Below are 276690 nucleotides of genomic sequence, written 5' to 3'. Positions count from 1 at the left end.
ACAAGGGCAAAAACTGAAAAAATCCAGAAAGGCAAAAGGGAAATATAAACCAAAAGACCAGAGGGGATGGTATACAGGATGTTAATGACAAAGACTGAGAGGTGTGGGACCAGAAGTGAAAAACAGCAAGTGATAAAAACATAGGAAGTATCCGAAAGACAGGCATGCAGAGTAAAATGAAAACTTACAAAGAGCTAAGGGGAATACAGACCATGTCTGCTTTACCTCTGTGCAATAAGGGATTCATAAACCTTGTAACTGCAAAGAGATAAAGCTGATAAGTCATACCGCCAGCTATAGGAAGCTATAGGAAAGAGTGGTTGAAGCTAGGTTAAGGAAAGAGATCACAATCACTGAGCGTCAGTGTGGTTTATGGTAGGAATAAAAGCTAAAATGTGATGTCTGTTTTGAAAGTGTTCATGGAGAAGTACAGCGAAGGCCTTTGTGGACCTGGAGAAAGCTTATGACAGTCTGCAAGATGGGAGAACTGTACTGTATAAGTCAGGAATGGCAGAGAAGTTTGTGTGGGTGGTGCACGGCATGCATGAAAGTAGTAATATAAAGGCACTTTTTTTAAACATAGATGATTTAATTTAGCTAGTTTAGGAGCATTTCACTTTTCTTTTGCGCTCCGAAAGACACAGGGCCTAGAGTACCACAAACAACATGTATCCCTTTAGAAATAAACTTATCTTGTGATACTTCTAAAAGCCACATATTCTTAACTAGCCACAATAACACTGTATCGACCCACCCAATGTTCCTTTAATGCAACAATCCCTATAATTATCTAGTAGCCACACACTGCAACAGTAAGACTTGATGATTAGGGGGTTACAGGTAGGGCCCCAACAGTTTCTCTGCTCCAAGACATCCGCGGTCCTTTCACATGGTAAGCATGTCTGTTATACCCAGCGCATAAATATCTGTATGTCAGCGCTGATTATTCAAACCCTGTTTAAAATGTGACACACGTGTTGTCCAAAAACATTTCCTCTAAATTTGCAAAGTTACTGATTTAAAAAATATATTTTCGAATTTTTAGTTGCATGTCAAACATATGATAGACTCTTGAGCATATTTATATAGCTAAATCCACAATGGTATAACCACGCTAAATAAAAGATGCCCAAGCACCAATGCACTCTAATGCAAGCCTCTGAACTGTATGTTGATAAGTACATGAAGCGTACCTCCACCTCTATAGCTGAAAACAGTTTGTATCCGCACTCTGAGGGTCTGCTGAATTGTTTTTAATATGGCACTTTTTGACAAACTGCAGATGATGAAATCCTATTTATTGGAAAAACTGTCCTTAAGCTACTGTTGCTCATACTTACTGAGTTCCCTAGCTACTTCTTTACTATGTCAGTAAACTTTTTGAAAAGGAAGGAAGGTGTTGTAGATTTAAAGAAACATCTTAATTGAAGCAAAGGCAAAAAATTATAATGAATTTTATGTGACTGTTCATATTAGCTTATGGGGATAGGTTAATTGGATAATCCAAATTGCCACTAGGTGTGAATGTGTGAATGAATGTGAGTGCGAATGGTTGTCTGTCTCTGTGTGTTGGCCCTGCGACAGACTGGCGACCTGTCCAGGGTGTACCCCGCCTCTCGCCCTATGTCAGCTGGGATAGGCTCCAGCACCCCCCGCGACCCTGAAAAGGAGAAGCGGAAGTGAATGGATGGATGTTCATATTAAATCCAACAACAAGTGAACATCCAAAACCGGCTCCAATCCTTTGTATTAATGATCTCCCTCCCTCCCTCCCTCTGTGTGTGTGTGTGTGTGTGTGTGTGTGTGTGTGTGTGTGTGTGTGTGTGTGTGTGTGTGTGTGTGTGTGTGCGTGCGTGCGTGCGTGTGTGTGTGTGCGTGTGTGTGCGTGTGTGTGTGTGCGTGCGCTCACAGATGGAAGGTCACGGCAGGAGCTTTTCTCAAACGCATCTCCAATCATTTTTTTTACAAGAAGTGTAGCTCATACAGTGGCATAAATGTATTCTTTGCGTTACTTTATAAATATGAAACTCTAAAGATTTTGAGTTCATGCACATTGTGAAACAAGAATCTAAATATTTGTAATGTTGACTCATGACTACATGACTTTAATAGACTACTTAAAAACACTAAACTCTAATTTCAGCAGTTTATTTTAAGTTTACAGAATATAACATCTGGTAAGACGATGAATTTTACTTCTCACTGTTTGTGCTATGTGCATCTATTTATCATATATGTTGCTTTGCTCTGTAAACTGTAAAATGTTTCATTGTATTCATGAAATAAACCAGACTTTCACTGTCGGCATCTTTTAGTGTTTTTCTGCTTTTGTTCACTCCAAGTTAACAAAGCCCACAGACTTCCAGAGTTAACTCGCTAACAGCGTGGAGCAGTCTCAGTGTATTTAGCTGCTTTTTCCTTAAACACAATCAACTGAGAGAAATGGCTGTAGTCATCCACTTGGGTCATTGTGAATGTTGAAGGAGATTTGTTCCATAGACACTGTATACTAGTGTTTCCTACACTTAATCCAACACTACTATGTTCTGTTTAAACCCAGATTCCTTTTATAGAATGCAGTGAAATTTGTTAAACTGTTGCTTAATGGGACAGAAGTACAAGTCACTCTTTTACTAACACATTGTAGATAAGTTTATTGCTGGACAACACAGCTAACAGCCTCACACACTCTTTAGATTTTTGAAGTATTGTGTGTAACGGTTTTAGTCTATCAAACCTTACCCTTTTCTCCCCAGTATTACAACAGTATGACTCCCAAAGTACGGCTCAGTATACGAACAAGGACTCTAAAGTCAGAACAGAAAGATACAGTTGGAAGATGAATGATTGCATTTTTTATGATGCGTAGTAAACTACACCCTCTTCTTCTTCTCTTTGTTGTTGCTCCGTGTGTGTGTGTGTGTGTGTGTGTATGCCTTAGATCTCAAATAATACATTACCCATACTTAAAAAAACTTAAAAAAAAACATTTGATTTTCAACATCTGAGATTCTAAGTTTTCTTTTTTTTGAGATTCGTTTTTCTTTACCTCTCAGCTGTTGTGTTCCAAACAAACGATGTTTTCTTCATGACCAAATTGTGTGCTAACTACCTCACACCGCTGTGTCTGGGGTCCAAAAAAAAAAGTTAAAACGATATACCTTGCGGCAGTTGTGCTGAAGAAAATACTGCGTGTCTGATGGGGTGTTTTTATATAGGTGGATTTGGTTTCAGTTGGCCTCTGAGATGCAGATATAAAGAGCAGGTTGTAAAGAAAAAGGTGGAAAAACTATGGAGGTTCGGTTAGTTAGTAGGAGGTGTAATTGCCGGATAAAGGAGCAGTTTGTAAAGAAAAAAGGTGGAAACTATGGAACTACAGTTGGGATGTGTGTGCTGGGAAGCTCTTGATAAGGAAGCTGCTTTTATTGTTTTATGACTTGTTTTGCTGACTGTTGGGTCCCTACCTGTAACTCCCTGTCTAATCATCAAGTCTTACTGTTGCAGTGTGTGGCTACTAGATAATTATAGGGATTGTTGCATTAAAGGAACATTGGGGGGTCGATACAGTGTTATTGTGGCAAAAAAGTGCCTTCATATTACTACTCATGAAATAGTGGTGGGGTGTGTGGTAGGGGTGAGAGATGGGTTTAAGGTGATGGGATTACATCTGGTATCGGCTTTGAGCCCCGATGGGATCCCAATACCTGGGATGAACCATCCAAACTTACACACAGTGCACAAGAGAGGTGAAGAAGAGCATGCAGACAGGGTGGAGTGGGTGGAGACAAGTGTCAGGGGTCATTTGTAACAGACAAATAGCAGCAACACAGGAGGCAGAGCTAAAGATGCAAAGATGTTCATTGGTAGTGACCAGGAAGGAAATAAGTATTAAGAAATGAACAGCTTATGGGCTATTTCGGAATTTGTGTTCAGGAAACAAATATTGGCAAAGTGTGCTTCTTTTTTCTATTAGCACTTAACACACTGAACACCTTGATTAATTGCATGAGGCTGACCTTTATTCTAAAATGCAGTTAAATACAAATTGTAGCCCCATCCTTGCCTCAATGCGTAAAAAGATAACTAAATTATATTTACAATGAACACTTACTAACATGCATGCAGTATAGAGTTCATCTGAGATAGACAGATTGAGATAACTGCAGAAGACTAATGGGACAGAATATACAAATCTGTTGTGGTGGGCGTGTTTTTTGGCGCAGCGGCAGGGGAGGCCAACACAGTAATCGCCATCAGTAATCACACCTCACCTGCATAAAAGGAATGAACTGGGTCCTGAGGTTGTTCTTGGTGTGTGTGGCTGACAGCTGAAAAGCTGCAGCCGAGTGTAAAAACGAGTATGTGGTCGGGTCTGCCGTGTATCTTCTACATGTGTCATTTCTCAGAAAACACTGATATATAGGCCTATACACTCAATGCCCATTCAGTTAGGTACCTCTGTTCATACCTAATCAGCCAATCACGTGATGCCAACTTAACACACTTAGGCAGGTAGACATGGCAGCACAGTCAGGCTGGCCTGGTGACATTCAAACCGAGCATCAGAATGTGGAAGAAAGCTGATTTAAGGGACTCACACCAAGAAGGTTCTGAGTTTGGCTGGGGCCTTTCTGTGTGGAGTTTATATGTTCTCTCCGTATCTGCGTGGGTTCTCATGGAGTACTCTGGTTTCTGGCAGTCTGTACACGGTGTACCCTGCTTCTCGCCCTATGCCAGCTGAGATGAGGTTCCAGCCCTTCTGCGACCCTGAATTGGATAAGTGTGAGAGAATGGATGGATGATAACTGTGGCATGGCTGCTGATTCCAGACATGCTGGCCTGAGTACTTCATGGACTGCTGATCAGTTTACAGCCATTTCCAGAGTTTAAAGAGAATGAATTTAGCCAATAGGAACTCACATAACTACCTATTACAAGGCCTCCACAGTCACCAGATCAGAGCACCTTTGGGATATGGTGGAATTACACATTCACATCATGGACATGTAGGTTAAAAATCGGTGTGATGCCTTTATTTGAATATGGACCAATATCACTGAGTAATGTTTTCAGCACCTTGTTGAATCTATGCCATGAAGAATTGAGGCACCTCTAAAGGCAAAATTGGGTCCAAGGTACAAGGAAGGTGTAATAAAGTATCTTGTGAGGGTATAGCCCACATATTGCATGTATAACAGAGGTCATTAAAGATATGAATAAGTCTCTTAAATTTGTTAAATGCCAGTTAAAAAAAGAAGTGCGGTGTAACAAAACATGATGGTTTGATACTCTTTATTCACTGTAGGCTGTGTTTAAAGTGGTGTGGAAAAAATTTAAAAAACTTTCATGTGAAGAAATCTTGCCCGATGCCCATAACTTTACATAACTGGGTATGGTATATTTCTGAGAACCATGTTTTTTTTTTTTACCATCATTATTGTTAGAAAAGCAAAGTTGCTTCAAAAGTGAGAATAAAAAAGGAAAATAGAAAGATTATGATAAAAAAAATGTCTCAAATAATAATACAAATTCAGAGGCTTGGTGTAGATTTGAAAAGGAAATGAAAAGCATTTATTTCAGTGGGCAAGTCATATGTTTCACATTTTTTGATGTGTGGCTTCACCTTTTATCATATTTGCACTTTACTTTATTTGTAGCCTTTTCATCTAAAGTGTTATGTAATATGGGCCTTTGTGCTGTTAGTATCTTGGGTATGAAACATGTGCAAACACATGTAATTAGCATTTATAAGCCCAAAACAGAGTTTGTACAGTTTTAATTCTACAATTATACTTTAACACAGTCTGTCTCTTGGGCTTTCTCATAATTTAATTAAGTAATCTTCAAAAATAGTTCTCCAGGGCTCTTGAAGAACATTTAAAAGCTTTGGATTGTGGCTGCTTTTTGTTCTGTTCTCTGTCAAGATTGTCTCACACTACTTCAGTGTTGAGGTCTGGCTATGGGGAGGCCAGTCACTGACTGATAGTGCTCCATTGTGTGTTTTTCCATACAGGTTAATGCACTGGCAGTGTGTTTGGGATTATTGTCATGCTTAAAAATGAAGCTGTTTCTTGTCAGGTGCCTTCCAGATCGTATTGTACGGCTGATGAAAATATGATCGTGCATTTCGATGTTCATAATTCCATCAAGATTGATAAGATCCCCAACACCACTGGCTAAAATACAGCCCCGAGACATTGCAGAGCCTACGCTATTTTTTAAGGATGTACCATAGACACTCACTGTTGTACCTCTCTCCTGACTTCCTCTGTACATATTGACAACAATTTGAACTATAAATTTCACATTTGGATTCATCACTCCACAAGACCTGTTGGCACTGATTTTCATTCCAGTTCTTGTGTAGTTTAGCATATGTTTTCTCCCTGTTTCCCTTCCTTGAGAATGCCTCTTGACAGCCACCCTGAGACCACTGAGACCATTCCTGGTGAGGATTCGGTGAACAGTAGATTGAAAAGCTGAAGGTTCAGATGGATCTCCAAAGGCAGGATTCTCCCCCCCTCCCCTCCCCTCCCCATTTCTTAAGTACATGACTTTCAGATACTGTAGACAGTGCCACTTGAAAGTTTCCTTGAAACATTTTATGGACACACCGCACAATATGCTGACATATGCCAGATGACTAATAGCTCTTTGGGAATCACGTTGTTAGTGCAAAAATGCAATTTTATGTCTATCAGACTGTTTTTGGCATTTTTGTAGATTCAAACTAAAGAAATGGAAACAGTTTATGTGCTCTGTGACAGGCTGCTAGTAACAAAGTGCCTAAAGATATTATTTTAAATTGATTCTTTGCCAAGTTGTCTGTTATGTGTAGACATAACATTGTCTTCCTTGAGTTAGGTGTCTTTTTATGCTTCAGTGATTTGTAGTTTGTGTTAAGTGGCTTAACAAACAAAACCAGAAAGCCAGCATAACGATTGCTCAAGATCACTTAATAAAATTGCCAGAAAGTCTCGCTTCTTGGAAGCAAAATATAAAGAAATTAGAGCTCGATCAAGATTATAACTGGATAACATTATCTGACATTTTCTATATCTGATGACATTATGTATATGTCACGTACTTCTGACAGTATCATATAAGATTAAAAAAAACAAAACACTTTATTTTTATATTTTTTAATATTTATACTATTTGTAATCATTTATGCAATCACTTATTAAAGCCTTGAGTTTATTATTGCAGCTCTTTATGTGAAGAGCAGAAACGCACTATAGGAGAAACAGTGCGTCTATCCTCTTAAATACATCTGTTGTTAAACATTTTTTTTACTATGTAAATGTTTCAAACGTACCTTAACAACAAAGTCCAGACAGTCAGACATAATGACGTCAGTCCTGTCTGGCTCGCGCTAAGGGTGGGGGGGTGTTGGAGTCGCGCGGGTACGCGAGAGAGGAAGGAGGAAAAAAAACTCAACCATCATCAACTCGCTGGCGGAGCGGGGTCACGAACTATGACCTTTAACAGAAGAAAACCAAAACAAATATTTTATAAAATAGCAGAGCGCACTAAATCTGTGACCGCCAGTTCCCGGAGGTAAGTCTGAGTCCTGGACTGAAAACAGTAGAAAGCTGTGAGACATACAGGACCATAAAAGAGCGTAGCTAATTTCCCAACTAGCTAGCAAGCTAGCCGATGCGGAGCTCCCTTCCTGGCCGTCTCCGGCAGCTCGGAGTGCGGGCATGGACCGTGAAACATCGGTCTCAGTCCGTTTAGGCTGACATATTTTGGTGACAGCTAAATTAATTGTTAAATACGATGACACAGCTGTCGACTTGAACCAATCCCTGCGTGCTAGGATGACAGCCACAGTGGGGCACACAGCTGCAGTCGGCTCTCACTGCAGCCTACTTGCGTTCACTTGCAGTGAGCTAGCTGAGGGGGCTAACGCTGGAAAGCTGTAGCTGCAGCAGATGAACTCGACCCTTTTACCTTTGCCATCCCGGGGACGGGAGTGGATTGAAAGTACTACGATCATACATTTTATTCATCACAGATGCCATTTTTTTTGTATTCGCCACCAGAATATCTGTTCGGTGTCTGAAAACAAAATTGCTCGAACATATTTATCATAAGGATTCGTCTTCGATGTTACTGGCTGATTGCCAGATTCTCCATTTTGTTATGTGTTGTGATACGTTTGAGAAAAGAGGTAATGATGGACGTACTGTTAGACCAATCAGTAAACAATATGAAGCTACATAAGATTCCTGTATGGTTAGTGCAGCCACATAAATCATTTCCCCCCAAAGGCTGTCAGATTGTATTCTTATAAACAGTACAAGACCATATAAACAGAGAAGGACGGAAATCTTTCAAATGCCAGTAGATTAGAAAGAATTAAACTAATGAAAGGTGGATTTAGACACTTCCCCCAAGAATAAAGATGCTGCAAGGTGGTGATCACAGCTTTAAAAAAATCATTCTAATTTCTAGATCTTCTAGTGCAGCTTGACTTTTTCTTTCTTTCTTTCTTTTTTTAACATACTAGCAGTTATGTTACACTGACAGCGAATCTAGGGTAGTTCAAAGTGGTGCAAACAGCCACAAAAAGCAAACGCCAGAAAAATGTCATCATAGCCCTCAGTCACTTTATGAACAGTGTGTGTTTCAACATTTTGTGAGATTCAATTCATCTTGTATTTACTGTTACCTTCTGGCAGAAGTTTAAAGGATTTAAAAATTAATTTGTGCTCTGTTCAGTTAATGCTCGGAATATTAGTCTGTAGTGTGGAGTCATTGGGTTAGCGCAACATTAACAATTAATGTTGATGTGATGCTAAATTGTGACTTGTTGTGCTTTGTATGTTTGTGGTGGTCACAATAGCTATGCTGGGAACTGGGACTTGGAGTCCAGAACAAATTTCCTCTTCAGTGACAATAAAATATAAAGTAAAGCAAATTAGAAGTTTTAAAAATATTAAAAGCAGTGGGAGTTAGTCTCGACACCTTCATATTTACTATGTTTTTTAAGTCTTGACAGGATTTCATATTTGTCCATTTGGAGGACAGGTGTACAAAGTAAGAAATGATTGGTGCCTCTGTCGATGTCAGTGTGGTATTAGTATCTCCAAAAAGTGTTTCACCCACTGAAATTACTCTGGCACTGGACTGATGCAACTCAAGATTCATAGGTAGAAATAATTACATTAACCAATATAGGTGCAGCAGTATAGGAGGATTGACCATATCTGTGATAACATATAATATCTAACACTAACGCAGTGATGGTTCCAAACCCTCTTCAGTTAGCTTCACTTTGAGTGTGATTTTGGTTTTCAAAGGAAACAAAATAGACATTTAACAAAGGTAAAGGTGAGTTTAGCTGATAGCTTAAATATTTTATCTGGAATATTACATAAATACTGCATTGTCTTAGCAAGTTGTGTTGTGGTCTATAATAACATGTCAGCTATATTACCAAATTAAGTGAAATCCTCCTGCTGTGGTGGCTTACTCTCTGTTTGAGAATATCCAGAAGTGCTAAAGTATGGCTCTAAAGTCAGCGTAAAGTCACATGTAGAGGAACACACCAAGCTGTCGATCTTTGAACCATTGTATTGGACAGTTGCTCAGGTCTTATTAAGGATGGGGGAAAAAATTTATAGAGTAGTATTGTGTTATTTTGCAATGCAATCTTATATCAATACAGGGACACTAAATATGAACATAGTATTAAATAAATTAAAATACACTGTTAATACTATGAGCTATAGGGCTCATCTCATGCACCACCATCCCAAGATAACATTACCTGAGCAAACATTTATTTGACTAAAATAACCTTGAAAAAGGTACTTCCTAGTTCAGAGCAAGCCAAAGGCTCAGTCACACAAGTAAAAATAGGACAAGAATATCCTTGCAACTACAAAAAAAAAATTAAAAATGTATATCCATATATAATTATTTCCACATTCTGCAACCGATTGCAACTTGTGACTAAATGGTTGTCCAGACGTTTAGGGTTATTGCACGTTTACAAGCACTTTTAATCGCACGTTGCTTGGATGTCTTGCCTGATCAGAGATAACCTTTCTGCAAACAGTAATAGTCTGGACTTGGGCTGACTGTAATCACTCTGAAAAAGATTCTTGAAGGTTTGCAAGTAATTGCTGTCTAATTTTAAATGCAAACAGAATGCCAGCATGTTGCCATCAGTCTGAATGGGTCTGTCATTGTGCACAACTCATAGGGACTTGACTCATCTGGCTGCCAGCTGATTGTATTCTGGTTATTTATGTAGGCTGCAGGCTCCATGTAATGGCAACATTTATGCAGGTTTTAGGGACAGTGTTGGTATGCTTGACAATCTCATTTTGAAGCAAAAAAATAACTGAAGTGAGATAACTTTATCTTATTGGATAAAACAAATACAGACAAAGTTGACCATGAGGACATAATTTGCAATTTTAAAAATGTCACAATATACATTGTTGCAATATTCTCCATATGTTAAAAATCGCAATAAATTCTTCTTGTAATTGAAGTGAAATGTTTTGTTGAAGTTACCTAAAAAATAAGAATATTACTTTTAATAACTGTGTGATGATACGGCAGTCTATAGCTTAATATATAGGTAACAGGGCAGTAAACAGAAACTGTTTTGTCAATTTTATTTTAGTTTGAAGACTGATTGCATTTGTTATTATATAGTATAAAAAGAGAGAAGCTTATCTTTTGTTTAATTTTTAATGATTTTAAAAGTTGGGTTGCAAAGGCATTGCTGCAGCACAGATTTAGTATTTCAAAGTGGCGTAATATTTTAATGTTTATACCACCCATTCATAAGAACACATGAGTGAGACACTGGTGTGCTTCAGTAGCCAAATCGCACCATACAAAATCATCCAATGTCTTGCTGCATCTTCTGTGACCATTATGTGAGTCAGTAATGTCAGCCTGCTCTTCTGGGGTAGTCGGTATTTTTATTAGTTATTTAATTCTTTTCTTTGACATCCTTCCAAACAGACCTCACTAAGATAAGATAAGATAGAACTTTATTAATCCCTCGGGTGGGTTCCTCTGGGAAATTCGACTTCCAAAAAGCACAGCAACGACTGAAGTTACAGTTACAGAATTGTTATATATATATATATATATATATACACACACACACACACACACATATATATAAATACAGAGACAAATATAAATAAAATATACAAAGGGGATAAATAGAATAAATAGGAATAAAAAATAAAAATACAAGTGAATTGCACATTTCAAGTATTGAGTCTATTGCACTGTTGACTATTTACAAAAAGTATTGCACAAGGTATTGTACAGTGAGGTGAAGAGGCACTACAGCTTAGTTGTTCCCCCCTCCTTTGTCCTCCTGTTTCCCCTCCCTCTCCCCTCCAGAGAGGAGTTAAACAGTTTGATGGCGTGTGGGACAAAGGAGTTTTTAAGTCTGTTAGTTCTTGTCTTGGGGAGAAGCAACCTGTCACTGAACAGACTCTTCTGATTGTTTATGGCCGTGTGCAGAGGATGCCCAGCATTGTTCATAATGTCCATCAGTTTCTTTAATGTCCTTTTCTCTGCCACTGTCACCAGAGTGTCCAGCTTCATGCCGACCACAGAGCTAGCCTTCCCGATCAGTTTCTCCAGCCTGGATGAGTCCCTCTTTGCTGTGCTGCTCCCCCAGCACACCACAGCATAGAAAAGTACTCCAGCAACCACCGACTGGTAAAACATCCTCAGGAGCTTCCTGCAGATGTTAAAAGACCTCAGCCTCCTGAGGAAGTACAGTCGGCTTTGGGCTTTTTTATACAGGTGCTCTGTGTTGCATGACCAGTCCAGTTTATTGTCCACCCACAGCCCGAGGTACTTGTACTTGTTGACCACCTCCACCTCCTCCCCCTCTATCTGAACCGGCAGTGGACCTTCTCTGGACCTCCCGAAGTCCACAACCAGTTCCTTAGTCTTTGAGGTGTTGAGTTGCAGGTGGTTTGTGTGACTCCATGCGACAAAGTTCCTCACCAGACTTCTGTACTCCTGTAATGACTAATGACTAATGACTTTACTTCATCATGACGTCCAACCTGAATCTGCTTTCCCAGCAGAAAGTGGATTCTGAGCATGAGGCAGAGGTGAGTGGTCTGAAGTTGTTGCTTCATCCAACCAATATGAATTTTTTTTTCTTTTTTGATGGTTTTACTCACTTTGGTCTTGTGGTTACCTTTAAGATATAATTCACCATTTGCTGTCTTCTTTCACTTACAATAAAAGTGTATAACATTTTGTAGCAAAACATTTCAACGCTGCATATTCAAATGAAATGTATTTGTGTTGCAGACTTATTAATTAAGATTATTTTTATACATTTAACCAATTAGGTGTCATCCTCTCCATCAGACTCAGTGATGAGTGAGTCTCCGCAGCGCTTTCAGGTCATCTCGACTGAGCCCTCTACACCACAGCGAATTCAGGTAACATCTTAAACTTGAATGTGTTACAACCTGTTGACATTGTCCCCTTTCGCAGGGGCGCTGAACATGTTGGTGTTAAAATATTTTTCTTGGATCTTCCACACTTTCCCTGTTGTTCTGTCTTCCTCTTTCATCTCTTATCCCCCCAGATTGTAACCGACCAGCAGACCGGTCAGAAGATCCAGATAGTGACAGCAATGAACCCATCCAGTGCCCCCAAGCAACAGTTCATTCTGACTACAGCTGACAGCTCAGTGGCAGGAAAGGTCATCCTGGCCTCACCAGACAGTCACAACGCCAAACAGCTCATCTTCACTGCTGCAGACAGCCTCATGCCAGGAAGAATACAGGTACATTTCCCTCTTAATACTGTCACATAGGGCATATGTGACAACACTACTGCCAATAACTTGTTCTTATTTGAATGCTTTTTTTCTAGATTGTTACAGATCCAGTGTCAATGGAACGGTTGTTAGGACAGTCAGGAGATTTGAGCCGACCACAGCCGGTGGAGTACTGTGTGGTGTGCGGAGACAAGGCTTCAGGTACTTCAGCCACTTAACATGAGTATACTTCGGATCTTTTCCATATACTTTGGTATCCAGCTGTGTGTTCAGCTTCATATTGTCAGTAGACTCAACCACGGGTACAAAATAAGAACTTTTTTGTCTGTGTACAGGACGTCACTATGGTGCCGTCAGTTGCGAAGGATGTAAGGGCTTTTTTAAGCGGAGTGTGAGGAAGAATCTGACTTACAGCTGCCGCAGTAAGCAGGACTGCGTCATCAACAAACACCACCGCAATCGCTGCCAATTCTGTCGGTTGAGAAAATGCCTTAAGATGGGGATGAAGACTGAGTGTGAGTGTGCATCCAATTCCAGGACACAGTGCAAAAAATACACCCAGAAACAAGTCAAGTATTGTCCCTGAGAAGGTAGTTTCAGTTTCCTTGAGAAATAAGTGAGATATGGCCCGAAAAAGTCTTCTATCTTTTTCCTGACCTGACATGTATAAAATACAGACTGGTGTGACACTGGATACTGCTGCAGGAGGTTGTTTAGGAAACATTGTCCCTACAGCTACTCAACAAGGGTTATTTTTAGTAAAAATATAGGTTCAGCTCTTTCTTTACCATCAATTTGTCAGGAAGTCCAACTGAGAACTATTCTGATCAGTTAAACCAGAAGTACCTCATATCTGCAGTATTCTGAGAGACACTAAATATCATTAGCATTGTTCTCAGTGCATGATTGTAGAAACGCACAATGTTCTTTGCTTTTACTTGTAGGCATGAGGAAAATATTAACACATTCTGACTCCTGTAAATATTCAGCTGTCCAGAGTGAGAGGAAACCCATCGACATTGTGCCCAGAGAGAGGCATGCCAACTGCGCGGCCTCCACCCAAAAGATCTACATTCGTAAGGACCTAAACAGTCCACTCATCGCCACACCTACGTTTATCTCCGATACAGAGACAGATGGATCCAGGTCAGACCTGCAGACAAACATTGGGTCTGAGCTGTTAAATTTGCACCATCTTTAAGTTTCCAACGATTTTGTAAAGTTGTTTTGATGGTTCTTTGTACCACATGTAGGTCCAGCTTGCTGGACCAGGGGATGCTGGTTAACATCCAGCAGCCAGTGATCCAGAGTGATGGAACTTTGGTGCTGGCAACTGATTCAAAGGTACATCTAATCATTAAAGAGACTGTGTAACAGTAAACAAAACATCTGCCTTTTGTAAGTCGTGTAAAGAGGTTGGAGCATAAAATCTGTGCTAGGCTGTAATGTATGTACAGTGGGTGCTGGTTATGTTGCCTATATGATGGGATATAATCTGCATTGAGTCACTTGTCTTTAGATGGATTGTGGGCAGGGAGACTTGGGGACGCTAGCCAACGTTGTGACATCACTGGCCAACCTAAGTGACTCACTAAAAGAAAACCTAAACAATGGTGATACCTCAGACAGCCAACATGAAGAGCAGTCTGCAAGCGAGATAACACGGTCAGTCAGCAACACCCAGAGAGGAGTCTTGCCTTTGCTTGTTCAGATTTGGGTTCAGGTGGCTTATCGTTAGTGTTCTCTTCAAATTTACTTTGTTTGTCTCTGCAGAAGTAAACCAGTTCTCTATTTGCATTTGTTTAATACCGCATTGGTAATTTTGTGAGTTATGCGTTGTGGGTTCTAATATCTGCATTATTTTTTAACACTGATAAAACCTGTGTTGTAGACTGTAGATAATATCTCATTGATGACTTTGCATTGTTTTTGTTCTTATTTGAATGAACATAGTAACTGGATCAAAGGAGCTTGCAAAGAAAAGCGTCGGGACTTCTTTAAGTTGCTTGAAGACGTTTCACCTCTCATCCGAGAATCTTCTTCAGTTCTAAGGTCAAATGGTGGAGAGTCCCAGATTTAAACCCAGTGGGAGTATCCCCCCAAGAGGGACCTTAGAACCTTAGAACTGAAGAAGCTTCTCGGATGAGAGGTGAAATGTCTTCAAGCAACTTAAAGAAGTCCAGACGCTTTTCTTTGCAAGCTCCTTTGACTACGATGACCTGGATGACTGAGAACCTTCACAGACATAGTAACTGGATAATTGTGTGTATAAGAAAACAGTGTTAAAAACAGCATTTAGGTAATAAAAGTGGTGCTAAGGAGTTAACGCATGTATGTGTGCAATAAGAACACATTTATACTTTTGTGACTTATATGTTTCTTGTTAATGAAATTAATGAAAGGTCATTTTATGTGTGCTTGTGTGTTGCACACAGTGCCTTTGACACCCTGGCCAAAGTCTTCAACCCACCTGAAGTTGGGGTCGAAGACAATCTGGCTGATAAGTCACAATGTGTCAGTGGAACAACGATCCAGCTGATTGGTCGAGACCAGGAGACCCCTATTATAGAGGTGGAAGGACCACTGCTCACAGACAGCCATGTCAGCTTTAAGGTGAATAGAGTTCACATGTAATGGGAAGAACAATATGCACAATTTTTGGAGATGATTGACTGCTGAGGGATACCGATTGGCATCCACAGAAGGGTGGGTGGTACTCAGAGGTTATTCACCAGAATACAAGACCATTCATCTGTCTATGCAGTTTTAAATTACCAAAGTATGGATGCGTGGTCAATAATAAACAGCAAAACCCTGTTAAGTGGTTTGTTATCACCTGCAGTTGAAACACTTATTTTAAGTTTCTTTTTAGTTGGTGTTTATTTGATTTTTGTCCTTGCAAAGATACTGGCAGGAAACACGAGGAACAGTGAAAAATATGACATGTAACAAGCAGATCCCCTGCTGGACATTTTGTGCAATGTGCATTAACTTGAGCGACTCATTTAACACTTGTTTTGTGTTTCCTTTGTGTTACCATTCTCCTGTCAGCAGTAAGGTTTTTGTACTTGATGTCCTTTTCAGCTGTGTTGTGTTTGTATCTTTCCTCTAGCTGACCATGCCCAGCCCCATGCCCGAGTATCTGAATGTACACTACATCTGTGAATCTGCATCTAGACTTCTCTTCCTCTCCATGCACTGGGCACGCTCAATCCCAGCCTTCTCAGCTCTCGGGTGAGAGAGTTTTCACACAAGCTGTTGTCTTTGCAAACACTACCAGATGATTGTTAATCAATATTTTCCCTCTCTTCTCAGTCAGGAGGCAAACACAAGTTTGGTGCGAGCCTGTTGGAACGAGCTGTTCACTCTGGGTCTTGCTCAGTGCGCTCATGTGATGAACCTGTCGACCATCCTTGCCGCCATCATCAACCACCTTCAAAGCAGCATCCAGGATGGTATGGACCACAGACCTCGCCATCTTTCACAGTAGGACACACACGCATATAAACAGGAGTAAAGAAATGTGATTTTTCTTTTTTTTTCCTTTCTTTTTTGTTATTAACAAACATAGGCCTTAAGCATAGAAGACAACTTTATTACTTACATGTGATGAAATCAGAACAGGCTCATATTGTTGCTGTTTTTATTTAGATTGTAACAAAACTTTGAAATGTAATTGCATAAATAAAAATCCCCCCTGCATTTTGGCTTAATGAAGCCAACTACATTGCAAACAAGTGACGACACTTGCCACTAACACTGACTAAGAATTGCGTCGTTTTTCAGTGACGACATGCTTTTTGTTGTTTCTCTAAGTAACTTTTCTCGGACCATTAAGATGGAAAAGAATTAAAGAAAATAAGAGACTTAAACCATGAATATTTATACAAAATGGAAACTTTCTTCTGTCTCAGACAAACTGTCAGGGGAAAGGGTGAAACAGGTGATGGAGCATATCTGGAAGTTCCAGGAGTTCTGTAACAGCATGACAAGGCTGGAGACCGACAGCTATGAATACGCCTACCTGAAGGCTATAGTGTTGTTCAGCCCAGGTGAGTCTGATTTTCTGTGTCAGAAATAATAATGGACAGTCTAGCTGTTATCAGTCAAATTATTTTGGAGAACAACTGTTGTGTGTTTGACTCATCAGATCACCCAGGTGTGGACAGCAGTGGGCAGATTGAGAAGTTCCAGGAGAAAGCTCTGATGGAGCTACAGGACTATGTGCAGAAAACATATCCAGATGACACCTACAGGTACATTCATACCTCCTGTCCTACTCTCATCCACATTCAAAGCAAAGTGACAAAAAATGTTATACAAAGTGATACCCTAACTTAATACCCAGCACTAAGATGGAAAAATAACTGATACTATGCCACTCTTATTTTATTGCCGTAAGTTAATTGTGAGTTTGGTTGAGTCTTTTTTGGTTTTTACAACTTCTCTCCAGCATATACCTGTTTCATTCTGTGGGACACGTCGCTGTCTGCCAGGCTTTAAGCTTTTATTTTCACTGTGGCTTTCTGAGGCTGTGAATTCACCAACCTGTTATCTGCACTATTCTCGAGTAGGCACAGTAAAACATCTCAGACTCTGCAGAAGGGAGCTGTATTAAGACTGATAAACATCCAAGCTGACTGCATCTGACGTTTACATTCTTTTCTCTGCAGAGTAAAAACAGGTCATGTCTATAGGGTGCAGGTCTGCAGTGCATGTCTGAAAAAGCTTTTGGCTGATGTTGTCTGCTGTTCAGTTGTCATTTAATCTGACTGTTAACATTTTATTTGATGTCCAGTGCTGATAAATTTTTGTATCCCAAATTTGTATCCTAGTTACAACCATCAGCCACCAGATGGAGCATCATTGTACAAAAATGCCATATCAAAAGGATGAGATTGTGGATACAAGCAGCAGAAATGAGCTTTCTTTGAAAGGTGGCTGACCTCTCCTTAAAGAAAGGGTTGTTCTCAGCTAGCTGAGTTGCTTCTTGGATGAGGTGTTATGAGGATGTTCTAACAGGAGGACAGGGATATTCTCTTGGCATTACCCAGAAAGAGCTGGAGGAGGTAGCTGGGGAGAGAGTCTGGACTTCTCTGCCTCTCTTTCCCCAAGATTTTTATGATAGCTGTGTGAAGCACCACACCTTTAGACAGTGTTTACTATAATAATCAGAGTTTGAATCTAAATAAGTCGTACCCAGGCTGTATGATGCAGTGAATTTTGAGCGACAAGCCAATGGTTTGATTAGCAGCATATCATGGTGAGCAGAGGAATATGTGTTGTTGGTTTCATCCAGCTGTACAGGATACAAGTGCCTATATCGTGAATTGGTATGTGAGGAATGCTCTTACCATCTTATTGCAGATAACAAAGTGAAAACAGCGATAGTAGTTGTGTTGGGGTGGGGTGGGCAAAAGAGGACCATCGGTGTACCACTACCCACCCTTCATAATGCACAATGTGGATTCCAAAGACAAAAAAGTCTGTAACACCCAGGGAGAAACGAGCACACACCCCAGGAGTGTATTTGTCATTTCTGGCTTGAAGAGATGTTTTTTAATTTGTTCTTTAATGATCATTATTAATGAACATGCAAGTGGATATGAGCAGAACAGCTAAAACAGTATTAAGTTAATACATGCTGGGTCTTTACTGTTTTTACCTCAGAGCTGTACTTCTCTACTCTTCACTGTGCCTTTGCCACACACAGTGGAGTCTTTTACCAACAAATGAGGTTTGCTGGAAGGTGTTGGTTTGGTTCACCAGGCCGAGCCACTCCACACACACACACACACACACACACACACACACACACACACACACACACACACACACACACACACACACACACACCTTAATTTGAAAGTGTGTAGACGTCCAGACATGCACTTTCAATTATATATGTAAATGCAACATTATATTATAGCAAGGCAGATTCATTGTATCATGACTCTTATAATAATGATCACATTGATTTAATGCATCACTGGGGAAATAATCTAAAAATTGGCCTTGATTGGTTCACTTTGGCCAAGGTCGATCGCTGACGTCATCGTCCATTGGCACAAACCTGAACTCCTGTGTCCTTTTCTTTTCTGTGGATGTCTGGCAGAGGGCCTTCATTCCATTTCAGGTAAAACCGTGTTTGCATGCTGTGATGTGTTGTGTAAATTACATCTTTATTCCATTCCTCAGGCTGACACGTATTCTGACTCGTCTGCCTGCACTGCGCCTCATGAACTCAAGCATCACAGAGGAGCTCTTCTTCACCGGCTTAATAGGAAATGTTTCTATTGACAGCATAATTCCTTACATCCTCAAGATGGAGACGGCTGAGTATAACAGCCAGGACTCTGACTCTACAGAATGACACGCCATCACTCCAAGCACCCTAACTCTCAGAGTTTGAAGTATTTAGTGAGTCTCCTCTTCAGGTACACACTTTCTCTTGTAAGGATTGTATTTTTGAACTGCAGTACTAAATCCTGCAGCAAGCCCTTGCTTTCAATGATGCATAGTGCAAAGTCATTCAGGTAGATTGAGATGGAATGGCACTGGACAGCCTGGATGGCTGAGGATGTTTCCTGAAGCTGATGCAGTCAGTCCTGTTGAACTAAATAACAGAATCTTCAGCATCTACAGCTATGCTCTTTAATGTCTTTATAGCACTTGACCTAACCCTTTCAAATTGCATTACATTTGTCTAGGTTTGCATAACTTACAGAAAGTCCAGAATCTAAAAGTAACATTAAAAGAAATCCTGCATGTGAAAAAGATCTTTAAAAACCTCTTTAGAGTGGAGGACATCTGATTACTTTAAAGCTGGGAAGTTTTTTTGAACATCAGCGCAGTAAAATTGGCATGTTTCTGATACAGGCCATTAAAAAGAATTGAGTTTTCAATATGTATGGAAAAGAGCTTTTCTTGTTAATTTTGACACAACTGAAATTAAAATGTTGTTCAATTAGTTAAATCTGAATTATAGTTAGAGAAACTCAGTCAGGTATATAAAGGTACAAACTCTCAGTTATGTTCTCCATTAGTAAGTATTCATAGCATGTCATAGTATTGATCAAGCTCATAGCGCATAATCAGCTCAGTGCATCACCTCTCTTTTAGTTTTGCTTTTACAATAACAAAAGTTTCATAAGTCAAGTTAGCCATTTAAATTGAGGAGCGTATGTTGTTTCTTATACTGAACGATAGGGCTGCCACGATTAGTCGACTAGTCACGATTACGTCGACTATCAAAATCGTCGACGACTGATTTAATAGTCGACGCGTCGTTTGAAGCTTTGTAAGATCCCAAAAGACGCAGGAATAAGTGGCAGGATTTAAGAGTGTAATAACGGACTGAAACAGAAGATGGCGGCACTGCATGTACAAGGATGCCAGCTGCTGTTAAACCCTGAAGAAGAAGAAGCTGCGTCCCAGAGTTCATAGCGTGGCCCAGCTCAGTTTTCAACAATGGCGGCAGCTAGTTAGTTTTAGTATTACTCTTATTATTCTTTCTGGGTCACAAAATAAACGTTTAAGATATTCTCAGGCGAGAATGTAGCTGTGTAAACCTCAAATATCTGCTCAGTTTATCAAGACATATTTTCAAAAGCGCTCCGACGTTTTCGGAGACGTCTCTTACCCACCAGCTCAATAGCTAACGGGTTCAAGGCTCACTAGAGCCCGTGAGAACACCGGACTCCCGGCAAATCGTTTTCAAACCCACCGCCGTCTTTCGCTACTCAGGTTAAACATGATATATGAGTCACTTAGATAACTTAAAAATGTTATTGTTTGGCTTTTTTTTAGTATTTTACTTGTTCCTGAATGAATCGGTTTGGCTGAGATTAAAGTTACAGTTTTTACACAGCTGAATAAACCTCAAGCAGACAACTGATTATCAGAAGTGTGAGATGCTCGAGAATATACTCCAGTGTCCTGTTATATTTTAGATAGCAAGGAGCAGACGGCTGAGTTTATTAAACTTCACCGAAACAATCTGCAAATTTCATTAAAATTTAATAAATTTTAATCTTGCCTTTATTTTTAGCTAGCACATACCTTAAACACTTAAGCTAATGATAGTTATATTAAGAGCAGATGCATGCTGGTGCAATAAGCTGTATGTTTTATGTCCAATGAATGCATGATCTGATTAGTTGACTAATCGCAAAAATAATCGGTGACTAGTCGACTATTAAAATAATCGTTTGTGGCAGCCCTACTGAACGACATCTCAGAGGTTTTTTATGTGCTTGTGTTTCTATGTGGTACAATTATTTTTAGGTTATTATGAGTATGTTCCTCATATAATCCGTGCAATCACCTCATCAATTTTCCCTTTTATGACAATCAATTACATATTGTTTCCTTCTGTCCTGTCAGTGTCATAACTATTCTTCTCTATCTTCATTTTTTACAGTATTTATCATCAGCTAAATATTTCTTTTAAGGAATTAGATTACCTTAAATGTTTGGGTTTAAAAATCCGACTTATGTGTAGCTATGCTACTGTTTTTTATTTTTGCATTTGTATTCTCGTGCACATCAATCAGCTTTTGTGGTGTTTCATTGCACTCATGCTGACTAAAACTTTGTGTTTTGTATGTTTTCCAAAAACTTTAACTTGTTGTAAACAAATTTGCTCGTTGCATACTAAGTGTACTTAAAGTACTTTTGGGCAGGTTTCCCTGATTTAAAAGAAAAAAATGGAGAAAAAAAAAAGATTTTCTAGGAATCCAATCCCGAGTGCATTGATGTCTTGGAGACTAAGTAGGAGATATGCATTGGCTTACCTTCTTATATTATGGTTCTGTATAGGCATCCACAGCACCATGAATGATAATGGGTGTATAAATAGGTCAGCTATGATTATGTCTCTGTGAAGTACATGTCAGATGTAATATTTGGGTTTAAAACCCATATGGACTGTTCGTAAAGGCACTGGTGAGAAAAGACCTTCGTACATGTAATTTCATTAAAATGAGTGCATGTTGTTTTGAAGCAGGGTTTTTTTAATCTTGTCGCTGTCTGCCCTAAAAAGGAGCAGTGTTATAATTTTTCTAGAGCATTGCAATGCATGCAAAAGTTGCTTAAGCGCATTTTATTAAATGCTGTATGGAAAGTGTGGATTTAAATGTTGTGGCTTTAAAATATTTACCATGAGCAGCTCCCACATTACAGGATAATAGAGTTTTTCCAGAGTATCTTATGGTTAAGATTTTATACTGTGTAAAAGTACTGTTTTTTTCCTTATGTAAAATGTCTGTGTTCAAACATTGAGATTGAGAAAATCAGAAAATCATTCATGTTTTGCTCGAGTTGGTCACAGTCCTACCTTTCTACCTCACGCTGATAAAGATATAAAAGAAATGTGTTAATGACTGAGTCCCGCATCAGAATTCCAGTCTCTGAAGCTACGCATTTTAAACAAAATAAACAGTTATTCATGAAATAAAACACGACTGAAGTTATTTGTGATGAAGATGGATGATAGAACTGGAAAAGCTGAAGTCTGTATGAACATATCAGTTTTTTTTTCTGTTCCGTTGAATAGAAGTTAGGCTTTAGTAACAATACAGGCAGGAACCATAGCATTCTCCTTATTACTTTGATCACTTTTAAATACAGATGTTTCCCCATAAAAATAAAGCCATCAAATAACGAGTGAAAAAAGCATTAATAATGCAGAAACCTGCTTAATGGGTCTGCTTGAATATTTTATTCTACAGTTTACTGAACAACAGCAAACTAAACCCCAAAAAGACACAAAAAACAGAAATTCTGTTTCCAAAAAAAGAGAAAAGCTTTAAAGTATTTATCTGAATTGAAGATGATCTTTTATCTTTTATTATCTTTTAAACTGTATATATTTCTCCCGTGTGTATTTACTCTTAGTTTTTAACAACTGCACAGAGACACCTTTTTCATAGCTTCAATGATTATTGCAAAACTTTACACACAAAATATTTAAGCTGCATTCACAGAACCACGCAGTGTTGTCAAATCAACACACAATCAGGCGAAATTACTCCACTAAGCTCGTATTGCTGACTGCTTCAAAGGAAAAAAAAATTAAAGACAAGTCTTTCCAAAGTCATTCTACAAAAGATGAAAAAATATGAAGTTAAAATAGAGATGAACTAATTTTCATGTTCAAGAAACCAGTTTGAGATGATCTGAGCGTTGCAACGTGGTGTGTTGCTGGAAGCAGCACTCAGGAGATGGATACACTGTTGACATACAGTAAAGTAATGGACATGGTCATCAACAACACTCAGGTAGGTTGTGGTGTATAAACACTGAGTTGGTACTTTAATGTGCTCAAAGTGTGACAAAAATATCCCCCACACCATTACACTAGAATTAACCTGAGCAGCTAATACAAGGCAGGATGGATGGTTTCATGCTGCTTATGCCATATTATAACTCTACCACCCAAATATCACAGCAGAAATTAAGATTTATAAAACCAGACAAGTTTTTTTTTCTAACCATCTATTGCCTAGTTTTTGAAGCTGTAGCCTCAGTTTCCTGTTCTTAGCTGACATTAACTGGCCCTTACGGGTTCCATACCATCATACCAGAAGCAATGAGTGTGAATAATTTAAAGTTATTGTGTTGACTTTTGTTGTAACTTCTGCTTCCAGTAGTTAGTCTTACAACAAATGAACTGTTGTGTAGACTGTGTTTTAAGGTTATAAGGCAAAATATAAGTTTTGGCAAAAAGAGTGATTGGTTTAAAAAGTTAATATTTTAGCAATTCGGGAAAATAATAATGTAGCTTAGGCGTTCTTGCAAAAAACTACAATTACCATCACTCTTTGGTCGCTTGGCTAGCGACCTTCCTACGTCATCAAAACGCGTCTCTGTTAGTGTGCTTTTTTTGGGTACAGTTTGCTGTTAAATGGTAATTTGTAAATATAAAAAAAGGTTAAGATGCCTATGAAAGGAAGGTTTCCGATTAGGAGGACCCTGGAATATCTCCAGAAGGGCGACATCATCTTCAAAAACAGAGTGAAGATTATGACAGTGAATTATAACACACACGGCGAGCTCAGCGACGGAGCAAGGTCAGAGCATCGACTAGGAAATAGACGAGCAGAAATTTCAGCTTATTTTATACACTTAAAAAAAGTCAACTCTTTTTGAGCCACGCTGTTGTTGAGATCTCACGTGTCTCATGTTTTATTAACCTGAGCCCATAAACACGTGGATCAGGGGAGAGGGGGTAAAATGCTGTGTGGATTACCTGGTCATCCTTTATAACTACTCTGACAGTATGCTCATATGCATCACTGTGAAAAGTACCGTGTTTTTTCAAGTCATGTTTATCCCTTTGAATTGTTGTGAATGTCAGAAAAATGGTGAAAGATACAAATCCTTTTTTACATTAAGGTTTTAAAATTCAATTCATTCAAAACAACAGTTGCCTCAAGGGCTGGTGTCATGTAGGTTTCAGATATCACCCTGGGTCAGCACACCTGAATCAAATGATTTGTTCATTACCTTCATTATCTGGAGAACTTCAAGACATGTTGAGGAGGTAATTAAGTCACTTAAATCAGCTGTGTTGGATCAAGGACACATCTAAAACCTGAAGTACATTGGCCCTTGAGGCCTGGAGTTAGACACCCCTGCTTTAGGACAACTCCATAATAACGAATTACGATAGTTGAGCTTAGAATGCATGAACTACTTTTTCAGCATTACTTTGAGAGAGGACGTTTTTAACTTTAGAGATATTGTTTAAATGCAAGACAGCAGTCTTACATATTTGTTTAATATGTGCACTGAAGGAAATATCCAGGTCGCAGAATAAATCCAAGATTCTTCAAAGTTTCCTAAAAGAAAACACAAGTTTTGGATAATTTTACTTTAATCTTTTATCACAATAGTTTTCAGTTGATTTTGCATTAATTCAACTTTGTGTTTAAGTTTACTTCTCAGAAGTTTACTATATACAGGTTTTCCAGAAACACTTAAAAAAACAAAAAAACAGCATGATTGCCTTTTTTTTTAATGCAGAAAGCTATAACAACTGTAATGATCTAAATGAAGCTAAATTGTCTTCTCTCTGTGTTTTGCAGAAAGTTTGTGTTCTTCAATATTCCTCAGATTCAGTACAAAAACCCGTGGGTCCAAATTATGATGTTCAAAAACATGACGCCGTCATCCTTCCTGAAGTTCTACCTGGGTGTGTAGCTTTACGTGTTGTTGTGTAGTGTTGATACGAAATACTGGAGAAATTAAACTGGGCTTAGATTGATCTTCTTTTGTGTTTTTGTCCAGATGACGGGGAACAAGTAATGGTGGATGTGGAGGGGAAGGACCACAAACAGATTGCTCAACATGTTAAGAAGATTTTGGGCAAACCAGAGTAAGATATACAAGGATTTTTTAAAAGTGTGAATCGTCTTTTATGAAACAGAAACAAATAGTTTGAAAAAATACCTTCCATAACTTTTCTTAACTCAGTGGCAAACCACTGAGGAGGATTTCTAAGAAGTTATGAACCACGTTGCTTAGGTGATCTGTCTGAATTAACACTGTGATGTCTGCCTGTTAAAACTAAAGTCCAGAAGACGGACTACAAAATGAGCATCTTACTTCATCCTGTGTTCCTATCGTGTTGTTTCATACAGCTAATACAAGAACCAACAGTAAAAAAATATGATTACATACTAAAGTTGGAATTTTAAAGAAAAACATAAACCTGGATATAAACATGAATTCATAATGAATGATGGATGTGACGCTAATAGCACTTGGGTGCACCTTAAATGCACTTTGATCATGTAGACTTTCTTTTATATGTAAATTCTTTTTACCTCGATCAGAAGCAGATCTTATTACAGCAGCATAATGTTCATAATTCACCTGTGGGTTTAACATTACCTTTCATTAAAGGTTCAAAACATATCATCAGGTTACAACATGAAATAGAATCACTGTTCATTAGCATTTAATGGTGACCTGCCACTTCCTTCCGATCCAGTGTATCCTCTCCTAAAGGAGGTAATAAAGGAAGCACTTAAGCACTTTTCCTTTGTATTTAGAAAAGTCAACCAGATCTTATTATGGCTGCCATGCAGATAATTCCAGGTTATTTGCCTCAGTTAGTAACCTTTTTAAGATAAATAGGCTATTCGAGCACACCTCTGGATGTCTGCATACGCTCACATCAGAATATATTTAGGTTTGCTTACTTTTGAGCTATTTTATAGTGTTTCAGAATTAACTTTAATTATATACAATTGATATTTTTCCCTGTTGGCTCACAACAAATCAATACTCTGTAAAGAAAAATGTATTTATTTTTCCTTCCTAATGTCTATAAGAGGACAACCTCTCTGACTGCAAGGGATCTATGTTTGTACCTCCAAAATGAATCAGGCACATCTTGTGGTCTGTAATTATCCTTGGTGTGTGTAGATTTCTTTGAATGGATTAGACATTGTTCATAAAGGCACATACCTGCATATTTAGGGTCCCACAGTTCACACTGCATGTTAGGATTAAAAAAGAGTGAAAATGAGATCTGAATTCTGCAGAAATCTGTGATAAAACTGGTGAGTCAAAGAGTTGTCCACAGAGAGCCCACAGACCATCTGCGGAGTCCTGATGGTGGCAGTTCAGATGCTTCCCATCTAATCTGACAAAGATTGAAAGGATTTAACAAGAAAAATCAAGTAAACTGCCCAAATCCAGGTGTGCATAAGAAACCCCAAAGCTGTCACTGCTGCCAAAGGAACTTCTAAAGAGTAGAAAGGAGATTTCAGCAAGATGGACTCCTCAATTTTTAGTTTTACCATTTACTACTGTGCAGTGTCAAATGTCCTCTGTGTAAAAACTCTTCTCCAGCGAAGACCAGGCGATCTGTTCATATATTTATTTTACTCAACTCTCTCCACAGAGAGGTGCTACAAGCTGAAGCTCTGGCTAAGATGCAAGCCTCCAACCCCGCCAACTTTGGGCCAAAGAAGTACTGTCTGAGGGAGTGCATCTGTGAAGTGGAGGGCCAGGTGCCATGTCCTGGCACCACTCCGCTGCCTAAAGAGATGACGGGCAAATACAAGGCCCAGATGGCAGCGTCACAGGAGTAGAGTCTGAGAAGGACAGTGGACTTTTGTAGATTTACAGAACAATATTACGGGATTATGTGGCTTCATTTGGTGTTTATATAACTATATGAAAGGACTGGCACTCAACTGTGAAGCAGGAGGAACCAATCATCTGTCACAGTGAGACCTGTTGAAGACTTCGCATGGATGTATATGGGCTGACTGATGTGAGCATTTAAATAAAACCCATTTTTCTCATGTAGCTTTACTAACCAGCCTATTTTGTTCACACTATGTAAGTATTCACCATCAATGCTCACATGAAAAGTGGAAAAACAAAACCAAAATGCAATCACATTTTACTGCAGACAGTTTTATTAGTGCTGAGATGGAATTTCCTAACATTTCTAAATCGCTGTGTCCATTTCAAATATTTTCATTTAAATGCAGAGATGTTAAATTACTTTCAAAGATAAAGATCAGCAATTAATATTAATGAATCTCCTTGTGTTATTCACACTGTCAAAACATTAAGGGTGGTCACGTGCTTTGCTAAAAATTTTCTGCAGATGTTACAAACACAAAAAACTCTACGAGTAGACTGAAAGCACAAAAAGAGAGTCATGTTAGGACCGGCAGAGCAGCACTCAAGGTGATAATACTTGCTGGCATTCATGTAGTGTTAATATATGTTTGACCAAGAAAAAGAAATTAACCTAAGAATTTATTTAGACTTAACAAATATGAATGACTTCCTTACACAATGGAACTTCAGTGAACTTTAGATGTTTTATGCCTACAGTGTCCCTTGGCAAATAGTGTTTAGTACCTGCTGGGTGAACTGGTTGGATGAACTCTGAATGGACATTTCAGGTGAAACTAGTGATCAGATAACAAGCCGAACATACAGATCTTAGCTGTGATGTCCGACATGCCGGGCTACCAGCTGAACAACACACACGTGCAGCCAAAATTCCTGTACTGTAACAAAAACAAAAAAACATCAGGTTGAGGAAGCCTTTTTTTTTGGCTCCCTGTTATATAAGATGCAGCATATTTATTGGATGACAAAGCAGGTGCAATAAACTGAAGATTTTGGGAATGAAAATGTCGGGTTTGACACCTTCATTTAGTTTAAGAGTTAATTAACTGGCTGACTGCAACAATTGTAATTAAAACGTTTGCTAGTCAGTGTAACATTAAGCTACACTTTTTTTTAGTGGCAGGCCACATACATGGTTTAATTCTGTGCAATGCATCTTTAACTACGCTTACAAATCTAATTGGTCCAGGCGTATTGACTAAAATTATAATTCAAACACTAATAACAACTTTGTCAAATAATCTCTTTCCTTCAAACACTGGGCTCCCCAAATTTTGTAGTAAGTGTTAAATTCCACTTCTTGTTTGATAATAACATGGTCATTTGGACTGAGTTATTTGTGGGAAAGTTGGATGTAAAATAATGTGCGCTTTAGCTCTTTGCTAAGGGATAAATGAAAAGCAGGAAGTACAATTACTACAGAATGAAGCACCAATACAAGACTTCAAACATCAATGAAACAGATTTTACACATTAAAGTCTGCAAATTTAAGACATTTAAAGCCATTTCTCCAGAGAGAGCGGAGTAGTTTCTGAAAAAACTGTAGTCAGTTACCAACTACAAACCCAAATCTCAAGTTGAACTGTGCTTCATGTAGGCAGCAGGTTTTAATAAGGTAGAAGAAGCACTGTGTTTCTGTAGTATCTTTTTTTGATCTGGGGGGGGGTCATCACAGGTCTGCCAGTGCTATAGGAGTGCAGTGCTATGATAGGATGTGTGAGCTCATCTTTATAGCTTTGCAGCTATGGCAGCGTTTTGACTTTGTTCAGAGCTTCTACTGAAGAACCATCTGACTGTCTCATTTAACATTTGTTAAAAGTGACATTGTTTTATCTTCATTTGTTCATGTTTGCATTTTTACAGCTGGGCAAATAGCGCCAGACATGCCTAAACAAATTCACTTTTACTCACAGTGCTCTAAAATTGTACATGTGCATTAGATTTGAGCCCTTGACCTAAACAGGCAAGGAAGCCTAAGAAGATGTTTGGAAATTCAGGAAATGACTACTGAAGTCTTGTATGTATTTTTGTTGTGGCATGAACTTCATTTGTGATACAGCAGACCTCACACAAATTAAATTCTGTGGGCTCAGAAGTCGCATTAAGTGAGCTAACCTTGTGGGACTTGGTAAGTAGCAGGTGATCAGGAGGATTTTGAGGGAAATGTGTCAGTGCTTCTTATTCTTATTCTTCTGCTCCTGGAGGGTTTTCTGTAGCTCTTTTAGGTTCTGTGTCAGAAGGTCAACCTCATCGAGACGCCCGCTGAGCTTTGCATCAAAGATGTAGGCCCTAATGTTGTCTATCTGCTGTAGCAGCAGCTCCTCCTCTATCATGTCCACATCCGGCAAGACCTCATCTTTGTCATCCCCGTCAAATGGGTTAGTCGAGACTTCTGGAGAATTTCCTGAAGCCTCTAGGAATGGGTTACCTTCATCTGTGTCATCATCCTCAAAGGGGTTGCGTGAAACAGTCTCAGCCTGTTTGTCCTCCTCTGCATCTTCATCTTCATCAAAGGGGTTGTATTCTTTCTTTCCGTTGGTTACCTCTTTGTGGTCCTTCTTGATGTCCTCAAAGAACGGATTGGATGGATCATCTTCGGTGGGTGTGGAATCATCCTCTTCAAAGGGGTTAAGGGAGGTGTTATTCTGGCCTTCACCGCCAGGAGGCGTTACATGGCCTCCTAAGCTTCTCAACCTTGGGGGAGACTCCTCCTGGCTTGTGAGAGCAGGGAATGCTCTAAAAGACGGAGGACTTCTTTCTGCCTTAGGAGTCAGCTCCTCTGCTGGTATGTCCTCCTCTCCCTGGTGACCTCCAGTTGGAGTGATATCTAGAGACCGCTCCCATTTATAGGATGGCTCGAAGGAGTTTACAGCGGAGCTCCATTGCTCTTTCTCCTCCCTTTCCCAGGTCTTCAAGCGATGCAGCTCCCCCTGCTGCAAACTCTCCTCTTGAGCAAGCTTTTCTGAGAGCGCAAGAGCAATACTGGTCTGCTGCTGGTCATACTCATCCTGCAGCTGGCGCAAGTTCTCCTCTAACATGGCTACTTCGTCTGTTCTCTGAGCCTCCCGAGCTTGACGAAGGAATGACTGAATGTTCTCGATCTGCTGCAGAAGGGGGTCTTCCAGTTCGCCACGTGTGTGGACGGAGTCCGCGGAGGGAAGCCAACCACCAGCTTTGGTAATTCGTGGCTCTCTGGGGGTCTGTGGCAGCTCTCCATTGGCATTCACAGGTGGACGGCTTCTTTCCTGTCTCTCCTGCCTCCTCTTCAGAGCCTCCTGTGCTGCCTGTTGAGCAGGAATCACATGAAGGTTAACACATTTAGCCACATCTGTCCAGCGGAAAAAAATAATAGTAACAACATACAGGAACACAATCGTACCAGTCTTTCTTGTTGCAGTCTCTTCTCTTGTTCCCGTTTCCTCTTTTCTTTCAGCTCTTCATATTTGTCCTTAGTGGGTAAAGACATCAGACCTAACAGCTTCTCCTGAAACAGAAGACACAAAGAATGGGCAGATTCATACAAATAAAGAATTCCAGGATGAAGATATGTTGCAGAAACAATGTGTAAATGTACTGTAATGCAATGATAAACGGAAACATGCTGCTCTTAAAAATTTCAGCCCCAGACAACATTACAGCACATATAGCATATTATATTTGTGGTACAACACATTTTTCTCTCAATGAAAAGCTTTGTTTACAACAGCAGACTTTCATCAGCTCAACATACAATATGATGACTGAAGCAGAAACAGATTTTACAGACTTGGCAGGTTGCTCATTATCAGTGAACTCCTGTAAAGTAATACTGATAAGAACATGGCAATAGGCAAAATGTGCTACAGGTCATGAACTGATTTTATATGGACTATCCCTTTAAGATTACAGTAAAAACACTGATACAGTTAAATCATTTCTGGTATATGATAGTCATACTACAGAGAACCCTGTTACTCTTATTTCTAGCTACTGCTATCTTGGAGCGTTGAATGATTCAAAGTTTGAAATAACTTTTAGTTATCTTATATTGGGCCATGTCAGTGCAGCCAAGCCATTTTAGCTCCACCCCCCTTCAGGCCAACTTTCTTCTGATTGGTTTACTCATTCAAACAGAAGGTTTGAGCAGAAGATGGTTGGGTCTTCTATGCCCACTTTGACCACATGAGAGATAATCAAACTAAGCATAATATAGAGCCAAGAGGAACTGTGTTTAGAGCAGCCTGAAGACGGAGCTTTTGTGCTCATAGAGATCACTTCTACATTCTTTGACCTCATTATTTCAAATTTTATTATAAGCCTGCAGTTAATTAATTTTCCTGCAGTTTAGCTGCTGGCTGAAGTACAGGAAAGTGGTCATTCCTCCAGAATTTCATTACAAGGATGGATGAAGAAACATTGTGTTTCTTCATCCATCCTTGAAATTTCCCCTTGTGGGACTAATAAAGGTATATCAAATCAAATCAAATCAAATTGTGTTTTTATGTATGAGTGGAAGTTGTCCTGACCTGGACAAACAGCGTGGCGGTATAACGGATCATTTTCTGTAGCTGGAGCACCTTCGGATGTGGTTGTGGATCATCCTTCAGTCCTAGTGTTAAGATCTTCTTACTAAAAAGAAAAGAAGCCAATTTAATCTTTAATAATGGCATAGTTGGCAAACACGACAAAAGTTTCATTTTGAAGCTGCCAGTCATGACTGCCATATACCTCAGAGCATCGATGAGTTCATAGTATTTCTGGACTTCCAGTCTTAACCCACCAGCAGTGTCAAGATTGTAAGTGGTTTCTCCAGCACTATAAAAGTGTACAGATGACAGCAAGTACTAAAACCATCTCTCCAAACTGAAAAATAAGCAGCTGTTATAAGAAAGTATGAAGAAGTACTTTTTAAATGTGGCTTACTTGAGAGACTCAGCCATTCGGATATACTCTGGAGCCTTTTCATCCACCTTCTCCATGCACATCCTCAGCCTCTGTCAGGAAGACAAATTCAAAGCAAGTAAACAACAGGAAGCTCCACAAGAAACACATTAAATGACAGGAAGGATAGAACAAAGCAAACTCGAGAGGTTGCAAAACAATTCTTAGAATCGACCGCAATGCAAATGGGAACAGATAAAGAACCTGATCTTCACATTAGGAATTAAAGTGATAAACTAACCTCATAAAGTTTCACTATATCTGGCACATGGTCCTTCTCTTCTAACTTCTGCTGTCTCTTCAGAAGTGTGTCCATACAGTGGTGACAGCAGCGAATCTTCTCATCATCCTTTTCCTCCAGCATGGAGGTTACACTGCTCAAACTGCTGATGCTGCCTCTCCTAGAGCCCATCCCGCTGCTGCCACCTCCCGCTGGTGGAGACTGGGACTGACTGGGACTTCCGGGTACACACAGTGCTTCTCGAGTCCCAGCGATAAGCTTCTCTGTTGAAGGTTAAATAAAAAAGACATGCAGCATTATGACACTTATAGAGAGACTTTTGAGATCTGACAGTTTTCTGTATTTCCCAAGTATTTGTTCATGCTTACGGGCCAGGGGTAAGGGAACAAACTCCATGCACTTCCTACACATGATGGACCCGCAGAGGCGACAGTGATGCCGTCTGTTACGTATGTTGAACTTGTTTCCGCAGTCGGGACAAAACGGTACGTCTGAATCATTCACCCATGACACTACAGACTTCTCAATGGCTACAAAGAGGGATACATTTTTATTATTTAAAATATTTTATGAAGCACAGTTACATATGTAAAGAATATTCAGAGTTATAATGAAAACTCTAACCTCTGATCTTAGCAGCATCTGAGTTGGCTCTGTCAAATGATGTCAGCTAAAACATCATAGTTTATGGTAAATGAGCTGCAAATTTATTTCCAGCAACAGAAGAAAATAAATTGTCTGAATGAGGTAATGTAAGCAAACCTTTTCCAGTCTAATGATGAGCTTGTTGACCTCAATGACATAATGATCTATCCTGGCTGCCCGGTGCTTTTTAAACAAGTCCAGATGACTTCTGGTTACTCCTAAAAAGCAAAAGAAAAATATTTTTTTAGTGTCTTGCATTAACAAATATTGTTGGTTAGCAGTGCTACAGATGACAGGTTTTGCAGTCTCACCCAATTCCTGAGGCTCCCACATGTATGGGTCCACTCCACCATAGTAGAAGGACTCATAACTGCCAGTATCCGGTCTGTCGTCCCCATCCCTCTTCAGCAGTTTATCTTTGGCTTTCTTTGCTTTCTGAACCAAACCTGAAAACAGTGAGACAATACGTACAATGAAACAGTGCGTAAATGTATCCTGAAACTGTGATTCTTACGCTGATCCAGAGTTAATATTTATAATGACCACATTTTCAGTTTATTCATCCATCTTTCAACATGTGATTGTTGTTATCATGTTTTTCTATTTTCAAGTTCATTACAGTACTATTAATATGCAAATGAAGCCAACCTGCGCATGCATCCTTCTGGCCTTTTCATAATTCAATCATATTCCTATTATGTAGAAAGTTGCAGCAGCCAACACGGACCGCAAATTCATCCTGACAGCAATTTCCTATAATCCAGTACAGCAGTATTCTTATATTCAATTGCACTGTTTATACTTCTCCTTTTATATGTAAATTGTGTGTGTATATATATATCCCTTACAAGCCACATGATCAGACTCTAGATATTTTTTTCTACTATTGGCTCTGTATGATGTAAATGAGATGTACTTAATATGTTCATCTGCAGCACACAGCTCCTGTAGTGACCATATAAGACTCATCCACACTCTTAGAGGAATCTAAGCTTAAATTCTTCACTTCTAACAAAGGATAAACTTCTAGCTGACCCAAGACCCAGTATAAGATAAACAAGAATACGTTTAACTTGTGACTAGTCACACTAGCAGGGTCCACAAATAATAATGGTAAATGGCCTGTATTTATATAGCGCTTTACTAGTCCCTAAGGACCCCAAAGCGCTTTACATATCCAGTCATCCACCCATTCACACACACATTCACACACTGGTGATGGCAAGCTACATTGTAGCCACAGCCACCCTGGGGCGCACTGACAGAGGCGAGGCTGCCGGACACTGGCGCCACCGGACCCTCTGACCACCACCAGTAGGCAAGGGGTGAAGTGTCTTGCCCAAGGACACAACGACCGAGACTGTCCAAGCCGGGGCTCGAACCGGCAACCTTCCGATTACAAGGCGAACTCCCATAATACTAAACTTAAAATGAATAATAATAGGTTTCCTTTCAAAAGCCCTTTTTTTCCAGACTAGACAGTACACTGTACAATTTTGTGTCTTTAGAACACAACAGGAGTAAATTAGCCCTGTAGCCAAAGAGTAAAACACAGAATCTGCTACTAACTTTTTAGCTGTCCCCGAACATGGCGGTCATCTCCAGAGTGCTCCTCTTCATAGTGGTCTTGGAGTTGGTAGAATGACTGGAGGTCCTTTAGGCACAGTGGGCAAAGAAAACCCTCCTTTACTTCACCTGTGCCCTCAAAGGGGGGCGGGTAGCTGGAGGCCATGACAACAAGTGTCAGTGCTGCTGCAGAGGGGGTGCAAAGTGGCACGTTCTCACTTCGGTCCACATCTCATGGGGTGTGCAACCTACCCCACAGTAGCTCCATAATGCCTGAGAAAATCCCAGGATACTGAGGAATGAGAGAAGTACACTGAGGCCACATACAATACTGAACAAAAGACTTGAGCCACCGATAATTTCTTTATATTTGCAATGCAAAAACGTAGTTTGTACAATTCTAACAAGCTTGTAAGTCAATATTTGTTATGACCAGATTTATTCTTCAATACAGGATGAACTCTCTTAGGCAAACGCTCTTTTAATTTTTTTGGTCATCTTCGGGAATTTTTCTCCACGCCTCTTAAAAGAAATTCAAGGCTCTTCTTTGTATGTTGGCTGTCTTTTGTTCTATTCTCTGTCAAAATTACCCCCACACTGCTTCAACACTGTTAACGTCCAAGTTCTTCAGAGGCAAATCCACGATTGATAGTGTGACAGTGTGTGTTTTTCTATCCAGGTATGCTTTTACTGCATTAGAGGTGTGTGTTTGGGATCACTGTCATGTTGAAAAATGAACCCACTGCCAATCACACGCTTTCCAGATTCTATTGCATGGTGGCTCAGAATCTGGTGATGCTTTTTTGAGTTCACGATTCATTCAATTTTGCCAAGATCCCCAACACAGCTGGCTGAAATGCAGCCCATAATCATGGTTTTAGACACTATTATACCTCTCCGTGGGGCTCCTCCATATAAAATAATGATCTGAATCAGAACCAAAACCAAAACTGTTGGTCTGAGAAGAGAGAATGTTTGTATGCTTGAATGATCCATAAGTGTTGACTTAACTCAATTTTAAGCTGCTTAAAAAACAAAAATACATTCCTCTGAGTATTGAACATCTTAAAAAACATTAATACATTAATTAATACTTACATTTAAGGTAATAATATTGATTAGAATACTATTATGCACATTCAGATAAATTACTATTACAACTGCATTATAATAGCTGAACTTAGCTTAAGTCGACCCACGCATTTAACGGGAAAAAACGCTTAACTGGACGGGAAGTATTAGGTTCCCTAGCTGCATACCAGAGGTGTTTTACTAAGTGATAGCTGGATACGAGCCATGAAAGGACTTACCTTTATTGTTTATTATTTAGGCTAACTTTGGGCGCCGTTATACCACACAGAGGATGTGGCGTTAGCAGGAGAAAGCTAGCAGCTGCTCTCGCCTTCTTTTGCAATCGTTTCTCCCCTCACGCTGTTCGAAAACGCGACATTAACAAACTTCCAACTGCACAAAAGCAAACAAATGCCTACTGACTATTGGACGCGATAAAAAAAAATCTGCACTTAGCCTACAAATGAGCCCGACAGTAGCTGTGTTGTTGACAGTTCGAGTTTTCACTGACAGAAGCACAACAGCAGCGCCAGCAGCCCTGCCTGGTCATGTGACTGACATCCAGTCGGTATGGAAGGAGAGGAGGGACAAAACTTGATTTTGCGGTTGGCGCTCCATCAGGAAAGTTCTCCGCAATGTAAGTACATATTTATTATATCCAACTTTTGGTTGTCTGTATTTTGTGCAAACCTGCACTGCTACCGTAAACAAACCATTTTTTAACTCTAACAACAGTTTGTCATTCCCGATGGAGGGTGATGGGAAAAATTCAAGGCTGGATAACTAAGGGTGTGTTTTTTGTGGTTGGGATGTGTGGTTGGGTTTGGCCAGCTTCATTAACTGCAACTACGAGCCTTAAGGTGAATCCAGCTGTACTGTGTAACCCTAGAACCTTTATTTGATCCAGTTTCAGTTTGTATAAGCTACAGGTCCCTAGTTTTATCCTACAGCATTTTTTCACTCGTTAAAACACAGTTTAAAGGATTCTTGGAGTGTGCACTTAGCTGACTGGCATTTATTGACAAGAGGGTACGAAGCAATCCACGGAGAATAGGTGAATAGTATGGACTCCCATCTCAGTTTCGACCTGTCTCATGGGCTTCACAAAATGATATATTGTGCAAATATTAATTTTTGATTTTCTTTTTCAAGAGAACATTCTTTAATATTCTTTTTAAGCATTTATAACTTTAAAAAAATAATAATAATTTATTTAGTTAAATTACTTATTATCACTGTTGGCACCAAGAGCACAGCCTGTCCTGGTGGCTCACAAGCCGTTTTATTGGAAGGGCTCATAGACAAAAAGTGATGCAAACACTAATAGAATCTATCTATCTATCTATCTATCTATCTATCTATCTATCTATCTATCTATCTATCTATCTATCTATCTATCTATCTATCTATCTATCTATCTATCTATCTATCTATCTATCTCTCTCTCTCTCTCTCTCTGTGTGTGTGTGTGTGTGTGTGTGTGTGTGTGTGTGTGTGTGTGTGTGTGTGTGTGTGTGTGTGTGTGTGTGTGTGTGTGTGTGTGTGTGTGTGTGTAGCTCATTATATAATAAACATTATATAATAAACACTTTGCCAGTCCACTGGCACTTCTGCTAGAGTTGTGAGTGTTCGGCGAAACATCTCCAATATTAGGTCTCCATCGTTAACTCACATGCTTGATGAATAATTTGCATATTGATCAGGCTGGTGGACAGCTGCTCCCAAGGCTCTGATGGAATGAGCCTAATTAAGCTGGGGAGTGGATATCTGACACACTCTGTCTGTTACTGAACTGCATAAATCATTCTCTAAGAGGCTTAGGCAGGGTGACTACTTTGGACTACATACTAATTAGGCTTGTGTTGAATCAACAGTTTAATGGTGCACCATGAAGCATTGCATTTGCTGGAACTAAAGCAAACCATACGTTTTTACCAATGCGTTTATTGTCCAACAAAAACATTGGTGGCTGACTTTAAGGCAATGGCAGCTTTTAATTTATAACATTAGCTTCAAATTACGTAAACCATGCAGTAATGTAGAAAAATAAGCAGTGACACAATTTATTTGCTGTGATATTCATTATATTTTACATGAGTAGAAAATAATGAAACGCTAATCGAACAGTGGAGGGAGCTTTTATGTGTAAACATAGACACTTTAATTTGATCTTAACACAAGCTGAACTGACGAGCGCCTGTTGCCTCACAGAGGCAACATCGCTAAAACCATCTGACTAATGTTTTAATCATCTGCCTCAATGTAAGAATAAATAATCTCATGTTATTTATATCGATAGCTATTAAAAGATCAACATATGGCCCCAACCCTTCTGAAAAAACAAAACAAAAACGTCTGTACAGCTAAATAGTTATTCCAAAGTTTGGATGGCAATTACGCATGAGCTCTCCAAGAAAATGTCAGACAAATGGCTTGCGGTAATGTCTCAAATGTCTTCAAAAGAACAAGCGGTGGCACAAAAGGTTTAATGATCTTTTTTTCATTTTTTATAATTCATTGTGGTCATTTAATTTGTACATTTATTTGTTTACAACACAGCGAAATACGCACTCCTGTCTAATCTACTCTCCATCCACTAAATCCTCATCCGGTGCAAACCTTTTACCCGGGTGTTGTCTCTTCTCCTCACCGTGGCCCTTGTTAACGTTGTCTAAAAAGTCGAGCAGCAGGCTGGTCTTGCTGCAGCTCGCAGGGTCCAAAACGTCACACGGACTGTTTGTGCCTAAATCCGGACTCGAGTTATCCCAAAACCGTTTCCCAGGGTGCTGACGCTTTTCCATCTCAGCGAGGTCTTCTTCTCCATCCGCGTCCGCATCCCCGTCACTGTCGCCGTCCTCATCCTCTAGAAGACGCTTACCTGGGTGCTGGCGTTTGCTGTGCAGCACCAGGTAACGCTTGCCTGGGTGTTGCCGTTTTGAAAGTTCACTGAGCAGGAGGATGGGGTTGTCAGAACTGTGACCCGCCGTGGAGCGCTTTCCCGGGTGCTGCCTTTTCTGCAGCTCTAGGAAAGAGTGCGTTTCATCTTCGCGCTTGCCCGGGTGCTGTCTTTTTTGAACATCAAAGTACTGTTCATCCTCGTCCTCTTCTCTCCTTCCTGGATGCTGCCGCTTCTCCAAATCATCACTATATCTCTTACCAGGGTGCTGTCGTTTTGTCACCCATTCTGGCTGAGAGTAATAGCCGTCTGGAAGAAAACAAGAGAGGAAAGTGGCTCTTAAATGTTTCAGAAGTCACTGATAAAAACCCGGTTTCTCTCTACCGCGTGCGCAGATAGTCGACCTGTTTCTTTGATTATTTATTTATTTATTTTTTAATTATAAAGGAGACATATTCTCTTGCATTGCCGATGTTAACTGTTTAGCAATTACTTAAACAAAATGTCTCCAAATGATACCTGAAAAGTGCGCACGAAACTGTAAACTACTGAGAATGTGCTGCAACTTTCAGGTACATCTAAGATATACCCGAAGTATCAGTATCGTATGAAATAAGATTTTATGACATTTTCTTAACTCAGAAAATAACATATGTTTTACGCACCATTTCTTCCGTCTTCATCCTGCAGCTTTTTGAGAATGGACCGTAACAGGAGAGTCTCTGCTCTCTCTAAAATAATGTCGTCTATGGTCTTTTGGTCAGTCTCATCCTCAGCAGACATGCTCTGTCCTCCAGACACCATCAAGTTGCAGACCGTTAGAGATGCAAGGATAAGCAGACATGTCGACTTCATGGTAATTTAGTTTTTCGTCTGAAACAGATCACGGCAGATAGGAAATATTAAACAGAAACAATATTAGTCTACTCTGCGCCACTGTATTTAAGTCAATTTTGGGACCAGACGTTTCGTTTTTGAATATAATTTTTTAAGTACAATTTTTTTTTTTTTTTTTTATCTTGAGAAATCCAGTTTTAGCAAAGCTGCTAACCAAGCCTTTGAGGCTTTGAGATCGCAGCAGCTTTGAAGATTGGTTTTTACAAAGAAATCTAAGAGAACTCTAAAGTCTCACCAAATAAATATGAATAAAACATGATGCATGAGATCTATCCAGATCAATTAAAGAGCAACCCTTAACCAGCAGACATATTTACATTTCCAATGAGATTAGTCTAAAAGCCTCACCTGGTAAAATATTGTCCTTTCCCCAGTTTCTGGCACTACCGGCAGTGATAATAGTTGCTTTCAGTCGCTTGCAGCAGTTGGTGACCTTAGAGGCCAAGTCTAGAGGTATGAGCAGATAACTTTCCGTCCCGGCATTTATACGAAACGGTCACTGTCGTCACACCAACACTGGAGTAATTTTTCAGGATCCTTCGTCCCTATTGATGTCACCAAGTCGTGCGCAACTGGATGTGGTGAATGATCGGCCAATAGGAGCTTTTGCTCGATATATATCTATATCTATGTCTATCTATCTATCTATCTATCTATCTATCTATCTATCTATCTATCTATCTATCTATCTATCTATCTATCTATCTATCTATCTATCTATCTGTGTGTGTGTGTGTGTGTGTGTGTGTGTGTGTGTGTGTGTGTGTGTGTGTGTGTGTGTGTGTGTGTGTGTGTGTGTGCAGTGAAATGTAAACAAAAGCAACAACAACAACAACAAACAAACAATGACAGACTGACAGAAGGCAGGATTTATGTGAGATTTATGTGATGAATATGTGAAAAAAAGAACAACTTTATTTTTAAAAGTTGCAAAATTCATTTGAGTGTAATGCACTAGTTTATAATATATATATGTCTCTGTGTGTATTCCGTGCTTTTTTCATTTTATTTTAGTATGTACTGTTTTTACTGCTTCTCTTAGATGATTACATAAATGGTCAGTATCTTATCATAAAATGTGGACATCTCCCATGGTGTGCCAACGAGGGCTGTAGCATGATGTGGGCTATTCATGCTTTTCTTAAATACCCTTAGGTCATGGGGCTCAGGAGGGTGGGATCACCCCATCTGGTTCTTCTGAGCACATACTGTATAGCCTAATGTGGTTTCTGGTCACGAAGCAGCAGTGCTGAATGTATCAGAGGTGGGTCTAACAAGTTTTACATGGCTGAGTGGGATGTTGACTCACTAAGCAACCAGAACAGGCAGAATGTGAAGTCTTCTGAAGCAGTTTTATTGTTTAATAACCTCTAGATATGTTTTTCCCTTCTCTTTCAACAGAATTAAATGTTACCCAAACCTGATTGTTCCACTCTGCCTGGCACTATCATATATGTAGCTATAGCTCATCAATTGCTTTAGTGTGTGATCTTACAGTATCTAAGGTTCACTAAAGCTATAGGTGGTTTTCACTCATTGCTTCACATTTCAAATCACATTCAGAAAGTGAAAATAGTCCACTTTTTTCTGGTTGTATTAACTGGACCAGAGCTGGCTATACTTAGAGTATTTCCACAGGTGAAAAACCCACAGGTGAACTTTACATATTAATGGGTCATTTCATGCAAATGCAACATCAGCCCTTTTCTCACAGTCAGGTGTCATTTGCAAGTGTTTGAAAACAGCTGCAGACATTTGCTTCCAAAGTTTCTTTCTGTACAAAATAATATCTGCAGTGCTTGAAATTCATATCATTCATATAGCTGACAGGCAAATACAGTTGGGTGCTTTTATAATAGCTGGTCTTGGTTATGAGGGCTTGACTTCAAAGACGTTTTTAAGTAAATTGCTGACAGCAATAACTCTGGATTGTTTATGAAACTATGTATTTCTTCAAGAAAATAGTTATTGTCAGGTAAATTTTGCGCTTGTGCTGCCGTTTTTTATGAGACTTGTCTTGGACTACATTCCAGATCTCATTAAACTACCTGTATAAAACTGCCTGTGTCCATTATGTAGAGTCATATCATTCCATCATCTGGATGAACTCCTCTCCAGTCTCACTCTGTCTGTGATGAATGTCAGCATGAATTGAATTGAGTGTGTAATGCTGTAATTGCCTGCTTTCAGTGTGCTGTCACGTCCAATACTTCAAGCAGGTTTGAAGTCACATGGTTAAAAATAGCAAATCAATTTTAAAATCATTCTTTCCACTGTTTTAATGAGTTTTACCGAAAGTCTAACTTAATTTTTTAATTTTTATCAGTCTCAGTTACATATTTCTGTGACGCTGAAATAATGATATTGTTAGTTCAGTAACAAAATGAGGTTAATGATTGGGTTAAAAGGTTTTAAAAGTGTTCACAGAATGTACAAGCCCACCACTGAAGCTTCTTTCCATGAGCAGTGTAAAGAAGGAAGGATAATTTCCCATAAGGACCAGTCTCTGTCTGATAGTGTGTTCTTACTGCGCTGCTTCAAACTGACACATAAAGTGACAGTAGTACAATTAGGACATGTCTGATCTGTATAGGCACCTCCTTACACCTGTCATGTAGTTCCCTCCCTCGTATAATGCTGAGAGGGCAACTACAAGTCTGAAGGAACCAATTAATTGCCCAAGAGTGTACATAGTTGGTTTTTAAGCAGTTTAAAAGGGTGGCATGTGCTTCGATCAGTGAAAGTCTTGTGATTCCACAGAACGTGTTCAGTGAATGTGGTGTCCTCGTGAGTGCAGATGTGAAACAATTAAAGAAGATGGAGTGAATGCTGCAGGTGTAGCGGCATTTAAAATATTCTCCTCTTATCCCTCTTAGACGTGGAATAAAACACAGCGTCCTTTCTTTTCATTCACTCTCATTCATCCTCCACAAACACTTGACACGAAAAACTTTTAGAGGTGGGAAATCACAGCATTAGAATTCTGGGCTGCATTACGTACCTCAGGAGGAGGTGATAGGTTAAGTGTACACCCTGTGCGTTGGGAGAAAATAATAAGACTCATTACCCTCTGCACTGTGTTTGCTCCAGCCTGGTTCGGTTTAGGGTTGTATATAGTCACAATGAACTTCTTCTTCTTGTTAAGAAACTTGATGCATTGCTGTGTGTTGTCCTGATTGTCTATCTGTATTTGGCTGCAGAGATGAGAAACCCCTATCAGATTTATTTTACTATTATTAAAGTATTAAAGTCTGCTTTGAAAAGGTCATACCACAGGACAGTAAAACATAAAACCAGTTAAATTAAATGAAAAAGACATACACCAAAGTGTAAATTTATATATTTTGCTGCCATTTACGCAAAATATATTTCATGTATAGATGACTTTTTATTCTCAAGTTGACAGTTACTAAAGGGAAACTCCCCAAGGCAGCCAATGAGTCAGCATAAGAAAAATAAGGGTGTGGAGCAGAAGGAAGAAGTGCAGTAATCCAGTATGCTTTCACAATAAGTAAAAAGACAAAAGGCTGGGTATAAACTAAGGAAGTATATACAATCTGTAACACTATGGCTTATTGTTCAGTCTGAGATTTTTGATTATTATATGTTATACAAAGTTTGTTTTACCACAGCCAATTAATAACCAGTTATAACACTGATTATTCAGGATGATTAAGTTCAGTAAAGCTAGACTGAGTTTACTTTGTTTTGTAAAACAGAACCCAGCTCCTGTTGTGTGTCTTCAGTGTGCAGATCAGGAGAGTCTTTTTCATGAGTCGACTTGGTGTCTGTTTGGAAGTCAACATTTATGGTAAAGGAAAACAAACACACACACTCAGATCATGTATACTGCAATATACCATCATGAATACTGCACACAGAGCCCCTAGACAAATACTGCTCACATTCACTTAAATTGCTTCACCTGCTATCTCCTGAGATCCAAATTTTCAATAATGGGTTTTCATTGACGCAAATTTCTTTCAGCAGGGTGATTTATCAAGTGTTAGGCTGACCGTGATATCATCCAGCAGGATGTGATCTGTATTTAGATCATCACGTGTATTTTTTTGGACCTACTGAGCGGTGAGACAAGAGTAAAAAAAGAATCTGCTACAAATGAGCATAAATATATAAAACAGACATGTCTAACTGTCGGCTCTGATTTCCTCAGGCACGCTAAACAAAGCAGTGACTTTAAAATGAAGCACTCGTATTTCACCGTTATTTTAAAAACCTGTGAAAAAGCAACATTAAGATTCCTTTTGAGTCATCTTTCTGAAAATCTAACATTCACGGTGCTTTGTTTTCTGGTTGAATGACACCATCTTCAAAGTAATTTGCAAAATAGTGCAAATATTAGTTTCTTTATTTGAGATTTTTTAGTCAGGCATCTCAACAAGGAAGCCCAAATCACACACTTTTACATCTAAGTGATAATGCCCATGTTATTATTGTGTGACAATCTGCATAGGGAGGACTTGGCAGTGGATGTGGGGACAACAATACATTGTTCAGATTGAATTTTAGATCATTACATCTTAGTAAGCCATTACCTATGTTTTCTAATTATTTGTCATGGTAACAGAAAAAAATCTCAATTTTTTGTTATTAATGAAGTGTTTACATTTATTGGGTGCCTTTAATGACATAAAACAGTCAGCACCAGAACCCTGAATAGGTCATGGTTGATTTAATCAGGAGTTAAGATTGTAACATTTGAGGAATAAGCTTTTAAATGTTTTGTCTTTGAGGAATCAGAGAAGTAGCAGAAGTAGAAGCTGACAGTGATCTATAACATATAACTGGTATCGGCCTTATGTTGTCCAATATGCACCAATACTAAAGCATTTTTTCTTCATAGATGATAATGCAGAATAAGACAGTTGCTGTCATTAGGAAATGGTGTCAATACATAGGAGTTAAGCAGACAGGGGTACAGATTTAGGCTGTTGTTCATAAGTTAATGACCAGATTGTGGGAAAACATGCTGTCAACTTCAGAAATAATGACCAGATTATTTCCTATCTGTCACTCTGTTATCTTAAATGCTTATCCAGTTCAGCATAGCCTGAGGGGCTGGAGCTTATCCTAGCTGTCACTGGGCAAAAGTTGGGCTGTAACCTGTACAGGCCGCCAGTCAGGGTTAACACATAGAGACAGACAAACAGTCACAGTCACACTCAAACCATGTACGCACAGGGAGAACAAGCAGCATTGGTATCAAAACTCCAGCTTCAGTTAACAAAAGGGATAGGGATAAGGCGATTAAAAATGCTGGTTGAGTAACTGGCTTGACACTTGACTTGGCACAGACAGCGTTGGAGGAAAGAAGCAGAAGACTGAGGTCTGAACATATTTCACTTGAAAGGTCAGCTGAGTGACCAGTTCAAGATGCTGAGATACTCCACTGAACATTTTAGAGGCTCCAGTGGGCTTACAGCTTCTGATTTGTGTAATTTTAGCTACAGTACCCATGTGAAACCAAAATATCAAAATATCTACCTCGGGAGCTAATATCGTTTTCTGAACATATCTTAAAGGTTAATAAAAAATGATAGGACAACAGGAAGACATATGCCACACGGTGAATGGTGCTCTTCTCTTAGAGACTTTGAAAAGCTGTATAAATATGTACCATTTCTTTTAGGATGAAGTAGGGCTGTGCGATATGACCAAAATCTCATATCCCGATATAAGAATTCTATCGTCTGATAACGATATAAATCACAAAAATGTAACATTTTCTGTAAATTCTGTGAATCTCGGGCAGCTCGACTTGCGGGAAGTGTTTCCAGCTGCGCGTCATGTAGCTGGAGTCGAGTGTTTTAACCGATGCATGAAACGATACATTTTTAGACACAAGTTGTAACGGCCGCCGTTTTCTTTGTGAGTATTTATTACACGGCGTGCTGCGGGGAAAAGCCTGTTCTAACGTTTGAGTCTAAGGTCTATTATTTAGCACCTGGCGGCTCTTTTTTACTTCTCATCCGTAAATAATCTGCTCTTTCACGTGATTCAGTTTATTGTGAAAAGTCTCAACAGGATCTTGAGCTTTATTGTGAAAGGTTTATGTGGAACATAAACAAGCAGACACGCGATGGTGTTACGTTGTTGCTAACCACAACGCATAAAAACAGGCGCTTGTTCGTCTGTAGTGTGGTTATATTAAATATAAGAGAAAGAGAGAACTTTAAGAAATTAATATAGCCACTACAGTGACCATCAAAACGATGAAAAAATATTGCCGTAAACAGTTTATTTTGCGACACCACGAAACAAACGATAGCGTAAAATGAAATGATAGACGTTTTTATATCGTCATCCGATATATATCGTTATATCGATCAGCCCTAGGATGAAGCGTGTATCAATCTAGAAAAGGAGAGCCAGTGAAAAAGTTTCCAGAAAGTTCCAGAAAGGAGAGAGTGGGTCTGTTGACAGGTGAAGTCCAACACCTCACTGCCAATGGATAGTCGAGAAGAAAGCAGCCAGAGGTGGCGAGTAAAAATACAAGACATCTGACTCTGACACCAAGGGCGTGTTAGGAGCGCTTGAGACAAGCACAATGAAGACAGACAACAGCAAACAGAGACACTAACAAATAAATAAACAATTCGTGTGTGGACGGCATGAAAACCCTGTCCCCCAAAAGTGACAGTGGCCTGACAGAGGTCACTGTGGCAGGGAATGAGTGACAGCTTCACAGGGTGTGCTGCTGGTGAAAGTGAATGTGTGGAAGAGGAGTGTGTCACAGGTCAGGAACACAGACCAGCTTTCGTAACCAGCTCGCCTTGCATGTTAATGTCACGCGGGAATATCATCACATTCACTCAAGGCGACTTATCACTCGTACTATTACTGTTTAACAGATTCACTTTGGAGTTCATTTAAAGACGGGCCAGAGCTGACGGTCTGCCTGCCATGCTCCATCACAGAGCTGTGCCAGTTGAATTGGTGAATTATCTTTGACTTACAGTCATTTTCAGGAAGTAAGACGGTGTTCATGGAGAAAGTGCTCAAAGTAAATACAAAAATGGGATCTTAAAGCCCTACCACAGTGGGTGATTTTACAGCAGCGCCCAGCAGCTGTTCAAGACCTTGATCAATCACAGTGATGACAACCCCAATGGCGTGTCCAGCGGGGTGGCCTGGGGGGGCACAGGCCACCCCCCAAACCAGACTGGCCACCCCAGGTGCCACCCCAAAGGCAAAACAATAAAATTCAATCAAATATCAAATGTCCGATTATGTTTTCACGGTGACGCTCAGATATCCGAGTGTAAGTGAATGCAGCATCGCTTCTGCGCTATGTGCATCACGTTAGCAAAGGTAGGAGAGCCAAGCGCGAAAGACGTCACTGCAGGAAACAATTTTTCGGTGAAAGAAAATGAGGACAGAATAAATGTCCCGGTAAGTAATATTAAGTTTGTTGAGTTTAGTAAACTTCGGTGAAATTAGAATACCAAGGAAAAAATAACACTTAAAGAATTATTGCAGCCGTCGAATATTTCTGACAGTTTGCTACTGAGGGCAGCTAACATAAGAGTTATGAGTTATAAGATATAATCTAAGTCGTAACATTGCTGTATGGAGCTGCAGATTTGGTTGCAGGTTAACATAGCTGGACTGGCCATCGGGCATACCGGGCATATCCCCAGTGACTTATTTTTTATTTTTTTTGTAATGGCATGAACAATGAGAGGTGGTGGATTGGCCAGATGCAGGTCGATGTGTAGAAATAACTCCGTTGTTTGGTGGTGGCTATGGCGGAGCTTCCACAGAGGCAACAGGTGGATGAGGGAAGGGGAGGCAGGAGGAGAGACCCGAAGCAGCCACCAGTCCGAGTGTCAGGTGAACTGAACTTCAGGTAAGAAGTTATGACCTGCAGTCTATCTGGGTCAGATATAAACCAAGTTTAGGTGGAGTTTATTTTCATGTTGCTGACTTTTTACTGTCAGTTGCAATAACTCATACTGCGTTCTAGCCAGTTTGACGGAGTTTTTATACAGCTGGGTGGGTGCTATGAAGTTACTGATAGTGAACTTTATTTTATTCATAAGGTTAGTTAGTAGAGTTGCCAACGGCTCCTTAAAAAAATGGAATGGTCCCTCAATCAGAGAAAATATTACACGTTTGTATTGAGCTGAGAAGAGACGCAGTTTGTCCCGGACTTTAGCTAGAATGGAAAAAGACACAAAGCTGGATTTATTCTGTCTTTACGTTGCACAGCTGCCTCTTCTTCTTTCATTCTCTCCCCCTCCCTCTCCTGTTGCTACTTCAATCATGAAACTGATCAATGATCAGCTGATCGGCTTTTCTCTCTTGTTTGTTTATCGCCCACTTTGCGCCAGAAAGAGGAAACCAGCGGATATTGCGCTAAACAACAGCAGCACGTTTAAGCTTGATCAGCTGTTGTTAGAATTTATTTAATATTAATTTCTAGTATCAGCTGATGTTTGCTGGAGCCACAGCTGTAAAGCTGCTGGTCATGATGTCTGTTTAGATATGTGGTGAGAGGGAAACATGAAGATGAAACCAGGAGATGTCCTTACTGAACCATCAGAGCTGAACAGGTGATGGAGAAACAGGTTTACCTTTTAGGTGACATGAATGAGTTGAAGTTATGAACTGTTTCTGAGAGATAAATAACACCAGGATCCTTTTTTATGTAGCTGACAGCTGGTAACTGTGCAGGGGCGGGTCTAGCAAAGTTTTGCCAGGGGGCAGGTAGGGCATTAACAGGGAAAGGTGGGCACAAAGAAATACTTTTCTTTCTTATTCTCATTTAAAATATCTAGCTTTTATTAAATAATTATCTAAATCTTACAACCAAAGTTTTTATCTGACGTAAAATGTATAGAAATCATACATATACCAACAAGACTGTACATCACTGTCACAACAGGGTTTGTTTTCAGTCAAAGTCTTTATGGCTTTAATACCTGGTGGGTCGGTCTCTAGTCAAAATGCCCGATTTTCTGTCCCAGTCCAGCCCTGCAGGTTAATACTGGCAGTGTCACCATGCCAGCTGACTGTATTTCATCATCAGCCAGTGTTGTTCTTTATCAATATTACCAAAGTAAGGCAGCATAGAAAGTATTTACTTGCTTTCAGGTTTTATTCAAATGTTAGTCTTTTCAGTTGTTTCCCCACTTTTTTCCTGTTTCAAAATCAAACACCAGTTTGTGAGAAGATTATCTTCTTTTTTTAACAGGCAGATAAAGTTTTGCATTGGCTAATTTGTCAATTGTTTGTTACAAATGTTCGTATTTTAATTTTCAAAAATGTTTTTGCCCAAAACATATGTGCAGTATATGTCAGTAAAAATACTATGCAAATATTGCTGTCCTTGAATGCTGAGTAAGCACTGACAAAGCACTGATTGTATCTCTTGTACTTTATCAACGCAGTATCTAAAAACTTTGCACCGTAGTGGTTAAAATCTCATTCTAATAAGAGTTAAAAGTGCATTTGGTTATTAGGTTTATAGGATTATTGAATTATGGTTAAGGGTTGGTAGAAATTTTTTTTTAAACATTATCTGCCAATTAAATCTGCCACCCTTCTCCAAATCTGTGCCCCTACCTGGCCCCCCCAACAAAAATTTTCTAGACACGCCACTGGACAACCCTGCAGCTATGAAATGGCTGTAGAGGGGGCTGTGGCATCAGCTGAAACAGTGTTTATTGCATAGCTAAGCTGTGCCATCTACACTGTGGACAGAGTGATAAATGTACACGTGTGAGGATCCAGAAAAGAATCTTTTAATTAAGGCGATGTTACGGTATTGGAATAAAAGTGAAGCACACATCTTCACATCAAGCCTATTTAACTTTCATGCACATATTTACAAAAGTTTTCCCATTTCCCACAAGTGCCAAATCTAAAGGTAATACTCACGAGAGCCGCTGGTGTGTCACAGAATTTTTAGTTTGCCATTCTGTGGCTAGGAATTTCAAATCATTACTCAAACTCTGAAAGCTGGGGTTGTTTCTGTTCCTATATTGACTGCTGCCTTATTTCCTCATTTTTCATTGCACTGAACAGTTACTCTGAAGTCACAATATGCACAGACATCACACTCCAACACACACACACACACACACACACACACACACACACACACACACACACACACACACACACACACACACACACACACACAGGAGGAGAGAGCAGGATGACTTTGCATTATTTATTTTCAAATTTCATCTCTGTCTTTAGCTGTGTGTCTGCAGCCTTGAGAATCCTATTATCTCTCAATAACCTGTGAGGCGCCTGTGTGTTTCTTCAGCGGGAGACTGTGATTAGTGCACTACTACCACATGCTCCAGCTCACTTATCACTGTGCTCGCTCTCTTCTCCTGAGTGTCTATCCCCCCTCGTCTTTTCTCCCCTCTGCCTCAGTCAGGTAGTGTCTGGGACCAGTTGTAATCGTGCTAGATTGAGCTGATCTTTCAGTCTCACGCCTGGCTCGATTGCAAATGTGACGTTTTAAATATTTAGTATTTCAAGAGTTATGAAAGCGAAAATATTTCTGGGAAAAAAATGAATAGAATGATAACAGCACTAAAGAGAAGATATATATCGTTTTTCTTTGTAACTCAGTCCTTAAAGTGAAATACAGTTGAATAAAAAAATATCAGGGTGCTTATAGCTTTAAAACCTTGCTAAGAGTGGAGTATATTTTCTTAATAGCAGAACTTGGGTCTATTTGATCATGATTTCTTCTGCTGAGGTAGATTGCTTTACGAACATTAGCTGATAAGATTCAAACAGAAACAAATGGCTTATTTGGTTGAGCTGTTTTTACTCCTCTAATGTAAAAGGCTGATGGGGTATTGCTGTAACCCCACCGGGCAGCCATTGAGCACGCTTAAGTTTGTGAATGCAATTACTAGAGAAGGAAGTGTAGAATTTTCAAAATGATATCACAGGTGTATGTATTCACTATTTTTACTAAATCTTGTATGAGTTTAAGTCTCAGTGCTACATTTTGATGGTAGGATCAGAGTTTGGCCTAAACAACATTTAACCACAGATTGTCCTGGCTCAGCTGTTCAAATATCTGAGAATATAACTGTTTCAAGCACATTGTTGAATCTGTGCTATGAAAAATTATGGCAGTACTATAAAGTGTCCAGTGAGTGGACACTTTATAGTACCCACCTTTATAATACATGACTATTTGTATTTCAAAGGGGCCTTGCAATGACCAAATATTCAATTCACTTCCATTCAGTTCATTTCAATTTTATTTACACAGCGCCAAATCACAGCAACAGTTGTCTCAAGGTGCTTTGTAAGGTGAAGACCCTACAATAATACAAAGAAAACAGAAAACCCCAATAATCGTATGAGCTATGAGCAAGCGCTTTGGTAACAGTGGGAAGGAAAAAATCCCTTTTAACAGGAAGAAACCTTCAGCAGAACTAGGCTCAGGGAGGGGTGAGCATCTGTCACGACCCGTTGGGATAAGGGAATAAGACGGGAAAAAAGACATGCTGTGGAAGAGAGCCAGAGATTAATAGTAAGTCATGATTAAATGCAGAGAGGTGTATAGACACATAGTGAGTAAGGTGACTGATGAAGAAACACTCAATGCATCATGGGAATGACCCAGCAGCCTAGACCATTTCAGTGTAACTAAGGGAGGATTCAGGGTCACTTTAACTATATGCTTTAGCAAAAAGGAACGTTTTAAGTCTAATCTTAAAATTAAAAATGCTGTTTGTCTCCCAAATCCAATATGGAAACTGGTTGACACCCAAATTGCATTTCCTCTTTACTGAACTTAATATCTTTATTTTATTTTTTAATTTTACATTTGGCCTTAATAGCACAGTGATGCAGACTGCTACCAAACATATACAGAAAAAGTTACTATCATCCCAGGAAGCATACCCCCCTTGAGGCCCATCTGAAGCCACTGTGGGCAGATGCATAGTGTGGACAGCCCACTGTGGTCCCCAGTACCAGTGTGAAACAAAGGACACATGGGCCCAAATGAGGCAGTCCTTAGTATGGCCTGACTGTGGGCTGCCCACTCTAACAAGAGACAGGTTCACAGTGGTTCCCCTCCAATCCTATCAAATAAGTTAGTCTGTCTTAGAAAATGCAATATGGCCTGATAACTTTCACTTCTGAGTTCGTTTGCAGAATATATCAATAAGATCCAGTTTAACTTCCATTTTACTGAGCTTGTGAATCATTCGCTGTCTCTCAGACTCACATTTCTCACAGTGTAATAAAGCATTTTCTGTAGTTTCATCTTACAATAGCTACATTTCCTGTATGATATTTCCTTATATATATATATATATATATATATATATATATATATATATATATATATATATATATATATATATATATATATATATATATATATATATATATATATATATATATATATAATGTGCCGTTTGGGACCCACGCGGTATAAAAATGTGGGTTTCCCTGCATGGACATGTGTGCTGGGACAGCCTGGCTGGACTTTTAAAAAAATTTTTTAACATTCATAAATGTTAATTGTATCAATACCAAGATGGTGATATTTTGTTGTGGTTGCCATCTTGATGAACCCCAAGAAGAAACACTTAGTTTAAGTAATAAAACCAGTCACAGGTGAAATAAATAACTCTGTTCATTTCACTACAACGTTAGACCAGATTTTTCTTCTAAAAGTGACTCTACGTACCTTTTCTGCAGTGTCATAGTTTCAGATTCAAAGGCTCCTGGTATCAAATCTTAAGATATATCCTCTCATTAAATTTCCACATACAGCTCAGAGATTTTATGTCACTTAGTTGTATTTTCAGCCCGCTGTGGTCCTCGTGGCAAAGTGGAAATGTATGAAGATGAAACAGAATAGCGATGTGCTTCCCTTGTATCATTATCTGTATGTGTACTGAGCTGTAACTGAGAGGTGTTTAGCTGTAACATGCAAACCATTCATCTTCTGTAGGTAACAGAGGGGGATTGCAGACACACCGCAGAGTCCATCTCCAGTATCTCCCCCAAAGATCCTTCAGTGTAGTTAATCTAATTGGGAGAAATGGTAGGCAGCCACAAAGCATATTAAAAGTATATTTATCACCAGATGTAAATGCCACAACATGCAAATGCCGTTATCTTCCTCACTGTCATTTCCCCCTACGCAGAATGGAGCACTTATGTCAAATTTATTGCACGCGCACTAAGAAAAATGCTCCCACTGGGTTTTTAGAAATGGCTCATCAGAAGCTCAATGGAGCTTTAAAATATTTTGTTTCTAGAAATACTGGAAACCGCATATCTTGGCATCACATTTTCATCTTTCAGTCTGTTTTCTGCCCTTTAGTAAAATGGCCTAGATGCTCAAGTGAAATTGAGCAATAAAATAGAAAGCAAAAGAAAACCTATTTGATGGGGAAAAACAGTCAATAAAACCATGCTCTCTTAATTTGCTCTACTGCTGTCACACCTCTAAAGTAACTACCCACTAGTTGCTGTTACAGCTAAGCCTACGACACTACTCAACATTAATTTTTCAATGCTTCTTATGGGTGAGCGTGCTAATAACATCATCAGTATGGATGGTAAGTTTAGATACACTGTTCCAAAAAATAGTAAAGTCAAATTATTTTACTGTGTATTTTACAGTTGTGTACTGTTTTTCTAGAATATCATTACATTTACATAAGTAACACTGTGATCTGACACGTCAAATGTAAAATAACATAACATCACTGTAAATGTAATAAAACACAATTTACTTGTTTGTTAAATATATTTTGTTGTACATATGCATATTTAGATTGTAAAAATACATTCAGAAATGTCTCCCATCATGCCTTGGGACATGTGCTGCTGTTTAGATGTTCTTGCTTTATTGTTTATGGTTACGTTACTTTTAACTGTTATCTTGAATGTTGTGTTTACGCCGTGGTGCAGCGTCACTGACAGTTGTTGTTTTGTAGAGAGAGTGCTGTACCATGAATGACTTCTGTTGTGCTGTTGTTGAACCTTGAGGCACATTGTAACACTGGCAAGTGTTTTATGAAAGAGCTCCCCCTGCCAGCTTGGGGTTGAATAATAAGCTCAATCTCTCTCTGTGAGCTTCTTTGTTAAGATTTCTCTGCATGCCACAATGTAAAATATTGCACGGACACGCTGTGCTAATTATATGTTTTGAAAAAGAAATGTAGAGGTAGGAATTGCAATTGATATAAATAACATGACGCTGAGCATCGGCCAATGAATGTCAACTAACAACAAGGTATGGCTGTGACCGTAGGAAAAAACCCTAATATGAATGTATTTTACTGTGTATTTTACAGTAATGTTCTGTTCTTCTAGAATATCATTAAAGTTACGTAAATAGACTTTGACTTCACATTTTGAATGTAAATTAACGTTAAATCACTGTAATGTAATACAACGTAATTGTCATGATTATTAAATGTCTGCCTGTACATATGCATATTTAGATTGTTAAAATACATTCACAAATGTATCATGATTTCACAAATATCTGTCCGTTATTTGAAAGATTGAACTGTTGAATTCAAATGTAATGCTATGGAAAAGTATATAACATGATCCCTATAAGCTTGTGTTACATCACATAAGTATTATTATCATTGCTAGTTAGGGCGTTCGTGGCTCAAGAGTTGGCAGTTCGCCTTGTGATCAGAAGATTGCCGGTTCGGGCCCTGGCTCGGACACTCTCCGTCGTTGTGTCCGTGGTCAAGACTCTTCACCTACTGCCTACTAGTAATGGCCAAAGGGGCCGATGGTGCGATATGGCAGCCTCGCCTCTGTCAGTCTGTCCCAGGGCATGCAATCAATTATTATTTAAACTAACTGCTAACTGTATATTTCTGTACATTTACGTATTATGATTCATATTTCCACATTCAGTGACCTTGTTTATAAGTAATTTCATTGTTTGATCACGTAAAAATGTTCCTAATTTAATGTCTAAAAGCACTTGGAAAAGGCAGAATCCCATGTCAAATTAGCGCAACAAACTCTATTTTCATTATTGAAAATAACTGTATTTTTATGGGACAGTTATTTTCTGTTATTTTACGGTCGTATTTTGGCGCCCCAGCTGCCGGAACATTACCGTTGTTTTAGGATGTGTTTTTTAACAGTGTAGATTTCCACGTGTATCCCCAGGCACGTTATTGTGCCTTTCACTTGTATCCTAATCAAATACAGTAATTTTTCCATCCTATGGGAAAATATTTTTAACAAATATGCATTAGCAAACATGGATAGTCATACTGTTCTTATGCAGGACTATTTGAAATGTAATAAGCATTCTTTAGAGAACAAAGATAGCTACCCGCTTCGTGCAAAAGTCAGTCAGTTGCAAGAAGTCTAATTTTAATTACCCACTTGTAAAATACCAACCAAAAAATGAAAGAAAACAATTAAAATCTGGATGTTTATTAGGCCGTAGCATAACCCCCGATTTCTTCTTTTCCTCGTTGGATTTACCAGTGTGCTTAGGATCACCAAGAGGTTCACTTCCTGATCATCTTCAAGTCCTCGACAGATGGCTTCACATAATGTTTAAAACACTTCTTGGTATCATGCTGAAATTATTGCTGAATTAAGCCCTGCAAGCTGTTCATTCCCTGAAGACGTTGAGCAAACACCAAAACATAACATGTCCAATCCAGTGCTTTTCAGCTGGTATGACGTTCCTGCCCCGAAAAGCTGCCTTTGGACTATAAACATGTCGGTGACTGTGGCTAAGAAATTTTCTCTTTACTGTTGCTATACATATTAATTAAAGCATTTTCTGCATGTTTATTAGTAAACCTGTAATTTTTCTTTGATATTTGTTGGACAGGAAAGGCCTGTTCCTGGCATGTCTCTCATGCAAGAAAAATATGTGCATTCTGTTTCTGATTGCAGTGACATGCACTGTTGACAATATTAATGTGATGGTCTCCTCTCTGTGTGTGCTCACACATTTGTAATTCTGCTTGTGTGTTTCAGAGGCAGCGCCTTCTCCCGGCTCTTTCTCCTGCCCTCTCTTTGCTCCTGGAAGCAGTTCAGTAATCACTCACCTGTGTGCAATCGAATGTTTTTAGTCACTCACTAGTTAAGGTGAGTTCTATTTAAGAGCTCCCTCAGTTGCTGCATCTATTGTGGTAGTGTAGATCTGTTCCTGGTGTTTTGGGGTTTTTTGAGTTTGTAAAAAAAGTCAGTTTTTTACCTTTTGACTTACCTGAATCTGCTCTTTGCAGATGACTCCGGTCATGGTGGATATGTGGGGAGAAACGTGTTTGGAAAAATGGAAGTCTGTGGAGAGGAAGAGACTCAGCGAGGGAAAGCTGTGTAGAAACAGACTTGTTATTCATCTATGCTTCCCGCCCAGAAAGAAGACATTCAAACAGTTTTCTAGTTGCAGTTCAATCTTTATTGCCTGTGAAAACATCTGTGTGCAAACAAAATCCGTTGAACTTTTATTTTTGTATTCTAAGTCTAATTGTCGGTTCATGACAACTGAACTTTATTTCCATGCCCAGTGACAAGTGCAAAACATTCATATTGTGCACAACAACAGTAATTATTGCATTATTACTGTGTGATTTATGTATTTATAATATAAAGCAGTCGACATGGGAAAAATGCTATAGAGGATTTTTACCAGTGGAAAGTGAGAATAAAAACAGGCTTTCTGTGGAGTTCCACATTATTGCCACAATTACACTGAACCTGCCACACCTAGGAACTAAACCCCAATATTCTTTCCTTCCCTTTGGGGACTGAATTTGCCATTTTTGAGTTTCCTTTGCCCAAGCCTAAAAGGTGCTGAGTCTTATTTCAACACCTGGTACTGTGCACTAGAAGCCTTGGCAGACATGGTCTAATGAAGCCATGTAGTAGCAGTACTACATTGTCTGCAAAATGTAATGTTATCCAATACTTCATACCATACTGCTATCCTATTATCACTATATTGACCCAGCAGCCTCCAGCTAGGCCTTGATCAAAAACACTGCTATGTGCAGTATTTCCATCTTTCACTCCATAAAGAATTCAACACCAGAAATTCATGGGCCAAGCATTTTGGAACATGTTTTTGCAAGGGATCAGATCATCAAACAAATTTTAATATTAGACAAAGATGACCCAAATAAATACAAAGTAAAATCTGTAAATGATGATTTTGTTGATTAAAGTTTTAAAGCTATCCAAATTCAATCAGCTGTAATTGCTCAAATGTAAATGCTCACTAGACCTAATAACTAGTTGTGTCAGCCCTGGCAGAAAGAACTGCAAAGATTAACAGTAGCTGGCCGTGAGACTTTCACATCACTGTGGAGGAATTTAGTTTTTTTGTGCAGAATTGTTTTAATTCATTCATTTATGAAGAGCCTCTTTAAGCTTAAAGAGGCTCTTTAAATGAAGGCATGACCTAGGTCATGCCTTCATTTGGCTTTTTTGAGTCATTCAGAGGTGGAATTGCTAGTGTGTTTCAGATCATTGTTCTGCTGCATGAATTGTGACCATCATTTTATTTTACGCCAGATGTAATAGTACGCAAACCTTCAAAAAAGTTCAACTTTTTCATTATCAGTCCATAGAGTATTTTCTCATAATTTTTCGTTACATTTTTGGTTTTTTTGGAAAATGTGAGACAAGCAATTGTTCTTTTTGTTCTTTAGCAGTGGTTTTCTCCTTGGAAGTTGCCTATGTATGCTATTTGTTTTGTCTCCTTCTTGAATCGTGAACATGAATGTAACCCTACTTACAGTTTATTATCAAGAATGACCAAACTCCCACTAGGCCAGTATCAGATAATCTAGGATCAGCAGGAGCCCAAGGTATAAACATCGATAGGAGGGACCACACCAGGGTAAACAGTTCACAAGTTGTCATATTTGACATACAGCAGCTGCAAACAAATGTACTGAAAGCAATAAAATAAAATACAAAATATTTGGCCCAAAAACTAAATAAAAGTGCACGCATACAGCTTTATCTGAGTCAAATGTATGAATGAATAATGTCTGGTAACTGATGGATTGTTGGGGCCCATTCAGTTTGTCTAACGTTTGTCCTGCCACACTCAGGTGAAGGAAGAAAGTTTGTAGTCCTGCAGGTATCTGAAGCTTCAATGGGAACTACGGAAAGTCATGTGATCAAGGTCAACTGTAGGGGTCGCTGGGAGCTCAGCGCTGATTGGCCAAGTTACACAACAACAAATAATCTTATTTGTCCACATCTTCCTTTAAACAAAAGAAAAAAAGAAATGACCAAATTTTTTACATCATACACCCAAAAATTACTTTCCACTGCTCTTTTTTTTCTAACTGGGCTACACTAACCTTAAGGGAAGTGACGCCTGCAGTTCTTTACCTGTTTTTCCGAGTTATTTTGATGGATGGATGGAATGATGAGGGTTCAGTGCACTCTTGGGAATAGTTTTGGTAGACCAGCCACTGGTAGGAAGGTTCACCACTGTTCCATGTTTTCTCTATTTGTGGATAATGGCTCTCATTAAGATTCACTGGAGTCCCAAAGCTTTAGAAATGGCTTTGTAACCTTTTCCAGACTGACGATGTAAATGACTTTGTTTCGCAGCTGTTCTTGACTTTGTAGATTGTGGCATGATGTGTTGCTTTTTGACATCTTTTTTAGTCTGCGCCACTTTGTCAGGCAGGTTCTATTTAAGTGATTCAGCAGGTCTGGCAGTCACAGTTAATTTGTAATTCAACAAGGCAGTGCAATTACTTGTTTGTTTTGTAATACGGCATATCTTTTTTTCCTTTCACAAATGAAATTATTATTTAAAAAATGCATGTTGTATTTACTCAGGTTATCTTTGTATGATATTAAAATTAGTTTAATCTGAAACATGAGACAAATGTGGGAAAAAAGAAATCAGGAAGGAGGCAAATACTTTTTCATAGCATTTCAAATAAAAATAGATGGCTTCCCTACTCAATAAAATAACATCTAAACAACAGCAAATAAATTATATAAAACAGGAACATCTTTACGTGCAATTACGTAGTTCCTCAGTAGTTCCAATTTAGTAGCTCTGTGAGGGTTTGTTTTTTTTGTGAAAATGTCTTTGTGCAACACTGTTGTCACAGTGGACAAACTGGACAAACAGTGACCCTACATTGTACATTAAAACCCCGACCAGGATGCAGTCTACTTAAAGCACATAGTTTAAAATAGAAGCAATGTGACATGACTTATTTAGCAGATTTTACCAAATGATGTCAGACCAGATAATTAAACTCTGAAGCTGATAATGATCTGAGCAAGACAGTTTCCCAAACTCTGATCAGTTTAACAAGGTTAATAATTCATGGAAACTCAAATGCCAGTAACATTAGCTCCAATTTTGTTTTGGTCTGTGTGGTTTCTGTAGCTGCCGTGGATGCACAGCAGGTCATGGTGGCAAGCTGAACCATCATCAACCTTGGCAGCAGTGACAAAATACCTGTAAGCATTCATGAGACCTCCAGCCACCATCTCTCCACTTGAAAGCAACACATGTGGCAGGAAGTCTGTGTCTGAAAGTGCACTCCTGGATATACAGGTTTGGTTTTTACTAGTTCCAAACAAATTTAGAGTGGGACTTTTCTGACCTTCTAATTTTATAAAATTTCACCAATGGCTCAAACTATGTATTACAGACAGCGGTAGACATTCACCTGTCTTCTGACCTCCTCTATCCATGCTAAAGATGTTTTGAACCACAAATTTGGATTCATCATTTCATTATACTGGTTGCCACTGATTTTCAGTCCACTTTCTGTGTAATTTGGCATACTTCAGCCTTTTCCCCCTGTTTCACTTCCTTAAGAGTGGTCATTTCTGGTGAAGTTCAGCTTGATCAACTTAAGGGCAAGCTGCATTTTTCAGGTCCTGTGTCAGGCCTTTCTGGCACAGGAGCTGATTAATCCCAATTTCTGAAGGACATGGTTTTCAGATACAGTTCATCTGATCTGGATAGTTATTTTTGTTGTTGTTTATTCAATCACTTCTTCTTTTTGTCCACTATAAATCAAATCAAATCAAATCACTTTTATTGTCACATCACATGTGCAGGCACATGCGAGTGAAATTCTTGTGTGCGAGCTTCACAAGCAACAGAGTTGTGCAAAATACAACAACATAAACAGGCAAAATATACGAATGGCTAAATCTGAAACTAATAAATATATGTACAATATATAATAGTATATGCAAAAAAAAAAAATTATTTCTGGATGTGTATACTAAATGTTTTTCTACGCGTGTGTGTGTGTGTGTATACACATATTTTACAAATTAAATAGAGTCAACAATAAATAAAATATATAAAAATATACAGAGTTGAGACATGTGCAAAACAGTGGCATTACTGTACAGTATGGAGTGCATAATGTTGAAGTTCCAGTAGTGGAGGTGAGGTGTCTATGACGTGTTCAGCAGTCTGATGGCCTGATGGAAAAAGCTGTCTCTCAGTCTGCTGGTACGGGACCGGATGCTGCAGAACCTCCTTCCTGATGGAAGTAGTCTGAACAGTTTATACTATATACTGTGCTGAGATACCCCAAGTCTTCTGCTAACAGCTCTTTGTGAATCACCTTGTTGGTGCAAAAATTTAATTTTGTACCTGTCTGTGTTATCTTTGGCTTCTGTTTTTTAAAAACATACAATTAAGGATACAATGGATGAGATCATTCTCAGTTTTTTGTAAAAAGTATTTAAAATATATAATGTCAGATTATTTGACATTCAAGAACAATAAAAAAATTTGGAGTATAAGACACTGAAACCTCCTCTAAAATGTTTAAGTCTTTTTGTCTCATCTCTGTTGTCATATTACAATGTTTATATCCTTCGGTAATGTTTATCTATCTACATATATATATATATATATATATATATATATATATATATATATATATATATATATACATATATGTATGTATATACTTTAAGCCTTAACACGTATTCAGCAAGAAACATAGCTATTTTTGGCTCATCCTGTTGTCTGTTTTCACTCCTTTCCCTTGTTTTTGTGGCTGTTTTGAGCTCTTAATCTGAAGGTGGTCTTCAGGGAGACGTGCTAAGAACTACTTGATAGTGCCTTTGTAGAATAGAGTACTTGCAGCTGTTTATGTCTGGCACAGTGATCAGTGGGAGAAGCAGCTCTATCGACATCCTTGATGAGCAACACATAGAGCCAAACATCTAGTGTCAGATCAGGAATGCTGATCTTTTTCACTACATCACCTTGACAAGAATAGGCCAAAAAAAGGGGTTGTCAATTTTTCATTAGATACAGAGTGCAGAGGCTTGACATAAGTATTCAGTAAGTATTTTAACCCCTGTGGCTGCCATCAAGTGCCTGTTAGGTTAAACCAATCCATGTAGCCAAAAATGACAACTATGAAAGTACTGCTGTGACTCACGTGCTCCCCATTTCTTCCTTCAGTTTTACATTCAGGCCTGCATTTATACAGCTAATGAAGAAATTTTCCTGTTTTCAGGATGTTTCATGCTCAGAACAACCACAGAGGTAGTCAGCCAAGTCACAGAGGAAACCCCTTTAGATATGTGACTGCAGCAGCAGGTAGTCATTTACCCTGTTGACTTATTCCCAGGAGACATGAGAGGGAAAAAGGGGCTGTCTGCTCTCTCAGATGTGGCGAGGCTGCTCAACATCTTCATTTGCTGTCACTGCTGAGAGAGATGCACCTGTATCAGTACTAATAACATTGTTTTCATTAGGTTAGTGTCAGATAAAAAGCACAACCTACAAGGTCGCAACAATTGTTCTCCTGCTTTATCTTTGCTAATGACATTTAGTTCAGTTGAGGGTTGCTGCCATCTCCCACTTCTTTTATCATTCCATCTGAATTTGGGCCATGCTGTTTCGCTCTCACATCAGTTTTCTCTCCCGGGATTATAAAACAGCCATTGTTTAGAGTAAAGAGCAGGACTGACAGTGCCATCTGTTCCACCAGCCTAATTGTCCGCAGGTATGGATGAAGATACACTGTCTCTCTGCGAGATTTACAGGGACTGTAAAGGTCAGACTGCAAAGAGTTAGTGTAGGTGCACACAGTAATGCTTTGTTATGACCAAAGTCCTGTCACGGCTCCATAAGATGCCGACAGAGCCGTGCAGCCTTGGGAGTGAGACAAGACAGAGGGATATTCATCAGGAGTGCCAGCTGCTTCAAGTGAAGCCATTCTCTTGAAAGAGGCATGAAAAGTGTGTTTACTCTCAGCTTTTTGTTGCCTTTTGTGAACTAGTTGTTACATTTTTCTTGAAACCTGACAATAAAAAAATGAATTAACACTGAGCATTTAGGAAAATTTGGGCATTAAGAGTTGCTGGTCTCTGCTGTGTTAGAGTTTGGTGTCATTCAGTGCTTGTCTTTTTACATAAAACCGTACATCTTTAAAAGACGCCCATGTATGTTTTAATTATCATTCTCATGTTGCCAGAAGTATAATTGTATAGTGGCCTAAGGGAATGCTCCTCAAAAGCCTAAAATGAACAGCTACAATTAGAAAGTCTTAAGTAACCCTACATGGAATATTGTATTAGAGATCCTAAGTCTCCTTCACTTCCTCTGCATTGCAAACAATAAAATATTCTTTTCTCTTTGTTATTACGGGTATATAAACAAAAATGTGTGTATTTCAGTACAGTACAAAAGCTATGAATGGACTGATACTTGAGTGTGTTAGTCCCGTGACATACATTGTATCTGCTGTAATTCATCCCAAAGGTGTTCTATTGGGTTGGACACAGGACTATGTGAAGGCCAGTCAACTTTTTGCACATCAAACATTCTCATCCATGTCTTTATGGACCTTGCTTTGCACGCATGCACAGTCATGTCACATGAAGGGGCCATCCCCAAACTGTTGGAAAGTTGGAATGATGAACTTGTCCAAAAATGTCTTGGTATGCTGAAGCATTTAGAGTTCATTTTATTGGAACTAAGGGGCCTAGTTCAGCTCCTGAAAAGTAACTCTACACCATAATTCCCCCTCTACCAAACTTTACACTCGTCCACAGAACATGTCTACATTGTTCAAGACTCCATCGGTGTTGTGCTTTACACCACTGGATACAATGCTTTGTATTGTGCTTGATGACGTAAGGCTTGGAAGTAGCAGATCACCATATAAACCCATTGCATGAAGCTGTTTTTGAGATAATGTAAAGGCCGCATGAAATTTGGATAACTGTAGCTACTGACTCTTCAGAAAGTTGGCGATCTCTGCGCACTACGCGCCTTGGCATCTGCAGACCCTGTTCTCTAATTTTATGTGGCCTACCACTTTATGGCTGTTGTTCCCAATCACTTCCACTTTGTTATAATACCACTGCAGAATATTTATTAGCAAGGTTTACAACTGGACTACACAGATGGCATCTGATCCAGGTACTACGCTGGAATTCACTGAGCTCCAGAACGAAACCCATTCTTTTGCAAAATCTTGGCTTAAGCAGTCAGCATGCCTAGTTGCTTGATTGTATACAACTGTGTCTGTCGAAGTGTTTGGAACAACTGAATTCAATGATTTGAATCAAAAATAGGCAATCATAAATGCTACATCTTATAATATGACATATGAAATGCCACAGTGCCTGTTAGATATGAGTAGCAGTATGCCTTGAAATAATGTCCTATCTTTTTTTTTTTTTTAATTCCATTTATAAAAAGTTTGTGAGGTGCTGGAACACCATGGCTTCGAATCATAAGGAAAATGCAGAACGTGACCAGCTGTCTGTAACTATCTGCTGTTTCCTGCTCATTGAATTTTAACGCAACAATAGGAAATCAATCACTGGCATATTCAGGACTTTAGAAGGAACCTGAACATATAATGGATTAAATGACTGATCATAACAAAGACTCTCTAATTTTGAATCTTTGTATGGCTGAGTGACATGGGTATGATTACGTTAAGGACAGGAAGTTACAAGAGGGAAGACTGACAAAGGTGTGACAGATGGGATCCCATCAACTGAATTACAAAATCACTTTACTTAAGCCTTTTGTCGCTGCTGAAGGACTATTGAGTTGCCCAGAAACTAAGCTGATTTTACTAAAAAGGCCCCCAAAGGAAACATAATTGTGGTAAATGAAGTGTGGGTGGCTTCCTTTTTGTCCATACGTGTTTTTGTAAAGTTTACTCGTGCAGCAAGAAGTGCATGTATGCACACACATATACACAATTTCAGGAGATTGATGGTATGAATCAGAGAGAAACTTTTTTTCTGACAAGGAGGATTTTAAATAACACAGAATTCCATTTGTTAGCTCAAACTGATGCTCAAGATGAATTATGTCTGTGGCGTCTTGTTTACTTGCGCCTGACCTTTTTCCGTTGTCTAAACATGATGTAGTTATTCCCCTGAGGGAAAAGTTCAAATGTCACTGTAAAAATAAATTCTGATTCTGTCAAAAAGACCTTCTTTACCATTCCTAGTACTACATGTTGTGTCTTCATCATTTAAAAAAAAAAAATCTTCTGAGCTGAGCGTGGCCTGTAGTATTCTGTAGTTATATGGACACCTAGGGCCTGACAGCTAATTCTCTTCTGTTCATCTGACTTAGCTTTTACTGATGATAGCTTTGTGATGAGGTCCAAAGCTTGAAAGAAAGAGACTTCCAGTCTTTCAGGCCACAGTACCACCGAGATCGATTCTTCGTCTGCTGTCAAAACTCTGATGGACTTTCGTTGAGAGCTATTGGAGTGCAGAGATGATAGTTTTCAGAAAGTTGCTTGGTTTGTTTCACTGTAACTGGTTTCAGAAATGGAGAAATCATTAAAAGTGAAATTGAACCTGTTCTGCTCTGTACCTAACTTGATCCTGCCTTAATTACACAACCATTTTCAAAGAGTGTTTTGTAATTATGCTCTCTTACTCTGTCATGGACCTGGCTTATGATACCCTCACAGCATTTTCTGTGGTTTGCTTTGCAAACACAGAGGAAAATTCTGGAGTTTATAGCTCTTGTGTGGCCTCTCTTTTGCACCATCTTCTGTCTCCGCGGTCCTCTCAGCTCTGCTCTCTGTCAGACACCCTTGTCACTCTCCGGCTGGCCTGCCATCCTGCCAACAGACCAGTGCTGATGGAGCCAAGAAACAACAAGGCTGACAGTCAGGGTGACTCACTAGCCCCAAGAGGATTCTTTAAAAACACCCTCAACCTCTGAAAGTACAGTATGTACAATCAACTCCCAAATATTTATAGACAAAAAATATATCTGTGTGTGTATGGGGGGAATTCAAAACCACAGCATAGCACTATGCATTGCTCTGTGTATCTACTGGTCAGTTCTTTACTTTCATTTCTACTTCCCAAATGTCCAAGTTACTAATTTGAGTAACCTGTGATATTTTATGTACTCACAGCTGGTAGTACAAGACACTGTGACACTGTCTTTATTAATATTACAACAACTACTGCATGCACGTTATAGCACTGCTTCATGGATTTGTGCTGATGGCTAACGGATATACTTAATCCCATTGTTGTTGTTGTTTTAAATGTATGATTTAAAGGAACACATGAGTATTTTGTGTGTGGGTTTGTTTGTTTTTTGTGTATGGACATACTGCAAATCAATTTCCCACTGGGGACAATAAAGTTACCACTGACCATTGACCATTGTAATACTGTCCTCATCAGCAGGACACTGTTTACCAATAATACCAAACTAAGTTTGGTAGTTTTGGTATTTAATTGAACAAAATCTTACATCTTTGGTATGTAAGATTTTGTTCAATTAAACATAAACCCATATGGTAAAAGAGGATAGGCATAATGGTTTACCTATACTGTAACTGTCATGATTTGAAGAGAATGTGTTGTGTTCAGTGTTCAGTGTTTGCTAAATGACATTTTATTGTCCTGACATTAAAATGATATAAGGCTTTCATAAAGTGTTATAGGAGAATAAATGATAGTAAATGGGTCATTTTAGCTTGTTGAAGGGGGTTGCTAGGCAACATGATGACGCTATAACATCTGAGCTACCTATTTAATTATTAATTATACGAATGATTATATCATTTTGGTGTAGTGACATATTAAATAATAATTCAGTTTTATTTAAATAGTGCCAAATCACGGCAACAGTCAACTCAATGTCTATAATGTCTATATTGTAAGGTAAAGGCTCTACAGTAATACAGAGAACACATTACAGCTGCCTGTTGCATCAGTCAGTGGTGCTGATGAGAGGAGATAAAATGATGATTCTAGAGGCTGAAAACTGAAGACAGCTGCAAAATTAGGCAGTAGTATTGAGCTATAGTGTTCCACTTGTCAACTTAAAAGTTACCACATTACAGAAAATAGAAAGATATATTATTATAAAAACCATAAATGCAGTGTTGTTGTTGTTGTTGTTGTTTTTTACTATATTTGCTAAAAAAAAAAACGTTTAGGTTAAGCTGTTTCTAAGTTTAGTTCAGAAAAATTTGAACTGACCTGTTATTTGTTTTTTATTTCTTTGTTTGTTTCATTGACTGCAATTTGTATGAAGTTGATTAAAAAATATATATCTGAACCTATCCTTGTGAGGTAGGCCTGATTAAATGTACCAAGAGAGGTCTGTTTGCAGATCTTACAGAGGGTGCGGACATAATCATGTTATACACGTGAGCGCAGGTCCACAGCTGGCCTCAGCTCTCATATACTTTTAGGTGCTCTCCATGGGGGTTAGAAGAAAATTGAATTTCATCCACAGCTGCAATCTGTTGAAATATTTCAGATAAATTGCCCTAATATACAGAACATGCAACAAACGTCATGTAGATATGCAATTTCTGACAAATGTAAACTAGATGAAGGAAGTTTGATTTTTAATGTGACTCTAAACTTTTAAACAGTAATGTGAAGAAGACTTATTTGGGCTGCATTTATCCGGAGTCAACGAGTGATCTTGATCTCAGCTTCTGCTGTCAGTGTTAGCAGATTTCCTTTTATATTACAACAGGAGTAATTGAGGTTCATCACCCTAAGTGTTAGTGTAAGGTTGACTTACGCCACATAACTAATAATTAACAACAGTCCCCCACATCACCACCCACATGTTACTTTACATCAACTATAGAGAGAAGAGAAGAGAAGAGCAGAGCCTAGCAGGAGCTCATATTGTTTGGAGGCAACAGTATGACATCTGCAGGGAGAAGTAAAAGGATAAAGATAGCATGAGGTTGTTGTTCTGTGTGTGAATGTGTGTGTGAGTGATGGCTGCAGCGCTGTGGGCTGTAATAGAGAAGAGAGTGCATTCGGCACACTCAACACTGAGGCAGCAGGAACTTGCAGCAGAACTCCACAGAGTCCTCTCTATCTGTAATCAGCGGAGCGAGAGGGGAGTCACACGTCCTTTTTTCCTCCACACAAACAATCCTCGTTTCTTTCCTGTCCATCTCCTTCTTTGTCACTGCTTTTCTTTCTAGCTTTACAGTTACATTAATCCATATTAATTTGCAGCATTGGTATTTTTTTGAACTTCATCATACACGCACAGACTTCAACACAAACACCTTTGATTTGCTTAACACAGCTGATAAATGCTTTAATATTAAAGTGGAACAGGTACTGAATAATTGTGTAAGGAAATACTTTATTGTGACGCGAACTCAGCCTTCTAAAAGCTGAAACACTTTCTTTAGCTTCTTACAAATGGCTCGGTCTGCTGTGACATCACTCAAAACTGACTTAAAAAGATTCCTCCCAAACTGTGTACTTCACGCTAAACAACTCATTTCTCATCCAACATCTTTTTCTCATTGCTGAGTCTCAATAAAACCAGAAACTGCCTGCGCTGGCGAACTTGTTTTTAAGAATTTATCTCTGTGCCTGTGGTCACCCCCTAGCCCCCTGAAGGAGCCAATTCATGAATAAATCAATAGAACGGGCAAATTATAACAGGATAGCTCATTTTGTTGGACAGCATCGTTAAAGGGTGTGCGTGTTTGTGTGTGTGTGTTTGAGAGAGAGAGAGTCCTCTGCTCATATTAAGCCTGATATTTGATCAGCTGAGCTAGTTAATTATTTCTAGAAAAGATGGGATATATATGTTCTCAATTAATTATTCTTTATGAGGAATTCGTTTCCTCTCAAAGATTTCATGCATGCCTTCAAATGATGCCATTTACATGTGTCCCCATGGTTTACCTCACTATGCCACTACCTAACTGAATGATTTTATTTATTTATTTATTTGGCCATTCACTGCCTTTATCAGACAGTCACAGCAAAATTATGCAGGATATGTAGTGAATGATAGTAGGGGAATGAGATGCAGTAAAGATTCAGTTTCCCTTCACAACCCATTACAATCTGTAAATTTTTCTTACCAATAGCAATGTTCAGAGGAAACCCACCTTTGACTTTTTTGTTTCATTAAGGAGGTTAAAAATAAAGACAAATTGCATGCATATGCTGTGACCGACTGGCAACCTGTCCAGGATGTAACGCATCTTTCGTACTATGCAGCTGAGATAGGCTCCAGCCTAGGGCCAAAAATCCAGTTTTGTTTAATAATACTTCATGGAAATTGACACAAGCACCTAAAATAAATAAATAAAATAATTAGATAAATGGTTAATTGAAAGTGATGCACTGGGAGAAAATGTTTTTCTTTTAAAATAACAAAAATATGAAATAATTTCAATAAAATAATCATAAGTCCATGTATGATATTTTATTGCAACAGTGGTAATGTGTTAATTAGATTTACTTGTATGAGAAATAATGGAGCAACTCTAAGGGGTGTGAATAAACAATGGGAACTGCTGGAGGAAACAAGATTGTAATTCAGCTTGCATTCTCCCCTTTCAGACATGCAGCCAAGTTAGACACGATGTGGGAGCCTGTAATCCACTGTGCCAGCACTGTGGTGATCGATGGATTCCTCTGGTCTCCTGAGACCTCAACATCTCTAAGTTTGGCCTTAGTTATACCGGAAAGTCTGACTATTCAGCAGGCATCTTGGTAAGGCTGCTGATAATGTATTTGGGATGTAATATAAATGAAACAGAGCAGAGCCATAATTCCATGGTTATTGGCACATAAAAATAGCACCTATTCACAAGTGAAAATGGAAACTGTAAAAAGCTTAGACAACTTTTCCTTGAAAATAAAGTTAAAAACATTTATTTCCCACCACTAGTCACAGCTTAAAGACCTCATAGTGCCATGTTATCCCCAGAGATGGGCAGTAACGCGTTACTTGTAACGCGTTACTGTAATCCGATTACTTTTTTCAAGTAACTAGTAAAGTAAGGGATTACTATTGCAAAAACGGTAATTAGATTACCGTTACTTTCCCGTAGGAACGCTGCGTTACTGCGTTACTAAAACCGTGATTTTTTTGCGAGAATGTCTCATGACAGTGACATAAGCGAGTGCGACGTTCGTGACAACAGCTGTGTGCAGATCAACAATGGATCATATATCGAGTGCGGGAGAGAGTATGAGCGTGCAGCGTTTAAAGCGTGGAAGTACTGACCTTACTTTGAGTTTGATTCCATAAAAAGTGACAAAAACATTAGTGTCCATTAGCATTGTGCGTGGGAAGAAAACATCTTTTTACAGCGAAAAAAACCCCTAAACTTCCAAGCAAGCTCCGAGTGCGCTATGACGTAATGGAAAATTCACAGAGAAACTGCCGTATCCTTCCACTGACCGCTGCGGCACACCTGCACCAGGGTAAACCTCCGCCTACCCAACTCCTGCTGTACAGGTGAAAATAGAGCAACAGGACCGCTAGTCTTTGATTTTATTTATTTTCTGCTGTGTTTTACTTGCATCTATTTGAAAGAGTGAGTGTAAACACAAAAAAAAAAATATTTTATGTGCTGGAATGTGCAGAAAATAGGTTTAAATATTAAACAAATTTCTTCCAGTCAGAGAATGTTGCATATAATTACATTTTTGCTTGATGCATAAAGTTAAAAGATTAAAATTAATAAAACTATAAAAGTTTTAAAAAGAGACTTTTCCATTTGATTACATTTTGTATGATGGATTATGCAGAAAAAGTAGAATTGGGCTGAAAGATCTATCGCTTTATCACCTCTTCAGGTTGTAAATCGTGTTTTTAAAAAGTAACTAAGTAACTAAGTAATTAATTACTTTTGAAAATAAGTAATCAGTAAAGTAACGGGATTACTTTTTGGGGGAAGTAATCAGTAATTAGTTACTGATTACTTTTTTCAAGTAACTTGACCAACACTGGTTATCCCAACCGAGCACTTCACTTTCTGACTGCAGGCTTTCTGCAGCCAGAAAGCCTGCAGTCAGTCAGAAAGTGGTTCATAGTTTCTTTGTGAGGCAGAGCCTTTAGCTATCAGGCTCGTCTCCTGTGGAACCTGCTCACAGTTGGGGATTCGACACAGACGCCCTCTCTACTTTTAAGATTATTCTTAAAACTTTCTTTTTTGATAAAGCTTATAATAAGGGATGAATTAGGTGACTCTGAAGCATCCCTCTACAACTTCCTAAAATGCACTGAGCATTCCCTACTCTTGATGAATTAGCATGCCACTACTGCAAGTGATTAACTTTTGTCTTCTTTCTACCATAGTTTGTGTGCTGTCCTCAGTCTCTGTGCTCTCCTTTTCTTCTCTTCTCTTTCCCTTCACCCCCTTTCTATTCCTGTTCCTTCTCAAGGTCGCCAAATGATTAGTCAAACTGGGTTGGATTGCTGATGCTTTCACTCTAGTTTACAATATAAAAGTGCTTTGATACACTCTTTGTTGTGGACTGTTATCATATGTATATAGTTTAATTAAACTGAATTGAATTTCATTGGATAGTCATTCTGTTGTCATTCTTCTATGCATGCTTAAAGTTTCATGGTTTAGTCCAAAATCCATAATGACCAATGTCTCCAGACAGTAAGCCGAGCATAGGCCTGCTTGACTATTACTTTTACTATTATAATACAAAGGTGTACTGCTAACACACCATTAAAACAGTAATAAACCTTTACCCATCTACACTGGATCAACATTTAATTGGTGATGTAGAAAGATTTCTATATAGCTTTAAGTCTATGATCTAGGTTGCCAGGTTCAAGTCTTATTGATGAAAGCATGATATTTCTTCTGTAAAATATGGTCCCAGTTAAAGTAAAAAAGAGGATAAAGCTCTGTATACTTAAGGTTGGATATATATGGTGAGGGACAAATTGCTACTCTCTCTCACTCACTCACAGACGCACCCCTCACTCATGATGTCTGCTTTCACAGCACTATGGTGGGGATTATTCTTGATTGTAGACACAGATATGGACAGCTGCAAATACAACAGAGGAGCGGTCAATTAAGCTCCAAGAGGACTTTTTAAGTCTGCTTGAAGTCCATGTGATGGATGTATGCAACTACGCATACATCCATCACATGGATGTATGCGTAGTTGTCCTGCATACACCTCACCTTGTCCCTCGATTATGAGACATTTGTCACTTTTTTGAGTCAAGTGAACTCTGGAATACTTTTGAATGCTGAAAGTGTAACACCTGCTGCGTAAGACTGAGTAGCTGTAAGCGCCCACTTTGAAATTTCAGAACATGTCCTCGACTTACAGGTTATCTCACAAAGTCCATCTTTTATTTGTGGTCTGTGTTTTCTGGTCAATTTTAGTGCCATGTCTTTTTCTTACAATATCTTTGGCTCAATGCAGATTTTAGTTTTGTAAACTGTTTTTGTACAATAACCATCTGCGTCAGTCTACTAAGTCTGCAACTGTACTCTGTAGCACATAGCAAAAAGGTGCTATAGCTATACAAAAATATACAACAACAAGTACACGCCCACATATAGGCACACAATGGCTTGCTGGTGGAGCCACCCACTCTTTTTCCCTTTAACTGACAAATACATCTAATGAGGCACTGAATGCAACAAGTGTGAGACTGAAGTCATTGGGAAGGCCAGAGCTGACACACACACACACGCACGCACACACGCACACTTGTACTTCTTTGTGCTTGTGTAAGAATATCAGAAATACCCTGGGTCTTTTATTTTAAAATATTTTTGAAGAAATATGTGAAGAATTGGCTGCGTATAAATTAAGTCCCACTGTGAAGCCTGAGCCTTTTTACCCTCATGTTTTGAAAAGAGACACGACATCAAGATTTGAACCACAGGACACCGCATACAGCATCATATGAGAGCTAGTCAATCACAAGTGAGGCCTGCCCTAAATCACACCATGCTTTATCATGATTTGTGAATCTAATGTAAGTATGATTTAAAATGAAAATCACATTGTTGACATGAAACCAGTGACTTAGACCATGAAGTTATTAGGAAAATGTTAACTAAGGTTACAGATCAAAGGATGGAAGGCATTGATTTTCTATAGACTTAGATACAACCTAACTTCTTCTTGAAACACGTCAGGTCACCTTCTGCTGGAAGTTTGCAAAAAAAATATCAATTAAAGCAAATTTATACTGGGTTATTTTTGTTTATCCTTACAAATTTTTTATTATGTATTTTGTATGTATTGTGTGTGTGAAGCCCATTTTAGAGACTGAGAGTAAACATAAGTCACACACTGTGCTTAAAGCAGATGCATCAAAACTAGAGTAAGTACCAGTAGCTGTAGTTTACATGAGGTCAACAAACTAAACACTGTTTGCCAACATTGCTGTGAGGTAGTCTGAAATTTTCACATCTAACCTAAAATTATAGCAAGCTATGGATGTTACAGGATTGTCATTTAGCATGTATGAATGTGTTGCGCATTGAGTGACACATCTATGGATGCATCAGTAGATTGGTATACGTTTTGTAGCTCTATTTGACAATTTTACGAATTTTCAACTAATTATGATGCACATATACTGCATCATATCATATTGTCCTTCCGCACAAACCTGAAAAATAACAAAAATTCTATTTCTCAAAATATACTGCTGCTTCATTTTCTTTGTAGTGGTTTCCAGCATATTCAACAAAAACAAGCAAAACGTATAACTTTTGGTGACCTGTGTCTCTGATGAGTATGGCATTACACAGGCTAACCTTCTTCTTCTTACTATACAAAAAAAGCCTTCCCTTCACAGACTTGGGTATGGGTAAACGGGCAGACACAACCAATCAAAATGTGGGATATTTTCCAAGATGTGGAACAGCGGGACAAGCAATAAAAATACTGTGCAGTTCCGTATAAAAAGAGGGACATCTGGTCACCCGAGCTGTAGTTGCAGTAATCATCATGGTCAATATTAGAATAAAGCTGCTAACACCTGAAGAGACAGTGTAACAGACAGTGAATGTTCTTTTTAATTGCTTTCACAACTGTGCCCTAAAATGACTTTCAAGACTTCAGCAGGAAACTTTAATAAGACCGACTGTGGCACGTGCTGTTAGCACAGTGTAAATAGAATAGGAATCTCACTCATTGACATGGACTAAAGTGCATTAGGAAAGTCATCCTGTCACATAGGCAGTGACTGAAAACTGCAAATGAGACAGAGAAGGTATTATCCTAATTTTCTTAGCATTTGACTGATGCATTTACATTTAATCGTATTAATACATAACTTAAATCAGCTAAACTATAAACAAGTTCACGGTAGCTTGGCTTCAATTACTCAAAAGGTTCCCCTGTTCTTTTGGAGGAAATGCAATCAGCATGAAAAACAACAACATTTTAATGAAGTAAGAGAGGATGACTTCTATTTTTTTGCTATTAATTAAGGCTTATCAATTTTTAAAGGAGTAGTGCAACGTTTTTTTCAAGCTTGGCATGAATCTTCTCACCTAACTATTTCCAAAAAAAGAGAGAGCGAGCGAGAAAGAGAAAGACGTATTATTCTGCTGCCATTCTGTGATTATTCACTTTAGGTGAAATGCCTGCTTATTTAAACAAATTTCAAATAGGTGATGACTCACAGAGAACTGGAAAAAATGTTTATTTCCTTCAAATGTATGTCAGTTTAGATCCCTGAAATTGCTATTTAAAGTCCTAATCCTTGAAGAGGGCTTTCAGATTACACCCCATAGAAAGTGACTGCTCCAGTAAATCCAGTTAAGTGTATAATCCCACTCTGATCTGTGGTTTGATTTCTGGTCGCCAGGAGCTCATGCTGTCCTGGTGTTTGTTATCAGATTAGAGGAACCCAAACAGAAACTTTAGCTTCAGCTGTTGCTGCCAGCCCAAAACTTTTATTAAAATAAAAACACTGGGAATATTCAATCTCTATTAGTCTTGTTTGTTTTTACTCAGTCAAAAGCTGTCTTTGTCTTGATTTTTACTCCTGTTACCCAGTTTTTTTGCTCACACCTGCACTTTTTAAGTGAGATGACAGATAACAAATCATTGTGATCTTATATATCAATTTAACTGTTCATGTGTTTCTTAACTTAATCACATTAACTAAAAAAAGGCCAATGGCTGCACCTTGTAAATAATAGGATGCCGCTCTGCTTGGACACACAGGTTTATTATAGTGGTCTCGTGGATTCCGTTTATTTTCATTACTTTATCTCAAATCAATAAGACAATGTGCTGCTCAACGTGAGCTGCAATTATCATTCTTATTTGGCACTCTGGGGTTAAAAACAAAATGAGCACATGCTACAATCCACAGAGAAAACAGATTCCAATATTGCTTCCAGTGTGCTGCTAAGGGAAATGATTAGTTCTTGTCCCACCGTTGAAACTGAATGTTTTGGTTAAACTTGTTTTTCTCATTACAGTCAAATATTCATCAGGAACTATAGGGGACTCATTAATGGAAATCCCACTTGTCTAACTTGAGATATAACTCACATCATGACTCAGTAGCATGTACTATTTGTATCACAGCCCACCACTATTCCCCAATGATGAGGAAACCCATAAGAGCCCGTGGCTGTAAATAAGATTCAAAGAAAAGTAATTAGGCCTCGTCTTCAAAATATGCCTCAAAATATTTCATAGGCCTCTTCTCTTCTGTTCCATGACTATCAATGACTTCACGTCTAGCCTGAGAATATTTGAGTCCTGTCAGAAACCTTGAACTGAAAATTATCATTAAGAAAAGCTTTTGATATCCCAGAAAGTGAATTCTCCAAAGGGGAAGACATTTACTTAGGTGTCTCTTTTGGTATCAACAATTAGAAGGGAAAAAAAAGTTAGACACTAAACAGGCATAAACATAAATAATAATTAAAATGAATGGTCTTGTCAGCAGAAAATTTGTAATAAACCAGATTCACACACAGATTATGCATGTAGCTGTGCGGTGCATAAAAACAGACTCCTACATGCTCCTTCTAGGTGAAAATAACAAGAGTGTTTCTTTAAAACATGTTAAAAAAATCTACATGTTCTGAAAGAAAACCTGATTCACTGGGTCAAGCCACCTTCTTCCATTAAACCCTTAACTCCACTGTCGAGTTCTGATAGAAATGTGCAAGGGTCAGCATGGGCATCGGTCTGGCAGTATATAACCCCGTGCACTTAGCAAGCTGTAATGCATTATGTGTCCTGAAACTTTTCTATCTACCATCAAGTTTTGAGGTAAACCTTAATGCAGTCCCACAAGAAAGTTACTGCAGATCTCCTGTGGGGTTGCAGAGTGAGCCTTGTAGCACACATGAAGCACTTTCACCCTACAAGACGTACTATTTTGATTTGATCCCTGAATATGCCAATTTTTCATCCTACAAACACATCAACCTCAAGAACTGTCCATTTATTTCTTGCCTAGTACATGCACCCTGAAAGATTTGCCAATGTCTGATTATCATAGCAATCATTTCCCCAATTCATCATGAAGGAGATGTCTGTGCTAAATTTCACAAAAGGTCATTCAGTAATTTAGAGACATTTTACTCAAAAACACATTGCATTAAAGGAAAATGCCACGATTAACCAAATGTGTTAAGAGCTACCATTAGTCTTTTTATGCTACTATATGGAGATTTTGCTAGAAGAGGAGAAAAAAAAACAAGGTATCACCAAAGTCAGTAAGTTTCTTATTCTTAGGTTTCCAGCTGTAAATAAATAAATGTATCATGGTGTAATTTGGGCAATAATCAAACTCCATCACTGGACAGAGAAATTGGTCTGGCGTTGGTCATTACAGACCGTTGTTCTCCACATTGTAGACTTGATGTTATAACAGCTAGTGGCAAGTCCTTCCTTCTGAATGCTAATCCAGCAGCACAAATGGCAATTAGCACGATAAGCATGCTGATCACTGCACAGATGCCGAAATACTGAAAAGGCAGAGGGGTCCTGACCTTATCAAAGGCTGAGCATAAATGGTCATGCTCAGAATATAGAGTGTGTGGTTTTTTTCTTTTTTCTGTTGAACAAAAATAAATAATGTGCTTAGAAATTCTGCAGCTTTTTGACCTTATGTGCTAGAATAAAAATCTGGTAGACCTTCTAGTAGGGTTAGCAAGGGGCCATATCAGAAACTGGAACTGTCGTTGAGGTGTGTCTCATTTGGTCCCTAGTGCTTTATGCACCTTATCCTTCTCTTGTGCCTCCAACTGTAAACGTAGTAAGCGAACCTTAAGCTTCGCGTCACTACTAGATGTCTGGGATTCTGGAGAGAAAGGCTTAAAGCGAGGCAGAGTTTAGGGAGCCACATCTGATTTAACTTGGGCACCCGGAGATGTAGCAAATAGAGCTTGCTCTTCAGTTCTCTCTGGAGAAGCTGGATTAGCAGAGGCTCCAGGGGGAGCTAAGGGTCCTGAGAAGGTACCTCAGTCATAGCAGGGCTAATTAAGATACCCAACTCTATTAACCCCTCCAACAAAGCCCGCTTAATATCCTTCTTCACTCCGTATTTTGGTACGGAAAGTTTACACTGGGCAGCAATACTTAACAAGTCGTCTTTGCGACACAAGTCAATCTTTCCAACGCTAGGTTGATTAAAAAAATCAAGCAGGTCAAAACTCATCTTCAACTGCAACCATGAAACATAGCCACCCTAAAATCACGACACACTTTCATTAATTTAGGTTGTCCACAGCATAAAAAGATCCCGGACGAGCCCCCACTTGTGTTACGTCCCCCCTCACCATGGTGGAGGCAAAGGTAGGAAGGAGACAGCAACACTGGACAACCACAATCAATGAAGATGGAGGACAACAGGACAGTTAAGAATCAGGCAGGATTTATTGGTTGCTTGCCTTGATAGTCAAACTTAACAAAAGAAAAAGGTGGGGGACGAGGACTGGGCGGTTGAGCCAAATCAAAGAAATTAATAAAACAAAAAGAGGTCGATAGCTTCCAGGGCCTAACTAAAAGAAAAATGCAAAACAAAAGGCCTACCTAGCTACTAGACAAAAGGTCAGTGAAAACATACAAAAGCGGCATCAACTGCATAACCTAGTGTGTCTAACAGTTTAAACTCTGCAGCCAGCGTATAGGGTACCCCAGCTTACCCGTCCAGCCTTCATCACACACAATACAAAGAAGCCTTCACACAAATGTTTGTCATAAAGCAGAAGCCAGCAGCCACCAGCTGGCCAGGGAGCTGCTCAATTGTAGTGATCCCGGGAGAGTGATTGGCCAACTGTGCCCAGACCAGCCAATAGACACATGCCAATCAACTTTGAAATGGCCAATAGGTGGAGGCTTGACACCTGAAAGATAAAAAGAACACAAAAGCAAAGCCACATCTCTTGGCACGTAACACCCATCTTTGCTCTGGAGTATAAGTGATTTGTCAGCTGGGGACTATGAGCTCCCATACAATCTATGCAATAGGCAATATAATATCTCAGCCTCAATCACAGTGGTGGACTGACAAGCATCACCATCCCAATGCTGTTCTACTAGTGTGGTTAAAACTAGTGAAAGTTGCTACAGTCTTGGACACGCATAGCATATTTCCTTAAAACTGACATTGTAGGTTAAGGACAACCTGTCATTCATAGAATAGACCTAATTAATTTCAAACAGAATGGAAAAGCTTCAGTGACTCCTGCTCCACATGAACAGTTACTGTTCTGACAGGGTTATTCTAACAATGTGAATCAAACTCAATTTGCCCGAAGCTTAATTTTCACCATAAAACAGGTTGAAGCACGAGTGTTATCACACACCAACACCGAGTTCACACTTTGAACTGCTGACGTACATCAGCAGCAGAACTTTTGGAGATGAAGATGTAGAATAATTTATAACAGAAGAGGGAGCATAATGATGTCGAGAAGTCAAATGGGAGCACAAAGACAGAGAGGGAACTGCATCATATTTCCCCTTAGGCAGAAGAAGAAGAAGAAGATGTGGTCCCTCAGTCCCCAGGCATTCCAATGTTGGCCCCCCAACTGTGCCCTCACCAGGCTAGGGATCAATCCCTGCCTGACTGACTCTGCTCCCGTGCTCCGGACTCTTCATTAGACCCGGCCTGCTAGAGTGGAAGCTCTAATTGACAAGGGCCACTGAGAGCCAGCATCCCCGTCTGCCACCCTCTCAGAGAAAGGGTCGCCAGGCATCAGCCGCTCACACTAATCTTTCCCATTATCCTCTGCTCTACTGTGGGAGCAGAAAACAGCCTGCCTGTCGAACGTGTGGATGCTACATTCAGGTGCGTTTCTGTTTGTGTGTGAGTGTCTGTAAGCTTTGTTTGAGCTCTTTGGCTAATGGGAGCACAGGTCTGATTAGATCATGTAAAAAACAGATCCCATCTACGACACTTGTTTACAGCCTACTCTTGGTTGAGACTATTGTGTGAAAAGGTTAGTTATTTTTCTGCTTTGGAGGATGTTTTTCATGTGAACTTGCTTTGCAAGATAGTACTGCACGTACTCTTTTGTGAACAACTCTGACCCCATGATTAAGAGCTTGTATAATTGAGAGGCAGGTAAAAAACCCAAACTCCTGTTTATCTCTTATATCTGTCCCCATATTGGACTCAGTACTGAGAAAGGGCTTATTTTGTATTTGCTGCTCCCATTTTTACCACTCAGAGGTCTCATAATCATTATGATTCAAAATTTTAATTTATGAATTAAAGCAATTTGCAGCATGGCAAGACTAATTTGAATTGTCAATTACAGTCTTTGACTTGCCAATGAGAAACTCAACAGTGGTGCGAGGGCTCTATCTGGCAAGGGTGCAATTGATAGACAGAAAAGGGGTACTTGGGTCCTGGAAGGTCAGGGCAGAACTCGAAAGAGATGCTGACAAACAGATTATTAGCAATGTAAATGAGTTTAAAATGTTCCTTCACCATTAATCTTTTTTATAACTAGGACTATATCAGTAAGGTAAAGACACACCAGTGTGGATAAGGTGAGTACTTTGTTGTTTCTTCTCAAAGCTATAACATTGGGCTTCCCTATTTCAGAACACATGATGTCCACAAGGGGGCAGTGTAGCCTTGTTGCTTCACAGCTCACCTGGGATCTTTCTTGTGTGCCTTTTGCTTGTTCTTCGTGCCATTGTGTCTGGTTTCCTCCCACAGTCCAAATATGTGCAGATTAATTGGTGGCTCTCTAGTGTTTGTAGGTATAAATGAGCTGCTGTCGGTTTCTCTGTCTCAGCCCTGTGGATGATGTCGCAAGCCCATTGCAGGTTCCTACCACAGTGTTCCCTTCCTCTGTTTTTTAATATCAGCTTTATAGAGTCAAGCCCCCTCCTCCATCCTAGTTGCACAGTTGTCTCTACAGGCAAGCTAACGAACTAGAAACTATTTTGGGCTGTGCTTAAGGATAGAGCTGTATTTAATATGCTCACAGTCACAATGATAGTGGTTCAGTGAAGGCTGATTATTTAAAATGTTATGGACAAAATAAAAGTGGACCTATGATGCAGCTGGACTTCAGAGCAGCTCTACAGTTCATCTTCTGCCTAAAAGAAGCCATTTTAGTAGCTTCCTTCCTGGTCAATAGTGAATGGGCATTTAATTAATTATTGAAATATGTATTTAGTAATTAATTCCAATTGTAATTAATTAATAAAAAAATTAATTATTTAATGGTTTATTTAATTCATTTATTTTGCCACTCCTGGCCCTCCATACTGGCTATCCAGACCCGTGAACTTTTAAATGAAATGAATGAACTTATACATAAAAATAAATCAGTGACAGCTAAGTAGGTCTCCCTAGTTCAGACCAAAAACAAAACTGTTTTTTACAGAACATGACTGGAAATCCTAACATCCAGCACCATGTCCACATGAAAGAAATCTCCCCGTTACAGCCTCCTTCACCTCAGAAACTCCGCTTCTTCTTTTTTTTCTTTCTTTTTTCTGTTCATCTCACACATGGACCTGTTTTTCCTGCAAACATACTACTGATGGGATTCCTGGTCATGCTTTGGTAAGAAACTTAGTTATGTTTGTGATGTGGTGTAGTTATGTATGTTGTAAACTGTTTGTTCTTGGGAAAGGAGACTATATTTTTGTCATGGTCTGTGTGAGTGGTGAGTTTCCACAGCTTTACTCACCTGGAGCTAATTGAGGCAATCAAGCTGGGGAGATTTAAGTGCTACGCTGATGAGAAAATGTCTCTTCTCTGCCTACTTGATGATACTCCACGGTGCAGAATTAACACGCACCTTCATACCTGCTCTCTGGAAATCCCTCTGTGTCTCACCTGCCTGCCCTCCTGCCCTTTCACCACCTCGAAACCAACAGAACTCAGGTCAGCTGTCTCACACTCTCGAATTCTCCTGGAGTCACGCCGCCTCTCCCTCCAGCCTCTATCACTCCTCCTGCAAGTAAGCTGGGAAAAACTCATACTCACCTTCTCCATAATCCACGAACTCCAAACTAACCCTTGGCTCTCATTCTAACTCTGTTCTCCTCTCTCCCCAGTGTGACTATTACATACCAGCCACGCTCCAGTTGCCTTCACGGCCCTGTTTCCCCACAACCAGGTTACCACGCCACATTAGCCAAGCCACTGTGTATTTTGCCATTGCCAAGTGTTACCCTTGTATTAGCTAAATAAACCTTGTTAAAATGTTCTCTCTGCCTCTGCTATGGGTTACTGCGCTTGGGTTCAGTTTAACTTACTGGCCTCCAGCCCCCTTTGACAATTACAGTGGAAAAAATGACGCTGATTATGACAGCTGATCGTGCCACTCGGTATGCCTGGTCAGAGGAGGAAAAATCAGAGGTTCTGACTCCAGCTTGTAGGTCAGATAAACAACCTGTCACCTGACTCAGCTCTCCTCCACACAGTCCTCATTCATAAATCCAGAAATTTAATTTCTCCACGTTATGGTTGTTTCTGCTTTCAGGTCAAAAATGTAGATGACGAAAAGATGATGGAACTATGTTAGCCAATGACCCATGGTTATTTGGGGACCAATATATGTTGACAGGAAAGAAGCAATCATAAAGTATGTGTACTCATTACTGAAATGGCTGTCAAAAAATATTTGGCATGATGTCTTCATTCAGAATGAATTCAAGTATTATCTCCTTCCTGTCTATTAGTGCCCTCATGTTTCATGCACTGGTGCGGCAGATCCCAGTACTCAACCAAGTACGAGAGGGACTATTAAAAATTTAAAAGATAATGATAACAGTGCATAAATATCCACCTTCTCTGGAAGTATTGGAGTCAGGATCTGAGAATGAAAACGGGAGCCTGCAGGTAGCACCATCATAGCAGCTGGTGATTCTGTAGGAGATGGAATGGTGTTCTCGTTCTTACTCTACTGCACTTGGATAAAAGGTGTCATCAGCTGCACTGAGTGAAACAATCCCCTGACTTGCAATGTGAGGAAACTCCTTGGACCAGGTCATGGTATAGGGAGAGGATTAGATTGATCATGGAGTCCAAAAGGGTGCAGCTCAAAGGACTGTTCCTCAAGTTTGTGGTGACCATTTGACGTACACTGACTGGACTCACCAGCTCAGCTACGAGAAAACAAAAGTTCATCTATATCAAACATGACATCAAACAAACTAAGGATTTAAATGTCAAGACATGACTTTATATCATATCCTATTTCTACAGACAGGCAATGAGAGACCCACAGCAGAACTCATTATTTATGAAAGGCTTAACACTTTTCAGGTTGTAGAAGGTGAGGGAAAAATGACTTTGCACTGTAAATGGCTCAGTTGTTTGCTTTAAACCAAAGATCACACCAGCAACTTCAAATTCGAATCCAGACTTGGCTTGTTAGCATGTTGCAGACGTTAAAAAGGTCCTACTGATAGACATCATTTGCAACTTTACCATTTTAGCCGCATGTAAATTAAAAATTTACAGAGTGCAAGTGCCGAGGCTAAATGGCCTTTGTACAAATGCACACACTTCTTAGCAGTACAGAGGTATGAGCACAAGCTAATTTGCATTGCTTTGGGATTTCAGAAATGAGATTGCTAATCCAATAGCTAATATGATAGCTAATCCGTGAGCTAACAGGAAGTTGATTTTCAAATGAGGAGTGGACTTGCCATTTTATTCAAGTCATTTTAATCGTTTTAGTCAAACCTTAAACATTGATCCATATGCGTAGGTTTATGGTACAAATTACTAATGGATATCTCAGTCACTCAGCTATCCTGCCAGTTTTCATATCCTCCCTGGTGAATTTGATGATTTGATCCACCGAGTTAATGTGATCCATGAATTGTGGTACGTCCTGATTTTTGATTTTCACCCAAGTGTCTTCCACATACCTGAACCAATGACTTGGTGGTTTTCCAGGATAGGATAACAAAGCCCTCTTTTTTTCCCACTTCTTCCATGTACAAATTGGCCACATTGGGTTAAACTGGGGAATCCATGGCACACCCATGTTTCTGCCTGTAGAACTGACCCTTGAATGTGAAATACGTGGAATTAAGTCACAGTTCCAAAAGCAGCACTTGGTCGGTGCTGAGAGTGGTCCTGTTGCTGAGGTTGGGATAATCCTGTAATCTCTTACGAACTACCTCCAGTGTTTCATTGACTGGAACCCAATTGAAGAGAGATGTAACATCGTACGAGTCCATTAGTCATCTGCCTCCATAATGACATCTCTCACCTCCTCAACAAAATACAAGGTGTTCTGGATGTAGTGTTCAGAGCTGCCTACTAACAAGTTGAGGATCGAAACCAGAAACTTTGAGATGTTATAGGTGACCCGAGTTGATCATACTGACAATTTGTCTTAAAGGTACACCCTGTTTATGTATCTTGGGTAAACAATACAGACTTGGTGTAGATTCCCCTGAGAATAGCCTGTGAGAATAGCTCTTGCAGTCCTCCATAGGATGCGAGTAATGCCTTGCAGAATAATCTCTGTCCGTGCAGAAAGGTGTCTGGAGTTACACTGACGTGCATTAGCCCCCATTTAAATAATTAAATATATAATTACTTAATTGTGTCCTTAATTAAATAAAATTTGAAATGCATAATTTATTAAATGCTTTAAATGAAATGAATAGGCATTTAATTATTGAAATATTCATTTAAGTAATTCCAATTTTAATTAATTAATGAATTATTATTCATTCATTATTAATTATTTAATGGAGTATTTCATTCATTCATTTTGTCACTCCTGGCCCTCCATAAATTTGGGCCTTTGGTCAAATTTATTATCAACACTACTTTGAACTTATTACCCTTTAAATTGTTTTGTTGTTGTTGTTGTTTTAATCTAATGGTGGCGCCTTATTAGCCAAAAATACATACTTACACGAAAATCAATGTGCTAAATTTAATGGCAGTCCGTCCAATGGGGGATGACTGATATTTTAGTCTGACCTACACACAACAACCTGCTGACAGAGACAGAAGAAATGTCTCAGATCAAGCACTGATTTTGGATGGATGGCTGGAGCCATAAAGCTATACTTTAATTTACATTTCAAAAGGCCAACATGAGGATGATGGAGGTCAAACCCTGTCTGGATATCAGCACTGTAGCTATTTCTCCAGCACGACCTGTAACGCAAACTCCTGGATCATCTGAAAAGTAGCAAAAATGAGAAGATTGAATGAATTCAGACTTCCAGCAGAGTCTGATCTGAAGTGGAAGTGAAGTGCAACTCACTAATATTAATCTGCTGCCTGATTAAATAACATCTCCAACACCAAAGATGGATACAGATTCTTGTTTTATCTGAGACAGTCCGCATGGTGTTTGACACAGACCATTACTACATGATGTATTCATTGTGTTGTATTTATATTTTAATCTGACATTGCACACACAAAGCCACATACAAAAAGAGAAAACACGACAGCTGTCTTATGTCTCATTTTCCTCTGGTCTGTTTTCATTTATGCCACACTAAATCAAATCAATTTTATCCCTCCACCAAAGGATTTTTTTTCTTTTTAATATTCCTCCATGTTGACAAAGGAGCTTGCAAAGAAAAGCGTCTGGACTTCTTTAAGTTACTTGAAGACGTTTCACCTCTCATCCGAGAAGCTTCTTCAGTTCTAAGGTCAAATGGTGGAGAGTCCCAGATATAAGTCTCCATGTTGACTTGAGTGACAAACTATTCAGTGACATTCAAAGATGGAATCTGAATCCATCAGGTGAATCATACAAACAATATACATATGATATATTGTCCAAAAGACTCAAATGGTTAATGTTCCCCTACAAATTAAAAGTGTGATTCACCATTTGCAAAATGAAACAACTATTTAAGTTTTTTTTTTTTATTTCACTTGCTTATTGTTGGTGTGAATCGACAACAGGCTGAAATGGTAAGTAAGTAAAGAATAATGCATTTAAAAAGCAGATGCGATGAGATCTCTTTCTAGAATTAGTTAAAAGATGCCAGCAGACTGAAGCTTGTACCTATATCTTATGGCAAAAAAAGATGTGGTGCAACAGCAATATTTTTTTTAAATTACAAAGTAATTTTTTTAATTTAAAACTATAAAATACTCCAAAAATGAGAAGGAAAAAGACCCTCATGCCTACTGGCTCCTTATTCCTCTTCCTTCCACTCTGACTAAGCAAAATGCCACCAGGAATCTTTCTTCAATGAATTTTTGAGCTGGTCATGCAGGTTGTATCATCACCTGCAACTGCTTACAGCTCAATACTGAAGATGAGTTTTTCTTTAATCTAAAATAGTTTAACAGCAAGGAAAATACAGCACAGAAAGATTAGCTCTAAGACATTAGCTGCTGTCACCAGCATATCTGCTTCAACATTGCCATCTAGTGGAAAAACTACCAGCATCGAAAAGGACCATAAACCAACAGTTAATTAATGACTGTGCTTCAAACATGAACATTGTTTCTGTAACTGAATGAAGGATCTGTCGGAATATATGAAACATGCAGAAACACTGATTGAAGATGTATTGAAAGATGATGATCAAGGGACATTCACAGTTTATTATAAATAGAAGAATAGATATCAAATGTGAAATATACTGCACATACTTTGCATATGATAGCTGCCTTTAGAGTTTACCCTTACATCATACATTTAATAGTTTAAAACTCATAAAAGTGGCTGCTGTATATTTACTAAATGCCATGATTACAGTACATTCAACACCTATTAGGTCTCAAATCAAAGCCACAAATTAAAAGAATATTTTTAACAATAATGTTGGTGATACAGTATTAAGTTTCCATAGCTACCAAGGCTGTGAGACAGAAACCTCACACTTATTATCCAGAAATGAAATGTTTCTAGCAGCACGTCATGCTGTCCTCCAAGCTGGTGAGAACTGAAAGATTGAAGTCATGTTGAAACAGGTTTTATGTGAATTTGCTTTTGCTCTGGAATAAGACCTTGTGAAATTTCATTTGTCAGATTTATAGGTTCAGTCTGCTGGCATGTGAATGGTAAGATTCGCAGAATAAAGATGTTATTCTGTTGATCACGGAAGTGCTAAAAAAGGAGACGTGAGAATGGTTAGTGGTCTTTGATAGATAACTGGCAAAGGTTAACAGCCTTTGTGTCTGTCAGTTATAAAGGTTAAGTCACACTCAGCAGTGTTCTCAATGAAAGCCACTATCAGGGATAAAGAGAAGTAGTCATTATCGAGGACATCTCAACAGGGATTCTCAGTAAAAAAGAGCTATTCATTTCTCCCCATTCATACTTCCTCAGCCAATCTTAATTAAAGCCACTATAATGCTGCTATTTCACTAGACCATGGGTCCTCAAAGTGCATCTTGTGAACCAATGGCAGCCATTTGGAAATTTTTTGTGAGGCCCGCAGGCGTGACATGAAAAAATGCACTACTGTACATTTAGTTCACCCACAGTTTATGTCATACATGAACAGTAACATGACAGTTCATAGAGACAAGGATTTTTCTTACATTTTAACTCTCTTCTTTTCAACTATGAAAATTGGAAGTAATGATGTGCATTTTGCAGTGTAAATGAAAAGCCAGAAAAAGTAAAACACATGCTGTAATGAAGGCTAAAAGAGCAGGAGTCTCCCCTCAGATAATCAGAGACAGTCTGCAGGTGCTGGGAGGTTTATAGGTCAGGGCCCACTAGGCCCAGACGTTGTTCATATGACCTAAACAGCAGCTGCATGACATAGACCTGCACGTTCTTGAAGGAAACAGAGACCCCTAGTGCTCAAGTGCCTAGGGGTCAACACATTGCTCCTCAGTGAACAATCCAGCAGATGAGTGAAGAAAGCAAAATATTCAAAGCTTTGTTATTTTAGCTAAGAAAATATATGTATAGCACAGTCTAATTTTTGCTTTCACAAAGTAATCACCATGGCTTTAGTGTGTCAGTGGTTTACTTTAGTGTGTCAGTGGTTTACTGAAAATCCCCAACAGTCAAATAACCCCTATGAACAAGATATTGGCGACAGTGAGAAGGACAAACTCTGACACACTGTGGAAGTAAGCCAGAAATGAATAATAACAAAGATTAAATGGAAAGTGGTGAAAATAAGTCAGTGAAGAAGACACTAGGTCCATCATGGAAAGCCTCCAGCTGTTTATCATGGGGGTTTCCCATGTTGTGGTACTTGATGGGCTGTCAGTACTTCCGTTTGAGCATTTTTGATCAACTGAAGGCTTTCAGGGAGTTTTGATGACAGCCTGAAAATAATGGATTGCAATAGTAATAGACTGGAAGCAATAAATGCATGAGCTAGTTTTTCAGCATCACTTTGAGACAGGATATTTCTAATTTTAGAGATATTGCACAAATACAAGAAAGCGGTCATATTTGTTTAATAAAGACACTGACGGTCATATCCTGGTCAAAAATGGTTTCAAGATTCCTCACAGTGTTGAGGAATACTGTATGGAGGCCAAGGGCAATGTCAGAGTAAGTATCTGGTTTTTAAGATTTTTAACCCTCCTGCCATCCTTTAAAAAACTCACACCCATCACCCTAGGGACCATTCTCAGCCACGCCATAAAAAGACCATATATCCATATTTTATTCCACTTTAAATTAGCCAACCTTGTAAAACTACTTCTCCCTGAAATATTCATGTAAAGTTTTAATTATATTTTCGTTGTTTTAACCCTTCAAATCCCAGTGTTATTACATGAGCGCCCTGTGTTATAAGCCCCAAAAACCAAAAAACGAAACTAAATATTTCTACAAAAAAACAGTTGAAGTAATATGTGATTGTCATTATAAGTAGGCCTTTAGATGGACCAAAGATTGGCACCAACATACATTTTGACCTGCCATTATTTTTTTTTGCATTTTTTTTGCAATTTAAAAATTAAAACTTCAAGGCCCTGAGTCTTCATTGACATCCAAGAAAAGAAGAAAAAATAAAATCATATGATGATAATTTGGGGTTGAAAAATAGCGTTTATAATGGAAGTCAATGGGCAGAAAATGGTCCCCAGGGTGATGGGTGTGGGGATTTCTGCTGCTCAGCCATTTTAGGCTGATTTAAGGAATTCACACTGGAATATTAACATTGACAGGTAAAAACTATCCTGTGGCAAGTTTGGTTATATTCCACTGAACACAGTGGAAATGGCAGCCATTTAACACATAGCAGTGGCACAAAAAGGTCCCAAGAAGGCAGGAGGGTTAATTGGAGGTCACCCAGACCCATTTTGCCAGTTTAAGTATGTTGTACTTTCGAATGATACTGCCTAAGGAAAACATGTATAATGTAAATAGAATTGGTCCTAGTACAAAACCCTGTGGAACTCCATAATAAACCTTTGTGTGTGAAGAAGAGTCCCAAACTGGAGTCTTTTAGACCAAGGGTGTCAAACTCAAATACACAGTGGGCCAAAATTCAAAACTGGAACAAAGTCGCGGGCTAACATTAATATTTATTGAACAAAAAATCTTCCTCCAGATATAAGAATGAATCTTTTCTTATGGACTCAAATAAGTTTTGCTGGAAAACTGAATATGGAACAAGCAAAGCTTAATACTAAACAATATATATATTAGCTGTATAATACCAGAAGGCCATCTCTAATAGTATTTTGGTATGGCTTCGCGGGCCAAATGTAATTAGGCTGCGGGCCAAATTTGGCCCGCGGGCCAGAGTTTGACACCTATGTTTTAGACAGATATGATTCAAACCACTGCAGCACAATACCTGTAATACTTACAGTTTATTCTAATCTTTGGCGTATCATATTGTGGTGAGCGGTATAGAATGCTGCACTGAGATCTAGAGAAACAAGTGCAGAATGAGTGTGCCCTTAGACACTATACGAAGCTCATTTGCTAACAAGTGCTCACACGTTCATCGAGGACTTGTTCTTGTTTTTAATATGACTGTGCAAACATTACACTATTTTCAGTATTTTATTGCTGTCATTTTATTACGCTTATCTGAAAGACAAACTAAGATAATACAAAATTACTTTATTGTCACTGCATGATGTACAGATTACAGTGAAGTTACAGTGCATTGCCTGAAACGGCCTCACAGATGCACCACAAGCATACACAATTGTAGAATTACATAAAAGAGTGTATTGCATGGGCTAGAGCTAATAAATAAATAATAGTGCTAAATATAAACCTGCACAATTGCACGGCCTGTCTATAAAGTGGGTGAGTTCAATCCTGGGTTCAGTGTGGTAATAGCTTTGAGGTATGTACTTACCATTATTCTTGTGGTTTGTATCTCTGTAGACCTGTATCTTTGAGAGGAAAGTTCAAACAGTTTGTGCGCTGACTGGTATGAGTGTACACCTACACCTCGGAGGATGTAGGTGTCTTGTAACGTAGGGAGATGTGTGTACGGTATTTTCTCTGTGGTTCTTATGTCTCTTTGCAGAGCCTCGTAACAGCTACTGTTGCCATACCACACAAGCACCTTGTAAGTCACGAGCAGAACAGTAATGATACATATGATTTGAGCTATTTACATTGAATTATCTTCATAGAAAGAAATGTTTTTGTTTTTGCAGCTTTCCGTACTCAATTTAACAGACATATTTTCCAACCGATAATAACTCAGTATGAGTCATCATGAATACTGATGCTCTGTTAATCACTGAATGAACCACAGGACTGCAACGACATGGCATAGTTCTCACTCCTGTCAGACAGTGATATGCATATTTCACTACACCTACCTACTTTTTGGGGTAACTTTTTTTCAGATCTAGCTTTCGTTAGCTATAATAACCTTGTAACCCTAACTGTGCTGTAGATGACGCTTTTGAGTAACAAGAAAACAACAACCAAGAGTGGCGTTTCGCTTGCTTGTAGCAAAACACGGGGCTCTAATGGACTTGTTCCCACAAGCTTTTTGTAACAATATAATGTGTCAGTTTTTGAAACATGCGAGTGAGTCATCTTTACTAACACAGTTTTCTGCTTTCTTTCCCGCTGGGTTACGCATTACGCCATGACGTCAGCCGGGAGAGGGCGGGCGCGCCGAGGGGTGGAGGGCACTCGGAGTAGGGGTGTTGCTCGTTGAACGTCAGCTCCAACAGTTTGCGACCACCCATGTAAGTGTGAAATATATTTTTAGTCGAGTTTTTTGGGGTTGTTTTACGGTCAGTTTGTGCGTGTCTGTGATGCGTTTTGGGTCTCCGTAAGAGTGTCGGTGCGGAAATTGCCTCGTATTACCAGCTCTGTGTAAGGACACACTAACGGGACTGTCAACCTGAGTCCGTTAACACACTGCTGTCGCTTACTGACAGCACTACACCGGCACTGAACTAATATTTGAACGATTTTAAAAGCTTATTTTTACTTATTTACGCAAGAAATGTTGCGTTAAATGTTGCTCAACTCGGATTTTTTCGACTTATCTTTCGTAATAATCGCTATATATTTCATATCCGTGATTTCTTCATTAGTGTTTGTATGTGAGCGTTATTTGTTTTTGTTTTTGTTTTGAAGTGAGGCAGTCAATAAGAATATAATTAAATATGTTGGATACTGTAGTTTTGTACAGTAGGTTTGTCTTGTGTAGCAGGAAATAAGCAGCGTAACAGAGTTAAAAATTTCCACCTGCCATTATGGTAACATCGTATCATTTGCTTTATTGCTTGTGAAGTTGATTGTAGGATCTTAATCCCAGTTAATTAACTTTTAATTTACTATCCAGCTGTCATATTAATGCACCTCTGTGCCTTGAGATATTAGCCAGGACCTCTCACTTGATCAAATTTCAGTCAGTTTTTCTCTAATGCAGACTGATGTCCTAAAGACGTTTCATGGTCTGATAAGGATGGATATCTGTAGACTCATTAAGTCTGAAGCCTAGTATTCTTTGCAGAGGTGCATTCCCCCCCCTGCAGCCTATTATTATCATTGTCTAGGAGACAGACAGAGACACCCATACACACGCACCGCACAGGCGTATACTCAGGCAGGGAGAAGCAGTGATGTGCCAAGGAAGCGTTTAGAGGATTACAGTTTCCATCTCACTTTTTGTGTTCTTTGTTGAAGACCCGTGGGCCTGATGTAGCAGGTCCTCATCTCCTCTGCAGTGAAGGAAGACCACTCCGGTGTCATTATAATGGACTGAAAGGTTTGTTTTCAATCATTTCTCTTTTATACTGATAGGTGAATCTGTCTCTGCAGGGATGTAGAGGGTTGGAAGGGTTTGGTGTGACATGATGTATCCCACTATCTGTTCAGCTTACTCTGCTAAATGGCTGAGAGCTTGGCTGCCCCTTCAGGGCACTGCTAACACAGCCATTCATGTCTCACTCGGATGGTCAGACCACCACGATGACGTTGCCCTCCTCCTCCTCCTCCTGTTCCTGCTTCACTCACATTGCGCCTTCCCTGTTGGGAGCTTAGAATTTAGAGTTATTTTATGAGTTTAACATGTTTGTATTGCTTTTTTGTGTATGTGTGTGTGCGTGTGTTTGTGTTTAATTTTCATAATGCTTACACAATACAGCTCCTTGCCTTCTATAGGTGTAAATCATGCCTCCTCTGATCTTAGCACAGTTTAGTGTAACACCTCAGCTTAGGATGTGGTGTAGATGTGCCTATACTAGATCAGGTCACAAGATTAACACAGGCTGCTTTATTCTTGTCTGGCTGTCACAGGGGTTTATTAATTGGCTATGCATGCAGGAAGGCTGCATTTCCTACAGCAAAGCTGCACACGCTGGATCAGAAAGATAAAATGAATCGGACTGTGGTAAAGTTATGCATGTAATAGATTTGTCCCAGTGGTTGAAATGAGTGCTGTAGTGGCGCGGCTGCCCCTCTGTTGGTCTTCCTTGGTCTCTTGTGTTCTGGGGGCCTCTGGATGTCTGGAGTTTTGATCTCCTCCATACCTGCTTCATGCCCTGGAGGATGGGGCTGTGGCCCCCCCACACCCTCTAGCAGATCATTACATGAAGGAACCTTTTAAAAAACAAAAAACAAGCGCGTCCATGCTCACAGGTGTACGCACGGGTGATCACACCCACAAACTACACCCTTTTTGGCTCCTACCTCAAAGCACACTGTGTTCTGTTGATCTTATGTGCTGCACAATAATGTTTAATATTTAGTATTTACTGTCATATTCCCATATATCATTGTGATGTTGTTTATTCTATTACTCTTGTTCTCTTCTGCTTGTTTTCTTTTTTTCTTTCTCAGCAGGTGACCCAGGTGATTGATATATGCATTTTTTTTCTTTTCTTCTTCTTTTTTTTCTTTTTCTGCTCATTCTGTTGGTTTTTGGTTTTTGCCCTTCTCCCCCGTCCCTCTTCTCAGCTGTTTCTCTTTCCCTCTTTCTTTCTCCCCTTCTTTCCCCCAGTCAAGTCTGTCCCATGTTCAGTAAGTGAAAATAAAATAAACAATAAAAGGTGAATCAAATGGACCATTATGGCAAGGCTGGGATGGTCAATTTGGTAAAGTAAATCCGTTGGGCATCTTTCTTTGCCTTTAGACAACAATTCTGATGGCAAAAGAGCCAAACGGGACAGGCAAAAAAAAAAAAAAAAAAAAAAAGAAAAGAAATGAGTGCTGTAAAGAAGCGATTTTTCTGATAGAAAAAATAAGAGGCTTTTTTTGCTGTCTTGCTTTCGGTGTTGATACACTGGTGTGTAACATCCCGTCATTTAAAAAAAAAAATCCTTGAATGTATATGATTCTAACTCAAATTGGATGCGATCGATAACTTAGCAAGATCAATAACTAAAATAACTTCCTGTTATATTTTAGTTATTGTTCTACATGACAGTAATACATCCACAACTGTCCCTTATTTCAGTGTCATTTGTTTCTAGTTTCAGTATTGTTGTGACTGTTCTGCTGCTAAGAATTGCTCAGTCAAAAAGATAACAAAAGACATTGTGTGATTTTTGTTGTAGAGTGAGTTATCTGCACAAGTCTTTAAAACATCTTGTGTTTTAAATGCATCTTTACTAATAAAAGACCAAAAAAGCATATTTTAATGGTAGTCTTCAGGACTAGTTCTCCAGCCTTCTTGGATGGCATTCAAAGCTCTTTGGATGTTGGCTGTCTTTTATTCTAATCTCTGTCACGGCTATTTCACAATGCTTCAATAATGTTAAGGTCTGGGCTTGTGGGAGGCCAATCCATGACTGAAGTTTTCATTATGTGTGTGTTGTTGTTTTTTTTAACCCAGGTATGTGTTTACTCCATTGGCAGTGTGTTTGATATCATTGTCATGCTGATAAATAATTCTGTTGCTAATGAGATGCTTTCCATATGGCACTGCACCGTACAACACTTTTCTGTATTCATAGTATCATCAATTTTAACAAAATCTCCAGCACCACTGACTGAAATGGAGTCCCAAACCATGGCAGAGACTCCACCATGTTTACAGATGGTTGATTGACAGCTAACCCTCTCTCCTGAATGTCTATAATAACAATGACATTTTAAAAGAAAATTAAAAATTTGGATTCATCTCTCCAATAAGACCTGTTGCCACTGATTTTCAGCCCAGGTCTTGTGTAATCTGGCATGCCCTAGCCTTTTCTCCCTGCTTCTCTTCCTTAAGAATGGCCTCTTGACAGCCACCCTTCCACTGACCCTTTCTGATAAGCCATTGGTGATCAGTTGATGGATCAACTGAAGGGCCAGATGTATCTCCCAGGTCCTGTCAAGTCTTTTCTGGATTTTTTTCTTATTTCTTAAGGATGCGATTTTCAGATACTGTTTATCTGTTGTAGATAGTTTGGGCCTAAAAATCTGTCTTTTTGTCCTCCACAATAAGTTTCCTCAAGTGTTTTAGGGACATGGCACACAAAATGCAGAAATATGTGTAAGTTTTAAGCTAATAGCTGTTAGGAATAATCTTGGCATTGTTAGTAGATGCAACTGAAAAAACAAGAACACATTTGGTGTTTTTACAACAAGCTCCTAACAAAGTTCTCTCTTTTTTAAGTTGTCTGTTATGTGTAGGCACAACGCTGGTGTGTCTTATGAGTTAGGTGCTTTTTTAATGTCTAAATGATTCACAGATTAGTGTCAAGTAGCTTAACAAACAAAAACAAACTCATTCGGGTATGAAGACTGGACTGAAAATGAGTAAAAAGCAGCCAATGTCCAAAGAAAAACTCTAAACAGCTGTCAGAAATCCTGAAGAACTGTTGCTTAAGACCACTTTAAAAATTACAGGAGAGTCTGCCTTTTTGGAAGTAAAGTTAAAAAAAAAAAAAGAGTGGTGGCTCAAGTCTTCCACAGTACTGTACATCCTTCGTAGAATAAATATTTTTAAGTCTGTGTTTTACAGTTTCCAGGTTGTTTCCAATGTGTAAAAATAGTTAATAGTAAAAGTGTGACTAACTTCACGATTGTAGCTCAGTGCTACTTAGGGCTGCCACAAACGATTATTTTGATAGTCGACTAGTCACCGATTATTTTTGTGATTAGTCGACTAATCAAATCCATTGGACGTAAAACGTACAGCTTATTGCACCAGCACCCATCTGCTCTCATATAACTATCATTATCTTACAGCTTTAAGTGTTTAAGGTATGTGCTAACTAAAAATAAAGACAAAATGATAGTTTATTAAATTTTAATGAAATTTGCAGATTGTTTCGGTGAAGTTTAATAAACTCCTTGCTATCTAAAATATAACAGGACACCGGAGTAAATTCTCGAGCATCTCACACTTCTGATGATCAGTTGTCTGCTTGATGTTTATTCAGCTGTGTAAAAACTATAACTTTAATCTCAGCCAAACCGATTCACTCAGGAGCAAATAAAATACCGTATTTCCCGGACTACAAAGCGCACCTGAATATTAGCCGCACAAGCTAAAATCAGGGGAAAATCCTGTTTTGTACATACATTAGCCGCACCTGACTAATAGCCGCAGGTGTTTCAATGTTGACTTATCATATGTAAGAGAATATGCACAAAGGGAATTGTCAGGAAAGAGATGGCTGTTTGGAGACACACCCCTTTTATTAATATTTTGAAAAACAAGTTATGGGTACATATTTGCACATGTGCTGTGCTTCATAAATGAGTAACAAATGTAGTACATAACAGTAACCTATAGCACACCAGAAAAATAGATTCAGACTACCTTTTAGGCTCAGGTGCAGTGACACGGCTTTAACAAGAAGAAAAGCCAGTCATTCACCACCATCTTTCTCATCTTCCTGCGCACTAAAACCACCAAAGTCCTCTTCTCCAGTGTCGGAAACGAACAGGTTCAGGATGGCTTCGTCATCCACTCGCCGCTTCTCTCCTTCGTTGTCACTTTCAAAACCAAACAAATCCTCATTGTCAGTGTCAGAGTCGAACACCCTCTGAAGGGCCGTGGCGGTGTCCTCCTCTCCATCATGCAGCAGTCCAGCCCTTCAAAATCCGTTGGTGATCGTGGATGTTTTCACACTTTTCCACGCTGTCAGAATCCACCGGTGGAGTTGAGCATAACTTGCTTTTCGCAAGTTTATCGCCGCTCATCATCCACGCCTCCCACTGAACGCGTAGCGCTACTTTGAAGTTTGTTTTTCGCGCTACTTCGTACGGCACTACGTTGCCTGGCGGACGGACATGTGACTAACATACCACTCTTGAACCCCGATCCTTCCGCCAGGCAACGTAGTGCCGTACAACAGCGGAACAAACAAAACAAATCGTCTTACGATATCACAAAAATCATGGACAATCTATAGAAAAGCCGCACCTGACTAAAAGCCGCAGGGTTCAAAGCTGGTGCAAAAAGTAGCGGCTTATAGCCCGACAATTACGGTACTAAAAAAAGCCAAACAATAACATAACAAGTTATCTAAGTGACTTATATATCATGTTTAACCCGAGTAGCGAAAGACGGCGGTGGGTTTGAAAACGATTTGCCAGGAGTCCGGTGTTCTCACGGGCTCTAGTGAGCCTTTCCCCCAGCTAGCTATCATGCTAGTGGGTAACAGATGTCTCCGAAAACGTCGGAGCGCTTTTGAAAGTATGAGGTGTCTTGATAAACTGAGCAGATATTTGAAGTTTACACAGCTACATTCTCGCCTGAAAATATGTTAAACTTTATTTTATGACCCAAAAAGAATAATAAGAGTAATATTAAAACTAACTAGCTGCCACCATTGTGAAAGGACACATTCAACTTAAGTGGAAATTTTTGGATAAATGACACAAGTCAGCAAAACATAATATCTGTATCATTGTTTGTAGATATTTTTTTTATGTGAAAATTTTACATGCTATACCTTTAATTTAAAAAAAAATGCTACAGTGCTTGATTGAATGTGCTACTTTTATTTTGGGTGTTCTCATTTTTTGTCCCAAATCAAATACATAAGTCCGTAAATTGACCCTACATGTATGAGTACAGCGTTAGCCCTGTGCTAAGGTTGTATCTAGCAGCTCATAAGTAACTGTATATACTGTACATATAGCACTTATGTAGTTACGCAATGCCAACATTCAAATTCAAATTTTATTTGTCACACAACAAGTTACACAGATGAGTTATGAATGGGTGCTTATGTGTTCTAGAATATTTGGCAACATTTACAATTAACTGAGCACAGAAAAAGAATTGGTGTCTGATTATTAATTGTTGCTCTCTGCTGCAGATGAATATGCTGTGCAGAAATAGTGACACACTTCAAACATGATCATTCAGTTAGAAGTGTGTATAGTACCATCAGCAAGCAGGGAAATGGTGAGCAATCATGCCTTTGTTGCTGAACCTGTGTCATTCAGCTGGTGAGGGCAGCAGGACAGAAGTGTGTATTGCAAGAGGGAAATGGATGTATGCCAGGGCTGCAACTAACAACTCTATTGTTCCTTGATTAAACCTGATTAAAATTATACTTTTTTTTAAAATTTATCAGTTGATCCATGCCACGATAGTGATTTCTTGATATGTCATCTTTTGTCTAAAATCACCAACAATATATTTTATTTGCAGTAAAAAGTGATTTAGACTGACTAAGTGTTTAATCAAGTAATCGATAAAGCTGTACTCATTCATCGCGCTGCTGGTTAAGATTATCACCATTATATCTATTTGCATAATGGACTGTGTTAAAACACTAATGCTCTTCTAAAAAAAAACTTTATTGGGTTTATATACCCCTAGTCGGTGTCGTTGCCGAAGGATAACTAACATGACAACAGATGCCCCCTCATCTAATGTTGGCTTTGTAGAGTTGTGTTGCACAGCTTTAAGTCTCTTTGTCCCTTTTTCTAAACAGATGCATCAAAAATGATTAGTAAGGGATTCAAAAGGATTCACATAATCCCCTTTTTTCAGCCCCTTGGAGTCTAAACACTCTCAGCATCATTTGCGCAGTGATTTGGCTCTCTTCTCTCAACAACAGGTTGAGCCTTTTCTAAATGCAAAGTTAGTCTCAGATAAGAAACACTATCTTTTTTTCCCTCTCTGTCTCATAGACCCACACTCACCCGCTCCCACCCTCTTCCGCCTCCGTCTGCTGTTTGAAAGCCCACAGAGCAGCAGAGGTATCATATGCAGCTTAATGTAGATAATGTTTTTTTACAGTAAGTCTCTGATGCTACCAGGGGTTCATGTTCAAAAATAATGCTGTATCTGTGGACGGACTGAGTTTGTTCTTCCCAGTGGGACTGACTCCCACACTTCCAGAGTGAAGGTGAAATTCCTTTATAAAGGCTGTGGTTTCTAGTGGCAACAAGCTGCCTGTTTCCCTCTGATCCCTTCCTGTTTGAAGGCAGAGGGAGAAAAGAGCCAGAGGTCACGTGGAATCACAAGAGGTTGCACTTTAAAACGTGTCTGAGGGCCTTGTTTTAATGTTAAAGGATAACTTATTTATTTTCTAAATTTCTCTTAAAGCAGTTGTTAGATACCAATCAACTTGTCCCTGTCCCAAATTAGCTAATAAACCCCATGGTGATAGGTTACAGTCCCTTTTTGATAAAGTTAATCTTAAGCTAGTATAAGGTTTTAGCTGTCCACGTTTAAACAAATTCAGTGGACATATTGAAAGGTGTCTTTAAGTGTCCTTTCCCGTAACAGTATCCTCCTCCTGAGCACAAGTGGTGGAACGTTTTTTGTGGCATAGATTCAACAAATTGCTGTAAACATTCATTAGAAATTTTTCTTTATGTTGACATGATAGCCTCTCCAGTTGCTGCGGATTTGTCAGATGCACATCCATGATGCAAATCTCCACTTCCACCACATCCCATAGGTTCTCTGCTGGACTGAGATCTGTGACTCGGATAGCCATTCACGTACAGCAAACTCATTGTCATGTGCACAAAACCAGTTTGAGATGATTTGAGCTTTGAGACATGGCAAGTTGTCCTGCTGAAAACAGCCATGAAAAGATTGGTACGCTGGTTATACATAGACATTAGCAATACTCAGGTAGTGGTGCTTCAGCAATGCTAGATTGGCATTAAGGGGCCCAAAGTATGTCAAAAAATGATACCACTGATAAAAGCCAGGACTGATGCCTGGTTTAATGTTGTTTACATCAGATTCTTACCCTACTGTGTGAATGTCACAGCAGAAATCAAGAGTCATCAGACCAGGCATTTTGGTGAACCATTGTTTAAAGCAGTCTGATCATTTTTTTTCTCGGAGAACTGCCACTCACTGGATTTTTTTAATGATCATTCTCTATAAACTCGAAAAATGGTTATGAGGGAGTTTCTGAAATGCTCAAACCAACCTATTGGGCACATCCAGGCTGCGTTCAAAGTCACTTAAATCACCTTTCTTACGCATTCTGATTCTTATGTTTGAAGTTGAACAACATAAGACAAGTCCGTATGTCCAATATGGCCTATCTAGGTCTGGACACTCTTTAAAAAAACACACCTAATCTCAAGAGGTTCAGTTCATGGTTAAATAAGTGTTAATAAATAAAATATGGATGTTTTCCCCCCTTCTCTTCATTTTAGTTTGTTTACGTCTTCTTGAATTTAGATGGCAATCATTACAAGCTTTCGTGTTAAGTTTTGAAGGTTAGGTGGGCTTTCATCTTTCAGCTTAAGTCTCCTCCTACAGTGTAAACTTAATATTGTTGACCCACAGTCTACGTGCGGAGCCTGATGTCATGGTCAGAGTAAAAGATTCAAAGCCACGGCTTATATATGCTGATCCCCAATAACACCTCTAGTGGGCTAAAGGGTGTCTGGTTACCCGGGGCCAGAGATTTGCCTTAAGATGTGTAATAACGCAAATGGTTTCTGAATGCATAAAATTGCTCTCAGCTGTAGTGAGATGCCCTACACACTGATGACCTGGTAGATTTAGCTCTTCAGTTGCACAAAGTGTGCATTGATCCTGACATGCATTCCCCTTACCATTCCTTATGGGTGTGCGCCTTTAACACAGCCTCTGGTATGAGATTTCAGGTCATGTGTAGGTGGTTTCCAGCCTGTTGACAGCTGATGACGACCTGCCAGAGCTGAGGAAATAGGAGACATGTTGGGCAAGTTGAATGTATTACTACTGTTAAACACCTATCAGGTTAGAAAGTGAAGGCCATATTATAGGGCTTGAAATGTTTTACATATATTGGAAACCGTCTTATGACAACATCTGTCTTATTAGTAAACAGCAAGAGAATGAGCTCCTCAGTACCTATACTGGTTAGACACACCGGTGTTGTAGTAAATATCAGTGTGACTATCAGTGCCATGGGTGCTGTAAATAATTCATTCAGGCACTTGTTGTGGTGTTGAACACAGATGCAGAGGTGTCCCTTAAACAAGGCTTCCTCAGTATACCTATGACATCATCCAGCATAATGTTAAACCAGCAACCTGATCATGACTTGCTGCTCATCTTCAATTTTCTTCCACATCACTGCTTTGCTGCCTAGATTTGTTCATTGGCTAGCGTGGTTGTGTAAGCTATACCTCAGAGTATAAATGGTATTTATGGCCCCGTACAGTCACAAAAGACCAACATAATGGCTCCCCTGTTCTTTGCTGTTCTTTTTATTTGTAGCTTTCCGCCTCACAACCTGTTACATGCTCGACTATTACCCGAATACCACCTGCTGTCTGTCTTGTTCCCGTTGTGTGTGTGTGTGTGCGAATGCATGTGTTGGAGGTTTTCTTTTAACATTTTTTTTTCATTTATTTTTGATAAGAGTCAGTTTGGTAACAAAGGGTTTTGTCTTTAGAAGATATAAAATCTGCTATATTGGAGGTATTAAGGTAGATTATGAAGTACACTCAATTTGGCTTTTTTTTTTTTTAGCATTCATTACATATTTGTGAGTAGTGTGTAAAGATTACGTTAATTCAGTTCAATTTTATTTATGCAGCGCCACATCACAACAACAGTTGCCTGAAGCTGCTTTATGACCATTAATTCAGATACAAGGTGCCATTGTCCAGTGACAGCCTCTTGTGTCATTAAGTAAACAGATAGTAACAGCAGTAACAGATGATTGCACATCTTCCGGTTTGTCCTGTTCCTGGAAAGCTGAGAACAACTTTGGCACCAGAGCCTCCCCAGGGTTTCATCTTGCACAATTGGGCGTTGTGTCTGCCTTTTTAATAGAACTACCTGCTGTACACCTTCTCATTTAGACACATTGTACTGAGCGCCTGGGTTGAACCTGACACGACCAGACGAAACACATCATGGATGCCTTTGATCCAGTCGGGCCCGTTCCACTGCCTGTGTAACCCTCTGTCTCTCTTTTCTCGCTTACACACTCTCTCTGTGTTGATACAAAGAGTTGTCTCTCTTATCACACTTTGTGCAGTTTGCTGAAGTCATCTCCTTCAGTGTCACAGCTGACACAACTGTGCTATTCTCTGCCACCCAACCACACACACATATGCATGCACACACGCACACATGAATAGAATAACGATTGTTCCTGTTTCCTGGCTATGCTGACATTATACAGCTGTTGAATGAGATCTGGTCCATTTTCCATCGGTCAAATGCATCACACACAAACACACATGTAGATACATCCACTTGTACCCAGTATAATCCTTGCTATCTTTTTTTTTTTTTTCGTTGTCTTCCTTCTCTGTCTCTGTCTGATGCAAGCATGCACGGACATATTTGTCCACGCACGCAAACACAAACACCAAGCGAACTCTCTGGCCTAATTCCACTCTTATTGATGTGTGTCTGTCAGTGAAAGAGGCACAGCACAAAGAGCAGCAATGGGCCTGTATGTGTGAGCTCAGAGCGAACAAAGAGCGGTCTATTCCACGCCAGCTCTCAGACTCTTCTGGAAACACTGCATTTTCTTGTTTAAGCTATAGCCATATTTTGAGTCCACCAACTGTATGTTCAGCAATGAACAACAACATGGCTGCTTCAGTGTCAGTGAATGCAAGCCAGATTGACCTCTGCTTTGGGTTCTTCATACACAATGTCCTGTTTAGGAACAAAATTTAATGGCAAAGTCCTCATTAAATGTCGATATTTCAATTATGGAGCTGTTGAAAAAAACATTTTTCTCACATTTTGCGTATTTGCAGATTGTCTGTTTTATCATTTAACTTTCTGTAGCTCTCAGTATTATCGCTCTTGAGCTCCAGCCCTTTTTAAATAATATTTTTGTGTAATAATAACAATAATGGGTATCATTTTTCGCAAACTGGTGGTGAATCTGTGTTAGAAAGTCATTTTGTCTGAATGATTCTGCAGCTGTTTTCTATCCAGAGCTTAAATGAACATTTACAGCACAGTATGTAATATATTGCCAAGCAGAGCAACTGAACAGAGAGAAAGAGAAACTTCAATAGAAGATTGTAGTTTTTTTATGTGTTTATCACAATATCTTTCATTTCTTAAAGTGATAAACTGAGTCAGGTTGAGCCAAGCCTCTTCCTCCATTTCTCCAGTTAAGCTGGCAAATGAGAAGAGGACAAATGGCAGCTCAGTTGACTGGTGTGAGACACAGTGCTGTGAACAAGAATGTGTGTGTGTATTTATGTGAGGGACTGAGTGAGGGTGACAGAGTTCCAGAGAGGCCATTGTTCATGTGGTGATTTGTGATTTACCTTTGGCAGCGTCGCAGAATCTCTGAGCAACATGCTGACTCACACAGGCTGCTGCCCCTGGTTGTCACTGACGCTGTTGATCACTGATAATCATTATTATGTGGTGAGCAATCAAAATACATATTTTCACAAACAATTTCTTGCAGTATCCTGGTCAGCATACAGTCATGAAATGAAGTAGCTTATGTCAGAAGAACACAGCTGCTTTTAAAGATCCATCTGGTGTTCGTATGTTCTCTCTTCTTAAAGGTAGATTGACAAGGCTTGCTAAAACTGAATAAAGATGCAAGCATACACATCAAGTCTGACAATAAAGCGTTGTCCTCTAAAGACTCCTCAAAGAGGATTTGGTGTGATTATGAAACCGCAGGCAATCAAGAAAACACCCAATCCTGCAGTTGGGATCAGCCTGGGGATGAAGAAGGGGATTTATTAATATGGATGGATGGATGGATGGGTACCGGGGTGAAACAAGACTTCAGCTTCAGCTTCAGGATAGGATTAACTTTTATGCCTTTACTCGCAAGCTCTGAAAGAAATTTAATGCTTCATCATCAGTGATTCACACTTCCCTGTCGCTCACTGTGCCAGCGGACGATGCATGCGCGAATCTGTCTTCAAATATGCATGTATTATTGAGTACGGTGTACAGCTTATGCATAACTTGTCACCTTCTGTGAGAAACAGCTCAGGTGGTAAGCTTGGTTGCATAGAAAACAACATATTTCGAGCACGTCATCATGCATCTTTATTCAGTCTCATATTTAGTCTCATCATGGGAAGACTGTATCCACATGAGATCAGCTGAAGAAAGTTGTTTGTTAAGAACTGAATTCTATGATCAAATATTTATATTTTTTAATTTAGTAAGAGGTGTAAAGTTAATTATTCCCGGCAGGATTGGATATTGCAATCATTTGATATTATTATTTACTATGGAATGCGTGCCAGCGTAAAGATTGTAAGTACTAAATTTAAAGACCATAGTTAGCACAACCATATTATGAGTACTCAGGTGACTAAAATAAACCTGCTTAACACCTGTCTCACACTCTCTCACTCTCACTTTCTCTCTCTCTCTGGCAGGCAACAGTTGCACTTAACTGATTGGCACCATCCTATATCAACTCATAGCCTCCAAATTAATCATATTAGAACCCTGTGGCCTGAATCTGTCAGTTGAGCTAAGAGATAAGATTTAGGCAGAGAAAGTAAAAGCATCTGTGTGCATGCGTTTTACCTTGCTGAATTGAATGGAATGTTTTTATGTGCATGAATGCATCTTCTTTTGGCAGTGACAGTGTAGCTGTTGCAAGAACTGATATGACACTTGCATGTTGCTTCCTCCTCCACCCCCTTCTGTCTGTTGTGAGATGTGTGTGAGTGAGTGTGTGTGCCTGTCTGATAAACCTTGCGTTATTCTTTATGGGCAGGCAGTGCAGCTAAAGGAATGATATAGTTTGGGTATATAGCTGTGCCTCCCCAGGGTTTTGAATGATCTAGACTTGCTTGCTTGTTTTGCTGTCCTTAATGGGAGCAGCTTTTCATGCTGCAGGGAGACTCAGGCTGCCTTCCCATCTATGAGGTGATCACTGATCAACCAATAAGGTTGCTCAGAAAGACTCCTTCTATTTTAGCAGGTGTCTTCTCTGTTATTTTGCCGATGGCTTGTATTGTGTCAGACGGCACAGGATTTCATGCACTCTGTGACACTACTCTATATGCTGTTTCTGCTGAGGAAATCCTTATCCCTCGATACTTCCTCAGGGCAAGGAGAGAATGCCTTTGGGGATTTGAAATTACTTCCTTGAGAACCACACAAACACATGCAAACATACAGTGTTTCCATGTGTTTGTGTCTTCTGTTCAGTGGAGCGTACATATTCACGGTAGCGGATTGGAATCAGGAAGCGGTGCTGATATTTCTTATAAGGTCAACGACTGATGATTGAAGTTCTGAATCTTAAAAATGATTCAATCTTTGGTCTTTTTCCATCTGTCCATCTTCCTCTTAGGTAACCCAGACGAGTGAGTCACATTAGAATGACAGTTTGGCTGATGGTAGGTGGGTTTTTCTTCTTCTGATGTTAGTCATCATCTTTTTTCCCCTTCTCTCACTCCTCTTTTCATCTCCTCCTTTTTTACTATTCTGATTGCATCCCATCCAGGCTGTTTATAATCTTAACATGCACACTTATTTAGTCTATATTTTTCGTCTTTTTGCCTCTTTTGTGTTATTTTAATTGTGCTAGTTTACCAAGATCCAGCTTAATTTACTTTATTCCTACCCAATAATTGATAATGACATATTGACATTGAAATAATATCAATTATTATCAAACACTGGAACAAAAATGTTAAGATGCAAATGTTGTGTATGTGAAAGTTAGGGTTTGCACCTGGATCTAGGTAACTTTTCATCCACTCATAATCCATCTCCTTTCTCTGTGTTAGACCAGAATGACCACTTGTTCCTGAGTCAAAGATGCATGCTCCCTTTTGGATCCCTCTGACCGCCAATGAGCTGATCCAACCCTCCCATCACAGTCCAATCACCACTTCCACTGTCCTCTGCTGATCTCTGCTGTTTTCTAGTCTTCTCCCCCTCAGTCAGTGATCTAGTCTGACCATCTGCATGCCTGACAGAGAGGAAGGGAGGCATTCGAAGGTTGTTTGATTGGACAGATTCTCTCTGCTATTCATGAAGAGTCAGCAGGACAATATGCAGCAGGGAGACAAAAGTCAAATGGCGCCAGAGGGGGTGGGACCCAGTTCAGGTTCTGTGACAAGGGGGTCACAAGGCTCAGGTTTGAAGAGGGCCTTTTCTGAGTCAGATCACCCTTCCTTGATTAAGATGAGCCAAAACGCCAGGGCGAGCATGGGGGTTCTTGGCCAGGGTTTGAAGCAGCTGTTCCAACAGCAGCGTAAACGTCTCTCCCTCTCTCGCTCCACCATCACTTCCTCATCATCCTCCTCATCTTCCTCTGTGGTGTCAGCATGTGGCACTTCCCCTTGTGCCCCTGAGGATGCCTCAGAGTCTTGTTGTCCTGACTCTGACATCTTCTCTGCTCCTATGGTTCCTTCTGCAGCTGGCCAGGGCTCAGCCGCTGCAGGCATGATGAGGCGTGGGACCAGCCTGCAGAGCCGGCGAAGTAAGGGTTCTGGGTCGGGATCTGGGAGTGGAGATCGTGATCCTCTTCTGAAAGGTAGCCCTCAAGCCCCGCAACGCCGCTACACCCATGATCCGCAGCAACATATTAGCCGCCCACGCTCCTCCTCCACCACCGATACCACACCCAGCAGCCCTGCCCCAGGATATTCCAGCGGCGATGCATTGCTGTCATCAGGTTACCAGTCCACAGAAGAGACAGACAGGGTAGGTGACAGGAGCCATTAATCATAATCATTACACAAGTTTATTGATGTGCCTCTGTTTTTCTATTCAGTAGTGTCAGACCTCATTTGTCAGTGAACTGTCAAACAAAAGCTGAGGTTCATTTTGCTGCTAATGTAAATTTTCCTGCTGTTCAACAGTGAACGCTCTGAGATGGGCCTGCTCTGTGTCATTACTGCTGTTGGATTTTCCCAATGCTGACTATTGTTCTAGTAAAATTGAGCTATTATTCAAGGCATGCACACACATGTAGAGTGTATATAGAACGGTGTACTCCAAGGTCTGGCTAACTTTACTATCAAGAGAGACATTTTTGAGCAACTTTTGACATATTATAATAAAGGTGGCAGCCTATTAAATATAAATTAGCCCATCAAACTCAGTAATAGGAATAAATAATTAAAATCTTTTACCACATGTGATCACTCTGCAGTGGGCTGTTGCATGCATGCATTTTTAATTTAAGAATATAATAACATATGTTGTGTTGCATGTCTAAAGCATCAAAAAGGTTTACTTATTTATTACCAACAAAACTGAACAATATCATGTATTTTTTAGCCAAGAGTCAACCTTTAAAGAAGAGTGACTATAAAGATATTATGGCCACTGTGAATCCTACCACTCGTATTTTAATATCCATAGTTTATTCTCCTCCCACTGAGACCTCTGAGTTTGTCCTCTCCCTGGATGTGAAGCATTTGACCATGTAGAGTGGGAGTATCTATACACAAACTTAGAATAAAATTACATTTTGGGTCAAAATTGGATAAAATTGCTATATCTCCCCATATGGAAAAGATACATATAAATCTTATAAAGTTTGTATCTGTCTTGTGTGAAACTTGTATGAAAAGCATACAAGAGTGAAAACAGATATAAGATCCCTTGAAAAATTATTGTTTTGGATACTTACTAAAACAATATATGAAAGTAATGAGAAAGTGGCCACTTTCATGAGTAAATCATATAAGTTTTTACTATTTCTTTTCCATATGGGTCTCCCCTTCAGTCCATCTTTGATAAGAAAAAAAAGCCACGTCCAGTTGTAATTTTGACTAAATTCCAGCCACAGAGGCAGTGAAAGCGAATTAATCTGTCCACGTATTGTTTGGAGTTCATATGTAAACTGACTTGAGGTTGCTGAAGTCATTTAATTGTATATAAATCTATGGCAGCCATGACAATTGAGGGTCATCAAAGTTAAAAGAATAAGACAATCAGGCCACAGACATATTAAGTGTTTCTTTAAAATCCTTGTATTGGCTGCACATTTTTGCAGTCACTTAAATGATGAATAAAAGTTCAAATGTTGAAAAAAAAATCCAATTAATTTCCATGTTCATATTTCTCAGTTAAAAAAATCTAAACCAAAGTGAGCCACAAGAGGTGGACAAAAGAGCTGCATGAGCTCCAGAAAAGCAGGTTCTCCACCGCTGGTGTAGTCAGTGTTGAAATATAGGCTCAGGATTAACAATAGACACATGCCCATATGAACACAACTAGAGGTGTAGCTTGTTTTAATTTAATTATAAAAAATCCTTTTCTATCATGCATCCACTTGAAGTAATAAAGGTCATAATCCAGCCTTTGGAAAGTATTTATACAAAGAACAAAAGTATATCTGAAAATATCATTATGTGATGCAGATTACGTAAGTATCCTCTAAAATGGGACTATTTTATGACCTGTTTGCCTCTTTGTCTTACAGCAATATAATAACTTCAGATAAACCTATAGGAATAAAGACTACTAGACTTTGTTATTCCTTTTCACTGAATGTACATGACAAAAGGTTAAGACAGCTTTCTACTTTCTGTCTTAAATAACTTCATTAGGTTGCCACCTGGATTGCTAAGCAATAAACAAAAGTTAAATCACTTTCCAACCTTATTACTGTGCTGTCTTTAAGTTCATTCACAAAAGTACTGTAAGGTGTGGCTTTTTTGAGGATTGCATGAGGAAAGGAAGACTAATAATTGCTGCAATTCAGTAGTTACCAGCTTCAAAATTCACCTATTAAGTAAAACTTGTGTAATAGATTTGCAATATTTTGATTGCTCTGTAACTGGATCATTAAGGGTAGACTGATGTGACATTTCTGCAGTGTCTGTTTCTTAAACTTTTTCACTTTTCTATTCCACAAAAAAGGCGATGTTCAATGACCACGAAATCTCAACCCCTAACTTGTATGTTAATTACACTGACATTGCTCATTGCTTTGTTTTGTTGCTTTTTTGTGGTGCAAAAAGAAACAAAAAACTGCAGACCCCACAATGTGTAAGCCATTGATATTCGTTTTTCTTTTTCTTTATTTGCTTGTTTTCAGCCATTTAGCTGCCGTTTCTTAATGGAAGTGCTTTTATCTTCCTACGTAATTTGCTTGTAAAAGTTGACCTTAAGTTCTGACTTTAACCACCTTTGGTGTTCCTGACTCCAGTTGTTTCTCATTACCACTAGAGGGCGCTGTTAGATCAGCCTTCCTGCTGTGAGCAGCACTGGGCTTGGTTCATGTGTTGGGAGTGTTTGCTTTATGAGCTCATGTTTGTTGTAGACCAGACTGATCCTTTTGGATAATGAAGTAAGCCATGCCAAGAAAAAGCATCAATGTGTCATAGACAGAAGGACGTCTGGCTATCTGGCTTTTAAGCCAGTGGTGGGGAGTAAGTCTAGGCCAGTGGGCCTTGATATCCACATTAAGCAGCAGGCTATAATGTGTGAGCTAAATTTAGTAAAGCCCTCTCCTCTTTCTTCATCTGTAAAACCAAGTATACTTCATTCCTGCATGAATGACCTCACCTTGAGTGACAGAGCAAGGCTGAGAGCCAGTCATCTGTGCTCCATTAGTCTTGCTGCTATGATGGACGACCATCAACCTTTCTAAGTTCTGCTGCTTGACCTTGGCAGAGGTTATAACCTGTCTGGCTCTTCTCTTAACTACCATCATAGTCATGTCTCCACACTACAACACAGCAATGCAATTAAGGTTATCGAGCGGTCGCCGTGGTTACCCTGAAACTTGCTTTCTTGGGACTACGCCCTGCTTAGGTTGTCATAGTAACAGCATGGTTGACCTTGGAGGTGTGTGAGGTCTGCTGCTAGTGGAGGTTGAGTGTTGCATCAAGAATGATGGATGTTCGGTGAACGATCAATTTTCTTCATTGATCGTCGCACTTCTTTTTTCTTTCTTGCTTTCTCCCTTTCTGAACATCCCCCCCACCCCCTCGTCCCTCATTATTCCTCTGTCTTTCCCTCCCTGTCCCCCTCCTCTGTCCCTGGAGAGAGTTAATACAGATAGTCAGCTGGTCCCTCCTCCTTCTCCTCCTCCTCCTCTCCAATCTCCCCCTCCTTCCTCTCATCCTCTGCCACCACCTTCGCTTCACCCCACCCTTCAGCCTACTGACAGGAAGCAGGAGGCAACCTTGCCTTGTCCTAGATGAGTGAGAGCTGTGTGTGAATCACTCCTGTGTTCAGAAGAGGATGTGGAGGGTTGTGTGCATGTGTGAACGTAAGACCTCATTTCATCTGCGTTCCAGATTCTCTGAGTGTGTGTGTGTGTGTGTGTATTTATTGAATATTCTTTGTGTATAGACAGCCATGTGGTGTGAGTATTTTGTCTGAGTGACTGTATCTTGTGAGAGAAAGAGATTTGCTCAGGGGATCACTGTGAATATGAGTAGAGGGCAACACGGCTGAGCTGTTATTATCTCCTTTTGCTCTCCCTCCCTTTTTTTCACCCCACTTGTGTTTGCATAGTAGATGACTAGAGCGGTGTGGACTACAAATGTGTGTGCACATGGATCTTTGGAGAGGATGGTAGCATGTGTGCCTTTGGCGTGAGTGTGGAGTGTACTATGTGAGGCGGTGTGTACTTTGGTAGGATATCAGCAGAGAGGAGTAGAACAGGGGATCCAGCTGTGGGTCCGTCACTCAGGCAGTCAGGATGGTGCAGCGCTTCAGTCTTCGTAGACAGTACTCCAAGGTAAGCTTAAACACACTTGGCTTGTCACTAAAACCACGTGTCTTCCTGTCTCCATGCTACAGATCCATTTACAGCTGAAGCCCGGTTTGTATTACATTTTTGCTGCCAGCCTTGTATTATCTCTGTAATACTTGTGTCATGCATTACCATTTTTCCATCTCTCTTCCTTTCTTTATCTTCCTGCTATTTGATAATATGCCAGAAACTGGGGATTCTTTGAGTTTGGTTCAGAAGAGCAGTCAAAATGAACAAACTGACTCTGTTATCATGTGCAGAGGCAGTTCATGATTAAGTATAAAGCATTGTTTGCTCACTTCTTTGATACCAGCAGTCTTTACAGTAAACTGATTTTCTTTTGATCCTTCATTCCCTGTTAAGCAATTCAGTCATCAGTGTGATCAGTGATCAGTGTTTGCACTTTATCTTCGCTCTTGTTAAACAGTAACTCATTCTCCAGTGGTGAGATTGGTAGCATGAAGTCGACTGGCGCCATTACAGAGGGACGTAATTATTGGTAAATGTTGTGTTTGATTATTGCTTATTAGGGAGCATTTATGACTCACTTTTTTTTTTTTTTTTTTTTTTTAAATGACATCAGAAACAGCAGTATGCGACATTACGTGATGGCAGAGCTTCAGTTCATCCTTTGTCTTTTTTTTTTTTTTTTTTTTTTTTTTAATAGATAGGACAGGGGGAATGAATGAGAGAAAGAGGGGGAGAGAAAGAAAGAAAACCAAAGGGGAGAAGAGACGGTGAGAAGGGGGGGGAAGAGAGAGAAAAAAAAAAAGAACTCCTGGGTCACCTGTATGGAGAAAAAAAAAAAAAACAAACAAAAAAAAAAAACAAACAGAGGAGACAGCAAACAACAAAGAGCAACATAATAATAGAGAAAACAAAGCACCATCACAATAAACTAGCTAGTCATAGATATCAATATTTACTAAATAATAAACGATATTGTGCAGCACGCAAGATAGACAGCGCACAGTGTGCTTTGAGGCAGCAGCCAAGAAAGCTTTAGTCCGCGTCTGTGAATACCCATGTGTGCATACCTGTGTGGATCAGCATGCTTGCATTCCAAAGGTTTCTCCATGTAATGATCTGCTAGGGAGTGTGGGGGGGCCACAGCCCCGTCCTCCAGGGTGTGAAGCGGGTATGGAGGAGATCAAAACTCCAGACATCCAGAGGCCCCCAGAACACAAGAGACCATGGAAGACCAACAGAGGGGCAGCCGCGCCACTGTTCCAGTAAGAGCTGAGGAGAGTCCCAGATGAGGGCTCACTCAGCAGCCGCGGAGCAGAAGTCAGGGGGAGTTGCAGTGACGCGCCCGTGAGCTCCGCCGGCCCCCAGCTGTGCCTGAGTGACCGAGCCCCAGGCCGAGAGGCCGGGGGCACCCCACCTCCAAAGGGGCCCGAGCGAGCCCCAGGCCCCAGGCCCCGACAAGCGGCCGCCAAGGAGTGAGCCGGTGTGTACCCGGACGCCCACCCCCAGACACAAAGAACCACCAACACACCGACACCTGAGGGAGTCCGCCACCGGCAGGGGAAGTGGTGGTGGGTGGAGATAGGCCTCCAAACCTTGGAGGGCCTGAGGTGTCCCCAGAGAGGTGGCGTCTGATACCCAACCTGACATATAGACACAGACATACAGGCACACACAGACACAAACATCCATTCCCACCCTCATGCTCTCATATGCACTCACTCCACACTCAACCAACGTGGAGACAGACATAAAGAGACGCTGTACACACAATCACACTCCCCAAGCGTACTCTACAAACCGGGTCTAGGTACCCTTGCCCCTGGAGGGGGGAATTGCACCCAGACCCAGGTGGTGTTACCCTTTTCCCTGCGGTGGGGAGAGGCAGACCACCCCGACTCCGCAGCAGCAGGGAGGCCCCACACCCCAGACCGCAGTCGGACGGCCAACTCCTCCTACTAGCCCTCCCGCTCCAGCAGGCCGCAGAGAATGGGGGTGGGAGAAGACTCCAAACCTCCCTCCACCCGCTCATTGTAGTGTTGATGCATATGTGTTCTAAGGTGCAATTAAAACCCAGGAGGGCATGGAGCTACCTGCCAAGGAGCAGCAGGTAAGCGCATAGTCCCTCCTGCTAGCCCTCAATGACTAAGTGTATTTAAAATTGAGAGGTGGGCAACGACGTCAGGGGTGAGGTATACACCCTGATGACTCACTTACAATAACACTCTGTTGGCTGTGCTCTAAAACTGACTATGGGTTTAATGTATCTCTCCCCTGATGCCAGTGTTGTTAAACTGAGTAGAAGGCTTGTGTTGGAAATCAGCAGCAGGTCCGTTAAAAGCCTGCTGTTCTGCAGGTGGTGCTCAGCCTGTGAGCTATAATTACAATTAACTGCTGATTAATTGATTGACTGATTACACCCATACTATTTGTTCTTAACACCATGTTATAAGGCTGTCAGATGCTCATGTGCTAAGAAATGTCAGTGTGTACATGCGCAAATGCTCCGGGCAGACAGATGCACGGTGTCACTTTTAGAAAGACTAGAACCCAGAGTGATAGAGTATAATCTGGTCTACATCCTATTCAAAGAGAGACAAAGTGATAGAGTAGGAGTAAAAAGATATAGAACGTGAAAGGCTACAAGGTGCGAAATGCTCAGCTTCAGGAAGGCTGACTCATTTTGGACAGGAGATGGTGAGGGACAGCCGAGTAGACTCTGGTGTGATATGAGCTACTGAGAAGAAATAAAAACACCAGCCAAACCTTAAGGCTACTTCTCTCACACTAAGAGTTTTGTATCTGAGAGAGATGAAGCAGTCTTTGTCTTGGGAGATCATAATCTCCTCCAGGGCCTGTCTGCGAATGCTCACTATCCGCATCCCATCCAAAAGTGGGCTGTCGGGAAATACTGTAAAGGAAAGAGGTCGGGTAGGTGACCCCTTCTCTTTCCCTTAAGCCACATCTCCACATGCACACCTGTGTTCCTGTTCATCCTTTGTCTTCTGTTGTTTATCTTTTTATTTTGGCATGCTGTGCTCTGTAGAAAAGCCCCAAATCTGCACAGTTTTATAATTTGCTAATTCAAACTGAAAATGCACTCAAATGTGTGTTTTGTTATAGCTGTATCGTAAGATAGGATGTACTTTTTTTTGGTAAGTTATTTAGTTATTAAATGGTTTAAATTAGCTTATTATATTAAATTGAGTATATTTTACATTTGTTTTGAATTTAATACAAAAATTTTGATCCCGTCGTAATAATCAGTAACAATTTGACTGAAAACTAAACATGAATCTCAGAATATATGCAGCTCTTTTGCCTTAGTGACAACATTTTCTCAGGCTGGCAGGGACACTGTGAGCTTGTTGATAAATGTTTTCCTAACATGATATGACAGTGTTGTCTTGTCTGTCTTTCTCAGTCTCATCCTATCCATCCATTTTAGCCACTTGAAGGTCGCTGGGGGGCTGAAGCCTATCCCAGCTGTCACGGGGTGAAAGGTGGGGTACACCCTGGTCAGATCACCACTATATCATAGGGCCAACACACACAGATAGACAATTACACCAGTTTACTTAACATACATGTCTTTAGGCTATGGTAGGAATCCGGAGTACCCAGAGAGAACCGGGAACAGGGAGTACATGGAAACTCCACACAGAACAGCCCAGCTGGCTGGTGGATTTGAACCCAGCCAGACCACCAGACCTTTGCTAATCTCTGCAGCACTGTCCCCATGTGCTCAGATAAATATTCAGTGGGGTTAAGGTCCAGTGTCCTTGATTTTCCTGGCTTTATTTAATTGTTACAACGCGTTGAGTCATGTTAGCCTTCATAATCATGTTGTATGAATCTTTCTCTAAAAAGATGGATGCACCCGGGGAATGTAGCATCTCTGAAGCACAGGTTGCTCTTTCTACTAATCAAATTGTCATTGATTGAGTCATGTAATCAGCTCCAGACTAAAACGCCCCAACAGTGATTCTTTATGTATTGATAGTATCATTGTCTCTCATTAAATCTACCAGTATCACCTTTTCCATTCAAACACTGTGAAATGCAGGCATGTTTTAGCATGAGGTTTTGCTATTTCTTTTTTTTTTTTTACTCTCCTGAGATATAGTTTAGAGATAGCTGCTCCTGCTCTGAGCTTCTTTTGTTGTTGAGTCTATAGTATCTAGTATATATAGCTTCTTCAATATGATAAGAGACAAATTGGTCTCTGACTAGCAGCCAGTGTAGGAATCCTAATATGGGAGATACGTGGTACATGATGAATCCATCTAGATGTCTGATGACTCTATAGTTTTTGGATGCATTGGTTGGAGGATGTGTTGCAATACCTGCCCACCAACTGCAGTATCTTAGGGTGGTGGGCAGCTCTGGGGACTGGTGCGAACTGAACTGTCTGCAACTTAGCGTCACAAAATAACAAACCTGAGGGTTGGTTGGAGATCCAAAAAGTCTCCATTACTGCTCTTTTAATAATGAAAGAGTTCATTCTTTTCTTTGTGGAGAATCTGGTCCTTCTGTAGTCTATAGGCCACATGTGCTAAAATCTGAGGGTGAATAATTATTGGCTTTTTAAATCTTTTAAGTTTTTAAACAGTGTTTTTATTCCTGATCTCCTAAAGATTCCATTTTTTAAAACACTGAGTGTTGTAGCCAGTTTCAGTGTGTTTTCTGTGGTCAGGTTGTTAATGATGTCTGGCAAAGAATAGATGTTTATGTAATAGCTTCATTTGGGCTCCCGGGTCACATTCAGCCTATTCAAGGAAGTCGCAAATGCACTGATTGAATAGAGGAAGTGACAGATTTTCATCTATATGTGGATCTCTCTGTTTGTGGTCATATACGTCTTTTACTCTTTCTGTGCTGTCTTTCTTTTGAACCTTTCATTTAGTGCACCTGAAATTTGTAAGTGTTTAAAAATTCAAATTAAACTCCTATGTCTTTTTTTTCAAACATTTTATTACTGCTAAAACAAGTCTAACAATTATTTGTTTTCTGTTAATTAGCTTCTTAAATCAAAAGTAGTCATCAAAATTAAACTAATTGAAAAATCCATAGCAGCTACTCGCTTTCACACTTCAATTATGCATTTATGATTGGTAATTTTAACAGTTGCCCCTAATAGGACTGCTTTTTAGAAAGTGTTTGTTAAAAGCAATGACTTGTTAAAGAAGGGTTTGAGTTTTGTGTGTTGCTGTGGCAGTGTTTAAGAGAAAAGCAGAGGGGAGAAGTGTCGGTGGAAGGAACTGAACTTCACCTGGTCCCCCGAGGCTTGTTCTGTCCCTGCTACTTTAACATCCCCATCACTGCACTCCCATCGTCTCTCACCTCCTCAGGCTATTGGCTGTGTGTTGATGAAAGCGTTTTTGACCTTTGCATCAGGACAGAACAGCTCATCCTAGAACTATTTTAGTGACATTGAGTTTTTTTGAAATCGGCAAAAGACAAGCATGATGTCTCGCTTACCCAGAGTGCTGATGCAAATGAATGGTAAAGTCTTAACAAACCCCTGCCACAGCAGATTGCCCTTTAGTCACATAAAGACAGAAACAGAAGCAGGCAGTCAGACTCGTGTATAATCAAACAACTGAGTTTCGATTGACTTTTAGCAAAGAGAGAGAGCGCGTGTGTGTGTTTGTGTGTGTGTGGAGGCAGGGGAGAGCCACGGGGATGATGAAGCATGTGCTCTTAGTACACACTGGAGGTGATCTCATCTCAGCCTGTTCACTAACCACCAGCCTGTAGCAAATTTTGTTTTCAGGCTCTATCTGTGTGTTTGTGTGTGTGCTGTCAGTGCACCATCACGACTATGTGGTTGTTGACTGAAATTAGGATGCAGCATAAAGCAATCAGTTGGCAGCTTGTGATGTTGTTGACTTTCGGGCAGACACTGAAATTGTTCTCAAATGCTTCTGTCTTCCTTAACTTTCCCCTCCTAGCATTGTAGGGGAAAGTTTTCATTCCTGTCATCTCTCACTCTCACTCTTCTTTTTTTGCTTATCTATGAAAACAAAGTCTTCTCTTTTGTTCATGTAAGTGTGTAAATATTGCCTTGTCTACTTTTTCTGAGACCATTGAGTTCAACTAAAACATCAGTGATGTGTTTCTGTCGTGGTTGATTTAAATTCTATACTGTGGCTGATCATTGATCACCTAAGCAAACACTAATATCAACAGTGGATTTAATACAATGGATGCTCTGTTCTTTATCACATCTTGTTTTGAGCTCTCTCATTACTTGTATTACTTGCTTGCTGTGACTTTTGTGTGTCTGTGCAAGTATTTGATGTGTTTGCTCAAATAAGCATCCAATTTAGTCAAGTTCTTCACCACTACGAGACACCAGAACATTTTCAGTGCTTTACTTGGCTGATAAATGTAATTCTTTGGCAAGATATTTACCCATCTGGTGTTTTGGTGTTTCCAGAGATTGCAGTAAGGTCTCCCCCACTTCTTGACACTTTGGCAAATTTGGAGTCTATAATGACCTGCCAACCAGTAAGTGTTATGACATATCATACCCTATCCCACGTGGATGCTTTGTAAAGATTACTGGTAGAAGTAATGAAGTATGATTATTGTGAGAAGAATTTGTGTCCAATTTTTGCAGCACAGTATGAGGTAAGGTCACCATTTCAAATTTAGCCAAAGATATATTTAGAGATATTTCAAACTGTCATCTTGGACTGCCCAAAGTCATGCAATACACGTGTCCGTTTGCGGATGTGTGGGCAAATGTTCTACATTAATTTGATTTCTCCTTTTATGCAACTACCTGTAGTTCTCTATTTATCTTTCAGACTCTGAGATTTCTCCACTTGTGGGAAATCTCATGCGGTTTCCTCCAGCATCTAAAATTAAACCCGAAGTTTCCTTGCTGAACAAGCATGTGAATCTGCTACACTGCTTGTTACTCATGTGTCACACTTCCTCAGCAGCTTTTCTGACTTCACTGTTTTGATCTCCACACCCCCTTTACCTTGTCACTGTTTTCCTTGTTTCATGTCTTAGAGGCAGTCCTTCTTAAGCGCTCACTCTCTCGGGCTTCCTCTCATCTGTGTCCAGTGCTCAGACAGTGTAGCCAGTTACCCATCTCCATAGTAACAGGGTGATGTTCAAAGAGGTTTGCAGCAGCTTTGCTCAGCTGAATGCTTGCAGGTTTGCTGTCAGATCTCGCAGCCACCTCATCTGCTTGAGTAGTGCAATAACACCTTCCTAGAGGAGAGAGAAGTGCTTCCTAAAATTAGACTCCTGTGCAGTTTTCCAGATCTTCCAATCTAATGTTGTACACTATGTAAATAAGCACTTTCTTGTCATGTGGAATGGCATCATATCGCTTGTTCGCTTATTGCTTATGACTATTTCCTGTTTTCATTCTCTTTTAATGTAAAGTTGGAATTTGGCAGTTAGAATAAATTACTTGTATTAGGCAATTTACCAGACCCCAGCTGGAGTTCTTTACAGTAAATGTCTAACTCTAGAGTAGATTTCGTGCTTAGGCTTTAGTATGCAATGTGTGCATACATATGCACTGTGTGTGTGTGTGTGTGTGTGTGTGTGTGTGTGTGTGTGTGTGTGTGTGTGTGTGTGTGTGTGTGTGTGTGTGTTTCTGTGTTTTCCTTTGTGTGTGCTTGAACTCTACACCTCTCTGTTTGTGTTCCCTTTGAAGCATATCCTCAACCTGTTTAATTAAGCTCTTGAATATTCATGTAGTTGTACATATAGGCCAACGCCTTTTTTCCGGTCCTGCATGCTGTTAGTATTCACAACACTAGTCTGGCACTCATGCTCACAGCAAAGGTTAACAGTTAATGAATAAAAAGTCATTTTATGTGTGAAATTCTTGTTGAAACGTCCCTCCAGATGTTATGGTGTGAAAGGAAGAAAACAGGAAAGACCTCTGTGTTGAGCTGGGGTAGGGGAATGTTTGAAACACTGATGCAATGGTGTATGGGTAAAGGTCGATGTTGATCAGAAAGATGGATAGACTTTTGGAGAAAAGAAGAAAATCTCTGAGGTTCTTTTTTTTTCTCTCAGTTCCCTCTTAGTTTTCTAATCTGGGTCTGAATGAGGAAGAAGCCTGCTGTGCCTTCTTTGCCTATTCTATTAATAGACAACTGTCTGAACCAGTGTTAACCAAGTTCACTTTCAAGTGTGTCTGAATGATGTTATTTATCTATAACCCCCCCCCCCCCCCAGAAATATATATTTATGCAATTTTTAAGGTTTCCATAATCTTGTGTGTTACTAGACCTCTTTGTCTCTTGTGAGAAAGACGCAGTTGAAAGTAGCTTTTGTTAGACCTCTTTATTAGAGCTTTTCCAAAGATGAATTGCATTTTTATGTTTAATTATGTGGTTGCTTGAGTACACCGCCACCCCCTCTTAAAATAATATGATTTAACTTTAACCATATTTAAAAAAAAAAAAAAAAAGTTTAATTGGGTGTCTGTGCATGAGGTCGCGTGCATATATGTGCACATGTCAGCAAGAAGTCTCCGTGGGTCATCGTTTGTGTATTTATTTTGGTCCTGCAGCTGGTCCTTCCTCTTTGGCCTCGTGTGAGTATATGTGACACTAGTGTGGGCACGCATGTGTGTCTTTGTTGTTTTCTCAGCCGTTCCAAGGTTGCTACATACTTGGTCAGTCACTCGCTGAGAATATTTGGGTCAACCTTAACCTACATGTCTGTTCCCCGGACACCGTCCCCTGTCCCAGTCCATCTTTAGTTTGCACACTGCTTGCTTTCATTTATCCAGCTGCCAGTATTAGCTCTGAATTTGATTTCCTTCAGCTTGGTCGTCAAAATAAACTAGCTGCATCTATCTGATGAAGTGTTTTCTTTAGTTTTCTGCTCCTTATTCAGATAGACCAGCGGATTGTTTTCAAAGGGAAATTGCTCATTCTGAGAGATGGAGAGCAGAGAAACAGACTAAGAGAGGTCGTGCTCTGCATCCCTGCCACTCCCTGTGCAGTCTATATCATTCGCCTGACTCTGTTGAATTATGGATGAAACTATTTATCGCTGAGCTCAGCTCTGCTCCACTGACCCACTTGCACACACATTTCAAATCTGGTCAGAATCTCTCGGGAAATCTCATCATATTTTCCTTTTTACTAATAACCAGAGCCATTCCTCTCATTCTCATGTGTGTCAATTTGTAGCAATCCCAGGAATCTCCATTTTCTCACTGTCCACCTCTTACAAGGTCTCCCGTCTGTACTGGACATCACATCATTGAAATGAGTTGTGTTTTTTGTGTCAAGAGAGAGTTTATATTGAATTTGATTGTGGTTGCCTTTTCCTCCTCATTGATATAGACACATCTTTAATTTTCTGGCAATATCTCCTCTCTAGATCTCCTGTCTTGTAAATTAATATAGGCAATTACATTATTTCTACTTTCCATCTCCATGACATGTCCCTCCTTCATCTCTGTTCATATTATCAGCCAACAAGTCATCTGTGTGCTTTGATGTTACTCACTAATCAGAGCTGAATTGTGCTACAACAAAGGCCTGCACGTCTGTCAGCAGGACAAGTGATAGCGGAAGAATGCAATAAAAATACAACAAAACCTTGAGTTTATTGACAGGAAACCTGTCAGGAAATGAAATACCAGACAAAGCACTAACACAGGGGACAGCAGTCGACACACATCATGTAGCATCGTTGTGCTTTAGCTCCCCCTTGTGGATAATAAGCAATACTACTCATTGAGTAGTTGGTTGTGTAAATTTGTGAGATTCTCTTATAGTTTTATGTTTTGATCTCTTGATCTCAATAGCAGCAGAAACTAATTTATTAAACCAGGTATTATTTATTAAAATGTAGACCTATGTTGAATATGTCAGATAATACGGGGCATCAATCTTTAATGAGAGCAGGTAGAGTAGCAATGGCAGGAAAGGGGCAGACAGAGCTGTTATAAATTATGGTTGTATTGAATCACTTAAATGGAACTGGGCCATCATTAACTTAATAAATGGCACATGTAAGTAAAAAAAAAAAAAAAGTTTAATTTTCACCAAAGAAACCCAAGCAGTGTATTTCCTGAGTCACAAAAATTATGTTTGTGTGACTCAGGATAATGCATGCATAACATGCACGCAAACGTATTGCTTGATTGCGTGCATATGTTGTGAAATTAGTCTCAGTACACAAGATACCCAGAGCCACCAAACTTTGTTTTTCAAGATAGTCTTAATCTGGAAACAAGAGAAGAAGATTTTCATTAGATTTAGCTGCCCTGTAACGACATGAGCTTCCTACTAGACAAGTGCCTCTACTCATTATCTGTCTTCCTGTTATGAAATCGGCTGCTTCTTAGTGGAGGCTTGCAAAACTTCTGAAACAGTACCCAGAGGCCAGACCATCCAATAAGTCTGCTTAAAAGTGAGTAGTGAGATTAACACAGAGGCAAAAAGTGAGAAGAGGCCAGACTAAATAATCCTCCAGGGCCAAAAAGCTGGGACTGCTTGTTCTGGATTCTTCATCTTCCTGCTTATGAATAGGCTGGCTGTGTTTGGGCTTACATACTGCCCCATGGTACCGAACATTGTGCAGCATCCTGCCAGACTAAGTCTGCATTTTGGGTCGGTGCCCTTTCTGTTCCACGTTGCATAACCAGGATGACTGAGTATAAACAGAAGCAGGGCCAATAAATGCCAGCTACCACCAATAGACCAACACCGTGTCTCCCCATGAACCCACTCTTATGTTTTCCTGCACGTATACGCACACTGCTTTCCTGTGTACACTTTGACACATCCATTACTCACATCACAGCATCACATCCACATTCAGACTTAGAAACTTAATGGAAAACCAAAAAAACAACAAAAAGGTTCAGGTGCTACAACATACAGGCCTTTTGAGGCTGTTACAATACAGATATTTAAGCCTTTTATGAAACTGTATGGCTGCTGTGTTGACATTAATGATGTCTACATGACTTCGAAACCATTGTGTGTAGTTCTGTACTGCAGTTTTTTGTTACATATTAGCTGAATAATAGACAGTTATTGGCTACGTCTGTACTAGGCTGATATCAGCCCGTGTAACGGCCTCACCCACTTTATGAGGCTATCATTACTGCAGGTAAATGGGCATGCCATGTATATGTAGTTTTCCACGGCCTCTGCAGTAGGCCCTGAACAAGTGTGCTGGCCTGTGACTATTTTTATAGTATTTGTTTAGCAAAAAGTAGCTCCAGTGAAAATAAGGTAAAGTATATCAGTAGTTCAGGAAAGCGACTGTATACATTTATCTACGCGTGAAACCCTTCTAATGATTTGATTGAACCCACATCTAAAATCTGGTAATACTTAAATTCATTCTGAACACATGATTACTTGTCAGATGTCGAATGTTTTGCATTCACAGTTGTCAGTTTCAGCACAGGACATGATAACAGATAATTGTTTGGGTTGTTGTTATGGACATTTCTTTCTTTTCCTTCCTGTTTGGCTCTTGTCGAAGCCAGGAATTGGCTGGCTATGAAGATGTTTCACACTCTTGGATGCCACCAGCTATAAATGTCCATGTGTATAAAGTGCTCAGGGGTTTATGTAACTGCTAATAGGGCCATTGATTATACTGGAGCCTAGACTAGTGAGAACTGGACAGCCAGAGTTGGAAAGAGGGCTTTTTGTTATGGGGGAAGGTATTGTTGAAGAAAGCCAGAGGCCCGAGTCATGGTTATCTCCTCTTTTAGGCTTGAATTACCATCAGTCTGTGCAGACAAACCTCTCACTCTTCTCCCTTTATGTAACTGCTCATCTCCTGCCACCAGACCATACTACACAACTTACTGTCACATGGAGCGAGCTGTGGTGTTACCCCTGCATAAAAAAACTAACAACTTTTGTTTAATTCTGCAGTTAGATGCAAAATTTCAGGACAAATGCATCTAACTTGTTGCTCCAGTTATAAAAGCTCAAGGTTAAGGTTTGGAAGGGTTTTGCATTGTATTGTTAATCTTTGCATAACTTTCTGTTTATAAAACTTAGAGAATTTATCCTTTCCCAAACCACAGTCCAGTTACATCAGACCCAGTCTCTTCTTTGTCTCTTCTGGATTTTTCCAGAACTTTTTTTTGGCTGTGGAGCACAGACCTGGCTTTAATTCAGCACTAAGCTCTGTCCTCTGAACGACACTTTCCATTATTATGGCCCTGTGCGCTGGCTGAGTAAACACATCCACACGAGTTGTTTTCTGTGTCTTTGTGTGTGATGTCATCAGCTCACAGCACTGTTAGTTCAAAACAGTATTTTTTTAAGAGAAAGAAAAATCCTTACTGTTAAACTCGTGTTTTTATTTTTTGATTAAAAATGTAAAAAAGGACAATACAGATACATTTTACCAAGTTAGAGTAACAGCGGAGATAATCAGACTTGAGCTTTAAGTGTCACCATAACAGGCGGTGTGGTTTATACCATCACAGTTGTTTTAGAGATAGTATAATATTTTTATATATTATATTCTCTGAAAGCGCATTTGAAACCTATACATTTTGCTGTTTAACTTAAAATATCTAATCACTTGGCAGCACTTCATTGCATTTTAGGGAGATAACCTGCTGAACTACAAAATGAGAACCAGAATAGAGAAGAATGGTAATTTAAGTTCATACAGGCTTACCAAAATTGGACAATAGAAGACTGCAAAAATAGCGTCTGGTCTGATGGGTCTCAATTTCTGCTGTGACATTTAGATGTTGAGGTTAGAATTTGGCGTAAACAACATGAAAGCATGGATCCATCCTGCCCTTTCAGTGGTACAGGGTGGCTGTGTAATTGCATGGGGGATATTTGCTAGTCACACTTTCAGTACCAGTTGAGCATAAACCACACAGCCTACCTGAGTAGGCTCAATTTAATAGAGCGCCTTTGGGATGTGAAGGCAGAGGGGGGTCCAGTGGCATACTGCACCTAATAAAGTGGCCGATGAATGTATGTTGATGACTTTATTACAGTGGTGGTGAGTTTCCTGCTGGTTTTGGCTAAAAACCAGTTAGAGGATGTCACAAATCAATCTATGTAGGAAAATCACTGATGTATCATAGTAGACTGGAAACGCATGCTTATTCTTTACTGACTTTAAACATCACCAGTTCAGCAGGTCTTTCCCCTTTTCTATATCTCTGCAATGCAGTTCTTTGTTATTTTTTTAACGTGAGTAATTGTACTGGGTCTAAATAAAACTTATTAATTCACATTCATTTCCAACTTTGCTCTTCAATGCACCATCCAGATGTCTCTTAGTGAACCTGATATATGCATATTAATCTTAACTCCTTAGTGGTAACCTAAAAAGTATTCGAACAAGTCAAAATAATATATAAATTATGTTTAATCTGACATCAAAATGTTAAGGATAAAGTTAAGGCTAAATATTCACCAATATGCAAAAGATGTATAATCTAAAATGAAGACAAAACTGTGTTTTGACACAAAATGGAATAAAATATTCTCTCTATTAGCTTTTGTGAGTTTCCTCTGAGTTTCAGTCAGCTTTGCTTTCAGTTTTTTCCCCCCAAAAAGCGATCCCATTGGTGCTTTATGGGATTTAGGTCAGGACTATGGGAAGGGGCATTTTAGAGCTTTTATTTTCTCCATGGTGAAATATTCTGTTACCACCTCTGTCACTTTCGTTTTTTCGCTTGATTTGGCTGATCCTTTGTTTAAGATTCAATCGAACATTTGTGATAAATACAGTTCAGCTAAAACAGTCACAGAAATGACTGTCAACTCTTTGTTTTATTACGTTTTAGTTGGTTTTCCCCTTGTAGCTTAAATTTTGGGTCATTCAACCATCTACTGCCTATCTGTGCAGAGTTAATCCTGGTTGTCTTTCTTATAGCTTATTCAGCATACTGCACTTTCTTTGAACCACTATTTGTTGATCCTGTTTCTAATCCTCTGTTAAATTAAATGGATCTTGTGATCTCTGAAGCAGTCCTTCCTGTTGTTGTTTTTTTTTTTTGGGGGGGGGGGGGACTCATAATCATGAGTCCAGTTTGCTGCTGGTCTTCATTGCTCTGCTTGTGTTCCTTCTGTTATAAGTCAAGACCTCTGTTTTTGAACATTTTGACAAAGTGGAAGATTAGGTTATTTTCTGGTCTGGTGAACAGAGTGGCCTTATTTTATAACACTATTTATTGCTTGATTCCTGAGCTCAGTGGGTTGTTTTTGCCCGTTTGTGGAGTTGTTTTTAATTAAATCCAGGGCACTTGTGGATGGAGATGGACAGAGTTAGTTGAAAAATCTGAACTTTTCCAAAAGAATTTTAATTTAAGAAGTAATGTTGTGCTTTTTACTTTAACAACCTGATTCATTAATTATTTACTTTTGGTGCCATTTTAATGTATTGTAAAGACATAATCCTTCTATTACTGTCTCAGTTAATGTGTAGCTACTAGTAATTAATTTCTGTCAATGTAAATAACACCTAAAGTGAGCCACAGCTGTTCTTTCTGTCCCCTAATTTTAGCCAGCTAATGTGGTGCTAATGAGGTATAGCTGCCTCTGAGGCTAACGTCTCTATTTATTTCTGTTCCGGTGTCAGTCACTTGTCATGGCATGAGTGCACCACCACCTGTGATTTGTGTCATTGAAACTTTGCTATTTGTTGCATGTTGTTAATCCCACCAAAGTTTATGCTGAGTCACTGTGAAAGCTTGATCATTCCTGGATAGCCAAGAGTCGCTGAAGGCCATATTTGCCGTGCGAGAGAATTTGACTTCAGGCTGGAATGACACTGACAGTAGAGCAAAAAAATGTGTGCCATTTAATCACAACTGATGGGAAAACACCTGTCAGAAGTTCCAGTCATGGATTCCCCGAACAACTAAAGGGTTACGGTTAAGACGCCTCTAAGAAAATGTATCTGTACTTGTGCTCCCTGTAGTCTTGTTTTTAGAGGTTTTTACAAAGTGAGGATTCACCCATCTTTAAATTATTACTTTTTAAAGTTTGTTACTATTTGAAAAACTGCCAGGCTCAACTACTTAACTGGTAACTGGTAGTTAGCTGGTTAACATTTTACCCTAGTTAAAACTAGATTAACTGACAACACTACAGCAAACATTATTTGGTATTAGTAATCCAGATTTTTTAGCAAATCATTGTAAACTACTAAAGTAAGTTAATGCTAAGCCTTTGAGTGGGAGACCCCATTTCTTTGGGTAAAAGTTAAAGAGACGGTCAAAAGTATATACTGTTTGTCTGAATGGGAATTGTTGCCAGTAAAGGGAAAATATTATTATTTGTGGCTCTACAGATGTGCAGATATAGTTTAACCTATTTTTTCTATATTTACATTTTCCAATGTAAAGCCTTGGCTCAAATTTGAAACCACAGATTCTGCCATGTGTCCCTTTTATTCAGTACTGGGGTCAAACATACACATCTCACAGCGAGTTGGACTTGTTCTTATATAAGCACTCTTCTCCCTAATTCCTACCCGCTCTCTTCCGGTCCCCAAACCTCTCCTGCTTTCCCATTAAACCCTGTATTCGCGCTCCTGTTGCCCTGCTCCTCCTGTCGGCTTGGGCACAGAAGTCTTCAGTTGCCCTCGTCCTGCCATACCACTCCACACCATTCCCCCTACACCCACTACTTCCAGTGCTTTTTCTTTCTTTTTTTCTACCTAATTGTACACCACAGTTTCATCATGACGCGAAAGACTCTGAGGCTCATAAAAAGGTGTTTGTAGTATATTTGGATGCCAATTTGTGCTTTAATGCAGTGAAAATGATCAACCTGAACGCAAAATTACAACTGTGTGCCGTCTCAGTTCTTCTGGACTGTTTACTAACAAACACTGTTTTGCACTCTAATTATGGCCATCCTCTCTATAAATTACCAATACTCCACTGTTTTGTAGCACAGGGACCCAATTATAGGCTTATATTTTTTGAATTGCAGCCTTGCGATGATCATACAACTGTATAATGTCAGTCCTTTCTTGTTGTTTGATTTCTCCAACTTAAACTAGAATTATCCACGCATTAGTGCTTTTCTGCTGGACAGTTATTTTGTTCAGTGTGGGTTTTTTTCTTTTCTTTTTTGATCAGTAGAAGCATCTAGTCCAGTCTGTTACAGCGTGATCACTCAGTAAACTGATTGGCTGAGACAATCAAACTGTGATAATTAAAAGGAGGGAATGGAAAAGTTCTCTCTCCTTTTTTCTGCCTGAACTAGCTAATGTTTTGGAGCTGAACTGGCCTAGAAACTCAAACAGAAGAAAAGCCCCCCTCCCTCCCTTCATGAGGCTTTCTCACAACCCCTCTCTCTTTTGCGCCTTCTCTCACTCCGTCTCCCTCTCACTGACAGCTCCTGGTGGGATCTTTTTTTCTTCTGTGCTCCTTTTGCTCCCCTCACATCCGTTCTCTGGGTCTCTGCCTCTCTGCCGCTCTTTCCCCCCGTCTGCGGATTTTATGCCCGATGGATGCTTTGAACGCTTAACTTCGCAGTAAACTCTCCCTGCTTTTATCCCAGGCTACATCCAGCGCAGCGAGCCTTCGTATGATTAACATTCTCTGTACTGTCACCCACCCCCAAACATGCGTTAGATGGGCTCATTGGTCCAGAGGAGTCTTTCTTCTTCCACTAATGTACGCTCTCTGTGGGAGTCGTGCCTGTCGAAGTGCATTGGCTCTGCACAGGCTCTCTGTCTGAAGCGTGTGTTTGAACTCAAGCTTCGTCCATGGGCTTTGAGGAGCAGCAGCCCTGTGAACCAGCAGCAGAACATAATGTAGACTCTGCAGCTATCAGTAGTCATGGTACATTGCTGGAGTGACTGTGCATTTTATGGATTCTGGATATTCAATCAAGCCAGCAGTAATTCCTTGTCCAGTGGGGTCTTTGCAACTGTGGACTTTGAGTGAAGTGGACTTTGTTTGGAAGAAGTGTCCTGACTGATGTGTGCTGTGCCAGACCCAGGCTCCTCTCCTTTCCTTTCACTGTATTTTTTTCCCCGAGAGACACACAAACAAATAGAGAGACCAAACAAATATTCCACTCCAAGCTGCACGCATGCGTGTCCCACTCATGGAGGTCATCCTTAACCTGGTAACTGCTGACACCTCTCCACTTCCTACCCCCAACACCACAGTGAGTCTCCACATGTGTATATAGTGTGTGAGGTTGTTTGTTATGTTTGTAAAGACTGTTTACAGTCTTGTAAAGGTGTTTATAGCGATATGGTGCTTGCTTACATATCAGTTAAAGTAGGAGTGCTGTGTGCACTGTGTCTGTAATAAATAAAACACAGATGTCTTGCTCGAAAAAAGGATTTTGTCCTGAAGTGTTTTTGCAGTAGTGAAAATACTTTTTTTTTTTTTTTTTTTGCACTCTCCTTTCCTTAGTGTGTGCACTGATAGGCTTTGGCTGTATTATAGTGATTAGTAATGAAACTTTGTGGATTCAGCCATTCGCGAGTACATGTGTTGAGTAAACTGCCCCTTGTTCAGCATCACATGGAGTTTAGTAATTTTCCATATCCTGTGAATGGAGTTCATTGTTGCCACGCTGGATACACTTAAAGGAAACAACAAGTGGATTTTCATCAAATCATCAATTTCAACTGAAATCACAAGATGGTGATGCAGGGGAGCAGAAAGTAGGATTGGGGTTAAATGTGGCACATAGTAGTCCAATGCACAAATGTTTTATATTAAAATGACAATAAATAAATATTAAATGCAGCACCAGACTTTTTGGGCCCGTGAACGTTCCACTAAAGGCCTATTTCACACATAACCTACCGCAACTAACTAAGTGTTTGACCGTGTGTTTGCACACAGTGTCAAATGCTCAAACGCTCGTAAATTCAGATCTGTTAATAAAAGATCACTCAGTACTGTTAAGCTGTTACTTTGATGACTGTGTTCACTCTCTGATATCTACGCTGTACGGTTAAAGATCAGATCAACTAATCAGCAGTGTGAAGTTCAGACAGTCATGGATGACCGGCTTTGATGCAGGGTGTTTAATAAAGTCACAGAGATACGAGTCATATAAATGGAGAGGCGACAGCTGTGTAGTGCAAAATGAACAGAGCTGAAAGGGATAGCTAAAAATCCTCCCTCTTACAATAGTTCTCATCCTTCATGGATATTGGACTCTGTAGATAACATACTCAACTTACTGATATGACTTGAATTATAAGGGAGGCACCTTTTCCACACTTCAGGGAATATTATAATAGGGGGGGGTGTGGATCAGAGCAGATTTCTCAGAAACATGGAGTTGCAACGTCCTCGGAGTATCACTCTTGCATCTTGCCATTTGAAACTGCTGCTTCTCAAGAAACACAAACTAACAACACAGGAAGCCCACAGCTAGAATGCGGGGCTTAATGAATAACAAGGTACTGTACTTTTCACACTTTCACACACACACAAATAATGAAAACCTGAACTTGACAGCAAGAAACATAGAGCGTGGTATGGTCACTTAGGTGTTTCTTGCAAAAAGTACAACAGTGAGCTGTGCCGTGGTTGCGTTGCATTGTAATGTTTATATAAAATACCGTAAGTCTGTTGTATAAGCTATGACTCTCAAACATAACAAATGGGAAGATAATTTTGTTTCATTCTGAAACATTTACTATGACAAACATACATATTTAAACAGCAAGCTACAGTCAGGGTCAGTGTGGAGTTTTAAATTCCTCTGGCCTTGATCTGGTTAGGGTGTAGATATCATCAGCATGCGACAAGATCCTAAGACTGTGTCTATTTCCACTGTTTGTCCTCGAGAACATCCTGACTCTAGCTGTCCTCGATCTCACCTGAGTTAACTCACAAAACAACAAACACATTAAACTCAACTCAGAGGAGACAGACCTGATGTATCTGGTGTAGAAAGAAAGGAGAAGTGAAACATTTTGATCACAAAAAATAGGAAAGAGACGTATGACAGTCTAATTTCTGCTCGGTGACCTACATTGAACAAAATGGATTTTGGGGGCATGTGTCCTCTGCAGTTCAGAGAGAGTGAGATGGGTAGTACAAGATGTTCTTGTTGCATGTGTCTAATTATATGTGATGCACATCTAACACCATTAGCTTGGTAAATTCTTGCCTAAATGCCTATTTGTGTGAGGTTTACTTCGCAGGTCTCGGTGTTTAGGTTTAGCTCGGCTTTTCCCAGGCCTGTGGTCGATCCATGCTAAGTCAGTGGTGGCCTTTCATGGCTCTAACAAGCTTTACTGGATCCGAGGCTGTTACACACACCAACCTGTGGCCCCGGTTTGGGACATAGGTAGAGTAGGTTTTCTCTGAAGTATGTGTGTGTGTGTGTGCAAGGAGCTGAAGGGCAGGGGACAAGTCCATACAAACCCTTTGTTTGTCATTTTAACTGATAAAGTCTAATCACAGGGGGGTGCACACCACCCTGCTCCCCAAATTACCAACACACACACACAAAACGTCCCTAATTAGGCTGCACAGACTCCAGTGGTGCAGTGCGTGTCACTTCTTGCTTCAGTGGCTCAGCACATCGACATGTTTGGCTATGTTAATTGAGGGAAATTAGCCTGATCCTTCAGCTCATGATCTTTAATTTGTTGCATGATTAGTCACACTAAAAGTCAGACATTTGAAGATGACACTGATCGTACAGGCAATGCTGATTTGTTTAGTAACTGAAAGCCAGGGATGAAGCATTGCTTTGCTATGTGTGTGGTAACATTAGATCATATCTTGCAATGGCCAGTCTTTAGAGCCGGGAAGGCGCACAGCTGATCATTACTGCTTGAACTGGTTTCTTCGCTTTACCTAACAGAAGAAATGCGCTGATAGTAATTTGGGGTTTTTTTTGTTTTTTTTTTTGGATCAGCACGTTGGTTTGGTGCCAGTGTGTACAGGTCACTAGGGCTTCTTATCACAATGTCTAAAATCTATCTGTGCTGCACTGCAGGGTCCTCCAGTACAAAGTATACTGCTTACTTGTCCTTTGCTCTCTTTATCTTTAGTAACTGGGCAGACATTTGATTATGCAGTTATTGTGTCACCTGGAAGAAAAAGGGGAAAACCAAATCAAGCGTGTGTGCTTCATTCATGCTCGCCCTTATAAGGTTATCAATACTGCTTTGTAACAGACCAGGTGCTCCTCTGAAACCTGTTCATTCGCTCTGTGCTTGCTCAGCAGGCTATTCCACTTCTCCAGCTCACTCGATCACCTTGGCTTGCTGTCAGGAAGCTTTAATAGTGATTAGACTTACTGTACGTACACAATGTGCCAGTTAAATGGACTCATAGATGTGTGTCTTTTTCTGATTAATGTTGCCACATAGTCATCAATACAATACACATCACCTTGATTTTAAATTCACTTGGTGAACAAGTTTAAATTGTTTTCTTGCTGGTAATTCTGACGAGTACTCAGAGGAATGTGCCCTGGGATGTGTGCGTGTGCGCGTGCTGTTGTAAAGAGATGTCTAACTAGTTTTTCTTCCCATTAAGTACTCCTCTATGACAGACAGTCCCAACTCTTAGTTTTTCCTGCACAGCCTCTTAAATTTCTGATCTCAAATATTTTTTACCCATTTCTGTCATTTGCAGCTGTCCACATGGAAAAGTCAAATTCCTTCTAGAAAAAGGTTTTTAGTCAGATGAGACAAAGATTGAGCTATTTAGTCACAGTGACAAGAGGCATGTTTGGAGGAGTAAAGATGAGGTTTTCAAACCTAAGAACACTTCCAAGCTCCTTAGACTACGATGACCTGGTTGACTGAGAACCTTCACAGACACATGGTGGTGGTGGTAGCATCAAGCTCTGAGGCTATTTTGCTGTCAGTGGTACCGGTACACATCACATCTTGAATGGTCTCCCAAAAGCCCCGACTTTGGGGCCAGGAAACCAACAAATTTAAATGAATCATTTCTGCTAAGAGTGGTCAAATATCCAGCTAAAAGGTTATTAATGACTACAAAAGGTGTCTGGTTGAGATGTACTTCCAAAGGATTTATAAACAAATATTAATGGGCATGTACATTTACTTTTGATCCTGTGTGTATATGTTTGACCTTGTGTAGATTAGGAAAAAAACAGAAATAATTATAAATAATTCTTGTTTTCTAAATCGATTAAAGATGTATGCTGTACAATCATTCCACCCTGGAAAAAGAACAGTTTAAAGAAATAATTAAAAGCCCAAAATTACTTTGACACTCATGCCCACAATGAGTGTATGTAAACGTTTTATCACAACTTTAGTGTGACCAACACTAAATTGTACTTACACACAGAGTAAATTATAACAGTTTCTTCCTGAGTGGGAAAAAAAATATGTAAAATCTGCACAGCGAATACTAACAAGAGTTTTAAAATGAATATAGTGGAAGCAAAACAACTGAGGTATCATGAAGCTGAAATTCTCGAAAACTCGTTTTAACAGTACTTGAGTAAAAAAATAGGTTAGAAAGTTACTACTTAATCGGCAACAACAAAGAACTGAACCAGATCAGTTGTTTCAAATAATCACAGACAAAGCTTTTGTGGCTTGATCTATTGTGAGGCTCCCAACTGTGTTTATTTTTGCAAATTCAGTCACGCGGTATAAGAAAAGGTCCCAGGTAATGCACTGCGCTCTCTTTGAAAGCTGCCAGAGGGATGATGTCATCTTCCTCAGAAAAGGGAGTGGAGAAGGGGGCGGAGCTTCAGGCGCTGCCAAGTACACTTGAGTTTCAGGTGTGCTTCAACTTTCACAACAAGTCGCCGGTAGAGCTGGAGCAGCTGGAGCTTACAGAGCGAAACTTCACTGAGTCGTTGTGGGGTTTTTATACAATTAAACTTTAACGAAATTTGAGCAGAACAGATGAAAAAGCACAGCTCGCTTTCACTGTGTGGACAATGCACTGGGAAAAAATCCTTCGTTTGACCAACGGAAAGGTGAGCGCCGCTTTTTTGCGCATGTTTTATTCGCTTTACTTTTTTTATTATTAAAGATAGTTTTTTTTTTTTTTTTCGGTGCTCCTTTTGGATTCTTGTTCAATCTTTACGAGGAAAGTGATTAATCGGGAGCTTTAGTTTCTCCCGGATGCGTTGTACTTTGCGTTGTTGACAATTGCATCTGTCATCCATTAGTCATGCCGCTCAGAATACAGGTGAGCCTCCGGTGTTTTGGTTTCTACCGGTTATGGTGTGGCAGTATGGGGGATTTGAGTAGTAAATACTCGGATGAATAACCAGTGCGTGTAAATCCCTTATGTGTGTGTAAGTTTGCTGTGCTTCCTGAGCCCCCATGGTGTGATGTGAGGTCCAGATGATTATTTTGTGTGAATACTAAGTGATGAGAAGAATATTTTCATCAGTCTCTCCCAAAGGTTTGGCAATGTTCTTCCCCTGAGGTGTTTGAGGAAATGAATCACACCAGCGACCTGTGATTGAAGGTGTTAGATTCATCATTGTCTCAGATAGGGTGGTCTAGTTTTAGAAAAATTGAGGAAACACAATTTAGATGGTGTTTGGATTTTGCGCGGATGTTTCGTGGTCTGTTGATAAAATCGGGTCATTTTGAAAAACAAAGAAGAAAAATCTGTGAAATTGCTTTAAACCCAAATCTAATATCCTGCTAGTCCTGTTTTGTTTTGGGGTTTTTTGGCTTCCAGAACAACGAAATCAGAGTCCAGGTTTTTCGAGTTGAGTTTTGTGTGGATGTGCTGAAAATGACAAAAGTTATTTTTCCTTAACTTTCATTTCTTTGCAAGTCCATGAATAAAAAAACCGCTTACTTGGCATCTTCCTCTTTAGTTAAACTGACCGCAAGTGACCTGTTCAACCCACTCAATTAGCCTCGTTCCAGTCTGCATGCTACAAAAATGCAGAAGTTTCCTTTTTTTTTAACATGTCAGCAAAATGACCAAAAACTCATATATTGCAATTCATCCTTTTTCCTCCCTGCCTCACTCCCTTTTTTGTTTTCCTCGCAAATCCTTTGATTTCTTCCCTCACCCTTCACGTACTTGAATCTGTCTTTTTTTCCTCTTTCATCGCTTCAGATCGACCGGCTGGAAGTAAGTGGCCTGGGCCAGGCACCCCTGTCTGTTTCATGTGGGGCAGACAGTTCGTTCCAGGGGGGTGAGGATATCACCCCAGACCCTCACCGCACCAAGCAGGCCATCGCCCAGCTGCAACAGAAAATCCTCAAGCTCACAGAGCAGATTAAGATCGAGCAGACAGCCAGGGATGACAATGTTGCAGAGTACCTCAAACTGGCCAACAACGCCGACAAACAGCAGAGCACACGCATCAAACAGGTGAAACGAGGAATTATTGTTAGATTTTTTGTATTAAAGCCAGCACCTCATTGCCTTGTGCTTTTAGTAGGCTGGTGAGATTAGATCACAATTAGTGCATAAACACCAAACCTGTTTGATCAGTTTGTTTTACCTTGGCTTTTCCTCAGAGGCAGGGAGGGAACTTTCTAAATATATTTAAGTGGATAATTGCGGACTGATTTGCATTTCACTGACTAATAAATTCCTGTCCTGTGGCTGTCAGGTTTTTGAGAAAAAGAACCAGAAGTCAGCACAGACCATCCAGCAGCTGCAAAGGAAACTGGAGCACTACCACCGGAGGCTGCGAGAAGCGGAACACAACGGTATCCCACGCCAGCCCAAGGATGTTCTGCGGGACATGCAGCAGGGCCTGAAGGATGTCGGAGCCAAAGTCACAGGCTTCAGTGAGGGCGTGGTGGATAGTGTTAAGGGTGGCCTCTCCAGCTTCTCACAGGCTACCCACTCTGCTGCTGGTGCAGTCGTCTCCAAACCACGAGAGATCGCCTCCCTTATTCGCAACAAATTCGGGAGCGCTGATAACATCACTTCACTTAAAGACTCTCTGGATGACCCTTCAGTAGAAGAGGGTGTGACAAGTACTGGAGGACGTTCCCTGGGAAGCACTGGGCATCACTTCCAGTCCAGTCCGAAGTATGGTAGCGAGGATGACTGCTCTAGTGCTACATCAGGCTCAGTGGGGGCTAATAGCACAACAGGGGCCCCTGGGGGTCCCCCCAGTTCCAAGGGAAACACACTGGAGAGGAGCCAGAGTTCCAGCTTTGACATGCTGCTGCAGGAGGTGCAGGAGTTGAGAGATGGCCAGGCAAGGCTAGAGGAGAGCCTGGAAGGTTTGAAGAGCCACTATCAAAGAGACTACACAGTTGTTATGCAAGCACTGCAGGAAGAACGCTTCAGGTAAAGAGAAAAAGAACTAGAACTTGCCAGAATGTTTGTACCATACATGCCTGAGTGTGTAACGAGAAATCCCCGCGAATGTCAACAGTGCGTAATCAGGAATAACCTGCTATAGTTAGAAACACTTCTCTGGAACCATCTTAGTTATGCATATTGCTATTCATCATCGCAAGGTACACTTGGCCTGCTTGTGCATTAGAGAGATTTTACCAATATTAGCAGCATTAGCTCACAGTAGATAAGAAACCTTTTACCTACAGTTCATCAACATTAACATCAGAACAGCTCAAATTCTTTTATACTCATTCTCAAAGCAGCAGTTGGCATGTAAGCCGAGAACAGCACAAAAGTGCATGAGCTTTAAAACACAGGGCACAAGGACTGAGAACAGATCTAATGATCAGCTTGAATAGAAAAAGAAACATGTGCATTTTTCTTCCTAAAATGTCCAAGTTCAGAGTGATCTGTTTGACCTCTTAGATTAAAATTGCCAACAGAGACAAATGGCATCTAAGGAGCTATTTTCACCCTTCCCAGGGGAGGGAGTACTCCATCCAGAAACCAGTAATGCTGCTAAAAACTCCTCAGGAGCTGAATCCACCCATAACATATCTGCAGTTATTTCATAGCGGACATTTGTTAAGGAATCATTTCTAAACATTAAAAAAAGACAGGTAAAACTTATAAATCATGTGTCATCGCCCTACTTAGAGACTTTTTGCTGGATTTTATACCAACCTGTTAAAAGATCTTAAAAATAAGAAACAGTCAAGTTGACTCATGTCTATTCTTGTCCTTTGCTGTCCATCCAGCTTTATGTGCCTGCCAAAATAAACAACAGTATAGATTCATCGCCTCTTGTTGGGCACACATTCCATTGGCCAGTCTAATACTGCCGAGTCTCTTGTGATAGGCTAGTTGAATCAGCAGATGAGCAAGCATATCCTAATCTTGTCAGGGCGGGTCATCAGCTCAGTCAGGTGCCATGTGGCCAGATGCCCTCAGGGTCTATTCCTACTAATTCCTGCGTGCGTTTCTTTGTCTAAGCTAATTATGCCACAGACTCTCACATGTGTTCGTGTGTGCTTCTTTTACTTACGCATGCGTTCAGGTGTGAACGTCTGGAGGAGCAGCTCAACGATCTCACAGAACTTCACCAGAATGAGATCCTCAACCTTAAACAGGAGCTGGCCAGCATGGAGGAGAAGATCGCCTACCAGTCCTACGAAAGAGCCAGAGACATCCAGGTTTGTAGTTCAAGATAATGTCAGCAAGCACCAGCACCCATTTTTATCATGATAAGCAGTTTCATTTTCATTAACAGATATGCATGAGGAATGGTAGTGATTACACCAAAGTAATGATAGATAACAAAGCACTGCAAAACAACTGATAAATGCACACCAGTGACAACATCTCTCACTGTCACACAGATTTGTCTGAAGAGGCTTTTTAATTTGTCTATTAGAGAACCAAACTCTCTGCAAAAAACAATAAAACAAGGAGGAAAAATGTGAAACAAATGTAAAAGCAATGTAAATATAAAAAAAAGAGACCTAAATAAATTAAGGTGGGAGAAGGTAGATTGTAAACATGAAAAATGTCACTGTGTTGACAGTCGCTATTACAGTTATTAAAGGGCAGATGTCATTGTCACTGGAAGTTAAAAATGTTATCTTATCTGGTGACATTATGAGTTCATAGAGAAATGTGAGACAGGTTGTAGTGTATAGGTGTTTTTTTTTCATCGCAGTGCTTTTGTTTCACAACCATTTTTGTTATTAATGCCTCCATCATCGGCAAGTGACATGCCAGATTAATTTTATCAGAGGCCCTCGTGTGATTTTTAAAAATCAGCCGCCACGCCTGTTTTTTGTGCAATACATTCGGCCCAGACAGGCAAAGTCTGAGTTTTATTGGAGCAGCTGCAATCGGCAGCTACAGACCTGATTTCACTAAATCAGGCTGCCAATAATAAATGTTGAACAAAAAAATGTTCTGGCACACCTTTCTGATAGATTTAAACCTGTTTGTTCTATGACTGGGTCACCACACTGTGTACTGACACCAGCCCAAGTAAATTTGAATCTAAAATGCTGTCCAAAATATAATTAGCTGAATTCCCCTAAATAGCAATTCACACTGAAATTATATTATTACAGGACCTCTGTGTGTGGCACAATACAGTAGATCATTTTTGGTGGATTTTTTTTTTTCGCTTTGAAATGACGAACATGACAAAATCATACCAGACTGAGATCACAGAAGGCCGCTGCAATTATTACATATTTAATAGGGGTCCACTGTTATGTTAGTCCTGTGTGAATTGGGCTTTAAGAGTGTCAGCAGCTGCAGCAGAGTAATTACATTTTAGAATGCATTGAGCCTTATTATTACTGTTGCAGCACTGCATTTTATTCTGACCACTTATGGCTTGCACGCTTGACCTCCCAACGCTAAAATGGGCCTGTGTTGAAATAATGGAAGTGGCTGGCCACTCAACCTTCCTGTCTTAAGCACTAGTAAGCTAAAGAAAGCTGGTCAGACGAGACCTTATTGTGTCAGTTTTAAGTTAAACTGAAGTTTTGAGTCGTGCACAAACCCTCCATCAGTTAACTGCCTTATCTAAATGTCTGTGTTGACTCTGTACACAAGGAGATGAGTTCAAGGCCCTGGTCTGTCCATCAGCTTTGTTTTGGGGGGGGGGGTTCAAAACATTAACTATCCCTTGAAAATGTCTCACATTACTTGCATCCTTTCCTCTTGTCCATAAAGGCTAAGGTGTGTGTGTTTTGTCCCTGCATAAAACTTTTTTCACGCCTCATATTGCTCATTACAGCATTCCCTTCCTACACAGCAGGGGGTGGTAGAGAGCCATGAAATGTACTGTCAACAGCTACTTCAAACTCTAACAGAACCAGCAGTTACTTTATTTATAAAACACCTTTCATTGAAACAGGAGCCTGAGGTGCTTCACAGATGACTGAAATTTCAGTAACAGGATGTAATAAATGCTGTAATAAAAGCAATAAAACTAGATTAAAATCTAGATCAAATAACTAAAAAAAACAACAAAATATCATTAAGTAAAATTGCATAAGCAATATAAGTACAATAAAGCTAAGCTAATAAAATAGGATTACTGAAAAAGCAGATATAGTTAAATGAAGGAAATGTCTGAAAATCTCTGATGGGTAACATGTATCGATAATGTGCAGGATATTTAAGTGTTTTTGGATAACTTATCAATTACAGTTACAAACAAACATGATTAAGAACACTTCACACTGGTCTAATGTGGATCACATGAGTCTATTTAAAATAATCAAAAGTATAAAAGGCTGCACTCAGGCAAGTGAGAAGTTTTTATGTTTTTGTTCAGTGTTTTTCCACACATGAGAACAAAGGAAAGGCAAAATCATATCTGACTTTAAATCACAGTAAAACGATCAGTGTCTTGCTATTGTGCTTTGGATTAGTTTATGTTTATGAAACTGGTGACTAAGCTAAATGGATTTCCTCTCGTCGTCCTCTACAGGAGGCTTTGGAGGCCTGTCAAACCAGGATCTCTAAGATGGAGCTGCAGCAGCAGCAACAGCAGGTCGTCCAGTTGGAGGGGTTGGAAAATGCCACAGCCCGGACCCTCCTGGGAAAACTTATCAATGTGCTGCTGGCCCTAATGGCTGTCCTTCTGGTCTTTGTTTCAACTGTAGCCAACTGTGTGGTCCCTTTGATGAAGACGCGCTCACGCTCGCTCTCCACCCTCCTCCTCATCCTCCTGCTGGCCTTCTTGTGGAGAAACTGGGACGCTCTCTCGGGGTATACGCACCGTGCGCTGCAGCCCCCGGGATGACCAGATTACATTCAGCACATGTTGCTTTGGTGACAACAAGAAATGTAACTGTAGCTGCAGTCTGCAGTCGGTTCAGCTGAGCACATTTGGAAGCGGCCTGGATAAAGAGCAAGAAGTGTGAAGAAGAGTGAAGAAGAGAACATTCACATTTAGGAAGGACAAGACTGTTTACATTTTTAAAACGAACTTTTGTGTTGTTATCCCTCACAGAATGCAGTATTGTACTGTTTTTACCCTTAGAGTTTAATCAATTATAATGTTATTTCTAATAATATTATTTTATTTTCAATGTTATTTTATTCAGTACCATGTAGCATTACACTCCTCTCACTCTACACAAAGGGGAGTTTAGTCAGGAAACTGGGCTGGAGAGCTGCCACAAAGGCCCAGTCTAATTGTAGAGACATGCAAATGTGAGAATGTGGTTGATTGCCTTTAGGAAGAGAACTCTTACTTAGCTGTGATTAGTAGTTTTGAACCATGGCTGAAAAACCTTCCTGGAAGTTTCGCCTTTCTTGCTGTGATGAAATTTGTTCAGATAGAACATTTTGAAGGAATGAGTGTCATGCAGACGTACAATTTCTAATGGCAAAGATCGCTTTTACTTTTTTAAAGTTAAAAAAGAATTGAAAATAGGGAAGATAATGAATGGCACAAAGACTAGAGGGGGAAGCTGAGATGGTGTGCCCACCATAAAAACAGCACATGAATACTACAGAGAACATCTGGCTGCTGTCTAGCATCTGCCATATTTGTAACTTGTATACAGTGCTGCACGTTGTCATGAAGAAAATTACTTCCAAAGCAGATTTACTTTTAAAAGCGATGATAAAGGGCTGTTGTCCAAGTAAAATTAGGTTGCCAGGACAATTGGCCTCCCACCCCACCATTATGATGTGATCAAGTTAAGAAAGAAGGGGAGACCACTGGTGCTTTTCCAGTTCTGTCTCAGAACCATCATGAATACTGCTGCTTCAAATCTACAGTGCAAGTCATCTCCACTGCCATGCCAGTCAAATGCACATTGCCTGTATGTGACTTTATACTACTGACACAGTTTCCCTGCGTGTTATCTTTTCTTTCTTTTTTTTTTTTTTTTAAATGTACCACCGTATCGCTATGTCAAGGTGTTATCACCCAGTGCCAAACTGAAGTTTGCCCAGGGATGCCTAAGCACCCAAAAGGTCCAAGCAGCTGTGGCTTCTTTCCATATATGTCATGAATGTCTTGCCAGATGCAACTTTTGTAAGGGGGAAAGTAATTCGCAATCTGAACATGACCTTGCCTCCAGATGCTCAGTAGTGTGTTTCTACACATTTTGCTTCCATGAGTAGAGCTTGGCATTCGGCCTCTCTTTTACTCTCACTTTCTAATCTAGTCAAGGACACTACAAGATGACCTAGCACGTTAACTAGTCTGCACTGTATTTAATGCCAAGAAGCTGATTTCCTAACAGACATTGTGATCATTTGAACTGTACAGCTGCACTTTAGCACACTGATAGACAGCATGTAGGTCAGGCCTTTGATAGAGACTACAAAGCTTGACACTCTCTGAGAAGTGAAGCGCTGATGCAGGTTGAAACTGCTGACATGCTTTTCTACAGGAAATAAAAAAAAAAACCAAGGAAATTCAGTGCATTTTTGTCAAAATGTGAGTAAACTTGTTTCCTCTCAAGTTGAACCGCAGTAGGCAGATTTATTGATCTGTCAGTGATGTGTAATCAAAGGTACAATAGACAAGTTGGGAGTGAGCTGACCTTTGACTTTAGTTTGTCCTTGCAGCAGCACCTCTGATCTTGGGTTGTGTGCTAAACCACTTCAGTGCCTTCTGATGTCCTTTTCTAAGTGTGGAATAAATAAAGTGCATTCCTGACTAATTTATGCACATTCCGTATTTCTTCAAAAGACATGTTTCCTTTTTGTTTATTTATTTTCTTGTGTGTCTGATGCTTCTTCGCAGTGTTGTAGTGGAAAGTGTGCTTTTAAAGTCATCTTGCAGATGCTTTTCCTGACCGCTAGATGGAGCTCGTTTACCTGGAAAAGCCTTGACGTTCCTTCAGTATGAAAGCCGTGCTCAGTTTGTGTGAATGGTGTGCTCTGAGGGTGGGGAGAAGAGGTGTGACTCCTTATCAGGAAGGAAACAGGTTCTGAGGAGGGGGTCTTAAATGCCAAAAGTTAGCTTGTGCAGCAACAGATATTGTTTTTATTACAAACGAGAGATCGGGTGTACCCCCACTTTATATCACTGTAATGCACCCACACATGGAGCCTAATTCGGTTCAGTGTCGTTTTCTTGATTGAGCTGCACCAAACCGCAGCGGTCACGCCTCACTATGGATATTTGATGCTGACAGTTCTGCCCCAGACTGCGCCTTGTCCCTGCATCCCTGCCAGACCTCATTGTAGCCGCTGGCTCCCTACTCCCTGACGAAAGTCTGCACTTACATGCACGCGCACTGTGTCGACACTATTTGGCTCATTCATTGTGCTCTGCACTTGGGGGGTCATTATATTGCACTTTATCGGAGCACTTTGCTCCTTTTCTACACTGCCAGATTTGATGCGCATGGCTGTGCGCCAAGGTAAACACGGAGCGCACTTATCTACCCAACTGAAAGCTGCAAGTAGAGATTGGGGGTTGGGGTGGGAGGGTGTGGAGAGAGAGTGGGTTTGTCCCCCAGAGGAGTACGCAGTAAATAGGCACAAGCGATTGCTCGCGATTTAGCATCAACTTTAATTATTTCATGTATTCAGAGATAACACTTTTCTCGGGCTCCCCTGCAAACTGATTTATGCAGCGTCTGACTCACTTGTTGTCTTTCCTCGACTAGGAGTCATTCATTTCTATTCAGAGATGTGAGCATATGCACACTCCGTCGAGAAAGCAAAAAAAAAAAAAAAAAGGGGGGGGGGGATGCTAACCATATTCGTGCATTTTTGAGTGGGGGCACATGTGTTGTGCTTGAATATTTATGAGGTAAAACGTGCAAAAGCAGTGTTGGATAGATGTGAATGTCAAAAACCGGAAAGGTGTGCTGATGTGCCCATCTGGTAGCACTTTCACGGTCTTTACCGTGCCGTATGTGCCCAAAACGAAACCCTCCGGATCTGCAGAACTAATCTGAGAGCCGAGGGACCGGGAAGCACAGGAGGTGGGCTTGTGACCCGCTAACCCCAAGATGAGCGGAACCACGCACGGGTGGAGACTCATCAAGTGGCTCACCTTGAAAGGAAGATGATCATTATGACTTCATATGGCACGACTTCACATTATGTCTTAAATAATAGTTATTGTACCTGAGTGATTGAAAGGAATCAGGATCTAATCAACGAACGAAGATCAATCACAGCTGACTGGGCTGACAGAGCGCTTTGATGGGACGTTCCATTAAGAGGGAGGCAGTGCCATTTTTCAGGGTTAATGAGTTAACGCCCCATGCTCGCAGCAAAGTCCATCTTTACTAATATTTGTAATCGAAGAATGCTTTGCTTATAAATAAATATACGTATATATTTTTAAATAACCAGCGCTGAAACCTGACTCAAAATAAGTTTGTCCTTTGTGCGGCGATGTCCAGAAAATGCACAACACCAAATCAGTTGGAACTATTTATTCCCTGTTGTCTATTCTGTCAAGATGATTAAAATATCACCCAGGCGGTGTGGCTCAGTGTGCCCCAGGAGAGTGACTGCTGAGCTGCACGATAGGCAGAGAGGGACAGAGGAGGCAGCCTGAACAGGAAGCACGACTCGCTTATCGCGTCACTGTGGGTTTAGGCGTTGAGCAGGAAACAGTCTTTCCTCTCGGGTTGTCGCAGTAGGAACAAACACACATTTTTGTCTTTGCTCAATGCACCCCTCGGCACAGAACACGCGGAAGCCGGTCAGAAGGAAAAATGCCTCCTTCGATAGAGATAGCCGTCCTGCTTCTCGGCGTCCTGGCTTTGGAGACGCGCCGGAGTGCCAGCGCGCTGCACATCCAACAGGCTTTCGCGTCTCCAAATCAGACCAATAACTTCGTGGTGGATCCAGTGTCCAGAAAAGTCTACCTGGCTACCGTTAACACAATTTACCAGCTCAATGGGACCTTGACAGCTGAAGTGGAGAAGAGGACTGGACCGGTGGAGGACAACCTGTTGTGCCATGCGCCACAGCTTCCCCAGGCTCCCTGCGAGCATCCCAAATCCCTCACTGACAATTACAACAAGCTCCTGAAACTGGACCGGGAGCAAGGGATCGTGGTTGCGTGCGGATCTGTGTATCAAGGCTTCTGTGAGCTCAGAAAAATGGATAATATTTCAGAAATAGCGGTGGAGTTCCCACCCCAGGGTGAGAAGACTGTTTTCCCCAGCATGCTGAACATCGCTGCCAATCACCCGAACGCATCCACCGTGGGGCTCATCTTCAAAAGCCACGGGGGAAACACCCGGCTTCTGGTTGGGGCGACATACACAGGGGCTGGAACTCAGTTTTTCCCCAAAAACCACAGCAAAGAAGATCTGCGTTTTGAAAACACCCCGGAGATCGCCATCCGCTCCTTGAACATCAAGGATTTATCCAGACTTTTCACCTATGACATTAACCCTTCCGAGGATAATGTATTCAAGATCAAACAAGAGGTTAAAACCAAAAATAAACTAAGCTTCGTACACGCGTTCATCCAGAAGACTTACTCATATATTGCCTTCAATAATGATGCGAAAATGGGCCACAAGGAGAGCCAGCCCAACAGCATCCTCGCGAGGATATGCCTGGACACCGAGAACCCCCGAAAATCCACCGGGCCAGAGAGCAGGAAGCTCACTGAATCCTACATCCAGATGCCTTTACAGTGTGGATTTAACGGGAACTTTTACAACCGGGTGTTGTCCGTGTACCCCACGGAGATCCACGCAGGTGATGGGAAAAGCCCCGAGCCATACTTGTTTGGAGTGTTTTCTAAGGGAGACAGAAAGTCTGCACTTTGCGCTTTCAAGTTTGGAGACATCGAGGAGGGGATACGGCAAGGCCGCAGGAACTGCTCAAACTCTCCCAGCAGCGACGTTCAGGTGCTGGACAGTGTGATACAGGGCTCCGGTTCAGCCTGCATCCAGAAGGGAAACCTTGTGGTAAGGGCTTTGTACACATTTAATTAGGCAATATAAAAATACTTAATTTATGTAATTATTTTGATCTGATTTTAAGCTGCCATGTTAATGAAATATATACATTCTGTCAAATAAAACGCACTCTAAAACTTAGCATAAGCTTTGCTGAAAACGAAACTTATTTTACAGATCAGTTTATCCATTTCTTGACATGAAAGTGAGAAAAAAAAAATAAGTCAGCGTCACTGAGATATTTTCTGCATCATTATTTCATATGTTTTTATTTCTTTTCTCTTCGTTATACTGGGTGCCAAAACGTGCTCGTCCAATAAACCTGCTTGAGATTTATGAATCCTCTTGGCCATTACAGTTGTTCAGGCTGCAATAAGATTTACTCCCTCACGTCTGCTGCTACTCTCTGACAGTTTCCATTTATGCTTACGAACAATTATCCTCTTTAACCCTCAAACTGTTGACTCAAAGAAAGGATCTCCCATGTTAGGAGTAGAGGTGATAGCTGGAAAGACCCTCTAGAGCCACACTGAGGGTTGTGGGAAGGGTGAGACTAATCTCATATCCAGCAACTCTCCCCTTTTACCAAATGTGAGGATTGTAAGGGGTCAGTAGTTTACTATGTTTTCCAGTAAAACCCCAGACATTTTTATTTAGTGTGTGCTTCTGACTGAAGTTCAACTCTAAATTTAGCCCAATGTTTGACCGATAAATAGCTCCTCTGTTCCAAGCACATGATCAAATATTATCACGTGTATTTTATTACAATCTTCCTACTCATACGTGTGTCCTCAAGGAAACTTTAGCATTGCAAAAGCGCTGTCTGATTCATGGTGCCTAACAATAACAAGCAATGAAAGCTTTCCACAGTTTAATAGGAATGCAGAGAAATTCCAGATTTTCATTGTGGTGGTTTTGACTGACAGAGTTGAGGTCAAAGGAGACTGTCTCGCCACCACTGTGCTGTCAGGTCAGAAAGTTGCCCTCCTTGCTGGCACTGCCTTGTTTGCCGTGGCCCCGGGGCCACTCCTCTCGTGACCAGTTTTTCTGAATACCATCTCCGGTCGCCCACAAACCCTTTTTGAGATGGACAACTGCTTAGTTCAAAGTGATTTGTGCCCTTTGTTTTTTCTCCTGCTGCAGTACAACCCACTTACCACTCATAGACTAAAGTTAGTCTTTCCTCATTTACATAGCCGTGGCCGTTGAAATGTGATCTTTTTTGTAGTCGACAGTTTGAAGGCCAACACTGAGGGAAAGCCAGACACAATTTATGATAAGAGAGACGATGCCTCGAGCAGAAGGGCCCGTGGGAAAAGACTCTACAAATATCCAGTGTGCTTAATTTCTTTTTTTTTTTCTTGTGTGCTCTAAAATATTCAGAGAATTCCCAATAGATCCTGGTGCTCATCCAAGCGCAGCACTAATGTTTTATCATTGCCCACTGAGGATTTGACAAAAGCAAAGTCTTACGAGTGTTGAAGACCCTTATAAGCCCATTTCAAGTATTCACTGAGATGTCTGAAAAGTGATTTAGCAGAATGAGCAACGCCAGTGTGATAGCTTCTATCAGCCCTTGCTTTCCACACGCCTCCTTTTGTGCCCAGCTCTCTCCTTCTTCTAATCTTCATGTCATGCTTCCATATGAAAGCTGATGAGAATTGATCTTTCTCTCTCACTCTGTTTGTATTCTAGTTGCAGCCCGAGCAGCTGGACTGCGGTGCAGCCCACCTGCAGCACCCACTGGCATTACAAAGACCCCTTAGGGCCATTCCTCTGCTTGAATACCCGGGTCTCAGTTCAGTCTCTGTGGACAACGTGCAAAACCACACCGTGGTTTTTCTGGGAACCAGTAATGGACGACTTCGTAAGGTGAGTCTCACACGCACATGAGCGTGCATACACTCTCAGTCCTTGTGATTGAGAACTTTCTAAACAAGCTTAACCTCAACCGCTGAATGGAGTTATTATTTTTAATGTAGTTGAGCCCCGAAGCTTGGAAAAACTCTAACATTACAAGGTATGTAGTGCTGCTGTGATGTGGCTGCCGATTCTTACAATAAACCAAACCTATGTGTGTGATGAAACACTTCGAGCCACCACAGGGAAAGCAGAAATGCCTCCTTTTAACTTGTAGATTTTCCCTGCATTGTCACCACCCAACCAACCCCCTCATTCCGCTGATCCATGAACCATCCCGAACCTTATGTAGTCCTAATCATGAGTTTTAATGTCTCTTAAACTATTGTCTGTGAGATCACAGTAAAGCTGTCTAACAGCGGTTGACGGCTTATGACTCATTTGCGACATGTGTTGGTGTGCAGTCTGAGCTATTAAACATCTGCAGAAGGTCCAGCTTGTGAAAACCTTTCCTGCCCAATTACCAGCATTCCTTAATTTTGTCTCAGCCACATTCCTCGTCACCCCTGACTGAGCTTCCTAAGCAGCGGATCTGCCTGCATATGCAACTAGCTGCACTTCAGCTGTCTGTGGAAACAACACAAGCTGACTCTGAAAGCTTTCTGACCCTATGGTTTTGCATTAGCCTAGTACCTTTCACAACATTAAACCCATTCTGCTGTCGGGTGTTTTGTTTAGACCTGCTAAAAGAACTCCTTGTTTTCCTCCCCAGATGAAGGCACTGCTTTAGCCCCAGCTGAGCACGCAGTAATTGGTTTTTGGATGGTTTATAGCGGATGCGCCGCGTTGGTTGGCATGGTGTGTATGAGCGTGTTTGTGTACGTCTGTTTGCTAGATTGCAGGTCTGACTGTGTTTTTAGGTGTTTGACTTTGTCTGCAAGCCAATGTGACTGGTATAGTGATTCCATGTGTTTACTCAGATGAATGCATACCCTGTGATTACGTGTTACGTGTGTGTGTCGACCTTGTTGTATAGGGTGTGCAGTATTTTGGTGACCTTGGGAAACAACATGCTTTGTGCTTTTATCTTTATGTCTTTCACTGTTTGCCTATGTATCTCTGTGTGTGTGTGTGTGTGTGTGTGTGTGTGTGTGTGTGTGTGTGTGTGTGTGTGTGTGTGTGTGGTAGTGTCTGTGAGTGTGTGTGCCCTCAGGATAGAGCTGTTACAGAGGTTAATGGTGCTGTTAGTGTGTGTAATGTGATTCTGACTGTGAGTTTGGCTCAGACTAAACACAGGGAAACAGTGGTTGAGATTAAGTTAGGCCTCTTTTACTGTCTTTGAGAGAGCCCTCAGTGAAGTAATTTGTAATTACATGCATTTTTTTAATGAAGTCTCTCCCTCCCCATTACAGCTGACTTCCATTTTCTGCTTCTCGCAGTGTCCGCTTTTTTTTATCTCGCTCCCTCTCGCTCCAATTTTACTCCCTCAGTGGGTCCACCCCTCCACTTCTCAGTTCATCGCTTCGCCATCCCCTCTTTCTCAGCTCCTCTTTTACTCCATCTCAAATATAAAAGGCCCTTTGATTCATTTTCCAAACAAACAGACTTTATCTCTTTCTCTTTCTTCTTTCTGTCGCTCCTGCCCCACCTCTATCAATCTTTATTCTCTCTCCTTTACACCCAGGTACACATTCAAACACACACAGAGAGACACACACGTGCACAGACAGAGACAGAGAGAGAGAAAGAATGAGTGCACAGCAGCTGAGCACTTCTTGGTTGAATAGGGTCTTTCATCTGCATGAAGATAGACGGAGAATAGAGTCAGAGCGACCTGCCAGTACAGCAGGTGTTTTGTTGGCTGACCTGGTGGCTCACTGTGCCACAGCTCTCTTCACGTCTCCTCCTCTCTGCACCTATTGTGCTCCCTGTCCAGGTGTGTGGGCTGCTGTTTACTTACTCCTCGCTGTGTCACTCTGCTTATGTGTTTGTAGTCACTGGGGTGTGAGGTGAGGACATAGCACAGCTGCTTACTATCACTAAAAAGCAGGCGAGCTTGTGCGAGCAGATGGGTAGGTGGTGTTATAAAAAAAAAACCTGACAGCGATTCTTGCAGGTTGAGATAATGCCTTTCATCACAGGTTAAGCCAATGGTTTACTTAGCTCCTGTCTGCGCTGGTTTAACATTAACCAGCACGTCTAAGTGGGTGGTAATGGTTTTGTCCTATATAAATGTGTGCTCCTGTGCACATGACAGTGTTTTGTTGTGTTCAGTGGATGGAGAAGTGATACAACCCGTGCTTGTCACCAGATGCTGATCAGTTTGCCACTTCCTCAGGATGCCAGGATCTCTCCATTGAAGGGAGGCCCGACAAATCGCAGAAATAAGAGTTTTCACTGTCGGCGTGACAGGAAGTCTCACTCAGCACAGTTTGTTTTTCTGCACAGCTTTGTGTGTGTGTGTGTGTGTCTGTGTGTGCATATGTTTGTGCGTACGTGCTTTATGATCTTGACCTGCAGGACGGTCAGTGTGCAGATAAATCACTGCTCAGTGGAACGAGATTAGGCACACTGCTTGAACAAAGAGCACCTGAAATGTATTTGTGAAGGTGGAAACATGAAAAATATTTGAAGTAAAAGGCAGGAACTAAAATCACTTTACTAAATCTGGCAGTCATTGCTTATACATACATGCATGAATTTAATTAAGACTGAGAGTTTTGGTTACTCTCTTGTGTATCCACGTTAGCTTTGGGGGAGGGAAAGTATCCAGACAAAAGAATTTAATCTGTCATGTTGGCCTTTTAAAAGGGAAGGAGTGAGGCAGCTCAGACAAAAATTAATTTAATCTTTGTCTGGATATTTTTTCTTGATAACATATGCAGCACAGTAACAGCTACAGCATTCTAAGCACCCAAGCACCAGTCCAATCACCCCTCATATAACCTCCTACTGAGTAATTGAGATACAGTCGTGGCAAAAAAAAAAAAGGAGCTTGTCAAAGGAGCTTGCAAAGAAAAGCGTCTGGACTTCTTTAAGTTGCTTGAAGACGTTTCACCTCTCATCCGAGAAGCTTCTTCAGTTCTAAGGTCAAATGGTGGAGAGTCCCAGATATAAACCTAGTCGGAGTAAACCCCCACAGAGGGACAAAAGGACCCCCTAATGATCCTCTAATCGCCTGAGCCAAGGTGGGAAACTGGGCGTGGGTCCCAATCAGCCAGAGTTTCGGGTGAGTTCATTGTGAAACCTGGCCCCACCTTATCATGCAAATTCCTGAGGTCAGATGGCCCAGGATGTGAGTGGGCGTTAAGGCGTCTGGGAAGGGATCTCAGAACTGGGATCTCAGGTGTGTGTTAACATAATGCCAAGGAGGAAAGACATCAGCAATGTGCCCAGCTATCTGGGACAGGTTCTAAGCTCATGTGAAATCCACTGGTTCAAGTCCATCCAGTCTAGAGTGAGAACAATTATTCACAAGACAGTTGCCAATCTTGTCAGGAGTGGATGTTACCCATTCAATGCTAAGAGAGGTAGCAAAAAAGAACTCAAATGCTACATCTCAGATCTGCAGGTCTATACGTTAATATGTTAAAATTCTTGATGGTACAGTTAGAAAAACACTGAACAAGTATGACTTATTTGGAAGGATTGCCTAGAGAAGGCTATTCTCTCTCTAAAAAAAAAACATGGCAGTTTAGTATTGAAAAATTACATCTGAACAAACAACAAGACTTGCTGAACAATGCCCTTTGGGGACCAGAATGGACATGTTTGGCCATAATGAACAGTGCCATGTTTGGAGAAACCTAAACAGCATATCAGCACAAACACCTCATACCAGTTGTGGCGGTGATGATGTGTTTTGCAACCACAGGACTTGGGCATCTTGAGTAAACCATGAACTCCTTTTTATATCAAAATATTCTGGAGTTAAATGTGAGGCCATCTGTCCAACAGCCAGAGCTTGGCCCAAACTGGTTCATGCAACAGGACAGTGATCCCTAACATGACAGCAAATGTAAGGCAAGGCAAGGCAAGGCAAGTTTATTTGTATAGCACAATTCAACAACAAGGTGATTCAAAGTGCTTTACAGAGACATTAGAAACAAAAACAAATAAAAAGCATGATTTAAAATTGATTAAAACAAGCAAACAAACAAACTAATTAACAAACAAACAAAACAGTATATAAAATCAAAACAGATAAAATCAGAACAATAGATAAGATGTACAACAGAATGGTAAAAAAGAAAAGAATCAAGATGTTGCAATGGGCAAGAAAAAGTGCAGATCTCAGCTTGACTGAAACACTGTGGGGGGACCTCAAAAAAGCTGTGTGTATATGAGCAAAAGAAAAATGGGTCAGATTCCTCCACAATGATGTGACAGCCCGATAAAGTCATACAGAAACAATTTTTTTTCAGTTATACCTCCTAAACGTTTGTCTACAAGCTACAGAATCGTGGGGTGTGCTTCATTTTCACACTCTGCAACTTTTCGTTTCGTTTTTTAAATAAATAATAAAACCACAGAATCTGTTTGTTATTTTACACCTGAGGTAAGGTAAGATTTTTTTTTAAGCTACCAAGGACAGGATATTTTTTTTGTCCCAATATAAAAACCTTAGAAATAATAGAAGGTGTACTTTCTTCTTATTACTGCAGCGGGCTTCACTATGCCCATTCTAGTCATGGGTGAAAAGATTTTGAGGCACAGTTCGATACTTAATTCAGTTCTGATTAAATATTATAGCCTGCTATATGGGTCTCTCATTTAGTCCTGACCCAGATGTAGCCAATCTGAATCTCATCCTCCCACTCACCCACTTCCTCATCCACTATGTCACTATGTTTTGGCCCTGCCGTGTCTCAACTTCCAATCCCACTCAAATACAATGTACCCTTGTTCATTCATCCATTCATTGTAGGTTTAAACAAACTGTCCCAGGTTTATTCCCTTACGTGACTCACTGGTCGTATTGGGGGAGCTACCTTAAAAGCATGAAGAAGTTGAACTACACTAAATCTACCTTAGGAAAAAATCTAATTTGGCCAATTAGCTCAGACTACATTATAAGAAAGAAACTGGCACTGGGCATGTGATACCACATTTTATTACAAAAAGTATAAAAGGATAAGTTCAGGATAAGTAAGGGTAGAGTAAAAACTGTCCACTTATTCACAGGTCAAACATGACAAAAAAGGTTTTTGTAGCAGAAACCAAAATCCAGGTGGGGCACTGAGTCTGGCAGGATCTTTGATTATGTATAGTATAGTGAAGGTTAGTTTTACAAACTTATATTCAAAACATAAAATGTCATAGCCAAGTATTCCAGGAAGCTGTAGGTCAACTTAATACTTGCCTTAAAAAACAACCATCCATCCAGGCAGAATTTATTTACGCTGTAAACCACTTTGGATCATTTGACTGGCCAAAAGGGTTTGATTATTGTGGAGAAGCAGCGGTCCAAAGTTTTACCGCTGTATAGTGTTTTTGAAAGACTATACACCAATGAATGTAGCTGAACTACCAGCAAGCTATGATTCCTGAACTTAAACTAGTTTAATTGCATGTAGTGCCTTCATGTCACTCTTCACCTCCAGTGCTGCTCACTGACTCTTCATCTGTGTTGAATTTATCTGCACACAGAAATGAACATGGGTGTCAGTTACGGTTAATATCTGTGTCCTGTGAGCATCACAGTTTCCCATATAAACATTATTTTACATTTACATATTATATTATTTGATATTGTATACAAGTATGGCTTCTGGAAACACATTTTAAAGATACGAATCACCACACAAAAAGTCCAGAGTTCCAGTGTCCTCCCTTTTTACCACAGTAAACTTACCATCTAACAATAGACAGTCATTGTGGCTGCTTATTTTACTGCACCAGCTGCTGATTTAGATTTCATATTTTCAGTTGGACCGCTGGCAGACAAAAATTGTAGACTGCCAAATCATCTGACATTACACAAACAATAAGACACCAAAAATATGGTGCAATAAAAATCACACAATCAAGGTTGTCTGTACATCTCGGTGCTTGCTACAGGTGGGCGTAGTCTCCAAGGAGTGATCACGATGTAAAAGTTTTGTTTGTGTATCTCTTGCCAAACACAGACGTGGGAAAAAACCTGCTTCTTCTGTGGTATTGCTGAGCAAATGACTCGATCTGCTCAATCAACTGAAAAGTAATGTGGTTGCACTGAGCAGTTGTGAACATATGAGAAACTCTTCTGCATGAATGTGAACCAAGAAATTGGCGCTCAACGTCTTTTTTTTTTTTTTTAATTGCACCACTTTGCATGTGGTTCCAACTCTGCAATTCAACATGTGCGTCTCTCTTTTTCACAGCTGACTCTGCTACCGAACATGACCACAGCCAATCAGTGGATGCTGAAGCTGCGAGCCAACGAAGCAGTACACCACATCATGACCTTCGATCCCAACGACAGCAACTTTCTTTATGTCATGACCTCTCATCATGTAAGGTTATACCCGCTGGCATATCAGCACGTAGCGCGACCATGATAACCACAATGAGACCTCATGAATGTCACGTCATGTACATCCTCCTTAAGTTCACTTAACAGAACACTACCATATTTGTGGTTAAGGCAGACATGCATGCAGACCTACATTAAGCTTTCAGACCTGCATTTCAAAGCCAATTTGTTTGATAACAGTTGGGCTTAGGGCGGGATATGGCTGCACCTCTGGCCTTTATGGTTTCTGCACAGTGACAGTGCATCAGTTTGTTAGCTGTCTGTGCTGCTATTAAATCTCTGTGCTTCCTGTCACAGAAACAAAGTTTAACGTGCACACAGAAAATATGCTACAGCTCCTTTTTAGACTCTGACAAAACTGCTGCATGACATTTTTTAGGTAACATTTGCCGTGACATTGTTAAGATTTAAATTAAATTTGGCACTATTATTGGCTGGCATTTATTTTAGCTGTAACCTTTAAACGGATTTACATTCTGAGACCGGCATTCACTTCCTAGGTTCAAACTGCCTATCTGTGTTTACCTACAGCGTATTCGTATTTGTTTGCACTGCAAATAGACAAAGCAGCAAAAAAAGAAGAAAAAAAGGTGGTTGTTAGCCTTAAGAAACTTAAGGAGATGTACACTGCACGTAGGAGTTTACAAATGTGTAATTACATTATCTGAGATTTTTTTATCTGCTTCATTGTAAGCGGATGTCGGTGAAATATATCTGCATTTGGAAAACGACAAGATCAAATGTCTTTGTAGGAGTTATTCAGGAAAGACTGTCTGCAGTTATTATACATTAATAAACACTTTAGATGTCATGATGTGTTTACTGAAAAATTTCATGACATTTATTCATTTCTTTCTGCTGTCAATAAGTGTTGAATGATGACATGCAAAAGTTATGTGTGAGCCTGTAAGCTGGTTTTCATTGTGGGCTTATTATATTATATTCATTTCGTCTGGGTGGTAGTTTAAATCCTAGAGACTCGAAATTGCAGTGATACTCTTACACTGTAGCAGATTATCAAAATTCTTGAGGAGGATCATTCTTAAGTTCTCTTAACAGCCGTCAGCATCTTGGTAACAAAATCACTTGTTTTCCACTTTTTGGCCGCCCTTGAAGATGATTGTGTGCTCATGTTTGCTTCTGTGCATTGATGTGCAGATGCTGAGAGTAAAAGTGGCAGATTGTGATCAGTGGAAGAGCTGCAGTGACTGTTTGGGAGCAGGTGACGCCCATTGTGGTTGGTGCACACTGGAGAATAGGTAAGAACCACAGCACGTACACACATGCACGTACGCACACAAACGCACAAAGACGCAGTCTCTCCTTCTGTTTCTTTAACTGTCATCCTCAGACTTGTTTGTCTGACCCTCCCAGCCTCTCCTTTGGTGCCAGTTAAGCATAATTCAATCAAATTATCAGACGCTCGGTTTCGCGCACACACATGCCACATGCTTTTTGACGTAAAGCAAAAATCTCTGCTTTGAAAAAGAGGTCAGCTGTTTATATGAAAGGCGCATCGATTCCAGAATAGACTGATGGCACAGAGCAATAACGATCGTTGGTCGTTTTATTACTTGAAGCATTTGCATGAATCAAACCCACTGAGGCTTGTTTGCTTATTTTCATCATTTTCGTTTTCAGTTTCAAAATGTCGCCCAGCTGAATGAGCAGTGGCAGAAACCGAGTGTGTTTTGGGGTTGGAAGAGTGTTGTTGGATTGAGCAGAATTGATTTGCTTTTCATTAGGCCGCAGACTCGAGAGTAACATCATTGTTTGGAGCGCTCCCCTGGTTCTTTAGTTGTTTGGGGAGGGAGTGACAGGCTGGGAGCGCCCAGCGAGGAGTGACTTGGCTGAAGTGTAACTGTGAGCGAGTGAGAGTACACTGTGATTAATGTGGTTCTGTCAGGACTGGCTCTCTGGCCGTGCATTCACTGGCTTCCAGGGAGAATATGTGTTGTGTCGAGCTGTGTTTGTGTGCCGGTTGTTTGTCTGCGTGCGAGTTGCTTGGTGATTAAAGCAGATCAGACGAGATAGTGAATTTTGTGATGAGCTGTGCCGCGGCTCTGGAGGCTCTTGCATTGCCAGGGGCCATTCAGAGCTGGAAGAGTGGAACTGATGAGTGTTATGTGTTTATGTGTATGTGGTCAGACTGTCTCACTGTCATCTCCCCGTCTCCTCTCCTTATTTATCTATCTGTCGTCTCTTTATCCCAGTCCCTTTCTCGCTTGGCTGCATTTTTTTACCCTTGTGATTCTCGCTGTCTTCTGCTTGGGTTTTTTTTTTTCCTTTTCCTGCCCTCGTATTTTCCAGTAGCTTTTGAGAATTTAGCCATCCCTCTCTAAACCTCCCTCTAGTCCTTGTCTTCTCCTCTCCCAGTGCCCTTGTCCTCTTCTCTATCCCTCTACAAAGGAGCGTTGATTGTGATGATGGTGGTGGGAGGGAGAGCGCACACTGGTTCTTTTGACAAGGAAATGTCAAAGTGTGTAAGCCTGTGTGTAAGTGTCAGAGTGTGTGACGCTGTCTGGCTAACGGAGACCAGGGAGCTGATGTCATGAGTGTGTGCGTGTTTTTGATGCACTGTTTGGCCAGTCGTACTGGCCGCTGGGTTGGCGCTGTGGCCCCAGAGCCCAGGGGATCAGGGGGTTGATGTGTGGGGGTGGATGGTTTCCTCTATCACCTCACTGTCTCATTCAACTACAGACACTGAGGATGGTGGGGGGAGTCAAGATCTCACAATCTGTGAAGCCACCACTGTCTCTGTGGGTGCCTGCTCGATTTTACGCATGGCGCTGACGTCTCTCTGCACGTCCGCGTGTAGAGTGAGCATGAAAACATATCTGTTCGCTTGTTGGATGCTCCATTGTTGTCTGAAGAAGAGAGCTAGTTCCTCCACCAGAGATAAAGCTCGGTCCTTGATCACTCTTTTCATGCTGGTGCTGGTCTAATCTGCCACATGTCACAAGAAAGCACTTAAATATCTTTATTTGAATCAAATTATGCATCACACGCAGTCTTTGCTGTTCACAAATTATCATGCTTATCTGCATGTGCTTATCTCACAGCGACTTTTGTGTGTCTGCCTGTATGTGTCTGTGTCTGTTTGTGCATTTAGAAGCTCATATGTTCTCCTGCTGTTTAACAGTCTCACTGACGTTCAGACACTTAGGAGGTGATGAGTTTTCTCAGGTCATATTTTAGCTGCATATGTTGGCTCTGTTTATTTTAAGGAGCTGTTTGAAAAGCTTTTAAAGTTAGCGGGCTGCAGTGGGGCTGATGATGAGTGCGTGCGTGTGTACCTGTTGTATGTTTATTTGGTCTTCCAGACTGTTAGAGAAAAGAAAAGTACTTTGAATTAATTTCTTCTCACTGTTGCTCTTGATCAAGTAGGTGTTTGAATTAGCAGGTTATGTACTGTTTGCATCCATTTTAAGAAAGAATAAAAAGATACGATCTGAGCAACTTGGTGTATTTTAGAAGCCAATTGTTTCAGCTCACATGCTGCTTTGCTGATGATCACTTGAGACTGCGAGTCTGTACGTTTCCTGGATGCATGCTTCATTTCATACCAACTGGTATTTATGAGCTATTCAGTACTTAAAGATACAATCTTGAGTTTACTGGATAAAATAAACAAGGAAGATGCCAGATGTGATCTTAGACAGAGAAGAGGATGAAGAACTAAGTTATCAGCTAAGATGTACAAGTTTGCTTAGAAAAATGAATCCATAAAAGATTGGTACAGATACGGTCTTATAGGTCTCATAATCAGGTAAATATAATCTCAAATGAGCAACACAGGATATGTCACACAGCGTCACTTTTTATTTAACAAAAACTAAAAGAAATGCAGAAGCAGTGTGTGAAAAATGAAATGCTCTTAAATATACCGGAAGTAATTCTTTTTGGTGTGACTTAATCACTCTCTCACATTGTTGTGGAGCAATTTGGGCCTTCTCGTCTTTACATCGTTGCTTCAGTTCATTGAGGTTCATCAGTGCACAGCTTTCATAAGGTCTGGATTTTGACAGAGCCATTGCAACACCTTGATTCTTTGCTTTGTCAGCCGTTCTGCTGTAGATTCGCTGCTGTGCTCGGGATCATTGTGCTGTTGCGTGACCTAATTTGGGCCAACTTTTAGCTGTCAAACAGGTGGCCTCACTTTTGACTCTATAATATGTTGGTATACATAGGAGTTCATAGTTGACTTAATGACTGCAAGGTGCCCAGGTCGTGTAGCTGCAAAATAAATCATCACCCCTCCACCACCATGCTTGACAGCTGGTATGAGGTGTTTTTGCTGATATCCTGTGTTTGGTTTTCTCCATATGTGGCACCGTCCGCTAATATGGCCAAACAGTGATCTAACCCTTCCCAGACTGATAAGCAACAGCAGTTGCTTATTTAAAGACATTGTTTTCCTCCTTGGCATTGGCAACTGAGTGCTTCACACCAGTAAATTGCCAAAACATTTGCTTTCATAGAGTTGCTCACACTTGCTGATGATCAGTTAAATCGAGTGTATTTGATTAGCAGCAACTGCTCCCTACCCTCTGAATTCCTGTAGAAGCAGTGATGGTGTACTTTTCACGCACCATTTCTGCATTTTGTCTGAATTTTTATTCAATAAATAAAGACATGGTGTAATATGTGACGTGTTGCTGGTCATGATGGAGTTTCATCTTATCATGACCACATCTGCTAATCAGTTTGAAGCAGCAGACAAATAAAGTGCTAAAAATAGCTGCCTCAGTCGAAATGAATTCTACAAAACCCAAGCAATCAAACAAAATACAAACATTGGTTTCATAAAGTTACTATAATTGGTGAAACTATCTGTAAGCATTTTATTTTAATTGCTGAAGTCAGGCATTTTAAAATGGAAATCTGGGGATTGATTCGCTTCGAGAGCCAGCCTCAAGTGGCTACTGATGGAAATGCACAAGAGGTACTCAAGCCTCAGATTAATTTTTCAGCCCTGGAGGTTTGCACTTGATAATGACCCAAATGGAAGTTGTTTTATTTCATAATCTCAACATATATGAATGATTACTGGCAACTATAGGTTTGCAATAATAATTTCAAAGACATGATGGGAGCATCACACCTCAGTCCCTTTGGAGTTTTGACTGAAGAGAGTATTGACTATTGAGTAAAATGCTATCATGCTAACATTTCCACAGTGACTTGCTTATATTTGGCAAGTCATTGATGTTAATACAATTATTAAAAAACTATCTTTTATATGTGTGTTATGAATGTGTGTTATTAAGAGTCCTTATCTGAGGACATACTCGTTAGAATATTTGATACTAGACCAAATTCATGAACTGAAAAACAGAGAAGTGTTTATTTTCCTTAAAGGAAGTTAAAAAACAGATCACAACCTCTGGCTTGTAAAGCCCTTTATTTCTATTTTTAGTTGAGCAGCTGACCTCAGGCCCCTCTGAGTCCCTCTGTGCTGCTGGGACTGACAATGTGGACACTGACTTTCTCGGACACAAACACTCACGCTTACAGCCGCGCAGGCACAAAAAGACACACTTTATTTTAAAACAACTGTGAAAGTATAGAAGGGAAGTGGGACGTGCCAAACTCATTATGTACCGTGTTAGGTCATTGCTAGATGGGGCCTCTTCTTTTTCTCCTTACTCTGAGGTCACTTTGTCCTTTCAGTCTGCACTGCAGATGAACTGAGCTCTGTGCCAATGGTGAAGTTCATTAGTGAAGCAGAAGTCAGGGTGTGAGGCCACCTTGCTTGTTGGGTGCCCTTTTACAATTCTTATGTCCCAGGCATTCATTATACTCGCAGATTGCGCACATACACACGACTGTATGTATGGTACTGCTGACCATGTGTCCAGCGTTCATATTCCTAGATGCACTGTTGGTCCAAACAGACTAAGAATCAGACTGGTAGTTTTGTCATTCTGCTATCTGTAACTGTGCCTGTGGGATGGGTTACCATAGCAATGCATATGACCTAAGGTCAAGTAGTCTCTTGTGTCGAGCCAGCCAAACTGACAGCCAAAGTCTGAATGTGACATTAGGAGACCAGAGCACCTCATAAATCTGCAGCAAGCAGACCATGAAACCCAGTGGAGAGAATTCGTCAACTCCAGGAATGAAATGAAAACACAAACTCACCTCACAAAGAATATAAAGTTGACCTTGAACAGGGGTGTCAAACATGGTTTCATCAAGGTTCACAATCGGTAATGGGAATCACTTTAACAGTCATACATGGTTTATTTATATGCAGTTTTTAATCAAAAATGCATGTCTCATATAGTCCTCACGCCTAAAATTTGAAAAGCCCTCAGCCAGTCAGCTTAAATGTTGTTTGACCTTCAGACCATTTAGTCAAGCAAAATTATTCTGTTCCTTGTGCAGTTCTACAAGGCTACCATATAACCTATTCACAAGAACCAATTTCACAGAACTGAATCAAAATGATGACGCAAACGCCTCATAGCCAGGCTTCTCTTTACCCTCGAAGTTTCTCTGTAGGTAGGACCCAAATATAGACCAGAGGCAGTCTGAACCTACAAAAGACAAGCTTTATCTAAAGATGAAAACAACTCACAGAAATGAGTTGACTTCTGCAGGGCACTGACTAAAAAAAAATCATGAATCTAGTAGAACACAAAGACTTTGGGGAGCAACAGTGGGACAAATAAAAAGGGAGAGACATGACTATTTGCACGCACAGCTGACTGGACGCAGGTGAAACTCCCGAGGGTGTGGTGGGTAGTCACAAAGAAGGGAAACCAGATGCAGGTGCAGACAGGACAAAAGGAGAAACAACCATCAGAAGTAGGAAGATAAAGATACATAGAAAAGCCACTGAACTGAAACTACAACAAAAAGCATAGTACCATGACACCTACTGTTCAGGGCAACATTTTTTGAGAACCTAGTGATGTGCAGGCCGAATAAATTTTTTTTTTTTTTTTAAAAGGACCAGATTAGACTTGTAGGCGCTGAGTTTGACACATACGACCTTGAAGTTCTGGATTCACAAACCCATATGGCTGTCTTGTGGTCTAGATTACCAGCTGCAGGAATGATAAGCAGTTATTTTATCATAATCTGATACTGGACGAGCAAAGCAACATGTGCATGGCCTTGAAGTTTAGGCCATACAGAACATGTTGAAGCTCTTCTTCCTGTAATCTAATCTCAACAGATTCAACATGAAAATGTAACACACATGATGTAGCAGATATGATGTTCATTTTGTTTCTTTCTGTCCAGATGTACCATCCAGAAGGAGTGCGCTCAGGGGCTGCTGGCCCGTTCTTGGATCAGCATGGGTGAAGGCCCCCAACAGTGTCCTTCCATGACCCTGACACCCGCTGAGATTAGCATCTCGGCAGACATCAAGGTGCTGTGAACTCGTTGTATGTTATTGTTACCGTCACATGCTTTTCACAAGTCAGACAAGCACTGCTGTTGATCTTCACAAAGTTATGGCTGCAATGGGGACAGTTTATTTAAAGCTGATGTCTCATGACCACCTTTATAATCTGACACCTCTCACCATTACAGCACAGACTATTATTATTACTCGGCTAATAAAATAAAGTGCCAGTGGCGTGTGCTACTGCAGCTTCTTCCACCATCACAACTTCCTGCTTAAAGCGATGCATACGTTTATGTAACGCTAGCATTCATCTGCTTTTTTTCCAGCTTTTAAAAAATGTTGCTGTCAATGTTCACTCTTTATAGCTACACCCTCAACTCTGAGCCATATGGAAGCTCTTTTATGTTGAACGGAACAACACACAGCTGACACACAGAAATATTTGGTAGTCGATTGTTCAACTGCTTTTGAACCTTTGATATATGACTACTGTGTTTGAAAAGCCCTCGTAGTTCTTTCAACACGGACTAAAATCAAAGCTGGGACTTGGCAATATCTGATCACTGTTTGAATCAAAACTGAATGTTTTGAAGCACAGAGCCTGAAAAATAAAAAATCTGTCTAAATTCTGGAAATCTATATAAGCTAGAAAGATATAAGCTAGAAAATGTCTTGGACTGAATACATGAGTTGATCTGATGGACTATGATACAGAAATGTTACTGTAACCTCAGTCCACTGTTTTACTGGGTTTTTGAAAAATACAACAAGTCAAATGTCAAAACTCTAAAGTGCATCTATATTTATTCGTGCTCATGGTTGCAGGAAGTTATCCGTGCGAATTTCTCCTTAATGGTTTCTACTGACCCAGCAAAGAAATTCAAATAAGAACTTTGCCAGGTGTCTCAACAATGTTGAAATGACATCCTCCATTGGTTTTAATATGGATAAGAGGCTGGAGTACAGAGTTATAGGCTAAGGCTAGTCTGGTACTTTCAGCTATTCCTTTATTTCACAAGTGGTCGTCACAGCAGATGGACACGCATATTTGATTTAGCACAGGTTTTATGCCGGATGCCCTCCCTCATGTAACCCTCCCATTTGTCTGGACTAGGGACCCGCATGAAGACTACACTAGCTTGTGACCCCCTGAGGTTGGGTTTGTGTCTCCTCCCGATCAGCTAAAGGCTTTTAGCAGCATTCAAAGACTGTATAGGTGCTAGCAGGTGTATATTAGTCCACCACCCAATTTAAGGTTTATGCCAAAGCTACCCTAAATTACCAGTACGGGTAATTACCCAAATCATTTTCTATGTTTCTGTAGTGGTTAATACACCAGTACATGCAAGCTCTTTAATTGAAATGATAATTTTAATTCTAAAATATAATTATTGTTATTACCCATGAATTACTTTTTTTTTTTTTAAGCAGATGATTATTTTTTGATTAACAAGCCAAAATGTGGGGATTTTCTGCCTTTACTGATTGGAAAAATTAGCTTTAGTGGTTGAACGCTAATTAATTTATGACTTCTCATTCAACTTCAGTGTACTGGCTAAAATCTGAGTATGACAGATGATATCATTTTCTTTTTTTTTTGGCTAATAAATAACAATATTATTTTTAGTTTTAACAACTTTTTTTCACATATTTCTAAATTATTTGTGTTTTCATGTGTTTATAACAGAGGTAATTAGTGCTAAATGGTATTTTATTTAACAAAATTTGGGGAAAAACTTCTTGAATTGATCATGACCTAGAAGCAACGTATTTTTTCTAGTAAATCCATGATAAATGCTCCAAAAAAGGTATCAACATCATCAAAATGGCAAAGAGGTCCAGTTCAGTGACACCTGTTAGCATAGGAGACAAGCTTTATTTAAAAGACTGTATAGGAGCAACACAAAGACACAGATACCTGGTAATTTGTGCTCAGCAACACACTAATAAAGAACTAGAGTTTCACGCTCAAAAAACTGAAGCACTGATTTCTTTGCTGATCTGCACAGGCAGCCATAATATTTATCAGATTTCATTAGCGATGGTCCAAAATGCACCAGCACCACATCTATTATTTATTTTTATATTTAGCTGTAACTAAGATTGGTAAAATGAAATGCAGATTAATAGTAAATAGTGTTTTGCTGCTTTGCAGACAGAAAAATATGTTTTATCAGTTATTTAAAAAGTAATTTGCGGTGACTTTCCAATGTCAGCTTACTCTATAGTATTTGTACATTGTATGTGGGCATGTTTCCAATCACCTTTACCTTTGTACTAATGGAAAACACACATTTAACTCAACTTTCAAGTATACCTGAGAGCTAGTCAGGCTTCATTAGTACCTTTTGTGCATTAATAATGAGCTTACCCATTAAAATCTTCACCCTTAGCTTTGCAGGTGTTTATAAGTGGTATTTAATGGACCACTACCTTAATCAGACTTGGCAGGATAATATATCCTGGTTAAAAGAGTGACTGCATCACCTACTTATGGGGTATAGCTTCCAAACTATTGTTTTCAGTAATTCTTAACAGTCATTATATCGCGTAACAAAAGATAACAATGTGATAATTAGCTCAGGGAAATTTGACACCTCAGATATAGTTGACCTTTAATTACAGATCATAATTGGACTTGACTTGGAGACGACAGGTCATTAATTGGTTCATTAATTGTGGATATTTGCTTGTAATGAGGGTCAGTGTGGCTGGTCCTCCAGCTGCCGCTGCCAAAGGCATCCTTCATCAACAGGAAACTCCACTCAAGGTTGTCTCCCCAAAAGCAGGAAGCAGCAGGCAGGAAGTCAGGGCCTTAGGCAGGAAATGATCAATTCCACTAAACAATGGAGAAGATTTTTAAGACAAGTAAGCACATGCCGCCGGCTGCTTCAGTTCCTACCTGCTGGGCTGCAGAATATGTCATCTTGCTCCTTCCTCTCTACTTAACAATCCTTGCCTTCTCCCACCATCCCACCCTTAGTTTTCTCACATTGAAATCATTTAGCTGAAATTCAGTCATGTCAGTGAGGTGTTATGTTTCTCATTATACGTCTGTCATACTTCATCACATACCCAGATTTAGATGTGAATGTAGCACTGTGCCATCTGTTTCTTCATTGCACATTAGTTTCTTTATTTCTGCTTAAACTCTTGAACAAAGTTGAAGTAATGCCAACACCATTCGCTCTCTGTTAAGGAGTATTGGAGTCGATGTTTGTGCGTTCGGGGGATTCAGGTTTCTAATTAATTTTGATGAAGATGAGCAGCTATTTATATTGCTATATGTGTTTTTGCCGCAGGATGTTGGCATCTTGATAAACGGCAGCGTTCCTGATCTGATTGGTTCCCGGGTGGAGTGTGAATACGAGCCGGGGGTTTCTACAGTTGCCACGGTGCACCTGGACTCCGGTCCCTCTCAGATCCAAACCTGCCCTCTCCTCCCTCGAAAAAGCTATCAACCAATCCTCCCCGGCAAAGGTGGGACTGCAAACAGGCAACCATTTGGCTTTTTTTTTTTGCTAAGCTGCCAGCCATGTTTTTCCACACATTTCAAGGACAGTTATGGTATTTGAGTCATTTTTTTATACGAACAAATCCAATTTCCCCTTTCATCTCTTCAAAAAGCGGCAAAGTCAGTGTAACGTCAGGATGTACTGTTGTCTAGTTTGTGTTATGAGGGCGATATCATCTCCAGCGGTTGTCACATACGCTGTTGTCTACATTCTTTTGTTTCTTCAGATCACCTGACGGTTTCTGTGGCGATAAAAGTAAATGGCACATCTGTGGTATCTGGGAGCTTCATCATCTATGACTGCGAGAGGACTGGAAAAATACATCCGAAGACACCGTGAGTCACACTTTTAATATCACTTTGGTTTATCTCAAATTCTTGATTTAACCAGTTAGTGATGCGTTTACACGCAGTCACATTTGCATTGATGCAGTGGTGAAATTTACATTTTCTCAAGTACTGTTCAATTTTCAGGAAGTATAGTTTATACTACTTTATATTTATTCCTCCACTACGTTCTTTATGCAACCCTTTGCACTTCAACTTTCACCAGATTTAGACACAAAATACTAGCATGATTAGGGTTTTCATGTAAATTAAGCATATGCTATGTTAGTGCATTGTTAAGGAGCAAATCAGTGTCTCCATGTCCTTATGAGAAAAGCGCTGCTTACTTGTGATCACTTTTGCCGCTTCACATACCCTTATCTGTTTAAATAAGTATCTGGATATGAATATTGAGCATCTGCATTTGGAGGACATGATTATTGGGGCCTCGGGCTTTTGGTTCTGTTTGCTGTCCAAGTATCAGGCAGCTAAACAGTTCCTTTAACCTCCCGAGCCTCCTCATCCTCATATGGTGACATTTTATTTGGGTTTTTCTACATCTAATACTTAATACTACTTCATACTACTTTTTTTTAAATTACTTCCAATCAAAGCTTGTGCTTGTTTTTTCAGGTTCAACTTATTAGGTCTGCTATACCTTGGAGAAATTAAAAATCCATCCAAAATAAAATTTGGGCTTGCAGGATGTTGTGTAGTAATTTGCAATCTTGAAACCATGAACTATCATGTGACAATGATAAATCATTTTTATTAATTTTTGAACTGTGCAAAGGTTTTAAACTAACCCTAATTTCTTTTAAGGAAAGTGGAAAACAGGGTTATTGAAACATGTGCAAGTATACATGGAAATACAGTTTATAAGAAAAAATAGAGTGTTAATAATTCTTGAAAGTCAGTGGGTATGACCACCTGGACTCTCTTAGGCAAGCCTTCTTATAATTTCTTCAAGTAGTTCTCCAGGCTTCTCGCAGGACATTCAAAGATCTTCTTTCAGCGTTGGCTGTGTTTTGTTTCGTTCTCTGTCAAGATGATCCCACAGGGCTTCATATTGCTTTGTGTTGAGTTTGAGGTAGATATGCCAAGGTTTTGGGTAATAGCTCTGACGGTACAAAAATACTATTTTATGCCTGTCAAATTGTGTTATCTTTGGCATTTTTCACAGATGAAACTAAAAAAAAAATGGGAGCAAATTGTGTTTTGCAACAGGCTGTTATTAACAAAGTGCTTAAAGGTACAATTACCTGGTCACTAAATTGCCTCCCTGGAAGCTAAATGTGAAAAAAATGAGGGGTAGCTCATTTTGCACAGCACCTTGCAGTCTCGAAAAATGAACGATGCACAGGTTCTGTGTCCAGTAGCTCAGATATCTGTAAGTTGTTAGCAGTTCCACCAAAGAGTTATTGATGTTTTTTTTTAGATAACTGTTTGATCATTTAAATTATTCAGTGTTTTACAAAAAAACTCAAACACGTGAATAGTTCTCTTCTTCTTTGATACCAAATTACGTGTTACTTAGCTTTCACGAGTTCTCAGACAAGACTGCTGAACCGTGTAAACAGCTGAAACTAAGTTCACCTGGAAGGTAGAATAATAAAATGCTATTAGGCTCTGATGCATCAGTAATGGTCTAATAATGAAGCAGCTTAATAGTGTGCCACTCACCGGGGACACATTTCCCCATTATGAGGTCTTTGACTTAATTTTGCTCATAATATTTCTTTAATTTGCACAATTATTGCAATAAATGAGATCCTTTGAGTAACAGAGTATTATTACTTTATATTGATGCTTTTACTTAAATAGTGGATCAGCTGCTTCAATATGCAATAAATTTCCTCAAAACAAACCTTTAATGTTAAATAAATCCCAGTGAAATACAATTATAGTGATCTCACAGCAGCAAATGATTGCCACCTCCATCCCCAGCCACTCCCTCTCATGTTTTTTCCCCTGTTCTCTATTTAGGCCTCAATACTCTCGACGTGTCTTCAAAGGCTTATTGTGTGTTTTGCTTGCTCCAGGTTTCCCAGTGCAGGATCAAATTTGGGATTAATATGCTGTAAACATTAATCCAAGGGAAATTAGATATGTGTGTCTGGCAGATCATGTCAGTGTTTGTTTATATGAAAGACTGTGACTTGTATGGCCCGGTTACTGGGAGGGTTTACTCATATCTGGAAGCAATCCAGCTGGCTTCCTCCTGCATGTTGGACCATGTCAGAGGATCGGCTCTATCTGATGGGCAGATCTCAGGTTTAGAGGGGCATCTGTGTGTGTGCGTGTTTGTCTGATTCCCGGAGATTGAGAAGGCGTTTGATTTGTCCCTTTTGTTCGCTTTTTGAAAGCAGTTTCGAGGTGTGAACACTGCAGTTGCAGGTACATGTGTGCAAGACTGCACCCAATATGTGCGCGCGGCCTCAGTGCTCGGTGAGGTCCAGGAGTGTGAAATTAGATGGTGGTTTGTTGAAGGTGATAATGAGCAAAGTGCCATTCTCACAGGATGAGCATTCTGCTGTAATGTGCGGATCTGCTATACTCTATCTGATTTTAATCACTGCATGCTGTTTTGTTAATAATCCCTAAAGAGCCGCTCATTCTCAGGGAAACCGGATAGTAGAGGGTCTTTGTTTTACGCTTTATGAAAAAAGCCATCACTCGGGTTTTTCTTATGTTATTAGATACTGACATCTGAACGTCTGTGTAAACCATCAGTGTCACGCAAGCACCGTTAAAAGTGATTTGCTGCAAAACTTATTCTCATATTAGAAAATCTGTCCTGTGCTGTCTCATGCTACTCTGGTGTGGAAGCAAAATTACATTTCTGCAAGGTGTCAGTGGAGGGTATTTTATTCCAATTCATTATTAATACACTGTGCAAAACAAAGTGAGACAATGTCTCCTGTGGCATTCTGGCTCTTTGTGGTAATGCCAGACTGATGTGATCAAAAATAAACTGATTCTTAGTGCTGCAAAGAGCTAATTATCTGCTAATCTGCTAATTGTTTTCTTGAATAATCAATTACTGATTTGGTTTGTGAAGCGCAGAAGCGTAAGTAAGTAAACTTTATTTGTGTTGCACTTTTTGAGACAAAGAACAGTCACATGGTGCTTCACAGAAGTGTCAATAAAAACCAATCAACTCTTAAAGAAAAGGGAAACATGCACAATTTAAATGCCGACCTGTTGATGTTAGATTATTTTGACAGAACAGTAATTTAAGGGATTAATCATTTACCAAAATAGCCGCCCAATAATTTTCTCTTGATGAACATTTCAATCTAATTAATTGAGTTTTTGTTTCAGGTTTAGCAAGTTCAGTGAATTAGTGGTTCAGTGAATTATTATAAGCTTTAATTGTCTTTGTTCAAAACACAACACTGTTTAGCTGGGAGCGGGGGAAAATCAGATTAAAGGCGAAGGAAACAGAGGCACATCTGCCAAACATTTTACATCATCTTCAGTCAATAATCAAAATATATTAAATAGTAAAAAACACCTCAAAAAACAGATTTAACCCTGGATAGCGTAACCACAAAACAAATGCTAGGCTTTCTTTTTATATTCATGATAAGTAGTAGGTGGTTGAATACTATTGATGCATTTTTATTACTCTGTACAAGGCTGAGACTGTAGGAGCCGTACAAGAAATCCATTAGTTAGTGGGTGTAATTTAAGCCCGGTACCTTGCATGATTTGCATTCCCATTTCTTTCTGCCTAGTCTGTCCCAACTCTTCGGCACTCTTGCTCCTTAGTATAATCTCTTATCAGAAAGATGCAAATAAAATCGTAGTAAAACAATCTCATTTGAGGTCGTGAGCGTACCGCAGTGACAGCTGTCCTTGAAAGACTGCCAGTTTTGAGCTCCAGTGTGTAAAGCCTGGATCTAAAACACATGCTAGAAAGTCAGGCTTAATAGCATATATGTGACAAGAAATATTTAGCCAACGCTTGCAATAAAGAGTATTACTGAAAGTATAAAATCACTTGTGCAATACCATCTGTGGTTTAAAAAGTAGGCGAAAACACGCCTGGTGATGTTATACAGTACTTCCCCTTAAATTTGCAGCAGAAAGCATGTGTTGCAACCATGCCAAAACCACTTTACGTGACAGTGTCTAAATAAATGTATTATTAAGTTGCATTCAGGGTAATGTAGCAGAGCTTGAGCTTGACCCATGCTAGTCACCTAAATTTAGAATATTAGAATAACTAGTGACCATAAAACATTACGACACTTTCAAAATGGTCACCGGGCAAAGTGTTAATGACAACCAGACCAGGCATTCCAGTCTCACCACACAGCCCAGTAGGACAAACACCTATCCTGCCCTCTCGCTCTCATTATGTCTCTCAGCCACGCTCTCACTCTCAAACACACACACTCTCACTGCTGTATTTGCTTTTTGTGTCTCAAGTTTGGAGCATGTCTCTTTCCTGCTTCTCTTTTTTTCTCTCTCTGTCTCTCTTGCCGTTTGCTCCCCCCCTCCCCCCTCTTTCTCTGTCGTCCCCCCTGAAACTGATCTTTTCTTTCAAACGTATTTCTCTTTGACAGAGATGTGATTGAGGATGTGTGTTTAACCGCTGTGTCCACTGAGGCCCTGAGAGTGCAAGCCTCACTCTTTATTTGTGTGTGTGGTCATTATGAGTTGGGGAGGGCAGTTTCACAGGGTATTTACTGTCAGTGTTAGATGAAGCAGAGAGAGTGTGTGTATGTGAACAATCCTTGTGTGTGTGTGTGTGTGTGTGTGTGTGTGTGTGTGTGTGTGTGTGTGTGTGTGTGTGTGTGTGTGTGTGTGTGTGTGTGTGTGTGTGTGGTGGTTTATAGGTGTTTTAGTAGGACAGAAAGGGAGTCAGGGAAAACAGAAACTGTGCAGCTGATAAGAGCCTTGAGGGGTCCGTCTGCTTTTAATCAGAACACACATGTTTCAATTACATATCTACATCCTCTTGCACCCACTTCACTCCCCCCAATCTAGAAACTCCCTTAGAGTGCTGTTATCACTGGAGGCACTATCATTCCTAGTGTGGGACATCTGTCTCTTCCCAGAGGCAGCGCAGTGACTCACACTTTACTCATGCTCATAATGTGCAGTGGAGATGTTCCAGTTTAGGCACTTCATCTGAAAAGACATATTTCTACTCTGTACACAGAAAGCAAGGACCTAATATCCACATATCCACAAACACCACCCTGTATCATCTCGACTACATGTTAAATGGTCTCAAAACTAAAACTGCCTCATATCCAAATATCACTGTTCATTCTTACACTGGACCAAGAAAGGCTCATGTGTATTTTTGCATATAAATCAACTTTTCATTTTCTAAGAGAAATTTCTATTTTGAAATATAGCATATATGTAAGATATACTTATATTATCAAAGCAGATCTTCTACGCCCCTGTTCTGTGTTATTGTACAAAAAAGTGCACCCTGTGCAGAAGCAGTGTGGGGGGAATTAAACACACCCATGATTTAACAACTTGTAGAACCAATAACTTTGTAATGTGAGGGTTTGTTATGTGGTTCTGAATTCAGCCCCAGTGTGACCTCGCTAACCAATCAGAAGCCAGGAAATCCTAGACTTGGGTAAATGCAGGAAAACCAACTAGGCACATAATTATTACAGCTTTGAAAGTGCAGGTGTAAACATTCAAATATGTAAACATGCAAATATCAAAACATGTAGCTATCAAGTATAAATGAATGTTGTTTCACTTCATTAAGGCCTTACCATTTATGCACAGCTCTCTTAAGTTGCTGCCTCAGGATTTCAATGTAGTTGAGGTCTGGGCTTTGACTGAGCCATTGCAACAACATGATTCTTTTCTGATCCACCGATTCTGTTGTAAATTTGCTGCTGTACTTCAGACAATTGTCCTATCGTTAAGCTTTATCTGGTGTACAGATGGTCTCACATTTGACTCTAGAATACTTTGGTATAAAGAGGACTACATGCTCAAATCATCTACCCTTCACCACCATACTTGACAGCTTGTATAAAGTGTTTGTTCTGATATGTTTTCACTAAATGTGGTGCTGTGCATCATGGTTAAACATCTCCTCTGCTCAGGACATTGTTCCAGGAGTCTTGCGGTTTGCTCAGATGTGAGTTTACAAACCTATGTTGTGCTCCCTTGTTCTTCGTAGAGTAGAAGAGGCTTTTACTCTTCCAAACAAGCCATACTTATTCAGCCATTTTCTAATTGTGCCATAATTAACTTCAACATTTAACATCCTGACTGAGGCCTGTAGAATCTGTTGGTCCACGTCAGTCCAATTTGCTGGGACATCCATTCCTGGGAAGACTTGCAATTGCCTTGAATGTTTTCCATTTGTGAATAATCTTTCTCACTGCACAATAATGATCTTGAAATTGTTTGGATATTACCTTATAACACATCCCAGATTGATGGGCAGCAACAGTCACTTCTTTAAGATCATTGCTCATGTTTCCTCCTTGGCATTATGGTAACACACACCAGAATGAACCAGACCAGCAAAAACTCTACCAAAGCGTCTGCTTTTATAAGAAGTGTTCACACTTGCTGGTGATCAGTTAATCGAGTCCATTTAGCAGTGAGGGTAGTGTTTGTATCACACTACTTCTGCATTTGTCTTAACTATATATGACCCAGTTAAATATATGTGTGTGTGTTTGCTATCCCTAAGCTGATTTTAGTGAAAAACTGTTCACAAATATAAAGCCCTTTCATTTTTTTCTTCTTCTCTAAATTAGAATCCATTTCTTGTGCTGCTGTATTCTAAGTATACAGCCGGAGGAAGCATATATGTGCATAAACTATTTTCATCACAGTAATGCAATGTGTTTTAATAGTTGCTTGACAATTTTAAAAAATAAGACAGGCTTTGCAAACACTGGCAGCATGTGCTAGTATGATAAATTTATTGTTGACTTTGTTCTTTTCACCAGAATTCAGACTGATCATTTCAAATTCAACCAAGGTCCAGCAGATAAAAACCTCTCTATAAGCTCTGGCCAGCCAAATCTTATTTCACCTAGACAGACATCTTCAGCTGTCAGACGAGCCACGCCCACCCAACAGTTTGCAAGTGCTGTGCATGTTTAACCTGTGCATGTGGGCTTGTCTCAGATCAGCGGGTATGAATTGTATAGACTCTACAAGCTGCTGATGGTTTTAGTTGCCAAAATATCTTCACGTAGGCAGTGTAACACTCAGACTTGATCTCACAAAGATATAAATACAAGCAACAGCATGCTCACACACGCATCAGAAGAGTCTGTTCAGTGACAGGTTGCTTCTCCCCAAGACAAGAACTAACAGACTTAAAAACTCCTTTGTCCCACACGCCATCAAACTGTTTAACTCCTCTCTGGAGGGGAGAGGGAGGGGAAACAGGAGGACAAAGGAGGGGGGAACAACTAAGCTGTAGTGCCTCTTCACCTCACTGTACAATACCTTGTGCAATACTTTTTGTAAATAGTCAACAGTGCAATAGACTCAATACTTGAAATGTGCAATTCACTTGTATTTTTATTTTTTTATTCCTATTTATTCTATTTATCCCCTTTGTATATTTTATTTATATTTGTCTCTGTATTTATATGTGTGTGTGTGTGTGTGTGTGTGTGTATATATATATATATATATATATATATATAAAACAATTCTGTAACTGTAACTTCGGTCGTTGCTGTGCTTTTTGGAAGTCGAATTTCCCAGAGGAACCCACCCGAGGGATTAATAAAGTTCTATCTTATCTTATCTCTTATCTTATCTTATCATCATTTACCAGTCTGAGTGTTTATTGAGAAGCGCTTTGTTTCATCTCAGCAGATTTGGCCCTGTGTGACCTCTCTGCTGGCTGTGTTGTAACTGTGGAATGAATGCATCTGAATGTGACTAATCATTACTTCCTTTTATTAAAGCTAAACTTTGATGCCTGTAATCAGGTCTGTCTCTCTGCACTGCTCTCCAAATGAATCACAAACCAAACTTTTGAAAAACACTCTTCCCTGAATTGGAGTTGATCACAGGGAGTAATTGTACAGAGGCGAAAACAGGCTTGATTTGGCAATATTTTGTCCTTGTTTCTCAACTCTTTATGTGTATGTGTGTCACAGATGTATGAGCTGCCTGAGCACAAGGTGGAAGTGTTACTGGGACCAAAACAAGCACCTATGCGTCTCCAGTAAAGATGACGTGAATCAAAACCTGCTTGAGGTGAGTAATGTGTTTAATCCACCAATCAGATGCCTCGAGGAGCTCATGATATTAAGTTTTCTAGTAATCAGAGCCTCGGTAGTAATCCAGACTCCACTGTCCAAAAACACTAAGTGTTCTGTAATGGTCTGAGTCCAGACGGGTTAGGCAAGAGTAATGATGTGGTAATTCAGTGTGATGTTACAAGTGTCACAATTACACTTCGTACGAATGTGGAAACCAGCTATAAAGTCTCAGAAGGGTTTGGTTTTAGAAACTCAGACCAGGCATCTTAAGTTTCTGTTTTTGAAATGTTTGTCTGAGAGGATAAATGGAGTTGCTGTGCTTTGATTTGGGCTGGAAGTAATTTGACTGGTTGCTTGATACCAGCGAAGAGTTAAATTAACGCCTACATTTTCCACCGTAGGTTTCTATAGCCCTTTATTTTGCAGCTTGCCTGTACAGTACAAATGAAACTGTATGTTTGCCAATGTCAGCTCCCGTAGGGTGTAAAGTATTTTGTTAAAGCAAACAAATCATCAAATCGTGTAACATGTTTGGCACAAGAGAATGAAATGGCTGTAAAAGTGTGAAATTTATCTAAAGCTTCAAGTGTAGCATTGCTGAAGCCAATTGAAGCTCCCCAGCCACTGTCCTTTTGGACATAATCCTGACATCATCAAGGCCTTCGAGGTCAGCCACTGTATTATTTCTGTCCCCTGTGTAAATTTATTGTGTAGCCAGATCCCATGGCCTGCTTGGCCCAGCAGACTTTGGGCCTCGGGGCACACACAACTGGTTCCAGTTAAAAAATGAAAGGATGTGACTCAGTCCTGTGGTCAGCTGCTGGTCAGCAGTGTTTAAGTTTGTATGATCATGAATGTTTAACACTCGCCTTTATTTCACAAGATCCCCAACAGAAGCAGACAACTGATGTAATAAAGACATCACAGCATTTTTTTTTTTTTTTTTTTTTTTGTACAAATGCAATAAATCCCAGTCGGGTGTGCTGTTTCAGATCCCAAGAAACTGATAAATAAACAAGCCAAGCACAAGAAACTCTTAGTTTTTAAGCCAGTTTTTATAATTAAAATTCAAGGCTCTTTTTAAACCTGTAAAAAGGTTATTTTGATGTAGGTCAGACTGACATGATGAGGTGGGTTTTTCCCATTCTGCTGAGCTCATCGCACTGTCCGGTGGGTCTGCTTTTCTAATCCCTCATCATCTCTCTATTTGAAGCTGTTGTTGTTTCCTTTAGAGGAAGGCTTCACCCTCTCATTTCCTTCTCATACAGATAAACAGGACAGGTATTTTGAGGCACGGATGTGTGCATTGGAGCTATTGTTTTCTTTAACTCCTATATGTCACTTCCTCCCTCTTCACCACAGAATGCCGCTTCCTGCCCCAGCCTGGTTTCCTCTGAGGTTCCTCCATCGCCATCAGGAATGGTCCAAGACTTCACGTTATCCCTCAGCAACATCCAGGAGGTATGACACACAGCCTCCAGCTATAGAGCTGGACTTGGACTTTGTCCAAATTGCGTGTTGTGAAAATGATTGGAATAAAACACAAGCATATGGTGTGTTTGCTTCAAGCTGAGTTAAACACAGATGGATATTTGTGTGTTGTGATTTGGGTCAACGAGTGAGTAAAACTGGAGTGATCTGCTTGTTGTAAGACGGAGATTAAAAAATGAAGAATGAGCGGTTGTCTTTATGCTTAGTTGCTCGCTGCTCAGCTGTCTGGGCCCACCGTGCCTCTGGTGACTCGCTGAGTTGTGTCTTTGTCAGCACAGCGTACAATGTGCAGTCGGTCTGAGGCAGCACGCACACACAGAAGGCAGCGGCTTTATTTTGCATGGGCTCATTATAAATTCAGCTAGTCCTTCCAGATCAGTTGTTCAAACTCTTATTCTCATTCCTAATCCACATGGAGCCAGCCAGATGCCGATCCTGCATCGCTGATAAGGACACAACTGGTATCTGCTAAAAATTCCAGTGCTGACTGGTTGCCAGGCGTGGTCAGTCACACGCCTAACCCAGGCTGGCCTCTCAAGCCGTCTCCTGGTGTGTTGCTATGGTGACAGACATTGAGTCACATACACCCCCCCCACACACACACACGCATACGCACGCACACACACTCTTCCTTAGGGCAGCGTGAATGTGATTGGCCATTCACGCTGTTTATTATGAAAGTTTATCCAAACTGACATTGTTTGACTAATGCCTTCAGATTGTCGACAAGTCAGCAGAGCAGGAAATGTTCTGCCAGTCAAATTCATTCTCCCCAAAGCATCACCATCGCTCAGATCCTTCTGGGTTTTGTTTAGAATTTCAGTTTGGTTCCCACACTTCTCCGTAAGGACAAACCTAAAGGATGTTTAAACACGGTCTCACACAGCCTCTCTGAAGCATTAATGAACAAGCAAGAGGTTACAAGTTTGTTTGCTGTTATATTAGTTCAGATCGAACATAATTCCAGGAAGCCTTTCAGTAGCATTTCATTGCAAGTGCCCCACCACCCCACACACAAAAAAAGAGCTTCTCCGGTGTCAAAAAGTACAGCGAAATAGCAGAGGCCTGGAGAGACTGAGTAAAGTAGACCAATTTAGGGTGGCTGGATTCACAGACAAATTACTTCTCCCACTTTAGGCACTTATCCTTTACTGCTCTTACCTATCTGAGCTTCTTTACGATCTTAACGTCACACATCTTGGCTCAGTAAAACTCGGGGCTTTCATTTTGTGAAGAATGAATTCATATTCATTACTCTGACTCCCAGATGACTTGCTGAGATGTGGGAGTCCAGATGTTTATGAATATGAAATTTGAATAGATCACATTTTCCCTGGCAGGGACAATTATTGTGGGTTATTTCAGTTTCCTGGTTCTCTTTCCGAGTTGTCAATTGTTACCAGACAGTGATTGAGACAGTGAGAACAGCATGTTATTAGGTTTTTTTTCTGCTGTTTTTGAAATGCTTTACTTTTTTTTTTTAAGTAAGTGTTTTTGCGTAACAGAATGAGAAGCTGGAGTGTGACTTTGGAACAGAGCAGCGATATGAGGCCACATGGCTGAACAGCACGACTGTCAAGTGTAGTGGAGTGACGGTAAGTACAGACGATGACCTACCAGAAATGAGCGAGTTTGCCAAGTCTGAATAAACATGCTTAAAGCTCCGGCGCATCTACTGTGCATTTACTGGTTCAGTGGGTTCATTATTGTTAGCTTTAACGCTTATTTGTAACTTGTTTTTGATGTAATTATTTTAAACCCTTGTTTAAGACTTGGCTAGAAACCTATGATTATCTAGAGCATCACTAAGTGGAAGCAAAATTACATACAATAAAGACACGAGAACATTGAGGACATACCTGTTTTTGCTGATGCCGTCTTCCGCCCTGTCTATTTAGCTTTCCACTAATCAGAGGAGTCAGATTTACCACCTTAACCTGAGGAGGCGAGGAGCCTTTATCAGACATCGAGAGGATGTATTCATTGACAGCCCCCAGCCTATGAAAGGTAAGATATAAAAACCCATAATTATGTAGACATGCAGAAAAAAAATAAAAAGAAAGGAGTAGATGAAAACACAGCTCTCTGCTCCATTACATTTGTTTGCAGTGTAATTACATCCCCGCCACAACAAGAAAAAAGATGTGACATAGCCTCCACTGTTGCTCCCAGAATGCATTTCACCCATACCCAGATGTGTTCTCATGAGATTGATGGGTTTTATTAAATCCGTAGAAAAATAAAGATTCCCTTACAGGGACAAACAGTGTGCGACTACCTTTCACTTGCAGTAATAGCAGTTTGTGTATTACAACACATAATTTGCCAACAACCAGTAATTTACCATGATGTTATATCCTGCTACCGTCTAATTACACATAATGATTGGAGAACATAGTGAGCTGCAATTTTAAGGTGTTATCAATGCCTCTCTCAAGCAATGTCCGCATGTATTGTAGCAAATATAGTTTGAGCTCCATGACAACAGTGAGATGATGAAAACTGACGTGTGTTGTTGAACTTGGCAGTGTTGTCTATAGTGCAGCTACAAGCCAGTTTTTGCCTATCCCAGTCCCAGATGTGCTGTTTGCAATCCATGTGTCTACCATGTGAACAACAGCCCTGGGCCACTGCCAGACACTCCGTGCTGTTAACAGGCAAGACGGTCGCTTTCTGAACATGCAGTGTCATCAAATTTTAAAATGACACACACTTTATCACACACATACAGGCGTGCACGCACTGCAATATGCACACAGTCAGCTGCACAGATGCACATGCGGTGATACAAATGGGAGTTCTCACTGGGAGGCACACTGGAACATGAACGTAATCATCTGTTTTCCCTGGCTTTGTTCTCCTCCACTCCTCTAGCTCTTTCTCCTTTTTTACTGGTTTATTTTTATAGCTGTGAATATATCATCCTCTAACTCCCTATGCTATTTATTTAGGGCACGCAGCCCATAGCTTCATAAAAGCTCTAAAAGAAAATACCTTGAAGAGTGTACATTAAGTTGACCAGTCAAGGCAAACAGAGTTCAGTAATGTTTTCTCACAGTAGTAATTGCCTCTATGTCTCTCCCTTATCTGCCATATTCATCTAGTGGAAGTGTACAACTGTGGTGTGGGTAGCTCGGACTGTTCCCAGTGCTGGGGTCGGGAGGATCAGGGACACCTCTGTGGCTGGTGTGACAGCATCTGCAAGCCAAGGGATGAATGTCAGCCAATCAGGGATCAGTGTCCTAATCCTGAGATCCATGAGGTAAGTTCAGGGGTTAAACGTGCAGGACTTTGGGCCACAAATGCTTGCATTCATCCTCCTGCATCCCTCACACCTATGGTATTTAGGCCATGTAATGGTAAATCATGAGGTCACTCACATGGTCTGGCAACCCAGATTGTCTGTCAGTCCAGGATCAGCTGCTAAGGTTTTGTTTGAACCTTATTAAAGCAGCTCATTCAGTGATAAAACTAACAGTCACATAGCCACAGACCCCAGGAGACCCAAATGAGTCGACCTGCAATGACTCAGGAGGCCATGGGAACACCTTCTGCACCATGTAACAGCTGTACATAAGCAAACCATGTGGACTGGGGCATGAAAGCTATGTGTGTAGGACCCTTTATGTATGAAACCACAAAGGCTAAAAGGAAAACAAATCAGAACCATGAGGGACTTGAGATTTTGCAACCACAACAAGAGAAAAACCGCACTGCTAAAAGGAATTAAGGAGTATTTATCTTACACGGGATCTGACTGCAGTCACGTCATCATGATTACTGCCAGGGTTTGCGGAGCTCATTTGCATGATCGTATTCATTTGTTTTTCCAACTGTAATGGGAGCCTATTTAGAGTCATCTTCCGAGCCTTTTCTGCCGCTACCAAGCATTATATCAGCACAGCTTTGGTAGGCGGTCATGGGAAGCATGGCTCACATGAGACTCAGTCGGCCTGAACTTCCTGTAGATAAAACCTGGTCGGCAAGCAGAACAAAGCAGGCGCGCAGACACACACTCTCTCACATACACACACGTAAGCCCACAATCTGTCACACAAATAGGCCATATTGAAGCATTCACGATTATCCTTCATTCTTTGTAGCTGTCAGCATACTGTGACTAACAGGATGCTCTGTGAGAGTCTAACTTATGTGGACTTCTTACATGACTGAAGTTAGCTGGGCTGAGATTCAGTATGTGTGGGTAGACTATTGTTGCAATACTCCATGTCTCTCTCTCTCTCTCTCATACACACACACACACACACACACACACACACACACACACTCCTACTGGCTCTCTCAGGAGAGCAGGCTGCAGAGAGGATACTGGGGTTGTGGTTCGGTGGGGTGAGTGATGCAATGCTTTGGCAGCCGTGTTTTCCCAGAGAATCCACAGGGGTTAGAGCCCAAGTCCTCCAGCTTATAGAAGAAAAAAAAAGCTCCGCTCTCCCCAAACATTCAAACACACTCAGACTGCAGCAGCTCTTTGTTATATAGTCCTTGCGACAGTGCTGCTAAGATAATGAAACATGTTTTTCATCGCTCTGGCTTTGTCACGTACAATCTCTGTCACAAGGTACTCACACCAAAATATCAATAATACAGAGGAGGATTTCATTATTCCCTAAACTTTGCCACTTAGCACCTAATTGAGAAAAATGCTCTGTTCAATTCATTGACGTAAGACAATGGAGACATTTATTATTAACTCCAGGGGCTCTTTATTTTCATGTCATACCTAGACTAGTTCAAGGAATTAAAAAAAAAAATCCATTGATTAGAGGTACTTTGGCAACCAAAACAGGAACTGCAAAACATAGTTCACTCACAACATGAAAAGAAAAGGAACAGAAGGACTTGGGTGAGACCTAAATGGTTTGGGAGAGAGGATGGAGAGCTAGTTGGACAAAAGACAGGGTGGAGAAGGGTACAGTATAGTGAGAAGCTTTTTCCTGTTTTTGTCCTCGCGTCCTCCTTGATTAGTCTGATGCAGAGGAAGTCGAGTGAGGAGAGGAAGATGAAAGCTCTGACCTCAAAACAATCCCCCCCCCAAAAATGAAAAGGAAAACATGTGGATTTCATTAGGTAGCTGGTTTGTTTGGTGCAGGTTTATATACATGCATGTACATTTGGAGCATGTTTCATTTGAATACGAGAATGTGGAGTAATTTTGTTTAAAAGCTCCAGCTTTCCTTCTGGAGCTTTTTGCTGAGGCACATTCACACCCTGTGATCTCCCAGGAGGCCTGGCAGAGTTTGCGCTGTAAATCAGGACTCACAGACTTGTAAGAGGTGTAAATGAACAGCATGCAAGCTGATGTTGCTGTCAGGTCTCAATGGCACCGCAGGGACGCACTACGCGCTATACGACGCATAGTGATAATAAATAACTGCATATTGCCGGCTGCTTTTCTGTGTTTGTCTGACATACTACAGTGTGCGTGTGCACAACTGCGCGGACAAGCATTTATATGCTGTTTGTGGATTACATGTGCGTGAAAGAATGTGATGTTTTTGTTAGAGGAAGTATATATACTTGGTGTAAGTAGACACGGGGTGGCCACACTTAATGTCTGAAACCTTAATATAACCGCAAAAACATTTGCACCATTTCCTGCAGTGTAAATCTCACAGAAATACGGTAAGTAATGGGCTGGATTCCAACAGTTTGTTTTCACACCATAATAAAAGTACCACATTCACTCTTTTCTCAACCGCCTCCCATTTTAGCTAGGAAATATATGGTTTATTTATCTGTGCTGTCAGTCTTGTGGGTTTCGAATTATTTGAATGCAGGGCCGAGCCTTGTCCTCTCACCTAGACCAAACAGAAGTGCTGTTTTCATTTTTCAGCTCAGTTTCAGATAGAGCCGGAGCCAGGCTAATAACACAGAGGGGTCACCGTGACCTCGGCTCAGCCAGAGGGACATCCAGAAAAGCATGCGCACTGCTGGGATAGCTATGCTACAGTGGCAAGATGATGCTAGATTGCTTCTGTCTGGGCGTTGGAGATGTTATCTGAGAAAGTTGAGTTTTCATGGCGACTGGAGAAGTGACAGTCCTCTTCTTTTCTTTCTGTGGCTCCAGAATGGAAAGTTAAGAGACCAAAAGTGAGGGCTGAAATGATGCGTGAGAGTATGCCTCTGAACAACAGCAGAAATGGGACTAAGGAATTTGACAGAGCAGACACAGGAAAACAGATGAAAGGGAATAGTGCTGTGCATTAATTCCCCTGTTGAGGCTTTGCTCTCTCACCACCACCATCAGCATTCACTTTCCTCTCGACAATCAGTCCCCTAAATTGCCTCCCCACTCATCCACCTTTCTGCTGTGCTCTACACCTCGGCTCTCTCTGTCTCTTGTGGGATGTGAAGGGGGCTCTTAGTCTGCTCTTTATTTGCATGTGCTGTAGAGGATTAGAGGCTGAAGAGTCTCAGACTACTGCAGTTAAGAGTCTGCTTTGTGTGTGTGTATACCTAAAGTGTGTGTCTATTCAATTAGATCTCAGTCTTCAGCAGAAGAACACTTACATGGGCCCTTATCTCTGTGTGTGTGCCACACTCCATGTCAGCATCAGAGACGGCACCTCTATTCTCCTAATTCTTTGTCATATTCATTATCGCCCATCGTTAGTGGAGTGTTTTTAGGGCGGTAATCTACTTATGAGCTCTAATTTATTGTCCAATTTCACTGCCTTTTTTTTCTCCCCTCTCATATTTTCTTTTTTCACTTTGTCTCTGACAGATTTCCCCTCTAAGTGGTCCAGTGGAAGGAGGCACCCTGCTGACAGTTCAGGGCAGGAACCTGGGCAGGAGGGCTAAAGCAGTGAGAGTCTCTATAGGAGATGTGAACTGTACTCTGCTGCCTCAGTTCTACACTGTCTCCACAGAGTAAGTTTTACAACATATAACTGAATTATGATTCATACGTTTGCAGTGTATGTCAGCCTCTCCCTGTAAATTTGCTCAATCATATCAGTTTGTCTCGTTTATATCTTTTATATATTTAACTACTTTTCACATTATCTGCTATGTTGAAATAACAAAACTGAACTTCTTGCCCTGTACACCAACTATATATATATATATATATATATATATATATATATATATATATATATATATATATATATATATATATATATATATATATATATATATATATATATATATATATATATATATATATATATATATATATATATATATATATATATATATATATATATATATATATATATATATATATATATATATATATATATATTTATTTATTTATTTATTTTTTTAACCCTGATGAAATATGCACCATTGTTAGTGTCAGGACTTGTGAGATGATAGCTGACAATTACCTGTCGTCATGGTGTTGTCATGGTAACCTAATAGGATTTCAGGCAGGTGAGCGTTCAGGTGGATGGCAGGCTGAAATAGACACACACGGAGATCAAGTGATGGAAAGATTTCTCACTGTTACTGAAAGACTCCTGACATGGACATCTCAGACATGAACACTGTGTGTGCTAAAACACCCTCAAATCAGATCATTCAGTCACACCTGCCTACTTTTATTGGATGGTGGAAGCTACCTCTATTACACTGGAATGTCTTCAGCTGGGAAAAGTATGAAAAAGTAGTAAATGGGTGCCATGCTTTAAAAGATTTTGGGAAATATTTTTTTCTATATTGAAAACCCTCTAATCCAGGTGGGAAAGAATATTCATGTAAGCATATTTATCTAAACAGAAGCCATTTTCAGACATCGACTGCAACATCAAACATTTTTAAACATCACCTGTTATAGGTACACATGAGAATGCAAATGTCTTATTAGAAACAAAGTCTCTAGCACGTCTCTATCTCTGTGTTGGCCCTGCGATGGACTGGGCTGGTGCTTTTTGTATGTAAAGTTTACATTTTCTTTCTGTGCTTGCATGGGTTCTCTTCAGGTATTCTGATTTTGTCCAAGACTCCAGAGACAAGCATGTTTTTGCTCCCCCACAGCCTAAACTCTCTTAAGCAAGTTTCCTGATATTTTTTTCAATAGTTTCAGGAATAGTTCCCAATAGTTCCTTAAAGACATCCAAAGCTGTTCTTTGGATTACTTTTGTAAGTAACACTACTGGCTGAAATACAGGCTAAACCACGACAGAGCCCCTCTCCTGACTTCCTCCATACATATTTTTGACAATTTGAACCAAATTTCAGATTTGGAACCGGTCTTATGGGCTTCATGAGATTTGTTGCACTGATTTTCAGTCTAGTATACCTCCGGAGAGGCTTCAGCAAACAGTAGCTTAATGAACTGAAAGTCCAGATGCATCTCTTGGGTCCTGTTTTTTTTTTCTATTTCTTGAGAACATGACTTTCAGATGCTGCTCATCTGCTGTAAATCATTTTGCAGGCCTGATACTTCTTCTGTTGTTCTCTACTTGTTCAGTTTCTTCAGATTTTTTAAGGAAACGCTGTACATCACTCTCAGATACTTCCAGATAATTTCTGTCTAACGTCGCTTTAGAAATCAGCTTGTTCTTGAAAATGTATTATTTTTTTGCCTGTCAAATTGTGTTACCTTCAATATTATTGTAAGCTCAAATTTTAAAAAATTGACAAAAAAAATCATTTTTACAACCAAGTTCTTGTAACAGAGTGTCTGAAGACACAATTTAAAATAGGCTCTTTGCTTTTTTATGCTTGAATGTCTCATAGGTCAGTGTTAAAATGAATAAACAGCAGCTAATGGGTAAAGAGAAGACTTCACAAAGCCTGCTAAAAACATTACATTATAGTTTGGTTCCTTGGAAGCAAAATGTTAAGAAATAAGGGCAGACTTAAGAATTTTGCACAATAGGACAAAAGTTTTTTAAAAAAGAAAGAAATGTAGGTAATCTCACGGTGACGAGTTAGAAACAGTTTGCCCAGCAGATCTCCAGGTGTTTATAAAGGCTCGAAGCCATTTTAGCGACAACTAGAAATATAAATTACACCTGAGCCTCAAATTCTCAGAAAAAAGAATGCACTGAAAATGGTTTTATCTTTTCTTCTGCAAAATGTTTTAAATTTCTAGATACCGACAGATTAGCCAGAGCATATGAAAGAGATGGATTCATTGTATACATGCCAAATGTATAAATGAAAGCAACGTAAAAGTTTTTGATCCCAGGCCAGATAACCCTAGTTCTAACGTCTAGGAGGTCAGGTGGAAAATGGTCTATTATTTGGCGTGCTACAAAGAAAAGAAACAGAAATAGACCATCAAGGGCAGCAGAGGAAATCCATACTTTTTATTTTGTGCTTGACCAACTTTTATTTAAAGACAATCCAAGAGGGGGCAGTTTATAAACTTCCTCTTGTTAATTAATCACCATCACAGAGATCTGTGACAGTGATTAGATCTGCTTTATATAGGCCCACCAATCATGAAATTGAAATACCCACTGTCCACGTGTGGCTCAGTTTTCATGCATTCATGAGGCTAATTTTCACAAATATTATTATGCAGCACACTTCTCATTTTAAATGGCTCCATCACCACCCCTCCAAAGCTCAGGAACCGTCACATTGTCACCATGGAGACAGAAGGAGCCCGACTCCGACTCTAGCAGAACTCAGTGAAAAGTCAGTAACTCGACAATTACATCCGAACTTTCATTCCGTATCTGTAATGTTCCCTGAATGGAACTGTTTATCTGGTCTTGCTCCACTGAAGCCAATCATTGTATTAAGACCAGTTCTAGGGTGACCTGCGGGTCTTACCTGTCACTCCAACTGCCTGACACATTCCCCCCAAACCACACATGTAGAAAACAACGAATCACGTTTCACTCCGGGGTGAGCTCATCCCATGTTGTCATTCCTTATTGGCTCCAAAGGCTGGTTGTTGTGACAGCACGTCGTCATTGCTGGAAGTGGCACTGACAAATCATAACACATCAGTGCGTCTGACAGTGTCAGCACATTTGACTTGCACAGACGCGCAGGCATGCGAAACCAGACATTTTTCTACTTCTTCCTTGTGGGGCACTCCGGTGATTGATTAGTGATCCTGTCTCATCACCTTCACAACTTAATTTTGAGGTACAATGTAAAGCTATTCACACCACACCCCTGAAGCAGGAAGGTCTGCTTCAAATTCCCCTCATTCATAAGACCTTGCCAGCCGTCAGTATTGCTCTCTTCATATACACAGCCTACTCATCAGCATACACACACCTGTGCATGTGACCTCATTTACCACGACTGTTGAGACAGGTGTCTGCCCGTGTGCTGAAAGGTGAAAGTTCACATCTGTGTGCCAAAAGGAAAATGTGCAGCACTGGAGAGGCTATGCTCTTCTCACCCAGTGTCAACATGTTAATTAATGGCACAGTCAGTCTAAGCACACCTCATTTATTGAAGTGCTTCACTTGATGTTTGGCTCAGGTCCTCCATGCTGCCCTTCCTTTTCATCATTTTCATACGAACCTTGAGTGGCCGTCGCTGTGTCCATTTAGCTCGGCCCCAGAAAACACTTGTATTCAGACACATACGGACTGGATTGTTGATGATTTTGCAGCCACTCGAGGGAAATGATTAGAGACATCTCAGTGCTAGAACAAATGTTGCCCTCCCGACTGTAATATCTCCACAGTGGGGCAATGCTGGAATATAGAGCAGGGGTCAGCCCAGGCCCTGTGCGCTCCTGCAGGGAGTCTGCCTGTCCTTTGAGTAGAATCACACCACATCAACATCACGTCCAGCATACACCCTCATGCACACACCACATTATCTGCATATCTTACAAAAGTCTACTTCTATGCTTATTTATCTGATTGCACATCGATGGAACATTGGACACGTTGGTACATATCTAAAAATTAAACATGGAAGTGTTGCAACATGCATTGTGTATGCGGGAGGCTGCATAGTTTTCTTCTGCACTGTTTCATTTGGCACTGTGGGATATATAGCAAGTACTGTCACTGCTGCCACACTAGCTCTGAGAAGTTAATTGTCTCGTAACTGGCAAGAGTCTAATTTAGCAGAAGATTAAAAATAATTCATCTGAGTTAATTGGTGGAAATTTAATTATGCCATAAGAAGTTATTGTTATATACTTCGAGTGGAGCTGCATTGATTAGTCAATCAACAGGAAATTATTCCAAATTATTCAACATCTGTTTTGATAATTCTGTTAATTGTTTAAATAAATTTTTGTAAACAAAAATGGCAGCAGTTTCCTGGCTCCAGGTTCTCCAATGTGAAGATTTTGTTGGTGTTTTTTTACAGTGTTTTATCAGTGTGAAGTCAAATATTACAGAGTGTGTTCAATGAGAGGATCCAAAGCAATGGACAGTGTACAAGACAGGTGAAGAAGAGAGTTCAGGCAGGGTGGAGTGGGTGGTGACGAGTGTCAGGGGTGATTTGTAAAAGAAGGATAGCAGCCAGAGTAAATGGGAAGGTTTCCAAGAAGGCAGTGAGACCCGCTATGATGTGTGGTTATAAGATGGTAGTAATAACAAAAGAACAGGAGGAGCTGAAGGTGGCAGAACTGAATCGGTTAAGAAAGGTTAAGATTTTCATTGGGAGTGACCAGGATATACAGGATTAGAAATGAGAGCGGGATGGCTCAAACTGAGTGGTTCAGAGACAAAGGTAGAGAGGCCACCATGCTGTCTAACCCTTGAAAAAGCAACTTAACCTGATGTTATAGACATTATAAGGGGTAATTTCATCTCAGGATTAAATATAGTTTTAGAATATGTGAGAGGCACTAAAAAATAATGGGAATGATGAGGGACAGCTTAGATTGAGCAGGTTTGAAGGCAATGTCAAAATGTTTTTGACATGTTCGGATTATGAAAGATTCTAAACTCTTTCCTGAAACTATGAGACACACCTAGTTTCAGTTTAAATGGTACAGGCTGACTTCATCATAGCATCTATCTGCTGAGAAAACCCCTTGTGTTGTAGTTCACAGGAAAAAATGACTTTGTGTCTTTGCTGTGCAGAATTATCCTCAACATTATGGTTCAATAGCAAACATCATATAATATGATGTACAGTTTTGATAACAGTTTAGTTCCCAGCCTGAAGCTACCCTGCAAGTTGAGACTGATTCAGGCTCCAATTTCTCTTATTTCCCTCAGGCTTGATCCTGTGAATAGTCATGTTTCATTTTGTTTGTCCTTGTTTTTCTTTCCTCTCTAATTTAGAGCATGTGAAGCGATGCATTTTTTCCCAAACAGGTGCACTTCTGCCCTCATGCCACATAACTGAGAGGAGTGTAATTTGAGTGTAATGGCATTCTTTACCTGATGCTTCTGTAATTAATGAGCATGAATGTAGACCCTGCTATCAACAGATGGTTGGTACTGCAGGTTATTTTAGTTTCCTTTTAACACCTATTCTGGCTTATGAAAAAAGGGGAAAATTTGTTTTAATTAGGGTTGTTATATGCTAGAATACATGTCACTTTGTTTAAGGCTTGATATTTAGAAAGCCCCGACAGCTTGACCTCAGCCAAGCCTAGACCGACCCAGCCCAGCCGCATCTACTGTGTGTCCTGCCAGGTCCTCCCACACTAAGCACAGCTCCTGCACTTATGTAAATTCCATGGGTCTCCTCTGTCAATCATATATCGCTAGCTGAGAATTTATAACCACTGTAGCAGCAGGCACCTGACTAAATAAACCGACAGGGTGTCAAGCTGGAAGGAGATCATTTGAGGCGATAAAGGTTGTGTTCCCCCTTTGGTACATTTATCCCAGTGAGGTCCCAGAACAGTAGGTCTCTGTGCCTCAGTACACCACCATGTCATTAATATGAGACGTCTCTGTAGAGTGTGCACTGATGGCACAGGGTATAATCACAGCCAGGAGGTAAGAGTACAAGCCACGGCAGCTTCTTAATCTCCTCTGTGGTTAGACACATCTGGTCTAAGGAGCTTTGAACTTTACTTCCCCTAATATCTGATATCCCAGGGCTTTATTGGATTCCCTTATGTAAATGCAATGGGCATTGATGAATTAGTTCATAACACTATTCCCCAAGATTAATTATGTGTCTTTGTTTAGCAGGTCGAGATCTCCTTTTTCATTCTTATATTGGTTTCCCTCACTTGCAATTTGAGTTGAGCGACTCCTTTTTTTTTTTCAAATGAGTTTATTGATTTAAAATTGTGAGCATCATTTTTTTTTTTTTTTTGCTTGTTATTCATATTGTTCTCTTTTATTAACTGATCCTCTGTTGTGGTGTTCTGTCCCCAGGCTGGTGTGTGTCACTGGGAGGGCTGCAGATAACAGGAGCGATATTGTCCAAGTGGATGTGGAGCAGAGTGGGATGGGGAAGTCAAAGGAGACCTTCTCATATTTAGTGAGTATTCTCCAGATATCCACCCTCCTGCTGGTTTTTGCTTTCTATTCTATCTGCCTCTTCCTCCACACTCTTCATCTATGCTCCTTTTTTTTTTTTGCTCCTTCCCCACTGGGAAAGCCTCCCCATGTGTGTCAGTTAAGTGTTAACAGATGCGTTTTATGATTCAGAGGAATGCTAGTGTGTGGGAATCTTCAAACATCCATGTGAGCTGTAAGCTAAGCACCATTGTCATTCAGCATTGAATGCCAGAAAAAACAAATATGGTGATTGTTGGAATGTCCCCTTGCTCTGAATTCATCACCGGACGAGGCGAGCTGGCCAGCATTGTGTTAATTGACCTCAACCCACACAGTCTCTCAGTCTCTAAGAGTATTCACCCAGTGGAAATACCCATGTAAGCCATTTGTTTCTCTTTGTTTATAGACAAAGAATTTTTTTTACAATCCAGTGCTGGAACGAGCTGTCATGTCTGGAGCTTCTACAAACAGATCTCCTTGTGAGTCATCCCACAGAGAAATCATCCCAATCTTGAAACCCTTCTTGATACATAAGGATTTTTTTAAAATCTAGAACGACAAACATAGTAAGGACTGTTGTTGGACCTCCTCCTGAGCTTCCTTATCCATCTCAGAACTGGTCAGTGTCGGGAGGTGTTTTACTGCAGGAGAAGATGTGAGAGAAAGGGGAAGCAGTTCTGGAGACAGGATATGTGCCTCTACCGCATCTCCTTCCTCAAACCTCTTGACGGAAACATCTGCCTCCTTACGCCCCCTCCTAAACAAAAATACACAATAGGTCTGCTCCATCCCTGTGCACTGAGGAAGTGAATCCTGTCAGTGAGGATAAGAGGTTTCCCTGGAGGCGAGGTTCACGGCGGGGATAAAAAGTTTGAAAAGAGCAGGAATGCTGATGCTGGTAGCTGCAGAGCCGGACAGGGATATTCATCTTCGCCCAAGGAGGCTTTTTATTTGTGTGTAGGTGCTTTTGTGCATGTATGATTACGTGTGCATGAAGTTTCTCATGCGTATGCATGAACATTATTGCTTCTTACCCGCAGTACAGTCCTGCTACTTGGGCCTTAAATGCCTGTTGGCTTCAGCAGCACTTTAACATACTGCAGCGTGGGCTGTCTTCAGTTTTCCTCACTAATTTATTGTTATAGTCAGCAGCTGTCTCAGCCCATCTGTAAAGACGTAATATTTAAACCTCAAAGGATAAGGAAAGATTTTATTTGTTGTCAAGAAAGGCATCATAGAGCACAAACGCAGTTTTTACTAAGCCTGTCTTTTCCAGTGACAGAAGCTGTCAGATTTCTACTGATAAATGTGATTTCTTGTTAGTAGTGTCCCATATCTTTCCTCTGCATGCAGATCCCAAAGCTACTGTCCATGGAGCCGGAGCGGGGCTTGCGTGCTGGAGGAACCAAAGTGACCATCAATGGGGAACACCTTAACATTGGATCTGAGGTTAAAGTCAAGGTCAACACAACACAGGAATGCATTATCACTAAGTGAGTACGACTTTCGTCAAGCAGTTTCTGCAACTTTTGTTAAGCTGGCCAAATTTCAAGTGGTTCTAAACTCTCTGTGACTTTGAATGCTTACCAATAAACCACAAAGGATTTAAATAGCTTTCTTTGCTTTGCCCATATTAATAGCGCCCTTTTCTGTAGCTGATAACAAATGCAGCTACACAGTAATTATTTATTCAGGCTGCACAGTGAAGCCGGCATAAAATTCAGCACCTTTACCTGTATCCCTAATGCTTTCCAAAACAGATTTTTGACTTCTGTGCAACTCTGCCAATATGACTTCAATTGTAATTGGAAGTATTTTGGGGATTAAACAGTTGTAGACATTGCAAGTTCTGAGGTTACACCGTTTACCTGTTTTTCTTTTCTTTCTTTTATTAGGAAAACAGCTCGAACAATTGAATGCATCATGCCTCCTGCCTCACAGGCACACACTGACCCAGTAACAGTGTGTGTAGAGTTTGAGAACAAAACTTGTGAGGGTCCAGAGCTTAGCACCACATACACCTATGAGAGGAACCCCACTATCACCTCCATCCACCCCAAAATGAGCTTCCGCAGGTACGTATACCACCACACACATCTCAAGGATTAAAAATCTCCACATGCAATACTTTGGAGTTCTCCTCGCATTCCCAGTCACAGGCATAAGTCATTACTGTAATATTGTCCTCAGTGTCTTCTTCCTATTGTTCTCTAAATTGCACAGCTTCAGTGTGACAGGGCAGTGGCATGTTTTTGAGGACATGTGAGGCTTTTCAGTGTATTCAAACTGGTGTGCTTTATTATCTTGTCCTGTCTCTGTCTCGTGTTGGAGAAGGGTCCCAAAGTATTTGCATGTCAGTATGAATTTGACACATTTTTTTGTCGCAGCTGAGATGTGACTCTCTGTTGTGTGTGTGTCACAGTGGTGGCAGGAACATCACAGTGACAGGCCAGGGTTTTGATCTGGTACAGAGTGTCACCATGCAGGTGGTGGGAATTGGACATTCAGTGAGTATCCTAATTATTTCCTCATTTATTTTGCTTGACGCTTTCAGTCAGATAGTCAGATGTGTGGGATCTTGGGATTCACTAGAAAATAATTATTTTCTCCTGTGATGTAGTCATAAACATGCAGACACAAATAAATTATTGGTTCAAAGTAAGTAACTGTTGTCCTCTCTGGTCCTTCTACAGCAGTGTGAAGTGCTCACCCCCTCCACAATTGCCTGCCGCTCTCCTCCATCCAACCAATCCCAGCCGACCTCAGTGCAGTTCTTGCTGAATGGAGTCCTTTACACGAATGACAGGCCTTTCTCGTCTGATACCGATGACGAAGAAGAAGAGGAGGAACCTCACATAGGTCACTTTCCCTTGGAATATGTGGAGGATCCTCAGTTCTTCACCGCCAACAAGGAGAAGCTAATCAAACACCATTCAGGGGAGCAGCTGACACTCATCATCAATGTGAGCGACACTGTTCAATCACTTTCATGCTTCACTTTGTGCTGGTCTACAAAAAGATCCTCAGAAATCCCCAGAAGTCTGCCAGTCCCTACAGACATTTCCACACAAATAATTTGCATTTTAATTTTATTTCATCAAAAAGCTGGTCAGACTTAAAGGTACCATCAGAAGACATCAGGCCTTTTATGTTGTTATGTGGCGAGCTTTGAAAAAAATGAAATACTTACTCTACTCCTTGAACTAGTGATGCTATTTTCTGGCTTGTTTTGTGGTTTCAAAAGCATCACTGCTGTAAACCTGAATGCCCCCACTGTTATGAGCCGACAGAGCTGACTGTTTCTTTATTCATATTCACATAAACCAGAGGCATATAAAACACTTCAAAGGCTCTGTCCCCTGTAATGTGTTGACTTCTAATGTTGCAGGTCTAAGGGGGAAGGGGGGCTTTGTTTAGTTGGAGGTCCCATGTTCCACGTTCTGGCTAATCTAAGCACCTGTCTGCATGAATTCATCACCCTAGAGGGTTTCTGGCTGTGACACCGTAAAAAAATGCACATACTAACAGCGCAGACAGGAAAGTTTGAACACGACGCAGCTTCCTCTTTATGTGTCGGTGTGTGCCGGGTTCAGCCCATCTACATGGTCGACTCATTTGTTGTTTCCTGTTTGATTTAGGAAGATGGATTCCACTCGTGGTGGAGCTGAATGGGAGAGAGAGGCTGAAGAGAAATGTGTTTGTTTAATAGGGAGCTTGTTAGCCAGCCAGCCTATATTAAGAACCTGAGCTGGAATGTGGGTGGGTTTTGTTATCCTTTATTCTGTTTTCGGCCTGTTGAATCCATTGTTTTGGCCTTTTCTATTAGTTTCCGTGTGAAAATCTTGTGCATATTGGGGTTATAAAAATCTATTTCTTAGAATATGCTCAAACATATTGGTGTGATAGCTTGATGCTTTTTGTGTCTGTGTATGATGTGTGTGTGTTGTGTTTGTTCAAGGAAGCATTTGTTGACAGAGACCCAGGGGGCTGCAATCTGCAGTGGGGACAGAACAGTGTCCTAAGGGTGTAATCAAAACAAGGAAGCACGCTGGGGATAAACACACGCATACTTCCTCACTTGTCATTCTTATATTGAAGGGAAATTGCCATTTCATACAAAAAGGCTCATATGTTTGTACGTCTCTCTGTTTGTAGGTTAGTCTATTATTAGTAATAATAACACTGTACATAGCAAATTAATTACAGAGAAGGCTGTGACACAGTAAAAAGTAAAACCACAAGAAACACAAGGAGTCATGCAATCATACACAAACCTTGGAGTTAGTGCCCAAAGATGAATATTAAAATTCTTCTTTGTTGTTTCACAGTAAAGCTCACTGTGGCAAGATTACAGTTCGTTCCTGACTGTTCCTGACTGGATTTCTACTTTCAAATAAAGTACTTGAAGTAATGCAGCTAGACTTTTTACAGCCGATTTAATCATCTGTGTCTGATCTTTGTGTACTGAAGTTTCTACATTCCTGACTAGAAAAACTATTATTGAACTCTGGTGGAATGACGTTTCTTGCATTACTCATTAACCCTTAATTAACTGATTAGTAAAATATTTCAGATTAAGAATTTATTTTGCATGAGTCTTCTGGGCCAACATAGACAGCACGGACCCATTATGATTTTGGTAGGGGAGGAACCAAAACATGGGCAGAACCTGCAGAAGAGACCCGGCCTGGGTCGAACCTGAAGTAAAAATGCTAACCGCTTAACCACCGTGACCCTTGAACAGACAACTAGATTTTATGTTATACATGTTAAAAAGGGTACTTTAGTCTAAGAGTTTCAGATATTTTGACGATATGTGAGAGACTCTACTAAATAATGGGAATAATTAGGGACAGGTCAGATTGAGCAGGAATGTTGAGATGGAGGAGTAATAGTGGGTAAACTGAACAAAGAATGTTGAAAAAAGACCTCAGAGGAGGTTCATGGATGTACTGTAGGGCAACATGCAGGGGATTGCTGTGCAAGAGGAAGATGATCCACTATGGTGACTTTTAAAGACACCAGCCAAAACAAGAAGAAGAAGAAGTAATGAAGATTAACATGTAATTAGCATTGTGCAAGTGATCTGAGCCTTAGGTCCTAACACGGGACAAGCTTCAAAATCAAGAAATTACCATATTGGAAGTGAAGGACATCTTTCATTTCTGTCATGCCTGATAAAAATCTTTCAAACTCAGTGCCCACCATCTGTAAAGTGAGTTCTCCTGATCCCTACTATAAATTTTTAAGCATTTAAAAATCCTTCACTAGATCCTCGGAAGATATTGTGCTGCTTTTTAAATAAGCTAAGTGCTACACCTCCTGAGTCAGTGAAATCACACTTCATGTGTAAAATCAGACGAGCGTCTATTTAAGCAGTGAAATTCCGGGCTTTAATGGAAGCAGCAGAGTTAGACTGATTGGAAAACATTGTCCATGCATCTTATTTCAAAAGGCTTCTGTAAAGGCCCTGAGAATGTTATTCTGGGCTCAGACAGGGATGACCGTGATCGGGTTTGTTTGTAGAAACTTTTCTGGCCATGTGAGAGGGGGAGTGGGAATGTTTTGTGCTTCGAGCTGAACTCTAGCCCAAACTGGATGAGTTTCCCGCTGCCTTTCTCTGCATGACAGGCCTGCCACGGCTCGGTTTCTGTGCGTGCACACTAGAATGCCTATGTGTCTGCACGTATGTGTGGGGTAAATCTCTTCGTGAATGTTATCTGCGCTTGTTCGAAGTAGGCCCCTCTGCTATCTTACTCCTGACCGGCTGACGGCTGTTTTTATTCGTTTCTGGCACAGAAAGTACCAAGCGATCTGGAGCTGATGCCGGAGGAATACTCAGTGATGATTGGCTCCTATCCCTGCAACATCACTTTTCACAATGACCAGCTGTTCCACTGCACTATCAACGGACTATCCAGCTCCAGCGAAAGGGAGCTTCCTGTCTTTGTAAGTATTAAACCTTGTAAAACACTATAACATGCAAATATACAATTCAGACTTGTGCTGAAAATATTGCTGCCTGGACCTCGATAATTTTAGAGTTTCAACCAAATATTACACGGTATTCAAGCCAAGCATTTAGTCAGAATCTGTACCACCTGTGATGCACACTGAAACGGATTTTATCTGCAAAAATCTGAATGCGTGCTCTGCAAGTCATTTGTGAGTGTGCCGCTCTACATGCATTATAAATGGGTTGTAGTCGCTCCTCATTCCATCATGAAATAGTAGTCAGTTGGGGGTGGTTAGTCGTCATTCTGTGGCACAACAAATAGTTATGTGTTTGCCAACTGTTGTTCATGTCTTTAATCTTTTATCAGTTCTTCTATCATATATTGCACAGACTGCTCACACTGATCCCAAAAACTTCTGAGTCAGCGATGATCTCACTCTTCACTTGTGTCTTTGTTTTTTGTTTCCTGGTTCTTTCATTCTCCATTAAACGCCCTAATCAAGACATGGCTAAGCCCTGAGCAGTCCTGATAAAACCAGACCCTCTTTTTCCTACCCATCTCTCTTCCCCATCTGTAGATATCCGTTCTGGTCTGTTTCGATAGGGCTCTATTAAGGGGGAAAGCATTCATCTATATTTAAATATGAGCCAAACTGCGAGTGGTTTGCTGAAATAGCTCAGAAAACATATGTTAGTCGTTCTCTGCCACGGTTGAGGTGAACTGTAAGAAGCGTTTCCCCACTTTGACACAAAAATAGAAGTAAAGCCTCTCCTTCCTTCTCTGTCTGTCTCTCCTTGTGTACCTGTGGCTTGCTCAAGCAAACCTCCACCCCCATCTGTCTCTCAGGATGTCTCAGAATAAACACTGGCAATTAGCAAACACATAAAGTCAGGGCAAGGGTCAGATAAGATGTCATAACACAAATGGGTGGGCTGTCTGCTTCCTGCACACGAGCACTGAGGATGATTTGCAAGCGCATTTGACAGGGGCATAAATACAGAGTGCAAGTACATTTTCCTTTGTGCTGGCACATTTGAATAAATGCATACATGTTGGGGTGACGCATAGCTCGTGGCCATTTGTGTTACTTCACTTACTTTTGGTGGAAGATCTATTTTTGCACGCCTGTGTTGTGCTTGGCTCTGAAGTGCTGCAGAAGTGGATGTGGGGAAGCAGTGTTTTTGTACCCCAAGCGAAACAGGAACATGGAACAATGGCATTTTCCCCTCCATTACACCAGGCCTGGCTGTTGCAACCTCTGGAAGAAGGCCTCCTCTGGCTGGTCTGAGTAAATAAATGTCTGGAACAGAAAGAGCAAGAGGGAATGTGAAAATGAGGGAGCCCGGTGAGCCAGCTTCCCCCCGTTAGAGTAAGACCACTGTAAGAAGGATTTGGTCTGAGGATTGGAGGCTTTTTTATCTCCGTCTCTTTTCATTAAATATGTTCAGATTGGGGAAGGAGCGGGAATGATGTGAGCAGGGACCAGAGAGACCCTGCTGACTAATCAGAAGGCAGAAGTGAAAGTTCTTTTCTTGTCACATCTGGGTTAGACTGAACTGGGTGACTCGTTGCAGCGAGAGACCATTTTTCAAAATCTACAGTGTGTAATTTTTTTTTTTCTGCATATGTGCACCTGTGCCTATGGAGAAAAAAATGATGTGCTTGTGCATGTTTGCAGCAACTTGTGTTCTCATTAAGAACTGCTTCTGTTGCACTCTACTCACTCTGTGTTACAAAGAAAAGTTTTAATGCATCTACTGCTCATTACTGTGTGTTCTGCAAACTTCTGCCTTCAACTTTTTCTTTTTGCCTTTTTGGATATTACCTTACTGGGTTACAATGTAGTGCAGGAAAAGGGACAACAATTTGACTCCAGCCATTCATTTCCTAGCCAACTATCCAGGAAGTGGGGTTTAATTCTCGCCACTCTTCCTTCATCAGTGCAAACCATTTTAAACAATCCCTTTATTTTATCTCATTTGGGCTGCTATAATTATCTTTACACATCATTTGCTCATATTCCCACTACTCTAAGTCCATCTGCTAGGATTTCAACATGCTTGCACAGCTTTAGAGTTGGCTTTTTGCAACATCTAACCAGCAGCTGACTCAAAAGATCTGACAGCTGGGGCATTTTTATCAAATTTCTGGACTAGTGAGATGGAGATGGGATCATTTAAGTGTTATATTAAAATGCACATATTGTCAGATAATTATAGAATAGGTAGCTTGTTTTTTGGGGAGTATATTTTTATTTGCAGTGATTAAGAGCTGAAAGTTTTTTATTTTGAATTTAATGTTTTATATCGTTAAATAAGCTTCTAAGAACACAAAAGTAAATGTTGGGCTTGAGGCGATATAGTTGACAGTCACGCTGTTAGAAAAATCCATAGAAGGAGAAGGGAAAACTTAAAACAGAACAATGGAGGAGGCCGATTTTTGAAGGAGCTTGACCCAGTTTCATTTGTCATTTCCTTTTTCTTTTTAGGTGCAAGTGGGGAACTTTCGACGCAAAGTTGCCACAGTGCAGCTCGGCGGCAGCGAGATGGCCATCGTGGTATCCATTGTGGTGTGCTGTGTGCTGCTGCTGCTGTGCACTGTGGGTAAGTTGTGTACACATACTTACCAGAACGTGATGGATGTATGCCTGTTATAGCAATGCGTGCTCCAGATGGGAAATAGATAAAAGGAATTCGGGGGTCATAGATTCCTGCGCCTCCCTTCATTCCTCTTCAGTATCCATTGCACAAAGACCACAGTGTTCCTCTTACCGTTTACTCCATCTGTGTGCTTATGTGTGTGTATACACTGTAATCTTTGAGTGTGTCTCTGGGGCAGGTGTATGGGTGAAAATTGGTGTTAGTGTGGATTTTCACACAGTTTCCCGGTATGAATCTGTTCTCAGATATTAAAAAAAAAACAAAAAAAAAAGCCAACCTCCTTTCTTTTCTTGCCAGACTTTGTGGGTGTGACATAAATGTTGAAATATTAGTGCGTAAATCATTTTAACGTCCCGTGTTCTCACTGTGAAAAACATTGGCACAAAGTCTTTTCCACGAGCTCATAAAAGCTAAAAAACACGAAAATAATTTCATCCATTCGAAAATCTCTCAGTCCCATTTTGACCCTGTTATTATTTCCAGGAAGTTGACAGTGTGTGATAACAGCAGTTGTTTTGTAAATTAGTTGCATTGTATTTTTCTCACTCTTTTGTGTTTTTTTTTTTCTCAGCTCTGGTAGTGTACTGCACAAAGAGCCGAAGGGCAGAACGCTACTGGCAGAAAACGCTACTCCAAATGGAGGAGATGGAGTCCCAGATCAGAGAGGAGATCCGTAAAGGTGTGTTTATAAGAACATCACACACACACACATGAGCGCACCAGTACAAACTTTGTTATCAAAGTCACTTTTGATAGCGATTTTGAAAAAAAAATAAGTTTGCATGAAGACAGAAATGTTGACCACACTTGTTTGTGTTTACTTGTTTGTGTATATCTGTGTTTGTGTGCGCATGCGAGCAGAAAAGTATATTTGTTTTTGAGGTTTTCTAGTCTGAAGTGCAAGAAAGAAACAACAGTGGACAGATCTGTGCCTAGTAAGCGTGACTCATAAAAGATAGTCTCTGCCAAATGATCCGTCACAGACAGACACACTGAGTGACCACATCGCCTCTGCTCCCTCTGCCCTATAGGAACGAGACCTTTGAGTTTGTGTTTGGTTTTGTGTCTGTGTGTGTGCGTGTGCGTGTCTAGGGCATTAGACCAAAGCAGTATGAAGGCCACTCCGCATCTGAGCACCCAGATTTATTGTGTGGAGATAGGGGGGACGGATAGAGAAAGAAAAATGGAGGGAGGAAGCGATAGGAGCGGGAGTGAGGGCCGCAAGCTTGAGGAGAAGCAGAAGCGTGGGAGGGAGAGGAGGAGAGGAGAGGTTATTTTGTCAGAGGACACAGATAAATTTGTGGCAGAGTTCAGGGTGAGTGTGAACAAAGCACTGGATACTTTTGCTGAGAAGATGTGATAAAAGCAGGCGAAAGGGGGAGAGGGTTAAAGAAGATGGGTAATTGACATATTCCAGGTTACACAAATGGGAGTGTCATGATATTTGTCTGAAGAGTGAGGCAGAGGGGAGGTTTGGTATTCAGGCCTGCTGCTTATAATCTGGAGCTGACAGTGTGAACTGATTCAGACGATGCTTTAGCGAGCAGGAGGATAAATAACCTGGCGGTGTAATGAAATATGTTTTAAATCCCTCTGGTCTAGTATTCTCTTCTTTCTGCACAAACACAGTCTGAAGAAACAGCCATTGTAACCCAAATACGTCTCTCATCCTGCAACAGGATGCACTTTTCTATAAAGAGATCTCTGGCGTGTCATTACATGTGAACATTATCCTCTGCTGGTACATGCTAGCCAATAAAGTGGCTACAAGATTGCCATGCAGATTCGAGTCAGCATCTGGACACGCTGATGCTGTTACTGCATGTAAACCTCGATCTGTACACATGTTTTGGATAAAAGCCTCAGACTGGATTTGGCTGCTCTGATTGTCGTTTGGTAAATATTTGCCTGCGTGTCGTGACGGGCTGCACAGTTTGGCAGGGAGAAAGGATGAGAGGGGAAAAAGATCAGAGGATTAGGATTTGGTATTTAACCAGAAGATGATACTAGATGGAGGAAATTAAATGATATAATTCTGTGTTTGATTTAAAATAGCTTCCTGTGAAATCAACCAGTCTTCCAGCAGGATGGGAAAATTGATGGTTACTGGATTAGTCTGAAAACAGATTTCTTGCTTACTTTACTTAGCAACAAATGAAGCTCGAGGAGCCAGAAACAGGAAGAAACCACGGTGTACAAACAGTACCCATGATTCAATCTCATTTGTTTTGTTTTGGGGGGATTTTTTTCTTTTTTGCGCCTTCAGGCTTTGCAGAACTCCAGACCGACATGACAGACCTGACCAAGGAACTGAATCGCAGCCAGGGCATCCCCTTTTTGGAGTACAAACAGTTTGTCACACGCACCTTCTTCCCCAAGGTGAGAAACCCTATTTATTCCCTGTTATCTGATTTCGACTGGCACATTGACAATACCATTTTTCTCACTGGGGTTTTAATATTTCTGCCCTGCATGTCCCATTTCCCATTTGTCATTGCTTGTAATATGCAGGGTAAAAATTCACCTTGGAACTTTTAAACATAGAGCAGAAATCCAGTGAGGTGTAGCTCAGTCTGGCACCCTGCAGGACAGTTAATATGTTCTCTATAGGTAAGCATTTTTCTGATGTGCGATCCACCCCGAAGTGGGTCTATCTGTGGGTGGGTGTTTTTCCACCAGTGCAGACGGGCACAGCTCAGCAGGCTTTGTCTTCCAACCACAGGCATGGACTTTCAAGGAGACAGAACAATGACGGGCACTGTGACATGGAAACTTTCTCCCCGATCTCTCAAAAGACACATCGTTTTCTTTTTTTCTCCACTCACACACCCACGCTGTTTTGCAAGTACAAATGATCTTGCGCAATGACAGCCATGTCGGTTTCAGTGGACAGTGGACGCTGTTTTGTGTTTTTTTTTTTTTTGGTTTTTGTTTTTTTATTGGGAAGGAAAAGAGAGGAGGAGAGTGTTGAAAAGCTACATGGAGGGAAACATAAATTCCAGTGTTGCTACTGCAGTATCGTTTCTCCCACAGACTGTATAAAAAAGCTGGCCATAGCCTCCAGGTCTGAAAAGTGAAGCCGATGCAAAGACTCATAAAGCTGGATTTTTTTGTATATACCAGCAGATGTATGGTTGCAAAAAGAGGCCAGATTGTGCAGTAGGTTTTTTTAATGACCTACTTCTCCCTTGATTTATAATCAGTCGCTAGTTTCAAGGCAACTCAGCATAATGTTAATTCCGTAAATTATGGTGACATTTCAGGAAAAAAAAAGCAGATACAAGTTTCTACCATACGGGTGTGCATCCTCAGTCAGACTCAACCCTTTGCGTCACATCCGGCTTTGAATAAACGAGATGGCCACAACCAAAATCTGAAGCTCAGGGCTGTCGCTGTGGAGGTCAGCAAACCAGTCTGTGACATTAGCTTGATTAGGTCCATGTATCATAGTCTGGGTTCTGTCATATTTGTCTGCTAAGACAGCAAATGAGCCTTTGTGCTCTTGTTTTTCCATGAGAGCTTCTGGTTGTCTGAGATTACACACGCGCACACACACGAAACAGTGTTAGACACAGACTTAGACACAGTTAGAGTGCCAGCCAGACGTGGCTGTCCTGAAATGACAGACTGTGTTGAAAGGCTCCCTCTTAGCTCTCGGCCACTTTGTCTCCAAAGCCATTAAGGATCATGACGTTTTGTGTCACGGTGTCATGTTTCCTTTTCATGGTCATTCGGGACCTTTTCAAGAATTTCTGTCCCTTGCCTCCAGATTTCAAAACTTACTGCCAGCGCATAAAAGCCAGTTCTTTTTGTTTCCCCTGTTTATCTTCCGGTGTTTATGACTACAGCAGACTTTTTATGACAGTTTTCTGTGTGTGATTGTGTGTTTCAGATGTGCTCAGATTACGAGAAAAGTCTGGTCCAACCTGTCTACGAGAATGATGCTCTGGGGCCTCGAGCTTTACCAGAGACCCACCCGCTGCTGCAGGATTGGCAGGTGAGGGGTTAAGCCATTAGGTTGTTAGGTTAGGCTTTCTCCTGCCAAAGTGCTTTTTCACTTTCTTGTTTTTCAACTGGGTCACGCTGAAGCTTATTAAGGTTTCGTGGTAAGGTTGTTGTGCGTATTGTGATTTTTCTTTCCCTTCCTTCCTGTGGTTGCGAAGTTTGTGTCTGGATTATGCCACTGTACTGTCTGTGTGAACCCGCATTATGTATGCATGTCATTCAGGTGTTTCAAAGGACACAAATGTTAGCTTGTTAATGAACGCGCTTCCCGCTAAGTTGATAGCAGGCTGTAGACACACTTCCTACAGGCACTTGGACAAATTCACAGTATGCTTTATAATGAAATAGATCTCTAGTGGGTGGTGTGTGTGTGTGTAGGTGTGTGTGTGTGTAAGGATGGACGAGAGCAAGACTTATAAAGAGAGTAAAAGAGGGGGGCGTGCATTTTCACACACCTTTGTGAGAATGTGTGGTGAAAGTGAAAGCACATGCATGCGCACATTACAACGAGAGAAAGTAAAGACTGCAGTGCTAGTTTTGGGTCGGCAGCCGGGGGAGCCTGTCTAACAGTGATGAAGTGCCTTGGATCCACATTGTCTTCCCAGGAAGTGTTTTCCAGGTCACAGCAAATAAATCTCATAGGCGGGCATTTATCTTAATGGACACCCCTGTTCTCCTTCTGTCAGGCTGCAAACCACACCATATGGCTGCAGTCCAGAGGGAAGACTTCATCACACGGCTGCTTTAGACGCACTCATAGATAGGCCATACTCATTAAGTCGACTCGGCACATTTAGAGACTATCACACGCAGTAAGAGACTGGAGCAGGACGTGCAGATAGTGTGGAGGAAACCAGAGTGGGAGGTGCCTGAAGGTACACGGGGAGGAGATGTGATAGAAAGATGAAGTGTTCGGTGGATGGGTCACTCAAGATGAGAGGAGGTGAAGTAGATTAGGGGGGACGCAGCAGGTGTGTAATCCAGTTAAGGTGAAGTCATGTAGAGACATAACTGTTTAATCTCCCCTCTGTCATCAGGCCACCAACACAACAAGGCCTAACATAGAAGAGGGCATCACTCTGTTCTCCACTCTCCTCAACAACAAACACTTCCTGATCACGTTCGTCCATGCCCTGGAGCAGCAGAAAGACTTTGCTGTGCGGGACAGGTAACTGCTTCTCTTACAGCTACATTCATTTGTACTACACACAGAAAAACTGCTGTCAAGTAGACGGGTAGGAAACATTTTTTTCTCAGAGAGCCATACTGAATAAGATAAAGTGAAAGACCACACCGCAAACAACTGAAGTGAAGAATGGTGAACAAGGCTGATTAATAAGCAGGTTCCATGTATGAGTGCGCTGCACAGACACAGATACAACTTAATAAGTGGAAAGTAGCATAAAAATTAAATACTTTTATCCTGACACATCATTTTTAGCCACGTAGTATTCCACGTTATGCCTCCTAAAAGGGACAACACCACAAATAGTAGATAGTAGATACCAGAAAATAACAGTCTCTAATGATGCTTAAGTTATAACAGCCTAATAATTACATACTAAGACCAAAATGTTTTTTGTGCCAGACTTTACATATGCTCGTCTTTCTTGTGTAAACATGGGCATTTTAAAATAGTACTGTATTGAGATTGACTCATTTCTGCAGCCAGCCTTAAGTGGCCATTGAACTCTAGTTTTTGGCACTTTGTATTGGCTTCATTACGCTGGTGTTGTGCCTGCAATGAGCTTATATTAAAGTTTAATCCATTTAATAGATCAAAGTTTATCAGTCCTTCCTTTTTTCCATCCATCTGTTTTCTTAACTTATTAAATAAGTTCTGACTTACCAATTTAACATTCAGTGTAAAATCAGTCTTAACATTAAAACTGAAGCTGTGGTCTAAAAACAAATGTATAGTGAGTTTTTCACAGGACACAAGACCATGGTTAAGGCTGTAGGTTTTTCTCTCTATCTGTTGCATATAGCTTGTGGAAAACCTTTTGCTCCAGCTTTGTAAATATACGGACATATATCAGTGTTACTTGTTTTGTTTTTTCCTGATGTCCTAAAACTGGGCTGTCATTGTGAATCAGAGAGAAATTCCAGCGGCAAGACCACATCCTTTTCCCAGCACAACATCAGCACTTACTGAGTGATGTAGCCTCTTTGTGATGGATTAGAGGGGCTTTGTTAGGGAAATCCCCTGCACCCCTGGTACTGACTCAGACACTCCCTGCATTAGATCAAACCTTTATTTGGCTCTGCTGTCACAGGTGCTGAAGGGAGGACCAAATATTGTTGTTCTTCTTTTAATGTAGCTATTTTTAAATCTCCACTGACCGCACACTGACAGGGCATGTTTGCCAGAGTCTGTTTTTGCTCATCTGTCTCAGCCGCTAATCTGTTTTCTCACCCTTCAGATGCAGTCTGGCGTCCTTGCTCACCATCGCCCTCCATGGCAAGCTGGAGTACTACACCAGTATCATGAAAGATCTGCTGGTGGACCTGATTGATGCGTCGGCTTCCAAAAACCCCAAACTAATGCTTCGCCGGACTGAGTCCGTAGTGGAGAAAATGCTAACCAACTGGATGTCCATCTGCATGTATAGCTACCTCAAGGTGAGGATGGGAAAGAAGCATGCTCAGCAGAGTAATTAATGACTCACACAAGTTTGATTAAAAGGAATTACCGCAGCTTTGATTTTCGCAAATTCTTTAGGAAACAGTGGGTGAGCCTTTTTTCCTGCTGCTGTGTGCAATCAAGCAGCAGATCAACAAGGGCTCAATTGACGCCATCACAGGAAAAGCCCGCTACACCCTCAATGAGGAGTGGCTGCTACGTGAGAATATTGAGGCCAAGCCACAGGTCTGACATCTCATTTAATTAGGCCATGCTGACAATGTCATGCTGACGATCCAAACTCATATTTTTACAAATCGTCCCATGCTTTTGTTTTTGTTTTTTTGCAGAACATCAACGTGTCCTTCCAGGGCTGTGGCATGGACTCCCTATCTGTCAGGGTCATGAACACAGACACGATCTGCCAAGTTAAGGAAAAAATCATTGAAGCCTTTTATAAAAACCTCCCATTCTCCCAGTGGCCTCGGGCCGAGGATGTCGACCTGGGTAAGAGCACATTTTCTCTGATTATTTTCATCCTCTCCCCTACCCAGCCCTCCAAGATATAGTAATCTCCTTTGCAAAAGGTCAATTCCTCTCATGAAGCTCAACTAACCTGAGGCTGCAATGTAATAAATGACAGAATGCATTGAGGAGAGTGTACAGTCATAATCACAAAGAGTTATTGCTTTCAAAAGCTGTGGACCCTGCAGTGCTGATTTGATTAATGGCCCGAGAATATTTCCACAGGTCGTGACACAGAGAGTTAGAGCACGGCTGCGGTCCGTCTTGCATATTCTTTTCCAAATTTAGAAGGAAATTGTCTAACGCTGCTGCTGTCTCTCCTTTTTTCTTTCCTCCAGAGTGGTTTGACTCAGGCAGCAACAGTAAGCTTTTGCAGGATCTAGACAACTCCTCAGTGATGGAGGACGGCCGAAAGAAACTCAACACAGTCTTCCATTACCAGGTGTGTGCTTGTGAGAGACCATTGTGGTGGGTGTTGCCTTGGTGAATTTGTATATCCTGCATGTTGCAACATCAACAGCAGGGATGCTGAGAGTGTGAACTGGAGCATGCGGTGCTTTTCATTATGCCTGCCTGTGCTTTCTTGCGTCCTCGTTCCTTCCCTTGACCCGGAAATCATTCCTCCTCCATCATATATCTCTTAAATGCACTTCAAGGAAAGAGTAGGCTTCTGGAAGTATGACAAGTATTGCCACACCTCCACATCTGGTGCCCGAATTGATGTCTGTTAGACTGATGCTGCAGAATCAAGGATTTATGCTTCACTGAGTGAATGGGTCAAATGCAGAGAAAAACAAGTAATTTCCCCATGGGGATCAATAAAGTATCCATTATTATTATTATTATTATTATTATTATTATTATCATTTGGCAGGATCGGCTCCGTCTTACCTTGCATCTCTCTCTCCGTCATCCTAACTGGGAGACAAATCAGCATACTGAAAAGCATCCCGTGTAAAAGGTGTCACTGGCTGTCACCGGGTGGGGAGATGTTTCTGTGGCGGGTTTTTTTTCTCGTTTTTTGTAGGTGTTTCTGTTTGTGCTGGAGTTCGCTGCTGCACCATGTTTCTCTTTGTGACTGCACAAATCGTTTACTGCGGCATTAGCACACCGTTGATGGCTCAATTCAGTATACGATATCTGTAACAGTATAATTTATTTCAAATTAGAAGTTGTTAACTAACAGTGCGTGATTTTTACAACATTTCGAGGGCCGGGTTATGCTTAAAAGTGTTTTTATTATTTAACCACGTCAGAAGAGACAAGTGTTTTAGGTTCCTCTGAAAGTTCAAACTTAAATGTCATTCAGCGAAGCCTGATGCTGCTGCGCTCTAATTGTTTGAATTATGGAGTCCTCGTGAGTCACTGCATTAAGTGGGTTTAAACGCTGGCTCGTGTTGATTTCACACACAGATCTAACAAATACAGTAACCTCCCATGCTCTCCTCTTTGCGATTTCAACATAGGATCAACCTTATTGAAGTTAACCAAAACTAAACTAAAAGCTGAAAATAAACGTGAAGTAAAATTTTCATAAAAACTAGACATTTGAAAAAAATATCAAACTAGCTGAAACTGTTTTGTGAACTTTAGCTTTAACTAAATTGAAATAAAAAAAATAATAGAAGAAATAGTTTTAGTATTTGTTAGTTTTGTCAAAAGTTTTTACAATTTGCCGGATGAGGCTTTGATTGATGTGCTTATAGAAATTCTGGGTGTCTACAAGACGACGAGTTAACTGCTTTAAAGGAGTTTTTTTCTGTTTTTATCATAATGTCTGTACTGATTTTCCTAATTATGCCTCTGATGTGTGTCCTTCATTCAATAATAATTAAAAAAGACTACAATTAACACTCAAACTAATAAAAACTTAAGTGAAGCATTTTCAAACAAATATAAAACTGAAACAAGAAAATCAACTCTACAAACTAAACTGAGTTAAATACATAAACTCAAAAAATACAAAACTACAATAACTTGGCATAATACTCTAATGGAGCAGGCCTACCTAAAAACCTTTTCCTCGACACATCCATCTAGTAAATGCTTAGTAAAAGCTTTTAAGCTGTTTTAGTTTGAAATCATTTAAAACTTTAAATTGAAAAACAAGAGTTGCTGGTTTCAGCTCTAGAGTCATAATTTAGTGTAAATGGATTGGAGTTGAAGGCAGCACGGTGATGTGGTGGGTTTGAATGCACCATCTGTGTGGCGTTAACGTGTTCTCCTGAGTCCCGGTTGGCTCTCTCCAGGTACTCCGGCTTCCTCCCACAGTCCAAAGACATGCAGTTAGTAAGGTCAGGTTAATTGGTGATTGATCATTCTAAATTGGTTGTAGGTGTAGCGTGAATGGTTGCCTGTCTCTATGTGTAGGCCCTGTGACAGACTGGCGACCTGTCCAGGGTGGGAAAGGCTCCAGCCTGTCGTAACCTTCAGCTGGATAAGTGGAAGAAGATAGATCGGTTGGAGTTTCTTCCAACTCCTATTTCCTACACAGGCGTGGACAATTCATTTTCCCAAGGATCCACATTAGAAACTCGTTGTTGTTGAGGGCCAAACCAATAAGCTTATATAAAGTAAAATTAATAATGAGCAGAAATGAGTTCATCTTACTGTTGCAGCCCTCCACAACAGTCCCAGTTTCTCATGTGGGCCCTTCGGAGAACTAATTGCCCACCCCTGCCCTAGTGTTAAACTGCAATTTAAGAAACTTTTCTTCTTCCACAGATAAAGGTGAAAAGACCTGCTGCATAAATCATTTTAAACTGGAGGTCAACCATTCAAACTGAAATAACAATAATAAAGCACATGTTTGATTTAATGGGGACTTAAATGGCTTATGTTGTAGTAATTCACTGCTAACAAAAGTTTGAATCTATTATCTGGATTTGACGCCTGGCAGAGTGCTATGTAAATGATTGCTGTGAAAGTTATTGAAAAAGTTGTGTGCCACTTTTTAAATTGCAAATTATTTTTTTTCAAAAGTTAGTAAACTGTTATCGAAAACATCTCAGACACACAAAAAAAGTCTCTTTGCTCACTCTGGCACATTTGCACCAGTGTTTATTCATGTGCATTATTAATGTCCTTGTTAAATAAACCAGTAAAAGTAATGACAGGCATTGCGTGAGTAACTGATAATGTATACTGTGTACTAATACACTAATATGTATACAGTTTCTCATTTACTGCTTTACTATAGGACAGGAAATTAAATAGAAGCTTGTTTTGTACAGCATTATTAAAATGTACTTATTTCATTTTCATTTATTAAAGGACACAAACATTTTTAATTACAGTGTTTGCAGAGAATTAGCCAATCGTTGCTTTTCATATAAGAATTTAATAAGTGCTAAAGGGAAGAATCTTGCATCCTGTCAGCAATGCTACTTACAGCTTCAAACTGCCTTTATAAAAAAATAAAAAATAAGAAAAAAGTAAAATGTCATGCACTTTTCTCCCATTAACAATGTCTTGCCGTGTGTATGTTTGCTTATGTCCATGTCCATTTGTGCATAAGTAAACAAAAGTTCGGTGACTCTCGCCCTTTGACCTGTTACCTGTACTTGTTAAGTGCTCTGTTTAGTCTTAGCTGAGCCATGGGGACAGAGCTGTGAAAGCAGTGAGCTTCAGCATGTACTAACAGTCTGGGTTCATCGGCGAGGCTGTTCAATCCATTTCACCGTGGGCTGACTTTAATGAGCCCTGCCAGGCTCCCGCAAACTCGCCACCTCTCGAGATGCACGCGAGACCAACACACACGCACAAGCACGCCCTCAGCGGGACACTCCCTCGAGGGCGTGCTTAATGACGCTGTTCTGGTGCACCCCCGCTCACCCCTGACCCCGTGCCCTTTCTCCTCTACTTTCCTCCCTCCCTCCTTCTTTTCACCTTCTCCCTCTTCACAGATCCCAGAGGGGGCATCGCTGGCCATGAGCATGCAAGACAAGAAAGAGAACACCCTGGGGAGAGGTACGCCACCTTCAAACAAACCCACTCGCTGTCTCTTTGTCACACACTCGCCCACACTTGCATAAATACAACCACCCACTCCATCAGAGAACATGCTTACAGTAGCTGATCACGAGAACATGACACACTAATGTAAACACGCGTGAAACCCCACACCTTCGTGTCCCCAAAAGCACACATCTAAACACACTTGCACCTAATAAATCATAACACGTACTAATTCTACAACTTCATTCAGAGCCGCTTTTTCCACATTATAGATGTATTCCATTAGCGTGAGTCACCTTGGGGGGAAAAAGTGACACAAGTTTGCCCATTGTCCAATCTCAGCCCAGAACAAAATGACTGCTATGGCTGTTGACAGATGAGTTTACATACATCCTTTAATGGCTTGTCCTTTCATTGTCTAAGGTCTACCTTACATAATCAGTACCAGACCAGAGCTTAGTTCTGCTCAGGCTGTGTCCATCAAAGCCTCTGTTCTCATTCATAATGGGCCAAAAATAGGCTTATGTGGACCAAACCTGGCTCCCGCTTCAAAGCATCAATGGGGTGTTATGAGCGTGTAGTGCTCCCTGGCTAATAGAAAACACTGTCCTGCCTGCCTGTGATCAGTGTTGAGGGTCTGGACTGAGGCCCGCTGGGCAGGAGCATCTCTAGCTATGAAGTCTGTAATGAGACCACACTTACTATGAGGGTGTTTGTGTGTGTATCCGCACAAATGCCTCTCTTTTGTCTTTGCCGGGGTGTGTACAGTAATTTACTGCATTTGTCTTTGTGCCTGTACTCGTGTTTGAACACTCTTCTACATGTGTCCTTGTACTCATATCTGTGTACACATGCTTGTGTACGAGCGTGTTTAGATCTATATATAAACAGAAAGGTTTAATGCTTTTTTCTCAGCGTTGGCCGAGCATTACCATCTCATTACACCGGCTCCAGAACCAATCACAGACTCTGTGTGTCTGTCTCCCCTAATCTCTCTCCTTTCTCTCTCCTTTCACTCGTAATCTTTCTCTTTCATTCTCTCAGACAGCTCCCGTCCTCGACTGGCCCACAGTCCACCTTAATCACTTTCTCCTTTTGCATGCACTCTATCTCTCTTGCAGCCCTGTCAATCTTCCCGGGTTTTTTTTTTTCTTCCTCCTATCTGTCAAACTCCCCTGTGTTACCGTATCCTCTTTATTCTGTCAGGTCTCCACCTTGCTGATTGCACATTGTTTCTTACTGTATGTTATTTATTTTCTGTTTCTCTCTCCTCAGTTAAAGATCTGGATACTGAGAAGTATGTACACTTGGTGAGTTTCTCCTCATAGGCAATCAGAATGTTTCTGTGAGCTATGTCTAAGTTTATTACCCGAGCTTTTCCTCTGCGTGCCAGTGTTACTCAGCCCAGAGCAGGCCGGATGACAGAGAGAATGGGGGTGAATAGAGGTGAAAAGGAAAGCTGCTGAGAGGACATGACAGCACTAATGCCGCTTAAGCTCTTTTATAAACGTCAGCCAAGATATGGGCCCTTTGACTTTAGAATAATGAGTTCCTTGGATACAATTTGCCGGGTGAATAGTTAGTTTTGCAGGACAGTTCAGTAGTCATTTTTTGACACAAGTAGGTGGAATTTGACTGCTTCTTTCTTTCCGCTACCCCCATGTAGACTTGTATGAGCAAGTCCCAGACATGATGCTGTGCACGGCAACTGGAGGAAAACCATGAGAATTTCCCAAATCCCATCACTTCCCTATTTCTGTAAATTATTTAGAGCTTCAAAATACCCTTATGCGGATCATGTGTCTAATGCAAGAACCAGAAAATTCCCCTCTGGCATTTTGTACAGCAAAGACAGTGGTGCATTCATTCAGCTACTCATGTTGGGGTTCACTGCTTTGATCTATGTGCAGTTAATGTTTTTTTTTACTGGTTTTTTTTTCATAGGTGCTACCTCACGATGAGCTAATGGAGAACAAGAGGTCACACAGGCAGAGTCATCGCAAGAAAGTCCTGCCTGAAATCTACCTGACACGCCTGCTGTCTACAAAGGTAACTATAGTCAAGAGACCAAAAGCCAAAACAAAACACAAGTCATCTCTCTGTTCCATATTTTATTACCTGTATTTATTTCAGAAGCCACACAGAAATTCCTTCGTCGCATGAAACCATGTGTCTGCATATGTGTGAGCCGCATTTTATCTCTTCCTCCACAGGGAACTCTTCAGAAGTTCTTGGATGACCTCTTTCAGGCCATCCTCAGCATCCCTCCAGACCGCCCTCCTCTGGCTGTTAAATACTTTTTTGACTTCCTGGAGGAACAGGCTGACAAACGGGGCATCACAGACCCAGACACCCTGCACATTTGGAAGACCAACAGGTAGGCAACTAAACGGTCCAATTAAAATCCTCTTTGGTCAGCCTCTTTGTGCAAGTGCTTTTAACAGCTTATCTCGCTCTCTGTCTGTGCAGTTTACCGCTGCGGTTCTGGGTAAACATCCTGAAGAATCCTCAGTTTGTGTTTGACATTGATAAGACAGATCACATGGACGCATGTCTATCTGTCATCGCCCAGGCCTTCATCGATGCCTGCTCCATTTCTGACCTGCAACTAGGCAAAGTGAGTCTGTCACCATCTCTCTCTGTCAACGTCTCTTTCTTGTTTTCAAAGCTGCTTTTTGCAGTTCCTGTTTCCAGCATACAAACCCATATGAATACCAGTGGAAAAGTTTAAAGCTGGAAAAAAAAATCCCTACAAAACACAATTCTCAGAGAAAGTGATAAAAGTCTTCTATCTAAGTATATTTATTGACATTATTTGTGATGTTCTCTGTGTGTGTTTAAATTCATATATGGAAATAGATCCCCCCTGGGCTTCCTCTGCCTTCCTTGAAAACCTCTGATTTATCATACTGTATTTATCTGTCCATCAGCTCTATGTATCTACTGTATTTAACTAACACACACAAACCTCAGGTCCCACTGTGAACCTTCATCCCAAAGCCTTCAGACTGTCAGCCCCATCTACCTCCTTTCCTCATGTTATTTCAGCCCAGTCGGCTGATCCAAGGTCATGAGCACCAGGGATCTCTTTTTGTGCTGTGCGCCAATGTGTGTGCGCGCGTGTGTGTGCATTCGTCTATCTGTCTGTCTGTATATGTGTGCTTGCATGTCAATGTCCTCACTGCTCACAAATCCGTCTCATCCTTCAGACACCGTGACCCTGAGCACGCTCTGCTTCCTGTCTCTCTCTGACTGGCTTCCTCCCTGGAGGGAGCCGAGGACTCATCAAATAATGCTCCTCTTTCACAGAGAAACAGTCTGATTTATACACTTCAGGTCCGAGCCAAAAAGCGAGCGCATCCACAGCGCCAATATTCACATGTACTTGCGGGCAGATGTGTACCTATAGATGTAGAAACGAACACAAAACCTCCCGATATGACAGATTTTTCCATGGTGTCTCATTATTGTGTCACATCTGTCTGTGGAATCGCCAGGTTCAAGGATATGGCCACATTTTCTCCTGTAGGTTAAGGACGGTGGCCTGACACACCTCTATGCACGGTCGCCTGTTTGTGAATGTGCCTCAGGAATAGAGAGTGTAGGGTCTGGATTAGCAGGAGCCAGCAGGGGTGAGGGAGGGGTAGGAGACTAAGCATGGCTCGCTGTTTCCACAGAAACCCTCTTATCTGGCGAGATGCAGGACATAGAGGGCCATAGGGTCACAGGGGGGTTACCAGGCAGATGGGCGAGCAGCAGGAAGTGACCTTGTGGACAGGAAGAGAGAGGGTTCACTATCAGAAGGAGCAACTGTAGCCGGAGCCATCCAGTCCCTCAGCACATTAAACCACACAAACATGCAATAGGTGACACAAATAGCTCATGACACATAGAAATGCCAAGGTGTGTTGTAAGCACCTTCACTGATGCTGAAAGCTGTGGCTGTCCGTCACTTTTAACCCCGTCTTTTTCCCTGCCCTACTTTCTCCCTGTCCCGTTCTCTCTCTCACAGTAACACACACGCAACACAGACTCGCTCACAACAACAGCCACAACTGAAACCTGAACATGCCCACAGCCTTTTAGCCTCACTACTTCTCTTCCTGCTTGAATAAACACCAGTGTGAGAGCCTAAAGTGACTGTGGAGAGAGTTGTTTAGACTGGTTTGTTTCTTCCCTGGCTATAACTGTTTGAGTCTCCTTCTGTGCGCAAAGGAAACGGTTCCCTCCCTCCATTGTTTCACTTTAGACTGGTGTAGATAGGCTCATCAACAAATAACATCCAGTTTAATTAAACCGCCATTAGGGCAAAGTGGGAGAAGTGTTCATTTTATTCCAAGAGGAGGAAGCTCTTTTACTCAAATGTAGGGGAATGGAGTGAGGGGCATGATGTGAGACAATCCTTGGCCTGCCCATAAGCACTGACTGGACGAAGTGTCCTTAGAGTGTTTTATTGCAAATAAACACTGAAGCATATAAAAAAATTTTTAATCAGGTTTTAACAGAGGTTACATTTTTTGTGACTCATTCATCAATGAGAAGCATCGTAATTATGCGTAGGCCCACATCAAGATCCCAGAGTTCAGATGCTGACGGTGATGCAGTAGGGCCCAGCGGGTGGTTGATATAAAGTTTCACTTCTGTCTCCATGGATGAGGGGGAGGTGGGTTGCACAGCAGGAGGTACGAAAAGTCAGAAACACTGGATTGAAATGGTATTTAAAGCCGAGCAGCCAGAAAATGACGGGCTTGAGCAGAAACCTCATTGGCCAAGAATTGCAATATCACAACTTAAATGTAGGGAATTTGACAGCAGGGGAAAGCAGACTCGAAAAAATGGATCAGCAGGAAATAGCAGGCGTTTACCCATAAAATAATAAGGGCAGACTGTGAGTGAGCACATTGTCTTTGTTCGGCTCTTGTCAAAGCTTTATTACTGCTAGATTAGCATGAGAGCAGCACAGTTGAAAGGTGAAATGTATAATGATACAGATTTCAGAGTATATAGTAACCATAACTTTGAGTAAACGTAGTGAGACTAAGAAAGACAAATGTAGTAGTCTGGAAATCTAAAGCAGGCTAAAATGGCCACATAGCCTTAAGGTCAAAGCTGTTCCATTTTTATTTCACAACTCTGGATTTGCAAGGTGTTCTTAATGTCTGAGTACTCTGGCTAAAAGCTGCCATTTGTTTCCAGGACTCGCCTACCAACAAGCTGCTGTATGCCAAGGAGATCCCAGAGTATAAGAAGAGAGTGCAATGCTATTACCAGCAGATACAAGACATGCCACCCCTCAGCGAGCAGGAGATGAATGCTCACCTGGCTGAGGAGTCACGAGTAAGTGAAAGATTCCAAAAGTTTCTGTGTGTGAGTCATTTAGTTTCACAAAAGCCTGCAATCACAGGCCCGTTCTTATTTTTTTTAAAATGTAATCAAACATGTTGATATCGCTCCGGCAGAAATACAGAAATGAATTCAACACCAACCTGGCCTTGACAGAAATCTACAAATATGCCAAGAGATACAGAAACCAGGTAAGAGATATTCACAGTGCTTTTTCTGTGTTTGTGATCTCATATTTGGATTAGATGTTTTATTGTTGAAACAACAGCCCCTATTTGGCAGATGAAACATCTCAGTTGAGCCCACTTGCTGTATTAAGTTTCACAGATGGATATCGGAGCGTGACGCATCAGTAGGGAAGATCGCAGCCACGCTGACAGATGTCACATACTGTAGACACTTTCACAACCTGTCGTGTAATGCCTTAGTTGAAAACCTGCAGTATTTTGTTGTTTTTTTCCTGGTGTTATGTTTTAAGCGGGGAAAATACTCCGTGTGGAATATCTTCTTAGCAGCAGCCGCTATTCAGTCTGTCCAATCCTTTGTTTCCAGCCCACGGATACCTTTCACTTTAGGCAAACAGCGTGCTGTTTACCTTCTCTTTAATCACAACCCCATCTGCTTAATGACTGTTAAGGTGCCGCTTCGTATCTCATGCGTCGCGTTGAACTAGCCCTGTTCAAGCCCCTGCTGTACTCCCCCATGTTTCCTCGCTGCTGTGACTATTCTCTAGAGAGGCTTAGTCAGTGGTGACTGTGCTTTAATGGAGCACCCTCATGATAATACCGTTTAGCTGCTTTCCTCTGTCAAGCTACTGTACTGACGTGGGCCATGGGCTTAGACTCTGATTCAGGGAGCTCTTTGAATGGCCCCTGATTGCCTATTCTGTCGCCCCAGCTCAGTTCGCTCTGCCTGGTAGCACACTGCCGCTAAGAGCCCATAAATCCCACTGACACGGTGACAACTATTGGGCATGAAAAACAGAGCAGATGTGGGTTTTGTAAATATGTGAAGAGCGAATGCTTTTGTGGTGTGGAGGCATGCATGAAGGCAGCAGAAGAGGCTGAAGTACTTCACTTGTTCCTCTGCTGCCTCTCCCTTTCACTTGTTCGACTTTCTATGTCTGGCTGGTTCTCTAAATCTCTCCAGAAAGATAGATGCATGAATGCTCGACAGCCACTGAAAGTCTCCTTTGTTGTGTGTTTCTTTTCTATCTCCCTCGGTCAGGTGGTGAACGCTCTGGAGTCGAACCCCACTGCACGTCGCACTCAGCTGCACCACAAGTTTGAGCAGGTCATTGCCCTTGTGGAGGACAACATCTATGAGTGCTGCAGTGAAGCCTGAACCTGCCAATATCTTCTGCTCACAATCTCTTCCTCCTGCTGCCAACTGCCTTTCTCCCACTTACGTGGTTACTTGGGAATGTCGGTCACAGGAGTTATCCGTCTTAAGTGTTATTATTCTTCAAGCAAACTGTTACCAGGATGGAAAGCGGCAGAGCAAAGGATTCAAACCTGCTTGTTAAGCATCATACATTTGCAAAGTATCCCTCCTTTCTTGTGGGGATGCCAAGAAATTTTCCCAAATATTAATCCATGAAACAGACGCAGTTCCGACTGGACTCTACTAAGCTTTAGAGGGAATGTGTGGGAGCTCAGAGATGGGGGTTTTGGGATGTCTTTACAGTTACTGGGACCTACAGTTCGCCCTGGTGGCAACCTTAACGCACTGAACCCTTTTCTGAAGGGAACAAGCCAATGATGCACTGTACTGTAATATAATGTCAATAGCAATATTTATAGATGTGTTATAATGCTTTCAAGTGGCCTGTTCATCAGGATTAGTAGGACCATGATAAACTCCTCTCATCTCCTAAAGCCTGCAACGTTCTCAGGTGTGATTGGTGAAGATGGGCGTTGGACTTTCATTGGTGCTTTCAACAATATGTCCCAATGTGCTTCGCAGGTTGATGACGGGTTGCGGAGGAGTGGGGCGACGAATATAAATGACTGAAATTTATGAAATCAAATGTAATGTAGTTCACTGGGAAGAGCTGCATCAGTATATAAGTGTTGATCTGTGTGCTTGTCAATGAATGGTAATCATGTTGGATTCTGATCAAATTTAAAAGAGGGAAATTTACATTTAAGAAAAAAAAAGTGAGCTCAATATAATCAGAGGAGAGACTGTATTTGTGATGCCAAATGACTTGTCAGAGTTTGTGAAATAAATTACAGTATTTAGGATTTTAAAGTGTCTAGTAATGGCATTTATTATACTAATTCTCAGAGTGGTTCACTTCTAAATGCATTACAGCGCCACAGTGAATTTTAACATTTGAAAACCATTATGATTTGGCCTGCCACCTAAAAGCCCACAAGCTAGCATCTGGAACTTCTCAGAAATCCTTGTAAATGTTCTCATGAAGAAAACGAGTAAGGGGCAGGGGGGATCGTGCAGACATTTAGCTTTGTTTTTATTGCAGGACACAGAACAACTGCCACAAATCCGAGCCATTACAGTAATATTCCTGTTTCACCTTAATTCACACACTAGCATTCTGACATTCGCATACATAAACATCCAACTCACACATGTACAGACTCTTGCAGGAGGTCCATATTTCTTTACACTAATCATCTCAGACAATACCAAGAAGCTAACCTTCTCAGCTTGATCGACACGGCAACTAGAATAGAGTTAGAGAGACAAGAGTAGAGCTTAAAAACTCATCTGATTATCTAAACAGAGTAATTCCACTCATATAATTGACTGTTTAAAGCACGTTTTTGGATACATAATTAGCTGTGATAATTACTTACAGTTGGATTTTTACCCAGTTTGTGTGTTTTTGGAAAGTAGAGAGCTCATATGGTGCTCAGTTGGATGACCACCAAGTGGTCACCCCTTTGGATGCCAGGTTAAAATCTGTGAGACCAGCTGAACCCTCCATAATTAAATGGATTAAAAACACACATGCTGGTTTTTAAATGTGTCAGTCCCACTTGAAGGTGCAGTGGCGACACTGCAGAGAAGACAAAAGGAGAGGTAAGTCAAGAGGATTGGCTGATTGAAGGTAGTGCTGCTTGGCGGTGGTGGGTCCCCATCTGAGGCAGGCACAGATGGGACAGAAGAGGGTGAGAAAGGGAGCACAGGTCAAGCGGGGGCCACCTGGCTTGAAGAGACGGATGAAGTCTGAGTTTTGGAGACGGCGGCCTCATCTTCTCCAAATGGGTTCTTTCCACAGCACACCGTGGTGATCATGCAGTTTCTGAACTGGAGGTCACAAAAACAAATCACAATCAGAGTTATGACGCCTTCACGGGTTGTCAAACTCATTTTACGTCGCGAGGCCACATACAGCTCAATTTGATTTTTAGTGAGCCAGATCAGAAAAACTATTGCCTATAAAAATACACCTGCAAACTGTTTAAGTGTAAATAATTTAAATTTAAGTGTAACTACAAATTTAATCATTGAGGATTCAAAAGAAAAAAAAAGTGCAATTTGTGCAACAACACGGCGACAATACATCTCAGCCTTTATATGACAGAACTGCTTAAATCAAAAAAACCTATAAACACAGCACTTATGGCTTAAATTATGAAATAAAGGTTAAAAATGAAAGAAAAGACAATTACAGGTCATTATCTGCTGATTTGAATTTTTTTTTATTTGACTTTATTATTTTTTTTGTTTGGGACATAGTTAATTAGAAAAAACGAACTAACTATTGAAATGGCCTGTATTTGTATTGCGCTTTACATAGCCCCTAAGGACCCCAAAGCGCTTTACACATTCAGTCATCCACCCATATTCACACACTGGTGATGGCAAGCTACATTGTAGCCACAGCTGCCCTGGGGCGCGAAGTGTCTTGCCCAAGGACACAGCGACCGAGACTATCCGAGCCGGGGCTCGAACCGGCAACCTTCCGATTACAAGACGAACTGCCAACTCTTGAGCCACGATCGCCCGTGTGAATTAGAGAAATGTTCTTAAATTTAGATTTAGTCTACTAGTCAAAGTAGAGATTACATTAGTGTACCCCTGTAGTTTCCAAGTTAACGATTTGTTAACCTGAAGTGAGCAATGAAATGAAGGATAAAGAAATGGAAACACTACTAGACAATTAAACCAAATCATTTGAAAATGGGCAAATCTGGTAGAATCACACACATCTGGAAAAAAAAAAAACACACAACCCCAACTGCTGGGAACAGGAAATTTGTTACTATATAAGCTAAAATTTACTATGTAAAGCGCTTCTCTGAAAAGTAACCACAGCTGTCAGACACATGAAGCCCACACAATTTCCTGCAAAAACTGTGTCAAAGTGAAAATGCGTTCGTGAAAATACTCTTGTACGTCATACCTGTCTGTTTAGCAGGATGTAGATGACTGGGTTGTACAGAGCGGCACTCTTGGCGAAGAAGGCGGGAGCAGTCATGAATACTGGCCCAAACTCAGTTCCCTGATTGGCAAAGATGTACCAAGCCACGCTGGCATAGGGCACCCAGCATACCAAAAAGGAGATCACCATGACAATGACCATGCGAGTCACTTCTTTCTCTGCCCTCTGGGTGGTTTCAGACTCCTGCTGCTGAGCTGCAGCCTGACAGACAGATTCAGGTTAACTTAAACCTCTAATCCGAATGTAAACAAAAGGCTTGAGCCCATCACGACTGCTGAACAAAACTGATTAGACCACCGAGATGACTAACACTGTTTATTTAGTTATGTTTTTTATGTTGTGGAAAAAACAAACGCATTATCCTATGGAAGCTCGTTTCCACCACTGAAGTAATTTCTTTTTTCCTGCCAGTCAGAATTTTGCAGCATTATTTCAAATATTCAAATTTTGAGATAATAACTTCAAGTTTTGTCTTAGCTCTACCGATCTCTCACTGACATGAGACACGTACTTTCTCCAAAAACAGATGAGAATTCATGCCTGTCACTTGTGAACGTGCACTAATTTCTTTGTCCACATGGGGGCAGCAAAGGTTGAATACGTTATTCAGAACAAGACTTTTTGGCATAGCTAGTGTGGAGGTTAAGAGTTAGCTAGGCATTAATGCTAATGCCTAGCTAGCTAATGCATTTTATTTATTGTTTTTGTACTGTTAGGTCTGTTCTTGGTCTGAACTAGCTACAAGCAGCACATGCTTAAGCTGTAGGTTTCAATAGAGAAATCGTAATGGTTTTAAATTTATCTTTAACTTTGTCTGCTGTAAGATAGTTTCAAAAATACAAACAGTGACTTATTTTAGGCATGAAAACTTACCTCAGGCTCACATCAGGCTAATGTAATTTAACATATGTAAAGATGCTCATATTTCACACGAATGTTGAATGATTAGATTTTAGGAGAGACTGTCTCTCACTACACTAACTATACATATCTTCCCCTTTAGATGCTTGGTTCTCCTTTTTGTTTAGCAGCTAATAACAAATAAAGTGTATTTGTAGTGTGTGGGAGGTGATGCTGGGTTTTGGGTCTTTTGCTAAAAACGTTGATATATTGACACAAAGTTGACATTGTGTTGACTGCAGTAGGCCAATCAGTGTAATAAATTATCATAATCTAGACTTGGTATAAGATGTCAGCCAAAGCATTATATTAAACATTGGCCTAGTGTTTTGCAGTTGGTGTATCCTTATCAAAAAACACACACGAGAAGCTATGAGAGCAGTAAGTGTACCAGATCATTAAAGCTGGGTCACGCAGCCAAAAACAGTCTCCCTGAAACTCCCTCTAAATCTCCCCAAAGCTGGGAGGAGCTGCAGATTCAGATAACAAAAATTCTCTGTAGGTTATAAGCAACCTATTTTAATCTGTTTCCACATGTTTAAACTACCATTTGACAGATGTACTAAAGAATGCTGATTATAGCCAATTTAAATGAAAATCTGCATTATAATTGTGTATAATCACTTATACATTATAAATGCTCTTATTCTATTATTAATAAAGGCATCAGGACGACACAGTGAGCAGGCAGACTGCCCTTTAGCCAGAGGACCTGGGTGTAAGCTGCCATGTTGGCAGGGATCTGCCCTCCTGAAGTGTCCTTGAGCCCCTAAATCCCTTACATCTCCAGAGACTCTGTGATGTGCAGTACCCCTTGTGAAAGGGAGCAAGGTGAAAAAAAAATAATCAAAAAAACATAATAAAGTGGAATTTTTCTACAGGGCTAAACAATATATCAAGTCTTTGCTATTAATATTGCTTTGGCAGTGGCATTCCTACCGCTCGCACAGTGCAGAGGAGGCTAGTGTAGCAGAAGAAGATGATGAACAGGGGGATACAGAAGTGGAGGACAAACATATAGATGACGAACGAGGTGTTGTTGATCTCAGGCTTGGGAGTGTAGTAGTCAATCCCACAGGAACACTGCATTCCCTCTGGGATATACCTGCACAACACACAATAACTCAAAGACTTCGGCCAGCACCATTACACAGTATTTGTGCCACATGTGTGAGTTACACTAGTTTGCAGGTTTTAAAAACATAACTATAAAACTGCTTTACTGGGAAAATGGTCCTCAGAATATTAATCAAACAGAGTGTAGACACAGAAACTAACTGTACCGGGACCATCCAAAGAGAGGGGGAGCAGCACAGGTCAGGGCCATGACCCATGTGAAACCCAGGCCAGCCACGGCATGTTTTTCTCCAAAGCGGAAGTTGGTCATCGGCTTACAGACCACAATATAGCGCTCAATAGCCAAAACCACCAGAGACCAGAGAGCAATCTCTCCTAAAACATGAAAGAAAGCATGTATGTAAGTTTAAGTACAGTATCTCTACTGACATTAAACATGAAATAATAAAAGCAGTATATTAGATTCAAGTTTAAGTAATTAGACAAACTAATTTCCTATAAAAATGAATGACTTAATACATTCAAACCTATGAGAGTGACCCAAAAACTATAGCAAATTTAAAGTGTGACTTGTTTTGTTCTAAATCCACACAGAAAACACAGTTTACACAATTCTGACTCTTACCTCCTAATGTGGCAAAGAATCCTTCAATATTGCAGCCGCTGACACCTAAGACGAAATATCCATGCAGGGCCGTGTAGAGCGTGACCGTGAAGCCCCCAACTACCATAAAGAGGTCGGCCACCGCCAGGTTGAGCAGAACGTAGTTCAGCGGGGTCCTCAGCTTTTTGTGCTTGACAGTGACGTAGAGGGTGAGAAAGTTAATGGGGAAGGAAGAAATGATGAGGAACAGCATGTACGCTGCAAGAAGAGAGTACTTCCAGGGCTCAGCCAGGTAGTACTGAGGGTACTCAAATGGGCTGCGCACCACCCCAGTCTTGTTAGACATGGGTACATAGAAGTTGGGTCCTTCTGTGCCATTCATGGCTGCGGGTGTTGATGCCTTTTCTTCTTCTAAGACCTTAAAAGTGGATGAAACAATCTGTGCCTCTCTCTCTTTTTAGAATAAACTACTATGAGGGAGTCTTTTGGTGTAGTTGAAGTGGAAATGAGGGAGAAAGGATGGACGGTGGAACGGCTCTTGTAGAAGTAAGGTGTTCTCTGCAGCCCCCTGAGGAGGTGCAGCACCTTTTAAACAGGCTGGTCGGATTAGGGACTTGCAAAGAGTGAAGTGTTAGAGAAGATGGAATTAAGACACACAATGTGAGAGTCCCTCTCTCTCTCACAGACGCACACACAGATACACACACAATGGAGAAAACTCCAGAAATAGATATGCAGTATGTTAAGCAATTTCAAGGTGAGAGGTAACAGCCATGGTTATCCAAACCCCATCATTACTGTCATGCGCATCAGTGCTGCATCAGAATGAGATGAGAGAGTAGGAGGGAAAGGGAAGGAAACTAACTGTCTGTGATCTGAACCGTGCAGAGTAGACCAACTATAAATGAAATTTCTTGAGCGGTCCAACTTATTTGCATCTGTAAAAGCCTAATCCCTAACCAATGCATAATGCAGAGCTCAACTCATAGCCTTGAGTGAACTGCAATTAGAATCTGGGAGACACAAACACAAATCAAGAGGGGCAGTTATTGTCTTTGAAGGATTAAGAAAACTCGCAGTTTTACAAATTGCCAATATACAATTTATTCAAAGGATATTTGCAAGCATATAAAAATCAAATTCTTGTGACTTAATAACAGATGATCTTGTATTGTTATCAAACATACAGTGCAGCTGTAGTGCATAAAGCTGTAGACTTGATGGTAGAATATTATCTCATTGTTGTGAGTAGGAAAATTCTCTACACAACAAACACGTTTTGTATTATATCCAAAAAAAAAAAAGTTTTCTATTTATATGTTTACACTGTACATTTACAGAGTGAATGATGTAATCACTGACTGGCCCGGGGTAATCTGATCCTAATAATCCAGGCTTTATTGGCTGATGGTGCACTTTTCTTACACTCTGTAATGACCGACACACAAACACTCTAGGTATTACTTCAGCCGTTCAACCTTGGATAACAAAGAGCTGCTCCTATAATGTACACCCGCCAAACGTACCGCACAGTTTTAAAGAAAATGTAATCAGAAGACAAAAATGTATAAATTAGGTGCTCCACTTTCAGTTCACCGTCAGTTTGGTTCGTCGATGGGCCTCCGACAGTATGGGCAGCAGTTATGCTGAAGCACCAGAAGCTCATAATCTTCACTGTGAAACATCTGCAATAAACACAGCACGAGAGTGTGAGCAACTTGACAGGAAAATAAAGAAATAATTCAAAAACTTTGTTCGTCAAAGAGGACACCAGGTGGTTAACACTGGGTTCTGCTAGCTGAATGCATTATAAACGCCGTACCTTGAAGCAGGTAGGACACATGGTAATGCTGACTTCAGGCAGCAGGGAGCGGAAGTATTCCCATTTGAGCGGCCTGGGCCAGCGTTTGATCAGCACGTCCCTCCTGCTCATGGCGCGCAGCACAGGACGACTCACCTTGACTGGGACAAAGTTTGAGCCCCCCTGCTGTTTATACACAAAAATGAACCATTATAAACTCCGTCCTTTCACCCTGTCCAGCTGGCTTGCCCATTTGGCAGAATATTAAATCACCTCATCTATTTTGTCCTTTTTCTTATTACCTCAAAGCTCATTTTGGCTGTAAATGGATCTTCCTCTTCATCGTCCAAACCCTCATCCATCCTCAAAGATTGGAGATCTTATTGTGTTTATTTGAGAACATATAACCAAGGCGATGCACACATTTCACACATTTTGTGTCGCATGTGTCTTCAGTAATTATGTTTGCAGAGCAGGAAAACCCCTTACAAAATTATCCCCGAGAGACTTTTCTAAGAGGCAAAGTGTTCAAAATTAGCTGTGGCTGTCAGTCACTTCACGGCTCTGGAAGAACACAGCATACCTCAGTGCCCTTGAGGGTCTGCTGGCTAATGCAGGTTAATCCCTGCACTAGGGCTGTGGCTACGGCTCTCAGAGGGTTAGTGTCATTAAGATGAGACAGGAGAGCCTCAGTAACCCTATTAGCTCGAGAGCTAAGATGACTTAGTTCTGACAGCTTACCCACAAGTACAGAATCAAGGCCAGCGCAGACTAAACAGCTTCTTAGAACTGTCACAAGGCAGAGGAGAGCCACGTGCTTCATTTTGAGGAGATGTGCACTGTGTTACAGCATGAACACAGACTTGCGGCACAGTAAAGGCTCAGTAGTTCTTTTATAACACATTAATAACCCTTGTTTGTCTATATATCAACATATAACTGATGATCAAAGGATACCACCATTATCTATATCCTGCCATCGTGCAGCCCTCTGATCTGTGTGAGGAACTTCTAGATCAATAAGAGACAGAGCATCCTCATCAGAGATGTCTTCCTCCAGGTAGAACTGGACCAGCGGCAGCACATCTGTACAAAATCACATGCGACATTTAAAAAAACTCTAATAAAACAAGCAGATTCCTTGGTGGCATATACTGCGCACGGTGTGTATGAGTGTCAGTGACCATATGACGAGGCGCAGTAGATGAAAGGCTGCCTGCAGTTAATGCACACACTCCCCTGGTTGTTCAACAGGGGGTTGTTGGTGGAGCAGCGGTAGCACATCATGCCCTCAATCAGATCCTGCAGCAAACACAGGTGTGTTTAACAAATATGATAAAGGTCACAGCTCTAAAATTTCAAAAACATCACATACACACACACCTCTTTGTCGTGGAAAGGTTTGGAACGAATGGTGAGGCAGCCCAGCTCTATAGACTCTTGGAAGCGTGAGGGAATGTGCAGCTCCTGCAGCTTCTCGTATGCGTACCTTGCAAGCTTATATGCACCAAGCTGTCGGCTCTGCTTGGCCAGCGCATATAAAGTGTTTCTATAATCAGGTCAAGGAAAAATAAACCTGGGGAAGATTTGGCACAGAATTACTGCTTTGTAGATATCTTATTCCAAATATTGTGGGCGTATTTATACTTGTGTTACATTAGCAGAACATCAGCTGCGCTAAGCCAGCAACACTGACTGCATGCCCAGAAAGTAATAAATTAGTTTGTTTGTAGGGTTTTTTTGTGTTTTAATTGAGGACGAGTTGCTTATTTGTATTTATACAGAAACATATTGTTACTAGAGGAGCTCTGAGAGTGGCAACCAGAGGTCAATGAGTTGCAGCTGCAACAGCACTACAAAGGCACTTCTCCATCACCTAAAACTCAACATCGTTTCTGTTCTTGCCCCTCTACCCAGCCGCTCTCGATTCTCCTCCTACACACCCAGTTTTGTGACTCTTGATCAGTGCACGTCCTATTGTGGAGCTGTTTAAGTGCAATTTTGTGTGTGTGCGCGTGCAGTGTTTTAAGTGTTGAACCAAGTTGAATGCAATTTGCTGAGACTATAAATCCAAGTTCAAAGTTTTTGGAACATTTCAGCTTGGCCACAGAGGATTGCAGCTGTTCGGCCTGATTTCCTCTTCCAAGGCTGCGCTTTCCTTCCTCATTCCAGAGTCCGATGTGTGCCTACATAGATTTGCCCATGTGGCTGTGGGTGTACGCGACCGTGTATGTGTGTATTTGTTCAAATTAAAACGTATTGTTCAGTGTGTTTTGGTATGCATACTTTTGCACAAAGTTCAGCAATCAAAGCACTTGTTTAGATAACAGAAAATGTGTTTCTTGCTGGCATCGGCTCCTCCTCCCCATCAACACCCCTTTTCTTTCTCTCAGCAGCACTTTGGTTTTCGGAGTGGCGCCAACTCTCCTGATTTCTCCCTATGTCTATCTATTTTCCACCGCTCTATCACTGCCTCTGCCAGTCGTGATTTTAGAATGGTATCTATCTGTCACAGAGAGTTTTCCACATTAAGAGGCCCCCATAATGCTCCATTTTCTAAATATTTGCTGAGATCTAACACTACGTTAAGTCCATTTTCTGAAATGTTAGGATACACTTTAGAGATGCCTGGTGGTATGTCCTTTGTGAGGTTGTTCAGGAGGAATCTGCAGATGTTGAAGAGCGTGTCTGGCATGTGAGAACTGAAGGGCTCATCCTACAGATAAAGACAGTTAAAAATATACACATGTAAGTTTAAGGGGTCACAAAGTGTTAGAAATCTCAGATGAAAGTTTTAAAAGCTCCATTTCCAACTTTTTTTCCCGTCATCTTTTAACCTGATCTAAAAGCAGCCTAACCACTCAAAGTGCCTCATTCCTGCTCAAAGTACCCTGAAGGAAAAGATGCATTTTCTTAAAAAAAACAAAATCACTAACAGCCCTTTATCCCTATCCGGTTGTTCAGTCTGACGTCACTAGCAGTGTCTGGGTCTAAACTCCGCTGCGGGTCCATATATCAAACGATCACTATGGCATTACTGAGAGTTGAAAAACTGTCTAAAGTCTTTCATCTTTAATAAAATGATCAGTGTTCTGCTCTACCAGGTGTAACAACTGAGTTTAACATCCAGGCATCCATGAAAACGGAATTTATGACATTTAACGGAGTTAGAAGTTAGCAGGATGTTAGCTCGCTAGCTTCTATCTAAATACAATATAGCATGTCCTGACTGCGGGGTTTTGGAAACAAATTAAAACATACAGCTTTCTTATCACTTCCAACATAAATGAAGACAGAAAACTAAACAGCAGTGACGTTTGTAGGGTTACTGAAGTTGGGCTAGCTGGTATATAATGATGTGCTACGTGACCGCTAGCGACACAGCTATGTTAGCATAATATAAACAAGCTAACTTTTTTTCCACTCGATAAAAGTTAACGTGAGTGTTCTCGGTGGTCAGGAACAAATGTAATCGCATGGCAGGATGCTGTAAAAGGACCAAACTTCAGCCAGGAGAACAACTGAGATAATCCATCCACAATACGAGGTTAGTCATTCATATACTGCTGCATGGGCTGGGCTGTAGTTACATCCTAAGGTTTTAAAAACTGAGCTTAAATAAATGATTAGCGGTAATAAAAGCCGAGGGAGGTCAACAGTGATCACTGACTGTTTTAGGAGCTTTTTGAGATCAAATAGAAGAAAATACATAACATTAAACATGTTAACAACACAAAAGCCATATTAAATGCAGACTACTTTAGACCCGGAAGTAGGATTCGTCGCGTCATCACTGAACAACCGGATAGTTGATAGTTCAAATCTATAGTGCCTGTCTGGGAGAGTTAAAATGAGATATAGAGGCTTCCTGCTCTGGCCTGGATCACAGCGATGCCTCTCTGTTGCAGGGGTGTGACCATAGCAGAGCAAAAAGCTGAAACAACAAACTGAGAACGCTGACACAGGCCAGGTCACCCATACAGGGCTCATAAGCCAGAACTGCTTGTTTGAAAGTAAGTTAGAGCTGCAGGCTCGGAAAAGAGGACTGATGGTAATAGAGGTCAGGGAGGTTTCAAGAATCTAATAATGGAGGTTCCTTCAAGCTGATATTTCCCTTCAATAAACTGCAACCTGAATGCCTTTAATTCTCTCTTTTGTCCCCTGCCCAACACCCTCTATGAATATTTTAATTTCTCTTTAAACCGTGACTCTCTTGAATTGACATAATCTTGCAGAGCCAGACCTAATTTTGTCAAATACACAGCAGTCTGGATGAATTTGAGTATAAAAGTTGATTCAAAAGTACGCAGAAATCACAGTGGACTGTTAGAAAAGAGAGAAAATGCAGAAGGAACTTTGTACCTAAACTACCTAACTACATAGTAGGTATTGTTTCCAAGTACGCACAATCTGACAGCTAAAAAAAAAAAAAAAAAGTCGTCCTTGTTACTTAAACACCGATTCACAGTTGTCTTGACTTAAGGTGTATCGTATTCTTACCGTGTATCGCTGGATTGAGCGATACACGTGGTAGAGCTCAGCGAGATGCTGAAAACGTTCAAACTTCTTCAGCATTTCTCCCCTCTGTTCTTCACTTTCTGATTCAGACAAACAATGGTGAAAAGAAAAAAAAAATGCATTAAGCATTTCAGTAAAAATGAGTTATGGCTGGTTGCTCTCAAGATACCTGTGCATCTTACCTTTGGCAATATCTAGACACTGCATAGACAGCATCCAGTAATAGTACCCTGCATCGTTGAACCTGTTCTCCACTACTGCATTCTGGGTAAGCTGCTCTAAGACTTTCACGGCCTCATTCTGAAGTCCAGCCTTGTGAAATGCTGAAAAATAAAAGCAGAAAAGTGGTAAAATACAGACTGGCTGCTCTTGAGGTAATGCTGAATTTACAGAAACAATTTAAAGCATAATTGTTATTTTATGTTTGGGGACACATGCAATTAAGTCCATTTAGACAATGACACACTTTTTGTAATTGAGCCTGTGGACACCACCGCAGTAGATTTAAATCAAACAATCAAGATGTGACTGAAGTGCAAAATTTCAGCTTTAATAAAAACAGTGTTACCTGTTTAAGAGTTAAAACCATTTTTATACATATTCAACTATTTTCAGAGGGTCAAAATGAATTGCAGTTTCACAGCGAAGTGAGACATTTCCCTTGTTATTCCAGGACAAAATAAGCAGATAAAAGATCTGGATTGAGTCTAAGTGTGACGCTTTCATTTCGTAGCTTATGAGTTTCAAAAAGATGCCGATGCAAGTGAGAGAAGCCATCATTAGGCTGTAAAAAAGAAAATAAACCTGTCATAGAGAGCGATAGCAACAGTGTTAGGAGTGGCCAAATCAATAATCTGGTTCATTTTTAGCACAAATGACTTCACTGACCAGTTCATCAACACCAAAAACGCCTGAAAGACCACAGAAGGAAAGTGCATGTTGACAGAATTATTTACATGGTTAAGAAAAACAACTTCACAACATCTAACTAAGTCAAGAACACTCTCGGGGAGGTGGGCGTATCATTTTCAAAGTCTGCAATCAAGAGACGCCTTTGTGACTGTAAATACAGAGGGTTTACAACAAGCTGCAAACCACTGGTTACACTCAGGAACAAGAAGCAGTGTTATGGCATGGGCATGTATGGCTGTCAGTGGAACTGGGTCACTAGTGTTTATTGATGATGTGACTGCTTAAGTGTACAGGACTATAAACTCTGCTCAGATTCAGCCAAATGTTGAAAAACTAATCTGACAGCACTTCAGAGTGCAAATGGATAATGATCCAAATCATACTGCAAAAGCAACCCAAGAGTTTCCAAATGGCATGTGAGAACGGGAATGGCCCAACAGTCACCTGATCTCGCAAGAGAGAATGTTTTTCTTTTACTGAAGACAAAACTGGAGGAACGAGCACGAGTGTCTGTAGTAAAAGCCTATCAGAGCATCTCAAGGGAGGGGAAACAGCACTTGCTAACGTCTATCAAGATGTGACTGGAGCACAAACTTTCAGCTTTAATAAAAATCTTTCATTACCTGTTTAGGATTGAAAACCATTGATATATTTTTTGGATGAGTGAGGAAATGTTTCTCCCACTGAAAATGCTACATCTACATGAACAGAATTAACTTTAGGGCATTTATATATTTCCATCCATCCATTCTCTTCCACTTATCCTTTTCAGGGTCGCAGGGGGGGCTAGAGCCTATCCCATCTGCTACCCAAACATGGGGAGAACATGCAAACTCCACACAGAAAGAACCCGGCCTGATGGTGAAATTAAACTCAGGACCTTCTTGCTGTGAGGCAACAGTGCTAACCACATTGCTGCAAAAAATAAAAAAATAAATATATATATATATATATATATATATATATATTTATTTATTTTTTAGGGGTGCAACGATACACAAAATTCACGGTTCGGTTCAATACTTTGGTGTCACGGTTCGATATTTTTTCAATACAAAAAAAAAATGTTCATGCCTTTTTCATTTGTCATTTATTAAAATTATAAATATATATTTTAACTCAAAAGTACAGTTTTTAAATTTAATGTTGCTGAAACAAAGTAATAAAAAAAATAAATCTATCTGATCGAGAAATCACTCATCTTTGGAAAAGAGAGTTTATTACAGAGAAATGGCTCTTTCCAAAATAAAAGCTATACTATAGGCTTCTTCTGGGCTATATTCTCAGCAGCATATTAAACATATCAGGTCCCCATAAGGAGAATCACGTGCCAACGGCTGTCTAAATGACTCAGGTAAAGTTTGTAGCATGCGTGCTTGTTGTTTTTGTCTGCTTCCACTTGTCTTTGCACTAGAATGATGTCGGCGTAAATGTGCAGTCATATTCGTTGTGTTCCCACTAGTGCTGTCAGCGTTAATCTCGTTGAAATGACGTTAACGCCACAACAGAGGCGGAGCCAGACATTTGAAACACCCGGGGCTTAGCCCAAAAGGGTGGTATGCATGTGGGATTTTTTTATTTTTATTTTTTTTTTTGGGGGGGGGGGGGGGGGGGTAGAAATGACTGAAAGATTAATTGGCTCTGTTTTGAGTTTTGTTCAAAAAAAGAATGACTTCATATAGGGAAAAATATATATCACATGTGCAGGACCTTAAACTAGTTTTTTAATTAAGCAGCAAGGCAGAACAAAGTCGGGGCTGTATCAAGACACGAGGACTAAACCCCAATTCAACCAGACCCAGAACTGATCCAGAATTAAAACAGGACTACAACAGTTCAAAATCAGGACTACTGAGGACTTAACCAAGACAGAACCACAATCAGAACTAGATGATAGTCAATCAAGCCAAACACCAACATCATCAAATATACAGTTGAAACCAGATATTTACTCTTCAGATAAAAACACGTTTTTAATTGTAACATCAAATCAGACTAAATGTTTATTTTTTAGATAAATATAAAAACATATTTGTTAACTTTAAGAGTAAAGAGAGAAACTATCTGTATTTCTTAATTGCAAATGGCACCAAATTGTATTCAAACTTGAGCCACACTTATGGAGCTCCACAGTTCTGTTCCTGGTGTTTTGGTTGACATCTCTTGATGTTCCCATGTCACAGAAACAGGCTCTGTGTTTTGCCTTATATGCATCCACAGCTGTGCCACCAATTTACTCACATGGACTCTACTAACCTATCAGAAGCTTCTTCAGCTCAGAATGGAATCATCTGCAGTTTTCTTATTAATTAACAATAAACTTAGTGTACATGTACTCCTACATTTCATGAAAGTGATAAAAAATAGACAGTTCTGTCTCTCTTTATTCTGACATTTAACTAATTCAAAATATGTTTCAATATTTATCTAAAACAAAAGTTTACTCTAAATTGATGTTGTACAGTAAAAATGTTTTATGTTTTCTCCCTAAAGTGTATGTAAATATCTGGTTACAAATATGAATATCGTGCTGTGTACTGAAATCCCTCTTGTTTTGCATAGAAATATACTGAACAACATACAAAGCATAATATATAAAATAACATTTACCTGAGTTTTTTCTTTGAAAGAAGCCTCTAATGTGCATTCTTATATTTCAGTACATAACTGAAACCGATTTAGTCGGGGAGGGTAAGAACTGAAAATATGAAATAAACACACTTAAGCTAAGACTCTCTAAAAAACAGCATTGTTGTTGTTCGGCTTTTCATTTCGCCATTTGTTGATTCACTCGAAGAGCAAGTAACGTAATATTGGTCAAGTGATCAGTTTGATATCAATCTTTCGTGATGCACCGTCATATTTACATTATTTGTACGGTACGAATGATTTGCTTTGGTACCTGGTCAAACTTAAGCTCTCCTTAGTATGGCTGGCTCCGTTTCTCCAACAGCGCACTCACAGGCAGCAGCTGCCCCGCCCCCTCGCTCAGTCGCTTAGTGCCTGAGCTCGGATCATACCAATATCAGGGGGGATTCACGCACAGTCGTAAATTCCCACAGTGTGCACTATGTGCTTCGAATATTGTGTGTACTTTTTTTTTTTTTTTTTTTTATACAGTTGTCAGCCAGGCATCTAACTATGAAAAAAATTACACTCCAAAAGACTCCGGGCTTCTGACAAAACAACCCGGGCATAAGCCCAGTAAGCCACCCCCACGCTCCGCCCCTGCGCCAAATCTCCGTTAACGAGCTACCCCGGATCGCCCCATGCGAACACGTTAACGAGCAAACTGCGCTAACGCACTAGTTCCCACCAATGTAATTGAGCATTGCGTGGCACATCCGACATACTGTTTTACTTTTGTCCATGGCGCTTACCTTCAGGGTGATATGTCACACGAAAACCCAAATAGTTGCACTGTCGAGCGCAGATCCACTGAGCGCTCAACACAGACAGCATCGTCAGAAGAAAAGTTGATAAAATAAATTAAAAATTTTGTATTGTTCATACATATGCGTACCAAACCGAAAGCACTGTATCGAACAGCTCAATATCGATACAAGTATTGTTGCACCCCTAATATATATACACATACATTTTTTTTTTTTAAATTTTATAGGCAGTCATGGACTCCGAAAAGTGTTCAAACAATTACTTTCACACCTCTGAAAATGTATAAAAATGTCTGTAATTTTCCTACTAATCTGATGAAACTACATTCTATAGAATTATATAACATTATTACAGCCAAGAAAAAAGAAGTGAAAGTACATTATAGGACATACACATTTGTAAACTCACATATTACCTAGAGTATTTAACAAGAAGTGCCATCCCATTTCAAAAACAAAAAAAAAAAACAGGCAACAACTAGTACCAGTCCTTTCCAAGCAGGACGGCAGCTTCTTAATATGAAACGCCAAAACATTTTGACTTTAAAGCCGTAATAAACATCACCACTATCCTTCATGTTCCAATCAGAGGGTAATTAGAAACAGCTTTAGGGAGTCGACCTCAGTAATGACCCTGCCCCTGCAACCACAGCAGGGGTCAGGCTGTATTATGGCAAACATTCATCAGTCTAACTGAATAAAAACCACATTCAGACACTGATGGTTACTGTTAGTAATGGGCGCACACTCCTCCCCCTCCCCCTTACAGAAACACAAAAACCAAGCTGACAAGGTTGCAGAGCACAGCAGCAATTGTCAGAATCTTTTAGCCAGAGCTCCCATGCAGACAACTACAGCTTACATTGTGCTGTTAGCAAAATAAAGATAACAACATTATCTTTTGGGGACATACTGAGAAGCGTGTCTGGCAATAAAAGACAACTTCAAATTTAAGAAATAGGAAATGCTTTAGGTACGATGTACTTGAAAATCTTGTTGAACCCCTGGGAGTACTAATCAGAACCTGATTTTGGTACCAAGTGAGCTCCAGCTAAAACCTCCAGAATATATAACAAACAAAGTCACCTGAGTTAAGCAGAGTTAATCATTTCTTAAAATGTTATTTATTGAGAAGTCCCAGTGCAGTGGACAGGAGGCAGGCCAGAATTTGACACATTACAATCATTAGTAACACAATACTAAACTAAAATACACACAATCAGCAAAACGCATGACCACAGGCAAGTTTCAGTACATCCAGACCTGCTCAGTCATGCACTCCATGTGGAGACAGGCAGAAGAAGATTATGTAGAAGAGGAAATATGCCTGCTGAGATCATAATTATAAATCTATGAGCTGATTATAACTATGGTTACAGTTGGTAATCATCATCAGAGCTGCTTGTAGTACTGGTGATTAGAGGCATGGAAGCATGTCATTCAGTTAACAGGCAGCCCAGCTCTGTCCTGCTATGCTTGAGCAAAGAGGATCATGTTTTACAGTGGATATAGAGAATCTCAAGGAAGTAGTGAGACATTTCAGTTTTTGGAGCAGGCCTTGCTTTATTACTTCCATATGTAAACACTAGCAGATGCATTGCAGAAGAAACTGTGACATAAGTCCTCTCCCACTGGCTTACTAAAAGCAAAAGTGAAATCCTGCTGGTGATGTAAAAGCTCACCCTTTTGAGCCTCCTCGAAACGGTCATTTTCAGCCAGCCACTGGGCGTACGGCACAAAGACGTCGTTTTTGAACTGCGGGTGTTTCTCCACCAGTGAGAAGGCCTGAGACAGAAGACAGAAGAAGCATATGCTTGTGACTGCCTGACTTGTGTTTTTAGTCCCACATATAGAGAATAACACTGTACTCCCTGGCTATTTATGGCTCTACTTCACTTACCGCACATTTTCCAAACATGTTACCTTAAGTTCAAATACTTCTTCACCATTATTTATTAGCCAAGAACAATGAAAATTGCATGAGCTAAATTGATTTCACACTCAATTAGAACTCCAACTGCAGGTCTCGTGCTGTTCGAATGACAGTATAAACTGTAAAGAGCTGCTGTAGTGCTTCGTGGACACATATCGCCTATCACGCTGACTAATTAGCTCAACGTCCTGTGGCAAAATCTGAGCCAAGAATCACACAGCAGTCATACCATACAGTAAAGGAGAACAAATGTGTGTTTCAGCCCTTTGAGCCCATTCATTTAAAGAAATACTTTGTTTTAAAGAGGAGTGGGAGCAGTGAATAGCATCCATATGGCCTATGGTGTAACTCAGTCTGTGGTGCCGTCTGGCTCGTCTTGGTGTCCACCACCCCGCCCCCTTGAAGCACATAAAGCCAAGTAGTTCTCTCAACCTCTGCCTCCCTCCTCTGCTCTTTCTTCTCTGTCTCTCCCTCTCTGAGGATTAAATATTCCAAGAAGCCTTCAACAGACATAACAGCAAGAATCATGTGATCATAATTTCATGTTCTGTTTTTGGCTCTAGTGTTTCAACATGCAAATCGCCAATGTGCATCTCTGTAACGCCTTTAACTCGATTATAGACTGCAGATGGATTAAAGAAATGCAATATTTTCTTCTTGCCATGATCCGCCTTGATGGAGGAATTTGATTGGAAGCAGAACAGAATTTAAAGCTGATACTCTTTCACTGCAGTAGTGTTTTGAGCTTCTCACTAGCTAATCATCATGTGGGCATGGATTCAGAGAAATCCAAAGCTGGATGATTAGCTCTGGAGTGTGTGTGGCTCCTAGGGTTGCCAACTCCCTGAAAAATAAATAAGGGACACCTCGTGGCCAGGGCCGGGCGACCCAGTTGTCTTCACCCTTCCCAGTGTGGTGAATTTTCTAGCTCTTTTTTTGTGTGTGAAATTATTTTTTTAACCATTTGACTTGAAGTTGATTTAAGTAGATGCATATTCTATTCTTTGTGATATGAACACATGGGAAACAAATGATCATTTAGCCATTTATTTTTAGCTCAAAATGACAACATTAACACAGTAAAACAGGTCTCTTTCTTAAACAGAAGCCTGTCATGCTTAACTTTTGAGAATATAAGTAAATCTTTCTTTAAAAGCACTCTGTCCTGCTTAACTTAAAATAATAGAAAACAATAGAAAGAAAAATATTCTTGTAACAGTGCACATTTAGTGCATTTAGTACAATTGGCTTCAGTTGAGGTATTATTTCAGCTTTTCTAATGCTAATCAGCTGCTCCTGTTTGTAAACCCGCTTGTTCCCATGATTACGCATCTTAACTCATCATCATTATTCATCTATGTATTACTTTTATGTATTAGTCATCAATTTGTTGTAATCATCTATCCTTGCAGTTGTTTATTACACAAAATAAATTATATTATCACACTTCTGGCCACATAGCGCTGATATTCATTGCACATGCCCATATTAACTTTTTCCAGCCAGGTGTTTTCCTTTTCCCATTCTTCCCTTTCTCTGAGGGGAACAAACATTGCTGCTCTAATGCTGGGCTCACACTGTGCGATTTTTGGCCCATTTTGAGCCGATTTTTGAGTGATCGGACCGATTTTGGCCTTCATCGTGCGTCGTGTAGTATACGTGGGGTAACGAGAAGTGATTAACACCTCACGACCAGCTCCCGATCATCAATCGCTCGTGAGGGTGTCACCACAGGCGCTCACACTGCTCACGCGCAAACGTAAACGTTGGTGAAAAAGACGTTGCAGCACGGCTGTGCAGCGTGTGATCTGGACACAAGCGATGGAGGCACAACTTTGGAAAGCTCATCCGAGCCTTTTCGATGTGGCATCACAAAATTATCACGACCACAACAACCGTGAAAATAGTTGGATTTACACTGCTGCTCAATCACAGCTGCCTGATCAATGTTTTTCATTAGCAATTTAGCAAAGTTGATGGTAGTGGTGTGTCTGTGTGAGTGAAAGACAGAGAGAGCGAGCGACAGATTTTCTGTTATAACCTTCATGTTATGGAGGCACAGTGTGAGCACTCAGGTCGCATCAGAGCATCGGGCGGTATAGTGTGAGAGTACATCGTGGCATACGAACTTCTAACCCCTGCGAGTCAATCGTGCAGTTTGAGCAGGAGCTGAATAACGTGACTGAAAAAAATCGCACAGTGTCTGCCCAGCTTTAGGTGTACTGTCGTCCGAGACTTGCACCGCAGAGTCAGCGTTTGTTCCCCTGTTGGCCATGCTTCTTGTTGTGGTCATCTGTTGTCTTCCGGTATTTTCTCCGCAAGCGACCTTTCCTCGACCAATGAGATGAGCGGTAATCTGAATTGTCATACTCGAATTGTCATAAGTGTGCTGTCAGCTCATTGGTCACAAAGCAGGAGAGGGGCTGGGAATTATGTTTTCAAACAAAGTGTTAATTCCATAAACATTTATAGACTACTTTTGATTCTCACTGTATTACGGGACAAAGTGCGTCCCTTATTAGCTCAATACGGGACGTGTACTTTTGTTTCGAAATACGGGACGATTCCGTATTTTAAGGGACGGTTGGCAACCCTAGTGGCTCCAGTTTGTCAGTGTAGAAAGAAATCAGGCAGACATATTATCTTATTGTTTGCTTTCAGTTGTGGTTACTCTGACAAATAAAGTGGACTTTTCTGAGGATCCCTGCAAAATTGAACAAACCCCAAATATGGAGCAGTGTACTTTGTGGCTTATAGTGCAAGTGCCACAGCAGTTTGTTAAGTGCAGCCCTATATGCTTCACATTATATTTATGTGATTGTCTCAGGACTTTTTATATATATATAAGTTATAATAAGCTGAACAGGTGTGCGTAAGTGTGTCAGACCTCTTCCCAGTGCAGAGTTTCTACATGCAGGTGCACCAGAGCCTTCAAGTCCCCCATCTTAGAGTAAGTCTCTGAGGCATAGCCATGGTGTTTCAGCCTCTTAAAGTGGAGTGCACATTTTGCTAGCGGTTCACGTTCAGCCTTGTCCAATTTACGGGCGATGTCGATCAGCCTGGGTGAGAGAAGACAGGAATGAGCACACAGAAAGAGGGCGGGAGAAGATGAACCCTGCTGTATCAAACTATGCTCGTGACCCCAGAAAGAATGTGAATCAGTCAGGGTCACGAGCTGAATCTGAGTCAGGCTAAAGAGCTCGGACTATGTTCAACAGCAGTGTCAGTTGCGCTGACCCACTGGTAGCACCACAGGACACTTACAGCATGCAGAGAGTGGGTCAGATGGAGTCAGCAGGGAGTTCTGACATGCTCACCAGATATCAATTTGCCTGGTTTTCAACAACACAGACACACAACACACATTAACAATATTGGATGTAATGGATGTATGATAGAACCTTAAAGGAGAACTCTTATGTTCCTTTCCAGCTCCATATTTTTATCCTTAGTCTCTACTAGAGCAGCTTTGCAGTTCAAAATAATCCTTATCTATCTAATAATAGCCATTTGTGCCGCCTCACAGCTCATCAGTTGTCTGAAATGAATGGTTTAAGACAAATTTCTTCCTTCTTTAAGCAGCAAGTGGGTGGATTGTTCACAATCAGAGTGGTCTCCCTGAGACAATCTTGTAAGGATACTGGTTCTCATTACTGCTCTTACATCTGTATGATGTCAAACTGCCTAAAATAAGCAGTTAAAGCAGTTTGAAGTCTGAGCTTTTGGCTTATAGGGATTACCTGTACATATGCTGACTTCATTACTATTATTATTATTATTATTATTAGTATTAACTTTGGCCATGTTTACTGCAAGCATCAGCCATTGTAACAGTATATATAACGGAAGATGAAGAAAAGCACAGTAAGTCCCATTTAATGGAAAGGTATTTGTTTCTGGGAACATGTTTAGCCCTCATGGCTTACCCTTCACATATCTGGCTCTAATGGCCTGTGACTGAGACTCATGACATTTACTGGACGTTTATTATTGCTTGTGCTATTAAATTAAAACACAAACTGCAACTTAAACTTCAACAAGTAAAATTAGGAGTCTCTGTATCTAAATGGACAATGCTGCTCTGTTATTGTATTTTGTCCCATCATCATTTCACTAATGATAGAGCACTCAAGTAAAAATAAAAAAGGAATAGGCTTTATTGTAATCTTTTTGGTCTTGAGTAATAGATCCCCAGGTTTTCTGACGTTTTCTTTGGATAATGGCTGCTTTAACACTCATTTTTAGTCAGACCTTGTGCCTGACCATTTTCAGAGGAATGTTTTGCTTTTTTATTGTTGTTGCTGTTAAGCCAGTTAAAATCTACCCATGAATCATTCTAGATTAAAAACAAAAGCTATCTAACTCATGGGATCTACATCTACACATAACAGACAAATTGAAAAAGAACCCATGTTAAATTGTACCTTTAGGCACTTTGTTACTAGCAGCCTGTTGCAAAAATACTACATTTCTTCCCCATTTATTTATTTCAATCTATGAAAGAAATACTAAATATAGCACCGTTCGTCAGGGTGATTCCAAAGAGCTGTTAGACAAAGAAATTGGCATATCTTAGCACGGTGTGCCTATCCTTGAAAAAATTTGAGGATACTGGACAAGTGGACAAAGAAGAAGCAGCAGGCCTGAAAAAAATACTACAGTAGATGAACAGTATTTGAAAGGCATGTTCTTATGAAACAAGAAACAAGTTCCGCAAGAACCTGAAACTGGACCTGAGAAATGTACCTGACAAGATCTAGAAAAAGACAATATATGCCAAACTACACAAGAACTGGACTGAAAGTCAGTGGCAACAGGTTTTATGGAGTGATGAATCCAAATTTGAAATCTTTGGTTTAAGTCATCGTCAGTATGGCGGGATCGTCAGAGGTGCAACAATGTGTGTTTACAGCCATCTGCAAAACATGTTGGAGTCTCAGTCATGGTTTGGGGCTGCATTTCAGCCAGTGGTGTTGGGGATCTTGTCAAAACCGATGTAATTACGAGCACAGAAAAGTACAGTCAGATTGTGATCCACCATGCAATTCCATCTGGAAATTATATGATATGCAGTAACTTCACTTTTCAGCATGACCATAATTCCAAGCACACTGCCAATGCAGTAAAAGCACCTGAAGAGAAAAACACATATTGGAAGACTATCAGCCATGGATTAGCCTCCTCAGAGCCTGGACCTCAAGATTACTAAAGCAGTGCGGGATCAGCTTACACGGAGAATAGAACAAAAGGATGCCAACATCCAAAGAAGAGCTTTGATTGTCCCTCAAAAAGCTTGGAGAACTATTCCTGAAGACTACTTTAAGAAATTACAAGAAAAGAAAAAGTAACATGGGGTAGGTGGCTCAACAGTTTTGCCAAACCTAGAAAGTAAGGTGATGGAGAGCTCTGAGAATGTATGTAATGAACATTTAAAGCATATTAACTTATTTTTCTTTCTGTAAAGCTTTGAAGCAGAAGAACTAGATCTAGGATAAGTTTATATTATATTTCGAAATCACACACATATGTGGTCGTTTTAAAGAAAGTTAAACAGGAGCAGCGGGATTTCAAAATGTTTAAGAGAGAGACTGACACCTACATGTCTGCCCAGCCGTGTTCGCCTATAATGTCTATAGCTTTGAGATGTTCTCCTGCTGACAGGTACATCTCTGCTGCTGCCCGCGGCTCCCTGCTGCTCTTAGCCCAGTCTGCCTGCTTGGTCATCAGCATCCGAGAGCTCTTTGGGTCTGTCACTCCAACAAACTCCTGCAGCAAGAGAGAGAAAGTTTCAAACTTTACATCACATTCAATAATTAGCAGAGGTGGGACCAAGTCATTGTTTTGCAAGTCTCAAGTAAGTCTCAAGTCTTTATCCTCAAGTCTCAAGTCAAGTCTCAAGTAATGTCAGGCAAGTCAGAGTCGAGTCTCAAGTCACTGGTGTAAAAGTCCGAGTCAAGTCACAAGTCTGAAACTTTGAATTTCAAGTCCTTTCGAGTCTTTAAAAAAAACAAACGAAAAAATAATGTTGCAGTTATGCTAAATGTAAATATTAGACCATGTAATTTTAAAATCTGTGTTTTTCTCAACACATACAAAATAGTGAACTTAGAAAATATACACAAATTGTGAAATTGCACCTCTTTAAAATGCAGCTCAATTAAACTTAGCTCCAAGAATAATTTTCACCGACAGTTCTGAGATAAGCTGCATGTTATTCTTGGATGCGGTTGTAGGACCAGCTTTAAAATCGCATGACAAAAATATCATACACATTAAAAAAAACTGTATCACCAACGTAGCCTGGAAAACATTTGCTAGTTAGATGAAGTCAGCTATCTCATCTTAGCATATTTATATGCATATTTATAATTATACGGTTCTTGGAGTGAGTGCATACACTCATGAAGTTTAGTAACTTCCGGTCACTGCAACAAGCCCAGGTACAGTTTACCGACGGATGGGTACAGGACCTTGAAATGCACCGTGTAGAACGAAAGACCATCGTACGTATCATAAGTTTACCAGTCTCACAAATCGTCTTCATAAATACACATTCGTTAACCGTTTATTAATATAACCTTTGAGCTCAACGGTAATTAATTAGTAGTGGAAATAATTTCTGGTAGCATCACAGAAATGTAGCAGTGACAATAATATTGTATGCTGTAATCGTACTGGACAATTAGTGATACAAAAAACCTGTTTTATCCTGTGAATAAAAGTATGTGTTTTTGTCAGTGTACCATAATAACAGAAGCGAAACGCAATATTGTGTCAGGATAATTCACTATTTATGCACAATAAATAAAGGAGCATAGCGCGACAATTTCTGTTCAGCGCCAGACTTGCTTGTAACCTATATCACCAATTATGTTAAGAAAAATGACGCATTAACTACAACAGCAGACTGACCTTTGTGTAAATGCTTGGAGCAGACTAACCTGTGAGCTGGAGTGTTCTAGGACGTTATATTTGATCTTTGAATGGCTGCAATCCAGTCGCCTCTTTGTTACTTCGGAAACATGGCTCGAACAATTTCTCTTCAACGACGTAATCCGATAACAACCGATCTCTTTACCCGTCGGCTTCCCGTGGCTGTCATGCGACCGGCTATTGCAGTTAATAATACAACAGCTTCTTGACATTTTTGTGTTTCTTTTTATCGCTGTGTGACTGATTTTAATTGAAAGCCTGCGTGCGCTAGTACCGCTTGCCACGAGTTCCCAGAATCCTTTGCGGTTCTACCCGTGAATGACGTCACATTTTCAATCTCCATATAATATGCATGTTAAATTTTATATTTGGGGTAAAATATCAAGTCTTTTCAAGTAAACCGGTTCAAGTCCAATTCAAGTCCCAAGTCATTGGTGTAAAAGTCCAAGTCAAGTCACAAGTCTTAGAACATTTTTTCAAGTCAAGTCTAAAGTCATAAAATTAATGACTCTCTGACTCGAGTCCAAGTCATGTGACTCGAGTCCACACCTCTGATAATTAGTCATTAAGATGGGCAACAACCAACAATGTAATGTAATGTCCAACAGTTTATCAAAAGCAGATTCCTAACAGTAGTCTGAAAGGAGAGAAAGAAAAGTCCAGTTCAGATGGGCAGAACCATGTGGGTCAAGTGTGAGACAGGAGGAAGCGAGTCACACAAACAGCAGGCAGCTACAAGGCCTTTCCCTCCGGTGTCCATCCTACCTAAAACAAACAGCCGGAGGGACCAGATGGCCACACAGCCACATAAATATACAGCAGCCACATCAAACACACATACAATCTGATACAAACTCAAGCACAAATATACATGAACGAGTCATGGCTGTGTCATCTGCTCCAGCAATGCGAGTGCAACGGTGATGATCAAAAGTGGGGGCACCGCATGTAAACATAATAAAGCACGAATTTGTCTCGGCTCCAACTGACCCCCTCATCAAAGTGTTCGTGTAGGAACAGACGCTGGCTTTATTTCTCTCCTTTTGTGCCCCACTTCCAACTGTAACTATATGTCGTACAGGGATACGTGTGTAAACGTTGGCCATGCGTGTGCAGATCAGATGATATATGTAGAGATTCTGATGATATATGAGGAGATGAAAGACAGACAGTAAAGGGGGGGCTGTCTGAACACAGTGCAGGGCCCCAATTTGGCATAACTGCACATGCTGAAGAAAACCATATGCTCTAAATCCCGAAAACATGCAATGCTTCGCAGGTGTTTTTGTCTGTATCGATACAATATCTTATATGTAAGAGCATGTGTTTTAGTCAGTGATTTAATCACCTTGGCGTAGTCGAACATGCGCAGGTCAGTGTACATGCTCAGCGCTCTGGATTCGTGGCCAGTACGTTTGTAGAGCCTGGCTGCCTCGTGGAATTTCCCCTGGTAGGCGTAGACGTCTGCCAGAAACAGGTCATTGTCGTTCTCACCCCGCTTCTTCCTCTCCTACAAATCAGTCAACACAAACACTGAGTTGGGTGCTAAGACTAACAGTCACATATATTAGCATGCACACACACACACACACACACACACACAGTTATGCATGTGGCTTTGCATACACATAGAGTTACACAAGACTGAAGGGTGTTGAATCTTCACAAACCTCTTCTGCCATCAGCCACAGAAATAACAAACACCATTTTTATTGAACGAAAGAAACACTTCTTTCCATATATAATAATTTTACTGACAAAAACAGACTGTCAAAGATGAACATTTCCACATTTCAAATAAGAACAAGCAGAAACACCCAAGCCATAACAGATTCTGCTCCGCTCAGCAAGCACATTGTTAAGGATTTGTGCATATGCTTAGCTGTGCGCTTGCATGTCAGCGCGGACTCAACTGGAAAAGGTCACTCGGGATACAGGTTCCTCCTTTGTTTGAGGTTTAGGTCTAGTTCAGAAAAAAGCCTTACAATTACTGACATTATTGTATGATGACAGTAATTATGATTCACTATTTAATGATGTCAGGATATACACTAGCCAGGAAAAAAAAAAAAACAGAAAACAAAAAAAAATTATAACCAAATTAGGCCTCTGAGGACTTAGCATTACCTCAATGCTATTGATTAGTTCCAGGTAGCGCAGATCTCGGATTCTAATGAAGGCCTGAAAAGGTGGAGAGGAAAGATTTAGTATAATTGCGTCTGAGAATCTGTTGCTTTGTGTTCTTATTTGCATTACTAGCTTCTTAAAAATTCTTCATCGGACACTGATTAAGGATGTGGCTTCACTGTTGATTTGGCTAACTTGGGTAATGTCCATGTTTTGACGTTAAGTGGTTGCAGTTAACATGATGAAGAGTAGGGTACTGTATATTTCTATTGCTCATTTTACTAGAAGTAGTAAATTGTGAAGGATGGTAAGATCTGCCTTACTTAATCAAAACAATGTGTGTGTGTGTGTGTGTGTGTGTGTGTGTGTGTGTGTGTGTGTGTGTGTGTGTGTGTGTGTGTGTGAGAGAGAGAGAGAGAGAGAGAGAGAGAGAGAGAGAGCGAGCTGACCTTCTTGGCAGTCTCAAAGTCAAGTCCCTCCAGGGCTTCTGTGGCCAAATCCCTCCAGTCACTATCTGTCACACCCAGGCAGGCAATCTGGTAGGCCTCCTTAAACATCTTCCTCTCCAAGTACTGGTACATGGGTGCAGACTGGCAGGCCAACACCATCACAGTTAAAAGCATTATAAATACAAATTTGTGGAAAAGAATGGCCACAAACCAATCAATAAACAGAAACAAAACATCTTTACGAAACACTTTTTTTTCCGTAACTGATATAAATTGCATCTATATATATCATTTCTTTCTTTGTAGTACAAATAAATACCATATTTATGATAAAAATGACCAGGATCGTGGCACGTGTTTCTGCAGACATGTAGAACTAATGCAGAGCAACAACGGAGGAAATTTAAAGGTTAAGCGCATTTCGCTGGGACGCATTTCGATGAGTCACAGTACTTTTAACAGCATATTGTGGAAGAGAATGAAAAATATTACTTCTTTAATATTTAATATGCTTTAAAAAGCGTATAACTCTGTGGCATTATGAACACTAATATAACAGCCAATACCAGGGTAAGGGTAGAGGTCAAAAGGTCAAACAGAGATAATATACTGAGATTTGAAATTTGACATTTGGAATTTATACTTGATACAATTCCAGTTCATACGAGCCCAGTTTCATAAAGACTAGATGAATACTTTAGGAAGTATTAGAAATGACCTAGTAACATATGATGAAAAGCAAGAACCATGTAACAATTTTAACCATCAGTTTCAATTTCACACAAAATTACTACATTTTGACCATTTTTATTTCAGAAGCATTTTGGCTACAGACCTGTGCCACCACACGGAGCGCCATCACTGCTTCTAGACATGAGCAGCCTGACAAGATAATACCCACCTGCGGCACCTCCACTGCAGACATGGAATACACATGGAGGCAGAATATCTTGGAGCCATTGTAGCCGACCATAAAGCCTTGCATCTTCTGCTGGTGTACAGGGAAGTTGCAAGCCTTGATATTAAGGTAGCCATTCCCAGAGAAGCACAGCATGTCCTCACACTGGGTGTTCCAGGCTACACTATTGGCATTAGGCTCCTGTAAGGAAAGCAAATGCAAGTACACAGGAATAATGAGGTCAGAGGTGACTGTGAAACACATACAAGTCTGGGCTATTGTAAACCTGTTCCTGTATTTAATGCAACTAATTGAGCACACATGCTTGTTTCCATTTTATTTCACTCCACTGCATCTCTGAAATGCAATTCAAAGCCCGCGAAGCTAGGTTCCTTCGTCACGCCCTTTCCACTGCCTGCTGACCTGAAAAAGTAGCTCTTTACTCTTGATGTCATAGACAAGGAGAGTGTTATGCTCATCCACCACAGCCAGTTTATTGCGGGAGGCGCTCATGTCCAGGCAGCGCACTGACGTTGTTAGCTTCAGCAGCGTGATGGGAAACGGGTTGTCAACAAATATCTTTAGTATCTGCAAACAGAGAATAGAGAATCAGTTGTGTTGTAACTGGCTCCAGTAACAGATATATCCAAAAAAAAAATGCTTTCTTCATTAGGACAGCAGTTTCCTTTATGTTCAAATTCCAGGAGCACTGGCATGTGAGCATGACTCCCACTTCTGTGGTTACTTTGTGTGAGAATGGATCTTCTTGGAGTACTCACAGCGCCATTCTTTAACCCTACGAGTAAACCCTCTCTGCCTGGTGGACCACCAATCACTTTGATGTATCGAATTAGAGATTCCATCACCCATTCCTTTTCCCTCACACTGTTGAAGGACAGACACTGGAGTCTCTTCTCCTGCAGAAGAGCAGAGTAAGAAGGCTGAGGCTTCAATTATATTTGACAAATGGAGCGCTGACTGGTGCAGCATTGTCAAACGTTTCTGTTTTCATCATTTCACAGTGTGTTAATCTCATCCTTTAAGCAATTCAAACATACTCGTAAATGTCTCGCAAATCCTAAACACAGTGCTCTTTTAAGCATCAAAAGGTGTTTAAAGAAAGCAATGCCATAAAGATTAACAGTGATTTGATTTGACAGTGACATATACAGCACAGACCACATGAACACAGCCCGTTTATATGGTCTAAAAGTTCTTTTAGGCATGAAACATGAGTACGCCTGATAGAGAGATCTGAAGCACCTCTGTCACACATAGACATATTTAAAAGGAAATAACCGCCGCATTACGGCCGCTCCTCCTCCCTACCAGACTGTCAGACACACAGAGACAAGAAGCAGAGAGCAAACCCAAGAGACATCCACTGGTTCAACAGACTATGGTGCCTTCCCCCTGATTCAACTGGCTTAATTTATCCAGTTTGAAGATGGTTGAGAAAGGGAGAGAGACAGAGCACATGCACAGCTGGAGTCTTTTGCAAACTAGGCAGAAACATCTGGGGGAACAGCCATTCCATTTCTGGACTGTTTGGGCTTGAAGTAAATGTCTAAACATTGATTTACTGTGCTTTCATCGTATTAATAGCGCTCAAATGTCACTGCAGCCTCTTGCACAATCAAGTGTGCATTAGTGTAATTCACAAAGAACAGCAGCCCCACTGGAGACCAGAGGAAGTATAACTGAAAGAAAATACAAATACACACAGGCTCTGGCAGACGCAAGCAACTTTAAATGAATGTTTTTGTATATTTTGCCACTACAAAAAAAACTGCGGACCTCTATCTCTTCTGACCTGACACAGAATGATATGTTGGGAGCAGACGACCAGCAAGTTGCATTCAAACTTCCTGCATATTTTCTCCTTGACGCGGTAGTGCATGTCTGAGGAGTCGTCTGAATAGAGCTCGTAGATGAGGATCTTCTCGGGCAGCTGGATGGCAAGGCGGTTTCTATAGATGGCGATCTTCTTCACGAGCTCACGACACTTGATCCTCACTGAGGGGAAGAAAAAAATTGAGATAAATGGGAGAGAGTAGTCATGAAAGGAGGGTGAGGAAGGTTTAATTATCTTAGCCGATGCATCCTGTTGAATAAGTTTGCCCTTGGTTTTTTTCCTTCAAATCTTCCTCCCTCGTTGGTGCGAGGAAATTAAAGACTGTCACCTCTCATTTAAATAGAAAATCCTATTATAGCAAGATGTTCACCAAAACATTCGATATCTACTCATTAAAAAAGGCAGGCCATCTGCCCTTACATTAGATTAATTTGAATAATATGACAAGAGGAAAATGACAGTGAAGTTTATCTCCCCAAATGCTGTCTGCATTGCTTTGTTTGATCATCTCACTGTGAAGCTGCAAGATGTGCAAACAATTATTTTGACGAGGCATCACAATAGCTAGCCTATCTTAAACTCAGAAGCCTGTACACCAGAGCAAAAGCGCACCTTTTTGCTCAGTGATGAGGTGCTGGACAATGACATCAGTCATGCTATCTCTGTAAGCATAACGATCCTTGTAGAGGCCATGAACTGTACTGAAGATAAGTTGGTAGCAGGCGATGGTCCCATCCTGGCAGCCCAAAACCTAGGTAAGAGACAACAATGTAGCAGTACATCCCATTAACACTTCTAAAAACAGACTGCGAGAGTGGGAAAATGTTCCTGTTGTTAAAGCCTCTACACGGCAGAACTGAGAGAATCTGCTAGCAACCAAATCTCTCCTGTCACTTTTAGTTAAACACAGTGAAAAGAAAAGCGGGGAAAGTGTTACTTTAAAATGAAACGGCTTGTGCATCTGTGCAGTTAAGGAGGCACTCTGTTAGAGGATCAAATGTCACCCTAAATGTAACGTCAGAGCTCTGAGCGTGTTGCATTTTATTCTTGTTCTTCTATCACAACACTTAAATAATGGCGTATGTCACAGTGAGAGCAATTTCTCTAGATATATGGCTTCACAAGCTGTGGACCCACCACAAAGTTGGAGTCAGGCTTAACCCGGCAAGTCCACACCCAGGAGTTCTGCTCTCCGACAGTTCCTAGCCGCACACCATCTTTTGTGTAGAGGGACGCCTGTTTATCAGAGCCACCCATCACTATATACTCGCCCTTAGAGAAGTAGCCGACGCAGCACGGGTCGTAGGTGAGAGTCCTGTCTTTTCCAATCTGAGAGAGACAAAGAGAGAAAAGGACATTAAAAATAAAACTAGCATTTCTTGCAGTTATTGCCCAAGGGCCCAGGCCGGCACTCCCCACCGTCTGGGCTTGCACACTTCAAAGTCCTCAGTATTCAACCAATTCCTTTGAGTGTTCGATGAAAAGCCAGACAAAAAAGAAAGTGTTTCTCTGGTTTAAATAGCCTCCTTTGTATCAGTCTTCAAAGTCCATTTGCACAACATCATATCAGGTCGCCCCATTTGGTACATCTGGTTTTCCTCACTCTGGGATAAAGCTTCCCTGACGATCCATAGTTATTTTCTCTCATTGCGAACAATTCTTGGTGTTGTAATCAAAACAGCATGTTCAATAGATAAATAGGCCAATGACAAAATATGAGCCTAAGGCATAACGGCAGAGTAATGAACACTGCATATTTGTCTATAATTACGATATCGCCCACTGGGAATTTAGGAGGAAGGAGGAATTGCGAAGGGGGCATTAAAGCATAGCAGGACCACTTCCAATGTACTGTTATGGTTTCAATAGACCCTGACAGTCTGATTAAAACAGGAAAAACTCCATAAAGAGTTTTAAATACGTTATATTTTGAACAAACAGACTAATTTTGTGATGTTGCCGTCGTAGTGCTTTAGCACGTTAGAGCACATATTACTGACAGTGTTTCAAAATGTTCTAAGTCTTCTGGTGTTTTCCCATGAAAATGTGGTTAGTCATGCATGTGTTTAGCCTTTTCAACAGTTAAAAGTAACAGAGAAGATAGATTAGAAACAAACATGTTGCGATAACAAGATACTGTATACACTGTATAGATATTACAAATCACCATGGTGTCTGTACACCCACGCAGGCATGATCTGGTGTCACCGTGTGGAATCAATATTTTTTGAGATTTTGTGACAAAGTGACCAAGCTATTCGAGCAACTAAAATGAGCAAAAGATGCTTAATTTTATACGTGACTACTTTTTTTGTTTTTTAATTGGTCTTTTTGTCTTAGGACTCGCCCAGCTTTCACTGCATGACAGCCACTTGATAGCTTGGATAAGATTCAGCTCCTTCCCATGACCCTAAACTGTTTAAGCAGTTAAGAAAATGGATAGTGGATAGTTCTTCTTGTGTTTATCATACCCACACTGTTTCTTTTATCTATAATAGTTAATCAAAAATTTTCTAAGTTTGTGGTTTTTAATCATTTTTATGCAAAACTGTTGCAAGTTAGCGCCATCGGCAATCGGTCAGTGCAAAACAATACAATGTACTGATGACAAGTGGAAAATTACAATAAACTCAAAGCCTATATCATTACAAAAATATACATATGTTTCATTAATGACCCCCTATCCATTACCCGTAACATACCAATGGGCCTGTTCCAAGTCAAATGACCAATCCATAATAGAACATATCAATATATAAAGACTAAATGCCCTCACTTGGCCACTTAATGGTAACACCACTGGCCAAGCCTAAAGGTTGGGATAGAGGGGAATGTCTACAGAAAGTAAAACTGAAAAGTTGATTTCAAAACTGAAAATAATAAGTCCACAGTGTCTAAATTAATAATTTCACATTTACTTTTGGATTCACATGGTACATAAAAACTCATGTTCTGTGTTTGATTCTTCATCAAGCACAACCTCATCTTTATGTGGAGTGTATCTCTGTGTCTGAGCTATTCAGCCATGACATGATGATTAGTAAGTTACCAAATACATATTAAATACAATGCCATACAATATGATAGTTTATGGTAGGTTGTGACATTCACCTGTTTTCCACTGAGCTGATAAAAGGAGAGCTTCTGACCCCAGTCTGCCACAGCCAGAATGTCATTGTGCTCATCCCTGTGAAAACACAACAAAATGACTACAGACATAAGCATTAATCACAAGATTCAGCACTGATGAGGCTTCTGTCATTTAAGTAATGATGACAGTGAAAAGCAGAGCAGCCAACCTTCAGCTAGGGGACACGCCGGTCACTCTCTCAGTGATGCAAAGTAATGGATGCAAAGCCTTTTAATGTTAATTTTCCAGAACTGTTTTAATTCAGGACAGAATACAGCATAAACCCATGTACCTCTGCATCTATTAACCCTGAATCTCTGGCGGCTCTAGCAAACGCTGTTCCCTGATTGACCTCATGTTTTGACCACAATTTGATTACCAACTTTCCCATATGAGGCAACCCAGCAATAAAATCTCTACTGTCTTTTATGGCTTTTATCTTTATCCTACTTCCCGCATCTTTTCACCTTTGTGTCGTCTTTTTCCCTTAATTGACCTGTTCTGTGGTCCTGCATAGTTTTCATTGCTGTACTCTCTGCTTTGGCTGTAGGGGGAATCATAGAGCAAAGACAGCTGTTCCCAGGCATCATAATTCAGTCCATCATTGAGAAAGGTCCACCGCTCACTGGTTGAACACTGCCACCTGCTGGCCCTACAAAAACTACACCTAAATAAGAAATCTAATTTTGCACAATTTGGGCTCAAAATCTTGGAAGGACAGACCAAAAATATACATGGCTATGTGTTAATCTGTGGAGACATCCTTCCATTTCTATAATAACTTAGGACTAACTTGGAGGGATTCCAGGCAATGGACCAGATAGGAGAAGAGGAGCCACCTGGACGCTCTATTTTGACCTTCTCCTCCCCATTTTTGTTCCGAATGCTCACCACTCCATTCATCATACCCAGAGCAAGGTATTGCCCGTCGTTTGTCCACCTGCAAGCAAATGATGCACAGCAACATAAATGCACAAATGAAAATGTACTGCTGCTGCATAAACGTTGCTGCTCCAGACTTCACTTACCCACAACATGTTATTTTGCTGCTCACTTTATGTTTGTTTACAGATTTTTGCTCTGGAGACCACAGGCCTAAAAATATGAGAAGTTTGAGATGTTTAATTTCTCTATGTACTTACATTAGGTCACATTTATCAAAGTTCTCCACTAAGGTGCACTCACCAAAGTCACCAGATGAGCAGGAGGCAAGCTGGTGAGTGACTGGGTTGTAGGCAACACACTGGATAGAGTCATTGTGACTACAGATAAACAAATAAAAGAAAAAATGATGGAGGAGTACAGACTGTGCACCGTGGTGTAACACTACAACTCTGTAATACTAAAGCAATAAGTAAAAGCGCTGCTTACGTATATTTTAAAATACCCTCCAGTTTAGAAGTCCAGATAATAATGCTTTTGTCTGCTGACCCTGAGGCAAATCTTTTACCTGCAGAAGAATGCACTACTGAGTAAGAATTAAGAACAAAAATAAGATGACCGACACAGAAAAATGTAGTGAAAATCAATTTAGTACCATCTTTGGCATAAGCCACACAGTACACTATGTCTTTGTGTCCTTTTAAAGGCTGAATAATACTGCCATCTGTTGCATCGTAAACCTGGAACAAAAAAAAAAATAAGGTGAAATTGAGTTGAACGATGAAAGTATTCTCTACATGTTTGCATTTTTAGGCTAAAGAAAACAGAAAAGCCTTACCAGGACACGAAGCCCTGCAGCAATTATGAGTTGGCTACCATCTGGTTTGAAGGCAAGGTCATAAACGCTGCAGAAAAAAAAACAAAATAACAGATCCGTGTTGAAATGGTTTTTCAATAAATTGATTAGTTCACGAGCAACAGCTATGAGGATCCATTCATCACTGAAATCATATAATGGAGGTTCCCTGTGGAGTTTTTGAACTCTGGCAATGCCATGGAGGTGGATTTTACAAGGACGTTATTGCTGTCTGCCAAAGTGCACACAGGGAAGGTTTTGCAACCCTCCAACTCTGTTGAAGGTTTTGGAGGAATTCACAAACTTATGAGTGAAGATAAAGCCAAAACATGTCACTGCAACACTGTGAATTAGTAGATATGTTGTTAAGAAATATGAAAGAAATATTAGAAATATAGATGTTAAGAATTCTGGTGTAAAAAAAAAGGATAAATAAATAAAAGCACTGAAAAATCTGGTTTGTATGAAGAGGGAAAACATTCAGCAGTTTTGCTAGATTGCAAGGATGCACACAATCTGTTTCGGTGTGAAAACACTCACTGTGAAGCATGGAGAATAATGGCTTCCAGTTTCATAAGTGTGAGAATTTGCAAGTGTCCAATGTTTCTTTAATAGGTTCTTTCAGCTGCAACCTTATTTCCCAAGTGGTCACCACAGCGGATGGATCTGCATATTTGATTTGGCACAGATTTTATGCTGGATGCCCTTTTGATGCAACCTTCCCTCCCTGATCTGGGGTTTGCGACTGGAATTAGGAGTGAACTAGCTTGGGACCTCCAGTGTCTTCTTTCAGTATTGAATTAGGGAATTTCTTTAATATAGCACACTGACTTTTTCTCTTTTTTTCATTTTGGATAGACCGAATAAACAAAAAAAAACATAAAATTCAGAGTTTGAGGAAAACGAGGACATCTTTAGCAAGGACAAACAAGTGCAAACAACAAAATCACACACGCACACACAAAACATACAAAAAATGTTTGCACCTAACAACAAGGAAAATCACGCGTCTCCATCCACTCCACCCTGCGTGTGCTCTCTCCTCCACCTCTTTTGTGCACTGTCTGTTGTTTTGGATGGTTCACCCCAGATATTTAAATTGGTCCACCTTAACTACTTCTGCTACTTGAAAACTTGTCACCTGTCTCCCTCTCATTCACACACGTATTCTGTCTTGCTTCTACTTTCATTCCTCTTCTTTCCAGTCTGTACCTCCACCTTTCAAAGCTCAAAGGGGCTCAAAGACAATCCCTGATGTAATCCCACCCTCACCTCGAACCCATCTGTACCACACAACTCCCCACTGTTGCACTGTCCTATTACATGTGCTGCACCACCCTCACGTACTTCTCTGCAACTCCTGGCTTCCTCATGCAATACCACAGTTCCCTTCCTGACAGCTTATCACATGCTTCCTTCAGATCCACAAAGACACAGCTCAAGTCCTTCTGACATTCCCATACTTCTCCAATCAACACTTTCAAAGCAAAATTCCCATCTGTAGTGCTCTTTTGTGGCATGAAGCTGCTCACTGATCATTACCTCACTCTTTAAGCTAACTTCAACAACACTTTTCCCCATAGCTATGGTATGGCTTACGAGTTTTATCCCTCTGTAGTTACTGCACACTTGTTCTTAAAAATCAGTACCACTTCTCCATTCTTCAGGCATCTTCTTACGCTCAAAGACTGTGTTAAGCCATCTGATAAAAACGTTCACTCTTTTACTTGACTATATCCAGATCAATTGTACTTACGTGCATAGAGTTTTAAGCCAGGAAATTAAAACCTTTATAAATAAAATGAATAAAAATCCCTAGTGGGTCCACTGGGGGTAGGGACACCAATAGATGTCAAACTTTAGATGGACTGGACTACGTCTTTGTCTAATGTCAAAGTGAAAAATGTGATTGATCTGTGGCTCAAAATTAATTGAATCATACCACCAAAAAAACTTAACTCCCATTTATGCATATAAGAAGTTGGAAATATCTCATTTAAAACTACAGCATGTTTTTATTAGAAAACAAATAAAGCTGTTAAAATGTTTCAAGTGACTTCTCAGCATCATTAACATATCCCACACTGTCTCACTCAAACACAGTTATCATACTAAGTATATAAAGTCCTGCTTTTGCCTTTTTGGGGAGTCATATTTTTCCTATCCAGATACAACCATCTATCCAAGATGACTCCTGCAACATATCAAGTATTGTAATTTGATTTGATCATAATATAAACTTTTTAGTGGGCATTAGAGTATTGTGAGTTACTCTGTGATTTCCATTCTCCCTCTGAAACAGCACAAAAGCATCTCTCCAAACACCTACTCGGATTTGTTTTTTCGGGAAGTCTGATCTTTTAAATGCTGGACTAAACAGAACTACCTTAATTCCTGACAAGAATGTAATGGGAAATAATAGAAAATAAGTTAATACCTTATTTAAAAAGATTGTTTAATAAAAATATGTTATTAGGAGCACGCAATTCTGCACAGCACCCAAAAAACCCCGTAATGAGAACTAGAAATCATACGTCTATGATTATATCGGTTACCAAAGAACCATCATAAGCTACTGTACTTATTGAAAATACATAATGCACGACATCTAATATGAGAGCGATTTGAAAGATGGTGATAATTGAATAGCCGCGATGCTAAAGCTAGTTAGCAGGCTAACACTAGTTTACATAGCAACCACCGTTGCTAACCACCTAGCGTTACATCTGAGCATCGGGACGAGGCTGACAGCGCAAACCTAATCACCCAGATTCCTACCATTGCTCACGGATCGTTTCCTTCCATGCTAGGACGGCTCTCATTTCCGCTCTTTAACTGAAAAAAGCACCAAAGGCTCTTTTTTCAACAGGTTGCTGCAGTTCGCTTGGTTATTTTTTCACTCTGTACCGTTTCTTGTAGCGAGTAGCTCGCAATGCGCAGACTCGCACTTGCTCGCTACTTCCTGCTTCTGTGTTGACATCAGAAAGTACTCGGGAAAGCAACGTCGAGACAAGAAGATGCACATCTAAAGCCTGATCAGTATTCATGTATGCTACACACGCCTTTGTTAACGTTTTAGCTCTTTGCTGTTGATCTGCTGCCCAGTAATGTCCAGCAATCCTTTTTTAATGTGGCTTTATGTGAGCAAACTGTAGAATGAGCAAACGCCTTGTATGTGTTGTTTTTGTAATTGTCCAAGTAAACATGCACGAACAAAACAAGAACTACAGGTTCATAGTTTAACAATAAAGCCAACGTTTTTTTATTCGTTGTCTTCACTTCAACAGGACTCCAAAGAAACTAAAAATGCATCCTACTAGATGAGATACTGAACTGGAGAGCAGTGTGGACATGAATCATCAAAGTCTCAAAGAAGGGGATATTTTGTGCACTTCTTCCGCATTGCCCCCTGGCTGGATCAGAGAAGTGAGGCAGCGGAAAGCAGGCAAAACAGCAGGCAAACTAGATGTCTACTTTACAAGGTGACTCAGTTTTGTTTTTGTGTTTTTTACAATCTTGTCTCTGTTGATGTTACCTGTAAGTTCACCACAGAAGCCCTTAGATCACCATTTAATTGATTTTCCTGTTGTTTAAGTCCCGAAGGGCAAAGGTTCCGGTCCAGAGCATCCCTACGCACTTTCCTCCTGGAAAGTGGAAGTGGTAACTTAGACATAAGCCTCTTTGATTTCACCACATCACAAGCACCCCCTTCCAAAGTAAAGCAGAGGAGAGGAAAGAAAAAGCCTTCAGAGGGACAGCAGGAGGAAACAGAAAATGGAACAGCAATTCTAGAGGCACCTCCAAATAAATCCAAACAAGCCTCTTCCTCCCTCAGAAGTGATACTAAAAGTGGAAAAGTGAAGACAGCAAACGACACAAATCATATTGATGCTGACACTGAACTACAGAAGACTGCATGTGTATTAGAAGTGAATGTGAATGGAGACAAAACTACTGAAAGTTTAAATGGTTGCTTACAAGCTTTGACCTCAGAAAAAGTGGACAATGTACATCTGCAAAAGAGCCCCCAAAGAGGAGGCCAGCTGAGAGAGAAGTTACTCAGACTGGCTCCTTTAAGTAATCAACTAAACAAATTTATTCTTCAAGAGGACAAGAAAGCAGATTTGCAGCCTTCGGCCCCGATTTTGAATGTTGAACCTGCCGCTGAGAGCGAGAACAAAGGTGATGAAAGCAAAGGTGACAACACTCCTAATTCTGACCTGGAGGCTGGTGGTGACAGTCGTCAAGATGCTGAAGAACATGCGTTGTTACCTGATACCACTGATGGGAGCTGTACACCAGTTCGAGAATCCCAGAATAGTAAGTATGAGCCACACTGACTGACAATTTGTTAAAGTTTTTCATGTTTTTTTGAGCTTATCCAGTGCATTAGTGGTTATTTATGTCTCCCATTATCCTCTATATTTGCAGCTAGAAATTCATAAAAATCAAAGAAACCAAATGCCTTAATTGACACAAAACGTTACAAATAGAAAAAAAAATGCATACATTTAGATCTGATAAAGAGGGGGCGAAGAATAATGGTCCATTGTTAGAGAGTGCATCACATCATTAGTCTAAGGGAGGACAGAATTGATTGAGTAATCTTACTGCATTAATGAAGCCATCATAGGACTCCACCACTTTGTGCTCAGCGAATGTATGATTTTCTTTATTGTGTCATTTTATGAGGTACTTAACTTTGGACCCGACCAAAAGATGTAAAGCAGCTTCACTCTTCTAATATCTATAAATGTTTCCTGTCTGCTTAGAGTCCAAAAGCTTGGAAGGCAAGCGGAAAACAAGTCCTTATTTCAGTGGGAAATCCAGCAGAGATGGTAATGTTTAATGCAGGAAACTGTGGATGCTTTTACATCGGACATGTAGATCAACATTCACGAAATAAATAAAGTGTGTAATTTAAAGAAACGTGCACTGTCCTCATTCAGGACTTAGCCCACCGAGGAGGAAGGCCTTCAAGAAGTGGACACCTCCCCGGTCTCCCTTCAACCTCGTACAGGAAACTCTTTTCCATGATCCCTGGAAGCTGCTGGTAGCCACAGTTTTTCTGAACAAAACCAGTGGTAGGATTCAACACACACATTTAATTATTCAGGATGTTGCATTAAACTTTGCTGAAGCCTGGCATTTATTTAATACAGGTAAAATGGCCATTCCAGTCCTGTGGCAGTTCTTTGAGCGTTATCCATCTGCAGAGGTGACCCGGCAGGCCGACTGGAAGCCCATGTCTGAACTTATGAAGCCACTTGGCCTGTATGAGCTTAGAGCCAAAACACTCATCCGCTTCTCAGGTGGATATTCTTGACTGCTAGTGGATTACAGCAGCAACTACCTTTGTGCAGAAGCAATGTCCATTTATTTATATATATTAATGTAATTTTATTGTCCATTTTTGGTAGTCTTTGCATGGTTTTAGTAAGAATATATGAAACAGAAAAAAACCCTCACAACACCTTTTCTCTTGTGTAGATGAGTATCTAACTAAACAGTGGCGTTACCCTATTGAGTTGCACGGTATTGGAAAGTACGGCAACGATTCGTACAGGATCTTCTGTATCAATGAGTGGCGACAGGTGGGTATAATCCCAACTATTTTACTTCAGTTGCTTCCATTGCTCCCTCATTTATTTGCTCTAAATTCAAGTTTAATTTGTTGTTTTTTCGATTCTTGTGTCAAAGGTAAAACCTGATGATCATATGCTAAACAAGTACCATGCTTGGCTGTGGGAGAACCATGAGAAACTGGGAATCTGAAGGACCAGAAACAAGAAAATCACTTCTATCACACAAACTGCAGTTACCCAACAATATAACAATATTAGCATTATGGAGGACTTGAAATTTTAATCGTGAATTTCTTCAATATTATGCAGTATTACGCTGGCTAGCCTTTAAGAACTTTTACTATGTGTTGAATAAAATGTTTTAAGCTGGTTAAAAGTTGAAATGATTCATGAGTGGTTTATTCAGCCTTCTCGCCTCAGGCTTTCTACATAGATGAGATCCAGGGACACCCCCTAAATATAGCTATTGGCACAGTCTAATCTTTCTTTATGAGTGCATTGATGCGTACCACTTAATGCAGCAGCTTTCTTTTGATAGGGTGTAACTTGATTCCCAAGGCAACTGTTGCCACCGCAAAACACTAAACACATACATCGGTACGTCAATATAATCTCTAACTAGCACCACTATAGCAATCCGGTATATTTAAACTTGGATTTGTTTTTTTTGTGTGTTGTTGCATGTTGATTTAATGCTAAGGCAACTACGCCTTTAAGAAGAAAAGTAGAGCTTTGAAAGTTTCATTGGACTCCTCTGGTGTGCCAACAGAAGTGTGAAGTATAAGATGAAACTACGTAAGGAGAGATTTTGTTTTCCATTTGTTGTCCTTTAAGTATTACTGGTTTTATTTAAAAGTATCTTTTAATTCTTTAATTCTGTTCACTTCTTTATCCTCACAGCAGCCATCTCCATAGCTCCCACGCCAGTCTGTATTCCTCGCGCACCTCCTGTCCGGCAAGCTCGCTGCCTGGTGGATACAACCGTAAAATTTCCCGTAATTTCGGACTCCGCACAGTTTTGGAAAAGCAATCAGGTAAGCAGAGATTTCTTAATTGTGTGGTTTATCATAGAAATAGATTGTTTAAAACAACAACAAGAAAAACCAAACCGATCCATAAATATGCTTCTTAGAGTATTCCCAGATTGAACCCTTTACACCCACCATTTGTTCATAAACGGACTGTCAGTCTGGAGACACCAGATGTTCACCAGCACAACCACCAGAGGACACTGATCATGCAGAGAAAAGAGCATTACAGGTAGGTGCACTAAATCATTTCACTATCACTGAATCACTTGTGCCATTTCCCTCTTTCCTTTGAAGAGCTGACTTCAAAGACAATGACTGAAAGTTGCTGTGTCAGATATCATCAGGTATGGCGAAAACCCTTCTATGGAACCAGCAGTGAGAGAGAAGAGTACAGGTAAAATAGTGGAGGATACCATTGACCTTTTTATATTGAAAAACAACAACAATTGTTTCTGGCAAAGAAAAGCTGCTCTTTTTTATCTCCGTAGGAAGGAGTTGCGAGAACAGCTGAAGAGACAAATAGAGGAGAAATGTGCAGCAATAAAGCTGCAGCTGGCCAATAAAATAAAGGAAGCGGAGACTCTCCGAGAAGCAGACCGCCTCGATCTGGCCAGTGAACGAGAGCAAAGGATCCAACACAGCAAAGCAATGGCGGTGTACAGAGATGAGAACAAGAGGGTACAGCCCCACACATACATTATATATCCACTATTAATGCTTTTGTGGTTATGGCCCCATCCGGTAGTGCCCTGGAAATGTTTCATCATGCTCTCAGGTTACAAAAATACAGCGAGTGTCTGAGTGTGGGTGGGTTTTTTTTTTTCCTTCTTGTTTCTTTCTCTGCTCGTGAACAGCTAATGGAGCAGAGCTGGAGGGACAGAGCACTAACACGTTCCCAGGAGGCCCTGAATGAAAGAGAGCTGCTGCGCCTCAACCCCATCAACTGGAGTGGAACACTGAAATAGGTCAAACCTCCCCAGGAGGTCAAAACGTCAGACTTAGGCCTCACTGTAGCATGTGTGTCAGGTGGAAAAATGGGATCCCAAATGTACAGTGCAGAATCACTAAAGGAACTAATTTTAAAACATTTTGGATTACATACAGTCGTGTGAAAAAACGGGTACACAGTCTTTCAATTCACAGTTTTTGTATCAGGTCATTAAAAAAACAAAATCTGGTCCTTGGCAAATCTTAAAATTAGGTCAATACAACCTACATATCATACAATGTCATAATTTATTTAAACACAAATTCAGACAAAATACAGAAGCAGTGTTTTAAAAACTTAGTACACCCTTATTACTTCTATAGGAATTCAGAAAGTAAGCAACACTAGGTGAGCTGATCAGTTTCCTCTTACTTTATTGATAACCAGGAAGCTTATCAAAAACAATTTGAAGTCCACCAGTATATGGTGATAAAGAGTATTCAAAAGTTTAAAACACTCAATACCGTCACTAAGCTTTCCAGAAATGGATGTTCCAAGAAATTCACCCCAGGGTCCAACTGCATAACACTGAGGAGAACCTGTCAAAAACAAAAAGGCTCTGCCTGTCTCAGTTCTCATGTTAAATGTTAAAGTTCACAACAGTATAATTAAAAAAAAAAAAAAAAAGACTGAACAGGTATGACTTGTTTGGAAGGGTGGCCACATGAAAACCAAACATCACTGGTACAAACACTTCATACCACCTGTCAAGCACCATGTTGTGCAGCCACAGGCAATTTGCAGTCATTGAATCAAGCGTGAACTCCTCTGTATGTCAAAGTACTCTAAAGTCAAATGTGAAGCCACCTGTTTGACAGCTAAAGTTAAGGTGAGCCATGTGAAAGGATAATGATCCCAAGCGCAGCAGCAAATAAACCAAATGGCTGAAAAAGAGAAGAATTAAGGTGTTGCAGTGGCCCACAGAAAGTCCAGACATTGAGAGCTGTGCATAAATAAATGCCTGCAAACCTCAATAATCTGCAGCAAAGACGTAATGAGTGGCACAAAATTCTTCTGACTGATAGAATCACACAGAAAAGCAGTTAGTTGAAGTTATTGCTGCTGAAGACGGTTTTACAAAGGATTCAATCAAAAAAAGACTTCAGCATTTTTACTTTGTTTTTTGTCTGAGGTTGTAGTTACATGATTTATGGAGCAGATTATTTTGTATCATTACATCCTGTAAGTAAAACCTTAGAATTGAAAGAGCGTGTACTTTCTTTTTAACATCACTACACAATAATAATGAGAACCTTTCTAATAAAAACACATTAACTAATGCCAAGAGTTTATCTCAATGATGAACTACTCCCGATTTCCCTGTCATTTATAATATGATGCAAACATGGAACTCTGACAAAGATCAAATAAATAAATAAACAAAAACAACAAACAGTGCCAGACTTTTTATTGTAATGCAAACATCGCTAATGAATTTTGACTCTGGACAACATTCCACACTCGGAAAATCATCAAGCATAACTTAAAATAAAAATAAATAGACAATTGGACGGATAAAAAGTGACGCTCTATTGAGTGGCAATCCAACATGATTCTAATGTATCTCCCAGAACTACAATTTAACTCTTAAAAATATATGCTGATAGCACACACACACAAGTATAAAGGAAATATTAATAAAATATGACAACATAAATATAACTTCAAAATAAAGGCAACACAAAACGCTTGTATGTAGAATAGAGCTGGGTCCTGTTCCAGGAGGTTTAGAAAACTGAGTTTAAAAATGAACTCCGAGTTGTTTATCTCTGAAATAGGCAACTTTGAAGTTTACCGCAAGTTCATTTAACTCTGATGACAATAACCCCAAGTTAAACGCACACATGAGTAGAAAAAGAAAGTAACCGTCAGTTACACTCTGATAATGCAATATTCCTATTCATGTGGATCTACACAGCATTTTTATCCGTTGTTTTCAAGTGTTACCTTTTGAGAAAGTGCCTAACTGGTTCTGCAGGGCATGCGCTGGCATGTACCCAGTGAAGGGCATGCCATCACTGGGTACATGATCAAATGATAGAAGGTACCACAAAGAAAATCAAGCAGCAGTATAATTTGTTGTTTCTTTGCTAGATTTATTTTTCAGTTTTGCACAGAGTAAAAATACGGTGCAAAGTGAGACAGTATGTGTGTGTCATAACTGTCAGATATTACATTAAAAAAAAAAAAAAAAAAAAAAAATGGTATCCCAATCTATGGATATGTCCAAACTGAAACTGAGAAACTCTTCCCAGACAGCTAAAATAACAGTGAAATAAAACTGAAACAAATAAGCTTAACTTGTTCCTTGTTGTATTTACTTAGTTGCAACTATATTTAGCTTGTTTATGCTTAATGATGACTCTGTAAAAAGGCACAATTTACTGTCTCTTACACTAAATCAGAAAATGTTAGACTATTCAGCATTGCTGATGGATCCACTTCTGGTCACTACTGCTATCTGGGTACACGCAGCGAGACTGGTTTGGGCCATTTTCAGTGGAAAATATGTTCAGGTTCAGACACCAAACTTTAGAAACTGTCTTTCAAAACGATGACAAAATTTCATGACCGAACAACAATATGTGGAGCAAGTCGCTTTAAAATATGTTTAATTGCATTTTAGTGCCCTTTAAAGTTCTTGCAGCCTCATTTTCACTTGATTACAACATGACAAATGTGATCATTAACCAGCATCATGTGTCTAAAGCTTTATACAGATTAAAATGATTTAAACAATAAACACCCATTGTTTTAGGAACATTCAGTGGAGTTCAGACAGGTTGACAGCTACAGATTTTATTCTGACGTCTGCAGGATAATTTGCTTGGCTCTGACCTTTAACAGTGGCCTTTTGAATGAGGAAATGAAAAGTAGTTAACTCTATTTCTAGAACTGAAAAAACGTTTCTCGGGGTTAACAAACTCAGCACTGTTGGCTTAACCTGCTTCCTGTAACAGGATCCTGGTACTTAAATAAGTAATGTTGGTGACCCAGCAGCTATTAAAAAGTTATCTTCCATGCCAAGTAGGACAAATAAATACATAGGGTGCTGTATCTTTCATTTCCAATCCTATTTATCATGCATTATTATTACAAAGAATTATTCTGGGACAAAGAGGTAAAAAGTTATTCTGTGAACATAAATAAATGGCTGTTCTTAATGTAAATATCCCAGAGTTTTATGAGTGCTTCACTGGGGGAATTTGGGAAATTGTGATATCTCCATCCTACCCAATGTCCCACAGCGGTAAGTTCAAGTGCATTAGTAACCTGACACACTCACAACTCATGTGCCATTCAAACTATGGGAGGGAGGGAGAGCTGAAATGGGGAAAACGCAGATGGACTTCATGAATAGAGTAGATGAAAAAAAAAAAATCTTTTCAAGAGAGACAAAGACCAGACATCATATCCAAATGCATAAGATTTTCACAATCAGTAGTGGTCTTTATGTCACCCTTGTTCCCAACACAGCTGAGGTAGGGAAGTAAGTTCAGTTCCTTTCCATCAGTGCAGTGATGCTTCGTTACTCCTCTTAAAGCTTCATGGCTTCATGTTCTTTAAGTTCTCCCTTCTTCCCGTGTTATGCAACTCATACACATAAATTAACCCACGCCCTTTAAATTAATTCCCCAGTCACAAGTAAATCCCTGAAAATCTAGCATTGCAAAGCTAGTTTCTTGCCTCAAACTGATTCCTATTTACCCAAATTGACCCGTCTTTTTATTCAAGCTACGGTCCAATGCAGTCTAGCGTCCCTTCAGAAATCCGTCCAGCATGTAGTCTCCCTTCTCAGTCAGCCAGTATCCAGCCATAGCAGCCACACCTCCAATGAAAATAGCTGTGAAGACCATGTCACCCTTGGCAGCAAGGGTGGCTAGGGCACAGATTACCACTCCAAAGAACATCTGTTGCAGTACAAGGACCTCATCATCTGTCATATCGTCAAAGAGTCCCTTCTCTGGGCCAGCTGAAGAGGTAAAAGGAAAAGAAACCAAGAGGTCTGAAAAGCTGTACGCTGCATGTGTGTGTTTGCATATTCCTTATGGCTTTTTCTTACCAGGAGGTTTATTTTCAACACAGATGCTGTCTCTTCTGATAAAGCCATTAGCACAGTCACAGTGGAAGGAGCCCTCCTCATTTATACAGGCCTCATTGAGTCCCGGGCATGCTATGGCACGTTCACTACATTCATCTATATCTGTAAGAGGACACAAAGAAAACAAGTTTAAACACATCAGGAAAAGAGAAAAGGAAACTGATGTTGAGATTCAGTAGCCAGTTTGTGTATACATACCAAGACACTTCGCTCCCTTCAATCTGTAGCCACGCGCACATTTTTTACAGCGGGCAGGACCACTACCCATGCAGCCCACACATGCCTGGTCACATCCTACAAAACGCCAGAAATGCAGTGATCAGCATTACATATTGCTATAATAAACATTTTTTCACCAGGAATTCCACTGCACATTTATTAAGTCATTTTACTGTAAAAGTAATGAGGCTTTGTTACCATACTTGATAAATATCTTCGCCCTTTTTTCAGTTTTTTCTTACTACTTAAAATAACTTGTAGTCAACAAGTGAGGTTAGATCAAATAAATTAAAATTACTATATTACAATTGTAACCTCTTTGGGAATCCCACAAATTCCTTTGTGGAAGAAAAACTCTGTCCTACACCACCTAAAGAGAAACAACAACTAACCAGTAATTGGACTAAACTGTTTTGCATTTCATATTCAAATTAAGATGCGTTTGCAAGGTGCAGTCACCAGCCACGATGTCAGGTACACCCGTTTAACTGCTTATTAACACAAATCTCTACCAATTACATGGCAGCGACTCATTTCAAGCATGCAAACAAGTTCAACCAAAGCATCAGAATGGATATGAAAGGTGATTTAAGTGACTTTGAATGTGGCATGGATATTGACGCCAGCCTGGCTATGAGTACTTTACTGATCTACTAGCATCTTCCTACACAACCATGTTTACAAAGAATGGTCCAAGAGAAGAGAAAATATGAGTGACAGTTCTCTGGATGAAAATGTCTTGCTGATGCCAAAAGTCAGAAGACAATGGCTGGAATACTTTGAGCTGAAAGGAAGCTAACAAGTCACTCAAATACCCACTAATTCCAACCATCTCTGAACTCACAACACATCAGACCTTGAACTAGATGGGCTACAGCAGCAAAAGACCACACCTGGTGCCACTGCTGTCAGCTGAGAATGAAAATCCAGACTGCAATTTACACAGCCTCTCCAAAGTTGATCAACATAAGATTAGAAAAAGGCTGCCTGGTCTGATGAGACTCAATTTTTGCTGTGACATTTGAATGCAAGGACTAGATTTGGCATAAACAGCACGAAAACATGGATCTATGCTGCCTTGTACCACTGGCTCAGGCCGCTGGTGGTGTAATGGCAAGGAGAATATTTTCATGGATCACTTTGGGCCTGTGCATCGAGCATCGTTTCAATAGGATAAAGCACGATGTTACAAACACGTCAGTGAGTTAGCGGTACTCAAATAGCCTCCACAGGCATCAACCCAAAAGAACAACTTTGGAATGTGGTGGAATGTGAGATTCCCATCAGTCATTTTAATCTGACAAATCTACAGCAACTGCATGATGCTAGCGTGAGAATATGGACCAAAATATCTGATGAACATTTCAATGGAACTTGTTGACTTTTTGACATGAAAAATTAAGGCAGTTTTGAAGGCAAAAGGGGGTCCAACTCATTAAGAGCAAAGTATAACTATCAAGTGGCCAATGAGTGCATGTCTTTATGCAGTTTGATTTAAACATTCCTTGAACTGTGAGAAGTAGCATACAATAACACCACTCACATTTTGTGATGAGACTTACTGAAACTGTATTATCACATATGCTCCAGATGTAACTAAAAACCTGCCTCTTATTACAGCAGCACCACAAAATATGCACGATTTAATAAGTTCCAGGAAAATGAAAATAGTAACTAGAGAAAAGAGCATACCTCTGCATTCATATGATCCATCTGTGTTGTGACAGTAGGTGTTAGAAGGGCAACGAGCCAGCTCTGTACCGCATTCATCAATGTCTAGGAGACATACAAGCCATGTCAAACAACAGAAAGTTGGCACCGAATCACTGAATTGCTATTGAGTGACCTCTAAAGCCACAAACTCACCAACACATTTGTTGTCATGAAGGATCCAGCCGGGTTTGCAGTCCAGACATTTGTAGTCCTGCGGCCCTGAGCATTTCTTGCATGAGTGGTAGCAGGCTACAAAGGATGAAAGACACAGTCACAGGGTGAGGGTCAAGTTTAGATGACCCCAGGCAGGATTTAACAGCGTGGAAACCATTATCTGAATCTGTGGCACCTGCACAGGCTGCTATGCTGTTATTGGAGCTTTTCTCTCTGTAGTAACCATCAGCACAGCTTTGGCAAAGATGGCCTGAGTACCCGGGATCACAGACACACTCTCCATCTCCCAGGCGAGTACCCTCCCCTTCACAGCGGCCCAGACCTCCACATGTGCCACCGGGTCCAGATGGACACTCTGTATGGGATAAGCAGGATATCAGTGCTACACTTTAAACCTACAATTAACATGATTCTGATTATCATCACTGAGTTCCATGCGTTTTTAATATTTTTTGGACCGACTAGGTTGTCAGTGCTGACATAAGGCAGCTTGTGTTTAAAGCCACACCTTTGCAGTCAGGTCCAAAGTGTCCAGGTGGACAGCAGAGTCTCAGCTCCTCTATACACAGCCACTCAAACAGGTCTGGTGCTTCCTGCTGTCTGTAGGATGTACAGATCACATCAGTTAGGAAGTTAAGACAGGGGCATGATATAAAAAAATAAATAAATAAATTTAAAAAAAATCAGCATAACCTAATTACACAGGAGAAACTGACGGTGCCACCTACACACTCTACAGACAACTTATTCTTTTAAATTACATTTCAAAATGTGCGTCAGAAGACCTTTTCCTGCTGATCTAATTCATCTCAATTTAACACAGGTTCATGCATGAAAGCAGCTTTTTTTACCTGTGGAACCACCATGTCTCCACTTGGTCCTCTATCTGCTCCAGCAGTCGATTACATTCAAAATCTGTTTTCTCACAAGCAGATTCTACTATCTCTAGTAGGCGAGTTTCACTGGAACACAAGTTTGGACAGAGACAGCAACATAGTCATGAAGTAAGAACATCCTACCCCTTAAATATGATTTAACCCCACCTTTTCCAGTAGAAAACTTTTGGCAAATATATATATTACACAATAGGGCTGGGCCATATTATACCGTTCACGGTAATACCGGTATAATGTTAGGCAACGATAGGAAAATGAAATATCGCGATAGAATGGGAGTAAAACGCGCATGCGCAGTGCCTTTGTTTTCATACGCACATGGCCGATTGTTGAGTGAAACAGATGAACCAGAATTGGTTTGTAAAAATGGTGCAACTTCAGTGATGTGGAACTGGTTTGGTGTTTGTCCGTCAGATACACGACAAAGCACATTTTTTTGCAGAACATGCAAGCGGCCGTTGTTATTGTCATATTTGTCGGACTAAGATGCTCTTAAATCTGGGAGTAATCTGGGTCCTAAACTCCGTAATCCTTCAGGTCAAACAACACTGCAGCATCACAGAGTTAAAAACTGTCTAAATTCTTTCATCTTTAATAAAACGATCAGCATTTCTGCTTTACCAGGTGTAACTATGAAGTTTAACTTCCAGGCATCCATGAAAACTAAAGTTATTACATTTAACGGAGTTAGACGTTAGCAGGAAGCTAGCGGAAGTTAGCAGGAAGCTAGCGGAAGTTAGCTCGCTAGTTTCGCTAGTTACCTAAGCATGATATTGCATGTTCTGACTGAGAGATTTCTGAAAAAAATCAAACGTACAGTTCTGCTATCACTTCCAACATAAATGAAGACAGGAAACTAAACAGCAGTGACGTTTGTAGGGTTACTGAAGTTGGGCTAGCTGGTATATAATGATGTGCTACGTGATCGCTAGCGACACAGCTATGTTAGCATAACATAAACAGTGAAGCTGGAGGACGAACACTAACACTTTTCCACTTATAAAAGTTAACGTGAAGGTTCTTCATGGTTAGAGACAAATGCAATCGCATGGCAGGATGTTGTAAACGGACCAAACTTCAGTCAGGAGAACAACTGAGATAATCCATCCACAATACGAGGTTAGTCATTAATAGACTGCAACAACATGGGAATAGAGCAGCTGCCAGAGAATTCAACATTAATGAATCAATGGTACAGAAGTGGAGGAAGCAAGAAGAATGAGTTTAATAAAGTTTGATTTATCTGACTGCTTTGTTTCGCTTAATGTGCCTTATAATCCCGTGCACCTTATGGTCCGAAAAATACATACTGCACACTGCAGTTTAATGTTGCAAAGCACCTCTTTTTAACTTCAGTGGATATTATACATGGTTATGCTCAGGATATGTCAGCCCATTTCTACTGGAAATGCCTTTTGGTTAAACTTTCAGCAAGGAATTTGCATTTGCACTGTTACATTTTTATAAAGCTTTAATGTACATAAAAACCAACTTCTTGTTTAAGTGAAAATAAATGGAAGGTTGTCTTTTTGCGCTAGTAATGTTGTGGAGTTGTATTTTGTCTCGCATCAATTATATCGTCGGTTATATCGTTATCGCAAATTTTCAAATATATATCGTGATAAATATTTTTGGCCATATCGCCCTGCTCTATTACACAAACTATCATACAAATATGCAGAGGACAGGATGTCTAGTAATATAAGTTATTATGTGAATTTAATTTAGCAAAAAGACGGAACTAGTCGTATTAGACATTGTGAATATATGAGCAGGTATTTGCTAAGTACTCCAACAAAAATTTAGTCTTACCTGGTTGCATATTTAGCCAGCTTCTCCTCCTCCCAGGCAGTGTTTCCTCCCCCAAAGTTCTTATTGGCTGTTCTCTCCAAGCCCTAGAAAGAGTAAAAGTTAGGGTCCTAAAAACATTCTTTTTAAGGTTTGCTCAAAGAAGACAAGCAAGCATTGACAGTTTCTTTGGATACAAGGACTACCTTAATGAAACTCTCAGTGAGTTTTTTGCAGGTTTGGCACGGTGCTGTCTGGACTCTCACCACAGAGAGCTCTGAGAGAAGCACCAGAGCAGGCAGGAACGGCCAGGCCCACCACATGATCCTATAGACAGCATGCATACAAACAAACGCACAAACAATTAATGTTTAAAAAAAACAATCTTTTTTTTTTTTTTTTTTACAAGTTTTGTTTAAACATCATAGCAAGTGTCATCAAATGCACCTACACTTCCAGAAAAAACTGTGTTTCTAGAGATCTGATCACAACTATGTGGTGGACAATACAAAAGAAACTGTAATACGAACCCATAGCTGTGCAAAACGCACTAAAATTCTTCTTCTTGCTTCCTTTATGAATCAGCATGTCTTCTTCTTTCTTCACTATATCCATGAACCTCCTCTGAGCTCTTCCTCTTTTCATTCTGCCTGGCAACTCCATATTCACCATCCTTTGCCTAATATATCCACTATCCACCTGCATATGACCAAATCATCAGTTTGCCTCTCTAACTTTGTCTTCAAACAGCTCAACCTGAGCTGACCCTCTGATTTAATTTCAAATCTTGTGCATTCTGGTCACTCTTGATGAATATCTTAACATCTTCAACCTCCAGCTCTGGCTTCTGTTTTATTTATTTTTTATTAGGGCTACCATCTGCAAACCTTATGTCACAGGAAGTCTCATTGCCATCTTGTAAACCTTCTCTTTCACTTTTATGGTTATCCTTATTTCACAAGTTACCCCTGACTCCACCCTGCCTGCACTGTCCTCTTCGTCGCTCTTGCATACTGTGTACTTACTTTGGATGGTTGAGCAGTATTGACGAGTTGACAGGTATTTGTCTTTCATTCCTCTTCTCTCCAGATCATACCTTCACCTCTTCCAATTCTCTTCCACCTGCTTGCAACTACTGCTACAAATCACACTGCCGTATGCAAAATTAGTCCACGAAGACTCCTGTCTGACCTAAGCTGTCACTCTGTTTATCAGCACTACAAACAAGAAGGTTTTTTACAGCTGATCTCTGATATAATCACACTGCCACCTTGAACCCATCTTTCACTCCAGCTATGCACCTCATCGCTACCTGACTGCTTTACATGTTTTCCCCTTGCTCCCCACACAGTACGTTTGTGATGGTTGACTTTTGAAGATTGTAGTGAGTGATTCAATGCCATATTATTATGATATTACTTAAATAGCACTAGCACGGCTACATTGCAGTCATATTGTGCAAACCTCCAAGCACCTTCACCACACTAGTGTAGCTAAAATAAAATATTGTAAGACTCTTTTTCTGATCTACAAATAGCTGCATAAGTGCTGACTAAAACCAGAAGGAAAGAACTAGCATGCTTATACTAAAGCCAAGGGTGCCTGGAAGCTTAGTTTTGATTTACATTTTTATTTGTTAACATGACAGTAACAGGTTATGCACTGGAAAATGTCTCAGAAATTATATTGGTTTATGAAACAGGAAAGCCTCTCAGGTTGTTTGCTTCTCATTATTGCCACAAAGCAGAAATAAAACAAGTTGATGCTGCTTTCATCAGGTATGATTCAAGAAGCTGGAGTAGCCTTTCCACAAGATGTTAAAGAAGTTGGAAATACTCCTGTCCTTTATTTTATAATTCATTTATGTTATCATTTATGACTCATTTTCTAATATGCATAAATATTAACTGTACATTTGAGATTTTACCGAGTGTAATAAGTATGTGCGTGTGCGTGGTGGGATTAATCCTCTCCATTTTTTTAATTGACTTTAAACTGTCCAAAGTACCCATCTTTATTTTTTTTTTCGAATGTATCTCAGCCTTCACTTCCTAGGTTTTTGATATAAAAATCTGGTTTCATTAAATGCAGTCCAAATTAGATCTGTGAACAGTATGAATTTTTGTTAGACTTGTTAAAAGCTAGTCTTTAAAACAAGCAGCTTTAGCCTGCCTTAGCTTCATCGTTAGCCTGGTTAGCTCAGCATCAGCACCACCAATTAGCCGACTAGCAGCTGGCTAAGGTCAGTAGTTAGCTGCTAACTTAAGCTAACGCTGTGTCTATCATAGTCTGCTTATCTGTCCGGTGTGTCTTTGAAGATTGTTGATATCGGTTACCATATCCTCCTTAGGCTATTTAGCGTTAAATATGGACTAACTAAGCCGCATTAAGGCAGCCAATTTGAAATTAGCTTCAGGCTTTATTGATGATCCAGGTCTTACCTTGCTGAAAAGCCACCACCTCCGTTGCTGCTGTCGCTGTGCCACTGATGATGATGATGATTGTCGGATTCCCCGGTGATTCAGGTTCATAAAAATGCAGGCAGAGCTTCACATTTTGGACATCCACTTCACGTTGAACGCTTCAGTCGTGTCATTTTAGCAGTTGTTTGCTAGCTAATGCTGTTAGTGCTCACAACGCAACAGAGGAGCTTTAGTACCGTAGTGCTGGGCTGCAGTGAGATGAATGAATGAGTGAACAGCTTCCAGTCGCTTCTCTGTTTTCCATAAGGAGGAACCACCCAAACCTTCTGGGATTTAAACAATCAACCAATCATTCAGCATCCAGCTTTACATAAGTCAGTGCTGCATCGTCCAAGTATGAAACAGTATGTAAACATTTAAGACTAACTCTTTAAATGTTTCATTCTGATCATATTCTGTGCCGTCATGCTATGGTTCAGGTCCATTTTGACCCGACCATGAATTCCCTCATAATAAATTTCTAAAACTCATTTTCAAGTACAGATCGAATTATAGTGTTTAAATAGTAATCGGTTCAATTCAATTTATATTGCGCCAAATCACAACAGCAGTCACACTGAGGCGCTTCTTATTGGGCTTTATAATACAGAGAAACCCCCACCCCCAAAAAATTTAACAACCCTCTTAACATGAAGTAACTATGTGCATATTAGTATTGTACAGCACTTTATATAGCACTTTAAAAACACACCTGGTAGACCAAAGTGCTATATAAATAAATAAATGATAAATGTTGATGATGATAATCTCAAGCAGAGCCAGGCTCAGGGGAGGGCAGCCAGAAGTGGTTGTGGGTGAACGGGAGCAGGACAGAATAAAAGACAAACCATGGAAGAGAGCCAGAGATAATGCATTCATGCAGAGTGGTGTATAAACACATGAGTGAGTAAAAGAGGTAAGTGAAAAAGAAACACTCAGCACATCATGACCCGGAGCCTAGGCCTATTGCAGGTAAGATTCAGTGTCACTTGATCCAGCCTTAACTATATGCTTTATCAAAATGGAAAGTTTTGAGCCTAATCTTAAAGGTGGAGAGGGTGTCATAAAGATCCTCATAACTAGCATTTATAGTTATCAATAAATATTAAATAAATGCAGATCGGCTCTACCTTGTTTCTTTTGAGCTTGGTTTCAATCTCTGTTAGTTTAATCATATCTTTTAAAAAGATATATTTTGCTATTGTTAAATTATTTTCTTACAGTGTGATTATTTGTGCTTGCAGATGCAAAGTGCACAGGCACAAATACCCAGTTAGGCACATAATGCATTCACATTTATCTACTCCTTGAGTGGTCTTACTGACACTTAAAACACTTTATCTACCTCTCATGCAATTAACCTACAATGTATGCCTCTGGACTGTGGAAGAAAGCCCACTCCAGACACTGTGGAGGTGGTGTGAAAGGCCTCAGCTAGGATTTGAACCAGGAAACCTGCTGTGACCACTCTATCACCATGCCGGGCTTGACTCTTAACTGCATAATTAAAGCTTAGATGCAGTTAGGCCCCCTAACTGATGATGATAATAATAACATGTTAAAAAAATAACCCATTATTTAATAAAAACTGTTGTTGTAATGTGTTGTTTTTTTTATTCTTAAAGCTTTCACAGATATGCATGTTAAACAAATGTCAACGAGCTTATTCTGCAAATGCAAGGAAGCTTATTCTTTTGATGCCACAAAGACATACCAACATTAGCTTTTTATTTAAGACAACAAGAAAAAACGAAAACAGTATAAAACAAAATGAACATGCCAAGACAAACTGGTTAAATATATTTACATATATAAAGTCAGAAACACAACATTATGGTTTCTTTTTTCTTCATTACTTTCAGCGCATTGATACGCAGTTATACAGAACTGGTATTGGGGGGTGGGGGGGTAAATCCTCATTAGCAGCTATCGGAAATGTTAAAACAAAGGTAGAGAAACAGAGTTCACTCACTTTTTTCCCGTCTGCTCTGCCAGTTATTACTCACCGTGCTCAATAAAGACATGTAATAGCATGTATAAGTTGATGATGATGAACACATTTTATGAATAATCAATGCAGAAATTCCAGTTGTTCTTAACAGTCTGCAAAATTGCCAAAATACATGCATGTCAATCTCCAAAAATGGGACAGGTGCTGCAGATTTTTTTCATGAACTTCACAAACTTTTACTTGCAGTAGTAGTACAAGTGTGTAGTTGTGTCATAGAAACAGAAGTGTGTGCACACAGTGAGTTTTTCTCCACACTTTACTCTCATTTTGTAGCCCTCCTGAGCCATGCTACTTTTCAAAAATAGTCATCACAGACCTTTGGATCTGCTGTCACCTTTTTCTTTGGAAGTGGTGATATTTTATTGTTTTCCTAGAGCAGGGCTGATTTTTTTTAATGCCTCCTTTTCAACAGGCTAGGATTCCAGAGTTTTTCCTGAAATAAAGAAGCTGAAGTAGCAAAGGTAATGATGAGCAACCGTTCAGATTGTGTCATTACTGTTTGCTCATCCCAAAACTGAACCATAGCTGTCCTGTCGCATTGTCAGGCCCACTCCATTTCACTGCCCTGCAGGTCCGTGTCAGGGCTGGATGGGGGTGTGATAAGACTGGGCTGCAATGGCACAGTTTCCCCAGAGTCTTCCCCTCCTACGGCAACACAACTCTGATGCACTCCCACAAGGCGTAATACATTTGACCCTGTTGTGAATGCTGACAGTCTCTGGGCTAGAGCCCGTGATGCCATCCTGAGCCCCCCTGCTCTTTTCCGTCTGGCTGATGCAGTAGCTACTTGACGAGCTCCAGCCAGTTCAGTCAGGAAACCCAGGCTCTGGGATGGAAGGCTGTAGACATGCAGGCCTCGGAAAAGTTCTGGCAGCGGTCGGAAACTACCTGGGGGCTCAGGTGGGAGGGATTCAAATTGCACCAGCATAAACCGTTCGCCAGCGCGGCCCTGTAAGTAGTCTGCTAGAACACAGCTCAGTGAAGCACTGAAAACATCTGCACAGCGAGAAGACCCAGGGTAATCTCTTCCTGCCTCTTCTTCTTTCACATGTCTTTTCCTCTCTGAGCGCTGAGCTCCCCATTCTTCAGCCTTTGTCCAGGAGGCCTGGGTTAGGACTAGCACCACTTTGCCCCCTTGCCTTTGTAGCTGATCAAGTTGTGAGTGGAGCCACGGCACAGGTCCCAGCATGCTGAGCTCAGCATGGCTCCACAGGTCTAGAGACACACTAAAGCCCAGTGATTGGAGAGATGAGCCCAAATGACACAACAGCTCTGGCAGGCAAGGGTTATCATCAGGTGGGTACAGCAACACAACATGAACACCGCCCACAGCCCCTGAAATAGCAGATGTCAATGGCTACAATCAGTATTTGATCAAAGAAATCTACAGAGAATTATCACTCAAATCAAGATTATGGCATAAAAGTCAAGTAAGCTTGGAAACAAAAACAAGGAATGTGGAAATACTGGTGGCCCAGTGTGAAATTAACATCAGGCTTTCTCCTACCTTTAACGTCTTCGTCTTTCAGCCACTTCCAAACATAGCCTGTATGGAAAACAAAGATACCTTCAAGATATTTTCTAAGAACACTTATTCAATTATTCTGTTTTTCAGTGACACTCGAACAGGAAACTGACCTTGTAGAATCCCTTGTATTAAATACGCTCCCAGTATTGCTAAACACACGAGTAGTAATCCAATGATGAGCACCACGCTCCATCGCAATCGAGATGCTGTAAAAATGTGAAAATATGAAACTTTAATAAAGAAATGGAATGTTCTATTTTTTTAAAAGGTCACTATGTAGTTGGTTATTTGTTACATAGTAATGAAAGAAAGTGGGATTTTTTAGATGTTGCTTGAAAAAAATAAATTATTCCATTAATCTAATAGACAGCAATGCAGTCTTACTGGCAAACGGACACTGGGGCTCTAAGAGTGATTTTGTCCCGTTAATCTTCATCTAAAAAATTAAAGGCAGACGTTTATGTTAGCACAGTCTGTATAGTGATAAATGCATTCACAGTTTCATGAATAATTTTATGTTTGATCACCTGAACACATAGCAGAGGGTGAGATGGCACATTGAACTCTCCGGTTTGCTGAAGGGTTCAAAGAAAAGTCATAGTCAATCACAGCCAATAAAGAGCGATAAAGAAAAAAGAGAAGATTCATCACCGATCCTTTTGACTTCAGTGAACCATCATAACAGAACAAAATCCAGCATGTCATTCAAATCAACAAATGCAACTGACAGAGGCTCTTCACGCATCACCTGACTTGCATTTTTCTTTTCTGTTGTTTGCTTGCAGCCAGTTGAAAAAACTTTTGTAAAAGCTTTGTTCCCACACATTGGGGCACTGGATGATGCGCAGACATTAAATATTTCAAGGATTAAAAGAAACAAAACAAAAATAGAAAGTTTGCATTCTCAAGACATTTATAAAACCTCTGTTACAAATTGTTTTTCATCTAGTTCTGATATTGTAAGATCACCGCTCATGAATGTGATCTCTTTTATGTGATCATGATAAAAGAAAGCGTCATGGCTTCACGTTCCCCATGGTTCTGCTTTTTAAGCATGTCTAAATTTCTGGTGTGTTTAAATCAACCTTCTGGTAATTTATTGGCTAATCCAGTCATTTTAAACATTCTAGTTTAAAACTGTATTTTTAGAGTTGAATTAACCCCCCCCCCCCCAAACTGAATTAAGCCTTAAAACTTCATGTTGAGACTTCAAATTCTAGTACAACTGAATATCTATTTAAATGTTGGACACATTCTTTCTTTTCTTTGTTTTTTCTTGAGGTGAATCAAGCTTGGAACTGTTTCGCCATTCTTCTGTAGATATCTGTTTGTCTGAGTTATGTAAAAGGCAGAGGATGGTTTGAACTGAGTGACTCATGACAGAGATATTTCAAGGCAAACAAGGCAGCTCTGTATGAAGTTAAGCCCAAAATGAGGAAGATGGTCAGAAATAAGACTCCAGTTATTAAAATAATCTTAACTGACTGTTTGCTGTCTGCTTTATCTCTGGTTTGTTACATTTGGAAGAAGGGAAAAAAAAAATCCTATTTGCTTCTTTGTTTCTGCGTTTTTCTGACTATAAGGTTTAAAGTTTATTTTTGGTGCTAACAATGCATTGTTTTTCTGGAGACACAGTGAAAAGAACATATTGACTCATAGCAGTCATTTCCAAAATTATAACAGTGGCTCATGAAAACTACATTACATCACACTCAGGATTTTTGCTGTTTTTACCAAGTATCTGTTGCTTCGTTCATCCCATTTAGCTTGTAGTCTCTGTCTGGAACCCATCACCTCTTCACACTGGCCTCCCACCTGGCCTTTCTTGCACAGCCACACCTCTGCTTCCAGTATACACGGCGCACTTACATTCCAGATCAGCCCTATGCCACCATCCCTCAGCTGAGACTCCACCAAAGTTGCAGACACACTGTGCTGCATATTTTCGAGTGCACCTAAAAAAAACAACAACAAAAAAACCCAACAACAACAACATGCAATTCTCCATGTCTGAAAATTAATGTCCCATGCAAATGTCTTCTGAAGTTGATGTCAGGCAACACCATTTACCTTCATTGTTTTTGAAAGGGCAGATTTGTGTTCTTAATGATCCCTTCCACCATGCCTGTAAATAATTTTATATTTATTATATTATATATATTTATGTATTTTCCAATAGCTTAGCTGTCACTTAATATTTTGGCTTACCTGGAAGCACAGGCATGGTGCAACAAAGTCTGATGGTATGACCACCTCATCCTTCTCTTTGGGCTGCCAAAGATGAAAACAAAGTTAAACAAACAAATAAACATGCATGATGCTGATTTTGCATTACCAGAACAAAATATTGACCCACCCATTCACGCTGTTCTGCAGGAATTTTATCCCAAACCATCTGCCATGTGATTGCATCTCCTTGTCTGACATCAGCTTTTACAAGTTGCAGTTTGACATTCCTCCCCTGATCTTTCACACAGAGTCTGGGACCTTAGTTTCAATAGTCATAAATTAGAACTTGGCTGGATCAACTCACTCAATGGTGTAAAATCGTTTTTACCAGGCCTGCATTTTACTCCTGGGTTTTGAAAGTGTCTTACCACATTCCTTTATAGTTCCGTTAGGCTCCTCATCACAAACTGAAAAACAGAGGGTGTAGTAAATGTTGGGTAACACTGCTCTACAATTCATCATATTTTTGCTCCCATTAACTTAAACTCACCATTTTTTAAAGAGGGAAGTGTCATATTTTGACTCTTTGAGTCTACACTGACCATAACAGGACTGCCGAACTGCACTTTTTCTCTCAACAGCAGCTGGAAGTGCAGGAAATATGTAGTAAACTTTAAAACATTTAATTGTATATAGTAAAGCTCTTAGATTGAGTTTATGAGAATGCAGAGAGTCTATCCATAATGGAGAAAGCATTCATATCTGTTACTTAGGCAGAAACATAAAAATAGAACAGTTTAAAACAACATCCTTAATTGAATATTCAACTCAAGTGAAGCGCAAAGTACAAATGAGGTGTGATCCCCCCCCCCCAAAAAAATAGTGCACTTGTTAAGCAACAAAATATCTCTAATTAATGGTTGATAGTCTGAGCTCCAAAAGAGCAACATGGGCCCGCCCTCTTGTGGGTGGCTGTAGCTCAGGTGGCAGAGCAGGTCAGCCACTAATCAGAAGGTCGGTGGTTCGATCCCAGGCTGCATCCTGGCTGCATGCCAAATATCCTTGGGCAAGATACTAACCCCGTGTTTGCCTACTGGTGGTGGTCAGAGGGCCCGGTGGCGCCTGTGTCCGGCAGCCTCGCCTCTGTCAGTGCGCCCCAGGGCAGCTGTGGCTACAATGTAGCTTGCTATCGCCAGTGTGTGAATGGGTGGATGACTGAATGTAGTGTAAAGCGCTTTGGGGTCCTATGGACTAGAAAAGCGCTATACAAATGCAGGCCATTTGTGGGCTCCAGGAGGTGTGGGGTTGTGCCGTGTCTGGGGGTTTGTGTTTTTTAATTTGTGTGCGAGTTCTGGTTTCTGTCTGCTATGTTTGCTTGCATTATGATTTTATTACTCTTACTTTAGTTTATTGTACAGGTTTGAATTTACTTTGCTTTTAGTACTTGTTGGTTTAATTCTAGTTACTGTTTGTATTTCATAAGTTTGCTGCACCCTTCAGTGCCTCATTTGTCACTGTTTAAATTAGTTGCTGTCATGTCTTGTTACCCTCCGTGTTTAACTGATTACCTCATATGTCTATAAATACCCCTAGCCTTCTGTTTAATCTTTGTATTAATATCCTCTTCATGCTTGTTTCCAGTTATTTATTTAACAAGCAACTTCCTTATAGAATTTTGCCACAACCTAAAAAAAAAAAAAAGAAAAAAAAGAAAAAGTGTGACGTGTTACTTATTCCCTGTTATTTGAGGCGCAATTCCAATCTATGCTTACTTGTGCTACTATCTGGACTGGAACCGAAGAAGGAAAACCTAAACTCAGACGTTTGAAACATGAAAAATTGACACTATTTTGCCATGTTTGATAGTTAAGAGTTTGTTGTTTGAATGATTATGACATTTTAAATGTCTCTTTCATGTAGTGAAACAAAACAAATATAGTCTCCAACCCCACAGATTACTTAATTAATCCCGAATAAAAACAAATCAGACAATAAATAATACCTTCACTCTTTCCTAATGTTACCTTATATGTCGACTTGCCAACAGTGGTGTTGCTTTGTTTAAAATAGAGTATCTTCCAACAGTCTAACGTTCCCGGGACACTAAAATGCACTTTCACAAAATCTGTAATATAGAGAAAAATGTCATGGAAAAATATGTTACATTTTTTGTGCTCGAAGCACGTGATTCTAACTGCTAACAAACTCAAACTTTGTTCTGCTGTTTGACACACACACCTTCTTTTTCGCCGTCATCACCAGACTCCTCAGAAACATCCGTCACGATACCCATTTCGTCAGCTTGGATCATCATCATGTCAGCAACATTAAATACAACATTAGTTCATGACATGTGACAGGTTAACAAGCTCGACAGCTATGATAAGAATGCAGGAAAACATTTTAACATTAAGAGCGTTGCCATCAAATATGATGCTTGACATCATTATGAAATGTGCGTCCCAGTAGTCTCTCAAAATGATTTATGGCAAAGCTACCTTGTAGAGTGATGGTGACTTGAAGGCAAAGACTGCAGTTCTGTTTGTTTGAACAGCAGAGAACACTTTCGAGCTGCAACTGTGTAACGTCAACTTTACTGTATGGATCAGGGAAGTCATCAGAAAACGGAGCTGTGAAAACAAGAGCGTTTCTGCTTTAGACAAAAAGGTTTATTTGGGATTGAGATTGAGATGATAACAGTGAGAGTGGATGTGCAAGTACTGATCATGCTGCTACCTTGATCCACATGGCAGTCAGTCAAACCCTGAAGAAAGAATAAAATGTGAACGAGAGTTGAATGAATCACATCTAAAAGGTACCACTGATGTCAACAATTGTAAGTAAAATGTCTGGTAAATAGAGACATATCCTGCATATTTTTTAAAAACTAAGTTAAACGCTTTCAATTTATCACACAACTGTAGTGAGCAGCTTCAGATATTTGAAAGCCTGATTCCAAATATTTTTATAATAACATTTCAGTTATTTAAAAAAAAAAACTTTATGCATTTATATTTCCTTTGTTCTGTCTATTTTTTATTGTTATTACTTTTCTCTTGCAGTAGTAGTAGAGTAATTCTTCTACAATATCTTGCTTCCCTTTGTTTTGGCTGCTCCCTTTAGGGGTCACCGCAGCAAATCCTCTGCCTCCATCTGACCCTATCCCCAGCGCCATCATCCTCTTTTCTGAATATTCAGCATCCTTTGCCCACTTTATCAACTCTCTCTGCTCTTCACATGTGCAAACCAACTCAACTTTGCCTCTCCAAAGTACTGTACCTGAGTTCCTCCTTTGATGTATTATTTTCTAATTTTGTCCATCCTGTTCACTACCAATGGAAATCTTCAGCTCTACCACCACCTCAATTTCTTGTCTTTTTTTAAAACATTATATTGGAGCTTTTTGCCTTTATTACAGTGATGAGTAGACAGAAAAGCAGAGAGAGAGTGGGGGGGATGATAGCCTCGGGTTGAAGCTAAATGCAGGCTGCTGTATTTTGCTTCCTGCCTCATGGTCACCTGCTCACTCTGGGAGCTACACTGACATCTGGCATCAGAGCCACAGACGACAGGAGGTCTCACTACCAAATTAATAACCTTCCCTTTCACTCTTGCTACCATCCTGTACTATCCGCTACTACCACAAATCACCCTGACACTTATCTCCACTCACTCCAACCTGCCTGCACTCTCCTTCACTTCTCTGTTGCTTTGGATGGTTGAACCCGGGTATTAAAACCACCTACACCTGTCTACTTCTCATTCACACACATGTATTCTTTCTTGCTTCTACTAACTTTCATTCCTCTTCTCTCCAGTGCAAACCTTCTCCTATCCAGCTTCCCCTTCTTTTTGCTCCCTACTCTCACTCATCTGTGAGCATCATAGTCCATGGAGACTCCTGTGTGATCTCATTTATAAGCATGTCCATCACCATCGCAAACAACAAGGGGTTCAGATCCCATAACGGATGAAATCCCACCACCAGCTTGAACCTATCTGTCACTCTCCATCACGGTTTCTCTCCTGATATGTGTCTTGCACCACTCTGTTATTTTTGCCCACACCTATAGAATTAAAGAGGATCCATACTCATCCTGCCATCACTATATTAACTCTTATCTGATGCTACTGCAATGACTTATTTGCTTTCATTCCTGCGTGCACATTTATGTTTATTCAATGTTGGATTTAAAGGCTTATGTTTCGTTGTATTCTTCTATGTATGCTCCGTGTTTTTGCTTTGAATGCTTTTATCTCTGTTCTTTGACAAATCAGCAACGCCTATGAAAATGTCATGTCGATGTCAATGATGTTCACTGCCGCTTAAAGTCAAGGAATAAAGACAGTTAAGATTTATGTAAGTAATGTTACATACTGCATCATGTGCATAAATACTGCCATTTCTGACACAATAGTTTCAGGGAAGTCAAGCTACCTTCCACGGAATTGGAGTGGCGGAGTAAGGTGCCAGACTCAGGTAGATGAGTAAATAAGTAATGAACATCTGACTCAGGACAGGGTGTCTCTTATCCTAATTTTCCAAGAAGACGACGTTTGCACAGTAAATTTTGTTCCCTTTGCACCTACATTTTTTTTAAATAGATAGCAATAACAAAATTTGGTAACACACTTTTATAGTTAGATCACTTAAATCATTAACCGCCCATAACTTGCGTTGTTTTTATTTTATTAGACAGATTTATGTCTGACCTGATAATGACGCTATAGTAGACATAATACAAGCGCTACAAGCTTAAAACTGAGCAGTCATAAATACTCTCGCCCCATAGAGAAGAGTCACTCTTTAACCGCTTGATTCCAAAAGAAACATTTCTCAGTTCCCAGGATTCCCACTTACCTTGCTGCAGGTGAACTCAGGTGTGTCTTGGTCAAAAATCTCCAGCGCGCCTGCCGACACGAACAGCCAGAAACACAGCGATAACAGCAGGGAGACCACGTGTGGCACCCACCGGCGTGTGAGACCCATATTTTTGGAGTGCGCCTAGCACAAGCCCTTTCACTCCGACGCACGTCTCCTGCTCCACGGCTACGCTCCCCTCCTCACGGGACACATAAAAATCAGAGCTTCTTATACTTAAAGCACCGAGCTCGGCAGGACGAGAAGATCGCGATCATGTCTAGCTCGACAGTAGCGACGCGTCGTGAGGCTCCTGGGATTTTGCTTCACCGCCCTTCCTGATAACTGAATAATCTGGAGTTGGGCGTGTAGCTGCGCCACCTGCGCAGGTTTGATGGGAGGAGGGGGCAAAGCTGTCAGCTGCAACGTGAGTTTCTGCAGGGCTGGTGAATCATTCAGCAACATAAACATAAAGCGACACGCACACCAAATTGTAAAAACAAACCTGCTTGGCAACATGACTCACACTGATTGTTGTGAAGAGAGAAAGTCAAAAAGTAACAAGAAGCTGATCAGAACAAAAGTCTGTTTAGTTTTCATTATCTTAAACGGTCACAACAACCACGTGTTTGCCAACATTTTTATGGTCTATTTTTTATGTTCTTTGAGAGTTTTTTTTGCAACAGATTGAAAACAGTCGTAATGAGTCAGCGGGAAGAGTTTCATTATGTTGCTCAGTTAAACTTTGCCATCATCGTGACAATAATGATGTAGATGGATCCTTTATGGTTGTTGTTGTTGTTGTTGTTGTTGTTTTCACTTGCAAGCTGCTTAGTCGTTTTTCCGTTTTCCTTTAACTTCTCTCTAACTGAACAGGTGATCAAGATGGCGCCGAGTATGGCAGCCTCGTCGCGAGCTCCCCCAAGCAACGGCTTTCTTCTGTGTTTAATTTTACTTTTCCTTTATTTTTTCACGAGCAGCACTTGTCTCCCGTACCAGCAGACTGAGAGACAGCTTTTTCCATCAGGCCATCAGACTGCTGAACACGTCATAGACACCTCAGCTTCACTACTGGAACTTCAACATTATGCACTCCATACTGTATATAAATGCCACTTGTTTTGCACATATTCAACTCTGTATATTTTATATATTTTATTATTATTATTATTATTATTTTATTTTATTTTTTTACTATTTAATTTGTAAAAATGTGTATACACACACACACACACACACACACACACACACACACAC

The 276690-nt window shown here is 40.4% G+C and overlaps 11 protein-coding genes and 1 long non-coding RNA gene across 25 annotated transcripts; 6 read left to right on the top strand and 6 right to left on the bottom strand.

Moving 5' to 3' along the window:
• The first annotated feature begins 7405 nt into the window (after positions 1-7405).
• On the top strand, positions 7406-22255 carry nr2c2 (nuclear receptor subfamily 2, group C, member 2). Of its 4 annotated transcripts, none has more exons than XM_080897782.1 (14): positions 7406-12113; positions 12379-12452; positions 12602-12802; positions 12892-12997; positions 13132-13311; positions 13786-13966; positions 14050-14140; positions 14316-14461; positions 15232-15409; positions 15909-16030; positions 16112-16251; positions 16711-16848; positions 16947-17052; positions 18995-22255. In XM_080897782.1, exons 2-14 carry the CDS (start codon positions 12387-12389, stop codon positions 19167-19169), a joined length of 1830 nt encoding a protein of 609 aa, XP_080753908.1. In that variant the 5' UTR covers positions 7406-12113; positions 12379-12386; the 3' UTR covers positions 19170-22255. The 4 variants fall into 4 exon arrangements, 3 of the variants coding, with proteins under 3 accessions (XP_080753908.1, XP_080753906.1, XP_080753907.1); XM_080897780.1 differs by having other exon boundaries at positions 12360-12452; XM_080897781.1 differs by having other exon boundaries at positions 7407-12113; positions 12360-12452; positions 13786-13942.
• Positions 22256-23694: 1439 nt separating this feature from the next.
• On the top strand, positions 23695-27120 carry mrps25 (mitochondrial ribosomal protein S25). Its single transcript, XM_080898625.1, has 4 exons — positions 23695-23868; positions 24886-24992; positions 25088-25175; positions 26712-27120. Exons 1-4 carry the CDS (start codon positions 23735-23737, stop codon positions 26899-26901), a joined length of 519 nt encoding a protein of 172 aa, XP_080754751.1. The 5' UTR covers positions 23695-23734; the 3' UTR covers positions 26902-27120.
• A 1483-nt stretch (positions 27121-28603) lies between these two features.
• rbsn (rabenosyn, RAB effector) lies at positions 28604-35945 on the bottom strand. Its single transcript, XM_080898624.1, has 12 exons — positions 35646-35945; positions 34339-34627; positions 33081-33215; positions 32887-32987; positions 32749-32794; positions 32493-32654; positions 32125-32387; positions 31866-31936; positions 31671-31757; positions 31469-31571; positions 30343-30447; positions 28604-30247 (listed from the first exon to the last, which is right to left on the bottom strand). The coding sequence occupies exons 2-12, from the start codon at positions 34499-34501 to the stop codon at positions 29132-29134; spliced, it is 2352 nt and encodes a 783-aa protein (XP_080754750.1). The 5' UTR covers positions 34502-34627; positions 35646-35945; the 3' UTR covers positions 28604-29131.
• Positions 35946-36016: 71 nt separating this feature from the next.
• Positions 36017-57169, top strand: LOC308407301. Of its 2 annotated transcripts, XR_013973662.1 has the most exons (4): positions 36018-36043; positions 42919-43010; positions 55199-55309; positions 55450-57169. It is a non-coding gene; the product is annotated as an uncharacterized lncRNA (long non-coding RNA). The 2 variants fall into 2 exon arrangements; XR_013973661.1 differs by lacking the exon at positions 42919-43010 and having other exon boundaries at positions 36017-36043.
• Positions 37381-39645, bottom strand: trh (thyrotropin-releasing hormone). The gene is made up of 3 exons (XM_080900064.1): positions 39548-39645; positions 38968-39175; positions 37381-38611 (listed from the first exon to the last, which is right to left on the bottom strand). Exons 2-3 carry the CDS (start codon positions 39155-39157, stop codon positions 37989-37991), a joined length of 813 nt encoding a protein of 270 aa, XP_080756190.1. The 5' UTR covers positions 39158-39175; positions 39548-39645; the 3' UTR covers positions 37381-37988.
• Positions 57170-88988: 31819 nt separating the features above from the next.
• On the top strand, positions 88989-138257 carry tmcc1a (transmembrane and coiled-coil domain family 1a). 8 transcript variants are annotated; one of them, XM_080899737.1, is made up of 8 exons: positions 88989-89021; positions 89971-90052; positions 102963-103008; positions 103402-104323; positions 131332-131589; positions 131834-132525; positions 133637-133772; positions 136064-138257. In XM_080899737.1, the coding sequence occupies exons 4-8, from the start codon at positions 103649-103651 to the stop codon at positions 136376-136378; spliced, it is 2076 nt and encodes a 691-aa protein (XP_080755863.1). In that variant the 5' UTR covers positions 88989-89021; positions 89971-90052; positions 102963-103008; positions 103402-103648; the 3' UTR covers positions 136379-138257. The 8 variants fall into 8 exon arrangements, with proteins under 8 accessions (XP_080755863.1, XP_080755865.1, XP_080755864.1 ...); XM_080899739.1 differs by having other exon boundaries at positions 89003-89021; positions 104037-104323; XM_080899742.1 differs by lacking the exons at positions 88989-89021; positions 89971-90052; positions 102963-103008; positions 103402-104323 and adding exons at positions 107830-107849; positions 108101-108323.
• Positions 138258-140129: 1872 nt separating this feature from the next.
• On the top strand, positions 140130-211433 carry plxnd1 (plexin D1). The gene is made up of 36 exons (XM_080897695.1): positions 140130-141488; positions 143175-143351; positions 149702-149833; positions 151012-151112; positions 157108-157237; positions 160519-160696; positions 160958-161066; positions 169187-169286; positions 170654-170752; positions 172288-172377; positions 172681-172789; positions 173887-174044; positions 177528-177673; positions 184027-184132; positions 185506-185645; positions 186048-186227; positions 186575-186659; positions 186846-187115; positions 189952-190101; positions 192598-192712; positions 193341-193448; positions 195036-195148; positions 196662-196766; positions 197812-197942; positions 199198-199396; positions 199497-199643; positions 199748-199904; positions 200261-200364; positions 203828-203891; positions 205155-205189; positions 205824-205928; positions 206093-206256; positions 206349-206496; positions 209076-209216; positions 209339-209413; positions 210450-211433. The coding sequence occupies exons 1-36, from the start codon at positions 140277-140279 to the stop codon at positions 210564-210566; spliced, it is 5700 nt and encodes a 1899-aa protein (XP_080753821.1). The 5' UTR covers positions 140130-140276; the 3' UTR covers positions 210567-211433.
• Positions 211434-211567: 134 nt separating this feature from the next.
• On the bottom strand, positions 211568-217140 carry exorh (extra-ocular rhodopsin). Its single transcript, XM_080897716.1, has 5 exons — positions 216239-217140; positions 215820-215988; positions 215476-215641; positions 213598-213837; positions 211568-212498 (listed from the first exon to the last, which is right to left on the bottom strand). Exons 1-5 carry the CDS (start codon positions 216597-216599, stop codon positions 212379-212381), a joined length of 1056 nt encoding a protein of 351 aa, XP_080753842.1. The 5' UTR covers positions 216600-217140; the 3' UTR covers positions 211568-212378.
• Positions 217141-217351: 211 nt separating this feature from the next.
• On the bottom strand, positions 217352-248861 carry ift122 (intraflagellar transport 122 homolog (Chlamydomonas)). Its single transcript, XM_080897710.1, has 29 exons — positions 248685-248861; positions 245889-245955; positions 245706-245790; positions 245540-245618; positions 245354-245430; positions 245197-245263; positions 244962-245108; positions 244150-244225; positions 242176-242367; positions 241651-241789; positions 240997-241199; positions 239963-240100; positions 239607-239771; positions 239187-239384; positions 238286-238426; positions 237837-237890; positions 237058-237219; positions 234376-234542; positions 231664-231835; positions 228526-228628; positions 222719-222859; positions 222519-222616; positions 220634-220734; positions 219402-219567; positions 219203-219320; positions 218976-219104; positions 218321-218397; positions 218040-218204; positions 217352-217902 (listed from the first exon to the last, which is right to left on the bottom strand). The coding sequence occupies exons 1-29, from the start codon at positions 248726-248728 to the stop codon at positions 217816-217818; spliced, it is 3558 nt and encodes a 1185-aa protein (XP_080753836.1). The 5' UTR covers positions 248729-248861; the 3' UTR covers positions 217352-217815.
• mbd4 (methyl-CpG binding domain protein 4) lies at positions 248806-255712 on the top strand. 3 transcript variants are annotated; one of them, XM_080897713.1, is made up of 11 exons: positions 248806-248953; positions 249194-249388; positions 249502-250226; positions 250679-250744; positions 250856-250990; positions 251069-251218; positions 251397-251500; positions 251607-252088; positions 252192-252286; positions 252392-252916; positions 253011-255712. In XM_080897713.1, the coding sequence occupies exons 2-8, from the start codon at positions 249258-249260 to the stop codon at positions 251679-251681; spliced, it is 1386 nt and encodes a 461-aa protein (XP_080753839.1). In that variant the 5' UTR covers positions 248806-248953; positions 249194-249257; the 3' UTR covers positions 251682-252088; positions 252192-252286; positions 252392-252916; positions 253011-255712. The 3 variants fall into 3 exon arrangements, with proteins under 3 accessions (XP_080753839.1, XP_080753838.1, XP_080753837.1); XM_080897712.1 differs by having other exon boundaries at positions 252192-252916; XM_080897711.1 differs by having other exon boundaries at positions 251607-252916.
• A 151-nt stretch (positions 255713-255863) lies between these two features.
• On the bottom strand, positions 255864-265103 carry creld1b (cysteine-rich with EGF-like domains 1b). Its single transcript, XM_080897714.1, has 11 exons — positions 264844-265103; positions 262609-262729; positions 262427-262509; positions 260570-260680; positions 260227-260318; positions 259894-260073; positions 259698-259793; positions 259524-259607; positions 257811-257906; positions 257574-257714; positions 255864-257483 (listed from the first exon to the last, which is right to left on the bottom strand). The coding sequence occupies exons 2-11, from the start codon at positions 262723-262725 to the stop codon at positions 257263-257265; spliced, it is 1221 nt and encodes a 406-aa protein (XP_080753840.1). The 5' UTR covers positions 262726-262729; positions 264844-265103; the 3' UTR covers positions 255864-257262.
• A 1392-nt stretch (positions 265104-266495) lies between these two features.
• Positions 266496-275854, bottom strand: LOC308408010 (interleukin-17 receptor C). Its single transcript, XM_080900057.1, has 16 exons — positions 275434-275854; positions 273309-273336; positions 273071-273202; positions 272811-272873; positions 272597-272697; positions 271123-271216; positions 271001-271039; positions 270760-270890; positions 270612-270674; positions 270474-270528; positions 270138-270358; positions 268931-268978; positions 268788-268839; positions 268514-268609; positions 268383-268421; positions 266496-268210 (listed from the first exon to the last, which is right to left on the bottom strand). The coding sequence occupies exons 1-16, from the start codon at positions 275560-275562 to the stop codon at positions 267417-267419; spliced, it is 2085 nt and encodes a 694-aa protein (XP_080756183.1). The 5' UTR covers positions 275563-275854; the 3' UTR covers positions 266496-267416.
• Between the last annotated feature and the right edge of the window lie 836 nt (positions 275855-276690).

The sequence above is a fragment of the Rhamphochromis sp. 'chilingali' genome (genome assembly GCF_963969265.1).
Source record: "Rhamphochromis sp. 'chilingali' genome assembly, chromosome: 12".
NCBI lineage: Eukaryota > Metazoa > Chordata > Actinopteri > Cichliformes > Cichlidae > Rhamphochromis > Rhamphochromis sp. 'chilingali'.
Note: the sequence above shows the minus strand (reverse complement) of the source record. Positions and strands in the feature narration are given on the sequence as shown.

Coding starts and splice junctions, on each gene's coding strand:
- tmcc1a (XM_080899737.1), top strand. CDS start 103,649: ATGAAGAGTCAGCAGGACAATATGCAGCAGGGAGACAAAAGTCAAATG. Junction 104,324..131,331: donor CCACAGAAGAGACAGACAGG/GTAGGTGACAGG, acceptor TCATCGCTTCAG/ATCGACCGGCTGGAAGTAAG. Junction 131,590..131,833: donor AGAGCACACGCATCAAACAG/GTGAAACGAGGA, acceptor TGTGGCTGTCAG/GTTTTTGAGAAAAAGAACCA.
- nr2c2 (XM_080897780.1), top strand. CDS start 12,054: ATGACGTCCAACCTGAATCTGCTTTCCCAGCAGAAAGTGGATTCTGAG. Junction 12,114..12,359: donor ATTCTGAGCATGAGGCAGAG/GTGAGTGGTCTG, acceptor TTAACCAATTAG/GTGTCATCCTCTCCATCAGA. Junction 14,141..14,315: donor TGCTGGCAACTGATTCAAAG/GTACATCTAATC, acceptor ACTTGTCTTTAG/ATGGATTGTGGGCAGGGAGA.
- mrps25 (XM_080898625.1), top strand. CDS start 23,735: ATGCCTATGAAAGGAAGGTTTCCGATTAGGAGGACCCTGGAATATCTC. Junction 23,869..24,885: donor GAGCTCAGCGACGGAGCAAG/GTCAGAGCATCG, acceptor TGTGTTTTGCAG/AAAGTTTGTGTTCTTCAATA. Junction 24,993..25,087: donor CTTCCTGAAGTTCTACCTGG/GTGTGTAGCTTT, acceptor GTTTTTGTCCAG/ATGACGGGGAACAAGTAATG.
- creld1b (XM_080897714.1), bottom strand. CDS start 262,725: ATGTGGTGGGCCTGGCCGTTCCTGCCTGCTCTGGTGCTTCTCTCAGAG. Junction 260,319..260,569: donor GAGACATGGTGGTTCCACAG/GTAAAAAAAGCT, acceptor TACATCCTACAG/ACAGCAGGAAGCACCAGACC. Junction 259,608..259,697: donor TCATGACAACAAATGTGTTG/GTGAGTTTGTGG, acceptor TATGTCTCCTAG/ACATTGATGAATGCGGTACA.
- mbd4 (XM_080897713.1), top strand. CDS start 249,258: ATGAATCATCAAAGTCTCAAAGAAGGGGATATTTTGTGCACTTCTTCC. Junction 249,389..249,501: donor CTAGATGTCTACTTTACAAG/GTGACTCAGTTT, acceptor CTGTTGTTTAAG/TCCCGAAGGGCAAAGGTTCC. Junction 250,745..250,855: donor TGGGAAATCCAGCAGAGATG/GTAATGTTTAAT, acceptor GTCCTCATTCAG/GACTTAGCCCACCGAGGAGG.
- rbsn (XM_080898624.1), bottom strand. CDS start 34,501: ATGGCCTCCAGCTACCCGCCCCCCTTTGAGGGCACAGGTGAAGTAAAG. Junction 33,216..34,338: donor TGTTCGGGGACAGCTAAAAA/GTTAGTAGCAGA, acceptor CACTGTTTTCAG/GTTTGGTTCAGAAAGCAAAG. Junction 32,988..33,080: donor GTGGGAGCCTCAGGAATTGG/GTGAGACTGCAA, acceptor TTTGCTTTTTAG/GAGTAACCAGAAGTCATCTG.
- plxnd1 (XM_080897695.1), top strand. CDS start 140,277: ATGCCTCCTTCGATAGAGATAGCCGTCCTGCTTCTCGGCGTCCTGGCT. Junction 186,228..186,574: donor CCCAAAATGAGCTTCCGCAG/GTACGTATACCA, acceptor TGTGTGTCACAG/TGGTGGCAGGAACATCACAG. Junction 187,116..189,951: donor AGCTGACACTCATCATCAAT/GTGAGCGACACT, acceptor TTTCTGGCACAG/AAAGTACCAAGCGATCTGGA.
- trh (XM_080900064.1), bottom strand. CDS start 39,157: ATGAAGTCGACATGTCTGCTTATCCTTGCATCTCTAACGGTCTGCAAC. Junction 38,612..38,967: donor GGATGAAGACGGAAGAAATG/GTGCGTAAAACA, acceptor GTTTTCTTCCAG/ACGGCTATTACTCTCAGCCA.
- exorh (XM_080897716.1), bottom strand. CDS start 216,599: ATGAATGGCACAGAAGGACCCAACTTCTATGTACCCATGTCTAACAAG. Junction 215,642..215,819: donor CCTCTCTTTGGATGGTCCCG/GTACAGTTAGTT, acceptor TGTGTTGTGCAG/GTATATCCCAGAGGGAATGC. Junction 213,838..215,475: donor TCCTCTGCACTGTGCGAGCG/GTAGGAATGCCA, acceptor TCTGTCTGTCAG/GCTGCAGCTCAGCAGCAGGA.
- ift122 (XM_080897710.1), bottom strand. CDS start 248,728: ATGAGAGCCGTCCTAGCATGGAAGGAAACGATCCGTGAGCAATG. Junction 238,427..239,186: donor CTGCAGTGGAGGTGCCGCAG/GTGGGTATTATC, acceptor TTGGCCTGCCAG/TCTGCACCCATGTACCAGTA. Junction 222,617..222,718: donor GTGTCTAGATATTGCCAAAG/GTAAGATGCACA, acceptor TGTCTGAATCAG/AAAGTGAAGAACAGAGGGGA.
- LOC308408010 (XM_080900057.1), bottom strand. CDS start 275,562: ATGGGTCTCACACGCCGGTGGGTGCCACACGTGGTCTCCCTGCTGTTA. Junction 272,698..272,810: donor TGATGACGGCGAAAAAGAAG/GTGTGTGTGTCA, acceptor TCTATATTACAG/ATTTTGTGAAAGTGCATTTT. Junction 268,211..268,382: donor GAAAGACGAAGACGTTAAAG/GTAGGAGAAAGC, acceptor CTGCTATTTCAG/GGGCTGTGGGCGGTGTTCAT.